The following is a 220,462-nucleotide window of genomic DNA, read 5'->3' on the forward strand; positions in this document are numbered from 1 at the left end:
AGTTCTCCGAGGTTTATAACGGTTTGCCCCGCAAAATTTGCACTGCGTCAAATTCACGTCGTTCTTATAGTATATCATACAACCGCCTATACAACAATCGATTCGTTGATACCCAAGTCCAAGTTTAGACACTGACTTCTTGGCTTGATAGAAATTTTCAGGCATACTATTGTCTGCAGGCATCGTCTCTTTCATAAGGTGAACGACGTCATCAAAACAATCCTGCGACATATTATAGTCAGCTTTAATGCTTAAAAGCCTCATTGTGGCTGACAACTCCGAGTGCGACTCACATCCATCCCATAATGGAGCTTGAGCAGCCGACAACATGTCAAAGAAACTTTACGCATCGGGATTAGGTGGTTCCGGCACGAACTGCTGGTTGTAATTTTCTTCTTGTAAGAGATCCTCCCTAATCGACGGTCCAGCAGCGTCCATTACCATCTGCTCGTACGGATTGAAATTAGACCGATCATTGCTTTGCCAGTAATAATTTGCAGCATCTGCTTGCACATCAACAGCTGGGTCACGGGGAATATTCGGCATTTCTTCACCATGACTGGTCCAGTAGTGATATCTAGGCTGAAAACCTTTTTGGTATAAGTGCATCCTTATATCATCCAAACCACGATATCTTGTGCATTTGCACCTAACACATGGACACCTTATTTTTCCTGTATTTTGAAAATCTGAACTACTTTGACAAGCAAATTGAATGAAATCCTCAACCCCCTTCAAGAACTCTTCAGTAATTCCAACTCGATTGGGGCCGATTCTGTTGTACATCCACTTACGAGACTCAGGCATCTCCATGCTGAATAGAAAGAAAACCAAATATGATGGAACAAGTTGAAAGAAGTAGCAAGAAAGATAGAGTAGAGGTTGAAAGAGGTAGCAAGAAAAATAGAGTAGAGAAATGAGAGAATAAACGGGGGAGAAGTAGAAAAAGTGAATTGGGTCAAAAGAAAAGTTGCAAAGTAGAAAATTTTTATTTTTAATTTATTTCTTTAGTGACGGATTTGGTGACGGAAATTAAATTAGTGACGGAATTTGTGACGGAATTTAATTTCCATCGCTAAGAAAAAGCTGATAATTATACCCGTTCTGTGGTAATCAGTTTTGTCAGAAGCTTTAGTGACGGAATGAGTGACGGAAAGTTATTTCCGTCACAACAATTAGCAATTAGTGACGGAATTGGTGACGGAAATGCATTTCCGTAGCTGATAAAAGGTTGATGATTAGACACTTGATGGAGAAGTTTTTGTCAGAAACTTTAGTGACGGAATTCGTGACGGAAATGCATTTTCGTACATAGCCTGCAAAAAGTTGATGATTTGACACTTCATGTAGAAGTTTTTGTCAGAAAAGTTAGTGACGGAATTCGTGACGGACATTATTGTCTGTCACTATAATTTCGTGACGAAAATGATTTTCCATCGCAAAAAAGCCACACCTATGACAGGCTGTCTTATCGGACATATTCGTGACGGATTCAGTGATAGAAATTTTATTGTCCGTAATATTAGTGACGGAATTATGTTGTCGTCACTAATCCGTCACTAAATTACGGCACTAATCCGTCACTAAATTTGGAGGGTTTTCGCGCGAAAATCTGTGACGGAATTAGTGATTAAATCTGTTAGTGACGGACACTTGCGTCACTAAATCCGTCCCAAATTGATTGTCAATAATATCGTCACTAATTCCGTCACTAATAAAAAATATCAGTGACGGAATGAAATCCGTCACTAATTTCCGTGACAATATTAACAGTTTCTTGTAGTGGTTCGTGATTTCAAGAAGCTTTTTCGAAAAATCAAGTGATAATCGATGGTCAGTGATGACTGGGTTTTGATCGAGCTGACCAAGAGTTTTATTTCGGTAGTTCGTTCATCGAAAACGATGGCCGGAAGGCCGATTTCTGGTGGTCAACGTGAAGGAAGAAGAAGAGAGAAGAAAAAAAAAGGAGGAAGAAGAATCAACGCATAACAGTAAAATGGATCTTAAGGATATTTTTGTCAACTCAACACATATGTACTTTTTGTAATGATTTGCTTTCAATTTTGACATTAATTTATTTATGCTCTTGTTTTGGTTGACAATAGACACTTTAGATGACAGTGATTCCTTAGTCTAGATAAGTATAAGGTAAAATTTGAAAAAAAAATCTAGATACATGAATCTGTCTAAATTTTGGGTCTATGATTAAGGATTCATATGGAAACCTTGAAATTTTTGGTTTAAGGCTTGTTGTTGTCACTGTTTTGAGTATATGGTTGTTTGATTGAATATCCATGTGGAAACCTTACCCTTGTTTCGATATTCTACTGCTAATTCTCGAATTTTGTTTTACTGAATCTATTTCTATTATATTGTGCACTTGGTCTAGTTTGTTTAGATTGTTTGTTATAACTGTTACTTTTTGTCTTGTCTTATTCTTTTATAGGTGCTTCATGACAAACGTGGTTGCTTCAAGAATATAAAAAAATTATATATCTAAATTATGGATAGAAGTTGGATTAGCAAAAGGTTGACAGATGAATACATGTGTGGCATTGATAAATTTTTGCAATTTGCTTTGGAAAATGCATGCGATACTGATGGAAAAATTTTATGTCCTTGCATTAATTGCACAAATAATTTTTGGTTTACTGCTAAAGATGTTAAAAGAACACTTGATTTCTTTTGGTTTTGATGAAGAATACACTCATTGGGATTGTCATGGGAAATCTTTGCATGAACCATTATCACAATCTATTCGAACACATAGTTCACATATAGGGTCTATTGCGAAAGATGGTGTTCAAACCTTTGTACGTGAGACACGTGCCCTACAAATTCCTGATCTTGAAGGCAATGATCATAATTATACGACTCAAGATAGATGGAATGAGCATGATACAAGTTCGAGAAAAGGCCAAGATGATCCAATGGTTGATGCTTATGAAGAGTTGTATCTAGGGTGTACAAGTTTTAACAAATTGTCCTTCATCCTTCACTTGTATCATGCAAAGACACTTACTGGAATGACTAATAAAGCGATGATAATGATGCTTGAATTGTTTCAAGCTACTTTGCCTAAAAGGGCAAAGTTACCTCGCAATTCTTACTAAGCACATCAGTTTGTAAATAAGTTAGGGGTTCGTTATGAAAAATTTATGCTTGTCGTAACCATTGTATGTAGTTTTCGAAAGAAAATGCAGATAAAGATGTGTGCTCAATATGTGGGACTTCAAGGTGGATATCTAATGAAAATGAAACTATTGCTCAATGTTCACCAAGTTTACAAGATTCTTCAAACTCAAAGAAACGTAAAATGAGAATAGCTGCAAAGATATTATGTTGGTTTCCTTTAAAGGAGAGACTTTAGAGGTTGATAAAATCCTAGGCTACATGTTCTGTTTAGGTGTGATTGAGTTGATGTTCATGACAAAAGAGGTTGTAAGAAAGATGAATTTGGTTTTACATGTGTGAATCTATCTAGACTAGTTCACACAGGTAAGCGTGCGACCGATGATCCCTTTGTATTTGCATCTCAAGTTCAGCAAGTGTTTTACGTTGAAGTTGGTATGAACAAAGGATGGCATGTTGTGGTTAAAACAAGGCCATGTGATTTGTTTGACGTAGGAGTAGATTCGCCTATGACAGAGATGATGGAAACCATAAACAATGAGAACATGATGTACATTCCAATTTGGGAAGAGCTTGAAGTGTCTGAAAATAAAGATTTTCAATGTGCTAGGAGAGATGCTGAAGGCATATTACTGGATAGTGTAGTTGGAGAAAGTTCAAACTAATTCATACATTTGCTTGTAAGTTACGAATTATTTAATAAACGTCTTGATTGCTTTACATGGTTAAGACTTGGTTTTTCCTTTGTCTTGAAAAATAAAATCCTAGGCTACATGTTATTTTATATTTGTTAAAGTCCCACATCGAAAGATGTTGACACTAATGCCTTATTTATAAGGTCAAGTCCACCCTTAACCACTACCAATGCCTTTTTCTAGACTTGAGTGAGTTGGGTCTAGCACACTTACTTGAGTCTAAGAAGAAACAAAGTCGTGATGGCCTGATGTATCCACGAGATCCGGACAACCCAAAGCGGACAATATTGTTGGTGTGTATGGGGGTGTGGATTTATAAAATGGTATCAGAGCAATTCGGTCCAGTTGAACATGACCTCTACTCCACTTGTTTGGTATGGCATAACCCAGTCCACAAGTGTGGGGGAGTGTTAAAGTCTCATATCTAAAGATGTGGGCACTAATGCCTTATTTATAAGGTCAAGCCCACCTTTAACCACTACCAAGACCTTTTCCTAGGCTTGAGTGAGTTGGGTCTAGCCCACTTGCTTGGGCCTAAAGAGAAACAAAGCTATGTAGGCCCGATGTATCCACAAGATCCGGACAATCTAAAGTGAACAATATTGTTAGTGTATATGGAGGTGTAGATTTACAACAATATTTGCGTCTCTGTATGTTGCTTTATCCTGATATTTTGAGTTTATAACTAGTCAAGTTTTAAATGCAAGGCACCAAAATGAGAAAACGTCTATCTAGTGAGAGATCCAAGAGGCTCATCTAGTAGGGTTCAGACCTCCCAGAAGACTGGACAACAGATGACAGAGGAAACTGGAGAACAAATGATAGAGGAGTCAGAGCAAGAAAGTGAGGAAGTCCCAGTTGGTAAGAATTGTGCCTGAGTTCTTGATTTATCATTTCATGACATGTTTAACTACTTTATATATAATGATAGAAATTGCACACAGAACACTAGTTGAGAGAAGTTATGAAAATCTAACATGGTATTATTTTGAAACAGAAAATGAGCCAAACAAACAAAGCTAATCGTGCAAAACAAGTCATGACTCACACTACTGGAACAAAAAGTCTTGCAAGAGTAGCTAATGAGATGGTGAGTGTTTTGTATCTAAATGATGTTAACTCAATTATATAATAGTATTAGTCTTGCACAATTTAGTTTATATGAAGCTTCATTATGGCAGAAAGAAAAAGATGGCATTGCTTCTTCTCGTGGACAGTTATGTATATAGAATTTACTAGCTATATATGTACACCTGGGACAATTTTTTGTATTTGTAATTTAACATGCAGTTGGAGCTCCAAGACAAGATAACTCAAAATCCAGAGAGTGCATTATCAAGAGATGAAGACATTGGTTGGAGAAATGATGATGTTTACACTGAAGTCTTTTGTCCTGATCGGCATGGCCGTGTGAAAGGTGTTGGGATTGGACCAGTTCCATCTCAGAAGTCGAGTATGGGGCCTCGCCAGCTCCGTGGCCTTCGTATTACCACTAATATAGAGAGTAGTAATAGAAATGAAGAGGTGGAACAACTCAAGGGTCAAGTGTCTAATCTTCGGACTGAGTTCAAGGAACATATTCTAGGACTACAAGCTCAAATCCAAGCATTGATGGCACAGCCGCAGACATCTTGAAACAATGAGGTAATGTGAACATATATGAGCAGCTTTCTATCTTTCCAAATGGTTTGATTCTGTTCTGTGTAAATATTGATCAGCTGATTCATTTTTTTGGTAGTGGTGGTTATATATTGATCTTGCATTCAATCTTAGGTCTTTAATGCTTTCTTGTGTCTGAATTTTTTGAATAATGCTAAAGTTGATGTTCTTCCCAAATGGTTTGATTCTGTTCTGTGTAAATATTAATAAGCTGATTCATTTTTTTGGTTGTGGTGGTTATATATTGATCTTGCATTCAATCTTGGGTCTTTAATGCTTTCTTGGGTCTAAATTTTCTGAATAATGCTAAAGTTGATGTTCTATTGTTCAAGGTGCATACTCCGACTAGTGCCAAAAATGGTGCAGCGAACCCTTCATTTGAGCAGAATCGTTCCTTTTCTGCTGCTAGTCATGAACCAATATAAACTTAGAATCAGTAAGTGTCCATGTCATTGAACTTATGATCTAGATTGAACAATATTTTCATTATGACAATTGTTAACCTAATCAGTTACCCAATTTCTATTGCTGGTCGATCCATCTTGCTACACAATGTCATTATGATATACATACATAAGATTGGTATACATAAGTATACATAATGACATGGCAAGCCATGTAAACAAGTGACTAGGTAAATTCAAAAATCAAAAATCAAACCCTAAAATTACTCTTATCTCTCCTCATATTTCACTTTTCTCTCTCTCTCCTCTATCTCTCCCTCTCCTCTCTCTCTCTCTCTCGTGAATTCTCTCTTCCTCTCTCATGGCCAACAACGGACCTCCATCGTCCGGCCACCAATATGACCGCCACTGCCTCCAAAAGAAGCGTTCCGCCGCCAGGAGCAACGTCCAGCCACCACTTGCCGTCGATGGTTGTTGATTTTGCCAAAAATCCACCATGAATCCTTGGGTATCCATTGGACAAAAATCACAGATCCGACTCATTCCGATGTCGATTTGACAACCCGACACCACCAATGGACTCCCCTATGTGAGGAGCACCTAGCCCAACCCTTCGTCGACCGAAACGGTCACCGAAAAATAGAGACCCACATTGAAGGTATGCTACAATGCGTTATTACACTGTCCCAAATTAATTACACTGTCAAGAAAAATCTTAATTATCAAGATGGGGAGTTGAGTTCAAGTTTCTTTGGTGATAATGAAGTCCAATGTCATGATATAGTGTATTATTAGGTTTCATTGTTTGAATTTGTTATGACATTGTTATTATTAGGTTTCACATGTTCAAGATCTATAGTGGTTTTTGTTGATTTAATTGGTTTGGCTTGTTTATTTGTTATGACATTGTTATTATAGTTTTTTATGTTCAAGATCATAGTTGTGATTTTTGATAGTGTATTTCTTCGTGTGTGTTTACCCCAATGGGTTGTTACACAATGAAATCTGACTCTGTATTTAGTCCAGGGGTTATTACACTATGAATTTGGTAGTGTATTTGGCCCAGTGTATTATTGCATTATTTGTGCACAATGTAATTATCCCAAAGATTGCTAGGTATTGCCTAAAAATTTTAGCAACCTTGATATATACATCAAATTCTAAACCTCTTTTAGACACTGCAAAAATAGTGATGCAGCCATTGGGGTCTTGGGCAATGCATATTGTATTTGGAACATTGTAAATTATGCATAATGCACTCGTTCAATACGTTGACATTTTGATATGTAATTATTTTTCGAATGCATTTTCTGTATTTCGATATCCTCTCATTTTGCACAACCTAATTTGTTTGTTTGAAAGCCATCGTTCACTAGTGCGTAATGTAATTGAACCTTCTTTTTCAGGATGACCAAAACCAAAGACACAAATGGACTCCCCTACGTGAGGAGCACCTAAGCATATTTCATGTTATTGTGTATGGGTTCAAATGTAAGACCAATGTAATTAGGTTTTGTTAGGGCATATTGGTTTTACACTATCATTTGTAAAATGTAATTCATATTTTTGTAGGCCCTAAACTATTGCGTAATGCATCTTGACAATCTATAATTTTGCACAAAGCATGAAATCTGACTCTGTATTTAGTCCAGGGGTTATTACACTATGAATTTGATAGTGTATTTGGCCCAGTGTATTACTACACTATTTGTGCACAATATAATTATCCCAAAGATTGCTGGGATATTACACTATGAATTTGGTAGTGTATTTGGTCCAGTGTATTATTGCACTATTTGTGCACAATGTAATTATCCCAAAGATTGTTGAAATAAGAAAAAGGAAAGAAGTTGGAACGAACAGAGAGAAGAAAAGTGATGTGTAATCTCTGAAGAGAGAGAATGGGAGAGAGAACCAAAAAAGTGAGGCCAAAAAAGTTAAAGGGTCCTACTATTTAAACCCCCTTTTTTGCTATTTAGACCCTCATCAATTAGACAATTCTCGATATTTGAGCCGTGTTGATGGTTGATTGTCTCATTTATGTGTGTTACTTATTTAGAAATATAAAGTAAAGGTAATAATCATGGAGACTGACAAGATTGGAGACTGACAGACAGTGATTAAGAGAGAGAAAGATCAAGAGAGAGTGACTTATCAATTGTTCAATATATACATATACATATACATATACATACATACATACATACATATATATATAACTGGAAATACCCACTATGTAAACAATTTAATTATTAAAAATAATATAATGATTTTTAAATTAATTAAAGATAATAATAAATTATAAATTACTTGATAAATTATCAATTTATTTGAATTTAATTTATCTTAGAAATTCAATCGTGGAACAACTAAGTATCGTCTAATGACAATATCCTACCGATAGGATACATACCGTATCATACCGGTAGGATACATTAAGTATCCTATCATTATGCTACATATTGTATCATACCGGTAGGATACATAAGTATCCTATCACTAGGATACATACCGTATCCTACCGGTAGGATACATTAAGTATAGGATACAATATGTAGCATAGTGATAGGATACATACCGTCTCCTACCGGTAGGAAACATTAAGTATTCTATCACTATGCAGCATATTGTATCCTACCGGTAGGATACATAAGTATCCTATCACTAGGATACATACCGTATCCTACCGGTAGGATACATTAAGTATACTATCACTATGTAGTATCCTACCGGTAGGATACATAAATATCCTATAACTAGGATACATACCGTATACCACCGGTAGGATACATTAAGTATCCTATCACTATGCTACATATTGTATCCTACCGCTAGGATCGTCCTATAATCATCAAAACGTGTCAATAAATGAGGGGTAATCTTGGAATAACATTAAATTATTGGGGACAATAATGAGAACAATTTCGAAATGCTCCAGAAAAGCTCCTTAAGAGTAGCATGTCAAAGTTGGATGAAAATATTACATAAAAGTCTCTCGAACTATGTGCTACTAATGGACGGTCTTACATAAAAAAATTTTACGTGCAAGTAATGGACGGTCTTATAATAAATTAATAATTGTTATAATAAATTAGTAATTATTATAATGAATTAATTATCCATTCTGAATAAATATTAAAGTAAATTAATAACTATTATAAATAATAAATTAACAATTCTTATAATAAATTAATATTTATTCATTTATAGTTGTAATAACTTATATATATGAAATAAATTATTTTTATTCATTAATAATAATTAATACAATCAAACAAAAATTTACACAGCTTAACCACTAACAACAGTAAAATTTTCACCAAACACCTCACAACTTATTAATTTATTATAAGAATTATTTTGACAATACCTTATTATAAGAATGAGCCAAAGACCCATGGGAGACCTTGTGGAATAACTCGATTTTATGAGCTTCGGTCTCGTTCTCCCCATAAAGCCCGGTCTTCTCTGTCGCTAGCGTGGAGTGGGTTGAGTTGGCGGCCCGAGTTTAGTGCTAACCAACATGTATGATAGATATGTTGGGTTGAGGAATTCTTAGTTATCAAAAAATGTTATTAACTAATATATTCCATGAATAAGTGCTTCTTTAGTATGTATTAATGAGCATTTTAGGGTTACTATTTTTTTTTGCATGGAAGAGTTTTCTTAGATTCATAATCTACAAATAAAAATAAGATTTCTGTGTTTAGGCCAAATCCGAACAAGTAAATATATAAACTTAGGTTTTGTTAGGTAACGATACGTGTTGGGTTCTATGTCGTTAAAAATTATTCATTTAAGATATATATTGAAGTTCATAGTTTTCCAAAGAAAAAAAATAAATGTTGTCGTCAAATATTTTTGTTTGCGTGTGTTTAACGTATCAAATTTATACCCATATCGAATATTCAAATAACGAATTTAAATGATGTCTTTTTCATTAAAAATGAAATATATATAAATATATATATATATATATTTCTTACGTTAATACATACATATATATATTTCTTACCTTAATATATATATATATACACCCAAGTGGAGGTTACAAAACAGACAAGAGGAGAGACAGGGATGGGGCAAATTTCAAGGCAGTAGGGGCGCAAGAGAGAGAGAGAGACTATGTCTGTGAGACTTTTCATTTACATCAAAATTCCAACATTTTTCTGACACAAAAGTAAAAGAACTGCTAGTTAGTACTAACAGAGAGTATGTCTTGTCACTTGTCAATGTCAAAGGGGTTTATCTAACAAAAAGAGGGGGTGTAAATAGTCCCACCGAAAAAGTTAAAACATGTAAAAAAATATTTAATGAGAGAGAAGCGGGAAAGTAGTATTCAACTTTAGGGTTTTGACCACATAAATCTATGTGACATGCTTAGTAGGCATGCCACATAGATTATGTATGTTATGGATACCAAAAATTATATACCTATGTCATTTTCCTATTGGGACCATTGATCTTTTGTATAGCTATAACTTTTTGATATTTTTGAGTTGTTGAACTCAATATCTACATGATCATGAATGTCATTATGCACAATCTATTTTGGTTGAATTAGCATATATATTATGTGGATACGATTTAATATCAAATTTATAACTATTAATTTGAATAATTTTTTTAATGTTTCTAGTTTTGTCAATTTAGATTATTTGAATCCTTCGTAGATTATATGTATTAGTAATTATTAAATTGTTACTAGAAGAGCAAAAAAAGAAAAAATCAAAAAATTAATATTACAACTCCACCCGTTCTTAAAAAAAATCAGTTTCCTGTAGTTTTTAAAAAGGCTAGATCCACAACAGTTAAAATGAAAACACTCTACCAGCGGTTTGATTAAAGTTATACCCACACTTTCTTGCCCATGATTTTAACATCAGTGCATGCAGATTGCCGCGGTTAATAGACGTTTATAGCCGCATTTTGCTACCTTAGGTACTAAAGGGAATCCGCCCGCGCGCCTTTTATACTATACCTGCGTTTAGTAAAACCACAGGTATCTATCTTGTGACGCCTACTCTTCCTGCGGTTTGTCTAGCGCAGGTAAAATTTTTATCTACGGTTTTTTGGTCGTGTAGTTGCAGTCAAAACCGCAGCTAAACAAGTTTTTTGTGTAGTGCACACACATGAATGCCATCTGAACTATTCGTGGTTCTCCATGCCATTTTTTTTTTATTGTAGTGTACTAAATAATACTACTGCATATATGCATACTGTGTGTGAGATATTCTCATAAGGAACAAGAGGATATTATATATAAATTCTCACCATATTTCATCTGAATTTATTCCTATATAATTGTTAGTGGATCCATGTGTGAATAATCCTCTAACTAGCCAAGATCTGAACATCATCACATATTCATTTGTTTTCATCACCATTTGTTGCTCTCACCACACTTTCACAACACTAGCTAGCTAGCTTATTATATTAAACCCAAAATTTTGGAGAACTAGGCACAGTTGGAGCCATTGTGGCACTGCTGCTGCTAACTCATCGTGCAGAAGGTAGAGTTTCCCCCAGAAGAAATGATGCGAACAACGTGAGTGAGTTGCTTGGTTTGAAGATAGGCACTGCATGCCCCGCTCCTCTAAACGTTGCAAAGGTCAGCCCCTCGTATTCTTGAAACCAACCACTCACCTAATGCAGAAAAAAAAGAGAAAAACAATTATGAAGTACTCAAAGAACACGGGAATATCTCGATTCATGTTTTGGCAATGGTTATGGATTACCTGCTTCTGGTGGTACCACGGGCGCCACGCCTTAGTGATGCGTAGCCCCAGGGAGCCTAAGCTGTATCTTGTCGACAATACAGGAACTCTTCCGTCCGTGTCTCCACTGAACCTCCCAAAGCAAATAGATTAGTAAGATTGACAGAGCATGTATATCATGACACAATATTTATACAAAGTAACTAAACTAGCTTTATCGGGGAGCAGTTACCTATAGATCCATATTCTGAGTCCAGCTGCAATAAGCTTCTTGTATATCGGAATAACAGATGATTTTGAGTCTACCCAGTCATGATACATCTTCTCACTGCAGCCAGAACAAAAGTGTCAAACTGGATGTTGTGAAAAATATTCTCTCACCGTCTTCTCATCGCTAAGGACTTTAAAAATACAACTTAAGGTCATCAGAATCAAATAGTAAATTCGTTACGAAGAAAACGAGACAAATTCCATTACTTGCAAATGGTCCACTTCCTTAGCTGTTGACCATCGCTAACATGGAGTGCAGTTTGAACATCTGGTCTATTGTAGAACGCTTTTGCATAATCATCCAGACATGGATCATAACCACCCATAATCCTTGGCATCTGAAAATTTTCAATAGACAATATCGATTATTCTATGTCCTTACAAATTAGAAACAACAATAAAAAAAAAAAAGCTTAACAACTGACCATTTTAGAGTTGTATGTAAACGTGATTTGCGTGGATTTCTCATCCGTGGTTGCTGAATTGCCAATGCATACCGAGGTGTAAAGGCTGTAAATATCTATCTCCTTGTACTGCCCAAGTAATTCTTCCACACCTTGATTGCAGTCATCGTTGCTCCATGTATCGTTGCTCTCGAAATTGCAACTTTCACTGATTATATTGTGGAGTTCATCGGATATTATAGCATGGCTCCATGCATAATCTACCAAACCTCTCCAGTCCTCAGCATCGGAAGTTTCAGGATTGCCCAACTGCAATGATGCATCAAATGAAGAGAGCAGCAACGTTTATTAAGGAAATATATATCATAATAAAGGTCTCGACTTCATACTATTGTAATACATCAGTGGTCATACCAAAATACCCTTAAGATTGATATAGAAAGAAGGGTCTTTATTCTTGTCATAAATAAACTCAGCTAGTTCTGGGACATATTTTCCTGTCAATAAATGCCACAAAAAATGTCAGGAAATTAGCACAGGAGTCCAATTAAACTATGCAGCTAAAGCATTGCCGATATATGTACCTGCATAGCTCTCCCCTGCGATGTAAAACGTCCGCGCTTTATATGATGGAAATTTGAGAAACCACATGTGTAGGAAAGTATAAGCATCATTTGCTGTTAAAACAGTCAAATGAAGTGCAGATCAATTAGGTCTGAGAACTTCTCTAAAACCCACAAATTCAAAATCCAAGTGGCTTACAGTAATCAGAAGTTTCAGAAACCAAATAAACATAAACTATTCAACCAAATAACAAATAGAAAGACGTCCACACCAGAAAACAATATTATTATTGGTGGAGCAAAATACTGAATGAAGCATCTGTAAGATTCCAGGAAAATCATCTGCATACGCATAAGGAAAAAGTAGCAAACCTGTAAAATCATCTCCCAGTTTATTATAATCACTAGTTGTATTTGAATAGGAAAAGCCAACTCCAACTGGTGATTCCAAGAATAACATGTTGGCCTCTGTGTCATCACAGACAAAGAATTTTGAATTTAATAACATAATGGAGCACCACTGAAAGACTCATTAGTCTAGCCATAGAAGCACGTCCTAATAGCAAGTAAACAATTCTTTTGTGCTAGAAGCAATGCTTGTTTGGGGACTCTGAGGCCACATACCTCTATTCCATGAATAAGGATTGTATTTAAGTCCAAGTCCATCACTGTCCACTATAAATGGACCAATCTCTTGTGTTGCTCCATAACCCACAGAAGAGCACCCAGGACCTGTAAGCATAGAGCATCTTGTCACCTCACTAGAGAACATGTAACAGAAAGTCAGAGAATATATTTAATACAAACACTTTGGATGAGTTAGGAATACCCATAAACAAAGGTCCAGAAGAGCTAACGATGTATGATAATTATCACATATAGCCTTAAAGCTCTTTAGGTCATTGTTCCACAACAAAAGTTATAGGTATGACAATCTGTCTAGAGAACAAGCGGCAACAAAGATCTCCAAACCCTCCCACCCATATAAATATATTGCTAGGACATATATATAATTATATATATAGGTCAAAAAATTAAGATTGGAGTCATTGGCTTAAAATGCTCCCCGCAGAAAGGTAACCTGCATATCTGATCCTTACTTAGGATTAGATCGAGTCCAATCTTATCCAGCCAGTATCTCATTACACACTCAAGCTAGAAGCAAACATGGTAAGGAGCAAACGACTAGGAGTTGTGAGGGCTGAAATAGCTAAAAGGTACAATTTAATACCTCCATTAAGCCACAGCACCAAAGGTTTTTGTTCAGGGTCAGTAGTGGCCTCATAGAACCAGTAAAAGAGTGCCCTTCCATTCTCTTTATTTACAGTAACATAGCCAGCATAGTGCTTGAAGTTAATATCTGGCTGACCAGGCAAGTTAGTGACCTGATCTTCATTTCCTAATGTGTTCACTCTGCTCTCAGCAGCCCATTGCCAGTGTCTAACACTCACTGTAGACTCCAAAGACAATAGACCGACGAGAGACAAAGTGAGAAAAAATACAAAACTCATGTTTGGGGGAAACACCAAGCTAGTGACAGTTTTCAAATCAACACATGAAACACAAGAGCAGCTACATGTCTATTTATACAAAATGAAGACTACCGTGTACAAGAAATTAGATAAGTAACTAGTAGATGTGGGAAAATAGTCCTACGTAGCACAGTCATTGTGACTTTATGGTATATGACATGTTTTCTTTTGGAAATTCTAGACTATTCTTGCATGAGCAAAGTTATTGGTGGAGCCTCCATATTTTCTGTGGATTATGGATCACAGTCACATAGACTACTTTGATAAGATCTCCAATTGTATACAAAACAAATTGCGTACCAACATATTTTCAATTCTATGCCAACTAATTTGATAAAACTTGACAATTTTACTAGGAAGAATTCTAAAAAGAGACAACAAATGAAAAGACAGATTATTAAAGGGTAGAATATGTCTTCAAAAGCAATAGTCATAATCTACCAACAATAAGGCTGTATATGCTTCTATCTTTATCTTTGCTTCCATCTGTTATTCTCATTCTTATTCTCTATAAAAATTACAAATTAATTGGATCCAGAAAAATTTTGATTACCACTGTCATTAACTTGTCTTATATCTCATCTGTTATGAGTGAGTGATTTTGGAAAGAGTTATAGTAGCTTCTATCCGAGAGCACTTGTTTTCTAGAAAGCACACTTACTCTACATTTAAAATTATAGGAATACATTCAGAGGAGCACGCTTTCACTCGTAGGGAGCCATTCTGATCATCCATAGTACCGCAGCATGGTGGGAAATCATTATCATTTGTTGTGCATAACAGAAAATCAAATAAAATGTTATGCGTGTTAATGCATCTACCTAAATTACCCCAAGTTTCAAGAAGAACCCAGATAAGAGATCTCCCAGATAAGTTCCTAGTCAAAACGTAGTATGTGTGAGAAACTATAAAAGAGCAAATACACAAGTGAAGAATGAAGGAGCGTTCTTCATTTGATTTTCTGCAATAGAAAATAGAATGAAATTTGCTAACATAATGGCTGGCTGGTAATTGCATAAAGAGGAAATCCAAGTCACTTATTTGTTTTCTGGTAGCATCAATTCTTAGGCATGTCTAGGAATCATATAAGACAAACAAAACCTACAGCGGACATCACATAAGTCACATTCACATAAATACAATATTCAGCTAAATTCTACAGAGTGGATACATATATTCATGTTTACACAGACATTAAGCCTGGTAAGAGCACGTGTCATATTCCTTCTACTCACTATGTTTCTGGTTGTCAGTTATCAAGTTGTAAATGTGTAGTGGAAAGACATTGTGATATATATTCCTATTCCACATTGATTTGGTGCTTTTAAAATATACAAAAAGGAAAACTGTTTTTAAGAATCTCATCATCACAAAGTAGAAAGATGTAGTTTTGTGGCGAACCTTGTGGGTTATGACTCTTGAATCTGGCAACGAACCAAAGGCAATGAAAGGTATGAAAGGAACAACCAAACTGGTTGTTGAACAATGACCTGGATTTCCACTTTGAATAGTTGAACATGAGATGGAACTCATCTGTTGATTATTCAGTTAATAGAATATTTCCATCTTTCCTTATTTTCCATTCAAAGATGCACTTCTCTCAAACACCCATCAACAGTTTGAACGAAGGAATTCAAAGATGCTGTTATTACAATAAGAGCGTCACTTCTTGAAGGATAAGAATTCTACTAAAATCCCCTCTGCCACACGATCTTGGCAAATCATTCAAACCCCAAAAAACTTTTCCTTATCCTAAGTAGGCTGAGATTGCAAATAATGCATATTGAACCAACCTTTAATCCACATCCAATGGCTCTAACTAGTAGAAAACAAGGCTATTATAATGCTGCATTCCTAGGATTCAAGAAGATTATCCATTCATGTGTTTACCTGAAGGCTTGTTTTAATCCTTACAATGCTCCATTACTAACTTTTCCTTGTGATCAGATAAACTTGTAATTAAAACGGCACTGAGGACCTATAAAATAATAACGATTAGTCCAAGATTTAAATCTGACCCCTTATGCTATATGTGCACTTCGAATAGCCTCGAGTTGACAGAGTGAATTTGGTGTTTATATTTGAATGGTTGGCTGACCATCCTGAGGCATAAAAGGCCAATAAGCATGTGGAACAAACTGTGCATAAAAGTTCTCAATTGACCAAAAATCAGATTCTGAAAACCATTAGCCTAAAAGCAATTCTTGCCACCATAATAACACTGAAGCACAAAATGCTGATTGATTCTACTAATTGATTGACATAAAGCTAACAAGCTTCAGCATTTTCTTCTCATTTCAATGGTATTAGGCTTATCCACTTCATGATGACCTAGATACTTTCATTGATTGACAAGTCTACTCTAAGAAGATAAAATATTTTTCTGGATAAACTATCAGTGGTGCATGTTTCCACAGCTCACCAGACTACTAAAGCTCGGAGTATCCCTCACTGTAGTTCTAATAGAAGTCAATGAACCTATCTCAAGTGAACTTAATGATTTATTCCTTGGATTTCTTTTTTCTTTTTGTTTTTTACATAACACCAAATCATATTAATCCAGCATGTTCATCTACACAAAAATATATGCATGCCTAAAGCTAATCTACTTTGTATTTCTCAGACAGTCGGCTCTAAATTGTTTTGACATTCTTCAAATGCATTGAACAAATATAATTACAAGTTCTATCAGTCTATTCTGTACGACGCATCCAGAGGACCAGTAAACTCTTTTTTTTTTCCCTTTCATAGAGGTAATCTCAGGTGTTTGGATCGCCTCACTCTCCTAGTTTAGCCTCGCCTGCCATAAACTAGGACTACTCTTATCTAAATGATACCCTAGTTTACCCTAATTTGTATTCATTTTCTTTATCGACCTTACTCCAACCACATGTCAAAATTAACCAAGTAAAAAAAGGGCAACACTACTTGTTCAAAAGCACTGTTTCATTGCGGTCAACATGGTCAAATTCTGATATTATCATTCTTACTTCAAAAAGACTGTTTGTAAAACCACAACAGTGTGCACACACACATCTGCGAGCATAAAAGTTCATCCTGAAAACTCTTGGTAGTACAGTTTGAACAATTTTATTACAACAGAACACCTAGCATCTATAACTCATCAGTATCATGTTTGTTGTTGAGGTTTTTGTTCGCTCCCCAACAACGCCTCCGTGGCTCGAGGTATAGTGCTAGTGACTCTCCCCCACACCAACCAAGTCAAGGGTTCGAGCGGAGGAATTGTTGGGGCAAACAAAAACCTGAGGCAAAAAAGTAAGACTAGAAATTTTGACAGTCAAAAATTCTTGCAACAACTGATGATATATAATCAAAAAATGTCACGTCTTCAATAAATAGAAAATGTCACGTCTTCAATAAATAGAACATTTTATGTTGTTTGGTCCACAAAACCAATATAAAGAAAAGTGCGGACAAGAAATAAGGGAATAATACATCATAGAATATTACCTTTCTTAAACTTTAAGTCTGGTTTTGTCATAGAAGATGTCAAGCGTTCAGATTAACCTTTTGTCATAGAAGGTGAAAACCACATCAAAACCTGATAGAGTCTCAAAAGAACCACAAAGCTTTTCGAGTCCAGCCCAACACGAGTCAAAGCAACATAAAGAAAGCCCCAATCAAAAACCACAAATTTCCACTTCAAAATTGCAGGAAGAGCAAGAAAATCAACACCTTCACTATTATTGCCTATTATTGGGGAAACACCTCTGAAGAAAACTACTACAAAACACACGGAGTCAAAAGCTCAACTTCTTTTTACAATTCACCAAGAGGCCTTTCCCTTTTGACCAGATCCTGGCTCCCTCTCTCAAACCCTCCCCTGGCAATGACATCAGCTGGACTTTCCAGTCAACCCCAATTTTCCTCGCCCAGATGGGTTTTGCCTGTTTTTGTCCCTTGACCTTGAAGGCCATGTTAGATCTGAGGGTCTAAAGGACCGTTTTGATAAGAATTCCAGAACTATTTATGATTACAAGTTCAATTCAAATTTACTCTAAATTTCTTGTCTTGGGTTTGGTTGGAATCAAGAATAAAGTTACTAAATGCTTTGAGCAATCCTCTTAGCAATTATATAAAACAGAGAGGGGCTGCCGTTCATGCCGATCGGGGACTCCACATCCACAGTTCCAGAGGGTGAATGCAAAAGCAAAGAAACAAAACCCCAAGCAAAAAAGGAAAAAAAAATTAAAAACTAAGGTCCCACCGAGATTTGAACTCGGGTTACCGGATTCAGAGTCCAATGTCCTGACCACTAGACCATGGGACCAGATCTAGATTCTAATTGGAAATAATTATCTTTAATTTAATTTGCGTTTTGTTGGGGTTGGCGGATGCTATATTTTTATTATAGCAGGTGCCGCTGTAATATAATTTTAAATTAGTAAAAAATTTTATTTTTATTTTTAAAAATAATAAATGTGTAGTATTCTTCCTAACGAATTCAACGGTATATTTTTTTGTTCGAAACAAAAATCATATTAAACATAAAAAATACATGACAATTTTAGACCGTCGGATATAAACACAAAACATTCGACGTCTCGATCACGATGAATTTGATTTTTGTTTCGAACAAAAAATATGTCGTTGGATTCGTTAGACCAAATACTACACATTTATGATTTTTAAAAATTAAATAAAAAAATTTTTATGCTCCAAAAGAGCTACAGTGGGGTCTGCTATAATTTTTACTACAACAGACCCCTGGCACCCGTTTTATTGGTGTAAGAAATAGTAATATTATTGCAAAACGAGTCAATTGAGCCCTTTTTTCTTTTGAGGTCATTCAAGTCCCTCTACTTTGAAGAATAGGCTAAAGCATCCCCTCATGGTAACTTATATTATAACAATGTTGAGGTGGCAGTTAGCTAATTAAGATGCAGAAAAATTCAAACAAGTTCTAAATATTGAAAAACAAAAATGTGATGTGGTACACCTCCCAAATCATTGGATTTCAATTATACACTCTACAATTTTAAAATGCTAATGGTCTATTTGATATCACTTTTATTTCTTGTTTTTTGTTTTAGTTTTCAAAAAATAGAAAATAAAAACAAAAAATATTGTTTGTTTGTATTTTCTATTTTGGTTTTTATGAAAATCAAAAAACAGGTTTTCAAAATTTTTGAAAACAAGAAAAAAAAAAGTTTTAAAAGTTTTGGAAACAGAACTAGTTACACTTATTATAGATTGTATTTTCTTTAAGATTTCATATTGCAAATTGCATAGAGATATGAAGACAATGATCAAATATACTTTGGGTTATTATTTTATTTCTTATCTTTTTTTCTTTCTGTTGATGTTTTTAATGGTGAAACATGGCAAAGGCTGCAGTTATAAAAAATATAATGGTGTGGATACACTCCATTATTATGAAAATAAAAGCATAAACACACCTTCTTCTTTTTTTCTGTTTTATGCTTTCAGTTTTTGTTTTCAGTTTTAAATGGTTCACAAGCTTCAATTTTATGTTTTCACTTTATGTTTTATGTTTTATGTTTTTGTTTTTTATTTTTGTTTTCAAAATTTTTGGAAGTGATACCAAACACAACCTAAATATTTCAATTTTTTTAACCCAAGTCTAGGTGGCATTGCCACATAATCATGCTGACGTGGAATACATACTGACATTGCCCATTTTTTTGAAAATCAAATTTCTATCTTCTCTCTCACTTCTCTTTTGTTTAAAATTTGAAAATCAAACACTCTCTCTTTTATTTCTCACTTTCATTTTCTCCCACACTTTCATTATTTGTTCATCCCTTATTGAACCATAAATAGACAAATAAATCATTCATATTCACGAATTACATTGAAAATAATGGTATTAAATTATTTTTTATTGAAAAGGAATGCAATTACATTACTTTTTTTGCATACAAACATTCAATTCCATTGTTTTTTTTGTCAAACAAACTTGCGAAGACAAATATAAGCTACATAAAAAAAATAGTTCACAAACCAATCAAGAATAATAAAGTAGATACACTGATTCAAAAGCGTATTCATTCAAATGGTTATAAACATAGTGTTACACTGTTTTCAATACAGTTTAACTTTCAAATATGCAAAAAAAAATGAGAAAAAAATTATATTATTGTTGGAGGTGTCTGGGAACGTTGCTTAGAGATGGAGGTGGCCGGAGACGTTGTTGGAGGAGACTGAATGCCCAGATCGATGGGTTGTCGAAACCTGGTAGCTATCTGGCCAGAAAATGGATGGGTAAGGTGTGTTTCAACACCCGGAGTCCAAATATGAGGTCGATTGCTAGAGAAATCCCTATACGTGGCCGGATCGACGCGATTTGTGTCATGGTGACCTCGTCCTTTTGGTGCTTTTTTTTCCTACGACACGAGCGATGGTGGGTGGCGTGGAGGGTCGAAAAATGATTGTGGTGATTGGGTGCTTCTGTTCGGTGGGTCAACAACTCCGATCAGTGGTCGAACGGAAGAGCTACAATGGTGGTGGAGGTGGTTGTTTTGTGAGAGTGGGAGGGAGAAAATGAGAGAGGAGAGAGAAATGGAGGAAAGAGAAGAAAGAGAGAATGTGAATGTTTATATAAAGACAGAATAGTGATGTGGAACGCCATGTAGGGATTGGGAGGAATTGGGTCAATTTTTGTTGAGATATTTAGCACTTTCATTAAATGAATTGGAGAATCCCCAAATCCAACTGTTCTCTTGGAATTTGAAAATTTCCCAATGAAATAAATAGCGTCGTATTTTAAAAAAAAAAAATAAGAAGAAGAAGAAAAAACCATTAACATCCTGTCCATAAAAAAATTTTAAAAAAAAACCATTAACATATTTTGAAGGTTCGACAATTAAGGCCCATGACCAATGCTTTCGAAAACCAAAGGCCGGACATGAAGTACATGGGTCTAGGCCCATCTAAAAGACTATCCCGGGGAAGCCGAATCTGAATCCGAAATCTTAAAAGAACATAGGATGGGAAAGAGCAATCCTTGCCCATTTTCCAGAGAAGGAAGGGATCCCGCCTGAAATTCAATTGACTAGCAACACGAAGCGAAGCTGGTTTTGTTCAATCCGTCTCTTTAAGGTATTTCACTTTCTTCATATGTTTTTATTTTCAGGTAAACTATCGAACTTCACTCCAATACGGTCTCTCTATTTCCATTAGGGCTTTTTTCACCCTAATTCTTTTGGTCACTGCGGAGCGAAAAGATTAAATATTTGTTTATAGTGGTTTTCTTTTTTTTTTTTGTTTTATAATGATTAAGGATTTAGTGTGTGTTCGCTATTATAGGACATTTTTGTTACAGACGGTTTTCTGATTCGGAGTCGATGGAATTGATGGTAGTGAGGCACTGATGTCACTGTTCTGGATTGTAATTCGTCAGCTTGCGGAGATCGAGGCAATGGTAAATTTTCTTAGTTCTAACTCGATCATTAAGAATTTGTAGTTTCATGTATCATGTATGTTTGGATTGGATTTCCTATGTTAAGTTGTTAGATGTTGTCTAGTTCTTACTCGGTAGTATAGATTATCTTTGGTTGTTGAGAAAATGCAATTGTAGAACTGATGTAAAACTTCTTTGGATTAAAGAGCCTCTTTTTGACTGAGGCAAGCCAATGGCTGTTGCGGGTGGGCTTTAGTTTAGGGTTTTATTTACTGGATGCCAAAGAATGGTCATTTTAAGCGTTAGTTTACTTATTTTATTTTCTTCCTGTGCCTTTGTTGATCAAGCAAGGGCATACGGAATTTTGGATATTTGTTCCTTTTCCCTTTTTGATAAGGATTCAATGTATAATGCTTTTACATTATACATAAAAGCAAGTAGGTAAATTGGGTTGCAAACACATGGTTTGAGTAGTATATTGGGTTGTAATTTGCTCATGTTGGTGTTTGTTTGTGCACAGGCTATGTCTAAGAAAGTCATAACGAGGCAAGAGTGGGAAAAGAAACTCAATGATGTAAATATTAGGAAAGAAGATATGAACAAGTTGGTGATGAATTTTCTTGTCACTGAGGGTTATGTTGATGCTGCTGAGAAATTTCGGAAGGAATCTGGAACAGAACGTATCCATCATAACATACTTTTTTTTTTTGGTTTCTGATATTTCTGGCCTTGGTGGCATGATTCACTTGAAAACTATGTGTTTTTTCCTTATTAAGAAATAGCAGATATAGATCTTGCAACAATCACAGATTGCATGGCTGTTAAGAAAGCCGTGCAGTGTGGAAATGTTGAAGATGCCATAGAGAAAGTTAATGATTTAAATCCTGAGGTATTATTTTTCCTCCTGTTGAGAATTGAGATAATTTAGGAGCGTCGATTATGTGATATGATGCTTTATAACTTTGAGATAATCTCTCTGAGCTATTTCTTATTAATTAAACTATTTATGAGTCATTGGTATGATTCATGAAGTAGCATGATGTTACATTTTAATATTGATGTGGATAAAGTTACTGTCAAAATATTTTGCCTTCAAATTTTAAAGGCTATTTCAGTTCTATAGACACACCCAAAACAGGACATTTATGAAGATTTATGTTCTATGTACAGGATCTTCATATCTAAAGATGTCCTTTTTTGATTGTGTCTATAGAATTTTTAACAGCCTAATGTATCATTTGATTCACACTGGCCGTTGAAATCAATCGCTAGGAAGCAATGTCCTGTCTGAGTGTTTCTTTTTCCATTTGTACTGTTGCAGCTTGAATCAATTTGACAATTAGGAATTCAATCTTCTTCAGTATATGGTTAGTTGGATCTTGATTTGCCACATGTAAAATTTTGGGAAATTTATTGAGGAAACAAGAATCTGAGAAAGATCATATCTTGCGTTAATTATATAGATGTTGAAGGCAAAGACTTTTCTAGTGTGGAATAATGCCCATGGTAGGCATTAATTAGGCTACATCATGGTTGCGCTATTTTTTATTCTGGAGTATGGGTCTTCAGTCATCTATTCTCCTATAGATTTTTCTCATTTCCGAATATTGTGTGCAGATACTGGACACAAACCCGCAACTGTTTTTTCATCTTCAACAACAAAGGTTGATAGAACTTATACGAAATGGTAGACTAGAAGAGGCTCTGGAATTCGCTCAAGAGGAACTTGCGCCGAGAGGAGAAGAAAATGTATTTTTTGGTTACCATAACTTTGTTAGAACTTACAACCTTTTAAATTGCAAACTGAGTTTGTTATTGTTGTATCTTATATTTGTATGCTTCTGTCAATGTGCATGAAATTCACTGATGGCTTCAATTGTATACTCTTGATGCCATTTTATGTTAATACATAGATTAGCATTGTATTATTGGAAAAATATGCTTGAAGAACACTGGCTGTTATATATTGAGCTGTTGTAATCAGTTATGATATGCGATGATTAAAGGTTGAATTTTCTGCAGCAAGGCTTTTTGGAAGAGTTGGAGAGGACTGTTGCTCTGTTGGCATTTGAGGATGTCTCCAATTGCCCTGTTGGAGAACTGCTTGATATGTCACAGCGCCTGAAGACAGCGAGTGAGGTGAATGCAGCCATCCTTACAAGCCAGAGTCATGAAAAAGGTCAGTGGGTGGTTGTGTTTGATATCTTTGACTTCCTACCTGTTATGAGTCTAAAACTCTAAATTTGTGTCTTTTCGTATCTTCAATAGTGCTCCAGTTCATTTTTTTTTCTTTTAGAAGTTGGACCATTACCAATGCGCCAACATGGACCTAGCAAAATAGATCTATTATTAAAATGGTTATGGTGATATCATCACTTCTGCAACTTTCACCTGCAAGTCCATCTGTTCATTGAGTGATCGTACTCAAATCATCAAATCTAAGATTAAAAAATAACAGAATCAAGAAATGTGAGCACTTATATGATCTTATTGATGCTGTGGCTTTTGTTTTCGAGGTGATGTATCCTTTGGATATGTCATAATAGCTCTTGCATTTTAATGATTATTTGCACTAATTCGTGTTGATATTATTTTTTTCCTTGATCTCAAGAGCTGATCAGTTAAAAATTACCCCAATTGCAGACCCAAAGCTTCCAAGCTTGTTAAAAATGCTGATATGGGCTCAGAATCAGCTTGATGAGAAAGCTGCATATCCTCGGATAAATGATTTATCTACTGCTATACTTGAGGACCCTCCAGTTTGAAACGCTTGAAAGTTCAAATGGATTATTCTAATTACTTGCGTGGAACAGATGAAGCAGAATGGATTTATCAAACATACGTATTAACGTATGTAGCTCTAGGACACAATAGCTGTAAGTTGTTAATTGTTAATGGCTTCATTCGATAATAACTGTATGAATACTTATTTCAGTTTGAACGTTTTATTCAAACCCTTCTAGAATCTGTTTTGCTCTGGCACATTTGTTACTCCGTCAACCATTCTCTTGCTATCATCGATATTATTATTGTTGTTAGTGCACGATTACAGATATGTACGAATGATGTGAATCATTTGCCCCGTTCGTGACTAGTTTTACTTCTGCCATATGACTATGTATGCTGTCTATTTGTGACTGCTATTGTGTACCTTTAAGGACGGTTTCAAACTCGGTAAGCAGAGGCTAAACTCTGAAGATCCAGAAAAGGATAAACCAGAGAAGAAAGAGAGAGCAAACCCTTATAGTGGATGACATACAATTTTTACCAAAGTAGGTCTTTGCTTCCAAGACAAACTAGAAAAGCAAATAAATGTTTTGTGGAGTCACTTGGATCCTACCCAGATCACATAAACCCATATGTTGGAATCACAATCCTTCTTGTTTGGATGTGTGAATTGATTTATGCCATTCGGACGGCATGAACCATCGTCAAAATTGAGAGCATAACTTGAGGGGTCATATTGGTAGGGCTGTTACTGGTATGGTAAATTATCCTTTGGTATACCATTACCGATCAATTGGTTACCGAAAATAGCAGAAGATTGGTATACCGTTACCAATTGTTCGGTACGGTAAATTTACCGATGATTTCGGTAATGGTAACGGTAAGCAAAGTTCAAAACCGATAAATTTCCCGATTACCGACATATATATTAAATATATATTAATATTATTTTTAGTTTTAGTTTTATTTAATTATGACCATTAGATTGATCTAATTTAATCTAGACCATTGATTATTTTTAGGGTTACCATTTATATATCACTCGTAGCAATTTCATTAACTTTAAAGCAGCGTTTGCTACATAACAAAATGCTTTGTTGGTATTGATTACATGCTTTTCTTCTCCATTTCCATTATGGTCTTTTATCTTTATTTATCTTGTTTCTTCTAGCTTTCATGCTATGGAGTTTAAAACACTTCGGATACTAAAAATATTAGAAATTAATGAAATGAAAGATTTTCCGTTATAGATTGTTGGAATAATGTTATGTGAATTCTCCTTTCTTTTTTTCTCCGATTGATAGGTATTTTCTCTTATTCACATGTAGCACAATGATTATTCTCATTAATTTATCATTTTTATTATTGGTATTGTAGGCAAGATGAAAGTGTTGTAGTTTCATACAATGACTATTAAGCACAATGCTACTTGATGCATTTTTTTTTCTTTCTCTTTTTTAAATAAATTTAAGAATTGGTAAATTTATCAATTACCGACTTACCATTACCGATCGATCGGTATACCGACAATCGGTATACCGACTCTTCCGGTAACGGTAACGGTAACATTTTTTGAGCTACCGAAAGAATTAGTATGGTAATGGTATTCCGTGTTTGGTAACGGTAACCGTACCAATAACAGCCCTACATATTGGGACTGGACCTTCTGCTTGTCTCCATTCTTCAAGGCCTTCTTTACTGCAGCTCTCACTCTCCAGAAGAGGCTCCTGCACTGCTTCTTGCTATAACTACTCGCCCACTCCAAGCTTCCCACAAAACCCATACTCAACATGTAGTATAGAGTTGAAAATTTTGGAAACAAGAGACGAGTATTTTCTCAGGCTATATATGGATATGGGAGCAAGTTTGATTGCATTGCATTCTTGTCTACATATGGTGCAAAGGGAGAAGATAAAGAGCACCCAAAAAAGGCCTCAGCTTTTGAAGAGAAATACAAAATAAATGTGCACAAGAAAGCAACCAGAGTATGCCCAGATCTTTTTGGTATTCCAAAGAAGCTGTACAGCTTCAGTGGCAGTTGGCTTTTTTGGACATCACTTTGGGATGCTAAAATTCCGTCATCTAATGGTGAGAGAGAGAGAGAGAGAGAGAGTGTGTGAGTGCTGTGGGCAGAGAGCCTCTCTATGGTGGTATAACAACCATATATGTTCTTGATTCTTGTAGTGCTATAAATACTTGTAACTAACAATCTAACATGAATCCCTTTGAATTCCCCATCCCCATCATATGTTGTCTTATACTCTTATATGAATGCCACTGTTGCAATCTGCAGTTTAATTGTGTCTAATTGAACATAATCAATAGAGTAGTTCAACATGGTGATAGTCTTAACTGCTTTGCAAAGATATGGCTCTATCAGTTGATTACATTCTGGACTTTATGCTTCCCTTTACTTTGTCTTCATCTACAAAGCAACTTTGCTTTCTGATATTCCCAATTTTCATTTCACCTGTCTCACTCTCTGGCCTCCTATTTAACACCTTTTCCAAATTCTTGTTGGTGCCCCAGTTATTCTCCAGAGTGCACTACCATGACTGTTGCCTATTGTGAAAGCTGTGGACCAATGAAAGATGGCATGCCATTTTATGCCACCAATGTGTGCTTGTCACTTGCCTATAGTCCTGATTTCAGATTCTTTGACTTGATTTTTACTGAGTCAGGATGTGAAAGGTGGAGTATCTTGAGCTGGTCCACGTGAAGAGGAATTAAATTGGTTCGTCTTCAGAAGAAATAATTACAAACTGACCAGTCTTTCTAGGATGTCGAACTGTAGCCTTGACAATATGGGGAGCCCATATTAACAACATTTTCAGCGTCAGTCAATAGTATAAGGTAACTCATATAGTGATAGCATATGGAAGTTTAAGTCTCTTAAAAGAAATTTTAAAACATTTTAACTCTCAAAATATATGTTAGATTTTTTCTAAACAAAATACATATACAGCTTCCGTGGCAGTTGGCTTTTTTGGACATCACTTTGGGATGCTAAAATTCCACCATCTTAGAAATACATACACATAAGCAACACACACTGCATCCCAAAGGACAAAAATTAGTGTGGTTAATTGCACCTATATACTACACAATACACACACAATTCTGATGTTGGAGTTTTCTATGGTAGACACAGTCTCCACACACCACTCACACATAGCCACTTGGCATTTTCTCAGAAATACACACACATCATGTAACGTATAAACACAGCAACACACACTACACTCCCAAGGATAAAAAACAGTGTGGTTAACTGCCCCTATATACTACACAATACACGCACACAATTCCGATGTGGGAGTTGTCTATGGTAGACACAGTCTCCACACATCACTCACACATAGCCACTTGGCATTTTCTCAGAAATACACACACACACATCATGTAACGTATAAACACAGCAACACACACTGCACTCCCAAGGATAAAAAACAGTGTGGTTAACTGCCCCGTCTATGGTAGACACAGTCTCCACACACCACTAACACATAGCCACTTGGCATTTTCTCAGAAATACACACACACACATCATGCAACGTATAAACACAGCAACACACACTGCACTCCCAAGGATAAAAAACAGTGTGGTTAACTGCCCCTATATACTACACAATACACGCACTATATATATACTACACAATACACGCACACAATTCCGATGTGGGAGTTTTCTATGGTAGACACAGTCTCCACACACCACTCACACATAGCCACTTGGCGTTTTCTCATAAATACACACATATCATGCAACATATAAACGTAGGCACGCAGGAACACACACTACACCCAGAAGGGCAAAAAGCGGTGTGGTTAACTACACCTATATACTACACAATACACACACTTCCGATGTGGTTAAAATTCCATCATTTAATGGTGATAGAGAGTGTGTGTGCGCATTGTTGGCACTCGACAGAGAGCCCCTCTATAGTCGTATCACAATCATATATCTTCTTGATTCTTGTAGTGCTATATAGGATTGACCCTAGTCATTTTGATACCCAAAACGCCACACTATAAAGGTGCCCTATTAAAAAAAAATTGAGCTACTTATATGTCAATCCATTAAATATAAATTATATGCGATAATATAGTCATTTTGATTGAATTATATATATTATGTTATATTAATAAGAGAATAATTTTTTTTTATCAAAGAAGGGGATGGGTCTCGAATTGAGAGTTCGAGATTACATACGACTCAGGTTGCCAACTGAGCTACTCGAGGTTTATTAATAAGAGAACAATGGAAGAACCAAAATAAAACATTTTTATTTTTTATTCAATTCCTTTTAATAAAAATTTGATATTTATTTCTAATCTTAAATATAAAATTAAGAAATGAAAAATAAAATAAATAACTTGACTAACTAATTAAGACATTTCTTATTCATAAAGAGAATTTTTTTTTAAAGTCGAAATAAAAACAAGATAAGAAAATGGAAGAGATGCTCAGCAGTTTCGAAAGAGACAAAAATGTCAAAAAATAATAAAATAACTAAGGAGCTCAAAAGAATCGAACTAAGTCATGCATGAGAAGCATGAAGACAATTTGTATCTTATTGACAGTGTGTTTACACTGCATTCAGTTGCACCTTACCTCATAGTACCACAGTTTTTTGTGACACGTCAAACATTTTTACAGTAGAACTCAACTCACAACACCACAGTTTTTTATCTCGCAGCACCTTATCTCACCTCACAACACTCCCAAATGCTTACAATATATGTTGAATTGTCTCACGTAATCAAATTAGGTCAATTATTTTATTTTAGATTAATGTACAATGTAAACGTTAAGTGATTTTATATTAATATTATTAGTCTATAATATAACCGTAATTTGTTTACGCCAAAAGTACCTCACAGTATCGCACCACAGTTTTAAAAGTGATGCATCAAATAGCTTTTGCATTTCAACTCACCTCACAACACCGCACAGCAGTTGACAACACTTTCAAACATCACATTTATCATCAAACCAACTAACCTTTTGTTTTCAAAAATAGACTATTATATATATTATAATTACAAACAAATTTGTTATTGAAAATAATTTTGGTGCCCTAAGCTTGCCTGATGCCCAAAACTCTAATTTTAGTTGCTTTGGACTAGTGTGGGCTCTGGTGCCATAAATACTTGTAACTAGCAATTACAATCATATGTGTTTTTTATTCTTGTAGTGGCATAAGTACTTGTAACTAGCAATCTAACATGAATCCCTTTAAATTACCCATCCCATCATATGTTGTTTTATGATGATCTCATGCATCAAATATGAATAGAGGACATATATATCTTTCCTCCTTCGATATTCACACTTCATAAATTTTTGCTCTTTAAATTTATGGGTTTCGCATAATTTTGATGGGTGTAAATACCAATTTGTCTTGCTGACGTTTTCTTGTCAAAACTCTCAAATCTTCTCAATAATATTAATAATTAAATGGTCCATTCTGCTCGATCCAATCAGACTATAAATAAGATAAGATAAATATTGCACACTCTACTATACAGTTAGGTACTTTCCCTATTATATTTTAGCTACACAACTTCTCGGTAGTGTTGAGAATCGTAAAGATAAATATTGTACTATTTGTTTTTGTCCTTTATGGGAGTAGAGTTTAGTGAAAATTAACAGGAAAAGTATGGATTGGCCACTTGCGGCCAAGGTTTACTCAGTAGCTGGATTTCATTTGTTAGTGTAGAAAAACATAAACAGAATATTTAATGTATTGAGATATTTTAGGTTAGATCATGTGTAATTTTTATTGATATAATGAATTGTTTTCAAGATTAATGGCTTGATAGATTTGAAATTTTTTTCTATTAGGTTTTTCTCATTAATTCGTGTGTTTTGATTGTTGATTTAATATTTTGCAAGTTTCATAAATTTGACTAAGGACCCGTTTGGATGAGCATTTGTACGAGTATTTATACTAGTATTTAGTATAAATGCTCTACGCTTATCAAACAATCATTTTGGGCCACAAATTCCGAGACATTTTTTTTCAGCATTTCTACTACTTTTTGAAATGCTCCATCTTTGAACAATTTCACAATTTTCACCCAATTTTTTCCAATCTTGCCCCAGATCTATTATTGATATCCAAATATATCCTTGGATGACCTAAGGTACGAAATCGACTCTCACCTCCACTTACTCGTATTGAAAGGGAAGGTGCGCCTGAATCTGCTCCACCGACAACTGCTACTAAAATTGGTAATTTATTAATTATTTTATAATTTATTATTATCTTCAATTAATTTAAATACACTTATTGATTTTATAAAATCTGTATGTTTGGATACAACTATACAACTAAAATGTATAATACCCCTGCACGTAATTTATCCAATATGCTACACAGCACAAATGTTAACGGTAAAAATTCAACCAAACACCTACCTAGCATTCAAGCAGTATTTCTGTTACTAAAATTGTCTAATATTTATACTATTACCATTTCTAATGGCATATCTGTTACTTTACAAATGTTCTATCAAACTAGCCCTAATTGTTATTGAGAAGAACAAACTTTCAAAAGTGATGATAGTGCTATTTGGGCTTGGAGTGGGCATTCATTTCAGAAGGCATTCAGATTTCTGAGGTAAAGTGATGAATTTATTTATGGGATGCACTATTTTCTGTTTGACAATCAAGTCCTTCAACCCAAAATAAATAAGTGGCGTTTTTTATGAAAATGTTAAACTGTCATAAATAAACTTGTCCATATAGCTCTAGGATCTAACTGACAATATAAATCAGATGTTAATTAGATAAATTGTCAGAAATAAGTTAGGTTTTTAACTTATTTCTTCGGCTTCTCTCTCAAAATCTCTCACGCATTTCAAAACTGCAACTTTGATATACTTTATCTCTCTCATGCTTCTCTTCTTATTAGATTTATTTTTCTCTCTCCTATTTATCTTCAACTCATATTTACCTTTTTCTCTCTCTTTCACGAGAGTCATAATAATGCCTTAATCAATATGTAAGTATGGTCACAATAATGTAATTAAAAATTATTAATGTGTAATTTCGAATTGAAATAATGTAATTATCCACTGTTGTTTTGTAATCATCCAAACTACTTATGAGATATAATTAAGACAGCATAATAAAAAATTATAAATTTATCGAGTGTAATTGGACTTGCAAACAATGTAATTGCATATATATTGTAAATGATATCAAAAGAGGAAACAAATTGGATTCACATTGATATTTGTATGTTTTGAACCCAATCTTTTTGACGATTCCATAGATTGTTATATAATTTTGAGAAGATAATTTTTAATTATAACGTTAGAGCTATGTAAGTATGACCACAATAATGTAATTAAAAATATCAATGTGTAATTACGTATTAGAATAATGTAATTATTCACTGTTGTTTGTAATTAAAAGTTATCAGTGTAATTACGCATTGGAATAATGTAGTTAAAAACTATCAATGTGTAATTATACATTAGAATAATGTAATTATTTACTTTGAATAGAGTTTTGAACATCCAGAGAAAGAGGAGAGCACTCCAATCAGCTCTAAAGCAAAAACAACATAAGCATCAAAGACAAACAAACCCACAACATGAAAGACTCCAAACACCAAAGCCAACGCATAAAAGACCCCAAACAAACAAATCCACAAAATGAAAGACCCCAAGCAAACCCACACCATGGAAGATTCTAAACAGCGAACACAGTAGCTAAAGCCGCCCCTCAAATAAGAACTGTTGCCAACAAGCCAAGAAAAAACAACAGCAGCCCACCAACTTAAACAAACCAACCTGTGAAGATACGGTGTCGTCTTCCTCATCATCGGATCTAAGGTGTCGTCTACAAAGGATAAAGACAAAGACAAAGAGGTTGCATACGGAGAGTGGTTGGAAAGAGAGAGGGTTGCAGGAGAATGGTAGGAGAGAGAGGATGTAGATGGAGAATAGTTAGAGAGAAAGAGGGGTTCTAGATAAATAATAAATTTATGTGAGAAAATTTTGTCCTACCACGTTTTTTAGGATGATAATTGATTGGGTTTGGCAGAACGTTTGAATACCACATTTCGTGTTTAGGCTAGACGCAACGGGCCAAAAGTGTTTGGTGCAGCCCAATCACGCATGACGTTGGACCACGTTCCCCAGCCCACTTTCTGTTTCTGCTCTATTAAATACAATAAACTGCAATATGGGGGTTCCTTTCAAAAAAAAATATGGGTATTTGATAATTTGATATGCAATATATTAATAAATTAACCATTAAATAATATTTAAAATAATTTAATGTACCTTTCACAAAAATAAATAATGTAAATAATGTAATATTATATTAATATTAATATTATTAATCATCTAATATAATCGTAATTTAGATAGGTCAAACGCACCTCACAGCACCGCACCATAATTTTAAAAGTGAGGCGTCAAATAGCTTTTTTGTTCAAACTCACCTCACAGCACCACAATTTTATACCTCACAGTATCACTATTGTATGTGCCTAATTTGTGCTTCGAAAGTGGGAAAAGCAACACGGACACAGTCATCATGGGCTTTGCCTGGTTTTGTTGTCCTTGGAAAGTGGATTTTCACGCAACCTCCCTATGTTGTTAGTCAGGATTGCTTTGCACGAACCTCCGTATATATATATATTTTTATCAGAAACAGAAAATTTTATTTAAAAACCTCCGTATCTATATGTGTTAGAGCAGCTCCAGCAGCTCCTCTTAACAGAATCTCTAAAATACAGTAAACTGAGTCATTTTACAGTTTTACAGAATTACAATTTAACGACACTCCACATCAGCTCCTTTAAAACCATCCTCTATAACTTAAAATAATCATTTATCCAATCAGTTTTTTATATATTTTCTCTTTAATTTTTACCTATTGTATTTTAGATGAAAAAATATATTTTTTGACAACATCATTTCTAATAAAATACTAATATCAAATAAATATTTAAAATATAATGATGTATACAATTAGTTATCAACTAAAAGTTGTTATTTGGCTTGTATACACATTACACTTAATTATCAAAAAATAAAAATACAATATTAGAATTTTAGACCGAACGGACCTAGAAGCACACGAGCTCAAAATCCCTAAAAGAAACTGATTGAGGGCAAAAAAAATTTAAACTTAAATGAATTAAGTCAAATAAATGGCTGCCATTAAAACAAAATAATAATTGGATATCATAAAGTCAGGTCTTGTACGTCTCTGTCATTTAAATATTAAAAAATGTTTAGAAGAGCTACAGTGCTTCGCTAGATGTAGCAGAGCACTGTAGCATCACTGCAATTTAGAGGGCCACGTCCTGTATTATACAGGGACCACTGTGGCTTGTTTTTATGACTCTTTTTATGTTTGCTCTTGTAAAATGGCAGACAGTAGCAGTTTACAAGAGCTGTTGTGGGTGCTCTTACTTGTTAGCGTCATCTAATTTAAACAAAAGTTCTGTGAATAGTAATGGAATGAAGAACATACTAGACTTTCAGGAATTTTTTTCCAATGTATCATCCGTACAACACTTATTTCTCACTCTAACATCCGATTGAGAATAATTCTCAATCTACTATCTCGAGTCTATGTGACACTGACACAATTATTTTATAAATTTTTTTAAATCTACAAATAAATGTTAGAGACAGACTTAACATATATATCAGCTTTTAAATAAACTTGGACAAAAGCTTCTGACGAGTGGATGCATGTGAATGAAAATGCTAATTAAAAAAATGGAAATATCTGACCATGCACGTGAATGAAAAGGTTAATTAAATAAAGTGAAATGAGTATGCACAAACAATGTGAAAAATGTAGTCCACAGGATGTCCTTACTCACCCAACAAGCTCAGTATGAAAAATTGTTAGCCGAGATTGACACCATCGATGATGGAGTTGTTACTCGATGGTTGCGGAAAATTCCTCTGGCATCTTGGACATTATTGTATGACGAAGGTGGGGACATATGACTACAAATATGGTTGAAGCTTTTAACGGTGTCTTGAAAGCTGCTCGTGTTTTACCAATCACAGCATTGATGCGACTAACCTTCTACAGGTGTAATGCATATTATACCCTTCGTCGACAACAAGGTGACGCTTGGCTTTTTTTGGAGCTGAATTCACACCAAAGATAGATTTGAAATTGCAGGGTTTGAGACAATAATCAAATGCATATGAGGTGGAAATGTTTCATCACCAACCAGAGATATTTGAAATGAAACGTGCATTATCAAGATTAAGTAATCCGTCCAGACCTCGACTTTCAAATGTTGTTAACTTGGGCAATGGCACATGTACATGCTATTATTGTTGTAAATTTGCATGTTATTGTTGTATGTTCTGTCCAAAGAATTAATCGGTCTCAGTTCGTGGACGAGTTTTATTCCATGCAGAGTTATCTCAATACTTGGGCTCTGATGTTTTTTTCCAGTACCAGACCAGTCGACCTGGCCAACTTATTATGGCCTAGTTATTGTTCCAGATCCTAATTTGCGAAGGAGTAAGAAAGGTTGGCCTCAGTCCACTCGCCTTCACAATGAGATGGATGCTAGGGATGTTGCTCGTAGACCCCATCGTTGTGGTCTTTGTCACACTGTAGGACACACTAAGAGGTCCTGCCCTAGTAGGAATTAGTGAATGTTTGTTCTGTCCTAATTATTAATATAATAAATTATTGTTGTATTTCGTTATGGTTTGTAATGGGTTTTGTTGCTTTGATTTTTTTAAATTAAAATGTTCATACTTATTGTACAATCCATGCAGACGCGTAAGTTCATCACGTTGAGATTTCACATTGTTTGTGCATGCTCATTTCACTTTATTTAATTAACTTTTTCATTCACATGCATGGTCACATATTTTCATTTTTTTTAATTAGCACTTTCATTCACGTGCATCTACTCATCAAAATTTTTTGTCCAAGTTCATTTAAAGGATGACATATGTCAAGTCTATCTCAGTGTTTTAAAATACTGGTTTAACAGAAAATCCGAGGGATCACCGATACAATTTAATAAAATATCGGTTTGGTCAAATACCGATTCAATCGGTCGGTTTTCTGTATAAATATCCGTTGTCTGGTTTAAAAAATTCAAAATTAAGAATTTTTTGATAAAAAATAACAAAATATGAAAATAAATAAGTAAAAAAAACTAAGAGTAAAAGTTGAACCTAATTGAAATATAAATGGTTATGTTGGACTTGGATTTTTATAATTTATATGATTTTATTGGACTTTCTTATAAAAATGTTTGTTAATTTGATATTGAATTTAGTAATATTGTGTTTAATTTGAGATTGAGAGTGTTATGATTGTGTTTTTTACTTTATTTAAATGGATTTAATTTATAGTATTTTTTTCTAATTTTTCTAGTATTTTTCTAATAATTTACAAGTATTTTATAATTTATTATGAATTATCAAAATTTAAATTAATTAAATGAAACCGGCAGACCGGTTAAACCATTTTTCAGTTGTCTACTGACACGATTCACAATCTAATTTTTAAAATATTGGTCTATTTATCTCTAACATTTATTTATAGATTAAAAAAAATTTATAAAATAATTGTGTCAGTGCAACATAACCTCAGGATGGAAGATTGTGAATTATTCTCAATCGGATGTTAAAAATAAGTGTTGACGGATGATATATGGGTTTGGATAAATAAACCCCCCTATTTTAAACCCTCTCCCCTAGATTGTCATGTCATGTCCCCTCTTCTTTTTTTTCTTTTTTTTTGAGTATATGTCATGTCACATCTCTCACACACACATATATGTGTGTATATATATATATATATTACGTACATATATATATAGATATATACATATACATATACATATACTAAACATATATATATATATAGATATATACATATACATTTATTAATTTAAATGCTTTGATTTTGATTAATATGTTTGGTTTTTTTTAATTATTATTTTTCTTTTTAATTTTTGTGTAAAGAAAATAGAAATTATAGTTTTTTGATATTAGTTTCATAATTTTGTAAGATATAGACAATAATTTATTCAAGCACATGAATAAAAGTTTCGGATGAAGATTTGATGAATCCATATGAGTGCATGTACGCATCTAATCGTTCCGCATACGGAGTCGCCCATGCAGCTGCGCAAGTATGCCTACAGTGAATCCATTCAGGTGTGATGGGAGGCATTGGATAATTCCTTGTCAAACCAACTTTGACGTAGTGATTACCATTTACGTGCACTATAGCGATGGCAACGCGCTGATAGGGTGATGGAGGAGCTGTACGTAGTGGTAGATATGTCCAACTCTCTGCATGATGAAGAACATGCAATATCACATTGTATGCAGAAGCAATCAATAGACCCATGTCTGGCATTGTCATCCAGTACTCAAATGGTGCTGCAACATCATCTCGAAAAAAGTTCAGTAAGTGTTTAACACTGTATGCCCTATTTTCACCGCCAAGTATATCAACATATTGTTTCCAAAATGCGTCCAACTCTGCCATCAGGTTATACCGAACATTGGGCCATTCATCTTCCCCATGACCAAGACACACAGCTATCGACCGAAAGCCGCAATTTCCATCAGCTTTTACATCTCGTACGTCCCTAATGTAAGGATACAGTATAGCTAGAAACTGATCAATATAGGATCGTAAAGAGTAGTTTCCTTTCTTAGCATCGAACTTCCCTATGTAGAGAGAGACTAAGTATTGTAAATTGAGGAGCAACTGTGTCTCTCTGGTTCATAAGATTGCAAAAAATCGTACTAAAAAATCTTCGATTAGGGGCGTCCGGATGAGGAACTGTGTCTGTGAGGCTCCCGAGGCTGAGGCTGAACAAAATCAGTCCCATCAACAATAGATGCAGTTGGATTGTTAGGGTGGTGGTGGCTACCTTTTTCTTTGTGGACGGACGCCCTCTAGTGTTGGTCTTCACAGCCGGTTCACGGAGAGAAGTTATTGCAGGTTTGAATATTTCCCTCAATTTCCTTAGCCAACTGAGTTTAACATGTCTTGTCTGCTGCTTGAAATGTTCTGTGAACATTTGTACATCAGCGCTACAATCGATGTCATCATCCTCAAGCGTCTGACAAGGCAATAGATCAAGCTTTCTCCAAAATCTATCAATGGCATCAAGCGGTACAGAATGACCCTTGCTCACGTACATGGCTTGTTCGTGAGCACACGGTAGTCCGTAGCTCCTACGAAGGTGACATCCACATTTGTAAGCAATTTGTTCAACATCTTTCAACTGCTCAAATTCGATCAACATTAGATTCAACGCCTCGATTGAAACAAAACCACATGAATCCCGAAGGTGTTGTATATTGAATCGGTGTTGGACGATGGTTCGACTTCTCTCAATGCTAGCTTTGATAGCTGTATCTTGAGACAAGATAACCTCATAGATCCATGACATGGATCTCTCCAAGTTTGACTGTGATGAGCTCAAATATATTTTTAGCTTAGCATGCTGACTCTCGACCCTATTAGTCGTGTGGTTCCCGAAATGCAGATATTTGTCGGTCCAGGCGGATACAAACATCTTCTTATATGGTGTCAACCATACATCTTTCAGATATTTTATCACTACCGGGAACTTCTGTAAGACTACTTCAAGGCGTTCCATATTACTTATGTACGCACTCTCATTTTCAGACTCGATCACCGTAGTCCACATGTGGTAGAATGCATTCCATGCTCTATTGTCTTGCATTAATGGTTTGCATTTGGTTAAAATACTTTGATAAATGTGCCATCTACAGAGTACTTTCGAAGCCTCTGGAAATACCTGAGCACACGCTTTCATCAGCCCCAACTCTCTATCTGTAACGATAACTCGTGGGCTAGTGCATCCATGCATTGCGAATCGCAAACATTCCAAAACCCATGTATAACTGGCCTCTTTTTCTGAGTTTAAATATGCAAACGCTATGCAAAAAGTCGACTAGTTGAAGTAACACCAACAATTTCTACGAGAGGCAACCCGTACCTGTTGGTCTGATATGTCGCATCCATCAACAACACGTTCGGGAATGCACGCAATCGATCTAGCGAGCCAGGATGTGCAAAGAATAAATCTTCAAGCTCATTGGTTGTATGGTTTGCTCGATAATCGAAAAAGTATTCATGGTCATTGAGGAATGAGAACACAGATTGCATTTGTGATTGACCCGATCTCTCAGCGGTCTTGTGCTTCTTCGTGCATTGTATATAGTTCTGATGGTGCTCACGTTGTTTGGATCTCGCTTTTTCAACTCCGTCAATATGTCTCGTGACTTGGAATTTCTAGCAGACATGTCAACCATAATTTGAATTTCAACTTCAGAAAGCCGACCGGGGTATGGATGTCCCTCCATATATGATGTTGTATCATGATTATGCTCCGCACACACCACCTCCACCATCCAATCATCTTCGTGCTTCATTTTCCTCCCTCTCAATTTGAATAGACATTCTATTTTTTTGGTGCCAGCCTGCTTCAGCGAGGGTTTCTTGCTTTGATAATTGCCACCGCGATCACATTTGAATTGTAATCTATGTTTTTTACCGAGCCCACCAATATTTGATCTATAAATGACGATGATATATCCCAATTTGCATCCAGTTTGTTGAACCCAATCGATCAACGATTGCCGTGATTTGAACACCTGATAATGTGTTAGATCTTATTAGAAACTTATGAATATTCATTCAACATAACAAAATAGCTCATATTTTGATAGACTAAAACATTATACCATATCAGTTTCAAATTCACATCTATCGTCAACTTTGATATTATCTGCCATCTCATCCGCATGTTCGTCTTCTTGCTTTATTTCGGCTAAGATAAAATCACCCTACCAAATAAAAAATAAACTAAATAACAAATACACTAAATAAAAAATATTTACTTTAAATTATTAAATCAGTATATGTATTTACATGTTCACTTAAATTGCTTGGCAAATGATAGTGGAAAAGATCGCTGAAGTAATCCATATCCACAATAGATCTCGGCCGCACTTTAGCAGAAGTGGGAGCTACGAACCGATCTCGTCGAGATGGCTAAAGGCGGAGATACTTGCACTAATTAATCTGAGAAGTAGGCTCGATTCAAGGTAACAAGAGATGGGTCCTAAAGGCCCACTTTGGGAAGAGATTTCAGTAGGAATGACGAGGTTGGGTTACAAGAGGATTCCAAGAGATGCAAGGAAAATGGGAGATATATATAGGTGTATATACAAGAGGTACAAGAGGAATTCACGCTTGTTGGAGCATAGTGGTCTCACGTTTATTGACCATGAATTATCAAAAAAAGACAAAAAAAAAGACAATTGGAGCTGGGTTATAGAGTTATAGGTGGGGGTCTGAATATATAAGATTCCCGTGAGGTGAGTTCGTGTTGCATATTTACCGCTCAAATAATTGAGATAACTTATAATTGTGGATCAAATGCAATTCTTTTCTTTTTTGTTTTTTTTTTGAGGAAGCAATCAATACAATTCACAATAATATATATCACGGATTCCCATGCAAAAAAAAAAAAAAGAAAAACAAAGGGATGGCGTGGGAATCTCTTCTCACATTTGTCTTGATGAAAGCTTTTTGAGATTCTTAATGTGATTGATTGATGAGATGATAGAGCATCCACAATGGTGCTACTTGAGCACATACTCTAAATTTCACTAAATTATATTCTCTCTCTTCTACTCTCTCTTAGGTGGCATAATTTAATTGGGTGATTGGGTCCTACAACCTACACTATTCATCAACACTCCATACATTCCAACACTCTATATTCATTTTCTTTATTCTCTCTCTCTTCCTTTTCATCATCTCCCTCTCTCTTCCTTTTCATCTTCTCTCTCGTTCTTTTCATCATCTCTCTCTTACTTTTCATCATATCTCTCTTCCTTTTCATCATCTCTCTTCACTATTCATCAATTATCATACACTTCAAAGATCAAGTATGGACTAATTTTACAAGTGTCATTTTTTATCACAAGTGTGCATCTAGCGCTTAATTTATCAAGAAAGTATCATCTCAAGTATCTATTGTGAACATCTAACGCTTAATTTATCAAGAAAGTATCATCTCAAGCACTTTAAAATCATCTCATTGTGGATGCTCATATAGGGAGGGTTTGTCTAGAGTTATAGGGATGGAGGTTTGAATAGTGCATCCCATGATATGTTGGAAAAAAAATCATTACTTTTTATGGGGGAGACAACTCCTCTTTTTAGTACTCTGTGATAAGCATTTAAATACTCGTTTTTTTTTTACTGCGCAAGCGCAATTATATGATCTATTGCTCCGAGTGTTCTAAAACGTGAATGATATTGTTGACATCATTTCATAGCTTGCTCATCTTCTCATAACCATCGTCTTCTTCGCTTCTCTGTGCACAAAAACCCATAAGGTAAACTATGTAAACCTCTTAGGTTCATGGTAGGAGATCTCTTAAACCCTCTCATTTTCCCCTGCTGAAATCACCGGAAAAACTTCCATGTCGTCCCTTTACAGACGCCTCCACGGCTTATTCCTCACCAACAAGCATTACAACCCCATCACCAAGGCTATCACCACAGCCACCGCCAATGAATGCAAACTCCTAAAGATTGAGAGATACAAAAAGTTATTCGAAATCCCAGAGTTCCATGGCCACCGTTACAAGAACATGAAAGTCGTTCGCCGCTTTGCCTCAGCAAACATGCCTACCCTCGTTAACGAATTCCTTGAATACCAGAAGAAAGTCATTGACATTACTGACGAAGCATGCACTGCTCGCCTCATTTCTCTTTACGGAAAGTATAAGATGTTTAATTACGCCCGCAGCTTGTTCGATGAAATGCCTCAGTTGAACTGCCAGCGCACAGTTCGCTCTCTCAATGCACTGTTGTCAGCGTGCGTTAATTCCCGAGAGTTCCCAAAGATTAAGGAGATATTCGGAGAACTGGCTCCGAAATTGGGGATAGAACCGGACAGAGTATCATATAATATTGTCATCAATGCATTTTGTAAGATGGGTGCTTTGGATTCTGTACTTGCAGTGATGGATGAGATGGAGAAGGATGGAATACAACCTGATGTAATCACTTTCACTACACTACTCCATGCTTTCTATTTGAGTGGACGGTTTGCAGATGGAGAGAAGATGTGGGATTTAATGGTGAGCAAGAATATTGTTCCTAATGTGAGGAGTTATAATGCTAGGATGCGAGGATTGGTTTCCGAGAATATGCTTCAAGAGGCTATTGGACAGTATGACGAAATGAGGAGTAAGGGTGTGCAACCAGATTCCGCAACTTACGGTGCGTTTATCATAAAGTTTTGTCTTGATAAGAATTTGGAGGAAGCTAAGAATTGGTGTCACAAACTATGTGAGAATGATTGTGAACTAGATAGGGTGACTTATATGACCCTTGTTCCCTTTCTTCGCGAGAAGGGTGAGTTTGCTATGGCTCTGGAGACCATAAAGCGAGGCTATGTTCGACCTAATTTATTCTATATCAAGGAAGATGCCAGGGGGCTTGTTAATGTGGCAAGGACTAATCGTCATGTCCCATATAATAAACTAAATCTGCCCGATCATGATAGGTAAGTGATGAAATTCGCAAGCTTAATTAGGGATTTCACTACATGGTATGTAAAGAGTACACAGATTCAATTATGTTGCATGTCTCAACATTATATATATATATACTCCTTTTAAACTTGCGGGCTGTCAGTTTTAAAGCCTTTCAAAAAATGCATGTGCAGTGCCAGACAAGCGCCCACTTGCTTTGTGAAAAAGCCCCTCAAGTTTTGAACTTGCAAAACATTGGGTAATTTTCCGCCAGTTTGGTAAGAACAATTACAATGGATTACAATGGTCACTTTTTAATAGGGCATGAAGTGTCTTTTTAATGATCCTTCTCAAAAAAGAAGCTCTAATGGATCAAATTTGTTTGCCCATTTTTGTTGGAGTACGGATGTGGGCATGGCATTGGCCATGTCCATATGTTTGCTCTAACAAGTGGGTTTCACATCTCACAGACACATTTTACATTCAAATTAATATTGAGTCTCACCTTTATTATATAAAAAGTAAAGTCAGTAAATTTACAACGTTGTACAAGTATATTTTATTATCACATCAACAAAACATATCTATCAATACTGTCACATCCAACGTTTTTAAAACCGAACCGGTCATCAAACCGAAAAAGTCTTCGGTTCACGGTTCAACCGAGGTTCAAACTAGGTTAGAACCGGTTTTAACGTAATGAATTATTTATATATATATTTATATTATATGCATATAATATATAAGAAAACTTCATAAAAATACAATATATTTAAATAAAGTATCATTTTAAACAAAGAAAGTCTTATAGCCTAGTGGTTAAAGCCTTTTTTAATGAACAAAAGGTTATGCGTTCAAACCATACAAATAACAAAATTCAAAAATATTTTATTAACTTTAATTAATGAACCGAACCGGTCAAAACCGGACCGATTCTTACCAGTTCAACCGAAAAACTAGCCGGTTCATCGAAAACATCCCGGTTCGTAAATTACCGGTTCTGACACCTTAACCAGACTTGACAAGTGGCCGGTCATTGGTTGGACCGGTCCGACCGGCCGGTCCGGTCCGGTTTTTAAAACCTTTGTCACATCAACAAAACACATATCTCCATACATTATCCATGCCCTAGCAAAAACCAACATTGTGTTTGCTCTAAGGCATTGTACTCGGTGGTCCCGTTGTGCGGGCTGCTGGAGTTCAACGCCTTACCAAATCGCAAGCAGAATCAGCGGAATCGCTGGCTGCAAAGAATCGGAGCTTCTTTATAGCGTCTATACAGTTTTTATTTTTTTCGTAAATTTACGTGGGGCCCACAAATGATGAAAGTTCAGAGCATGGGTCCCACTTTTGTCTCCTCTTATTCTTGCATGAAATGCTTTCATTTGATACTTTTAATTTTCATGTGATGTTTACTACTTTTAATTTTACATGTAATGTTTACTTTTAATAGGTAATGACAAAGTAGAAATATACAAAATGTAATAAAACATGATGACGTCAAAACTGGTTTGGTCTTGTTGACATATCATATGGTTAGGCTGGCGTCTGGAAGTGATTTCTCAGGTTGTGCTTCAGTGATATGCACGTGATAAAACATGAGCTAAGTCCCCGAGGGACTCTTCGACGCTTAAGTCAGTTGAAGTGTTAGTAGTACAATAAAGTTTGCACGGACCTCTCACTTTTAGCAATCAAGAGTTGAGACTTGAGAGTTGCGGATCATTTACCTGACAGTGGAGGTTCCCTTTTATATGAATATGAGTGACATCCTTTGAGGGGATTTTCCGGAGGATTAATCTTCTCCTGATTCTCGGTTTCCTTTGGTGTTCGGTCACCCATGATTTTTTGAGGTGACTTTGCTCGGTTTTGTACCGAGATGTTTGCTCTTCTTGGGTGCAGTGTTTTCTGACTCCACGGGTATCGTTTGCTTGGCTATACACTTGGGTTAGCAACTCGGTGTGAGCATTTTTGGTACCTCTGTAGACTGTAATGTGTCACTCTCAACTCAATATTTTCATGCCACGTGTCTCATCTCAGTGGAGGCTATTTTCGGTCATCATCATCCCCACACCTTTGTCAATGAGCCATGTTGTTAGAAATGTTGTAATGGTATTTGGCAGCCAGCCACGACTTATCTTAATAAGTGGCTCGTGTGCCCTCTATATTGGTTTGCTCAAGGGGCCATGTTTTGGGCTATGTTTATTCTTGGTCATGATTGGTAATTACATTATTTTGTTCAAAGCTACTTTTTTTTCCCCCTTAATTACAGGTTTTGGTTTTGTTGCTTGTGTAATTATTTTTTGTGTTGAATTTGTAGGAGAATTATTCATAGAACTCATCATCAAAACCACGGGCATGTTGAGAATGATGAATCATGGTACCCGGTAGCTTTTCGAGTTGCATTGCAGGTTGGTGTTGATAGCCGGTGATTCCTGTTGTTAATTGCTTTCTGTTGTGAAATATATTGTAAGCGTACAAGTAATAAATTGACGAGATGAGTATTGTTGCCATATGGATATGTTGACAACTAATTAAGTACCGATTAGGATTAAATCCTACACTATTTGGAGAATCGATTTGATGATTTGACTAATATCTAACATAAAATAAGTGAAATAACAGATGTAAATCAAGTATTAAAAGCACTAAGGTACTTAATTTCATCATCTCTTATTTGACTCAACGCCCTTGGCTTCTTAACCTCTAATTACTATCTCTTGTTGACAGTCGGTCTCCCTAACCTCTTTGCATAAGTCATGTCTCTATATTCCTATGGTTTATACAACCTATTGTGTTTATGGTGAGAAACAAATCATAGGTATCTCCTTCTGGTCTCAACCTAGGCAGCAAATCAATTGATAATGGTCAAATACCTAAAAGCATCAAGTAAGCATACTCATAGACAATCAACAAAGAATAGGAATCAAGAAATAAAAAAACCAAGTTCATTGAATCATCAGTCTTAGGTTACATTAGGATCTTAGCAAGAGTATTTAACCATTCATGAAGTTCAAATATAAATCAATACAATGAATGAAAGCCATAATTGTAAGAATAAAAGAGGAATAGAACTATAGAAGAAACCCCTTTGAGATTCATCTTTTTCTCCAAGCTCCAATGGCTCCTCCTAAACAAATATCCAAACCTTAGCTCCCAAAGTTCAAATAAAGACCTACCTTACATCCTTTTATACCCTCTAAAACCGTTGTGTCATTTATCTTGAAAGTTTGTCGTTTTGGTTCGAGCCCACTTGGATTTGGGAAGATTTCGCGAAAGTGTGCTGTTGAGCTTGAAAATCACAATTTCGATTGATCAAAAATAGTGTCCGATCGATCGGGGTTTGTTTATGTCCCCAAAAAAATATCTTGATCTTCCGTCCGTTCAATTGGGAATGACTTCCAATCGATCGGGATTTGCCTCTGGGTGGGAAATCAACTCTTTTTGCTCTCTTTCCTTCACTTTATGTCATTTTACCTGAGATTGTAATTATAAACTAATTAAGCAGTATCAATCCTCAATCAAACTCAAAATGAGACAAAAACTAATGTAATTCGTTGCTCAAAGATACGTATATTCTCAGTGCATCACTTTTAATTATTGGAAAATTATTGTCATTGTGCACAATCTCTCTATCTTTTTTTCTCTCCCCTCCCCCTGTCTGTGCATATGTGCTAGAATTTATACTTCACTTGCTCCTTTTTTCACAAGGTCATATATGCTGTTGGTGATGACTGATATTATAGAGTTTAAATTTTTTATCATGAATTGCAGGATCTTTCTCAGCCAAAATGCGAAGCTAGTCCACCAGATGGTATTTTGGCAGCAACTCTTTTTAGGCATCAGGTTTTGTGACTTTTGTCCTTCCTTTCTCTAATTTTATCAAATTGTAGTGAGGTCAATGATAGTTGAAAATAGATCAGCGGATTTAAGAGTATGGACGTAATGGAGGTTTTAGAAGACGAGGGTACCGATTAGTTACCTAGTATAGCAAGCTTGGGTGAAATGGAAACTCTTGTTTGTGTTTTGGTGCTTGGAATGGAAAATTTCAATTGCAAAAGCAAAGAAAAAGGCAAGTGGACGGAATTCTTGTTGATATTGTAACATCAGAGTAATGATACATTTTTTATTACAACCCACCATGTTTATCCATGTTATGGGTCTATGTATGGTACCCCTCTCTCTTCACTTTTTTTTTTTCCCCTTCCAATGATAAGAATGATATAGTGATACTCGTTTAGTTCTCCACTTTGGCACTTTATTCTGACATTTGAAAATATACCTTTTAAAAAATAAGGCATTGCTATAGAAGTCTCAATGGCACCATCCTCTAAAACTGATATTATGCATAAAACCAAGGCACGGAATGAGCGGATTATCCGGAAAAGTTGTTCTTGAAAATGTACTGACAGCTTTAAGTTAGCCTTCCTTTCTCTTTACGAGTGTGAGGTTAGCTGAATTTTGAGTAAGTTGCTATATTATGTTTGCCAGAAACTCAGGCAATTAGCCTAACGGATTACTTGTGATATCTTTTGTGGATGCTATAAATTCCTCCCCTTTGCAAGCATGTGATTTTCTGTGCTGGTTCTAGGTTAGTTTGGGTGTATACATGTCAACTCCATGTTATAAATTCCTCTCCTTTGCGAGCATTTAATTCATGTGCTGGTTCTCAGTTAGTTTGGGTGTATACATGCCTGCTTTGCGTGCTTTGCTCTATAAATTTGGTAAAACTAGAAATGTAGCATTTTCTAGTATTTTGCTGATTCTCTTTGTGTGTTCAACTCATTTTATGATGTAATGGACAGCGAATCGCCTTGTCATGGATGATTCAAAAGGAGACATCGAGCCTGCATTGTTCTGGAGGAATTCTTGCGGATGATCAGGTCTGGCTTCTATATCATTTAGTATTTACTACTTCCACAACTCTTGCTAGTACGCTCTTAAGAAACTTCACTTTGCTTCATTTGAATTTATAGAATCATTCTCTTGCAGGGATTGGGAAAGACCATATCAATGATTGCTCTCATACTCATGGAGAGACCTCCATCTTCTAAGCCACAGTCAGATGATGTTAAAAAAGAAGAGTCGGAAACCCTGAATTTGGAGGATGATGATGAGGTTTTTAAGCTTGATGGAATGAAGCCAAATGCTTATCATTCTACAGATATGTCAAACTACAATGAATTGAATAAAATGAATTGTCTGGGGAAAGCAAAAGGAAGGCCAGCTGGTAAAACCCTTGTTGTCTGTCCCACAAGTGTCCTAAAGCAGTGGAATGAGACGCTGCATAATATAGTGATTGGTGAAGATAATTTTTCTGTTTTGGTATACCATGGAAGCAATCGGACAAAAGATCCTTATGAGCTGGCAAAGGCCAATGTTGTCCTCACAACATATTCAATTGTCAGTGCAGAAGTACCTAAGCAACCTCTTGTTGATGGAGAAGATGATGAAAAGAGAGAGGCTGAAGGGAATGGTGTTGCGCTTATGGGGTTGTCATCCAGTAAGAAAAGGAAGTACCCCCCAGGTGTTGCTGGCCCTCTCGCAAATGTGGAATGGTTTAGGGTTGTTTTGGATGAGGCACAAATTATTAAAAATCATAGAACTCGAGTAGCACGGGCCTGTTGGGGTCTTCATGCTAAACGAAGGTGGTGCTTGTCAGGGACTCCAATCCAAAATGACATTGATGATCTTTACAGCTATTTTAGATTCTTAAGATATGACCCTTATGCTGTCCACGAGTCATTCTTGTCTACATTAAAGTTGCCAATTTGTAGGAATCCAGCAAAAGGGTACAGAAAGTTGCAAGCTGTTTTGAAGACAATAATGCTACGTCGTACAAAAGGTGAGGCTCTATGGGTTATTAGCATATCAATTCCATGTATAATTCATCATCCTTATGTATCATTGTAGTGCAGTGGAGAATTTGTGAACTTGCAACTCAAGCATCCACATGCTCAAACCGTAGTAAGTAGTAACAGCCTCCATGTAGTTGTCGGGTAAACCTTATAAAACTGTCCTTACGAGGCCTTGCTTCTTTTGAGGGAGTCTTGCCCGTTAGTTGTTTCCTTTAGGTGAGCAACACCCTTGCACGAGGCTTTCAGAGTGGGCAGGGTCGGGGACATGCAAGATGCACGTAGACCTTAACCCCGCATAATAAGCGAAAAAACCGTTCCTAGGAGTTGAACATGTGACCTCTAGGTTACACCTATGCAACTCTACCACTGGGCCACATGTTTGTCTGTAATTGTTTACTTTACATATGTAATAACTGTGAACTTTGTTTGAATTCGACTGCCAAATTCTGTACATTTCATTTTTATATGTTTGATTAATGCTGGTAGCTAACAGAATTTGCACATTATACTGCAATCATGTATTATCATTTATCATTGTTGTTTATTGTAGGCACGCTTCTTGATGGGAAACCAATTATCGACTTACCTCCCAGATTGGTAGAACATATGAAAGTGGATTTTACATCGGAGCAACGTGATTTTTACTCCAGATTAGAGTTTGACTCACGTGCACAGTTTAAAGTATGTATTACTGGGTTAATTAAAAGATCCATTTTGTCTCTTATTGTATTTTTGCCGTTACTCTCTGTTTTCTTTTTCCATGAGCAGAAAGTCTCAAATGGTAAATTCTGTTTAAGTTAGCTGTTTCTTTTGCACTTGACATTTGGTATCCTTGGAGTAGTCCTTTGCAACTCTAAATACGTAATCATGCAGAGGTACGCCGATGCTGGAACTGTCAAACAAAATTATGTAAACATTTTGTCGATGCTGTTGCGCCTTCGTCAAGCTTGTGATCATCCTCTTCTTGTTAGCGGGTTGGATTCAGGTTCTATGTGGAGATCCTCCATTGAGATGGCAAAAAAGCTTCCTCGAGATAAAAAAATTTCTCTTCTGAGTTGTTTAGAAGCTTCCGTAGCCATTTGTCACATCTGTAATGTATGTGGTCTTCTCCCTTTTCCGTAGGCTTGTTTTAGTGTTATCATCTATCTTCTCTTTTAAATGGTTTTATGATTTATTTTGTTTACTTTTATAGCAACTTCTTTAGTTGGGGTCCAAACGTTTGCATATTACTGGTACTTTTCTGTTGCTGATTTTTTGCAGTTAAATTGCTGTCAATGTGGCAATGTGTATGACACATTTAGTTGATAACGTAGTGTTTAATGGGTTGAAAGTGTGTCGTATGGACCACATGCATAACTAGACGACTCCTTTTCCATCCAATAGAATGGCCTATCTTTGCTTTTTTTGTTGATCATCATGAGATGTTGCCATAAGTAAGTGGATGTTAAATATGTAGCGAAAGATGTGGCAGAAAAGTGCTACTGATGTGTATGACACATTTAGGTGATAACTTGGTGTTTAATGAGTTGGAGTGTCGTATGGACAACATGCATAACTAGTCGACTCGTTTTCCATCCAAGAGAAGAACCTATACTTTGCTCTTTTTGCTGATCTTCATGAGATGTTGCCATAAGTAAGTGGACGTTAAATATGTAGCAAAAGATGTGGCAGAAAAGGGACTAAGCATACTTTATACAGTAGTGGTAACTCTCAGCTTTCTTCAGTACATGAGTGCAATCTGATTGAGAATTGCAAATATTTTGTGCATGTTTTGACTTTTGACTCTGAAATATGGTGTATATGGACAACTCATCGATGCTTGCTTTTGATTATTCACGACATTTTCAAAATTTCAGTAAGATTACATTTTGGAGAAATATCAACTCCTGATTGTTCTGCTACTTTCTCACATAGGATCCGCCTGAAGATGCTGTTGTTTCAGTCTGTGGTCATGTTTTTTGTAAGCAATGCATATGTGAACATCTTACTGGTGATGACAACCATTGCCCAGCCATGGACTGCAAAGTTCAGCTCCATGTGGCTTCGGTGTTCTCCAAAACTATATTAAACAGTTGTATCTCCTACAAGCCTGTGAATGCTCTTGAGTGTTCTGAATGGTCCCCATGTGATTCTTCAAAAATCAAGGCTACTCTTGAGATCCTGCAATCAGTGGCTGTGGGAGAGAAAGCCTTAGTATTTTCTCAGTGGACAAAGATGCTAGATTTGCTTGAAACTTATCTTCATAATTCTTCCATTCAATATAGAAGACTAGATGGAACAATGTCTATTGTTGCTAGAGATAAGGCTGTGAAGGATTTTAACACTCTCCCTGAGGTTTGTACTTTTTATGGGCTAAATTTTGTATTATAGAGGGAGGGCAGTGTTTTAAGGTTTTGTCCTCACATGTCAATTCCTGTGCCCTGTGGAATTACTCCCGAAATTAAATCTATGCTTGTAGGTTACTGTTATGATTATGTCGTTGAAAGCTGCTAGTCTTGGATTGGACCTGTTTGCTGCTTGTAATGTTGTTCTACTGGAACCGTGGTGGAACCCTACAACTGAAGATCAGGCAATTGATCGAGCACATCGTATTGGACAGACTCGTCCTGTTAAAGTTTGGCAGTTAACCGTAAAAGATACAGTTGAAGATCGTATTTTAGCCCTTCAGGTATTTGTTGGTTGTCTCGGACTGTCTCCTTTGCTCATAATGTAAAATTACACATTATCTATTGGGCTTGTAGTTCTATCATTTAAATTGATAATCGGTTCAGTTTAGGAGTTACTGGTTAGCCTTGAAAGATATTTTGTTTTCTAAGCTTGCTGTGCTGTGTTCATCTGTTGAAACTTCATCTTGAGAACAGTTATTGGGTAGTTACCCTTCAAAACGGGGGATTCTTTGAAAATAATAATAGCCTGTGTTACTGTATAAGTTGGTTTGGTTTCTGGTATTTACTTTTAGATGGGTATTGGCATTTATAACTTTCTATTCTTAATTTCTCTAATTAAATTTTTTGTCTCTTGCGTGTTCTTTGGGTTTTATAATTGATCATACAAGTTTTTTGCTATCTTTGCAGCAGAAGAAAAGGGAGATGGCTGCATCTGCATATGGAGAGGATGAAACTGGCAGTCGTGAGACTCGCCTCACTGTAGAGGACTTGCAATACCTTCTGGGCTGATGAAGGTAACATCTGGTGGATATTTTTGCTATGCTAACCCATATACAATGTACAGGTTCCTCTTTGGCAAGTTGAAACTGCCTGGGTCTACAGATATTTTTGTCGACATTGTTTTGCTACAGCGGGAGTAAGAAAGGGAAAAGGTGCTTTCCACAGGTTGATGATGTGAATAGTCATTGCCAAAGAGATAGAATACTGATAGACCTGTTAGTATTTTGTATTACAGGAAGGGCAAGAAAAAGCAGGTGTAACACGTGGTGGTAGGTTAGTGGTCCATTTGTAGCTTTCCTATTACTATTAGTGTGTTATGTTTTAGTATTTTCTGTTATTAAGAGGGTTCTGGGGCAGAGAGGAATCTATCCTGAAAATTAGGTCGAGAAAGAATGGGAGCCTTGAAAGCTAGGTTATCCTTGTCTTGTTAATCTTCTCTATTACCAGCGCTACTACATCAATATATCTGTTAGTTCGCATATTCTGCACCAGTGGTTCGATCATATGTGTTGGTTGATTTTAATATTTTATACATCTGTGTGGGTTGATCTTATCAAATATGATTGATGTTATTCATTTTTTTTTCTGTCTTTTAAATTTTTTTGGTGTCTGCTTCCGCCGTTTCATTTTCATCTACCAATTACATTGTATAGGATGCATAGGTTAGGGGTTCAGAGCAGGAAAAGATGCAAAGAGTTGAATAGATATATTTTTTAAGTGTAAATGATAGTAAGTAAGGTATCTTGTTTTCTTTCTAGTGTTATTTTTCAGATGCAACATTTTTATTGTGGTAACTGGTTCCAAGATTTGCCATGTAGCATTTGTTGTCAAAGTTCATTAATATGCAGGTTCTGTCCCTGTGAGTGTGTATGAAAAGATGGAAGAAGGATGAGGGTCAGGTTGAGCAGGGGTAATAATTGCTGGTTAGAAAATTTCTATGGAATTTAGATATCAAAAGATGATTGCACAAACCATTAGAAAGTTTATTCTCGATCCAATCCAACTCAAGAAAGGAAATTTGACAATAAAATTGTTAGTAGTAAATTTGACTTCAACTTATAACCATAAACAGTTCTGGAAGTGTGTTATCAAACGGGTTGAATTGACGTCAGCATCTCTTCCAACCAAGACAAAATATCCTTGCGAACAATCTCAAAAATCTGATCAGCCTCCCCAAACGGTAAGATATGCAGATGTAGTGACATGTAACATAGGAAATCCAATCAAAAAAACAAATGAACAAGGCCTTTTAGGGGAGGGTTAAGGGCCCAACTTTATAAGATGGTATCGGAGCATGTTGTAAATCCACACCCCTATACACACCAACAATATTGTCCGGTTCCCGTGGATACATCGAGTCCGCACGGCTTTGTTTCTCCTCAGACCCGAGCAGGTGGGCTAGGCCCAACCAACCCAAGCCTAGGAAAAGGCCTTGTTCATGTGTTAGGGTGGGCTTTTAGCCTTATAAAGAAGACTTTAAGTCAACTCCCCCGCACTTGTGGGCTGGGTTATGCCAGACCCAACAAGTGGAGTAGAGGTCATGTCCAACTGGACCGAATTGCTCTGATACCATGTTGTAAATCCACACCCCTATACACACCAACAATATTGTCCGCTTTGGGTTGTCTGGTTCCCGTGGATACATCGGGCCCGTACGGCTTTATTTCTCCTTAGGCCCGAGCAGGTGGGCTAGGCCCAACCAACCCAAGCCTAGGAAAAGGCCTTGTTCAAGTGTTAGGGTGGGCTTTTAGCCTTATAAAGAAGACTTTAAGTCCCACATCTTTTGATGTGGGACAACAAAAACCATTGCTTTTCTCTCCCAAAAAACACACTTACTGCTTGTAGATCCTGAAGTCTGCAATCCACCTGTTATCGTCGATCGAGACCTATGACAACCTTGCAAGATCAAAGAAATGTTGACCATCAAACTTGGACACCAATGTGGTGTCGGTCGAACAAGCTCCGACAGTCAAGTTCGTCAACGGTGGGAGATATTTAAGTGAGAGAAGTGAAAGGCTTTTAGAGAGAGATACCAGGTAGTTGATAGAGTAAATGAGGAGGGGTCCTCTTCTATTTATAGTGTTCCAAATCACATGACCATCACGTGTGGACCGTACGGACTGACTTCCTCGTTGGGTCGTAATTGGGCCTGCGGCCCAATCTGAGATTCATTTGATATATAGAGCCTTGGGCCTTAGATGCCTAGTCTTGTACCTGATCTAATAGTGGGCCTTGGCCTTCAACTTGGATTTGGGCCAATCGTACCTTCAAATGGACATTTGGGTCGATCCAACCATGGGCCTCATCGGGCCTTTCGATTTATGCTAAAGTATTTCGGGTCAACGATTTTTGGCCCATACACAGCCCAATTCCTAGCCGATGTCCATAACACTTCCATTGTTTTCTCCGCTATCTTCATCTATATCTTCCACAAGCTTGTTACAGTACAACTCCCATTTGGACATTAATACAAACAGTTGATAGACACCTTCCCCAACCACAACTTCAATGGGTTCTCTCCTTTCTCTGCCTAGACCCACAGCGCCACCACCGTCACCAGAATCCGCTCCACTTCAATATCGGGTCTACGCCTCCTTTTGCCTAAGAGAACCATCGCCGAACATGAACATCTCCAATTGGATCGAATTTTATAATCCAACCAACAACAGATGGACTCCCATCACTTGGATTCCAGGCCTGATTGATAACCATCTCTTGAAGGACTTCGTCATGCTTTCCTTAGGAAGCTCCATCTACATAATCGGTGGTCGGCTATGCCGGAAACAAAAATTACACGACTCCGATGATTCCGATTACTTCATCGATGAGGAACTTGAGGTGTTATCGTCGGTCTGGCGCTACAATGTCCTTTCAAACCAATGGTCCTTGTGTGCGCCAATGTGAGTGCCATGTTACAACTTTGTTTGCGCCGTTTGTGAGAACAAAATCTACGTGGCACGAGGGAAATCCGAGCTGGCGAGTACGAGGGGCATAGCTCATGCTTAGGTGTACGATTCGAGTCTCGTGGTTGGAGGGTTTGTGGAGAGAGGAGATTCGGGTTGGATGCCGTTTGTGATGGAGAGGAGCTCCGCCGAGGTGTACGACACGAAAACGGGAAGGTGGGGCCTAGTGGCGGGGATGTGGCAATTAGATGTGCCACCTAATCAAATCGTGGCTGTTGGTGAGAGGCTGTTTAGTTCCGATGATTGTCTCAATGCGTGGAAAGGCCATATTGAAGCCTATGATGACAAAGTCAACATATGGAATGGTGTGGATGGTTCGCACCTTCAAACGTAACTCGCCTATCTCAACCAATGATCATAATTGGCCTACGATCGAACGGCTATATTTAACTATGGCGCCAGTTGGGACCCACCTATTTTTCTTGGTTGGTTATCGGATGGCTGGCGAGTCGTTGAGGACAATTTCGAGGGTACACATTTTTGACACGTCAACATCAAGTGATGCGTGGAGACACTTATAGTGTGTTTGGATTGAGGGATTTGAGCCAATGGAGGAAGATGGGGAGAAGGAGTTTTGTAGCCACTGTTGTGCTCAAGTATCGTACTATACACCTATCACCCAAAAAAAAGACATGCGTCTCTGTATTTTATTTTTGATAGGCCCGGTTTAAGTAATATAATATGTATTAATCATAAACATATATAAAGTTAATTTTACTTTTTTATTAATACCACGTAGAAATATGTTGACAGTTGGAATCAAACCTTGGGCACACATATGCCTAACCCAGTCGATTGTCAATCAAACGACCCTTCGTTGGTAACTTTACTATTAATTAAGTGCATTATTGTCGTAGGTCTCTTGTTTTCTTTAAACCGAAAACGACACCATACAAACTTACCCTTTGGACATCCGATATGAACCTAAACTCGGTCTGTTAGACCCACACGCATAGAAATTTCTCATTTGACGATATAATAAGTTGGGTCAAAACCCAATACTTGAGCACAGAGATATTGCTTTCAGTAAAAATATAAATCAAGACCTACTGAGTCCATACGGTTTGGCCCCAAAAAAATCATCAGTTAAACTATCATCAAGTGGGTACATGATTCTATGTGGCTGCAGCACAAACTCTTTCATGTGTATCAGTGTTGTCATAATAGTAAAGAAGTTGTAGAAAATAAAGACTGAAAGCAAGAAACAATCTAATTTTATTAATCGAAATAAAACAATTACAAATTAAGTAAAGAAAAGAAAACAGATATGGGTATCTGTTTTACAAAGGTGAGGTACGGGTATACCCGAATTCCTTAAGGTGATAACTCCTGTCTATCGGGTGCTTAGCAGATTGATGAGTATCTGTTTTACAAAGGTGAGGTACGGGTATACCCGAATTCCTTAAGGTGATAACTCCTGTCTATCGGGTGCTTAGCAGATTGATGAGTTTCTCCTCCCAAGATACCACATCTTAACCTGAACTCGGTAGTACTACGAGGAACATACCTCTGTCGAATTGTCTTGAAGCGGCAACACTCAAGAACAAAAGCATATGAAAAACGAAATTTAGAGAGAGAGAGTATTTTCGGTGTAGTTTGAAAAGTCATCCACCATGAGGTATTTATAGTAGAGGAAATCTCAAAGTCATAAAAGAATAGGGTTTCTCTCTCTCTCATAAAGAGAAAAAATTTAATCAAAGAAGAAAGTCCATCTCATTAGTGTTTGATCACCCAACCAAAAAAATGGTTTATTGACCAAAAAACATAATACGACGAGGGAGCAAGCGTGTGTGCTGGTTTGGCCCATGGTGATAAGAGTTTCTACACCATAAAACCTTGGGTGTCATTGGGCCCAAATAAAAAGTCCAAGACTCTCACTTATAAACTAACAATCCTAGTGCTAAGTTTTTAATGTGGTATTTGTGTACACACAAAACACACACACTTGTCTTTGGGAGCCATTCACACTTGGCAACTTTCAACAATTAAAGGCTTGTTTTATTTTGAACTTGTAATAATTGAAAATTTTTGGTGCCCCACTCTCCGATTTGGTAAATTTAGTGGGACTTAACACGTACAAATATGGTCATTATTGCTTGTTTAATTTGTTATTAAATGCCATTGTTTCCATCATAATATATTTGTTAATTCCATTTAATTGTTACGTGTTCAATAAATTAGTAAATCATGGTTTTTCATAATGCCAACACAACCTTGGACAAGAATCTTTATTGCGGAATGAGGATCATTTTGTTTTTCTTCGAACATACAAATGCTGTCTCAATTGTGTCCATTACTAAATTTCGCAAAAACCTAACCCACAAAACAAAATCATTACATGCTTTCGTGCAAAGTTTTCTTAATTTGGTAAAAACAAAGTATAAGAAATGATGTTGTTCCTCTATTGGGCCCTAACCAAGTTATCATCACATTATTGGACAGGTTTGAATGACAAGCCTAAATGGTCAAGTATCTTCTCCAAGAAGCAAATTGGGGCGTTACTCTAAACTGGCCCACGTGTCCCATATATGGGTCATAGACGGGCCCAATGGGCCCACAAACTATCTTTTGCACCAAAATATGGGCTTGCAAGCGTTAGAAAAAGCCCAATCCGAAACCCTTGTCAAGTGGTCAAATATATTACCCATAAAAAGAAGAGAATGTGCAGCAAAGCAAAGTAAAAGGGTCATCACGTGAACTCAGCCTCGCACGAGCAACCATGCAAAACCTGTCCCTGACCAGTGACCACGACCTTTGACCCCACAAACCTGACACAAAAACCCTCCTCCTGCGTTATCAGCAGAGCCCAGACAGCCAGACAGGTTCTCAACACTCTGAGACACGTTATCGCACGTGCGAACTACCACGCTCGCCTGGAGTTGATATTTGACCTATTTGACTTTTGACCACAGTGAACATCCCCAAAGGCCAAACAACGGCCATGATGCGATGCAAGTGATGTGATAAGAGATCTGGTACGTCGGATAGGAAGACAGTCTCGAGAACTTTGATGGCCACATGTGTTGGTTATGGCAGGAAAAGGCCGACACATGATGCTGACATGTCGGTTTTGTTTTATGAAAGAAAAGGAAAGTGAGGGGATTTGCAAATTTTTTGCTTTTCGATGCTCCCTTTCTTTTTAGGTTATTTTACTAATCTCCCCTATGCCACGTGGACAAGGAGGAGAGCTGTTATATGATTGACACGTGGATAAAGAGTTGTAAATCCACAATTCCATACACACCAACAAAATTATCCGTTTTGAGTTGTTCGATTTCAGTGTATATATCGGATCCGCATGATTTTGTTTCTCCTTAGGTCTAAGCAAATGGATTTTGGCCCAATTCACTCAAACTTAGAAAAAGACCTTGTTGTAGATAAGGGGTGGACTTAACCCTTATAAATGATATTGTCACCACATTTTTTAACGATGTGAGACTTTACAAATAGCAAAAAGTTGGAACCATTGGATTAGCACATAGACCGACATGGTGCATGTGATGATCATTGAATGGGATGACAATGCCCCCTTTTTTTTGGGTTACATTTATTAAAGAAGCCAATTATGAATATAAAGTGGGTCTTAGAGTTTAGGGTTGCATTGTTTTTTTGGGTGTATTTGGTAAATGTTGGAGTTTTTAGTTACTTATGGTGTGGTTAGAAATATGTCAATTTTTTAGGGGTGTAAATTTATTGGAGTGTAATTTGAAAAGGCCAAGGTGCAATTAAAGTTCCCAACTTTGTTTTTGTTGTTACTTAGAGTCATATATTGCTTCAATTTATCGTATTGGAGTGGAGTAGACTACTATTGTAAAAGATAATAACACCTCCTTTTATAATATCAATAGTTTTTTAAAAATTCTTAATAAATAAAAATTATTAATGATTTTAAATCTAATAATGCTGTATTTTTTGTTGAATAAACAAATTGAATTAATTAAAAGACACGGATGGAAGACTTACATGGTGCTAAGCTGTTGGAAAAAGTTCAATGGTTGAATACATGATTCAAAGGTGGATTTGGAGCCTTCGCAATTTGTATAAAACCATAGAGTTTATAATTTGAATTAAATGATATGGGAAGTGTGTCACATCACCATGCATTTTTTGTTTTCCCTTTTTTAAAACTTTAATGATTTTAAATCTAATACTGTATTTTTTGTTGAATAAAAAAATTGAATTAATTAAAAAACACGGATGGGAGACTTAAGTGGTGCTAAGCTGTTGGATATAAATTGTGTAACATGTTATTTATTTTTTAAAAAAAGTTCAATGGTTGAATACATGATTCAAAGGTCAAAATCTTATGGATTTAGGGCCTCCACAATTTGTATAAAACCATAGAGTTTATAATTTGAATCAAATGGTATGGGAAGTGTGTCACATCACCATGCATTTTTTGTTTTCCCTTTTTTAAAACTTATCCGACTTTTTCCTCCACAATTATAGATGAATTATAAACTTTAAGAAATTGCATAGCCCCAAATCCGTAGAAGCACCGTGACTTGGTAACATGGGTGCTACGTAGGAACATGAATTGATTTGTTGGAGTACCTTTTTTTTTTGAAAAACCAGGCAAACGAAGCTCCTGGGATATCATTCACTATAAAACTGTAAGTAAACTTACACATGGGAGAAACTTCGAAGAAAGAAAAAAAAAAAACCCTCACGATACAAAGATAAAACCTCAAACAAAAAAAACAATACAAACAAAGATCAATCAAGAGGAGAAAAAACCGAAAAAAAAAAAAAAAAAAAAAACACCATAGAAACCATTAACCAAACTTGAAATTTTGATCTCTTTCACACGCACCCATCAAAAAACTTGGGACCTCCTCTATCCAGATGATTGGGGAATCAGACCTCAAGGCCTCTTTTGCCAAACAATGAGCCACAGTGTTCCCCTTGCGACGAATATGTTCTATCTTCCATGAGAGGAAACCCCTTAATCTCCTCTTAATCTCATGGATTGTCCCACTCCAGGCAGAAAGGTTATCATGTTCAGATAGGATATCATTAACAATTGCGACGAATATTTGTTGGAGTACCTTTGTCATGAGTTTGGCTATATGTAGATTGTAGGGGCTAAGATAAAGGAATGGGGACAAGTAACCTGTATTGTCCTGATGAGGTGAGTCATGTCGTGTTAATAAGAACCGTTGGATCATATTTTTGATCTAATGGGTTTAAAAAAACTTAGAATATTGGATCATATATTTATCTTATGATCCAATGGTTCCTATCACCACTACAGGCCAGCCCCCTGATCCATGTTGTCCAACCCAAGGTGGTAAGAGGAAAGTGGGGATTGTTTTGTAGGGTCTCTGACTGTTTTCTTGTTTTTTTTTTTTTAATTTAATTTTTAATTTTATCAGTTCCCATGCAAATGCAATGTGTACCATCCATGTCTTTGTATATGTTTGTATTATTATAAATTTTGGACTCTTGCATTTGTCATTTTGCCCTGAAATCTACTTTTAATTTCATAATGGCCCTTTACTTAAAAATTGACATTTTAACCATCATAGCCCTCAAGAAATGAAAAGTAGGTGGTACTTTTGATAATTTTGTTGATAGATTTGATAACATATAAATCACAAGTTAAAGTCTGTTTAATGGTTGGGTTATTGGGCTGGGCCCCCACGCATGGCCCATGACACAACAGGAATTTCTCATGTGTCTGGAAAGGAAAGGAAAAAAAAAAACTTTATTAATTATTTGTTGATTATTTATTTTTGAGAGGAGAAAAGAAAATATATTCTTCTGGCGTTGGGACTTTCTAAGATGCTCTATCCAAGTAGTGGATGGGAAGTTGATACCTTTAATTTGCATGTTTTGTGTCCTCCTCATGTTCAATTAAAGATGTTAAAATCTTGGCCATTATAGTTAATTGTCCATTTAAAAATTTCATAAAGTTACTTCAACTCATATTTAGGTTGAAAAAAACTTTTGAATAATTGAAAACTGTTGAAGATTCAGTAATTCATAGATTTATTTATCATTCATGCACAATTATGTAGTAAATGGTAAAGATTAGTTTAATTAATTACCGATTAACCTACAAATACCAAAAACAAACTAAAAGTGGAACCACCAAAATGATGCCCAGTGGGCAATAGCCCCAACAAAGAAGATCCAAGAGTGACAAATCGAAAATGATAAAAGATCTCAACAGTTTGATATTTCATATATTTCAAATGTTGAGTTATACGTACAGAATTCAAGTTAATTCGTGCGTTCAACATGTTTCACGGGATATATGTGAGATAACTTGGATCTCCGCAGCTGAGATTCCTATAATTACTTTTGTCACTTTTATCTTTTCCTTTTTTACAATTTTGGGCTAAATGAACTAAAAAGTCAATTGAACTGCCAAATCAACCAAACAGTCATTTAAATGTTACAAAGAGGGCCATCCAAATTCCAAAGCTCTCCTTTTTCGCCATCCACATCCAGATACCTTTCCTGCATAGATAGATAACCCACACAACCCCCCAACCCCCCAACCCCCTCTGTCTCTCCCTGTTCCTCTTTTTTGGTACCTGGAGAACAAACTGACCCTTCAAGTTCAAGTAATCCTTCAAGCTTTGATACTAGTGCATTAAAGCCTCAAGTACCGCCTCAACTTTTGTTAACATCTCTCTCCCTCTCTCTCTCATACTGTCCCAATGAATTTCTTGATGAAGGTGGAGCATAGTTGAAATTGGAGCTAGAACAATGGGAGGGGGAGATAGCTTTAATAGTACTTGGCCTCCCGTTGGAGCTCCTTTGTCGAATGTGCAAAGAGATGAGCACTGGAGCAATTTTGACAACTCGGTTAGTGCGGTGTCGTTTGGTTTTGTAGCTACTGCAATTCTAATTTCTATGTTCTTGGTTATGGCCATATTTGAGAGATTCCTCAGACCCACATCAACTGCCGGTGGTCGGGGACATGGTGACCTGGAGTCCCAGACCGATTTCAATGGAAAGCTTGGTCACCCTTCACCCAAAGTGAGTGACCCATTTGTTCGATTTTGGTGTATATTTGTTTTATTCATTTATTTAACGATCTATGCATGCACAAAGTGTTTTTCATTTCTGGGTTCTGTTGAAGGTCCTTCTTTTTTACTATGCTAATGCCTGATTTTCTTCATCTTGAGTTCTTGAATTGGTAAGAAATGCATTTTGGTTCTTGAGGAAATGTTGTTGCTTCTTTTTGACAGTTTGGTAGGTTGTTTTGATTTTTCCAAATAGTGATGATGGTTGCTCTGACATAAAGTTTTGGTGCTCTATACTTTCCTCCATAAGAATGTGTACTGTTTTGGACTAATTACAAGCATGCTTTTCAGTGTGTGATTTCTTTTGACTTGAGGAAACTTTAGCCAATTAGCTTTCTTTCAGAATGTGCCTCATTTCATCTCTATTTCTTGAACTTTGCAAGAGTTGGTGTTACTTTTTGTATATATTTACCAGATATTTTGTTCTAATGTTCCATTACCCGACTGATCCAAGTGTAAATTCAACAGTAAATCATCCTTAAAGTCCGATCAACTTGTAGTTGTAAAAGTTGCAGAAGTCATATGATCCAACTAGATAAAGGAAAATAAAATAATGGAGGATCCCTCTACCTCACGCAGTCTCATCGGAATTCACACGTTCTAGTCTAATTTTCCTCATGTAAGGACTTTTCTTGTCTAGTAATTATGATTGTTGGGGCTATGGCCCATTCAAGAAGTTGTCTATTGCCTGGTTGGTCCCAAACCAAACTGTCTTAGGACTTCACAAGGTACTACTGTGTTTAGACCCACACAGCTGGATGTTTAGCCATCAAATTTATTAGCACCAAACTTTGTGTTGCTCAGCATGGGCAATGGCCTTGTCGGAGACAGGTTTGTGGGCGAGCCTTAGTTTATGGTCTGTTATATATTTCTCAATGAACCTGTGTGTCCAGCTAGCTTCATTAAATAAACAAATTGTGCTTTATCATGTGCTGTTGAAGTACAACTATGATGGCAATTGGACTAGTGTAGTTCTTAAGTATCTTATGAATGATCCAATATGGGTGTGGTGCATCAATTCGTGGGTCTTCCGTGTGTCATAAGTTTGAAGAAACATAAAAGGCCCACCTCATAATCCAACTTAAAGTACTTAATTACTTTATTTGAGGCAAACTCTTATGCAATGCATGTTATAGAAAGTTCAACAGGTAGTTGTAGCTTTTACTGTGCTATTGTTCTGAAGCACCACATTCGCGCCTTTTTGGCTCATAAGGATTCGATATTCGGTGAAGTGTTTGTACATTCCAAGCTGGGAAAGAAAACCCTTATAGTTAAATCCTTTGTGGCTAGTGCTCATCAGAGGCATCAGTTCCATGTTAACAGTCCAGATACTCAAGTCAGTATCATTATCTTTGAGTGTACACTTGAGTCTGTCTTGACTTAGTAATGCATTCCGCCACATTGTATGAATAGGAGTCAACAAATTCGGTAAAGCTACTTCATCCTTTGCACCTTAGAAAAACTGAAGTCAAGGCACAATCTGTCTGTTGTTGCGATGGTGTTGTTATCTTGTCTAATGGGCCAAAATGAATAAAAGAATAGGAAAGAGAACAGATAATGCATAAATCCATGTGCTTAGGCTCTATGAGCATGTTTTCTTGTTCATTTGTTGTTTTCTTCCTTCCATTTCTTTAATTGATGACCAACTAAATATCATTTTGATATAACCGTTGAACCACCAAGATTCAAAATTTCTGTCTGAGCTTCTTGATAATGTAGCTAATTCTGTCGAGGCATCGTATCAGAACCATCTCTGTTCTACAGCCATATCACAATGTAATTAAATTAAGAAAAGATAATGCAAAATTGGCTTTGCTTCTCTCTCCAGTTCTTTTCCAAGTTCTTCTTGTTTTGATATTGGATTCACTGAGGTGGATTGTTGGCCTAGGAATATTGTTGAAAACTGATTTAGTAGGTCTTCGAAATGTCAGTTTTATTTTCTGCACAAATTTGTTCCTTTCAAAATTGTGCTGGATCTTTCTTTTATGACCTGTGGTTGAGATATTGTACACTGCACAACTATTAGGAGATTCATTTTGTTATCTCAATTTGAGGCATCGGAATTTTGTTGTCTATGGTTGCTTGAGTTGTAAGATAGTGCTGACGTTTTTTATTTGACGTCTGAAGATCAGATACCTTTATACAGGTTGCACGCAGTGCATCATTACTTTGTTAGTGATTCCAGTTGACCAATATTAATCCACTGTTCTGTTGGAAGCTTGAAAATGGTTTACTTGGTGATTATATGTAAGATGGATATGTTTAATGATTCGAAAGGCAAATATTATCAAAAGATTGGTCTATGAAAGACACTGTTTTTATCTTTGCCTTGTGAGTCCTTTATCCTAGTCATTCGGGAGCATAGTCAGTTGCTCTCCTACTAATCTTTCTTGAAAACTTTGCAGATGACTGTGTATGCCAGTGGAGTTTCAGTCCTGATGCCCGGAGATAACATTCCCAGCTTCATTGCACACCCAGCCCCCGTGCCTTCTCCTCCGGAACGAAATCCATGGCCTCACCATCAACACAATCCATCTCCCAGCCCCACCAGAAATTCAACTTCATGACAAGAAAGTTAGACTTCGCAGACTGCTCGACACACGGCTGCAATAGGATAGTGAAATTGTCTTCACCAGGCATGCGAAAGCAAGCACGCTGATTCTGCGTTAAGGGAATGAAAGCCATTTTTACCAAGAGTTCTTTTATGCTGTGTACATAATATTAGTTTTTGATGGGTTGGTTGGCTTGGCATCTATATTTTTATATCCAATGTGATGGAGCAAGCCTCTACCCATGGTCAGGTAGCTTTGTATTCTCCCATCTCTTTTTTATGTTCGAAAATTTTCAGAATGTTATCTGGATTCTTGAAAGATGGGACTTGAGTGACCAGTAAATGTATCAGTCTGTGAAAGGGGAATGTAGTTTCCTAGTTGGATTGCAATTCCCGAGTGGGCCCAGGAGATCCTGGGCCAATACTACTCTGATTGAAAATCTGAAGTGGGCCTTTGAGGTCATGAACTAGTCGGCCCAATAGAAATCCATACTTACCAAACCCAACATCTCCATTACGAGACAAGAAATAAGACGATTTGTCTGTACCAATCCAATCTTTGAGAGGAAGAGAAGCCAAGCCCCCATCATTATCAAAATTTGAACTTTGGGAGCTTCAAAGATTCCTACTGTACTCTGTACATTGATCCAATTTGCCCATATTTGGATTTGCATCAGCACAAAATAGCTCAATTATTCTCTGCCAATAAAAAAAGCCAACAACAAACAGCAACTTCTTAACTAGAAAATTAGGACCACAACGGCCCCTCCCTTGCTTCCCCCTACACCAATCAAAATTCCAATTTATTACTAGTACTTATCATGAATATGTCATGCCTTTTTGTCCAAATATAAAACCCCATTTCAGCGATTTATTAGACAAAATTAGTGATCATGGTTAGGTCCCTTTACTACCCACAACCAACTTAGTTGGAAAGATAGGACTATTTGCACCCCACAGTGCAAATAGTCTTCATCGTTGGAAATGAACATGAAAAGCTCAAAGTTGTTCCTTCTCCTCTCTAATCACTGTTGTGTCTTAAATTTGATAATATGTCTTGAAGGGTATGTAGCATTTCTTCTAGGGTTGTTATTGGTACGGTTACCGTTACCAAACACGGAATACCGTTACCATACCAATTCTTTCGGTAACTCAAAAAATGTTACCGTTACCGTTACCGAAAGAGTCGGTATACCGATTGATCGGTAATGATAAGTCGGTAATTGGTAAATTTACCAATTCTTAAAACCTATTTAAAAAAGAGAAGAAAAAAAATGCATCAAGTAGCATTGTGCTTAATAGTCATTGTATGAGACTACAACACTTTCATCTTGCCTACAATACCAATAATAAAAACGATAGATTAACGAGAAGGATCATTGTGCTACATGTGAATAAGAGAAAATACCTATCAATCGGAGAAAAAAAGAAAAGAGAATTCACATAACATTATTCCAACAATCTATAACGGAAGATCTTTCATTTCATTAATTTCTAATATTTTTAGTATTCAAAGTGTTTTAAACTCCATAGCAGGAAAGCTAGAAGAAACAAGATAAATAAAGATAAAATACCATAATGGAAAGGGAGAAGAAAAGCATGTAATCAATACCAACAAAGCATTTTGTTATGTAACAAACACCGCTTTAAAGTTAATGAAATTGTTACGAGTGATATATAAATGATAACCCTAAAAATAATCAATGGTCTAGATTAAATTAGATCAATCTAATGGACATAATTAAATAAAACTAAAACTAAAAATAATATTAATATATATTTAATATATATGTCGGTAATCGGGAAGTTTATCGGTTTTGAACTTTGCTTACCGTTACCGTTACCGAAATCATTGGTAAATTTACCGTACCGAACAATTGGTAACGATATACCAATCTTCTGCTATTTTCGATAACCAATTCGTCGGTAATGGTATACCAATGGATAATTTACCATACCAGTAACATCCCTAATTTCTTCAACCAATTATTCAAGTCCTGGTGTAGAGTTAATAGAGCACCAAATCATGAGAACACTTGCAATGGTGGAAGTGTTAATGTCCCCAATAAAATTAATATTGGGTCTCACCTCTATTACATAAAAAGTCAAGTCAAACACGTATTCTAATACAACCACATCAGCAAAACACATCTTCCAATACAACCACATCAACAAAACACAAATTTCTATACACTTTCTCTTCCCACCTAACATGGAGGCCAACAACATTTCATTCCCACATATTATCTACAACAAAACTACATCAACACAAAATACCAATACATCCACATTAGCAAAACACTTCTTCCAATATAACCACATAAACAAAACACGTTTTACAATACACATTTTACAATACAACCACATCAATAAAAGAGAATATCTTTGTTGACCCAATAACACTTTACCATTACAAGTGCCCTACCATATTTACATTTTCAACAACCCAGCCATCCCCAATAAACACCCATTTCACCATGTACCTCGTTTTTTATCGATGATGACTTTACACTATAGTGTGTGTCACATTGTGTGGTGCCAACTGCCAAGACAAAAAAAACACAAAAGAAAAAGGACCAAGGAGTACAGAAGTTGAAACGGAAATCAAATCATCTGATTGACCTTTGACTTAAATAATATTCACATTAAATAATTAAAAACTAATACAAAAGAGAATCTAAGCAGATTTTCATTGCCGGGAAATCTAACTCCGGCGAGAATGTCCCCGGCAATGGTGTGTTGTGCTGTTGTGTCTCTTTCTAATCTCTAGAGAAAGATGAAACATTCCAAGGACACAAGTGGGTTTTCAAGAGATTCATTTGCAGTAGCATCACTATTTGTACTACTCGGCCGCTTATTACCATCCACACTGTTTTCCTCCACATTCCTTCCCCCATTCACGGCCGGATCCAATCTGACCCGACCCGGAGATCGATTCGTCCTCCTTGTAGACGGGCTTCGACTCATTTTGGATCTATTAGCAGCTGCAGCACCAAATCCTGTCCTCCTCCCAGAGCTCTCACCCGGATCCCTCCTTCTTGGATCGGGCCTTGATCCTCCTCTTCCCAATTGACCCACTTCCCTACTGTGAACCATCCTCACTGACCCACCACCGATGGCACCGTTTCTTTTGGCGGGTGAGTTTTCGGATCTTCGGTTGGGTGACCTGCCCACGACCCGCTCTCGCTTTGGTCCAAAATCGCCGGGATACCCGTTTCTGGATGCCATTTTGGACGGAGATCTAGTCACTCTCTGCCTCACCTCATCCTCATCATCTCTCTTATCAGTAATTGTGGTGGAGACACTCTCGCTCAAGCTCAAGCAGGAGCTGCAGATCTCTGAAACTTCAGAGACCTCTTGCAACCCCTGCTCAACCTTGCAGCCTCTGCTTTCTTTGACCTTGTCTAGCAATATTGGTTCAACCCAATTTTTCTTGCATTCCTGGCTTTCTTCTTCGTTAGGGTTATTGGGGATGTTCGTCGTGGGTGGTGTTGGTGTTGGTTTAGGTTTAGGAGTTACAGAGAGAACTTCCTTGACAGTTTCTTCTTCAGCTGACGGAGGTGGTGCTCTGCTTTCATGTGCGGACTCAGATCTTGACTGGTGCTTTTGAGAAGACGAAGAAGCTCTGTCGGTGCTACCACAGCAACCCATTCCGATTTCAAGATGAAAGATTCAGGAACTAGAGAGACATTGTTTGAATTAAGTCGAAAGATTGGAGCTTTCAGTGCCCAAATTGGTGGTGTTAAGACAAAAACAGAGGTTGCAGCTTGAATGAGTGATTCACTCTTACAGTGGAAGACAAGACAAGAGGGGACAATGGGTCGGGTAGTTAAAAACCGAGAAGTGCGTGAACAAGAGAGAGATCTACGAGTTCTTTTTTTTCTTTCTTTCTTTCTAATACTGTCAAGGATTATATGTCCCAATAAAATATTTTTTGGATGAAATTATTTCTCAAAATAATACTAAACGATATTAAAGATGGAGTGATTAAACGTCATTAAATATTTGATATAAACTTATCAAATATGGATGTAAATTTATAAGGTAAAAAAAATGATGTAAACATGATACTTTATGTCGTGTAAATAAAATTTCCCTTCTTTCTTTCTAATATTGTCAAGGATTATATGTCCCAATATAATATTTGGATGAAATTATTTCCCAAAATAACACTAAACGCCATTAAAGATGGAGTGACTAATGTAGTTTTTGTTTCCCCGGTCATCTGTGATGGCGGGAAACATGATTTGATAATCACACTGTAGAGTAATTTTTGTTCATTCATGCAAATTGGAGTGGTATGAATGAACAAAATTTAAAAAAAAAAAACGTTCGAGAAAAAAAACTTAAAACCACCTTGTCAGAAATTTAACTCGACAATCCATATTCAACCTGTCATAAATTTTACTCAATAATCCATATCTAGCAAAATACATAAAATATTAATCCTTTGATCCAATATAAATAAGCCATCATCAGAGGGATACAATAAAAATAAACACATAAATTGTCATATGATTCAAGCAAAGACAAATATCATATAGTCTTGTGCCTACTCTATGCGGCGGGAGTAGTGGATGGACCAACCTCATCATGCGTCAATTGAGATGGATGCATAACAAAGTCAGTTGCACGAGGAATGTGACCACGTCGGTGTGATGGACCTACAAGATATCTACCATCACATCAGTGTGCGAAACGGGTGGGGAGGAGAGACAGGAGAGATAAGGTGAAAAACGCGTGGCGCTGGTATTTTCGTTGGAGATTGTGGATAAGATTTGGACTAGTCACGCCGTCAGTAACAACGCAACTTAATTTTTTCAAAAAGTTTAACGTGACTGATATTTTAACACTATTGATGGTGGCATGAATGGATCACGCCATCTGTGATGACTTGATCATATAAAAATTACAAAGAACACGTCATTCAAAATAACGTATAGTGTTATACTGAAAAATAATTTCATCCCAATGTTATATTGGGACATATTATCTTTGAGGGATAAGTACGGATAGACCACTCAAAGATAGGGTCATTTGCAATTGGGTCACCTAAGCAAAAAAATTTCCAATTAGGTCACCCAATGTCTTAAATTTTTCCAATTAGGTCATTCCGGTCAATTTCCGATCAATTTCTACCGGAAATTGCTGACATGGCTAATCACGGCCACAGATCAGCGTTTTTTGCTGACGTGGATTTTACTGACGTGGTGACATGTAATATTTTAATAATTAGAAAAAAGAAAACTAAAAAAAAAAACAAAACCCTGAAGAGGTTAGCAACCTAGGTCTTTTCATCCCGCGTTGGACTCTATCTGCCTCCATCTCCATCTCCCTCTCCCTCTCCCTCTCCCTCTCAGTCATTCTGGTTCATCGTCGCCATTGGTGCTTCGATTTCGTTCTGGTTCAGCAATCTTGGTCGCGCGTCCTCCATTACTCGTGTAAGTCCTAATTTCATCAATGTCGATACCCTGTTTTGCTTTGTTCTGTTGAGTACAACATGGGGGCTTAGAATCTTGGTGTGTATTTAGGCAATCAAACACACTGGGTATGGCTTCAGGGCTTTTTGTTTGCTATTTTCATGCTTCAGTGTTTATTTTTAAATTATTTAGGTTGATTGGCGTGGAGGTTTTGAACTTCAATTGTTATTGTAGGTTAATGGCTCCTATTCTCTTCAATATGATAGTACATCATGGGGGTAAGATGGTGTATAAGAATAGTCCTCCTAAAGTGGAATATGTTGGAGGGGATGTGAGCACTTGGCAAGATTGTAATTCAGAGAGGTTTTCTTTGATTGAAATATTGAAATGTTTGAGAGAGATTGGGTATAATAGTATGAGGAACTGCTGCTTCTTGATGCCAATGCATAGTATTAAGGATGGTTTAAGACCTCTTAGGAATGACCAAGATGTTCTTCGAATGATTGAATTGACACAAGGAGAGGATCATGTACACGTATATGTTGAGCATCCAGTGGAGATACCAATATTCTATGAAGGTCCAATTCCTGATCCTCAAGCAGTTGTTGATGTTGATGTTGATGTTGAGGTTTCGACTGATTCTGAGCATGAAGAAGAGGATGAGTCTGAGCATGGTTTAGAGGCAGAATCTGGGCATGATATCCAACATGAATCTGAGCATCAAGATGAAGAGTCTCCTGAAGTAGTTGTGGAGGATGCTCCGCAGGAATCTGTACATGTTGATGAGCAAGATGAAGGGTGTCCTGAAGTAGTTGTAGAGGATGCATCTGATACTGACTCTGGTCCTGAATTCTTAGAACATTATGTGACTGAACAGTTAGAGGATCTTGATCAACAAAATCCCATTGACTCAGATGATAGTGAAATTGATGTCTCTGTTACAAGAAATCCCAAGGGACCTATTCATAATCCAAATCTGGGGTTTAAAGAGGTTAGGCTAGAATTAGGGATGCAGTTTAGCACTTTGAAAGAATTCAAGATTGCAGTGAAAGACTATGCTGTAAGTGGAGGATATCAGCTCAAATATGGGCATAATGATAAGCGCAGATGCCAACTAGTATGCAAAGGGAGAGTTGATTGTCCTTGGAAGGTTTGGTGTAGCAAAATTAGAGGTCAAAGTACTTATCAAATAAAGACACTAGTGGACAAACACAATTGCACTAGACTATTTGTCAACAAACAGGCTTCAGCTGAGTTGTAGGGATTAGAAAATGTTTTCAACAACATGTTGAGTGGTTTTGAGCATGTTTTCAACACATAGTTCGTCCTCTTAATGGTATGAACATGTACCCTAAAACTCATGCTGAGGCAATACTTCCACCACCACCACGAACAAAAATGGGTAGACCACAGATAAAAAGGAGGAGGGAAGAGGGAGAGAGGCAAGATCCATCAAGGTTAAGGAGGGTTTACCCTTTGATCAAGTGTAGTAAATGTGGACAAACAGGACATAATAGGAGGGGCTGCAGAGTGACTACGAGTGACCCTAATGTGGTGAGGATTATCTATTTCATTACATGAACTGTTACATTACATGAACCTGTTTTATTACATTTTGTTAATGTATAAATTTTCTATTATACAGGCTAGTACCTCTACTGCCCCAGCTTCTGCCAGCAATACAAGAAGAGGTAGAGGTGGTGGCCCAAGGAGAGGTAGAGGTGGTGGCCCAAGGAGAGGTGCTGCCCCAAGGAGGGGGGGTGTCCAAACAAGAAGAGGAACCAACATCACAAATGAGACTATTGGTGCAGCAACATCTTCTTCAAGGGTTGCTTCACTCCTTCAAACAACTCAAGAATCGGTGTGCACTGGTGTGGGGCAGAATTAAAATGCATTAGTGGTGCTTTTGTATTTCTGGCTGGTGATTAGCTAGTTAGTCATATATAAATATAGTAGTAGGCATATATAGTAGGCAGAATTCAAATGCAGTAGTGGTGCTTTTGGAGTTCTTTGTTTTTGAATGGTTTAGGTTTGAGTTTTTGGATGGATATTAGTAGGTGCACCATATGATTTTGTTGATCATCTTTTAGCACATGGTGACAATATGATGATGAATGTTTATTTTTGATGATTTTAGTTTGTTACAGGTGACAAATTTTTTTTAAAATGTCACTTATTGACCACAGATTGTGTAACATCTAATTAAGTGGTGTATTTGCAAAAAAACATTACCCAGGAATCAATTTCAAGGGTATAACAGTGCAAAATGTTGTATAATTTGAAATTTTTTTTAAAAAATATTAATAATAAATAAATATAAAATATAAAATTCCACGTCAGTAAAATCCACGTCAGCAAAAAACGTTGATCAGTGGCCGCGATTAGCCATGTCAGCAATTTACGGTAGAAATTGATCGGAAATTGACCGGAATGACCTAATTGGAAAAATTTAAGACATTGGGTGACCTAATTGAAAATTTTTTTGCTTCGGTGACCCAATTGCAAATGACCCTATCTTTGAGTGGTCTATCCGTACTTATCCCTTATCTTTGACAATGTTAGATTGGGAAAAAACTCAAGATCCACATAAGCCCATTTATTGTTAAGAATTGTGTACAGTTACACTTGCACAATCAAAAGACTAGAAAGTACAGTTGATTCGTTCTTTCTTTCTTCATTTGAGCCCCAAATCCCCAAATAGTTTTTCAAACTTTCACTCCTGTTTGAAAACAATGAGTAATTTAAATGATACTTGTGTATATGATATTTCATAGATGTCTCAAATTGGAGTTTTCTGTCCCTTCCATGTAATAAAAGAAAGACCTTCTCCGCTTTCTTCTATCAATAATTTTTGGGGATTTTCTTAATGGGTCTCGTGATCTGTGTCTCATCATTTTGATTGTTTCCTCAAATTTTTTAATGAAGTGGTTCATGTTTTGGGTTTTGGATATTTTTATCATATTCACAACCGCAAGCACATGTGAGCTCATGCGCATTAACGTTATCTCCAATCAATGCGGGCGGTCTGTCCATCATATTCATAGGCAAGCATGCATGGGTCACCCAATAATGGGCTTTGGGTGATTCTTGTTCGGCCCATGACCGCACTTGTTAGTTGTTACCCAAATATGCTCAAACCTAAAACAAGCAATGAGCCCAACTTAACATAACGGCCGAAGCCCATGGTAGTTACACTATTGAGTATTGACAATCCCCTATTGACAATCCCCCAGCGCAATACTAATTAATCATTAATATTGATTAAACAAGCAGGCTCTTTTACCTACATTATATGCAGTGTGTTTTGCTATCTTATGATATGGTTTATTGACTAAAAAACTAATCATTTGATATATATAATGTTTTAACAGTTATATGATATGGTTAACTTCAAAAAAATAAAAATAAAAAATCAATGCTCTAACAAGGATGGTTGCATCTTGCAAGTGAGCCGTTGATTGAATGACAATCATATTACATATAAGGGATCACCCACCCATTAGGTAATGGGGTTCAAATCTTACCCCCTCCCTAAACCCTTATTTTCAAAAAAAGGATGGTTGCATCCCTCTCTAAATGGAACATATCATGTTCGAAACTAATCAAGGGGTCGAAGAAATCAGAAACAACACGTACTTGAAAGCGCGAAAATAATGCATGCATATGGTAACATTTTCAAGTGATTTAGAAACTCTAACAGTGCATTTGGTTGTTGTTTTGACTTTTGAGGGGGAAATGGGGTGAGATTAATATATTCTCTAGTTTGATTGAGTTTTGGAGGGTGGAATCCCAAACTCATTCCACCCTCTATTATCCGCGAGGGAAAATAAGTTTTGATGTGTAAATTAAAGACTATTTTAGACTTGTTATAAAATATTGTTTTATTTTATAAAAAGAAAAAAATGATAATATGAAAATTGTAGTATTAATATTCTCATACTCATGCTCACTCTTTATTTTATCCCAAACATTACTATACTCACCTCACACTCATCTCCTCTTCATCTCATACTCACTTCACACAATTATGAACCAAATGCCCCATAAAAGATAATATTAAGGTTTTTTAAGTTTTAGGAAGCTCTATCTAACATTATCTTGCTTGGTGGAAAGTTGGAGAGGTACCCAAGATACAATTAGAGCATCCACAATGGGATGATTTTGAAGCACTTGAGATGATACTTTCTTGATAAGTTAAGTGCTAAATGTTCACAATGGATATAATGGAGTGTATTTCAAGTACTTGAAATGCTACTTTTTTGATAAGTATAGCGCTACATGCACACAATGGGTGAAAAATGACACTTGAAAATTTAGTTGTGGAAAAATGATATTTGAGAGTTGGAGTATGTATATAGTTGATGAATAGTGAAGAGAGATGATGAAAAGGAAGAGAGATAAAATAGAAAAAATGAGTATGAAGTGTTGGAATATATAAAGTGTTGATGAATAGTGTATATTATGAGATTCACTCATCCAAATAAATTGTGCCACGCAGGATAGATGAGAAGAGAAATAATGATTTTGAAATGCTAGATATTTGATGCATCACTATGGATGCCCTTACATTCTGGCCTTATTTATTGGATGATGTTCCTATTATCGCTTTAATATTTTTTTAGGTAATTAGTTCCAATTTATATAATTATTTCTTTTTGAAAATGTTAATACTTCCACTGTCTGTCTGATTACAGTTGAAACTTGAAACTAGATGGCCGGTTTAATACACAATTGATTTGCTATATGTCCAAGTAACCCTGCAGGTTTTGGCTTTTACTAGGCGTGTATTGCTGTTGGTGTAACTTTCTTTTCTTTTCTGTTTTTTTTCCCCTTTTAATGAGGTGTAACTCCTAGAATGCTAACAGTAACAGTGATTTGATTTGTTTAGGATTTTTTAAAGGTTTGTTTAGGAATTTTAATATTCATGTCGGCTGGAACTATAATTAAGATTGGATCATTTAGAGGGAAAAGCGACTTCCAAGGACAAATTCTTTTTGCGTAGGAGATGTTGGTTGGCTTTCTTACAGTCAAAGTGTTTATTATTACTTCTTTAATATATAATATTAGTGTCCAAACAAAGGACCTTGCAGCACACTCGTGACTGAAGTGTACAACATGTAGCACTGATAACTCTTTTTTTTTTTTTTTAAATTGTTGATTGGATATTCGATAAGAGTCTAAATTCAGGCAGTCAGAATTTTTTTATTGAGGCCGAACATAAACCTGTGCTCGAGAGACAACTGTCCATACACTGATAAGGAATGTACGAATTCTCGAGAAGAGAGGAGCCGTGGTGGTCCCTCGAACAACCCAGATTCTACGAGTGACCAGAAAATTGGATCTCACCCGAATTGCCCCATCCATCCTCCTAAGGAGGAGTTTTGCTTTAGAGAAGTATGCCATGCTAATGTGTTTTGGATGATCCACATCTCAGGGTCAGGCACTGATGAACACATTGAACTATCCATGTGGCTGAGAGTCCTCACAACCCAGGCACAATGACGCAATTATCAGGGACGTGCTCTACCACTGAGCTAATAGCCCGTAGTGCGCGCCTCCACTGAGGCCTGCGATGTCAAAAGCAAGAGAAACCCCATCCATCTCATTCAACTTGTTCCGTGTGGTGACATGGGGACCTAAAAAAGGGGATCTTATCAACTTGTTCCGATCTAGGATAATAAACTGATGAGCTTAGTCTTACTTCACGATTGAGAAACGAAAAAAACCTGTGCATACAAAATTTTTTCGGCCCGATGACATTAAACTGTTATACCAGAACTACTGATGGTTGCTTATTCCAACTCCTTAAACTAAACTAAACTAAACTAAACTAATTTAATTTGCAAGTACATTGTCAATGTCAAACAAAAGACTCTCAATCACACAACAAGAAATTGTTGTTCAAGGAATCGCTTTGGCTGTTATTTGTTAATATATTCCTTGTCTAATTTAATAAAAGTCGTTTTCTTTTATTAAAAATGTTTTTTTTAAATTTTATTTTTGGTTTGTAAATATCAGAATATATACACCACCAACATTACCAAATAAAATTAAAATAAATATAGAAAATCTCTGCCCACTGTTTGGTTGGTGTGTTTGGACATCCACTAGGAACTGAATGATCGTCAAGAGAGACACGCCTGTGGACGGTGGAGGGGCATGATTGTCAATGCGATCAGAACTTCGGACTTTTTGGTAATTTTGCGATGGATAACGTGAGATGAAGAGGGGTATTATAGTCAAACCACAAAACAGTAGAGAACTGGTTCAATCAATCATGGTCTGGTGTGGAATCTAAATTCCAGCTCTCTTTCTTTCTTTCCATGGTCGTTTGTTTTACCGATAATCTTTTTTTTTTCCTTTCTACTGTGGTTGGAGAATCTGAATTCCTCGCACCGGAATCCTGTTCTTTCTTTCGCGTTGGATTTTCATTTCCATTTTTACCAAGCAAAAGACAGAAGCAGCCTTTTTTCCGACCTCATTCTCTCAAGCAAGGCTCGCGGGAAGTGTATTTCGTTGAGTCTCTTCATTTGAGCTTGAAATCGGTTGCTAGGTTTCTTGTAGAATGGCGAAGGGTGGATATAAGCTTCGTATCCTTGCTTGTGCTTCTTTTTTTTGCAGTTGTTTTGTAATGCTTTGCTCGAATCGGCTTAATCCGTGAAAAACTGTTGAATTCTTGGTGATTAAGTTTGTTTCTCCGTCTAGTCTGAGTTGTTATGGATCCAGTGTTGAATTCTAGCTCGAGCTTGTTTTGCTGCTCTTGAGTTTGATTTGCCCTATTTTGGAATGGAGTCATTATTGTTGTTGATCTCCATTTGGTAAATTAGGAATTAATTTAGGTTCTGTACTTCTGGTCTGGTAAGCAGGAAAGTAAAAGAAAGTTGTATTTATATTTCTCATGGTTTTGTTTCCGCAACACAGTGTTATAACCGAGTTGAATCAATGTTCAAAATTAGGTTAAATTTGAGTTTGCATTATGGTATATCAGTTATATCACTTCCTTTGCGGTTTTAGTACTACTTGTTATTGGCTTCTATCTCTATTTTGGATATTCTTAACTAATGTGTGGTAGAGGAATTTGTGGCTCATTCAGCCAATGTGAACTGTCTAAGTATTGGAAAGAAAACCTGTAGGCTTCTTATAACAGGCGGCGACGATCACAAAGTTAATCTTTGGGCGATTGGCAAGCCCACTTCTTTAATGGTTAGTTTATGTCTTTGTTTCAACTTAATTGTCCCCTAAACAAAATGTTGATCCATTAGACACTCTTTTGGCTTCCAATTGTTGTTCATTAGGTCATAATAAGTTAAATTTTGTGGAATTGAGATTAAATATTTCTATCCTTTGGTTACTGGAATTGTAATTCAAAGAATGTCAATTTTATTTTGAAAGCAAAGTTTAAATTGGAATTAATCTATGTATTGTTATTCCTTTATGCACTAACAATTGCAGTTTGACACATTAGGTTCCATTATCCTCATTATGAATTAGTGCTCCAAAAGGAAATTTTCATTTTAGATGGAAATATATGTTGTGGTAGTTAGATTTAATTGATGAATGATGGATCATTTTGTGATGATCTGTTCATTTACTCTTGTACCCTTTAATGGTTATTAAGCTTAGAGTTTCCTTTAATTGACTGTTTTTCAGACCTGTTTTATTCAATTTACTTATGTGAACAATTCATCTTGTGAAAAAGTTTTTGGTGACTGCATAATATTACTTTGCATTTTAAGAACACTGGTGAAATTTTCTTTTGACATGCAGAGCCTGTGTGGTCATACAAGTCCGGTTGAATCTCTTGCTTTTGATACGGCAGATGTTCTGGTGCTTGCTGGAGCTTCTACTGGCGTGATAAAGCTGTGGGATCTGGAAGAAGCAAAGAGTAAGTAATTATCTACTCAATTGCTATCTCATTGCTGAAAACAAAAATTGGACTACTTGAGTTTGGGAAGAGATTAGTCGGTTAATGATTGTAATGTTTGACTCCATATAAGAAATCAGAACTGCAACATTAGTTCTGATTATATACCTTACGCATGTAAAAGCAATGAACTATTTCATTGAGTTGTAGTAGTCTGATGGCAACCATTAATGCATTTATTATTCTTGAAATATAGTGGTTCGCACTCTTACTGGACACAGATCCAATTGTACTTCGGTTGAGTTTCATCCATTTGGTGAATTCTTTGCATCTGGTTCAATGGATGCAAATCTAAAAATATGGGATATCAGAAAGAAAGGATGTATTCACACTTACAAAGGTCATACTCAAGGAATCAGTAATATCAGGTTTACTCCTGATGGTCGCTGGGTTGTTTCTGGTGGATATGATAATGTTGTAAAGGTAACATTTATTTTATAGTGTCAAAAAGAAAGAAAGAGGCTTGCACTTTTCTGTGTTTTTTTTATAAAAAAAATAAAATTTCATTGGCATGCCCCTCTCATTGTTGAACAGGTGTGGGATCTTACTGCTGGAAAGCTCTTAAACGATTTTAAGTTCCACGAAGGACACATTCGATCCTTAGACTTCCATCCCCTTGAGTTTCTCCTGGCAACAGGTGAGTATGTGATGTCCATGTGAGCTAGTTTAAGTTACTTCCTTTTGCTTTGTTTGCTCATTACTGAGTGCGATTAGCTTACATAGTGAATTTCCAATTTACATACAAGTTCAGTTGAATATGTTGCTTTTGATACAGCAGATGTTCTGGTTAAAAAATTGTTTGTATTCTAAAACTATGGTGCTCTGGGACTTGCAACAACTTTCTTGAGGCTATTTGCTTAGCGTGCTTGTAATCTTCTTTGCACCATCTTGGCCCTTCTCTAGCCATGTTCAGTTGCAACTGTGCAGAATTTATGTTTCTTCTTGCTGATCTATGAAGGTCATAAATGGTTGTTAGTGTTCATTAGTTGGCATCTCTCCATTACCCACAGAAGTAAAAATGTTCACAAAAATTTTCTTAGAAGTAAAACAAATTTTCTTTAACATGAAACCTTTTCCAGGTTCGGCGGATGGAACTGTGAAATTCTGGGATTTGGAAACTTTTGAGCTGATTGGATCTACAAGACCTGAGGTACCTGTTCTATCCTTCACATGTTCCATAACCATGGGCTCCTTGTAAAAAAAATTCGTAAGTTTGGCTCCTTAATAATTGAAAATGGATGCATCTCTAGACAAACTTATGTCTCGTATTTCTTGGTTTGATTAATTTCTCATTCTGATTTCTGAATTGACCAATTTAAATTTTATGCCACTCCTTTTAAACAATTATTTTCTTTCTTTTCAGGCTACAGGAGTGTGCACAACGACCTTTCATCCTGATGGACGGACTCTCTTCTGTGGCTTGGAAGAGGGTTTGAAGGTTTTACATTATTCTTTATCCTGGAATATTGCATGATTTCATCTGGGAATATAATTTTAAAATCAGGTTTTATGTTCGTGAGACGCAGGTTTATTCGTGGGAGCCAGTAATTTGTCATGATTCTGTTGATATGGGATGGTCGACACTCGTTGACCTTTGCATTCATGATGGAAAACTTTTAGGTTGCTCATACTATCAAAATTCAGTTGGCATTTGGGTAGCAGATACATCGGTACATATACTTATCCAGTCCATTTTATTTTTCCCTTTAAATTTATTGTGTTGTCTGTGTAAGTTTCTGAATTTTCATATCTAACTTTATGATAACCTTGGTTCTTGCTTTTCTCTGCCAGCTTATCGAGCCATATGGAGCTGGTGGCTTTGTACCCAAACTAACTGACTGCACAGAGCAGAAATGTGATCTCCCTGGAAGTCTTTCGTTGGAGAAAGTAGGAAGTTGTGCAAGGTTGGGTTTTGGTTTACACTGTCCAGCTCCAGATTATGAGACAAAGGAAATAAAGAACATATATGTCGACTGTGAGTTGTTTTTTCTAATCTCTTTTCTTTTAAATGGTGGTGCATCCTCAAAATTCTCATTTTGAGCGTCTTCTTTTTTTTATATGTCATCTTTCTTTCACATGGCCATAAAGCACGCCTGAAAATCAAATTTACTGAATATGGCTTTAACAAGACAATGCTTATGGATAATATCGTTTTTTCTGATGCATTTCATCTTCAAAATTGCATTTTATTGTCATGCTCTTGCTGACATGCCATTTTGTCTTCCATATAAAGCTGCAATTGGAAATCCTGTTGCATCACCGAGAACTGGGTCTTTGAGTTCTCCTAAAGTTCTCTTCCCATTGAATTCTGAGGAAAGTAATCTTCAGACATATAACCAGGATCCTGCGGCATTGGTGCGTGCAAGCTTGAATGGGCAGGGACATGATAAATCTTTCATTGTGCCAGGTTCTGTACCTCGTGATACTCCTGACGCAAAAGAGACCTCCGATTCCGGAAGGGAATCAATCACGTTTTCGAGAACAAAACCTGGCATGTTACTTCGACCAGCTCATACTAGGAGGCCGTCAACTACCAAGTGTGATATTGATAAAGCATCGGTGCCTATTGAAGCCGGAACTCTGTGCAATATGAAAAGTGAGAAAGAGCATTCAAATGGTCCAAACCTCCAAAAACACCTTTTATCAGAAGATGGAGTTGGAAAATCTTGTGGGCAAAAAGATTCTAATATCAAAAATGTTGTTTTTAATGTTGAAAACATTTTATCACCACAAACGCCATCCAACAAATCAAAGCGTAAGTTATTGTTGGCATGCAAAGAATTAATTGCTACGAGCCAATTCTAGTTATATTCTCAAAATCTATTTCACCAGTTTTTTGCTTGATTGATAATATCATATAACCTTGAATTCTGTTTTTTTTTATTAAGAAACCTTATTTCAACAATGTGGCATACTGTTATATTTGCTTTACTCTCTCTTTTATGTTGAATCATGGGTCGCAATATCTCACAACCTTAAACCTTAAGTATATTGTCTACATTCGCAGGTGTTTGATTGACTTTTTTATTCACATTGTCAAACATTTTGTTGTGAATCTTGCTGTCTTTGCCTTCAGATACTTGCAAGCTTGCGATAATATAATTCTTTTAGTTTAGCCATTCACATTGATGCCTACTTTGTAACCTTGCTAATTCTTTGATGATCTTTTACGTGATTTCCTGATACTTGAATATAATCCTTCTCTTGAAGTTTGAAGATGTTATCGTGGATTATATTGATCTTCATCACCAGCTTAATAGTAAAAATTATCGGCTTCCGGTCCTGATAAACCCTAAGCTTTTGTCCTATTCACTTTCAACTAAATGAATTACACATCCTTTTTCTGCTGTACCCTGCAAAATATCACTACATTATCATACGTTGTCTTTCTTTGAGCTTCATCAGTGTATTTAGTTTGTTTCGTGATTGTTTTGTCTTTTCATTTTGCGTTTAATAATAGGTTGTGATACAGATGAATGTTCTATTTCCGGAAATAATAATTATTATTCATTATTTTTCCAGGCAATGAATCCTCAGAATGTAACAACGAAATCAACTCTGTTAAAATTATCAATGGAGGTTTGTGTTTGCTCTCTTCCTAGAAAATTTTCATGAATGTGCAAATGAAGATTGAGCTTTATATAATTGTTCCTTTTGCAGTTGCAGTTGTGGCGGGAAGGACACGCTCTTTGGTAGAGAGATTTGAAAGACGAGAAAGACTTGATAGCAATGGAGATGAAACAATAAATATTACCCACCAATCCCAACAAAAGCTTAATAGCAATGAGGGTCAAGAAACTAATACTACTAAGAGTCAAGAAAAATTTAAAAGTGATGATGGTCAAGCAACTAGCACTACTCAGAGACCAGAGAAATTTTATAGAGATAGGGATGAATCCTCTAATACGATCCCTAGTCAAGAGAAGTTTAATAGCAATGTGGACCAAGCAACTAGTACTACACAGAGGCGAGAGAAAGTTAATAGCAATGGAGGCCAAGCACCTAGTACCACCCAGATTCAAGAGAAAGTTAATAGCAATGGAGGTCAAGCAACTAGTACTACCCAGATTAAAGAGAAATTTAATAGCAATGACGACCAAGCAACTAGTACTACGCAGAGGCGGGAGAAATTTTACAACAATGGGGGTCAAGCAACTAGTACCACCCAGATTCAAGAGAAATTTAATAGCAATGAGGGCCAAGCAACTAGTACTATGCAGAGAAGAGAGAAAATTAATAGCAATGGGTCTCAAGCAAGTAACACTACCCAGATTCAAGATAAATTTAATAGCAATGGGGGTCCAGCAACTAACACTATGCAGAGACGAGAGAAATTTAGTAGCTATGGGGGCCGAGCAACTAATGTTCCCCCGAGATTGGCGAGATATCGCCGCAGTGAGGATCAAGCAACTATTATGAACCCCCATGTTGCACCTGAAATGGATAGAGCATCTAATCCGCAGGTGAAATCTTTGCATCCTTGAAGGGATTTTTTTTCTTTCCAGTACTCTAGGCACAATGGAGTAATGGTAGTTTTGAATTTCATTACCTTTACCAATAAAATATTGAGGCGCTGAAGTTATGCTTTTGTTTGTGGAGTTCATGTGGAAATTATTGGATGTTCTTTATTTAATTGGCGTTTGTGATTGAAAATCATCAAGAGCTAAGATGGCCTTATTCTAGCAGAATCATGGACTTCTTCAATTCTCCTTTGGAAGAAATAGAACAGGAGTTTCCTGTTTCTGTGTCATCTAGTAACCTGTCCCTCAGTTGAATTTTTTTAAATGGGTTGAAGTGGCTTTGTACCATTGTTCTTGAAGCATTTGGCTAGTAGAACACACTGCAATTAATTTGCACATGCATACTTTCAGATTTTGTCCGCCAAACTGGTTTTTATTTTTGTTTTGTGGTGACTGATAGACAGATGAGCCTCGGATTTCTGGAAGGGACTCGACCTTTGCTAATCATAGGGATATTACTGAAGATCTGATGCAAACTCATGATGTATTCTTAAGTACCCTTCGATCCCGCATGACAAAATTACAGGTAATTTTAGTGTCTGTATGTGCGCAATAGCATCCATACCATTTCCTTTCTTGTGTGTTTTGATAAAAGGTGATCTCTGATGTGTGCATATATGCAACTACCTTTATTTAATCACCGTAAACTTTATGGCAGTAGAAAAGGAACAGTATTATATTTCATTGTTCGTATGTCAGCATGTTAATTATGTCTTAATGAGGACCTTGTGCATTATTTCACCGGGAGTCACTAAAAGGAAGTTTTAATGTGGATCAGGTGGTACGACATTTTTGGGAACGGAATGACATCAAAGGGGCTATTAGTGCCATGAGGAAACTTCCAGATACCTCAGTGGGTATTTATTGGAATAGTTCATGCGTGTTTCATATTCTGTTACTGATTGTTAAAACTAGTATATGAATGTTTATATATTTGACCTTAAATCTAAATAGTTAGTTATTCCTGGTGTCGTTGCAGGTGCAGGCAGATGTGATCAGTGTACTCATGGAGAAAATGGAGATCCTTAACTTGGATTTATTCTCTTGGTTGCTTCCTGTTCTTATGAGCTTACTGGACAGCAAGATAGAAAGGTAACATTAATGAATAATTTTCCTTGATGCTGTTGCACTCAATGTGGTCCTTCTGAACTTGAGCCATGTGCTCCAACTAGAACCTAAAATCTGATCTGGATAAGACTGCAGAAAAAAAAAAGAAAAAACTGATTGGAGATGGTTTATTAAAGTATTTTTTTAAGCTTTTATGACGAGTGAAGCCAATTAACATGAAGGAACATAGATCTCTATTCTCAAGTGAAACATAGATATACGGATGACCTCAAATTGATTGTTAATATCTGGGAAATTGAATTTCAGTCATTTGGGAAATGGCTCTTCGTCTTAGTTTTGGTAGTCCATTGGGGTTCTGACTGATATTTTGCAATTATGCAGGCACACAAAGATCTCAATGGATATGCTATTGAAGCTTGTAGCAGTTTTTGGCCCAGTAATACGCTCAACCATGTCAGCACCTCCAGCTGTTGGCATTGATCTTCAGGCAGAGCAAAGGTTTGTTAATTAACATAACTCGGGTGATCTAGTTTCAATGGATACATTTATGACAAGCTTTTTTTTTTATTTGGAACATTGAGCACAGGCGAGAATGCTGCAACCAGTGCTTCATCCAACTTCAAAAAATCCAGAAAATTCTCCCTTTACTTGTAAGGTAAGCATTTTGTCCCCATGTTTTTTATATGTCAATCCCTTGATTTATACTGAACTGCTGCCAAATCCTCTTGGCTTTTTCCCATGATTAAATGATACCTTGAAGTTTGTACAACTACAACCCGTAATCAGTTATACAATAAGGCTGCTTGTCAAGATGGGATGTGGGTTGCTCCCTTTCTCTGTCTCTCTCCCCCTCTAAGAAATTTGGATGTGTTGTTAACAAAGTGACGCAGGTCAGAATTGTAGAAGACTAGACATTGTTCTAGCTGGACGAGACCCCTAAGATTTCACAAGCGAGATAAATTACGGAATCCAACAAAATATAAGGGAAGAAGATATTTGGAAAGAGAAACTTGCATAAATTACACTATAAAATTTTTAGATTACTAGATTTATTTGCTCCACTCTATCATATCCAAATTTATGTCTTCCACCAATCAGTTATCATGTACACTTCTTCTGTATTGTTTCCATCAATATCTCTTTTCTTCAAGCTCGAGATACATATTTCTATGCTTTGTATACATACCATCTTAATTATTATTTGTAATCTTGTTTCTTATTGTCCAGAATTGTAGAATTTTGGGAGATCCAATTTGGGTGTTCTTTGGTGTAGTTAGTGTGTATTTTTTTTTTTTTGCCTCTTTTTGATGGACAAGGACTCGTGGAAATCACCTGTTGATTAACGAATTTAAATAGTTCAAAAAGAAGTACATTAAGAAAATCCATTCTTAATTTTGGTGCAGGAAGGGTGGTTTGATAGCCAAATGTGCTCAGGAATTGAATCTAGTTCTTCGAGAATCATAATTTGTGCTGCTGTCCATACCTAGTCTCACGAAATTGGGAAAGAGTGGTGCAGCTCGTCCCTTGTTACAGGATATGTTTGCAATACAAGACCCTTTTTTACATGTAAATTCTCGTATCCAACAACATGTGCCCTGCTGCCTCCTGTTGCCTGATTTTGTTGGTTCCTTGCAAGGCAAAGCTTGGAGAAGTACCGTCTAGTCTCGACTACCGTGACGTCGTAAAATGAAGATGGAACTCATCTCCCAACTACGGAGGACCGAGCTTTCAGTGGTGCACAGGAATATGTTGTAATTTTGAGCCTTATATATAGTATTTGTTCAAATATAAACGAATCTCTCGGCCATTCAGTGTATACCATATATATTGTTGAATGAAAATTTTGAACTTCCTTGAGAACTGCTTTGACTTCTTTTTCTGGTGCTAGCAGAGTTTTCCCTTCGTGGATTTGGGGGGCCAGGCATTACAGTTAGTGGGCCCAACCTATCTAGCCGAAAGAGTTCAAACCAGAGGCCCAGCAGACACCAACGGGTTGTTCACGTGGCAGTGGACCCACATATTCGAATGGTGAGCATAGAAATTATTATTGTTTTGTCCAAAAAGAAATACCACACACGTGTCACAAACCTGTTGCTTTACATTCTCCGCCCTTTATCCTCCTAGTAATAATAATCTTGAAACAAAGTTGTTGTGTTGTTGTACAGAAAATATGGGGAAAAGTCTTCTTTAACATTATTGGAAGAATTTTCTTTTAATTGATGTTGCTAGGTAAGTTCCCCATCCTTAACGTTTGCTTTTTGGTCCATTTTGAGAAACGCCAGGTATAAAAAAATAATAATAATAATAAAGTGCAAATTGGGATGAAGACTTCAGACTTGTGAAAGACCCAAGACTTGTTGGGATCAAATCCCACTTTTGCTTTGTGAATCTGTGATCGAAAGGGAATTCTTAATTACTTAATAGAAAGGTTCAATCATACTGTTTTCCATGATTTCTAAGAGAGATGCAAATTTGAGACCTATGCCATCAAATTTGAATTGAATCATCAAAAGGCAAAGGCAGCCTAGTTGGAGCACATTCTTCGTTCAATGGCAATATGGCATCGTCTCGAAGGACAAACTTGTCAAATCTCGGAAATCATATATTTCAAAAATTAAAAAAAAAAAGGATGTTACACACTTATGCATATTTTAAAAAAAATGTTATTTTCTACTATTTCAAATGTTATTGTAAATGAGCTGTTTGGTTATAAAGTAGCATTTATGTTATATATGTTATATGAAATGTTCTGTCAAATGGAGCTATTGAGATTTTTTTTATATGGGGATACATCTCCATCTCTTTTGGTACAAAAAATGATTAATAGACATCTTGTCTTAAAAAGAATTGAAGGACATAAAAAAAATGAACCTTATTTTTAAAAGGGTTAATTAGCAATGTCTTTCAAAATAAACTTTTATTCCAATAGCTCAACTCTAAATTTTTTCAATGCATAAAATTCAGATAAGATTTATCCCATTAATGATAATTATTTAAAATATATTTTTATTCACTAAAATACCCTCAACCCTTGTTTTATTTTTAAATGTCAACAATCAAATATCTTTTTTGACGTCAGTGTGATCGGACAGTCATAACTCACTTGTTTGAACTTCGATTGAGACAATTTTTATGACGTTAAAGAAGACTTGAAGACTCAAAAATTGTTTCTAATACATTTTTGGAGATTTGAATATTTTAAAGGTTAAATCGAGGCTCAAAATTTACGCATCAGAGTTGTATTTCTGACATTAGTGTGTTCAAATAGCTATATAACTCACTCGTTTAAACTTAGATTGAGATGATTATTGTGGCGTTCGAAATAATACTCTAAGAACCACAAAATTATGTTTAATACATATTTGGAGATTTAAACATTTTTAGAGGTCAAATTGAGGCTTGAAGTTTGCGTACCGAAATTGTATTTCTCACGTCAATGTGTTCGGATAGCCATAACTTACTCGTCTAAGTTTTGATTTAGACGATTTTTAAGGCGTTTGAAAGAAGACTCTAAGACCCACAGAATTATATTCAATATATTTTTAGAGATTCGAACGTTTTAGAGACTAAATCAAGGCTCAAAGTTTATGCATAAAAGTTTTGAATTGTATAGACACAATTCTACATTAAATTTATTTGCATTATCTGTTGTGATTTTTTTGTTATGGTTTGTATATATTGAAATTTGTCTACATTATCTATTGTGGTTTTGTTAAGGTTAGTATTAAAATTTATATGCATTAAATTTATATGCGTTAGTTTATCTGCAATAATATATCTCCATTATCTGTGGTCCTTTTATTATATTTATTATATATTGAAATTTATTTGCACTAAAGATTAATTAGATGCACGAAAGATAAATTTTATACACTGCACCACAAATAAATTTCTCTGCACTAAATTTATATGCGGAATTTTTTCATCTCAGAAATATGTCGATGACGGATTTTAAAGAGTTTTTTTATGCTGATTTAGAATATTTAATTTTTTGAAAAATCCGTTGTGTATTTTGAGAAATAAATCTCATACAGTGAATTAGCAATCCGACGCTTTAGTCCACCCAGCAATCTCTCCAAATTACAATTAACTGAATTGATTTTAGTATTGAATTAATAATTATTAATTGAAAATACTACACAAAAATTCAATAATTAATATTAAATATAAAAATATATTTATATTATAGATATAAAAATATTTATGAAATATTTAATTTTTATCCGGAATTTCATTTAGATAAAAGTTAGAGGAATATACTCATGTCAGAATATATCGATAATGATGGATCTTATTTGAAATATTTTTCAAGTTGATCAAGATTTTTTTTTTCAAAATACGTCATATATTTTGAGATAAATTATTTTGAAGTTTTGTTTAATAGAAGAAAAAAAAAAGTCAAAACTGATGATGTCAAAGAAAATGAGGGAGAACTAAAATGAAAACAAGCTTTGTAATTTTATTAGGATAAATTTTATTCAGACCACATAAACTACTAAGTTTACACAATCTATTTTAACCCTATAAGTTTACATCCATATTTTATAAGTTTACACCAAATATTTGATGGATAATATAAACTACCATTCATTTGTAAAATTATGATTAACAAAGTGTTTAGTTTATACACACCCTCTAATATGCTAACCACTTAACTCACTTATCAAATCGACACTCACGTTCGATTTGAACTCCATATCTAAAGCTTATAAAAAAGAGAGCCATATATGAAAAATTATAGGTTTAGTATTTAAATATTTTGAGAGAATTGATGTGTAAACTTATAAGTTTCTAATTCAATATGTAAATACTATTTATATTTATTTTCAATAAAGAGTGTGTTTGTCATTCCAAAAAGGAATATATATGTAAATAAAAAATGGTGTAAACTTATGTTTCGTTTGTTTTACGGAAAATAGAATCTTGAAAAATGATACTTACATTTTTCAGCGTTTGTTTGATGGAAATTGATAAGATCAGGGAAAAAAAACTGACAACCGTCATGAAGAAATCACTCTAACCTAAGGAAAACAACATCACATTTTAAAGAGGGTATGTCATTTTCCAATCATCCTTCTTAGCTCTATCCATTGCTCCACATGACTGCAATCTTATGTGCTTATAATTAATATGCATGATATAATATTTTTTGCTCATTGATTCTAGAGTTCTAATATGTACCTTTAGGGTATGTAACTCTGTATCCATGATGTTGTAGCAATTTGTTTGTTTCTTTTAAATTTACGTTTTTCACCAAACAAACACCGAAAAATATTAACAACTTTTTTGTTCAAACACTAAAAATTAGTTATTTTTTCATGATAAGTTTTCATTTTTCTATAAGAAGTTGATTTTCATCGAAACAAATGGAGAAATAGTAGATTTTGTAGTGTAAATAAAATTTTTTTGTTATATTCTCATTAGTATTAATTTTTTCTAAATTACTGTTGTAACATGCCTTTCCAATTATGTTCTCATTGATAACTGCCCTCATTCTTAAAAAAAGGGAACATTATTTGGAAGATAGGCATGTCGTTTGATGACAATAAAGCTGCCTAAAAACAAAAGCCAACCCATTTCTAACATTAAATATCACCAACATCCAATCCCCCTCTAGCCATGTTTTGCTCATTTGAAGTTCCCATTTTTGTTGTATATATCTCCTCCTACACCTACGCCTACGCCTACGCCATTCCCTCTTATTTATTCTTATAATTATTATTTCTTTGAAAATAGAATATCTTCGACGCCGTGTCTCATGCAACGCTGCCCTTATTACCACCTTAAATCTTTTTCACAATTTCTATTTTTTTTTTTTTTGCGAAAAAGAGAGGAGGGAAAAAAAAAAGAAGCAATACCAAACGGAAAACCACCTTAACAAGCCAAAACCGATCTCTCTCTCACAAGAAGGGCAAAGGAGGAGCTAGAAAGAGGCGGTGCTGTTGGTGGTGGAGGGGTATTGATCGCGGAAGTACGAGTGGAGGGTGGAGATGGGGGCGGAGGTGATAAAGAGGTGGGACACGTGGGAGGAGTTGTTGTTGGGTGGGGCTGTTCTCCGCCACGGGACCCAGGACTGGGACGTTGTGGCCGCCGAGCTCCGTTCCCGAACCGTTTGCCCGTACACTTTCACACCGGAGGTTTTATTATTATTTTTTAATTATCCTAAATTTATTGATTTTTCCCACAATTATTTCTTGGAATCATTATTTATTTATCTCTTCTTTGTTAATCAATTGTGAATTGTTTTGTTCATCAATGTCATGTCTTCACTGGAAACAAACATTAAGGGGCATTAAATTCAAAAACAATTCATTGCTTATCGAAAAGAAAATAATAAAAAAAATTCATGGCATGTGTAGGGTTCAAAAATGGAAAGGTAAAATCAAATAATTAAAGAAGTCTTTTTTTTTTTGTTAATCAAGCCAATTAATTCATCCTTGACTTGGCTGGTTCTGAATGGGAATGCATTAACAAACTGGAAGACATGTACTTGTCAATGAAGTATTCTCCTCTGTACTGTTGTAGGTCAAGACTTGGGACAAATAACTGGTCAAGTCTTGAGCAACTTTCAGTATTTGAAAATGTATTAGCATCAGAGAGATTTTCATGATGTATTGTGCAATTATGAATTATCCTGGTTGTTCAGGAAAATATATGAAGAGAAGGTTACTAAAAGTTACTGGCTTCAATTATTAACTCTGCTTTGTTTTCTTTATGGAAATGATCATCCTTGAGCACTACTAAACTTCTGAAATGTGATTCCATGAGGAATAATGCGAATATGCGTTCAATTTTATCTGCTTTAAGGCCATACGTTAATCACTTCTTTCCTTTCGCTTTATAATTTGCAATCCATTCCCCTCTTCTTTTCTGTATAATCATAATTTCATGATGCTGAACTTTCCTCCGTTGCTAATCACTTCTTTACTTTTCTTTAAAGTTGATTTTACTGATTTACTTACATCTTCATTTGGTTCTTAACTAATTTTTAACGCTCAATAAAAATGCAGGTGTGTAAAGCCAAGTATGAAGGCTTGCAACGGCGCTTTTCTGGGCGCAAGTAAGTAGAGCTCTTGTTTTTGATTTGGTATGATACTGGCATTTTCAATTAATCAAATAGTAGAATGATAGTTTTTCTTTTTGTATATGATGAATAGCATAAAAACCAAACTTTAGCTCACCATGCTTCAGTAATTTCCCATGTTCCTTTCTTAACCCCATTTTCTTTCATTTTTTGTGTATGTTGTCCGAGGATTATATTACGATAAATCTAATGACATTCTATTTGTTTGTAAATTGTGATGTGTTTACCACTTTACCTTCTTAGATCCTGGTTTGAGGAGCTACGAAAGCAACGAATGGCAGAGTTGAGAGAAGCTTTGGAACAATCTGATGACTCAATTGGGTAAGTATTTTTCTTCATTTCTTGCCATCTTAGGATAACTGATTTGTTGCTTCCTCATCTATATTAAAACGAAAATGCTTTTGGTCTCTTCTTACGACATGAACTCATGTAGCCCTCAAGTAGCTTGTGCTAAAGCTCATGCTGTTACCAATGAGAAAACAATCCTTCCGATTTCTTTCGGTTCCAGATTCTAATAGAAAAATGAGTTTTGCAATTGAATATCATGCAGCTGTCTTTTGTTTTACTCGATAAATTAATTTCCAGGTCATTGGAAACAAAGCTTAAATCCCTGGAGGCTGAAAAGGGATACAATCATAAAGTCGATTATGATTCTAGCCAGACAATATCACTGGTACTGTTTCAGAAATCTGATGGAGTTGAATCTACGAGTAGAGAAGCTTCTAGGGATGAGCTATCTGTTGGTAGTTTCACTCAAGATACGCGGACAAATCTGTCACATAAATGTCAGATTCCAGCAGTGGTGTCACCCGAAGATTCAGAGACTAATCTTGAAAGTTCTCAGTTTTCCAAGCAAGGGAAAGTTTCAAGCATCGGAAAATTAGCAGAGAATGTAGGTAGTGTACAGGTAGGAGGGACTGTAAGAAAGAAAAGAGGGAGGAGAAAGAGGAAAGATTGCAGTAAGGAAGTCAAGGAAGGGAGTGTTGGAGAAAATGAACATTTAGTATCGGCTGATGTTGCTACTGAGTCCAGGTGTAAACAAAATTCAACTGGTCACTTTGGCCTGAATACAGGATCATCTAGTGCTCAAAATGCTGGATCATCCAGCATCGATCAAAAACTAGGTTCGGGCAAGGATAGTTTCCATGATCTTGTTGGGCTCTTTAATTCTATTGCAGAAAGTAAAGGTGCTTCCACTTTTCATCATAGGCTTGATGGGCAGGTATGTTGTTTCTTAGACTTGGATGTATTAGCAAAACAACACACGTTACAGTGATACAAGGATTCACCTCACATTTTGTGGTGTTGGATTTGTTTTTGGAACAGAAGAGACGAAGATACAAGATAATGATTCGACGTCACATGGATCTGGACACCATAAAATCAAGAATTGCCAGTCAGTCAATCTTCTCACGTAAGGAACTCTTCAGAGATCTGCTGCTTGTAGCCAACAATGCCTTGGTCTTTTACTCCAAGAACACGCGTGGTTACAAATCTGCGTTGCTCCTCAGAGAACTTGTACGCAAAACTATGCAACAGCAACTTGGGAACTACTGCTGCAAGGCTGCTGCTATTGTCCCACTCTCATTTGGACCTTCCATGCTTAATGCTCCGGTGAAACCCCGAAGTTCTCGCCCCGCTAAGCGTACTAGTAAGATGCCAGGAAAGTTTTCCAATGCCAATAACGTTGTTACTAAAGCTTCAAATGCTGGTAAAAAACTGACTTTAGCTAGTTCCCTTCAACCGGAAAACAGTGACAACTATCAAAGTGCATTGCCGGCCTCGAAAAGACGTAAAAGTGCCAGCCAACAACCACTTGATAGTCCAAACCCAACAGCAAAATGGAGAAAGAAGTAACTGATACTAGATAAGTTGTATATTCTCACCCTGTTTTCCTTTGTAAATCTCAAACCTCAGTTTCCGGTCAGACTCCTCACTTTCTCAATTAGGATGTTTTGCGGTACAAGATTATCATCGCAATTAGAGTTTGAAAATTTTCTCTCCTTTCCATCCCTCTCTCTCTCCCCTGTAAGTCTTTGTAGTGATGTTTTCCAAACTCTTCTCATTAGCAATGTATTTTAAGGCTGACTGAATTATGAGCAAGTAAAAAAAACTGAATAACAGCTCAATTTCTTGAGGAAAATTAGCAGTTTTAGTGGCTGATTCAATCCCTACTCTCTAATCTCTATCGTATAATGGGCCGTACAGGCGCACTAATTTTAGTGGCTGATTCAATATCTATTGAGTGGTCTTTACTTGCACCCCATTAATTTATAAATACACTTCAACTTTGGTCAATTGACCTTTGACCATCCATTTTTCTAGATATTGGATTATCATACCCCGTCCCAAATCAAACCTTAACGAACTGAAACTTGCGACATCCAATTCTTGATCTAAATTTCCCTGACGTCCTTTGTTCTTTGCCTAAGAAAACTTGTGTGGATTCCGTCGGAAATAACAAATCGATGATTACAACTTTTCTTTTAGGGACAACGGTGAGTGACATCGCTAACCACCATTCTTTTTGTCTTTTATTTTTTTTCCCTTTCTACGATTGTAAAAATCAACTATGAGATTGATATATTAAGAGCTTTGAATGATGTCGAACTTTGAAAATTGTATCACTTTAAAATCTCAAAAAAGTTCCTATTTTCGTAATTTTGGGAAGCCATTAGAAAAAATTGATACTGGGTTGTATTTCATAAATGCTTCAATTTTTGGTTATTTGGGATGTGATATATTAAGAGTTTTGAATGATGTCGAATTTTGAAAATTGTATCACTTTAAAATCTTAAAAAAGTTCCTATTTTCGTAATTTTGGGAAGCCATTAGAAAAAATTGATACTGGGGTGTATTTCATAAATATGTTACTTTTTGGTTATTTGGAGTGTGCTTAGTTATTTTTGAATTTCTATGAGATGTAGATGTACTAGGGTGTAGTTATAAAAAAAAATGGAGGGTAAATAAAGCTCACTTACCGACTCTTTGGTCTCTATTGCAGAATGGGCCGTACAGGTCAAGTGAGCCTTCTGGCATCAATGACAGGACAGAGACTTTACTAACATTTTATGGGCTGAATTGTGGTAAACTGATGCAGGCTCAATTTGGGCTAGGCTTGGCTTGGGCCTTGCATCTTTAATCTAAGGTTTATCCGATTTTTTTCACATCACTAACTAAGTAGAGGTGTACCCGGGTCGGGTTCTGGGTTATCCGACCCGGTAAAGATTATCGAATTTTTGGGTTTTTGGGTTAACAGGTTCGGGTCCCGGGTTACCTGGTAATCTTCAACAAGCCCATCTACAGCCCATTTTACAAAAATAAAAAATAAAAAATCAATGTGTGCCTTTCTAGGTAAAGGTTTTTACTTTGTCAATGGTTTATCTTCATCAAACCCACTAGGCCCCCATTCAACTGTCTCGTTCTCTCTCCTCTCTCCTCTCTCCTCTCTCCTCTTTCTCTCTTTATTTAAGAATTTGATTGTTAATTGTTTGATCATTTTAGATCTAGCCATTTCTTGTTGCGACACCAAGAGTGTGTTTGGATTGAGGGAGGGGAGGGGAGGGGAGAGAAATGGAGTTTTCTTCCAATTCCATTGTTTGGATAGATTATAAAAAATTGAGGGGAGAGATTTGAGGGGATTTGGGAGGAAGATTTCATTAAATTTTTGTCAAAATTCTTTCCTCCCAAAATGGAGTCATTTGGAGGGAAGAGATTACTAATTAAGTTACTTATAAGTTTAAAACCTATTTTACTCTTGAACATAATACTTAAACATAAAAAATAAGGATAAACTAGTAAATTAAACTACTTTTCTTTCATTTCTTTTTTTTTATCTATCCAAACATGAGAAAGGGAAATGTATTTTCCCTTCCATTCTCTTCCCTTCTCTTCCTTCCCTTTCCCTTCCATTGCCTTCCTCCCAAATCCCTCAATCCAAACACACTCCAAGTGTCCTCTTTCTCTCTTTACCGCGAGTCCCTCCGGTGGTGCTCCAACTTTGATTGCAAGTTATTTGGTTTCCCTTTGTTTCACGGAGAATTTTTTCTTTGTCTTTCGTGTTCGACGACAAATCTGAGATTTTTATCAACCTATCTTTGACGATTTGAGCTCACTATACGTGAGTTCCAATCCCTTTGTTGCTCTCGACAAGTCGTCTCTGTCAAGTCGATCTATGTTTAGCGAAACCTAGTGAGTCTTCGTCTAATTCCACGGTGGTTACGGCTTCATCTTTGTTCAGCGAAACCCAGTGATCCATCTCTGTTCGTTGTCCACGATTGTCATTGGAATCTGATGACTTGTCTTTATGTTGGCGTGCATTGTTCGTGTAGCATCGTGATTTTACTTTTTTTTATCGGGTTATCAGGTCACCCGATAACCCGAAAATCACAAAAATATAGACTTGATACCTAAACTTGTTATGTATTTTTTGGGTCGGGTTTGACCCGAACCGATAAAATTGATTTCAGGCTTGTCCGATAAACACCGGGTTGGGCTGGGTTTTAAAGCCTAGTGTACACCCTTATCACTAACTTAGAAGTTGAATATTCTTTTTTTTTTTTTGAAAATGGGGAAACCCAAACATTTCATTCCATGATAACAATCGTTAAACCTAGCGCCACGAAAATAGCCTAGGAATTTAAAAACGCTGGACAACACTAGATTACACTATGAAATTACTAATATCGGACAATGGGAAATTACAAACATCGGACAACGGGAAAACAAAAAATTATAACATATTACATCGGAATATACCGGACTACAAACTACATCAGAATATAACCGAGTAAACTAAACAACCAAAACCATAAAGAAACAACTTCAACAAGACATATCTGGAAATTAGAGCAATCCTCCAAATAGATCTAGAAGTAGATCTAAATCTAGGTCCAGATCTATTGAAAATCATGCCCATATATGCTTGAACTTGTTGCTTGAAGTCTAGAACGTGTTGATGAATTGTCGATTATACACCGCTCTTAAAATCAAGTCACTTCCAAATTGAGATCCAGGAAAAAATCCGCCATATGCGCATATTATTGAAATAAAAAATTAAGAAAAGCATTAAGAAAAATAACTTAGAAGTTGAATATGACACACCGGGTTCTATATACTGTTATTCTCTAACCTATATATGTAATGGGTCCTTGCTTACCAAAGTTCCCAACAACCATGCTTCCATGGCAAGTTTTGAAACAAAATCCAGGACTACCGCAGACCCATATCCTATTCTTTCTACGGCCACCCCGTCCTTTTTTAATTTTTTTGGTGGGTTTTGGTCATAACATGCACACCTAAACCTAAACACTTTGGAACCAAACATAACCTACACCATCTACATTAATTAGAAAAGTAAAATAAATATGAGAGAGAGAGAGAGTGTCTTGTGGTTCTGTGTTGCAACTTTATTTGTTTAATTAAAGGTCCACAACCACAAATCCGAGTCATAGACTCAATAGTATGATGATAATGGAAGGCACTAAGTGTTGGTACGTGTTGCCTTTTTTTTGGACCATACATAAACTTGCATGGGATCGCTACATTTTGTCTGCCAGGTGTTGTCCAATGCGTGACGGGCGCGGCCCATTGTTCAATAAAACTTTTACCTAATAGAGATTAGAGTGTGAGTAATCACTAATTATTATACTCTAATCTTACATGTGGCGTATTAATGAAGCATAATTACAGTTCCCATGAATAATGTGATACCACTCAACTATCTGTCTGGCTGTGACATTTGAATTTTCAAAATTTGTGTCCACGCTGTCAATGAAAATACGATTTGTATGGTTAGAAAATTATACAATAATATTTACGCCAATTGGTGTTTATCTTAATTTTTGAGCCACATGAATATTAGTTGGATAGAACCCTACCATGGCATGATGGACATTAGGCTAGGGACAAAATATTTAGATTTTTTTTTATCAGGACAAAATATTTAGATTTGGCTACTTCACAATACATGTATGCCACTGTCAATATCAAACACTGACTCATTTGATTGGGGCTTGTTTTGAAAAGCTCAAAGCCAGTGATGTGAGACTCACATAGCATGAAGCTTATATAGGCTCATAAATGACGGACCCACAAATCTAAAATCTTCACCCAAATAAATAATAAGAACTAAAAAGGAAAGGTTGTTGGGCCTTTTTTCATTGATCGTCCTAGGCAAATCTGTGGTCCTCTCATGGAGCAATGAGTCAAATGGGAGATCCCATTGTGCTTCTTCGGATGAATGGTCTATGCATGCCTTTTCTGAACTCATGGCCACATCTCATAGAGAAAGATGGTCCATTGAAAATGAGTCTGTTGCCTTCAATCGTGGTGGCATATCTAGGTCAAATAGCCGAATCCTATCAAAGCTGGCCATCTTGATAGTGCAAAGAAGGTGTTCCACGAAATGTCAAAGCGAGATATTGCCTCATGGAATGCGTTGATAGCTAGGGTGTATTCTTTTTTTTCAAAAAACATAAAAGGGGTATATTCAGACCAGATTAAATTTTAATGAAGTTTCTTAGTTTTGGGATGTGAATGAGAATATGTAGAGTGCAACTAGCCCTCACCATTCTTGTCATATCTAAAAATACATGCATTTCTACTCACCAGCACCATAAATTTTTGAAATTTTTTTTTCACACATCATATATATTATTATTATTAATTGATACACACTTATACAACAGAGCAAATATTGATTGTTACACACTCATACATGATGATAAGTGATTTAAGCACAACTTAAATGATCGTCTTTTGTTATCTTGAACAATTTTAATTTTAATTTGTGATGTGTAATTTAATGGCTATATACATAATTACTTATTTTCGATCACTTTTTAGTAAGTAGACTAAAAAACTATGGTGAAATGAGGTACAATACAATTTAGTGTTTGGATGTACAAAAAAATGTGGTGTGTGGCATAAATTTATTCATATATCAAATTAGATAAATTTATTTATACATCAAGTTTATTATATGGCATTTGATAATCATTTTATATTACATGTTGCATCAATTTTATATTTATCCATATATCAAGTTAGATAAATTTATTGACTATCTTCTTGTTTGATCTAAGTAATTAAGATTTAGGAATTTCTAGTTCACAAATTCGCATTTCCCTATCTAATATTTCATGTAATTCATTGACTATCTTCTTGTTTAATCTAATTAATTAAGATTTATGAATTTATAGTCCACAAATTCACATTTAGGAGAGCTTCGCAGTGACTTAAATTTTTTTTTCCTCCAACTCTCTAAACCCATTGTCACAAACTCATCAATCATGGAACCACGCCCCCACACCCATTTCACCAAATAGCAAAAACACGGGTTCCCAGGGTCTGCTGTAGAAATATTACAGTAGCCCACAGCCCCACACTGTAAAATGAATCAAGGGTCAAATTTTGTCTAAAGTAATCCAATGACTCATATTTTAAAAGTCTAAAAATAAGATATTTCTTTTTCTCTCTCTTCCCAATTCTCACACATAGAGTTCTCTCTTTCATCACGGTTCTCTCCCTTTCATCATCGACGGACAGAGGAAGAGTCGAAGATCCCTCCTTCTCCCTCATCAAAATGACTTGTGTCAAGCAAACCAAGCGAAATCGACAAGGAAATCGAGGAGAAAAGGCGATCTTCTACATCATATTCGTCTCCCTCTCAATCTCTTCGTGCAGTGGTGGGGGACTGCCATGAGAGTGATGGTGGCCTTCCAAATCATCTTCGTCTCCCTCGATCTTTTGGCCCTTTGCATCATCTTCTTATGAGATTGATTTAGTTTATGGGGTTGATTTGATTTCTAGGTTTGATTTTGTTTAATTTGTTTCTAGGATTGATTTGATTTCTGAGTTTTGATTTTGTTTCTAGGTTTGCGAACATGGAGTAATTGGGGGTTAAACTGTATTTGATTTCTAGATAATTTTCCATTTATACTAAACTGTATGTAGGATTGATTTTAACAATGAATTTCCTTTTGTTGGTGAATACTATAATTTCCTGTAGTTTGTTCAATTTCCTGGCTAAACAGAACTTACGAGCATCCGGATAAGACTTTGCATTGGGTTGAGTTTTTCAAGCTTAGTCACTTTTTCAGCACAAAATTCTCAAGACATGGATTGCCAGCACAAGTATGCCCAGGTTCGAATTCAAGCAAATATTCCAATGCAGTTAGCACGGCAGTCCAAATAGAGTAGTTTGTCAACTTATCATATATTTTACACTGCTTTAGAGTCAGAAATCTAAATAATATTGTGAATATGCTCCATTGCTTCTCTTAGCTTACCAAAACTTCCATGTAAAGATATCATGGCCAAATAATGTTCAGAAGCTGGAAAATTTTGATATGCATTGGTGATGCTACAAAGGAAATTGCTTCCCCTCAGATAAACTATTTGCTTCCACTATCTAGTGAAATAGCAAGTACTGATCAAATTATCCAACAAAAGTTAATTACAAGATGAATTGAGTGATTGATATAAAAAGATTGAAGCAAGTAAGCAACATTTACATATAAATTAGTAATAAAATCTTTAATTTGACATCGAAACCATCTTCCATTTTTGACAAACCACTTCCACATGAATGCCACTTTGAATTTGCATTGCTACTCCTACAAGAAACTATAATAAAGAAGAGCATACATTAGAGCTACAAAGACATACAAATCAGTAAATTAAATTTTAAAAAATACTACAAGAACATAATACATGTTCATATATGGATAATAAACTTACCAAATCAATATTGATAAAAAGGGGGAGGTGTAGTGTAGATGCAAGGAGTGATAGAAACTCTTGTCCAGGTTCAATATTGAGATAAAAAAATGACACCTGCCAAATCATAAAATTAAGCACAAAAATATTACCTGAAAACTCATTTACACATTGTAGAGTCTGTTTTGTTTAAATTATAAAAACATTTTTTTTACCTGAGAAGCTTGAGAGAACTCATTTGGTTGTGAAGTTGTTACCAATTCGCTTGTAGCCAAATTACTTGAAGAAGATTTTTTACCCTTTCCTTGACGCTTCTCGTATGGTGGTTTCAATCTTCTAGTTCGTCTTTGTCCTTCTCGCTTCTTAAGTCCCTTCATATTTCCTATCAAACGGCCAAATTGTTTGATGCGTTCGTGTTTAGCTTCACTCTCATATTTCACTTCAAAATTATATATTTTCTTACCAAATTCTTCAATCATTGCCTCCATTTCCTCTCGAAGATCATTGTTCTCAGCAACTTGATATGTCAACCGTAAAAGTTTAGATTGAAGCCTTCGAGCCCATTGTTTACTATCTTCTTTGATAGTTGGCTTGCATTCATTCAAAATACTTGAACTTTTAACTCCTGTTGTCCATCTACTCAAGATAAATCTTTCTGGAATTTTTGTTATGTCAAGCCTAATGAATACTTTCAAAATATGACAGCACAAAATCCCTTGAGAGTCAAATTTCATACAACTACATGTCATAGAGTCATTGGTTGATCCACAAACAACTTTAAACATCTTCTCAGAACCATGAATAAAATCAATATATTCATCTGTGCTTTCACCATTTTCTATTGGCTTTATTATAGCCATCAATGCAAGATTAAATTCAGTCTTAAAAAGATTAAAAATTGAAGGTGTGTACCTTTGTGATGCATGCCGCAATAAAAGAGATCCACTTAATCCCAATGGGGGCACCCTTTGCCTAGCAAAAAATTCATATTTCAACTCCTTGTGCCGCTTTTCCTCCACCACTCTATCAAATTGTTTAAAGAACTCACTGATATTCAAATTACACTTCAAATAATTTTTCAGGTCTTTATTCAAGCATTCACTTAGTTGTGTACTTCTAATTCCCAAAGTAAAGGCATGTTTCATGAAGCATTTTGCCCACTTTTCCTTTAAGTTATATATGCGACTCAGCCAATCATTCCCTTTCAAGTTATGCACTTCAAGCATTTTTTGCCACTGTTCTTCAAATTTTGGCTCATCAATATATTCAAACATGCACTTCTTGAAGTCAATAAAGAAATTAGATTCTTCCTTCATTCTACAACCCAAATGTTTGATGCCATTTTGCATCATATGCCATGTGCACAAGCCATGATATGTTTCCTTCATAACCACATTCAATGCATTTGCCATAGCGGCATCTTGATCCGTAAAAATCGTTCTAGGTTTTTTACCACCATGCGCATCTAGAAAAGTATTAAAAAGCCACACAAATGACTCTATTGTTTCATCATACAATAATGCAGCTCCAAATATTACCATCTCTCTATGATGGTTGAAACCGGTGAAAACACCTAAAGGCCTCAACTCCTTATTTGTTCCATACGTGGTGTCAAATGTTATAACATCACCAAATGCTACATAATCAACAATCATTCTCGCATCAGCCCAAAAGATATTAGTAACCAAATCATCACAATCAAGTTGCTGAGAATAATAAAATGTTGAATCTTTCTTCTTTCGATCATCAAAGTAGTATAAAATGCAGCCAAGATCACCTAAAATCATGTCTCGCTTTCTCTTAGACCTCAGGTAAGTAGTTTGATCTTCCATTATGTACCCAAGATTGATCCTACCTCCTGCTTCCACACACATTAACTCATGAGTCGCCTTCGGGGTGAGACCAGAATCACGTGCCAATTCAATTGCTAAAGCATCAGATTTAGAAGTTTGCCTATTTGATCTCAATATAAAACATGTTTCACTAGGTTCAAGCTCATATTATGCTGACCCACAAATGACTTTATCTTATATTTTTCACTATTTTTGTCTAATTTAACAACCAACTTTACTTTGCAATCAATCCTTGTTTCCCATCGATGCACATCACATACATTCCGCTTATCATTTTCCCGTTGACCCTCTTTACAACATTCAAATGCAGCACTTGTAGCTACCTTATCTTTTGCTCTCCTATTAACATAATCCTTACAAACACCAAACCCCATTTTTTGTCCATACATGAACCACAACTCCCATGTATCATCAACTGTATTAAGCTCCATTCCAATTTGGGGAATCATATTCAATTCGACATCTTTATTTATAGAAGCATCCTCAAGACCATTCTCCAAACAATCCATACTACAATAATAACAAAAAATTGGGTAAAACAAATGCAACCAAAATATTTGCTAAAAACAAAAACAATTTTAGAACATATATGAGCAAATAAGAAAGGTCGTTGTTGTGGTTATGAACCTGAAAATTAATAACAGAGACTCTGTTCCAGTAGATTGAATCAATATCGCGGCAACGAGAGGTGATTAATGCTAAAAACCGATATTGCAATTTCTTAGCAATTTCGTTTGAGATGGGAATGCTAAAACATCTCACATTCGTACAGAGAGAATATAGAGAGTTATTAAAGAGGGAAGTGAAAATATTTTTCCGGTTTTTTTTCTCATTATATTTGAAGAGGGGAAAAAAACGTTCTATTTATTTTTTGGGGCTTTAAAGAGAGAGAGTCTAAAAATATCCCTAATTACTCCATGTTTGCAAAATCCATAGATCAACCAATTTTGCAGAGACTGATTTGGTATCTTTCAAGAAATTCAAAAAAAACTTTGACAAGAAAATAAAAGAGAGAGAGGTATTACTGAGATCGAAACAAGATCACCTCCCCCTTACATCATGCTTTGGAAGGCCACCATCACTCTCATGGCAGTCCCCCACCACTGCACGAAGAGATTGAGGGAGACGAATATGATGTAGAAGATCGCATTTTCTCCTCGATTTCCTTGTCGATTTCGCTTGGTTTCCTTGGCACGAGTCATTTCGATGAGGGAGAAGGAGGAATCTTCGACTCTTCCTCTGTCCGTCAATGATGAAAGGGAGAAAGGGAGAGAACCGTGATGAAAGAGAGAACTCTGTGTGTGAGAATTGGGAAGAGAGAGAAAAAGAAATATCTTATTTTTAAACTTTTAAAATATGAGCCATTGGATTACTTTAGACAAAATCTGACCCTTGATTCATTTTACAGTATGGGCTACTGTAATATTTGATGCAGGCATGCAACCTTTAACCATTAATGATGCAGCTTATAATCATTAATGAAATATTTGTGGTTGGAGAAGTTATTCTTTATTTTTGGTTCATTAGGTCTCTTTGGTTAATGTAATCTCTTAGAGTCATGTGTTGGGCATCTAAGTTCATCCTAAGATTTTGTGCTGGCAGCTTGACATTCAAGGGTCAGTTTTTGACTCTTTGACTATAGTTCTTTCTCGCACAAAGGCCATGTTGTTCTGTTTGTCCAATTCGGCTGAGTAAATCTCATAGCATTCATCAATGTGGCCCTTTGTCGCAGCCTGTTTCTTACTTTGGATAGAACAAAAGAGGCCAAAAAGATCAGCTTCAAGTTTGACGATCTGTGCCACGAAGAGATCCATATGACCCTAAATCGCGTCCTTTTGCACCTTTTCCACATCGGCCGCGACTTTCAGCTCCACAAGATCTGCTCAAAGCCTAGTAAGATTGACATTCTTTCTATCTAGCTCAACCTTAGCTTCCTCCAAGGGCTTGGTAGACAGTAGCTGCCTGCACTCAAGATGGGCAAGATGCTCGTTGAGCTCATACATGATTTGGACACTATAAGGAAAAACAAGGAAAAAGTTAGAAAAAATAAGTAAAATAAAATATAATCTCTGACAATTCAAAAAACATACTTGCAGTAAGTACCTCGCCGCGGCCTCATGAGCTCAGCCCCAGGAGCCCTTTCCCAACGCATCATATCATTAAGAAGTGATGTGAATTCCAATGGAGAATGGTCAACCACTTCTTCCCTGATAGATGACGATCCTGTAAAAGGATTTCCAGTCACATATGGCTAAATTTAGAGGAATACGAGTCAGATCCCCTAGTGAGGTCCTGACCTAGACCCTTGCGACTGCCTATTTTTTCTTCCTCAAAGCATCTTCAGAAGGACCTTTGTCTCTGACCCTCTTCTCGGCTTGGGAAGGAATGTTGGTAGAATGTGGTCGATGTGGATAATCAGACTTGGAGCTGAAAGCCTTGAGAGGTCGAGCCATCGAAGTGGAAGAAGAACCTGTGACAGTGAGATCAACCTGGATTAGGAAAAATAGAGTACCAAAAAATAATAAAAATATATAAAAATATGATAATACATGCAATGATGACACACACTAGATTCTTCAAGAAGATTGTAGTTGATGATGGGAAGATCAACTGAATTAATGTCAACACATTTTAGCCAACTTTCAAGGCTTGAAGATGTGCAAGGAACCCAAGAACTACTGATCTCACGGCTTGACTAGGATGAAATATGTGGATGACAGTATTAGCTATGTTAAAATGATTGAAAAATGTTGTGGCTCAAACCTTATTTACCTCCAAAGGTAAATTGAAAAAGTTGTTCCTAAAGCCTTATACTCTAGGATCACCAAGGCCGATTGGCCAAAATGAGCAATATCCACCTCTCCTAAGTACTTATAAAATTCAATCAGCGTCGGGTATGAACCATGCTCTCTGATTTTTTCTAGATAGAACTCACATCCGAAAGGGAGTAATCCATGATTAGAATAGGCCGAAACCTCTATCCTAAGAGGAGTAGAGAATAACTTGAGAGGGAAGAGATGGCCGACTTGGTACAATACCCTGACCACAAAAAAGTCTTTGAACTTTTTTCATCTTTTCAGGGAATGAACTCCCAACCTTAATCTTGGATAAAGAAGAACTCCTCCTCCAGGGATCTGGGGGCTCTCAAATTCTCAAAGAATTCAGTGTCTAAAATCAGTATCCAATGGAGGTAAAGTTGCCACATCATTTCAATCCAATGATCATAATTTATTGACACATAGTTTTTTTTGTCTTATTAATGCTCGTTTATTTCTATCAAAGATCCTCTAGTGCTTTTCTCCCTAAACATGCCGGAGATTAGGAGTAGATCTCACCTGCTATCTTTGATTGGGTTGCTCTAGGGAAGACGCTTCACCGTCGTAAGCTGTTGCTCCATCAAATTTCCCAAGCAGATCATGAATCTTCAGATGCTTTGGAATCTGAGGATCATAGCCCGAACAGAGGGGATTTTTTTTGAAGAAGGTAATAGAGAATTAGAAAGAGGGTTCTTTGTCGAGATTGTTGTGGCCATTAAATTCTCTCACAAATGGAGCAAGGGAAATGGGGAATACCCATATTTCGTCCAAGCCTCATTAAATGAAATTGCAGAACTTGGGCAATATTTTAGTTCCAATATTTTAAAACAAAAAAAAACTAGTACTTTACCACAAATACGTGGTAAATTTTCTTACATTGGATATTAATTTTAGACTCTCAAATTCTCAAATCCCCAAAATCCCTCCTCCAATGTTTAGACGAGTAAGGCAAACAGTGTATAAGAGGCTAAGAATTCTCAAGTTGAAAAAGGTGGCACTTGCCTTTAGTGCTACTCTTCTTAAAACCTATATAGGTCAATCGGCTCAAGACGAAACCCGAGATTCCTATTTAAAATATATATCCCATTCAATATCCAAAAGAGGTTGGAGTTACATTGATGGGGCACGAGTTAAGATAACCTCAGTGCCCCTTTGAATAATTTAGATAAGGGGAACCTAACTCCCCCTCCATGATGATGATCAAGGGAAACTTCACCCATCCATCTTTAAATTCACCCTCGTATGGGGGTCTAACCTCGCATTGGACGAGAAAGTCATACTAGCAGGCCCACAATAAGAGTGCCTCAATATCGTTGATATGCCTGAGAACAACCCCATTCACGAAGGTTGAGATAGAAAATACAAGTCTAAGTAAGAAACTTACGAGAGAAAGTGACCGGAACAAGCAAACACCAAAGATGAACACATGGATGACCTTTGACGGTGAAAGTGGAACTAAGGAAGGGAGAAAGGAGGTGGAACTCTCTCCTATTTATATGGAAGAGAGATTAAAACACTAAGGAGCATACGTCAATAGATCCTGAGGGCACCCAAACTTCAGATCTGACAGTTCAAACGACAACACTAGTCTTCAAGGAGCACAATTATGACCCATTTGAATTAAGGGTTGGCCGTTGCATGCCTAATTTAGAAGGGATGGGCTTGGACAAGACACGTGTCATCCCTATAGTTGGATAGACCCAAATCTTGAGATCAATACTTGGCCAGGACAATTTTGGACCATGATTGGGGGCAATTATAGAGGAATAAAATTGTATGAGTTAAGTTCAATCAAGGGACTTTTAACAACCGAAACGTGTCACACGAGGATAGAATCAATGGATTGGATAATTATGAAGATCACAAAATTAAGGCGTGCAATTGGCCACTCCGGTTGATCTTCCTGATTTAGTGACTTATTTCTTTCCATTAAATCATTAGAACCAATTACTCTTCTAAATCATGAAAGATCTTCAAGATCTTAATAATGACACTATATAAACCCGAAGAAAAGAGATGGTAAGGGATGAATTTTTTGACTACTAATTGATACTACTTGAGATAAGAGCCCGACTTGAGCATTAGAGCGTTATCGGCCACCACCACCACGATTGTCGGACCCGCTAACCTTGTCTTATTTCAGGTATCCAAATATCAAATCAGGGGCTGAACGATCCTCGTGCCCATTTTCATCAGATCGGCCCAAAAAGGTAGAATTTGTATACCATAATATGTATGATTTTAACCATTAGATAATATTTTCAAGTGTTGAAAGTGAAAAGAAAAGGATTATATGCTACGCATTCTGCAATCAAGGAATCAAATTTGGTATGTTTACCTTAAGTAATTTTTTTAAAAGGAAAAAAGAGATATGACAGATTCATAATGTTATGTACTTGTTATTTTTTATTTTTATACAAATTTAAAACTTGTTTCCTATGTCAAAATAGAGTAATTAGACACCTAGTTAATAATCCTATAAACTAAGAGTGATAACCACGACTTAATAGAACTTTTGGCCATTGAAAGATGATCATTGTTCCCACTTAGTCTCTCAATTTTATATTATTTCAACTCAATTATCTGAAGTTTGGATTTGTTTCAAATTCTTCACTCGGACATATTTCACCAAATTCGGTCAATCAAACACCACCTAACATGGCATGTTGACCGTTAAGTATCCGTTAAATGTGACAACGTGGCATAAGAGGGTAAATGGGTATAAGTGATTTTATGCGATTTTTTTTTGGTTTACCACTAATGGCATGGTGACACCATTAGCTTGGTCAGCAAAATCGTGATGCCATATCGTCACATTTAACAGATACTTAACAACCAACACGCCTTGTAGAATGTTTGATTGATCGGATTTGGTGAAATCTGCCAGTGATGAATTTGAAACAAATCTAAACTTCATATGACTGAGTTGAAACGATTTGAAATTGAGAGATTGAATTGGAACAAAGTTCATCTTTCAGTGATCAAAACTTCTATTAACTCGATTAACCACTATTCAATACCTTCTCGTATATGGTCAAATTAACGAGGCTAAAACAAGAGGCTGCCACTTGTATATTTGTAGAGCGGTTCGATTTGAGGACTTTGTTTTGATAGTCAAACCTATGCCTTTTGTCATCTTGAAGAAGTAGAATCGTAATCGACAATGCAAATGCAATACTAATTTTTTAATCTAATAATTTAACGATATTAACAATAAATTATAAACCGGATGTACCTCGTATTAGTCCCCAAAAATCTTTTTCACCTCAAATAAAAAATATCCATAAAGTCAATAAAAGACAAAAATAAATAGAATCGTGTATTGCTTGAAAAAGTAGCTGGCATAACGTTTGTTAGCGTCCAACATCAGATACTTTTACTGTTGTAATAAACACTCCAATTATTTGATAATGAGAGTAGTTTGATTGGTTAGGTTGTCTGTCCAGGACTTTGACGTTCAGGGTTTGATTCTCATCGGATATTGAGATTTGGATAATTTTCATTTATTGTGGTGGTCTTCATGCCTCTCCATTATGCTTAGCGTTTGTGGGACTTATTAGTCTTTTCAAAAAAAAAAACATTCCAATTATTTAATTTAATTAAATAAACAAAATTAATGGCACTAGTCCTAATACCATTCCCTCGTCGGCGATCCGACTAGAAACCAAAAAGGGCGCATGCAAATTTCTTTCAACAAATCCTAAAACGCGCACTCCTCGAAACGTGGCGCTCCGTGCATTTTCGTCTTCCGACTCTCTCCCTCCCTTGTTCTTCCTCTCTCTCCCTCTCTGTTTCCAGAACTCTCTCTCTTACTAATCATCATAGTCGCTGTATCACCATCTCGTTGATCAGCTGGTATTGTTCACCGAATCGGACGGACCTTTTTCGTTTTCGCTGAGCTCTCCGGCTCCGGCTCCGGAGAGTGTAGCTTTGCTTACGTCGAATCTCTTCTTGAGGTCTGCGATTGCTTAGTCTTTTTTTTTTTTTTTATTGTTGTTTTTGAGGTTGAACGGCTTGCGATTTTGGTGATTAGCTAGTGATTTCTTGTGTGGTTTCCATTTGCATGAGCTATTCGGATTTAGTTCGACATGCCTTAGAAAATAATATGTGGATTTGATTGAAGATTTTGGAGTAATCATACTAAGATCCAGGTTAATTAATAGGTCCGTTCGTTTCTAGGCAGAAGATTTGTGGTATTGTTTTTGGTAAAGTGAGAAACGGTTCGTTGTTTGTAGCTGGAAACGAAGCTTGATTAGTTACTATGATTGACCTGTGACATTCCTATATCAGGAATTTTATATTTAGATCTAATGAGAAGTTTTTCATCATCGAAGCACAATTTTATTTTATTTTTTCATTTTCTATTGCTTGCTTTGATCGAACGCTGTTTTTTGATTTAAGAGGCAGGAATTGTTCTGCGCCGTATTTTTGGTTCTTGTAGTTTCATGTGCGGCTAATCTATGAAACGTCATACTGAATGATATGCTAAAAACCCGTGCACATGCTAAACACACTTGACATGCCATAAATTGATGATTAAGAAGTATTACTTGCTTTGCGTGTGGGTGCTGAAATTATGGTTGGGGTTCGCTTTTCACCACCAAGTTTTATGTTTAAGGTGGCATAATGAACTTACATGAACAAAAGACTACAATGATTAAACTCACGTTTTTGATGTTTCTATTTTTCCTTTTTAGTTGATTCTCAAATTGAAAGCTGAATACATTGGAAATTATGCTTTGTTTAGGAATCCTCTCTACAAATCTTTAATCTCACACATAATGAAATGTGTTTTTTGTTATATAAATTTGCTTATGGTCGCTTCTCTGCAGTTGTGAGATGCTGTAGAAGCTGTTAATGTCTATGAAATCCATCAGATTTTTTCTGTGAGATAAAATACGAGCTCTGTTTGTCTATGAAGTCCTTCAAATCATGGAAATCACTGAAGAGGAATGCCTTATTTGATGGGGTATGGTACATCTTCGTCTGTTTCGTTTAATTTAAGCCTGAGAGGATCTAAGCATACATAGCTTTTTTGGCTAGTTATTGTTTCTTCTGCTGATACAATCATTGGATAATGGTTTGTACATTTATGCCCCCGTTGTAGGGAAAATGCGGTTTAAAAATGAAGCAGCTGCCGTTTATGGGAGTTGTGTGTACAGTAATGCTGTTCATTGTATATAGAACCACAAATTATCAGTACAAACAGACACAGGTATGTCAACCATAACAATTCTCTACTTTTTGTAATTTTTTTCGGGTACAAAGACTGAAAAGAAGTGAATGGACTTCTTGTGGTTAAGTTGATGATCTCAATAGTTTTTGTTCACCCAAGAATCTACTGGAACTCGAATTTGGAGCCAACTTAAGTTTATATAATTTGCTAGTCCATGCATAAAGAGTTTTTGTTATTTGGATGACCCTGAATGCTCTTGATATTTGAAATAGGGTCAGCTCCTAATGCATTGATGCTTCTTAAAGACTTAAACTAACCAAATTATGTTTTTTTTATCCTTGTGTTCTCAGATGGAAACAAAATTTCACCCCTTTAACACCGTAGAGGTACATTTTTTGCACTGGCTTGTAACTATGCAGTTTTGTGTTTCCATTCTTCTCTTTATCTGAGCTCGTAGAACTTCAGTGCAACGTTATAGTCCCTGTTTTAAAAGTTCTAATTCCCTTTTGTGATTTTTGCCTTCATTGTAATCCATGGTCATATGTAGGGTTCTATTTTATCTTCTGGGAAGTTGCGTGGTTTGCCTCGTGGTATCGTTCAAGGTCGTTCAGATTTGGAGTTAAGGCCTTTATGGTCAACAAGCAGTTCAAGATCAAAGGTTAAAAATGATGTTCCTATTATAAGCTAGCATCACTTTTTGTCCTTTTCCCAAATTTTTTTTGGTCACCAGAAACTCAGTAGATGGTTGGTATCGTAATGCATTTTTAGGAATATTGGTTTATCTTGCTGGACTCTTTCTACTCAGGCAAAATAATTGAGTAACTTGAAATTGCATATTATCTGATGGCTATTAACTTGCAGGTTGGAGTTTCCACTCATGGTAACTTACTTGCAATTCCAGTTGGTATTAAGCAAAAGGATAATGTTGATGCTATTGTGCAAAAGGTATTACATTTTGTTTGTCTTTTTTTAAGATTAGATGTGTTGTGAACTAAAGAAAAGCTGGCTTAATACCATTTTATCCAGTTTCTTCCAGAGAATTTCACAGTAATGCTTTTCCATTATGATGGTAACGTCGATGGGTGGTGGGATCTCGAATGGAGTAGCAAGGCTGTACACATAGTTGCTCAAAACCAAACAAAATGGTAATATTTGCGATTAACAAGATTATTTTGTAATTTCTTTTGTACCATTATTCTGAGGCATAAAACCTTAAGCTAACCAATTTGTGCCATTGGTTTTTGCTGTTGTTTGAACTACCCAAAAGTTTTCAAACTGTATTCTTTTTAGGTGAATGGATTTGACATCAATAGGATCTTAGTCTGCATGTGTTACCCTTCGGGTGGACTGTTAAATGTTGGGTCCTATTATTGTCATCACCCACAACTTATCCCACCTCCCCCACCCCTTCTTATGGAAAGAGAAAGAAGAGAAAAGGAATCACCACATCTCTTTTTACATAGCAAAAAGTGTCAATCCCAAAACCAAGGAACCTTTTTCTAGGTTCTGCTAATCTTTCTCTTCTTATTTCAGGTGGTTTGCAAAGCGTTTTTTGCATCCAGCGGTTGTATCTGTATATGATTACATATTTCTCTGGGATGAAGATTTGGGTGTGGAGAATTTTGATCCAGGAAGGTATGGTTGACTGGCTTGTATGATTTGTTTTAACTCTTGATTTTGATTCTTTTTGTCTTGAAAATAGTTCGTCTGATTTTGTTTGCTGCTGAAAAAAAATATTTGTTTACCGTTCAAAATCTTAATTCTGTAGCCGCTAATTGCATAGGGAAGACTTCTTATTTGCTTGCAAGTGTCTGTGGAGAACAATCTGATTAATCAATGTGATTTATTTTCTAGTTACCTAGAAATAGTGAAATCAGAAGGACTGGAGATTTCTCAGCCAGCTCTCGATCCCAATTCAACAGATATACATCATAGGATAACTGTACGATCGAAAAGAAAGAAGTTGCATAGGTAAACAGCTTTGTATTTGGAGGTACTATTGGTAAGAATCCATATTTTTATCCTTATGACCTTACATGAAATGTTTATGCAGAAGAGTCTATGACATTAGAGGCAGTATTAAGTGTTCAACTGCCAGTGAGGGGCCACCCTGCACCGGGTAGGTTATTGTACTTTTTCATGTTTTTGTAACTTAAGTTCCTGAATGTTTTACTTTTTTGTTGGAACAAATTTGGGAGCTTAAAACTTGCTTCAGTGTTTATGTCTCTCCTACCTATGTGTGTATTATATATCAATATATCTATATTTTTCACCCCACTGGGTGAAAGCCAAATATGATGGTGTAGACCGGCCGAGAAAAATGGTTGTGATTAGGTTGCTTCTTCTTTTTCTTGCGGTTGTCATAAATATAAATAGTGATTTTCATATGCATGCATCCCCAGCCAAAGAGAGAAATTGCACTGTGGCATGTGATATTCTCCTGTATAAAACTAGTGCTGATCGAACTATAGGACGCCATTTGTAATTGTTTTGTGAATGAAGTTTAATTCTATAATTATTACATGGCATATGCAGATTTGTTGAAGGAATGGCTCCAGTGTTTTCAAGAGCTGCTTGGTATTGTGCTTGGCATCTTATACAGGTAATCTTGTATCTCTTGTCTATACTAACTTCTTCATTTTGGGACAATTATTTGGATTAAGTTCTATTTTTTTCTCTATCTGCTAAAGTCTTGACATATTTTCAATTTCTATTGTTAAGAATGATCTCGTGCATGGATGGGGATTGGACATGAAGATTGGATATTGTGCACAGGTGAGGCTCACCTACATAATTCTGGAAATGGTTTACCATCTCCTCTGGGTTTCCCTGTGAATTTGTTGTTACATACAATTAGCACCACCAAAGGATTTGTGTTGCTATAAACCTATAACCGAAGCATTGAAGTGGTATTTTTTCCATTGCTTGTTGGTTCTGCATTTACTGTCATTTATTGGAGTAAAACATAACATAAAATTGGGGCTATTCAAGGAGAAATGATGCAGTGAAAGTAATTTTGATATTGGTGGAGAACATATTATTTATTCATTTACTTATTATTTTCTTGCAAGTGTGGGCATTTGCAGAGTGGAAAGGTTGCTCCAATTGCAAGAAAAGTCATGTTGCATTTTGCTCATCTTGAATTTCCTCTTCTTCTTCTGTTTTTTTAAAATTTTAAAAATCTTTGTAATAGTTTGTAATTTTGGAAATCTACATCATGATATCTTCCCTATCATATAGGGGGATCGCACAATGAAAGTGGGAGTTGTTGATCGTGAATACATTGTTCACAAGGGCATACAAACCTTGGGTGGTGGTGGTGGCCCCCCTTCCAAAAAGGTAAATTGTTCTCTGTTCTTCTTTTACATGTCTCCCTTTATTTGCCTGAGTTCCTCAAATTATCTGCTACTTTATGTTCTTGTCTGCAAGTGTCAAAAGGAAAACTGGCATCTTAATTGTTACGTTCATAACAGGTGATGATGGATAATTATGTTTAATCTTTTGAGAATGATAGAGCTGGCTCGTCATTGCTGAATGTGGTTGGACTGTTTATATCTTTATAATGTCTTGTGTAAGATTTCCCGCAAAATCAATGAATAAGTATGGAATAAATATAGGCACAGACATTTGTATAGGTCAAACAATCACAAATGTAGAATAGTTACCAATGCAACTGGCAGTGCTGATTGTCAGTTTTCTGATCAAATAGGCATACCATTTACTGAATTGTCACAATGCATTAAAAAATCATTGTGGCTGATATTTTTTATTAGCATCCTAATTTGTCCTGTTTCGCATCTTTTCTGACAAACAATATTATAGTTTAGCAACACATGCTATCATAACTACTATCTTGATATATGTTCTAGCATTATTTTTGTTGTGCTCTTTTATCACTCAACTTTTAACACATTTGCTTTCTTATTTGCAGGTTACAAATTCAGAAGATTCTGCTAAGGTGAACTACATTAGCAATATGTGACTTATGCCATTGTTCCCTGTAATATTGACCATGCCAGTTTTCTGAACTTGACTTTTCTTAATGCTTTTGTTATTCAGAGACATGGTGCTACGCCCATGGATCCACGAATGGAGGTAAGAATAATGATCCTTAATCTGATTGTTTCACAGTTTCCTGCCATTTTCAGTTTCCACGATTATTCGCAACCTAAGATCATCAAGTATCTAGTTTGCAGGTAGAGAGTAGTGACAATAGTGCAGGTGCAGGATGATCACTAACTTATATATAGCAGTGTCTCTTTTATACTAACTATGGTGTTTGTTGGATTTAGTTTCTGAACAAGCAATCTGCAATCTGATAAGCCATTAACTGCTGAAGAACAGTGAAAGTTATAAATCCTTAAATTGTGGAATTTGGTTTAACTATTCTGGATTATTAATCTTTGCTAGCTCTACGCAGTTAAAACACACCTATTTTCTTTCTATATTAAATTTGAACAGGCCGCATAATTGAATTGAGAGCAGACGCCTATTATTTTGTGAAACTCTATCATCATTCCAATGATTTTTGAGCTCCACGGTTCTTAACATTCAAAATGCATTGAACAGATTCGGAGGCAGTCAACATGGGAGCTTCAAATCTTTAAGAACCGATGGAATCAAGCAGTAGAGGAAGACAAGAACTGGGTTGATCCCTTTGCTAGATATCAGAGACGTAGAAAGCAAAGTCGCCACCACCATTGATTTTGAAATTGACAAAGTAGCTTGGATAGGGTAAGTCCAGTTAGTTTACGGCTTCATCGACACAGGCCTCATCTATACTTGTAATTGATCCATTCTTGATTGCTCATAATTATTTCATTATTTTTCTTTTTGAAGAAAGAAATTTTCATTAAGAAAGAAGAGATTACATAATATGATTCCGATCCCTTGCTAGAAGGGCTTCAACTTCTACCGGACATTCACTACGTCAAATGGTTTTCCTACTGTCACTCTTCGCCAATCGGGCTATAGAGTTTGAGCAATAGAATTACGAGAGCGATGTACATCCAAACTTGATGTAAGAGATTTTGCTTCCCGAACAAAATGACCCAATGACCCATTCTGGAATCTAAATAATCGTTAGATGTCAAAGCGGGTAAAACATTAGTGGAGTCCACCTTAACAATAAAGTCATGGTATCCTTCAGATAAGAGGCATCCAAGGGAGTAAGTGACTGCCATAAGTTCAGCGAAGGTCGGATCTACACGTCCCCTTATCCTCTCAGATAAACACAATAAAGGATCTCCACAATGATTCCTCAAAACAGCCCCCCGCACCCACATAATCCAGGTCTGAAAATATTGCACCATCTACATTTAATTTGAGTTTGCCCACTTCTGGAGCTTTCCAAAAGCCAGTTCGAGTAGCTGCAGTATCTATCCCGATGGTCGTCATTTGCTGATTCTCATAACTTGCCACAAATTCCAAGTAGGATAATCTCACCTTTGTTGCAAGATCATCTACCTTCATCCCATTCTCATTATGAATAATAGAATTCCTAGCACTCCATATAACCCAGATTTCCGTGGCAAGCATAATCTGCACCTGGTATTGTCCTGACTTAAGAACAGCTGCCATCCAGTCCAAAAAATCCAATCCAGAACCTAGCCCGAAAGCTGCACAGGGACTGAGCGCCTTCCACATCCGACTTGCTGTCAAACACCTTCTAAACACATGTTCTACATCTTCATTAGCACTTCCACACCCAAGACAAAGATCATGGTTACTCACATGACGCTTTTGTAAGTTAGAATGTGTTGGTGGTGCATTCCTCGTTGCTGCCCACATTAGGTGTTTGATTTTAGTAGGGACTTTAACCTCCCATAACTTGGCCCAGGGAAAACTAGCCCCATTCTCATGCGAAGTTGTAGTAGGAGGATCTTGATTCTTCGAGTCCATCGCTTGGTGATAGGCGCTCTTAACTATGTATCTATCACATGATTCCCAATGCCATATCATGACATCATTTTGTTCATCTCGTGGCAGCGGCATTGTTAAAACTGTATCAGCTTCAAATGGCAGAAATAAAGACCTTACCCGAGCCTCATCCCACTGTCCTACCCGAGCATCAATCAAAGAATTAACCCATGCATACCTTATTTCATCAGATAATGGAGAGATAGGTTTAAACGAATGAGGAGTTGGCATCCAAGGATCCACACTAATTTGTAATCCCAATCCACTTCCTACCCGCCATCGTATCCCTCTTCGAACCAAACCAATAGACTGCCAAAGACTTCTCCATATAAAAGAAGGCGCCACTCTTAACTTTGCATCAAGAAGTGTACAATTCGGAAAATAGCGCGATTTAAAAACCTTTGCTACCAGCGAGTTCGGGTTCTTCAAAAATCTCCATATATTTGAATGTTGGCTCTTTTACAATTTCAATTTTGTCCTGCGCATCTAGTTATCTGTCCTAAATCCTCCGTGTCTCAATCCTTTTATATTTTTTGACAATGCCAAAAGAAGGGTCTTACTCTTTAAGTTTGAATGATCTGGTTGTGTAAGAAAGAGATTCACTAGCATTCCTATAGGGTTAAATTGATGGAACCAATCTTTAGACAATCGTAGATGCCCATATCGAAGGCGCGGATATGCTTTATATAAGCCTTGACGTACAGATTCATTGATCAATATTCTTGCACTCTATACATCATATTTTCTGCTCATGGCACTTCCCGTTTATTCCCCAATTGCCCATCTCGACAATGAAAATGAATCAGAGGCTCACCTACTGCGTTTGCAGAATGTTGTTCACGCAACATTCTTTTAGGAGTGGTTTTATGTCTTTCATGGAACGTCTTCGCTGTCGCAACAGCATGGATTACAGACCTTGTTGCCAAAAAAGTCTTCATTCTGGCTATAATTTGCTTCCTTGTAGGGGTTCCAGCAGCCTATTTGTCTTGGTACCATCTACTCAGTCGTGCTCTTAGAAGGGAGCATGGCAAAGATTATGACTGGGTTTTAGTGTTGTATCTGTTTTATTTTTCCCTGTGGTATTTTGCTGCACTGTCTCCTCCCATAATTTATGAAGGAAAATTCATCACAGGTATCAACGCTTCACTGGAAATTATGAGGGAGAACACAATGGTTGGGACTTTGTACTTGTATAATATGTGCAGATATTTCAGTCTCGAGAAGAATTAATCCAATGGGCACGTCATACTGGACGAAATATTGGGTTCATTGTCATCATCTTACGATCGGAAATTGGAGGTCTTGGAATGCATCACAAATTGTTAATGGCATGCGAGCGTGGTGAAAATTATACATCCTTGAAGAACTCGACAAAACTTACTGGATCAGAGAAATGCAATTGCCCATTTCTATTGAAAGGAATCAAGTTAGAAACCAATGATGATTGGATGATCAGGGTTGTTAATGGAATTCATAATCATCCAGCAACAGTTTATATAGAAGGACATTCATACAAGTATGATTGTGTAACAAAATGGGCGACACCATATAAGAAACAATTTCGTCATTATGAGAAAGCTTTTTCATTCGATAAATGTATCTCAATCCATTGTAGATATAACTTCTGATTAATGTGTTTTATATGGATAACAATATTGTTTTTCAATAATATTTTTGAACTAAATAAATTAAAAATTTTAAAAATATAAATTAAAAAATTTAAAAGAGGTGGGGCCAATGATGGGACCGGGGTGTCTAGAGAAAAAAAAAGAAAAAAAAAAAGGGGGTGTATAGAGTAAAAAAGTGGGTGCATTTAAACTTTGACCAAAAGAAAATAGACGAGACACATACTTTGCATTAATTTGTGACCTATTAAAGCTTCAATCAAGTGCTACACTACGAATAGGGGTCACCATTTGGCCCGCGGGCCTATGCCCGGCCCGACCCGAAATTAGACCGGGCCTGGGCTCCATTTCTAGGACCAGGCCCTACCTGAAGCCCGACTAGACATCATACATTATATATATATATAATATGTATATATTTACATATATTATATCTATACACATACACAGACAGTGTATGCACTGTCTCTCTCTATATATATGTATATGTATATATACATATGTATATATATATTATACATACATATATATATATATTATTGCAATGTACGTGTATATATATACATAATACATATACATACACATAATACATATATATTACACATGCATATATATAATACATTTTCCTCAAAAAAAATACATATATAAATATTATATAGTCAAAAATTCTGGTCCGGCCCAACCCAAAGGCCCGAAGCCCGAGGCCGGAGCCTGAGCCTCATTTGAGAGTCAAGCCCAACCCGAAGCTTGACTCTTAAAATTGGGCCCGGGCCTCATATTTCCAAGCCAGCCCCGTCCGATGTCAAGCCCTAGCTACAAACAACAAAAATCATAGTCTTAAAAATATTTCCGTTCATCAAACCGTCTAAACTTAACATTCAAGGTTTTTGAGATTCAACCGGTACAATGAAGATTAAACCGTTTGTTTATAACACAATAAATTAATATATACTTACATATATAATGTATAAATATAAGCATTATATACTATATAATATATTATACATAACTCAAGAAAAAAAAAAGATACCTCCATGCTCCATCATCCATAAGTCCACGTGAATTTCATAGTCCACACTTATCGCAAACAAAGTTCCAAGTAATTGGTCAATGAAAAAGATGATGCATTTCAACTCGGTCACTCAATTTGTAAACATTCAAACTTAAATATCGAAAAATTAAAATTATTCTAAAATACTCACATGGGCAATTTTTAGACATCTCCGGCAATCAAACACATGACGTGACAAACAAATATTAAATTCAATTGATTTCAATTGATGTAGCCTGACAAATTAGTGATTTGGATATTTATTCCTTTTTTCAAAGAATATGATAACACGTAGGAAAATAAATAAGAAAAACAAAACTCAAAAAATCCAAATTGCCCTCTCTAGCCACCGCACTCAACCCCACATTCAAACCTTTGTTCGTTTTCTAACCAACAATCGATGCATCGACCATCCAAAAATGACCACCAGGCCACCCTGAGATAATCCCGACCACCACCTAGTATCGTCAATTTCTACATAAGCCAGAAAAGAGATCGCGAAGTCGTGATGATGCCGAGACCCGAGACACTTCTATCAAAAACTTCTATCGCCGCCTCTTACTACCTTAGTCAATAGAATCACAACTCTTATCATTAGATTTAGATTCCATGCAAACCAATCACTACCTACACAACCCCTAATTGAGGACGATGATTTTGACATGGACTCTGATTCCTCTTGTTCATCTTCTAATGATGAAGAAGATGAGTCGGCAGCATCACCGTCTTCTGGCGACCCACTGATTTATACTAAATTTTGGCGTTAGCGATTCTACTCCATTACATTGACAACCAGTCGAAAACAATGACTTGAAGCTTTGAAGTATCCACAACAGCTGTAGCTTAGGGACAATTTTGATACTCAAATTGAAATATTATGAAAAATTGATGATCAAATTGAAATATTTCAGTGATTGAAATATTTTGAAAAATATATGTTGGCATATTTATCTGCAAGACCAAAGAACTGCTTCATCTTCTTCTCTAATTACCAAAAGAATCTTATCCACTCACTTACTCGACCTTCAACTTCAAGCTTGAACAGGAAAAAGGGATTGAAATCATCAGTCTCGTATCAGGAACGAAAGCCAACAGCACAAAAGGGACTCTAAAAAATTCTTTCTTAACCCACTCACAAATTAACTTTCAAAAATGAAAGAAAATTGGATTTGGGTTTTTAGGCACAACAATTGAAAATAATGTGCCCCACCACTTGCAGAGAGACTGTAACGGAGGAAATGAAATGGAATCCAGCCACCGATTCACTGTAAAGGAGGAAATGAAATGGAATCCAGCCAACAGATCTGAAATTCATGATTCAGTGTGGAGGGAAGAAGGCAATGGGAAGACAAACTTAGGGAGAGCCATTTTCGAGGGATAGGGTGTCATCCGAGGGAGAGCCATTTTCGACAACAGATCTGACTGTAACACCTCCATCTCTTACACCTCCAGTGACACCATCAGAGACCAGACTGACCCGACAATGCTTCTACAACTCTTCTAGCTCTTCAAGGTAGGAAGACAAATCTTCAATTCCGGTGGCTGGATAAACCCCTCTTTTTTGAATTTTTTTTAATCTCTGGATAAAATCCTTTTTTTTTAACAAGAATTGAGTTTTTTTTGTCGATAAATTAATATCTATAGTTAATCATTTTGTTAATAATTTATCTATATAATTTATTTTTTTTTGTTATTTGGTGGTGTTTTGGTAATTATTGCATTTCCTCAGTTGACTTTATTGACCAAAAATTACATGTGTCAAGCCACCTGTCATCCCGGTGACCATATAAGCAAAATCCGGCACTCACTCGTCTGTAAAGGGAAACCGGGACAAAAACCACTTGCCTTTTGAAACGTCAAGGACATTTGAGATAAATTTTAAACTTTAAGGATAAAAACGAGAAAAGCGTGTAACTTCAGGGATATATAGTATGATTTACCCTTAAAAATTATATTAAACTATTAACTCTTCCAAATACCAAATACAAAGTTACATATGATGCCTCATGCCTCCCTCTCTCCTATTCCCTTTCAGTGACATTTATAATTCCGTGTGGACTGAGGAATATTTATTATTTAGTAGTCCAGTTTTTCCAATCTAAAATTCAAAATTATTGAAGTATTTTATTAGGAGGAACAAGGACAAAGGAAACATCAGATTGTGGAATAGTCTTCTTAGCCTGTCTTTATCTCAAAATTTCTTCAATTTTAAAGCGCGTCATAAGCTGACCATTTCTTTTTACTGGGTTTGGTTTCCAAAATTAAATATTGCTTCTCCTACTTAGCCTCTCTCTATCTAGTTTGTACTTTATATAAGCCTTTAGCCTTGACAAACAGATTCATTGATCAATATTCTTGCATTCTATACATCATATTTTCTGCTCATGGCTCGTCCCGTTTATTCCCCAATTGCCCATCTCGACGTTAATGAAAATGAATCAGAGGCTCAGCTACTGCGTTTGCAGAATGTCTTTCACGCAACATTCTTAGGAGTGGTTTTATGTCTTTCATGGAACGTCTTCGCTGTCGCAACAGCATGGATGACAGGCCTAGTTGCCAAAAAAGTCTTCCTTCTGGCTATAATTTGCTTCCTTGTAGGGGTTCCAGGAGCCTATTTGTCTTGGTACCATCTACTCAGTCGTGCTCTTAGAAGGAAAGATGGCAAAGATTATGACTGGGCTTTAGTGTTGTATCTGTTTTATTTTTCCTTGTGGTATTTCGCTACACTGTCTCCTTCCATAATTTATTATGAAGGAAAATTCATCACAGGTATGATCCCTTCAATTATAATTTTGGGGGAGAACACTTTGGTTGGGACTTTGTACTTGATTGGGTTTTTGTTATTCCTTGTTGAATTGGTTCTCAGCTTATGGGTTTTTAACCAAGTTTGGCTGAATTACCGCTGGATTATGAGCACTTTGGACTTGGAAAACAACGAGGATATAGAAGCAACTATCAAGGATCGGAAGCAGAAGGTGTTTCGTTTTTATGTTTTCTCTTTCACCGGTTTTTGCTTATGTTTCGTTATTTTTACCACCGTTTCTTCTTAATTGGTAGATTCAAGTGTGATTACGCAATGCCAATGTAACATGTTTGTTTATATACCGTTAATTGTTAAATGTTTGATATGTAATAATTTCAAGTCTTGTTAAAAATAAGTAAAAACTTTTACATTAAGAGTGTGTTTGGATTGAGGGATTTGGAGGGAAGGGAAAGGAAGGGAAATAGAGTTTCCTTCCAATTCCCTTGTTTGGATAGTTTATTAAAAATGAAGGGGAGGGATTTGAGGGGATTTGGGAGGAAGATTTCATTAAATTTTTGTTAAAATTCTCTCTCTCCAAAATGGAGTCATTTGGAGGGAAAGGATTACTAATTAAGTCATTTGTAAGTTAAATATCTATTTTACCCTTGTACATAATATTTTAACATAAAAATAAGGATAAATTAGTAAATTAAACAAATTTTTTTTCCTTCTTTTTTTTATCTATCCAAACATGGGAGAGGGAAAAATAGTCTCCCTTCCCCTCTCTTCCCTTCCCTCCCCCTCCCCTCCCTTCTCTTCCCTGTTGAATAGAGTCAAAGATTTACCCAAGATTTACTTTATTGATTGAAGACTTTATTGACAAACTCAATATTGATTGAAGACTTTCCTTAATTGAAGATTCGGCAATCAATATTGATTTGTCTAAGTTCATAATTGATGCCTCAATTGTTGACTAATTGATGCCTCAATTGTTGACTTTGATAGTGACTTTGATAGAGATTGTAATTACGTAGATCATTGATTGTAAACCAATGTAATAGCTATATAGGTGTTTCCCACTTCAATAAAAGATATTGATTACAAAATTAAGTTGGTATCGGAGCAAGGTTCTCTTAACATACTACCTCTCCATCACCGTAGCTACTAGGGGCCGACTGCTCCAACCATCCGACAGAAGCCGATTGCTTCGTCCATAACAGGTGCCGATTGCACCATTGAACCAGAATCTCATCCAGAAATTACAAACAACTCATGGCTGAATCCGGTGCTCTTATAGTTCCACCTATGGTGACGCCAACTCAAGAACCAACCTCTATTCCTTATGGGATCAAACTGAATGGCTCAAATTTCACTCTTTGGTCTCAGGTGGTTACTATGTTCGTTGCTGGACGAGGAAAGATGGAATATCTCAAAGGTACGACCTCGAAACCTACTGTTAGTGACTCTACATATAACAAGTGGATGATGGAGGATGCTACTGTAAAAGGCTGGCTTATTGGCTCTATGGAGGCCGATATAATGAATCTTTTTATTCGTTTACCCACTGCGAATGATGTTTGGGATGCTGTGTCTCAAACATATTTTGAGGGTGCTGATAAATCTATTTTGTATGATCTGTCTCGAAAAGCTATGACAACTAAGCAGGCAGGGCGACCTGTGGCTGCATACTATTCCGATCTTAAGGTTATTTGGCAGGAGCTTGATCATCGTCGTCCAATTACCTTTACTCAGCCAGATGTGATTAAGACTCGAATGGCTGAAATTGATGAAGATCGAGTCTATTCTTTTTTGGCTGGGCTTGATGATATATATGATTCTGTTCGGGGAGATATTCTTCGTACTAATCCTCTACCTGGACCTGATAATGCTTTCTCAACTGTGAGACGTGAAGAACTTCGCCGGAATACAATGATGTCTTCAGAAGTTCCTCAGATGGCTATGGCAGTTCGAAAATATGGAACTCCAACAAGTTCTTTGTCACTGTCAGTACCTACTGGTGGTAAATGTACTCATTGCGGCAGCACCAAACATATTGTAGATACTTGCTTCAAAAAGCATGGATATCCCGAGTGGTGGCAGGCTCACAAAGAGCGATTACAAGCTCGAAAAGGTGGTAAAGTTGCGCTATGCACCTCACCTACAGTCCCAATGGCACCGACTCCTTCTTCAATGGATACCATGGCTTCCACTACTCCAGTTGATATCACTCACTCTGTGGTAGATCCTACTCTTCTCCAACAGTCAGGTAGTGTTGGTCTAGCCCTTCTTGCAACAAATTCTGAAAAAGATCCCGGTTGGATTCTTGACTCTGGTGCGACTAATCATATGACCTTTGATGCGTCCTTATTACATGATGCTTGTTTACCAAATTGCTCTACTGTCACCAATGCCAATGGTGTTTCATATCCGGTTACGGGCGCTGGAAGGGTTAACTTAACTCCTTCATTATCCTTGGAGCACACTTTGTTGATTCCTGCTCTTTCCAATAATCTTTTATCTGTGCCACAAGTTACTACACAACTAAATTGTTTAGTATTAATATATCCTACTTTTTGTTTCCTTCAGGATCTCTGCAGCGGGGAGATAATTGGGCGTGGTACTAAGAGAGAGGGATTATATTATGTGGAAGATGTTAGTATGGGACGATCTCTATCAGCAAAAGGGTCATCTAGGGCATCAGAAGATCAGATTCGGTTATGGCATCATCGTTTGGGTCATGTCTCCTTTGGTTACTTGAAATATTTATTTCCTACTTTATTTTCTACATGTGAACCTTCCAATTTTCAGTGTGATACATGTGTTTTGGCCAAGAGTCATCGTGCTACTTATTCTGATAGTTCTAATAAAAGAGTTGTGCCTTTTGCGTTGGTTCATTCGGATGTTTGGGGACCTGCCCCTGTTACTACTTCTACTGGCTTTAGATGGTTTGTATTATTTATTGATGATTGCACTCGTATGACTTGGCTTTACCTTATGCGTCATAAGAGTGATGTGGCTGCTTGCTTCCGCACGTTTCATACCATGATCAAAACACAATTCTCTGCTAATTTACAAGTTCTTCGATCTGATAATGGTGGTGAATTTGTAAATCAGGAGTTACAAGCTTATTTTCAGACTCATGGAATTTTGCATGAAACCACTTGTCCTTATACACCACAACAGAATGGTGTTGCTGAGCGCCGAAACAGACAAATTTTGGAGATTACACGTGCTGCCCTTATTGGAGCCCACATGGCACCACGTTTTTGGGAAGAAGCTGTTACCACAGCTGTATATCTTTTGAATAGGGTACCCACTCGTGTTCTACAATTTCAGACACCACTTGATAAATTGGCATCCTATGTAACACTGCCATCGCACCTCACACTTCCTCCCCGGGTGTTTGGTTGTGTTGTGTTTGTACATTTACAGAAACATCTCCGCACGAAACTTGATCCTTGTGCCCTCAAGTGTGTATTTGTCGGTTATCATCCTTCACAAAAGGGTTACCGTTGTTTTCATCCTCCTACAAGTAAGTTCTATGTTACTATGGATGTCACCTTTTCTGAACATGAAATGTTTTTTTCTTCACCCAATTCCACGCTTCCGGGCCCGAGTGGTGATACTGTTGTTGAAGCTCCAAATTGGATGGAGTTGTTTCCTGATCCACTGTGTGTTGCCGATACTGTTGCTGAAGCTCCCTCTCTCTCATCTTCGCTAGTACCCACTCCCGATACTCCTCGTACAGATCCTCCTGAGGTAAGCATTGAGTCTGATGTTAATACTAACAATATTTGTGATAATACTTGTGTCTCGATTGAAACTGACAGATACGTACTCCCACCAAGAAGTACTCGTGGTGTTCCACCAGATAGATTTTCACCAGAGGTTGTGCGAAAAGTGAAATATCCTATTGCTCAGTATGCATCCACTCACCGACTGTCAAAGGAATGCCGAAGCTTTGTCAGTAATATGACTGTCATAGATATTCCTACTAAAGTGCAAGAGGCGTTGTTGGATCCAAAATGGGCAACTGCAATGACTGAGGAGATGACAGCACTTGAGAAAAATCAAACTTGGGAATTGGTGGAGTTGCCGAAAGGAAAAAAAGCCGTTGGTTGTAGGTGGGTGTACACCGTCAAGTGCAAGCCTGATGGTTCGGTTGATAGGTATAAAGCTAGGCTTGTGGCTAAAGGATTCACCCAGACGTATGGGGTTGATTATCAGGAAACGTTTGCTCCTGTTGCAAAAATTAATACGGTTCGAGTCCTAATATCCCTAGCTGCAAATTTTGATTGGCCTCTACAACAATATGATGTAAAAAATGCTTTTTTACATGGTGAGCTACAAGAAGAAGTTTATATGTCTCTGCCCCCAGGATATGAAGCTCCAGGTGATCAAAGTGTCGTGTGTAAACTGAAGAAAGCCTTATACGGGTTGAAACAATCTCCTCGAGCTTGGTTTGGTCGATTCCGACTGGCTATGAGAAGATTCGGCTATAAGCAAAGTAATGCAGATCACACTTTATTTTTGAAAAGAGTTGGTGATAAATTAACGGCTCTCATTATTTATGTTGACGACATGGTAGTGACAGGCAACGATTCTGAAGAAATGCGTAAACTGAGAGACTATTTGTCAACTGAATTTGATATGAAGGATTTGGGAGGATTAAAATATTTTTTGGGCATTGAAGTTGTTCGTTCTGAGCAAGGCATATTTTTATCCCAACGAAAGTATGTGCTTGACTTATTAACAGAAACTGGTATGCTTGGATGTCAGCCAATTGGATCTCCTATGGAACAAAATCATGGATTGGAAGAGTCTTCGAATCAAACTTCAATAGACAAATTACGATATCAAAGGTTAGTTGGGCGTTTAATCTATTTGTCTCATACGAGGCCAGATATTGCATATGCGGTCAGTGTTGTGAGTAGATTTATGCACAATCCTGGTAAACAACATATGGATGCAGTTATTAGAATTCTGAGATATTTAAAATCTGCACCGGGAAAAGGCTTACTTTTTTCTAAGAATGGGCATGCAGACGTATGGGGCTATACCGACTCAGATTGGGCAGGTAAAGGAGACCGAAGAAGATCAACCACTGGGTATTTAACTTTTGTTGGAGGAAATCTGGTTACTTGGAGAAGTAAAAAGCAAAAAGTTGTCTCATTGTCTAGTGCAGAAGCCGAATACAGAGCAATGGTGAAAGGTATTTGTGAGTTGTTATGGCTCAAACGGCTTATGGGGGAGCTGAGTTTGTCAATTAAAAGACCAATGAAATTGTATTGTGATAATCAGTCAGCAATTAAAATTGCTGAGAACCCAGTGCAACATGATCGGACTAAACATGTGGAAATTGATAGGAATTTCGTGTATGAAAAGCTAGAAGAAAAAATAATTGAAGTTCCGTATATGAAGACCGAAGATCAGTTGGCTGATGTGTTAACCAAGGGAGTGTCAAATTCAGTGTTTGCTGATTCACTTGTCAAGCTGGGCATATACGATGTCTATGCACCACCTTGAGGGGGAGTGTTGAATAGAGTCAAAGATTTACCCAAGATTTACTTTATTGATTGAAGACTTTATTGACAAACTCAATATTGATTGAAGACTTTCCTTAATTGAAGATTCGGCAATCAATATTGATTTGTCTAAGTTCATAATTGATGCCTCAATTGTTGACTAATTGATGCCTCAATTGTTGACTAATTGATGCCTCAATTGTTGACTTTGATAGTGACTTTGATAGAGATTGTAATTACGTAGATCATTGATTGTAAATCAATGTAATAGCTATATAGGTGTTTCCCACTTCAATAAAAGATATTGATTGCAAAATTAAGTTTCCCTTCCCCTCCCCCCAAATCCCTCAATTCAAACACACTCTAAAAGTCCTATCCTACCCTATCCATTGATCTTGTTAACAGTTAACGTGTCTTGCCCATTTGCAAAGACATCATAATTTGGGGGTTGAGGCTTCTTGAATGCATTTTTTCTACCGGATGATCCAAAGTCGACTTTTCATGTATTGACACATTTATAAAGATAAAAAGTACCACCCGTATTTGATTCGATTACCAACGATCAGGGAATCCGGGCAAGCGAGCTAGGCTACGATGTGGTGGGTTGAGAAGCAAAAAAACAGCTAAAATTAGAATAAGAAATCGCGTAATTGAATAGTTTGCTCTTGTGAATGAAGGAAAGAACGAAGAAGTAAAGAAATGAGACGGCTCTTTCACAACCCCAGTTGTCACGCCCTCCTTCCAATTGTATTCGAAGGTTGTAGGCATATTAAACCTCTTGTTCCATTCAATGAGTTCGTCGACCTTCTTACAATAAAACGTTAACAGCCGCAACATCCACCCAGTCTGGCATGCCAGCAGTCTTGGTAAGCCTTGAAATCTCTGAGTTTGTGGTACCTCGGTAATGGTCCTGGGAAAGGGAACTTGATGTAGGATAAGTTTAGTAGTTTTATAATAATTAAGAGATTTAGTTTAATTATTTTCTTGTTTGTTTGTTAGAAGTCTATTTTTAATTTTATTATTAATATTTTTTGGAAATTTCGTATCTATTAGAGTTTTTATAGTTTTAGTATTTATAGTGGTATAACCCATCAGGTTAAGGAATCTTTAAATATTAAATCTTTGAAATAAAAATAAGTCTATACGACAATTTGGATTTTTTTTGCTAAATACAAAAAAGAAAAATTTCAATTATATACCAAGTTTCATTTTTGCTCTTTTAGTTTTTTTTCAATTTCATTCCTCAACTATCAAAAAATACCCCATTCGTCCCTCAGCTAGTTTCGTCGATGGAAAAATTGTACATGACATTTTACTTTTCGTATTTTCTACATCTTTTTTAAACGTTGGAACACACATGGACAAAATATCAAAACAAAAAAGAATCCTAATTCCCGAAATCTCAAAATCCTTAATTATCTTCGCCACCCACACATTGAAACCTAGCAGAAGTTCGATTGAGATTGTCACAGTCAATGATTAATGGTGTTGTTATTGAACCTGAATTCAGTCCCCGACGAGATGGTGAGGGAGGCGAGGAGGAAAGTGAACCGTCGGATTGTAGGGTTGCAGGACATTTTGGATACAGTGGCTGAAGAAAGATCGATATATAGTAATGATGGTGGATTGTGGAGAGACTATGATATGGTGGTGGTGCTGGTAGGGATAGAGGAGTTGTGTAGAGAGAGAGGATGGGAGGAGATGAACATTTTGTTGCTCACTATTTGGGATTTAGGTGCTTGTAAAGATTTCGGCATGAGCCTGAATAAATGAATCTATAATCATGATGCTCATCCAACTCTTACTATATGTACTTTTGCCACTGGAGGTGAATAAATCTTCACGACCTACACCAAGTATTACATTCACCCTCTGTCATGAAGGAGTTTAAATTATCTCCAAGTTGGTTAGCTTTTGGATCACCTTACAATTGACCATCATGGATCTTATTTTCATGTATTTGTGTTTTGCTACTTTTCTTTTTTGGCTCACTGTGTGCCATATAAGAATTTTTCGGTATATCTTCATATGGATGTCATATTGAATTTTTTGTGGCTCTTACACACGTGAGGGACAAAAGTGATATTTTATGATAGTTGAGTGACGAAATTGGTCTAAAAAAAATTTAGACCAGAAATGACACCATATTAGGAAAAGTCAATTTTGCTGATTTTTTATGGCATCTAATTATCCTTCAAATTTTAAAAAAGTCAAATTTCAAAACCCAAAAAAAGAAAAAAAGAAAAAAAAGAAGAAGAAAATACTGTTATGTATGCCAGTTTAGCTTCCACGTCATTTTCAAAATTACAATCGTGGTTAATTTTCCAAAGAAGAAAGGAAATAAAAAATTCCTCTTATTTTCGTCTCCATGATCGAATATTCATTCATTTGATCAAAGCGTATAATATTTTATTATTTAACAGTTGAAGACAAGTCCAACCTCTTTCTCTCTCTAGACTTACACTTCCCTTTCTCTCTCTATACACATTTCCCTTCGCTTTCCCTTCGCTTTCCGTTGTTGAAAAGGCCCCGAAATTTCATTTTGTTTTGCTCTTCAAGCTCCGTCACCGACACGTTACTGTCTTTCTAAGCGCAGTTGAAATCTCAGATTCTCGTTGCGCAGCTGATTCTGGTCTGTTGCTTCGTTTCTCATGGCTGGGCGTTACGATAAGAACCCGTTCGACGAAGATGAAGAAGAAGTTAACCCTTTCTCTGTGAGTTTTTCTCTTCCTTTACTCTATTGCAAAATTCAATTTTAATTTTGTGAGGTGTTGTTGTGGTTGTAACTTGTTGATCGTATTTTTGTTTGTAATTTTGAGGTTGACTTGTGGATAATTCATTGAATTAGTAGATCCGGTAGTTTTGCTTCACTTCCGTATGTGTGGAAGGATGTTGACTGTTGATGTTGATGCTAATTTGGTTTATCGTTGGGTTTATGTTAGAGCAACTTGGATACTTCAGCCCATAAGATTCTCAGATCTATTGAATTGTTGTGTGAATTAAGGTTTTCGGCATGTAATTAACTATTGATGTCTTGCATAGAATGCTAAAACCCTTCAGTTCATTGTGTTTTAATTTCTCTTCAATTATTTTCTGGTAGTTTTCAGTCGGAATATCTTTCAACTGGGAAGAAGTTAACTTGAAATTGCTTAAGAACGGCCTCTTACCTCTGCTTCTAGTTCTCTATGATTACCCTATGCGTCTATGCAACAATTAGTAAGGTGGTAGCCTTGTTAGGTATTCCCTATAGGCTGATTCCTTTCAGGCATTTAGTTAGAATAAGTTCCTTTTCAATTTTGGAAAGAATATTTGTGAATTTATGCTGAGCAAATCATTTTCTGCTTGCCATGGTTTTTGGTACTTCAAAATTTACAAAATCAAGAAAGCTGGGCCTTCCTGAGGTGTATGGCATCTCTTTCGAACATTTATCGGAGGAATCTCTTAAAGATTTATATGTTTTTTTAAGTGTCAAGGAACTATTTCGGACTGAAGATATGTTTGCCTATAGTGCCCCAAAAATTGTTGCTACTATATGTGGTCACTATGTATATTGCCACAATAAGTTTCTGTTCCCGGCTTCTTCTTTTTTTAATTTTTTTTTTATGATTTTAGCTTGCAAAATCCTAGTAGTTCATCATTCATCTCATTTTTTGTGCAACTTTTCAATTTTGGTACCAGGGCCCTGCAGTTAAAGTGAAAGCATCAGGGCAATATGGTGGGGGTGGATTTTTTACAACAGTAACTACATTTTTCCTTTTTCAGGATTTTTAGTTTTGCATCCTGGACTTCTTCCTGTGTTTTTGGATGAATATGTAATTTTAGTATTTTACACTCACATGTGTACCGACAGTTGTAGGGTAATGCTAACCAAGTGCTAAGGGTTTCAAACCTTTTTAATAGGTTTGGGTTTGAGACTGAGATTTTGGGTTTAGGAAAACTGATGGAATCATTTTGGCAAATATATTTTGAAATATTGAAATGATATTGGTATGCTACTAAGGAAAAAGGAGTAAACATGGCGATTAACTATTGTTCGTATTTTTCCTTCCCCTTCAACTACTCCACTTGTATTAATGGCTTCTTGAGCTCTTATATGTGGTTATGACCTATGTATTTTAGAATCCGAGAAGTACTGTTCCTATTGCAAATTCAAGGCTTTCACCACTTCCACCAGAACCTGTTGATTTCTACGATCGTGGTGCCACAGTTGATATTCCTCTTGACACAGAAGGACCAAAATCACAGGTTGGTGAAAAACCTGAGTCATTTTTGCCATTGCTACTAACATGTTTTTGTCTTGTTATTATATATATAAAAGATGTGAAATGCCACAACCCAACAAGTTAACTTATTGGGTTGAATGACAAAATAACTAATCTTTACATGGTTTCGGAGTGGGAGCTTTTTGGTTCAAACCTTAGCTTCCGCAATTTAAACCCTCATTTGTTGTTGCCCCAAGTGTGGGCCTTCGTGTGTTTGTTGTTGCCTCCAAGTGAAGGCCTTGTGTGAGTAGCCCTAGTGTTGGGCCTTGTTTGTTGTGCACGTGTTGGGCCGTCGGATTGTCTAGTCCCTTCGTGAGGGGGAGTGTTTGAATATATATATTAAAGATGTGAAATGCTCCAACCCAATAAGTTAATTGCAAGTTAACTTATTGGGTTGTATGGCAAAGTAACTAATCTTAACATGTCTCAATCCTTCTAATTTTAATTCGTTCTGAATATTTTGTGTAGGATTTAAGGAAGAAAGAAAAGGAGCTCCAAGCGAAGGAGGCAGAGTTGCGTAGGAGAGAACAGGTATGTGATGTTGGAAAGGTTAAGGTTTTGAATTCATGAACATTCTGCAGACAACACACCTCCATAGCTGCATTGTCATCACCATTTCGTACAAACGAATGCTATGTTTAAGATTGGTGGAAAGGCAAGTCAGTTAGGCATCAGTATGTTACTTAAGATGTTCTAGTTGTAGATCATTTTATTAATTGTTTGGATATTGACTAAAGCTATTTTGCGTTAGGCAATTTGTTCTTTTTGCTTCAAATTATATTGTATAAAAAAAAAATTCATGTGCATGACTCTCTGCTCGGACATGACATACTCAGTATGGCCGTCTGTCACATTTACTCCTTTCTGCTGCGGGGGAAAAATGCAGTCACCTCCTTATGGTATATAATTGTATTCTATATATTATCCTGCCCGAACTTCTGTGAATGGTGATAAATTCATGTTATCATGGTAGCATATATGAATGGAAATCATATTTTCATAAAGTGATTTCCTACAATTCCTTAATTGTGCCATTTAACAAGTAGCTTTATTGTTACTTTGCAGGAGGTAAAGCGAAAAGAAGATGCTGCTGCGAGAGGTAAAATTGCTGTGTTCAAATTACAAACTTCCCTCCCCTTCCCTGATCAGGAAAATGACATTCTCTTGAAAGGATTCACACTCTCTCTCTCTCTTTTTTAGGTTTTTGAATAAAGATCCACGTTAGTTTATTGTCTCATTGAATCTTTTTTGCTTCAAATGGTGATCTTTTTGCAGCCACTTTTTATTGGCTGTCAATCTCTTCTTTCCACTTGCTCCTCTATACTTTGCTTTAATTTTATTTTTCTGTGCTGCTGCAGCTGGAATTGTCCTGGAGGAGAAAAATTGGCCCCCATTTTTCCCAATTATTCATCATGATATTGCAAATGATATACCAATCCACTTGCAGAGGGTACAGTATGTCGCATTTTGTACATTTTTAGGTACATCAGCCTTTGCTTTGAGCCTTCGACGCATGAATATATTCTGCTATCATTGAAAGTACGAAGTGCATGTATAGATCCTTGATCATTCTGATCATATTGCTTGAGCGCACTTGTGTCATTATACTAGTTCTATCAGTTTTGGTGCATCATGTAGTTAACTGATTTGGCTTAGATATTTGGGCACAGTAGTTTATCTATTTTAGTATTCATGAGGAGTTAGGCAATGATGATGGACTTATTGTGCAGTTGTGCTTTAGTACAGTAATCATGTTTTAATTCTTCTACATCATTGTTTTAAACTTTTGGCGTAAACCTTGGAAAATAGCTCACAGATGCTAGTGGATGGTGATTTTATGTAGGATTGACTTTGTGCCTTTTTTGGAATATCATTGCTGTGACAACAGCATGGATTAAAGGAGAAGGTTAGTATTTTTTCTTTAAAAATACCTTATCTCTTTTGCTATGGTCATTGGGTCTTTTGTATGGGTCACTTAAAAATTCTGTGAATCTTGATCTTACTTCAATGTTGTTGTAGCTGTCAAAATTTGGTTCCTTGCAATCATCTACTTCATAGCAGGGGTTCCCGGAGGATATGTGTTGTGGTATCGGCCACTTTATCGTGCTTCCAGGTGTGTCCTATACTTTCTTTTACTTTGTTATGCAAGAGTTTCCATTCAACTCAACAATACCCTATAATCCTGATTCCTGAATAATTTCGTGCTCACTGCTTAGGCAGTGCAAAAGAGATAATTAGGAGAGATAATCTAAAACCGTGAAACATTGAGGGCCTATTCAGAAGCAGCAAACTGAACCTTTTTAGAGATTAGTTAACAAATGGCTATATATATTAATGTCTTGGAATATGGCTGTAAAGTTAGAGAAATATGCCTATGAGAATGCAATGGCTAACTTTCTATCAGTTTAAAAGTGAATGCAGAATATTGATAATTGTCAAGTAAGTTATTGAACTGTAAGGAAAATAACATTAGCTTAGTTATTACTGATAGGCTTTGCATTTGATTTGAATCCTTCCCTTTTATTTTTTCGCTGATCAAGTAAATACTATTTTTTCAGGAATGAAAGTGCGTTGAGGTTTGGTTGGTTTTTCCTTTTTTATCTGGTAAGTCTTTTAAATTTCTTGTTTTACATTTACATTAAGAAACAGAGTACGCCTAATTCTTTCATTTTTACTATCTTATCCACAGCTACATATTGGTTTCTGCATTTTCGCTGCAGTTGCTCCTCCTATAGTTTTCAAAGGAAAATCTCTCACGTAGGTTCTTCAATAATCCCAGCTTAATGTGCGTTGTATATAATTTTACTTGACCTTGTCCTTTCGGTTTTACTTGCTGAGAATGTGGCTTTATGTCTAACCATTTAACTCTAGCGCTTTATTTCCTATTTTCTCCGTGCATCTTGTGCACACCCACCATAGTGTAATATATTTGGTACTTGCTTGTGTCTATGCTTATTAAGGAATATGTCATGTGTTGGTTTGAATTTCTTCAGTTAATGATTAGGTTTTCTCAAAAATATTTCTCCATTTTGCTGCTAATTTTGTTTTCAATGGCCTTATGGAACAGAGGCATCCTTCCTGCTATAGATCTTGTCGGTGGCAATGCCTTGGTTGGGGTATGCCTGCTTGTTTATGTCTAATTAAATATGTTCATACCGACAAATATTTCTTGCGTTGACGTTATTGTCACCCTTTGCAGATTTTCTACTTTGTTGGATTCGGATTATTTTGTCTTGAATCAGTGCTGAGTATCTGGGTTATGCAGGTAATTGTTTGGATTCTTCGTTTGGTCAGATTCTAAAAAATCACATGCTCATGATGATCATCTTTTTAAGTTTTTGTATATTTCAATTTACACGTGTCTGTTTGTACCGCAGCAAGTATACATGTACTTCCGCGGCAGTGGGAAAGCTGCTGAGATGAAGCGTGATGCTGCAAGAGGTGCGATGAGGGCAGCAATATGAAGAACCTTGTGTCACTGGAGAAGAAGATGAGATGACAAGCTCATGTGTGCATTTGTATTTATATATGCTCTAAGCAACAAATTGCCACTAGAAATATCGATTGGTTGAGTCCAGTTTTTTTTTTTACACCTTTTCTAATAACTTGGTTGGTGCGTTGTGTGTTTGACCAGGGCCTTGTAAGGTTTTTGTATAAATTTCATCTTAATATACTTTTTAATTCTCAATATGAAGCTTCGCAAAGATAGACTTGGTGGCAGTTACATGTACAGGGCGGGAGTGTTTTGGGTGTGTGATTGTTTCATGGATATGGGTCAAAAGAAGGGACGTTGCAACTAGCAGATCAAGTTGTCCAACGGGTACCCACTAATCGGAGTCGCTGTCCAACTTCAGCCTATATGAAATAGACCATGTTTCTTAGGAAGGCCATGGTTGAAGGTCATATTTTGAAAGTTAAGTATTATTCCCCACTCAAATTAGCATTAGGACCCATGTTTAGTTTCTTAATCACCTTGGCCCCATGGAATTGGTTGTTGATTGTATGCGAAGACCCACTCCATTAGCCACGGAGGTGTTTTCCTAGAGAGATCAAACAATAATAAAGAAGTCGATGGTTCTTTTTTATTTTTTTGGTAAATTGTGCTCTTTTCAAGGGAAATTGAACATTTTGATACAACCCAAAGAAAGGAAGACTAGCAAGAAAAATCTTACCTCCTTTAACACAGAGCAAGATCAAACAGCATAATAATACTCTCATTATTTAGACATATATATAATAGTTATTATTCATCACAAAATATAAAAGCATAGAAAAGCCCCCGAGTCTCAAAAACTCCTGGACTTGACACCATTATATATAATAATATAAGATATAATATAAAAGTTACTACGAATCATGAATAGTAGTAGAAACTATTACCGGTTACTCATACTCCACCATTTTCTCTCTAACAGTAAGCGGTGCATTTTTTCTTACAGTCAACGGTGCAACCACCACCTCCACCACCGCCTCCGTACCCTTTCCCTGACCTGCTATAGGAGGTGAAACACTTCGCTGGACAGATCAGCTTCTTCTTGAAACACGGACCCTTCTCCCTACAAACAACAGTAGGCCTTATAACACCACTTCTAGAGGAACCTCCACTCGGGCCTCCAACCCCGCCTCCATACCCGCCACCTAGAATACCATTTCCACTACCAAACCCCGGAATGCTAAACCCGGCTCCGGGACCGCCGAACCCAGCATCATTTCCTCCACCTTTGTTCTTTTGGTTACTGGGTTTGCTGCTTTTGGGTGAATTCTTGAGCTGGGCAGTGAAGTCGGGTCGGGTTGCAAAGGAAGGTGAGGCTGCGATCAGCAAGAAAGCCAAGAGAAAAAAACTGGTTTTAGGGTTCATTTTTGTGGGGTTTTCGAAAGTGTGTGATGAGGAGAGATGAGTGTGGGAATGAGGGCATATTTAAATGGTAGTGGAGGCGGTAGTGGTGCAAGAAAAGCATTTATGAAGGCAGAGTTGGAGGACAGTTGGAGGAGGAAGGGGGAAGGGAATCATGAACGGCAAAGTAGGTTGAATGCAATTATGGCACTTTTATTGTGTCATATGCATCAACACATCAAATTTGGATTAGCTCACCATGTGTGATTTGAACATTTCTCTCATGGGTCCTATGGCTTAGATCTTTCTCTCTCTTTTTGGAATTTGGATATGGATTGAAAATTTGATGTTTGTCTAAAATGGGCGTGTGAAAGGAATTTGAGAGGTACTTCACATCTAATCTAATGATAGGGAAAAAAAAAATCACACAAATTTTAAATATGAAAAAATAAAAATATAGTTTAACGTGACACATCTCTCAAATAATTAAATTTAAATGGTAGAATTTATAATTTTAAACAAATTACAAAGCCCAGATTCATTGGAAAGATTAATAGTGAATGCTCTTGGTAATTGAAGAGGGTTTTATTTTCTTTAATGTGTACTTATAACAATATGTTACAAGTTTTGGAATTTTACAATAACTTCTTAAACATATATATGGAATAGTATAGAAACAGTGTCTTTTGAAATGCAGAAATAAAGCAGAGGATGAAGAAGGATGAGTGATAGACTAAGACTTGTATAATTAATGGATTTGGTGAAAAGGGGAAAAAAGAAGAAGGATTAGAAACCCCATCTCCATCTGGTGTAGTGTCAACAATCAGGTAGGAACCACAAACGAGATATTATGGTGGGATTGGGATTCATAATCTCGACAGTAATGCGGCGAAATCCTCCAAGTCTACGAGTTACATTTAAAGATGAATGTGATGCCTAATGCTCACTAACCGTACTGTTTTTTGGCATAATTGAATTCAAGTTTTTCTGGTAGAGGGATCACGACATGTGCGCCTAGCCATGCTTGCCTGCTCCTAATCACTGTAGGCTTTCGATTCTACGATCAAATAGTAATATTCGAAATGGGCTACCAACAATCTGTAGAAATAAGCAAAAGATGACAATCAAATATCTTAGACGCTAATGGGGTCCTGGCCAAAAGGTCTCCGACGATCAAATTAGTGATGATCGCGATGACAAAAAGAATAATGTAATGCTAGTCTGTACGTATTAGATGTATGAGAGTTTATGGTTCGTTGCTTAAACCTTTTGGGATCAATTTATCTAGAAAAAGGATAGTCCGGAAAGAGAGAGAAGAAGACTCTTATGTCTGTGAAGGGATTTAGCTTAAATAGTGTTCCTTGAGGGGACACGCATCTTTCGAGTATGGGAGACTTTAGTTCAGGTTACATTTAGAGAGAGTATGTTATTTGTTGCAAGGATGTGTTAGTACCAGGATTGATTGCCCGATCTAACAAAAGGAATAAGGTGGAATAGGTTTCGTGTGTCAAAAGTAAGGTTTGACGCAATGAGTTTGGCAAAGAGATGAAAGCTTTTACTTTCAAGGATGGGATTGGCTCGAATATCGAGGTTTCTCTCAAGGATGTAGGAGGTAGTGTGAACTTCAAATCAATATGGGAATGCTGACAATAGAACCTAGAGTCAAAGTGATGAGGGATCAAGGATCGATGTCAAGGTTATAAGGATGTTGACAGAAGTAGAGGGAGGGAGACTACAACCTAATATATATATATATATAAAGTGTGAAATTCATCTAACACCATACATGTTGGTGTAAGTATGGGTCCACACCTGATTGGGCTCGCATATGTATGGTGTTAGATGGATCCCGTATTTTAAATAAAATACGGATCCCGCACTTGAGAAACAGCTTGTATATACATACACACAGACTATAGATGGGGCCATCCTATTTGTGCTTTTGGGTTCACTGCATTGCAATGGTGGCAAAGCCAGTAAAGATGTGTTGGACAGAGAAGCATTGGGAAGTCAAGGGGAGGCACGACCACTTGTCCTTTTAGGGCCATAATGATGTGTGTCCTCTGCAATACATTAACGGATTTCGATTAGGATGTTAATTCTTACATTGTTGTACAAGGAGTTAGTCAAAAGGATAATGCTTGATATCCTAAAAAGTGACCTCTAAAAGACCCCATTTAATATAGAGTGTTAGATGTGAAGTGTGTCTTACATGTCTCTTTTTAACCAATGGTATTTTAATAGCATATAGATTTATTAGATTTTTAAGGATCATATTTTGGGATGTCTAACGTTGTCCTAGCCAAAATTTGTCCTAGCCTTCCATTTATTAGTGGCGCAACGCAATTAAATACCCACTTCGACTCAATGGCCTTCATTTTCCTCGTTGCGTTGTGTGGACACTGGGACTCGTGTTTTATCAAAAGTTTCTGTACATGGCACATGCTGTGTCCCACCAATCTGTCACACCCTGGCCCCTGCTCTGCTCCCAAATTCAAGTTGCACTAAATTTCTAGAGATTCGTTAGGTGTCTTCTTAAGTCAAAGGCAGGCTTGGTTAGTAGCAAGCACTTGCGTTCTGACATTTGCTCATCACTGCCACTAGTGGAATCATTTATCTTGCACTTGATTTGTCATTACTTCTGATACAATTGGTGGATAAATAACTCAATAAGTGGGGCCTTAAAGCTGGTGTTTTCTTAGCAGCATAGCAATAGACTTGGATTGGGCTAATTCCACTCTTACAACCAGACTGGCCCAGCTACCTTGATAGCCCATTCACCTCTTAATAAATAATTAAGGAAAATTTTATCTATACACCACAAAAACACTATCTTTACAATCTGTTTTGGTTTGTATCATTCTGTCCGGACAGATCCTAAAAAATGAGTCAAATTCTCCGCAAAGAGTACCCACGAGCAAATCACTAAAATAAAGAAAACAGTACTCGAGCTGTTATGTATATAAATTTCTAATCGACGTGGTTAGATTCGAATCCATCTCTCCATAAAACACAATCCGACACAATGAAAATAATGTCCCCAGCGATCATATAAAAATAAGTTGAACCAATTGTATTCTCCCTTCAAGATTCACTGAATGGTTTCCCTACTTTCACAGTTTTACTGCCAAATTTAATATAACTACATGTTTGTTTTCAATGAGTTGTTATATGCTTATTTTAAGCATATTAAATGTCCCATTTGTGCTTTCTGATCTTATTTAATTTTGTCAAATGCTCCCCATGGCCCAGACAAAGGGGAAAAAAATTAAAAAGCGGTGAGAAAACCCTTGGACTGAAGAAAATGAAAGATTGGGAATACCAAGCTAGTGCTAAATCTCCCATCACGGATCCAACATTTATGTTTTCACTTTGTTGTTAATTATATATTAAAATAATTCAAATTGCTAAAGCACTCAAACCTTGTCAATAATTATTTGCCTGCTTTTGATTAGTAAGTAATGTGGCACGTGGTTTTTGACGTCAACATGGCATAATTAACAAACTTATCTCCAATTGAATAAACTAAACCTCATTTTCCTTATATTTTACAGAGATGGCATCTCAACGAGCAGTAAATAAGTGCCGAAGCAAGGGCATCTCCAGGACATCACTCTCATAAAACCCAAGACATCACCTCACCCAACCCAACACCAAGATAGACGCCAAAACAGGGCAATACTCACATCTCTTCTTTCCTTTTTTACAAGTTCAGGACTTGGAAGAGATGGCAGGTGCTAGAAGGGCTAGAACAATTGGTGGCATGATGGCCGGGAGGAGCTCTGGCCGTCCGATGCCAAAACGGGGCCAGGTGAAGATTGGCATAGTGTTGGGCCTGGCCCACTCTCTGGCTTCCGTTTTCAGCTTCAGTGGCTGCCGGGCCTCAACTCAGTTCTCTGACTTCTGTCCCAAGATCAACTTTTTGTTCCGCCAGATGCGTAGATGATTGGGGAGTTGTAATGGGCCCGGCCCGTGTTCTCCCTTCGTGCAACCGATGGGCAGGGTCGGAGCCACCCACTAGAAAATTGTCTTTGTTGATATCTTTGATTTGGAGGAAAAATCAGACGCTACTGATTAGAGATGACTAGTTGTGATTCTTTGTTTTTTTCTCACCCGTCTGTGTAGCAGTGCCTGTTGTGATCTCAATGAAATTTCAGTCAATATATATTTATTTTTGTAGCTGGGGTTTTTTTTTTTTTTTTTTTTTTTTTATCAGTAAGGATTAATATGGTGTGACACTTGTGGCAAAAAGTCATTTTTATCTATTTATATAAGTAAAAAAAAATTTGCTCTTGAAAAATTAATATATATAGACAAAGTTCAAATTCTTTCTCTTGTTGATAATAGTAATTAAAAACACAATAAACAAGAATTTTCAGAAAAATTATATATATGTATACCATAAGCCCATAACTTGTTATCGGTCGATTTAGTTTTGGGATAAAAATAGAGAAAATAAGGCTGCACAAGTAGCAATTGTCACAGCCCGAGTGATTCTAGATTTGTGTAAATATTTTGATATTTGAATCAACCTAATATTTCAAATCGGATTAATTATACTTTAGAGTATCGAAAGATAGGAGTTGTTATACTTTAATCACCTAAAAAAAATTTATTATGATATCATCATTCAATATTTCAAAATGGGACAAATCAGATTCTCGGATAGATTTCATTCAGTAACAGGTAGGATCAAATATGGACTCGCTTGGAATTTGACTCCTTAAAAAAAATGCTATAAAAAAGTGTATTATGGGCCATATAATCATGAACGAACTTTGAACTTACAATAAAATAGGAAAAAGAACAAAAGACACGCCCGGCGGCTCTTAATTTTGAAATCCCACCAGTTAGATTCGTATCTATCTTGCTTTTAAATACAATTCAACACAAAATGAAATTAATGAGGACATATATTACAATAATATGTAGGTACATTGAATCAACGTCATCTGCCCCTCTTAGATTCCGTGAATGGTGTTGCTGATGCTGATATTTCCTAATAATGTCTAATATAATATAATATAGAGCTATCATTGTTCCAATAATTGATGGTGTGACATAGTAATAAAAAAATCTTGTACTCAATTTATTAGGGTTCACTCACACATAAATTTTCTATGTGCTTCTTCAGTCTATTTGGTTTGTAAATTATATTATTGTATAATGTTGTGAGTCAAAGTCGGTTGGGACTCTACTCAACCAAGGGGTTTATATAGGCAAAATTCACTCTTAACATGCAACAAGACTTTTTCCTATCCCAAATCAGTGGCGAAGCAATGTGGAGACTCCCCTCAAATTTTTTTAAGAAGACACTTATATATACTAAATAAAAAAAAAAAAAAGATCTCATGAAATTTCAATTTTGAGCACCTTGTTATAAAAAATTATGCTTATGGTTGAAATAATAAGAACTGTGACAATTATTACTTATCATATTCTATAAATATTTGATTTTTAGTGTTATTTTTCTTACTTTTGAATATATAATTATAATTAATCTATGACCCAAAAAATTTGAGGGACGCAGTCCCTGGACCTCGTTTAACTTTGCCCACGATGACATAAAATCCTTTGTTAACACCTACAGCGCTCCTCACATTTTGTCTTGGTTTCGCCCTTAGCTCAAATGAGTTGAGTCTTGACCCATAATAGTTGGGTTTGACCCAATAAATTAGGATTCGATCAATAATAATTGGGCTAAGTAAGAATAAAGTCGTGTAACCTCTAATATATTTATAGAAATTGAATAACCCAAAATGAATAATATTATTAATATGTATCGAGTGTGAATTTGTGACACATAAACTCGATAACTAATTACTAATCTATTGCTCCCCCAAACGATAATGAGTGTGCGCCATCTTTATACTTCACATCATATTGAATCTTACCAAACGCCACCACTCACAAGATAAAGAAGGGTTATGGTTTTCAACTAAAGAACAAGAAAGATTGCGATTTGAAAGTGAGATCTTTTATTAAAAGTAAAAAAAGAAAGAAAGATGAGGAGCTATCTGGACCGGATCCCACTAATATGAACAGAATGGTCACGTGCCTTTTGATGTCCACATCAGAACGTGGCCTAAATAGGTTGATGCATCTCACCAAAACTTTAAACCTCATTTTTCGTAATCATTTTTACGAGAGTGGCATCATCATGCTGCCGCCCTTATCATCTTAAGTGCAATGTCGATAATACCCTCACTACAGCGGTGCTGATTAATGGGCACAAAATACCGAAATTTTCATTTCACATTTGTAATGAATTCATGTGGGTGCTTGACTTTATTGTCAAATTCATGGATTCTGATTTATGGGCACAAAATAGCAAAAAACCCATTTCCCATTTGTAATGAATTCATGTGGCTGCTTGACTTTATGGTCAAATTCATGGACCCAGAAAGTTGGTAATTTGGTCCAAAAAGCAAGGGCATTTCTGTGTCATGACTCTATAAAACCCAAGACAGCACTCGCTCGAGTCAAGCTCACTGAACACAATAACACAAACAAGACCCTATAACAAACGCGCTAACCGCCTTATCAGCACTAGCTTTCCCCTTGTTGTGAAAAAAGTTAGAAGCGATGGCAGGTGCTAGAAGAGCTACGATCAACGGTGGGCTTGCATCTAGGAGGAATTCTGGCCGTCCGATCCCAAAACGGGGCCAGGTGAAGATGGGCATAGCGTTGGGCTTGGCCCACTCTTTGGCTTCCGTTTTCTCCTTCAGTGGCCGCCGGTGTACGGCCCACTCATCTTAGGTGAGCCGTGAGCCTGACTGCCTGAGCCACCAATTTTGTTGATCGGGGAAACCAGAAAATGAGTTCTATTTTATGCGTGGTTTGATCATTGATGTAGGTTGGGTAGGCTGTACAAAGATAGCAAGTTAGTTTTCTTTAATCTTTCTCCATGGTTGGTTGTTGATGAGGGAATATCTCTTCAGTCAGCCTTTGCTTTGCTTTGTTTTGTTGAATTTTAATATTATGTATACAATTTTCTCAATAATTGTTGACTGTAGAAAGCTGATATTCACATGAACATATAACAAGAGAATAATAACTTCTATTAAACCAGTTCAATAGCTAAATCTCAGTACAAAGGATTTGCTTTCTTTTTGTGGAGCTCAGTCGGCTACTGTAAACAATAAAGCAATTTGACCTAAAACCTTATAAGGGAAAAGACCCAACCGACCTTTTAAAGGAATTTCTACTTATGATTTTCATTAAAATGAAACAGTTCTTTACAAGGATTATATATACAGAGTATCAACGTTCATCAATACAATACTAACGTTCAACTGTACAATTCTGACAGAGTAACGTTTGAAAGATCAGAGACAAAGACAAGCTAAGTCGTCTAAATCTATCCGTTGGACATGGGCTTAATGGGCTTGTGCTTCTTGCATGAGTTAGGCTTAGTATCTTCTCTATCTGACTCGGGCTGTGTTGACTTGGGCTTTGAGGTAGTATTCTCTATATGCCCCCGCAAGATCGAGGTTTCGTCAAGAAGCCCGATCTTGGACATGAGATGAGTGAAACGGTGACGAGGAAGAGATTTGGTTATAATGTCCGCTAATTGAGAGTGAGTGTTGATGTAGCGCACAACAATAGCTTTGGTGTTGACAAGATCGCGAAAAAAATGAAGATCAATGGTTATGTGCTTCATACGAGAGTGCATAACTGGATTCAAACTCAGATGGACGGCACCTAAGTTGTCGCAGTGAAGAACAGAAGCTATAGTGAATCGAATGCGGAGTTCACGTAACAGATTAGAAATCCATATAACTTCGGAAGCGGTAGAGGCTAAAGAGCGATATTCTGCTTCTGTGGAGGAACGCACAATTGCCCGTCGCTTGCGCGACCGCCAAGAGATTAGACTGTTTCCCAGGAAAATGATGTACGATGATACCGATGAGCGATCATCAGGGTTGCCGACCCAATCAGAGTCAGAGAAAGCTTGAAGACACAATGAACCAGTTGAAGGCAGAAAGATCCCATGATTGAGAGTGCCTTTGAGAAAACACAACAAACGCTTGAGTGTGTGCTAGTGAGAAGTGCTAGGTCGATTTAAGTACTGAGAGAGACGATTGACTGCAAAGCTGATGTCGAGCCGAGTAAGAGCAAGATATTGGAGACTACCAATAATCTGTCTGAAGAGAGAAGCATCGGATAGCGAGGTGCCTGAAAGAGCAGACAGTTGCAGACTGGATGGAAGAGGAGTATCCACTGGCTTGGAGTATAGCATGTTACTACGCGATAGAATATCTCGAATGTATTTCTGTTGACAGAGAAACAACCCATTAGGGGTGCGAAGAACTTCAATTCCAAGAAAGAATGAGAGGTCCCCAAGATCCTTGAGAGAGAATTTTTTGGCAAGAGCAGCTACTGTCCTATGAAGAAGAGCATTGTTAGAGCTAGTCAGAATTATGTCATCTACATAGACAAGAAGATAAAGAATAGCAGATGAAGAAGTATAAATAAAAAGAGAACAATCAGCTTTGAAGGTAACAAAGCCTAATTGATGAAGAGCATCTCGAAGAGCAGTAAACCAGGCCCTGGGTGCCTGTTTGAGGCCTTATATGGATTTGCGAAGGAGACACAAATGTTTGGGATATTGTTTGTCAAGAAATCCTGAAGGTTGTTTCATGACCACAGTTTCAGTAAGAGTTCCATTGAGAAAAGCATTGTTGATGTCTAATTGTTTCAGAGACCAATTTTGAATTGTAGCAATGGAGAGTATAAGACGAATTGTGGTTGGTTTCACCACGGGACTGAAGATCTGGGAGTAGTCGATGCTAGGTCGTTGAAGGTAACCTTGAGCGACTAGTCTGACTTTGTAACGTTGGATTGACCCATCAGAATTTCTTTTGATACTAAAAATCCATTTAGAACCTATGGGACGATGGTGAGGTTCAAGAGGGATGAGAGTCCAGAAGGGATGTTGTTGCAAGGCCTTTAATTCTTCTTGCATTGCAGCTGTCCATTTGGGACATTGAAGAGCTGCTCGAACTGTTTGAGGTTCAAGAGAGGGAGGAGTTGGATGAAGGGTTGTGTGATGCAAAGTTTTTGGCTTAGAAATGTTGTTTAAGGATCTCGTGGTCATGGAATTAGTGCATGGAGGATTAGGGATTGGTTCTGGAGAAGGAGGAACTATGGAGTTAGTTAGGAGCAGTAGTGTCTAGCGAGGGTGTAGATGCAGTGGGAGAAGAAGGGTCTGGTGGTGGCAGATTGGAAGGTATTGTGTTAGGTGAAGTGGGAGATTGAGAAATAGAGGGAGAGGTGTCTATGGAGAGGTGGGGAAGAAGGTTGGGATTTGGGAGAGGATCATGAAGTATAGGAACATAAGAGGTAGTAGTAGGAGAGGAGATAGTGGGTAGGCCTGGAATGAGGTGTTCTTTAAAAATGACATGTCTGGACAAATATAGCTTCTTCGCCTGAGGGTCATAACATTTAAAAGAACTTTGAGAAGTGCAGTATCCCACGAAGATACAGGGAGTGGATCTAGGTTCTAATTTGCTAGTGATATACGGTCTGAGCCAGGGGTAACATAAATATTCAAAAGTTTTTAATTTGCGATAGTTGGGTTGTTGGTGAAAAAGAAGTTGATATGGAGAGTGGTGGTTTAAAGGAGTTAGAGGCTGACGATTGATCAAATATGTTGCAGTTTCAAAGGCAAGAGACCAGAAAGAGGAAGGGAGTTTGGCGTGAGAGAGAAGAGTTTTGCCAATTTCGACTACATGTCTGTGTTTCCTTTCAACGAGACCAACATGTTGTGGACTGTATGGTGGGGACTGCATCCAAGAAATGCCAAAATTGGCGAGAGCAGTTTTTAATTTGACAAATTCTCCTCCATTGTCAGTATAAAGGGTTTGAATTTTTGTCTTGAATCGATTTTCAACAAGACTTTTAAATTGGAGAAATATGGACATGGTGTCAGACTTTTGAAACATGGGATAGATCCAAGAGTATCTAGTGTAGTGATCAACAATTAAAAGGTAGTATTTGTGACCAAAAATTGACTGATCAGATGCAGGACCCCACACATCAGAAAAAAATATTTGTAAAGGTGCAGAAGAAGTAAGAGTTGAAACATGGAAGGGAAGTTTGTGACTTTTATTAATATTGCAAGCATTACAATCGAGTGATTTTGCAAATTTTTCATGAGGTAAGGAAGCTGTTTTAACAAGGACTGAAGAGTGTTGAATGCAGGATGTCCGAGCCTTTGGTGCCATACATTCATGCTAGACTTTTGAGCAAAATGAGTAGTGATAGGTTGAACAGGGTTGAACAGAGTTGAACTGATAGATCCCATTTCTATAGCTACCCCAAGCCGACAGAGTTCTTGAATTCAGACACTTCACAACAAAACAGTCAGGATAAAACTCAATAGATGCATGATTGGTGCAAGTAAACTGATGTACTGATACAAGATTCCTTTTCAGATTCGAAACACATAGTGTGTGTGCTAAGGTGAAGTGGTGATTTTGTGTGTGCAGTTGGTAGGTCCCTTGGTGAGTTATAGCCAAACCTGAGCCATCCCCTATGCGAACTTCATCGGTTCCATCATACTCCGAGTGAATTGACAGATTTCCCAGTTCTGATGTCATGTGATGGCTTGCACCAGAGTCTACAATCCATGGTTGCACGTTGTTTGGGTTGGAACCAGCTGAACTTGTTGCATAGTTTGCACTAGGGCATATTCTGATACAAATTATTTGAGTTTGCGACAAACTCTGGCAGAATGGCCAGGTTTTTCACAGATTTTACACATAACACGATTTCTGGGACGATATCCACTATCGTTTTGCTGTGAGCTTCCCCCTCCATTGTTGTGTTGAAATCTATTTCCTCCAGTGTGGCTATTGTTTTGTTGTCAAGGATGGAAGTTCCTGTTATTAGAGTGTCTGTCGGAGTGTCCAGAGTTTTGAGATCTGTAGTTGTTACCTGGTTGCTTTTGAGTAAAGTTGGTTGTGGCGACATTGACAGATTGGTTGATTCCAGTTTCTTCAAATAGGCTTCTTGACTTACAAGGCGTTCTCGAAAATCTTGGAACGAAATGGGGTTTTCTCTACCTCGCAGAGCCAACTATACCTTTGTAGTCAGGACCCAGTCCATCTAGTATGTAGAGAACCAAGTCATCTTCATCCACTGCGTGCTTGACTGAAGCAAGTTCATCAGCAATTTAACGAACATGCTACAAGTATTCTTCAATAGTTTTAGTTCCACGTTGCAGATTATGAAGTTGTTGTTTCAATTGGATTGTTCTGGATCTTGAGTTGTTGGAATACAACTAATGTAGTCTTTTTCAAGCAGCTGCACTTGTAGAAACATCTCCCAAGAGAGGAGTTATCGATTCATGAAGTAAAGAGACAATAGCATTGAGAAGTAGGTTGTCTTGCCTATCCCAATAATCAAATTCTTCAATATCATATTTGGGTGGACAGGTATAGCTTCCATCCACAAATCCAGTGAGCCTGTAGCCCCGTAAAACAGAGAGCAATTGGAGTCTCCAAGTAGTGAAGTTTGAGGGCTTGAGTTTCCCAGGTTGAGTATTGGCATTGATTGCAACGATGATTTGCCATTGGCTGCCATTAGAGCATTATCATCTCCACGGGAGGTTTTTGAACCAGAAGCCATGGAGGATGTTGGTGAAAGATTAGGCGAGGAACTCTGCTCCGATACCATAAAGGAATTTGTACTTATGATTTTCATTAAAATGAAACAGAGATCTTTACAAGGATTATATACATAGAGTATCAACGTTCATCTGTACAATTCTAATAGAGTAACGTTTGAAAGATCAGAGATAAAGGCAAGCTAAAGTCGTCTAAATCTATCCGTTGGTCATGGGCTCAGTGGGTTTATACTTCTTGCATGAGTTGGGCTTAATATCTTCTCTATCAGACTTGGGTTGTGTTGACTTGGGCTTTGAGGTAGTATTCTCTATACGTTTTACACAGAGAAACATAAATTAATTAACAATAATGCAATTCAGCCAACATTTCCCTTGAATTGCATTTTGGTATCACTCCTAGCAAGGCTAAGTGAATCAGATGTTGTCCAGCTTCATCATACTTTCCATAATACTCACCACCTCAATTTTTTTAAAAAAATACATATATATATACTAAATAACAAAAAAGATTCACTGGAATTTTCAATTCTGACCCCTTGTTATAAAAAATTATGCTCATGGTTGAAATAATAAGAAATGTGAAAATTATTATTTATCATATTCTATAAATAGTTGATATTTAGTGTTTTTTTTTGTACTTTCAAAGATATAATGAATCGATAATCCAAAAAAAATTCAAGGGTACTATCCGCGGATCCCGTATAACTTTGCTCACGATGACATAAAATCCTTTGTCCGCCCTTACGACCCTCCTCACATATTGTCCTGGCTTTGACCTTAGCCCAAATGAGTTGGGTTTTAACTCATAATAGCTGGGTTTGACCAAATAAGTTAGGTTTCGACCTTAATAATTGGGTTAAGTAAGAACGAAACCGTGTTCCATAAAAATTAAACAACCCAAAACGTATAATATTATCAATATATATAGAGGTGTGAATTTCTAACACATAAATCCGATAACTAATCTATTGCATGCGCCATCTTTATACTTCACATCATATTGAATTTTACCAAATGCCACCACTCACAAGATAACGAGGGGTTATGGTTTTTAACTAAAGAACAAGAAAGATTGCGATTTGAAAGTGAGATCTTTTATTTGTGTGGACCTTCCGTGGCAAAAACAGACTCGTTATGGGAATAATCAAAAGTGAGTTTTGAGTATCCCGATAATGTGGTCTTTGCTTGCACACCACTCAAGGCTTTTTGTTCTTATCCGGTCCAGATAGAGAGCTATCTGAACCGGATCCCATTAATATGAACCAAAATGGTCACGTCATTTTTGAGGTCCACATCACAATGTGGCCTAAATAGGTAGACGCATCTCCCCAAAACATAAACCTCGTTTTTTGTAACTTTTTTTACGAGAGAGACATCCTCACGCCGCCCTTATCAGCTTAAGTGCAATGTCGATAATACCCTCAATGCTGATCTATGGGCACAAATAACCAAAATGATAATGGATTCATGTGGGTGCTTGACTTTATGGCGAAATTCATGCATGCTGTTTTATTTTACGGAAATACTATTCAAATCCCCTATTTTAAACCCCTCTCCTCAGTTATCATGTCATGTCTCCTTTTTTCTTTTTCTTTTTTTTAATTAATATATATCATGTCTCATCATGTCCTATCTCACTCACATATATATATATATATATATATATATATATAGGAATTCTCCTATGTGGACCAAAAAGTGTGGACCAAGTTTGTGGACCAAAATCCAATGGTTATAATCAATCATAACATAAGTGGGGGCCACACATTTATTATGGGACCCACCACATCTATGGTTGAAAAACAAGTCCACAAACTTGGTCCACACTTTTGGTCCACATAGGAGAATTTCTGTATATATATATATATATATATATATATATATATTAATTACGTACATATATATATATATATAACTTTTCAATTATATCTATCTATCAATTGTATATGGGTATCCATTATATATTCTCTGTCTATATTCTCTGTCCTAATATATTCTCTGTATAGGACAGAGAATATACAGAGAATATATTCTCTGTCTGTACATGTGTACACAAATATGTCTATAAATATTCATTCAACATAACAAAAGAGCTCATATTTTAATCAATCAAAATACGAGCTCTTTTGTTATGTTGAATGAATATTCGTAAACTTCTAATAAGAACTAATACATTATCAGGTGTTCAAATCGCGACAATCGATGATCGAGTGAGTTCAACAAACCGGACACAAATTGGGATATATCATCATCATTTATAGATCAGATATTGGGGGGTTCGGTAAAAAACACAGATTACAATTCAAATGTGATCGCGGTGGCAATTACCAGAGCAAGAAACCATCAACGAAACAGACTGGCACCAAAAAAATAGAATGTCCGTTCAAATTGAGAGGGAGGAAAATGAAGCTAGAAGATGATTGGATGTTGGAGGTGGTGTGTGCGGAGCATAATCATGATCCTGCATTATATATGGAGGGACATCCATACCCCGGTCGGCTTTCTGAATCTGAAATTCAAATTATGGTTGACATGCCTGCACAAAATGCCAAGTCACTGGACATATTGGAGGAGTTGAAAAAGCGAGATCCGAACAACGTGAGCACCATCAAAACCATATATAATGCACGCAAGAAGCACAGGACCTCTGAGAGATCGGGTCAATCACAAATGCAAGTTGTGTTCTCATATATAAGGATGCAATGAGCTCGAAGATTTGTTCTTCGCACATCCTGACTCGCTAGATCGATTGCGTGCATTCCCACACGTATTGTTGATGGATGCGACATATTCGACCAATAGGTATAGGTTGCCTCTCCTTGAAATTGTTGGTGTTACCTCAACTAGTCAGACTTTTTGCATAGCGTTCGCATATTTACACTCAGAAAAAGAGCTCAGTTATACTTGGGCTTTGGAATGTTTGCGATCTGCAATGCATGGATGCACTAGCCCACGAGTTATCGTTACGGATAGAGAGTTGGGGCTGATGAAAGCCTGTGCTCAGGTATTTCCTGAGGCTTCGAAACTACTCTGTAGATGGCATATCAGAGTAGTTAAGAAAGGAAAACTACTCTTTACGATCCTATATTGCTCAGTTTCCAGCTATACTGCATCCTTACATTAGAGACGTACAAGATGTAAAAGCTGATGGAAATTGCGGCTTTCGATCGATAGTTGTGTGTCTTGGTCATGGGGAAGATGAATGGCCCAATATTCGGTATAACCTGATGGCAGAGTTGGACGCATTTTGGAAACAATATGTTGAAATACTTGACGGTGAAGAGAGGGCATACAGTGTTAAGCACTCACTGAACTTTTTTCAAGATGATGTTGCAGCACCATTTGAGCACTGAATGACAATGCCAGACATGAGTCTATTGATTGCTTCTGCATACAATGTGATATTGCATGTTCTTCATCATGCAGAGAGTTGGACATATCTACCACTACGTACAACTCCTCCATCACCCTATCAACGCTTTGCCATTGCTATAGGGCACGTAAATGGTAATCACTACATCAAGGTTGGTTTGACAAGGAATTATCCAATGCCTCCCATCACACCTGAATGGGTTCACTGTAGGCATGCTTGTGCAGCTGCATGGGCGACTCCGTATGCGAAACGATTAGATGCGTATATGCACTCATATGGATTCATCAAATCTTCATCCGAAACTTTTATTCATGTGCTTGAATAAATTATGGTCTATGTCTTACAAAATTATGAAATTAATATAAAATAATATAATTTCTCTTTTCTTTAAACAAAATTAAAAAGAAAAATAATAGTTAAAAAAAACCAAACAGAAAATCTTAATCAAAGCACAAAATACGAAAAAATTCAATTCCCATTTGTAAAATGAATTCATGTGGCTGCTTGACTTTATGGTCAAATTCATGGACACAGAAAGTTGGTAATTTGGTCCAAAAAGCAAGAGCATTTCTATGACAGAACTCTCTATAAATAATTACCCAAGATAGCACTCGCTCAAGTCTGAAGCTCACTCAGCACAATTACACAAACAAGACCACATTTCTAGCTAGTTTTCCCCTTCTGAGAAAAATTAGAAGCGATGGCAGGTGCTAGAAGAGCTACGATCAACGGTGGGCTTGCATCTAGGAGGAATTCTGGCCGTCCGATCCCAAAACGGGGCCAGGTGAAGAGGGGCATAGCGTTGGGCTTGGCCCACTCTTTGGCTTCCGTTTTCACTTTTCTCCTTCAGTGGCCGCCGGTCTACGGCCCACTTATCTTAGGTGAGCCGTGACCGTGAGCCTAAGCCATCAATTTTGTTGATTGAGGAAACCAGAACATGAGTTTTCTTTTATGCGTGGTTTGAAGTAGGTTGGGTAGGCTGTACAAAGAGAGGAAGTTAGTTTTCTTTTATCTTTCTCCATGGTTGCTGATGAGGGAATATTAGCTCTGCATTCAGCCTTTACCTTTGCTTTGTTTTGTTTTGTTTTGTTTTGTTGAATTTTAATATTATGTATACATTTTTCTCAATAATTTATATTTATTTATTCTCTCGTTCATAGACTCGTGATAATCCCGCTATTTAATTAGCAGAAAAAGAAAGAGATAAGTACCAAATGGCTCATGTACGTTTGACAAAGGATCCATCAAGCTACTCTATTTTGTTTGAGGCTAAATAAGTCTATGTACTTTGGACTAAACAAGTCCTTGTAGCTCATTTTCTTTATAATAACATGATGTTGCTGTTAAATACATAAAAAAAAAAAAATTTATCATTACTTGCGTGACATGTTAAGAGCATGAGATGTCCTCTGCTTCAAATAATGGATCAACTAACTCATGAACTTTGAACAAATAGCCGATTAAATATCCTTCTTTATTCTCCCCTACGTGAAGGATAACTATCTAAACGATTCATAGGGTACGAGATTGATTTTCAATGTTAGTAGAAAAGTTATTAGAAAAAAAATCTTGTGGAATGTGTTGTGAAGTGTTTGGTGTATTAAAAATTGATTCTAATGAAAAAACTGTTAAATTATATTTTATAATATTAGATTTTTATGATTTTATAATAAATTTTATTATTATAATATGATTTTAATCTTTTTTCACTTCTATATACTTGGTATATGCTTAGTCTCTACTTAGTATATATCTAGTTTATCTCAAATGCACTGGAAAACATGTATTTATAGGCTTGTTGACGAATTGACCTGCTGTTAAACATAATGGTTGAATACAAACGTGCTATTAGAAAAAATCTATGAAAAGGTGTGTTCGCTCAAGCGGCTTGATCTTTCGGCTATATGTTGTCACTGATGCGACTATTGGAGTCGCTCAAGCTGTTAACTTCTTGGAATTGTTTCTGTTTTCACTCAAGTGACTTTTGGAGTCACTCAAGCTACTTTTACTCTGACAACATCCTTTTGTCGGAACACACCCAAGCCACAAAGTCTCCCATTGGAAAAAGAAGGGTATGTGTATGGTTTCATATAAATATGGATGAACCTAAACTCATAAGTTATAGCTTTTGAGTTAAGATTGGCCACCATTCACATGTGTCCAAAAATCCATTTTAGGCCCATGTAATATGGGTTCACCCTCAATCTAATTTCTCAATATGGTATCAGAGCCCGGTTGCGGATGGGTGTTTGAGGCCTGTTAAAAAAAACACTTGAGGCCTTCACGATCATGAAAAAATGTATCACCATCCTTGAGTACGCAAAGGGTCATGACAAGTGGATGTAGACCTTTGGGATTGGAGTTAAGGGGCTTGTGTGTAAAGGGGAGTGTTGGAAGTTGGAACACACCCAAGCCACAAGTTCACATAAGGAAAAGAAGGATATGTGTGTGGCCTTTATATACATGTGGATGAACCCAAACTCATGAGCCACAACTTTTGAGTTAAGATGGGCCACCATCCGCATGTGTTCAAAAGCCCATTTTAAGCCCATGTAATGTGGGCTCGCCCCCGATCCAACTTTTCAACATCTTTTGCTATGTTAATCCATGTTGAAGCTACTTTCCATTCACACCTATCAAGTATTGGATTTAGTGAATACTTGACTTGAATTCCAACAATTATACTCAAATACATGAATTCCAACAATTACTTGTTTGCACAAGAAAGGAGATCATCACATTTTGTTTCCGCGATGTACCTGATGAACATCTCCCATGAAGTGTGCTAAGAAAAACAAGGCTTCAGTCAAATTATCTGCAAAATAATAACAAAATCAGTACATCCAAGAGAACTTCCTAATCGTCTGATTTAGAGATAGAATGTGTTCCTTACATCTGCGATCAGCAGTTCCTCCCTGTAATGCAGTAGCTGTGAAGCAAAATTTGAAATGGCACCAACAACACACATGCTCTTCAAACCATGCTGATCATGGCAATCCCCTGCACCACATAACAAATCGGCACAACTATATCATGGACTTAAGGTACATAGTTGTTGCACTAAAATTAGTTTAAAAAGGTGTTCGTTCTTACTCGAGTAATCAAAGGTGAAGAATTGTCAGGAATGTCAATGAAGTGAAGTGGGCTAGTCTACCAGTATCTGTACTAATGTCGTACTTGGTCAGGCCATACATAGAGGGCTGACAAGTCCCCTTTTAGATTGTGAGGCAGCAAGTTTTCAAGAGCTTCTGCGTCCTCAGGCTCCAAGAGATACTATTAAATCAAACAGCAAAGCATTAGTTTTATCTGTAAATGTTGATTTTAGAGGACTTGCAGTACCTGCTATGGAGAGAAGAGTCGACTCAAACGGCATCGCTTGCAAGCCATCCAGATATTCAAAAACGAGAGTGAAGAGAAAACAGAAGTACAATTCTTCATTCTTTTCGCAAAACTAAAAGAATGTAATTCTGATGCCAACAGCTTCAGGCTTTCAAAGAGTTTAGCGGCTAATTCTCTTTTGATGAGTTGCCAAAAATGATTGCCAAGCATATTTTACCAATACCTCAAAATTTAGATCTTCATTTTTGCATCATTTTCGTAGCAATGTTTACGCCAAAATGAGACCAAGAGGAAGAAAAAGAGACTTACCTGTGCTATCCGACAACTCAGACAAGTCATGATATGGCCCTCTTTGCTCCATCCCCCAACTTTTGGCACCAAAATGAAAGTCATTTAAGTAAATTAAGGAATATACAGAACGGATAATTTATTAGGCACATGGTCATTTGCCTAGAAGAAAAATTATATAGAAGAAATGATGCAATGCTCCCCACTTTGTGATTATAAACTGAGGATAATACCTCTCCATCCATCCCTTATTCCCTTGCCTTCATGCTCGAGCAATATTTGTTTCAGTAGCAAAAATGTTGTTCATGACAGCGGCCAGCCAAAGCGCAGCTTGTGCAAGTCTCAACTCTACAATTGGAGTATGCATGAAGCAGCAGAGGCACACAGGCTCATGGGAAGTAGTGAGCACATTGGGAAGATAGTGCTTCATGCATGATGCTTGGGTTTGAGTTTAATACTTTCACTTTCCACAGGTCAAGAAGTTAGAGATGAATTAATGAAAGAGAACATTTTATATATTTCGTTCAATCCAGATGCAAAGCATGAAGTAGCTCTCTAGTGACCTATCTATACGTCATTCAAATAACATGAGTGTTTACATACACGATTATTTATTAGTTACTGCAAACGATTTTTAAGAGCCATAAGCGTGGCAACTGCTGCGGGAGTAGTAGCTGCTTTTCAGTCACTACAAAGAGCTTCAATTGCGAAGCTCTTTATCACTCCGGGGCAAGGATCTCCAAGGTCAGCTATAGAGATGGGAATTGAGCATCCATCTTGACCAATGCAAATCTGTAATAGCACTTGAACAAGTCAGGAAGCTACAAATGTAGGGAGAGGCAGGGAGAGAAGCATTAAGGATAAGCAAGAAAGCACTCAACAGGAACACTTAAAAACCAGGGTTCAACTTAAATGCCTGTGAACCCACTCTTGGAACTTTGGCTACTTATGTGAAGACGGACTACTTAAAATTGCGTGAAACAACTTGTCAACGACAAAAAATGGCTTAACATCGAAACCGAGTAAGCAGGACTCAGCATGCAGCCACAAAATTTCACCAAAACCTTCCTAATACATTTTTTAGTCATGAAAAAGAACTAAGGTTAGCATAAACAACAACGAGAGAGTTTTCTATGTTTAACAATAAGTTCAAGAAGTAAGTCTAGACTCCAGCTACATGCTTAGGCAAGGGGCCTAACTCAAATGTCTAGAATCCAGATCCAAACCTGCATAATTTGTTTCATTCATGACGGGGAGGATCATTATTACCTTCTGAGCTACAGATGACATGTCAGCGTGACAAATCCCTGGACTGAAATTGCCACAATTTCCTTTGGGAGTTCCAAAGCTAGCAAAGTTAATTGAAGTAATGTGCCATCCTTGTTCACAGGTAAGTCGGACTTCAGGGCTTTGAGACATGAAGTCAAGGTTTGGTTTCCAGGAATCAGCTGGTGGAGGATCAACCTCTGATACAAATGCACATATCTCTTGGCCAGTTCTCGTTAACAAAGAAATCTTTGAAGGGTCACCTCCAAGCTCTTCATGGAGGACCACAAGGTTCTCACCAGGACGAACCCAAGAGCGTGGAATATGGTACCTGGCCAGGATCATTATTTTTGCATAATTACAGAAAGGATGGAAAACACGGCTAGATTTGTAACACTAGTAATGATACAAAAATATTGCTCTTGGAACCAATGAGATAATACCGCACAAGTGAAAACCATATTCACTAGCCCTATTCAAGCAAACAGAAGCAAATAAAGATGGTTACAGAGATATAAATGCTTTTTCTAACTGTAAAATTTTCCTCTCATTTTTCTTTTTTGCTCAAGATTCAAAAATACAACAATCCTCATATGAGTTGGGTTAAAAACAATGCACATTATATGAGTAGGATTAAAACAATGCACAATGTAGCATTTGAAAAGCCTAAAACACAATGCACAATCACTTACAAAGCTTGAGCAGGTTGCCCGCACTTCTTAAGACATTTAAATGGATCATAGGTTCCTCTGTAATCACAATTTTCGGTGCAACCACTCGATGGTGATAGATAGGCAGGCCAATATCGCCCTATGCTTTGCCCATTGATCCATGCCTGACCCTTCCCCATGCTGGTAAGATTTAAAGCTAAAGGACCTTTTCCTTCAGGAGCAAGGAATGTAGCCTGAGAAAGTTTTTGATTAGCAGATGCAAAGCCAATAGATTTCAGTTCTGTACGATGATTTGATTGAGTTTAGGGTCTAGGCTATTGCTGATATTTGCTTACCTTGTACCATATCAAACTCTCATTTCTGGGAAGAGCAGCCCCCTGGGTCCAGAGTGAGCTATTTGCAAGGTTAACTCTGTATAGTCCAAGGTATTCTCCTTGGAGTCCCACCTGAAAAGGAAAAATGTGGAACAAAGTGATGTTAGCAAGTGGGAAAGGGCGTAAAACGAGACCGGTGAGATGGCGGAGAGGGCACTAGGCTGTTTGGGTCAAATCAAATAAAAATTTATTGTAGACTATTGTTTGTACAAGGTAGCTTGGCAAATTACAACCACACTCTGCATACTTCTTGGAAGGAGTAAAGAAACCAAGCATCTACTTTTGTGAGTGGTCAAGCAGTTTATCAAGCATAACTATTTGCAAGCTTTAACCACTGCAACCTACCTTTGGCTGGTTCAAAACAAAGTTATGATATACTACCAAGATATTCCAAACATATTCTAGGTATCAACTTTAACCTGATTAAGCTTTCCTTTATCCCATCAGCTAATGCATTTAGTATTTTTCTGATCACGCAGAGATTCGAAGAAAGGTTGTGGCAGAGATATACAGAAAAGACGATAGGATCTTAATATCTAATTTCGTGCTAGGAAAAGAGATAATTAATGTCATAAGTGCTTAAATCCCACAAATAGGATTAAGATGAAAATACCAAGAAACAATTTTGGGAGGACCTTAGTGAGATTGTTCAGGACATTCCAAATAGGGAGAATAATTTTAGTGCAAGACCTAAATGGACATGTAGGGAGAGAGAGTGGAAACTTTGATAGTGTACTTGGAGGGTATGGGTTTGGGGATAGAAATGAGGTTGGACAAACTATTTTAGAGTTTACCCCGTCATATTACTTATGTCTAGTAAATACCTTGTTTAGGAAGAGAGAATCGCATTTAATTACCTTTAGCAGTCAAGGTTGTCGAATCGAATCATATGAATCGATTCATCAACATTTTGAATCGTGAATCGCATCGAATCTTGAATTGTAAGATAGTGTTGGACATATAGATTTCATTCCTCGAAAGATATATAAAAGACTTTGTAAAGACTGTAAAATGATTCCAGAGAAGTGTTTAACCACACAACATAGAATGATAGTGGTGAACATATGCTTTAAAAAATGGTCTAGAAGTAGAGTAGCATGGGAGTATAAAATTAGGCGGTGGAATCTAAAAGATGATAAGTATATTGATTTTAGGGGAAACATTATTTAAGAACGCAAATTGGGATTGTTGAGGAAACAAACTCCATGTGGGAAGAAATGACAGCTCGTATCAAACAAATGGTAAAAGAGGTATTTGGTTTTTCCATAGACTCATGTAGTCGACCCTAAACTTTTGGGATGAAGACTCGGATGATGAAATGATGCAAGGATCAAGAGTTCAATTTTATTTGATAAAAGTGTGTCGAATAAGTTTTTCCAAGCACAAATTTACTTTACTTTTGTCTCTTAATCTTTCAAGTTTTTCAAGCTTTATATCTTTGAGAATATAAAAGTGAATATCAACGTTAAATATACCAACATGGCAACATTTGCAATTTGAATGCAAGGATTACCCCTCAAAATTGAACTCTTTCAAAACTGATGCGTAGAAAAAATTGAATGAAAATAAAATGACAGAAACATAACATTTTCAGGTGCAAAATATGACCTGATAGGTCCAATCTCCAACAGAAAGACTTGGGTCCAATAGAATGACAGAAAAAATTCCTGCTCCTGCAACATCGTACCATGGTCCGTAGTTCTGATGAACAGAGAAACAGAAGAAAAACAGTGGTGGTGACTACAAAATCAAAGATGCAGGACAGATATTGAGTAAATGAACCTGGAGTTCATATAATTAAAGCAAGTAGAACATGACAACATGTTGAACAAAATCTTGATCTACGATATTAGAAGTAGCTAAATCATGTGCTGCCTTGATATCAGAACAATAGTAACGAACAAATTAATACAATAACAGTGCTTGGCCCAGTATTACAAAGAAATTGGTGGAGTAAAATTTTAAAATTTTGAAGAGACATCTATAGGGCAAAAGGGGAATTTTCCAGTACAAAGGCATCGTTTTGTCTACGTCAACATTGTCGAGTTCTGATCAACATAGGGAAAAACTCAAAATTTTGAATCTTATACAAAACCAACGTGCCCTCCCTTAAAATCTAGGTCAGTAGCACCACAGAGAGAGGAATTGTTAGAATCAGCAGCTGATGTTCCTTTTTTCATACAGTACATTTTATATAGTTTGAAAATTTAAGGACAAGGCTTCAAAGCAGGCTCGCTGAAGAGTTAAGGGTCATGTTTGTGTCAGAGTTTACAGGTAGAAAGCAAACAATATCAAACTGAAGGGAAGAACATATTATTAACATATCTGTCCAGATGCTTCAGAAAAGTAAATAGACTTGTTTACCTGTAGACCAACCATCATGCTTAGCATATCAAGAGTATTGTTTCCTTCTCTGAGACTAATTTTCTTAGTGATTGAGAAGTTTGCTTCATCATGATTGCCATATCCAAATGCTGCAAGATATTGTAATTAGTCTACAAAAGAAGACACATGGAAGTAAAAGGCTAGCAACAAGTCTAATTTTAAAACCACTTGGCTCTAGGAAAATTCAAAATTCAAGAGTCAGCAACCATCGACCAATCAATCAATCCAAGCGTTATTTGGGATTGGTTACATGAATCCACACTTAAAACTACTAATCGGAATTCGCGACATACTCTTATATTCTCTTATTGATAATCCAAGAGTGAATTATATGGTTCCTGATATTATACAATCTAAGGGATAGAAATTAGCATTTTTGCACTAAGCAACGATAACCCTTGGTCTGCAGAGTCGCGTGCCTTGTCTACAATAAACAAACAAAGATATACAGTTTATCATATTGAGACCAAAGAATAGGGAACAGTACAATTTGCTTTGAGTCATCTATTTTGTCAATAAGTTGCATCTCTAACGAACACATTAATATGTATAAAAAATGCTGAAATTCAACATCATGTCAAGAAATATGATGAGTAGTATTAATTAGAACAAGAAGGCGAAGAGAGAAAGTGTTTGGTGCAGTAAGATAGTTTAGCAGTCTTGACAATAACTACTACTACTACTACTATCTTATGTGTCAAACTCGAAAACTGAAAATTAGTTAAAGAAGGTCAGGCCCAGTTCCTTAGCAATCTAAAAGGTACCAACCTAGGAGCTCTTTGTTTACAAAAATGAGTGCAGCGTGCCCCAAACTGTCGATATTCAAAAGAACTTCTTTCTCTTGACCAGGCATAATGTTCTCCTCCACATTAATACTGCAATATAATAAAGCACAGCAAAACAGATAAATTGGATGTACTCCAAAGAGATAAGTAATGTCCAGTGCATTGCAAATATGTTGATGTGTCGTAAGGAAAGACTTGAAAACTGATTTACGAGATGGCAGACAGAAAACTTGCAATATGATGATTTGAAGGTTTGATGTTGTCAACTTATTCAACTTACAATGAGAAAAACTACAAGAAGTTCGCCAGACTAATAAATTTTTACTTAATTTCAGGAAACCATTCCTCGATCGAGGATGTAACCAATAAAGTCTGCAGATGCTAACAATGAATGAGAATCATTAAGAATGAATGAACAACCTCGTCGTGTACCATAGGTAGTCACTAGTATCTTTTGTTGTATTAATTTGCTCCACTAAACCAGGTTTTGTAAATGAGTTGTTACCCCAAATACCCACTCCTTCCTTGTACCAGCTCCAGGCAGGTGGTGCAAGCAAAAGCTCATTAACATTGGCTGCATGAGCATGCATGGCATCACCAAGATGTCTCTGTGTAACAACCTTCAACAGCAGAAATAGTGAAAGGGACGTCTTAATTAAGTGAGAGAAGATAACTAAACATAAAAATAGCTACTAAAATTTTTATTTTTAAAAAACAGCTATTAAACATTAAATTCCAATTGTTTAAAGCGTGTGAACCGCCCAATACCAATTCAATCCTTTGTATGAAATAATAGTATAACACACAATTTAACTAAGTTAAATTTCACTTATTACAGTTTTTTAAGGACTAAATTTGTACAAGACTCTAAGCTCCAAGCTCAGTCCAATTTTAGTAATACTTCAACAGATTGCTTCATGAGATGACGGAGGAAGGTCCTTGGGGAAACAAAGGTATTGGACACAAAGAAAAGTTAAAATTAAATGTAGTAAGGCTCTGGATCTTTAGAATATATCAGATATAATGAACCAACCCAAGGAGGCAAGGATCGGCATCTTCTATAGTATGAAAACAAGTCATGTCCAAGTTCATAGATTTGTAGAACTTTTCATGGAACAACTACCAGTTATATTAATATATTATCAAAAGTTAGCATGAGTTGGCAGAAAAGGAACACACGAAAAACAGAGAACAATAGCATTATATCACATGCATGCAATAACTTGCAATAAAAACCAGACCTTCGCTGTGTTGAAAATGACATTCTTACAATCTGGCAGGATGCTGACAGACCAAGCAGGAAGGAAATACAAATTTCCATTAAAAGTGACATTTGCATCTGAGCTGCTGTCATAATTAGCAAGAAATGCTGCACAATCTTTGGAAGACTTATAGTAGATATGAGCCTGACATGAGAAATAAACAAGTCTGCCAGAGTAAGTAACTAAGGCAGCATAGCCATCCGGAAATAAAAAATAGTGGTTATTTAAAGAGTGAAATCACAAAACATGAGATTTAACAAACCAAAACAAAATCTTATATCACTTTGGAGGAAAAGCCAAAAAGGATTTTCCTGACATTTATGGAAAAATAACTGCATAATTTTTGCTAAGAATGTAGAGTATCCCTAGCACATGAGGCAAAGCACTTCCAAGACACATAGAAATGTCATTCAACATGATTTGGCATTTGCACTCTAAAGCAGTAGGACGACTTTCTACATGCAGTCATTTCTCAATAAAACCACTTGAAACTTCAAGTTTGACTCAGTTTTTGACCAGGATGAAGCACAACCATTGGTACCAAAGATAGAGTAATGATATTTCCTTGTAAGATGAAATGAATTATGTTAGCCTAAACACATTTAATAGGATGAAGAAGTGATGATAAAAATTAAAGCGGTTGTAGATGCTTCAATCTAATAACCAACAAGGTCAAGCAGCCATGGTCAACTATGCTATGCTACATACGTGTGAAGATAAAAGGAGTTACAAGGTGGATAGGAGAGATAAGGAAGTCACACGTATGGACAATTCAAACAAACTTAGTAAATGGATTAGCTCAAGCAAGACTCACCCATGTCAAGTGATAGCTTCATCTCAACAAAACGGTTCAGATAAGGAGGAAGACCTTGATCAAATACTATCTTCGGTTGAGACACGATCATCACACTCAAAGCGCTCAAACAAATCAAGTGATAAGACTAGCAATATCAACAAGTCTCACTACACGCATGGGATCATGCAGTACATTGAACCAACTCTATCCTTGTGTGTTGTCTCTTAACATGATAGACTTGCTATCTCATAAAGGATCTATCTCATGAAAGTCTGTTAAAATACTGTGTATATAGTGAGTGATGGTATAAGCTTAGAAGTTAACGTTGATCATTAAAAAATTCATTTGAAGTTTATCTCAGTTACTCTCATACAGCTTATTTTTTTCTTTATGGTATCAGAGGAGTGATCTTCTTCCTCACACGATCTTCAATTATTATTATTATTATTTTTTTTTTCTCATACCAAACACCAATTCACACAGCCAAACAAACATATCAGACATGGCAACCCACAATCTCAATATCAGCAATTTCATTACTCAACACTTAGATTCCTCCAACTATCCAGCATGGAGAGAACAAGCGTTGGCCTTAGCAGAGAGCCAAGAGCTTGTTGATCATCTTACAAGCGATGGACCACCACAAACAATCACAGTCAAAAAAACTTCAGTCAAAGAGGATGGTAACACTGAAGAATCAATCACCACACAAGAATCCAATCCAGAATTCGCCACATGGAAAAGAGCTGACCGTACTCTACGAGGTTGGCTCATTGCAACTCTCACCAAGGAAGCCCTTGGACTGGTTATAGGGCAGGAAACCAGTCGCTCTGTATGGACATCCTTAAAAAATGCGTATGCACAAGATTCTCAGGAACGTGAGTTCTCATTACGTCATCAGTTGTCATTTCTTCGTAAGAGTGAGTCCACACCAACCTCAGAACACATTCAATCCTTTAAATCAATATGTGACAGTCTCACAGCAATTGGCAAGCCGGTTCCTGACTCTGACAAGGTCTTTTACTTACTTACAAGTTTGGGACCAAACTATAGACAATTTGTCACGTCTATGATGAGGCCACCACGCCCGACTTATGCAGAACTCGTCTCACAATTACAATGCCACGATCAGTGGAATGCGCTGGTACCTGAAAACAATGTAAGTACTCTAGATCCATTAAATGGCTCAAATGCATCTTATGCTTTTATTGGACAGAAACAACAAGGCAAACATTTTGGAGGACAAACACGTGGAGAAAAAAATTTGTCCTCACCATTCACAAGCAATGGCCGTGGCTTCCAAGCCCAAGGAGGACAACATGGAAATCATACTTCACATATCAACAATGGATCCCGTAGACCAGCTCCTCCAGGATGTCGACGTATGACTCCCAATGAAAGAGAAATGTACCTGAATGAGGTATGTACTCACTGCAAAGGAGTGGGTCACATTGCCAAAATCTGCTGGTGGCTCCAACGCGCAAAACAACAACAGCCAGAGGAAATTCCGCATGCACTTGCTGCACTCACGCTTGACAACACCATTTCAGAAACAGAATGGACAGCTGACACAGGTGCATCAAACCACATGACAGGTAATAAAAATTTGTTGAAAAATTGCCATCAATATCATGGTTTTGATAACGTGTTTGTAGGAGATGGAGCCCCTCTGCCAATTAAAGGAATAGGTGAAGCACAAATAAAAGAAAAAAATTTTGACTTAACATTAACGGATGTTCTACATGTCCCAGCTCTAAAGAAAAATTTACTTTCTGTGAGTCAATTAACTTCTCAATTTCCACTAAATCTTGAGTTCTCTAATGATGGGTTTTGTGTTAAGGAACGAGAAACAGGACAACAGGTGATTACAGGAGCACGCAAGGGTGACTTGTATGTTTTGCACAACCCGCCGGAGGCTCATTTTTCGAATCGATTTAAGTCTGGGACACCAGATTTATGGCATCAAAGATTGGGTCACCCCCAAGTGGGTACTTTGCTTTTGCTTAAAAATAAAGGGTTCATTAATGTTCTAGGTTCCAATAAATCACATTTGTTTTGTGATAGCTGTCAGCTAGGGAAGCTTAGTAAGCTACCTTTTAGTTGTTCTAAACACTCAAGCACTGATATATTTGAGAAAATTTTTTGTGATTTGTGGGGTCCCGCACCTGTAACATCTTTGGGCAATTTTCGATATTATGCATGCTTAGTAGATGATTTTTCTCGATATACATGGATAATTCCTCTCAAGACAAAAAATGATTTTGTTGATGCTTACTTTGCCTTTGAAAAATATATTGAGCGTCAATTTAACAAAAAAATCCGGATTTTTCACTCGGATGGTGGTGGTGAATTTGTTAACAATAAATTAGGATCTCATTTTAGATCACAGGGAATTATCCATCATCTATCATGCCCATATACCCCTGAGCAATCCGGAATGGTTGAACGACGACACCGCATCATAAGGGAGCTTGGCATGACAATGCTCTTTCATAGTGGTCTTCCTTTAAATCTTTGGGTTGAGGCTTTCAGCACAGCTACATTTTTGATCAATAGATTGCCCTCATCTGGTATAAATTTCCAAACTCCATATTTTAAATTGCTTGGTACTCATCCGGATTACTCATCTCTTCGTGTATTTGGCTCCAAGTGTTTTCCATACACTTGGGATAGAAAAATGAACAAGTTTGATCCTAAGAGTATTCTTTGTGTTTTTGTAGGGTACAGCTTACAACACAAGGGATACAAATGCTACCATCCTCCAAGTAAAAAATTTTTGATCTCACGTCATGTTGTATTTGATGAATCTTGCTTCCCTTACAAAAACAAAGGCCTCACCGATCCACCACCCTCTCCATCTCGGATAAACTTCATTTTTGATAACTGGTTGCATGACTTATATGCTGAGAATCCTCATACAATTGCTACACCACCTTATTCTTCTCCATTACATCTCTCGGCATCTCACACACCCGCTAACTCACACCAGCCAACTGCAGCCAAACCAGCCGACTCCCACACACTGCCTGCAGCAGACCCGTTAGTCACTTCATCACTTGAGGCACCAGCTGCAACACAAGCAGCAGAAACACCTGAAGAGTATGATGCCCATACACCCGAACATGCGCCCATACCAGCTGCAGCGGAAGCAATTGAACAGCATGATGCACACATATCAGCTGTTCCACGGGCATTGGAAGATATACCTGATGATGTTGCAATTGCACATGTGGCCACTCCACCTGTTCAGTTTCCACAGCCACGGGCATTGGAAGATTCATGTCCAACTATGCCATCATCATCAGCGTTGTCTATCCAGGAGTTTTCTATACCCGTGTCTTCTGATTCCAATATGCCATCTTCTGTTGATGACACTAACTTTGTCTCCTCTCCATTGCAGCTACAAGACGAATCTCAGCCACGTCATTCAATGATAACTCGTGCAAGAGATGGCATCTTCAAACCAAATCCCAAGTATGCTTTGAATGTTACTACTTCAAATATACCAAGGGAACCAACCTCTGTTCGATCTGCACTTACGCATGATGGCTGGCGTCAAGCCATGACCGAGGAACTACGTGCACTGCATGATAATGGTACCTGGACATTAGTACCCCGCACACCTAAATTGCATGTGATTGGCTCTAAATGGGTATTCAAAGCCAAACTAAAGGCTGATGGAACACTAGACAGACTCAAGGCTCGTCTAGTTGCCAAAGGATATCATCAAGTTGATGGGATAGACTTCACAGAAACTTTTTCACCCGTCATTAAACCAGGAACCATTCGAATGGTAATTACTGTTGCTCTAGTTCGGAATTGGCAAATTCGGCAATTAGACGTTAAAAATGCTTTCCTACATGGCTATATCATTGAGGACATCTACATGGACCAACCTCCTGGAATGAAGGACCCCCAACACCCTAATCATGTTTGCAAACTCAACAAGGCACTCTATGGACTCAAACAAGCACCACGGGCTTGGTTTGACCGTTTCAGTACTTTTCTATGTCACTTTGGTTTTCATTGCAGCTTGGCAGATCCTTCACTTTTTATCTTTAACTCTGGCAATGATATACTAATCCTGCTTCTTTATGTTGATGATATGCTTCTCACAGGTTCCAGTGTCCAGTTGATTGATAGATTCATCAATATTCTCAGCAAAGAATTTGCCATGAAGGATCTTGGCCCTCTACATCATTTTTTAGGGGTTGAAGTCACTCAAACAAGCTCCGGGTTACACCTTTCACAAACTCATTATGCTCTAACTATTCTAGAGAAAACTAGTATGAGTGAGTGCAAACCAATGAATACCCCGATTGAATCCAAAACCAAAGATCTTGTCAAAACCGTAGCCATTGATGACCCTTCTTTCTTCCGTAGCATTGTAGGTGCATTACAATATTTAACACTTACCCGCCCAGACATTTCATACAGTGTTAACTACATCTCTCAATTTATGCATGCACCAACGGAAACACATTTAAAAATGGCACGTCGTATTCTTCGCTATGTAAAAGGCACCATACATCTTGGTTTACATTTTATCTCCAACACTACACTTGATCTTTGTGTTTTTTCTGATGCAGATTGGGCAGGGTGTCCTTCCACACGCCGATCAACAACCGGGTATTGCACATATCTTGGCAGCAATCTAATTTCCTGGTGTTCAAAAAAACAAAAAACTGTTGCTCGATCAAGTACAGAAGCTGAGTATAGAGCTATGGCTCATGCTACTGCAGAACTCACCTGGCTTACTTTCCTCATGAAAGATCTTTGTGTCCCTGTGTGTTCCACTCCAGTCTTACACTGTGACAATTTGAGTGCCCTTTATATGACTATCAACCCGGTCTTCCATGCACGAACGAAGCACATTGAGCTGGACTATCATTTTGTACGTGAGCGAGTTGCGCTTGGCCAACTCATTACTAAGTATGTTCCAACCACTGACCAAGTAGCAGACATCTTCACCAAACCGATGTCCAAGGCCACCCTTCTTTACTTTCGACCCAAACTATGTCTCGAGCCTCGCCATAGTTTGCGGGAGGGTAATAACCAACAAGGTCAAGCAGCCATGGTCAACTATGCTATGCTACATACGTGTGAAGATAAAAGGAGTTACAAGGTGGATAGGAGAGATAAGGAAGTCACACGTATGGACAATTCAAACAAACTTAGTAAATGGATTAGCTCAAGCAAGACTCACCCATGTCAAGTGATAGCTTCATCTCAACAAAACGGTTCAGATAAGGAGGAAGACCTTGATCAAATACTATCTTCGGTTGAGACACGATCATCACACTCAAAGCGCTCAAACAAATCAAGTGATAAGACTAGCAATATCAACAAGTCTCACTACACGCATGGGATCATGCAGTACATTGAACCAACTCTATCCTTGTGTGTTGTCTCTTAACATGATAGACTTGCTATCTCATAAAGGATCTATCTCATGAAAGTCTGTTAAAATACTGTGTATATAGTGAGTGATGGTATCATCTCAACAAAACGGTTCAGATAAGGAGGAAGACCTTGATCAAATACTATCTTCGGTTGAGACACGATCATCACACTCAAAGCGCTCAAACAAATCAAGTGATAAGACTAGCAATATCAACAAGTCTCACTACACGCATGGGATCATGCAGTACATTGAACCAACTCTATCCTTGTGTGTTGTCTCTTAACATGATAGACTTGCTATCTCATAAAGGATCTATCTCATGAAAGTCTGTTAAAATACTGTGTATATAGTGAGTGATGGTATAAGCTTAGAAGTTAACGTTGATCATTAAAAAATTCATTTGAAGTTTATCTCAGTTACTCTCATACAGCTTATTTTTTTCTTTACAATCTTGATCCTTTTTAACAGCCTCGTCAACAAATTAAGTTCACCATATTGCCAAAGATAAACCAACAAGTATAGCCTTCAGGATATGGGGCCAGCATTTAGGGCCTGGAATATGCAGTCTGAACTATAAACATGCATGTAAGTATTTAGGTAGTTAAAACTTTCAACAAATCTGAATGAAGTAGTCACTTTCTTTTGCTAATTATTCCAACTTAAGGAAACTCAACATTCCCGCTTCAATTAAATTTGAGAGTGTTTGGAATTTGCAATTGGGTTATAGATCAAAATCAAATCAGCATATATATCTTCACTACAAGATAGATGAGGAATCACAAGTTGAATCATAAAAGATACCTCTAAATTAAAACCAAGCTGCTGGTAAGTTGGATCTGAGCTGATCAAATATTGTTCACACTGCTTTATTGCCTTGTGTAGGTCACGCAGATGACCCCACTTTGGCTGTCTGATAAATCCTAGAAAATTAAAAATCTACAATGAGAACCCAATGAATAAAATAAGTAGTGCAGTTCTAGACTGAAGTTCTTAACCAAATACTCATTTTCTCAAAGTACAGAACAAAGAACCACTCTAATAAACTAACATTGCATAAAACGCAGAAGGTCGCCATGTATTAGTAATTACATGCGTGCTGCACAAAAACACTGAAATGTTTCATTTATATCCTCGAAGGGGATGATCACGGCATCTCTTCTAAGTGATTGGAGCCCAATTTATCAAATCAAATATTCACCTGGAAAATCATCTCCAAAAAACAAGAGAGACCAGAACAACAAGCCACAAGGAGTGGTTCAATTACCATTGAAATTTATATGATTTCTCATTTCTAAAATTGATACCTGTACCATTTACAGAGAATATATTCTGTCAATGAACTAATAAATTCTCCCCCTTTTCGATGGTTGTTTACACATTCACAGCTAAATCACATAGAGATATTGTAGCCAGAAATTTCCTCCATGGGCAAAACATTTTGTTACAAGAAGAGAGCAAATTTACCATATTCATCTATGGGAGCATCATAATCATAGCTTGTTGCAATCAAAGGACCTCCGGCAGAGCGTCCAAAGTTGGTTCCACCAAAATACTGCGACAAAATTGCATCACTAATATATAGTGAAAATACTATTGTTTTTATATTACCATATGACATATTGTATACTCACCATATAATAATTTTGAAAAGTTCCACCAGTCTCGAAAAAGCGTGCAACAGCAAAAGCAAGGTCCTCAACAGGTCGAAAAGGAATCGCATAACCAAAAGAAAGAAACCTGTAGCAGTAAATTACTAGTGATATACTCACGAAGTGCAACTGAAACCTAAAATCAGCCTTTACATCTTGCATATATCTAACATTTAAACAGCAATAAAATGTTACCATCCACTGTAGTTCTCCGTCCAAATCTTCGGTTTAGAAGGGGAATTTGGAGTGAACTGATCACAATAAAATCCATTGCATGTGTTTAACTGCAAATAACTCTTGTTAGGAAAGATTAAAGCCATTCAAATCATAAAAATAAAGATATGACATTTAATTCTCTCACAAGATGAACTATGTTTATATATAATTACACGCACATACACGGATGATATAATATACTCTTTAAAAAATGGACCTAATAGGCCTATTGATATCATCCACAATTTCTGTTTCCAATGATGTGTGTTTCCTCTAGGCTCTAATATAATACAATTGTCCAAGGCCAGTTTATAAAGAAACAAATGAATCTGCCTACTGCATCTCATAAACTAAATAAATTCTTACAATGGGATCAGGAGCATCTTTTTGTGCGCACATCACCCAAGGTACAGTCGTATTAAGACTAACAGCAGTTTCTGCAGCCCATCTGATATACGACCCTCCAGAAACCCCATAAGCCCATTCAACATTCCCATATTCATTCTCAACCTGTGCATCAATTATGTGACAAGAAATCAAACAAGGCAGAGTTATGCAACGTTTACCAGTTGAGATGCCATCAGTCATATTTACACTTAACATATAATCAAATAAATGGGTTGTTAACAGGTTATCTTAATTAAAAGTTGATAGCTCACAATGAACCAGAATCTTTTGCTTCAAGTTTGGGGAATTATAAATTGACAATGCTCAGTACATTCACTTTACATATCCATAAACAGTGTCACATTCAGCCAGTATCAGTAGATAACCTGAGCAAGAATAATCGGGCCTCCCTGTGATGCAAACAAATTATTCTCCTTCATTAATCCAACAACTTTCACAAGGAAACCCTTCATTTCCTCCTGCGGCGAATAGCAACATAACTGATAAGGAAAATCTTATTTCATTCAGATTTTTCATTTTTCTATAAACATACAAAATAGGAGGGAAAATACAGATGTGAGGTGCTCAAACAAAATGATCTTCAGGATCATTACATACCTTGAAAAAATCATTTTCTGTTCGAAACTGAATTCCAGGAATGAAATGTAGCCAAACAGGGAATCCCCTGTTGTATGAATATGAAAGGATTTTAGACTATCTCATGTTAAACAGCAAAGTATTTTCTTTCTTTTGACAATTGAAATCAACGAAGAGCATGTAAACCTAGCTTATATAAGGTTAAACCAGTGGCTTGTATAAATAGCCTGTCCGCAGACTTGTTACATATCGTACTCTGTATATAGTCAAATCTCTGGACTTGGCTACATGGATCAGTTCCCCCCATTAAACTACATCCTAGGATGAATTTCCTACGAGTTTCACAGAAGTACTCTATACAATACAAATACCTCTATAAACCATGTCTATACCATTTTCTCTCAAACATTATGTAAGAAAAACACTACTAAACAAGCAAACATCCACTTCAAAGCCCAATGTACCAATTAGAAGGAGAGGAATTCTGGTTTCAACGCACCCATAATTCCATTCAGCACAAACATATGGCCCAATCCTCAAATGAACCAGAAGGCCAGCTTCCTGCACTGTTTTGATAAACCTAACCAGGTCAAACCTGCCTTCAAAGTAATACTGCAAATATAGATAGAAATCAGTTAAAATGCCATACACCACATATGAAAAACAAGAGGATAAATAACAAAAACCATAGTGGCAAACTGGGAAATCTTCCTGAAATAGCTAATACGGAGAGTTATAACTAGATAGCTGAAAAAACACTAAGAATGTTACAACAAAAAGACCATTCTAACTAATAATTAAAAAAAAACCATACAACAAATTGGGGGGTGAAGGATTATATATATTTGATTGCAACACCCTTCAAAGACATACAACCATAGTGATACACATATCCTCTAGTTTTATTTATCTTCTTGTACAGGTAAAAAAAATAATAAATCTTCATCTTTTAAACTCCCAAAGAACCACTTATAGATAGAAAGAGCAAAATCCAGCTCAATATAGTCTTAATGCGCCTACAGGTCTGTCTGAAGCAAGCACACATACATTGAAATCATTATAAGTACCAACAGCTAGCAAAAGAAACAATGGAACCAATACCTGCCCCTTCACAGGCTCATGATAGTTCCAGAAAACATAAGTTTCAATCACGTCCAGTCCACCTTCCTTCGACTTCCTGATGATCTCTGGCCACATCTGAATTTCACTCAGGAAAAAAAAATCAACCTTATGAGCACAATACATCACGTAAAACTGCATAGCCATGATAAAATAATACAAACCCCACCTCAGGAGTGGTTCGAGGATAGTGGATAGAACCCGACTGCAAAATCCTCCTCTTCCCATCGATAACTATAGCTCTATGATCATATGTTACAGTTGTACACAGCACTCCTTCGAAACAACAACATTCAAAAATCATTACAAAAATTAAAGCCCATGCCACTGGGTTCTTGGTTCCCATATTAGCTCAAAAAGTGAGAACTAGCTCATAAGACTAAAACTCAATGCAGACCAAGTCATTAAGATTGAGATTATAAAGATAAATTTTCAAATAGTCGGCACTTGTCTTCATTTAGCTTGTTTTGTTTCGTTTGTTGGAGTCCAATTTTGGAATATATGAATAATTAATATGAAGGAGCGTACCTGTTGAGTATTCAAACGGTATTACCAAAGGCAAAGAGATGCATACATGACGGAGACAAGTCGAACCCTATTTTGGACTTTCTTGTGCAGCATGCCAGCAACAAAAATGGCACCTGTGTCTGAAAAATCTTTTCATTTTTTGGGTTTTGCCTCAGGGCCACTACAGAAGTTCTCGATTGGCCCCATAGAATCGTAGAACCATCCGAACATTTGAGCCCGCTTAATCTCCAAATTCAACCTATTGGGTTTAATTTTTTTTTCTCTTCTAATCCATTCTTTTGGGTTGATTAGATGACTAGATTGTGTTTTAAAAATAAGGATCAATGACAATGACATTGGTGTTGTTTGGGATTTAGCACTGAAAATCACGCTATGAGACAGAGAGTTTGGCTCACCACTTGATGAATATCCTGGTTTCTGGTTTTAGTGATTTTGCATGTTGTCTGTGTTTGTTTGGCAACATCATGATATGTAAAATGATAATAAAATAAACTAGTCAAGACCCCGCGTTATGACTTATGAGCGAAAAATATTAACAAAGATACAAATTTTACATTTTAACAAATATTAAAAAATATTTTTTCTTAACAACTCCACTTTTACACTATTTAAAGATGTAAAATTGGTATACAGTATGTTAAGGGTGGTCCCTACTTGTTAGGGTTTGGGTCTCCCGTTACTTTGAGTGTCGATTCTTTCCATGTGAAAGTGATATGGATTCTATACTACATTCCATGGAAAATTTCACCCCTAACAACAGTTGAGGAAGAAACTATCATCCTCGATTCGTCCAAAATAGAAGAAAATCTCCATGCGAATTCACAGAGTCTCATTGGAAAACTCCTCTTCCATTGAGTAGCCAACAAAACTGTAGTTGGTATTTCATTACAACAAGCATGGGGTAAGGGGAAGCTCTCAAAATTATAGATCTGTGTGCAAATCTATATCAATTCATCTTTCCAAACAAGATGTCACTTACTCATAATTTGAATGATGCTCCATGGTATTTCGATAATCAGCTCCTGGTTTTGAAAAGATTTGAGCCGACTACAACAAATATGTATGTTGAATTAAGTGGGTCACTCAATACATGTCTCCCTCACTCAAATAAAATATTAGTTACATAATCAGGGTTTGGGACAATATATTAATAAACTAAAGGCCTAACTGAATTATTAAACCCGAGAGATGAATGATCCAACTAATGATTATGATACATATTTCCATAGCCCAATAAAAGATTAATCACAAAGAGGAATCCCTTTAATAAGGTAGGAAAAATTTTAAAAAAAATTAAAAATCATAAGACCTTTCAATCCAAATGACTTTTTCTCTACTTCTAACAAAGGAAAAAATGCTACGCTTTGCTCAATTATATCTAATTGATTTCTCTCTAATAGAGCTTGTGACTCTTGAGAATAAGTTGGAGACTTATGTTTTTTAATATATGAAGTAACAATGTATTTATAGAGATTTATGGGATTGTTGGTCTTGCAGAGAAAATGATTGCAACAATATATAACTTAATGTATCCGCTTATACATAGACTAATAACATTATGATTGACTTCACCTATTGTAGTGGTCAAAAATCATCGTGGGCCACTATCCTTAAAATTGACACAAACCCAATACACTAATCAGATTTAAGAGGCCTACAACAACCACTATACATTTCAAAGGCTGCCCATGTGATGCGGAATTCTACATCGGGTAAGAATAGGTTCAAACCGCAGTATATAGTAAGGAGCAATCCTTACTCTAGTAGCCAAGGTTTTCAGGGGGATTTGCCCTCTGGGCCTTGGTTACAGCCGGCCCATGCTCGCATGGGTGTCGGTTCGGCTTTGGCTGCTGTTGTTTGGGCTGGGCTGGTTTGCCAGTTCCCTCTGGTGTGGGCCAGCTCAGACTTTGTGGATCGCCACCCTTCGCTTGGGCTCGTGGCGTGCGTGTGTCGCGCTGCATCACCATGGCCCACCTCATATAAACACAAGCGAGTTACAACAAGGCAGCAACCTCTTTTGATTACTGTGGAAGCCACTTTTGGCATTAACAGTCACCAGGTTTGTTTATTCTCCACTTGCTTGCACCTTACAATCATTTATAACAGGGACGAAGCCACAATAGGCCCAGGGCCAGGGGCCCTAAACTTTATTGACCTTTTTTTTAAAAAAAATCTATATATATTAATATGTATTTTGTAAATTTGTATTTATTAATATGTATTTTAAAAAGAGAGGTCATACAAATGGAAGCTATTAGCCCATTGGGCCAAACGAGAACAAAATGGAATGTTATAAAGGAGAAAGAATCTTGTTTACAAATGGAAGCCATTAGCCCATTTACAACTAATTAGTTTTTTCAATTGTTCTAGCCCATTAGCCCAAACGAGATTGAAAAATTGATTAGCAGTAATCGAGAAGGTCGATGTAAAAAAATTGCAGAGAAGCGTCGAGTGTGATACCCTTTAACCCTAAACCCCTCAAGAAGTATAATAGAGATGGCACGGGAGATCAAAAGAGTGTGGCAAGTGGTTTGTTGTTTTTGATACAATAGTTTGATTTTATATTCAATCTTTACTTAATGAGAAAGGTTCTATCAATGACAAGTGACTTGTCATAAACATTACGAAGTAAAGATCAAGATATTGTGAATGCTATGATGCTCGTTCAACATTTCAAGAGACGATTACAGATGCTTAGGGAGAATGGATGAGATATTTTTTGGAGGAAGTTGCATCATTTTGTAACAGTCATGAAGTTGTTATTTTAGCAATGGTGGAGTTATATCTAGCTGTAGGTTGATCAAGGCGTAAAAATGAATTTACCAAATGTAGTGTAATGAATCATTAATCAGATTTTAGACTTTTATTAAAAAATTTCACTGTTATTATAATTTTTTGTTGTTATTATAACTTGTTTCTTAACATTTTCCAGTAAATACCCTAGAAAAAATTCAAAGGCGTTGCCCCCAAACCCCCACCAAACTTTGGCCCTCGGCCCTCCCTCATCTGACTCCACCTCTGATTTAGAGCATACATACATATTCTTCAAGCAAGAAACAAATGTCTTTCATATCCTCAAATACTTTACAAACTATATCATGTCCCCTTCATACAAATTTTATGAACTTGCCTTTAAAGAGATTATACTCACCAAACTGGCTTCGAGGCGCCTAACTCACCTTTTCTTACTATTTATAAAGGACTCAAGTCTCATGCTTTTTCTATCACCACGATCAACTAGTATTAAAAATAGTTGCCCAATGCGACAACTTACATGCCACTTGACACACAATATTACAAATATCGTATTCTTATCTAAAGAAGGGGCATCAAGTATCTTACATTCAAAATCTTAGATTCAAACTTCCATTACAAAACACTCATTGGACCACTATCACTGGATATAGGGGTGCACATGGGTGGGGTTTAGAGAGATTCCTCATCTGACTCGCATAGGATCGGGTGAGATTTTCTAAGGTCGGGTCTGGGGTTGGGTCGAGTCAACATTTAGTTAAAAATTAAAATGACCTTTCCCTTAAAATTAAAATGATCGGGTTCGTAATTTCGCATATTGAAAATAGGAACCAGAAGCAGCCCATATTACATCCACAAGTAGGGATGAAAAGGGCTAGGTCGCCTTCGGGGGGCCCGCAGGGCTCGTTCAGTAAGACAAAGGGGTTGAGCTTGGGGCCTAATGTTAGGCTCGTTTATGATTTGGGGTCGAGCCTGGGCTTGGAGAAGTTCGGCTTAGGCCTTAGGGCATATATATATATATATATGACCAATTTAATTCAAAAGCCCAATGAACTACTCATTGTTTAAACCCATTTAAGAAACCCCTAATTCCATAAATCTCTAATCCTTTATCATGGGATCTGGCCTTGTTAATTGCTCCTAGGGGTTCTACAACTAACAAGAATCATTTGCAAGAGCAAATTGAACAAATGTTGAAAGATCGAAATGAATTTGCACAAAAGGTCACAAACTTGGAAGTAAGGATGTTATGGTAATGATTACTGTTATCATACACAAAAAATCGTATCGATCCCTTTGGTAACTCAAGAAATTCAATCATTACCAATCACGTCAATAAACCGTCGGTCGGTAATTGGTAAAAATACCAATCTAAATGACAATCTATTTTTTATGTCTGAATTATTTTACTTGAATACTTTCATAAAGTGGATTCATCTTCCTCTGGTATACAAAACGATCCTCCAGTAGATAGAATCTATTGAGCTCAAACAATGGCCTAACAAATCCAAAGCCCCAGCAACAGGCACTCCACCCATGTATCATAGATCAACCTCTACAAACCTATAACCAAAAAACCTTCACATCAGCCTAGATTTGGACTCGAAATGCCCAACACATCTTGCACAAAGAGGTCCCTTGAAAGAACCATAGCCTTCCAGGTCTGAACTATTGAGAGTTCACAAAGATCTACTAACAACACTCCCCATATGGGCTCCCACCTACAGACAATCTCAACACAAAGGGATGCGAGCAGATAGCGACAAGATCATCCAACTAATTGATATCCTCAACTTACGCAGTTGCGCAGTGTCTTTATGGGTGGGAGCAAGCAGAGATCAGAGAGGCGGAGGTGGAGAGAAAGCAGAAAATAGCCTGAGATGGAACAGACAAAGAGCGGAGGCGTGGAACGGACCCGCAACATGGTGCATAGAGATAAGAGACTAGAGAGAGTGGACAGTGAGCACTAACAATAACCTTAAAAAACAATGGTTTAAATATTACTACCAATAGATCTAAAAATCAATGGTCTAGACTCTAGATATTATTAAAGAAATAAAAAATAAAAAATATTAAGTTATATATATATATATATGTCGATAATCGATAAAAATATAGGTATTGAAATTTCATTACCATTACCGGTATCCATGTTAGCGATAAAAATACCTTGCCGAAGAATTGGTAATGGTTTACCATCATTATCGGTACCGATGTTAACGGTAAAAATATCATACCGAATAATTAATAACGGTATACCGTCACAATCTTTTTTGGAGTAAACTTGATTGTGACAATTTATTGTTCCTAACATGTTTAATTAAAAATAAACTTTATGCGGCGACAAAATGACAGTTCTACGCAAATCCTATTTCGTTGCGACAACATGAATGCCACTAAAAAATGTTATGTGGCAACCAAATCATATAACAAAATGGAACAAGAGCTATTGCGGTGACAAAAATGTCACCGCTAAAAATACACAATATATTTAAGGCAACAATAATGTGACCGTAAAAGGCTTACATGTTGTGGCGACGAATTGTCGTTGCAAATGGTAATAAAAAATGTTAGGGATTCCAGTAAAAAGTATCACAGTCATCCCAATAGTAGATCTTGTCGCTTAGTTGATAAGAGATCCACAAATTTGATGATTGAACCAGAGAGCGACACATCCACTATTGGAATGACTGAGATGCTTTTTACTGAGATCTCTATCACTTCTGAATGGTAATACATTTTACGGGCTATGACGGCACAGTCGCTGCAAATACCTTTTACGATGCGATCTTTATCGACAGTCCTATATATATGTGTTTACAATAAAGGTCTATTTTATTTTGGGTGAACGTAGCATCCCTCAAAAAAAGTTAATACATTGAAATGTGATCCATCTTCATGAGCTTAAATGGGCCTGACCACCTCACAGTGGCTTTGATCCATCAGCTTCCACCACTGGGCTTAGCTAAACACAGCCAAGCCCGTTTTTCTGTATTGACTATTTGTCATATTTAAAAAAACAAAAACAATAAACTAACAGGCTACGAATGTACTATTATACCCTCATGCGGTGTTGCCCTAGATTTATTTTCGTCATCTGACCCTTTTGCCGCCTCTCTTCTAGTGCGACATCCTAGACCTCTCCTTAAGCAGAAATCCTAGTTGTTCTGTGGAAGCGCGATCAACATGGTGAGTTACCGATGGCTCTCTGTTCGCTCTAATCTGATTTTTGTATTTGAATTATATATTCTGATCGACTAATGATCTATCCTTGTTGTGGATTTGTGCTTCTTAGGTTCTCCAAAACGATATTGATTTGCTTAACCCACCAGCCGAGCTTGAGAAGAAGAAGCACAAGCTCAAGCGCCTCGTGCAGTCCCCTAACTCATTTTTCATGGTATTTATCATTCTATGCATTTGAAACTCTTGAGTATTGATTGTTTGATTAGGCCGCGTGGTGATTGAAACTCTTTGTTTTCGAACTTTTCTTCAGGATGTCAAGTGTCAGGGTTGCTTCAACATGTAAGCTCTTTTGATTTGATTGTTTGATTATTTTGTGTTTTCAGTAATCGAATTCTTAAGTTGCTTGTGGTCAGTTTTTAAATTTAATACAAAATATGTGCAGAACCACTGTGTTCAGCCACTCCCAAACTGTTGTGGTGTGTGGGAACTGCCAGACTGTGTTGTGCCAGCCTACTGGTGGCCGTGCTAGGCTTACTGAAGGGTGCTCCTTCAGGAGAAAAGGAGACTGATCTGTCCTTGGCAAATGCCATTTGAATTGATAGTGCTATTTAAGCAAAGGAACGGGGCAATTGTGGTTTTGTTTCAGATTTTGTTTTTGTCTTTTAATGGGTATTGGTTACCCTTCTAGGTTTGGATTTTGAATTTTGAGAGCTGCAGAACTATGTTATTGTTGCAGTTTAATTTTATGGGTATTTCAGATTGAGAAACAATTTAATCATTCACTGTTTGGATCTCCATATTTGAACTCGCACTATTTTATTATTATTAGTTGTGGACGCATATTTGTAATGAACCTGCTTGCTACTTTGTCTTAATCGAATGAAATGCAGATTATAATTATACAAATCTGCAATGAGTAATAAGAACTCTGCTGTAGCTTAATCGAGTAGAAAGTCTTGCTTGTGACTGGATGGCAATAAAAGAGGAAGATGTTGTTGCTTTGTTACTTTGCAAATTCTTCTGTATTATTCTTGTTGACAATTGTGATTTTTACTTTTTGGTTGGTGATGAATGATTTTGTACATTTTAGAGCTATTTGTATCTTTGGATTCCTAGCATGTTGCCTTCTACAAGGATGGTTATTAGAAGTTGTGGAGCTTGTCTGATTCTGTCATTCACTCTTTCATTTTATAAAATTTGTGGAATTAGTTAATAGTTAGTTTGGTTGCATCGGTACTTATGTCGTGTTTTTGGAAGCATTAAAGAGGTGTCTCACACTCTTTCAGAGTAGAACAATATGTGTCTTGGTTCATTTGAGCTGGGGTATGAGTTTATTCCTTTTTGAAGGAGACGATGGGAAGTATACATCCTTTAGTTATTTATCATCACTAGGAGTCTAGGACTGATACGTAATTGTTTCAGTATTTTACAAGGAAGCATGCATCCTTGTTGAGGAATAAGGTAACAGTGTTTTACTCTATCATATTTGGCCGGGAGAGTGTGACAATCCCTATCAAGCTCATATGCAATCTTCTGACTGCCTACCTGAAATGTAGAACGTGTACAATGTATGTATGGATTATAAATATTACAATTTTTTGACTCTGGGTATATGTATATATTTAAATGTGTAATTTATGGTGTTCTATTGCATGTACGTGCAATCAATTTTCGTATCAACTATTGCATGACTATGCTATGTATTTTAATTTGTAGACATTTTTTGCGGGCAAGGATCTTGTCTAGTTAGTAGCATTGAAGATAGGAACTACTGATAGGTATATATTAAACAGAACTGGTTTGTGTGGTTTTGCTATTGGTCTGTGGATGTTAGACGTATGGAATTATGGATGTTAGAATTTACTGATTGAATTGGATGCTCAATGTTTGGATTTACTTGGTATTAACTGTTGATCTCTAATATTTTGAGCAGAGCATTGATTCTACCACTGCTGTTTGATAAGTTACTATATAATTGATTTTTAGCTACTTGTTCGGTGGGTTAGATAATTTCCGTGAAACCAGTATTATGTGGATAAATGGATGGTTTCAGGAACTGCCTTCGTTACCTTCAAGTTATTAATGATTCGTCTTACCTCCCAGAATTGTGTATATGTTGCTTACCTATTCATGGATCTGAGAATCAAATCTTTATTTTTTACGAGGTAGTCCATCTCTATTACTCTTTGCTACTATTATGACTTATGTGGCACAATCTTTCTCAGATTACCACTATTGATTTGGTGAACTTAATGGTAATGGGATAGTGTTGGATTCGCTTATGTGATACACTAAACGTTTTTATAGCAGAACTCACCTAATTTTTGATTGAACCAGTGGCTTACCCTTCCAGGCCGGGGTTCCATTGGTCAACGACAAATTGACAATGCACCGCTGTCATTGGGCTTAACAGTCCATTATTGGTGCTTCAGGCTGCGTTAGGGGCCCATTCCAATTTGGGTACAAAACCAGTTTGGGTTGGAAAGGAGTAATGGGCTTCATTCCTGTATCTAATAGGCCTCTGACAGGCTTAAATGGCCGGATGGGCCGGATTTTTCTTCATCGTCTCGTAATTTTTATAATAAAAGGCTAACAGTACAATAGACCTACTCTGTTCCTCGCTAGACTTGAGCGACATAACTTGGCGGCCGAAGAGGGGTCTGAAGCTTTCAAGTTTCAACGAAGGTAAGCGAGATTCTTCTCTTTCTTTCAATTTTTCTTCTATTCCTTCATTTGGGTTATGTGGATTTCTCTTGTTCTCATCGATCTGTTTGTGTCTTTGTGTGGTGACCCTTTTTACTAGAATTTGCGGATTCTCTCGATCTATGTGTAATGTGTGGTTGTTTGGCAGGGTGATGGCTGATGTTTATGCTAGGCAGCATAATTTTTTTTATTGGGTTTTGGTGTTCTACCTTTTAACTCTTTGATGATCATAAGGTGTAAAGTTCGCGGCTCTCTTTGTATCTGACTTCAATACTTTGTCGACGTTAAGATGGTTTGAATAAGCATTTCTGATAAAGTGGGGTGAATGTAGTCGCAATAAAAAACTCTAAAATCTTGTTAGAATTTTTTTCTTTCAGTCGTGTATCAGTTCATGGTTATATGCTGTGTTTTATTGACAGGAAGTGCTTGATGTTGGTAAGATGAAGATATAAGAGTATTCTCCCATCTATAATGGCGGTTTCATCCTTTCATTGTAATCAACTTGTCAAATTTCCCTCTGGAAGCCGCCCCTCCTTTCCCAAGGGTTCATATGGCAGATGCAGAACCAAGAATAAGAGTTGTGGCCTAGTTTTTGCATCGGCAAAGAAGACAGATCAATATCTCTTTACCGACTCAAAGGTATTTTGTTCAATAACTCAATACGCTTAGTATCCAGCATGTGCATCTCTGTCTTTTCATTGACCTAAGCATGCCATAAATAGTTGTGGAAAGGCAGTACACTTATTTGATCAATACAAGTGCCCTGAATCATACCAGACATAGCCAGATATCTACTGTGTCAATTTGGGTAGAGATCGTTACATGTCTGGCAAATGAAAGATAGGGAGAGGAATGTGATTGATAGGTTCCCTATCTGTCTGTTAGCAATCCCTTGAAGGTGTCCATCGTTGCTGATAATATGACGAACATTATTATTTGAGCTACATCTGGACTCTATATATTTATATACGTACGTCTTTCTGATTATGTTATTGCTTGTGTTCTGGTATGTGTGAATCATTCTTGTGTCCCAATTGGCTTTTCTTCCAATGGAGAGGTTTTGTGAGCACATACAAGTATGATTCAATATATGTCTCACTTGGCAGTGCCGCACTATATCTGTTTTCTGCCTTTGGCTTTTCTTCCAAAGGAGATGTTTTGTGAACACACACAAGTTTGGGTCACTAAATGTTTCACTTGTTAGTGCTACAATATTTTCTATTTTCCGCCTTTGATTTTCTTTTCAGTGTATGTTTGATCTACATTTTCTTATTACTCAGTTTTTTCAAGTGCAACCAGACATTGTCAGGTGCCTACCTTAGACATGATGGTAGGTATTGATGTACTGTTACACGTCTGGCAAAGAAAATAGGGGGAATGAAGACTTTGAGTTGAGGATATCATCTTTTTGTTGGATTCCCTTGGAGGTGTTCATCGTTGCCCAATAACCTGCTTTTTAATGGTTGTCTGAGCTACATCTGGACACTATATTTCACTAGTTATATAGCATGGATACCGCTATGATGGATTTGTATCCTTGATGGATGCCTGATTTTCTCTCATAGTATGTTGGAAGAAAGTACATATTCAGTCTGAGTCATCTAAAAAAGTTCGCAAACATGCTTCCCTTGAAGGCGGCTACATTACTAGTAATATGGACAACATTATTATTTTAGCTACATCTAGTGTATGTCTGATCTCCATTTTCTTACTACTCATTTTTTTCAAGTGCAACCAGACATTGTCAGGTGCCTACCTTAGACATGATGGTAGGTACTGATGTACTGTTACACATCTGGCAGAGAAAATAGAGGGAATGAAGACTTTGAGTTGAGGATCTCATCTTTTTGTTGGATTCCCTTGGAGGTGTTCATCGTTGCCCAATAACCCGCTTTTTTATGGTTGTCTGAGCTACATCTGGACACTATATTTCACTATTTATGTAGCATGGATGCTGCTATGATGGATTTGTATCCTTGATGGATGCCTGATTTTCTCATAGTATGTTGGAAGAAAGTACATACTCAGTTTGAGTCATCTAAAAAAGTTCTCAAATATACTTCCCTTGAAGGCGGCCACATTACTAGTAATATGGACAACATTATTATTTTAGCTACATCTAGATTCTATATTTGTTACTATCTGATTATTTTATTGCATGTGTGCAATCATGCTTGCGTATGTGAACTAATCCTCCCAATTTGGCTTTTCTTCCTATGGAGAAGTTGGGTGCTCACATAGGCTAGTTTACATTTTCATAAACGGGACATACAAGTTTATTCAATAGATGTTTCAACTGGCAGTATTACAATATTGGCTATTTTCTGCCTTTGATTTTCATTTCAGCATATTTTGATGCCCATACTCTTGTTACTTGTGTTTTTTTAGTACAACCAGACATTGTCAGGTGTCTACTCTAGACATTGTGGGTAGGTACTGTTACATGTCTGGCAAGGAAAGTAGGGGGAATGAGGACTTGGAGATGGGGTTCTCATCTTTTTGTTGGATTCCCTTTGAGGTGTTCATCGTTGCTCGGTAATCTGCCTTTTGATAGTGCCTGAGCTACATCTGGACTCTATATCTCACAAGCCTTCTGGCGTGGATACTGCTATTACGAATCTGTACCCTCGTTGGATGCCTGATTTTCTCTAATTATGTTGTGAGAAAGAGTATACTCAGTTTGAGTAATCTAGAATAGTTTGCAAATATGCTTCTCAGGTGTCCAATTTATGGATTAATGTGATTTCCGTGCCAAGTTGCTTCTTTAATCTTTGGTGACAGTTTGTATCCAAACAACTTGAGCATGCATTATTTTCCATTTGACCTGCATTTTAACAGTTAGTATTGTACAACTTGAGCATGCATTATTTTCCCTTATTTAGCAGTTTGTATTGTACTAATTGATAACTGAAAATCTTCTTACTGTCTTATTCTAGGTGCAGACATTATTAGAAAGTGTAAAATGAAACGAGGGAGGTCTGGTGATGGCTATAGCTCAAAATGTTGACACTGGAGATATATTAATGCAAGGTTTTATCAATAGGGATGCACTAGCTACTACCATTTTCTCTCGGAAAGCAACATTTTACAGTCGGTCACGGTCGACATTGTGGACCAAGGGAGAGACCTCCAAGAATTTCATCAACATTCTTGATATATTTATTGATTGTGACCGTGACTCTGTATGTTCCTGAGAGTTGGTTGCTGGAATTTGTGAAACCTTGTTTGTTTATCCTCCTTGGATTTTATTTGAATTGATACTCTCACGGATAATATACCTTGGAAAACCTGATGGGCCAACTTGCCACATGGGGTCAGAAACTTGCTATTATGCCTCGATCTTTGATCAACTAAATGATCAACAGGTTTGCAGCTCTTATCATTTGTATTTTTCACTTTAGCAATTTTATGTTGCTGCAGAGTTGATATAATGATTTTATCTTTGTTTTTGAATGAATCGTCTACAGCAGGTCGAGGAAAACAAGTTGGCACAAACAACGTTGTACTCTTTAGAATCTACCATTGCCCAACGCAAAGCAGAACTAGTGACACTACAAAATGGAAAGTCATCGTGGACCAAACGTTTATTGCTTGAACGAAAATCAGGTACTATGGCCAGATCTAGTTATAACTTCATTGGCATCTTAGTTTGCTATGGTCTTCCCTGGTGACTAAACCCCATTAATATTTAGAAGCTGCCAAGAGAAAATTGTTTATGGGACTATTCTAGCTCTCTGATCATCAGCTTGTATTTTGGAAGCTTGACCCTCCTAAAGTGCGTGACTCTCCCATCTTTTTCTTCCCCTTATCTATAATGATTTATAGTCGGCTGATACGACATTTAATGTCTTCAAACACAATCAAAATAAAGCAAAACAAGAGGAAAAAAGTTTGACTACCAAGGATGATTATTTTGCTGGGGATTTAGGTCTTTTTTTTTTTTATCAATGTTATATCTTTACAGATGCAATACCTTTGTTTTCAGGGAGGAAGCGGATGAATTATGTCGAACACTGGAGGAAAATGAAAACAATTCTCGCACTGCTTCAGAGATGGGAGATGTACTCTATCATGCCATGGTTTTGATGGCACTCAAAGATGTAAACATAGAAGACGTTCTAGAAGTTCTTCGTCGGAGGTTTTCTCAGTCGGGTATTGAGGAAAAGAGAAGTCGAAAGACACAAGGCTAACAGAATCTGGTTGTTGAATGTAGTTGCTCTTTACCACCCTAAACACGCTTCTTTACATGTACTACTTCAAGATTTAGCAAGAAGAAGTTACTGAAATCTGTGGCTATTCGTTTTTCACATGGATTAGATCAGTGAAATATTGTTTTAAGAATATTTTTTCTTTCAAACCTTGACCTAGCAAAGGATGAGTAACGGCGGGTGTGAGAACAAGAAGTTACAGAGAGAACAAAGAAGTACGGTAAAGAAGAATTCTCTTCATTTCATTTCCAAAAACTAGACTGATTCACAACTCTTAGTCTCTTACAGTTACCAGATTTATAACAACCACAATGGCCAACAATAGCCAGACAGCTGTCACTGCGGTTAACAGAAGTTAAGGGAATGTGACATGTCAGCAACACTAAACAGAAGCTTAAGAGAAGCTTAACAAACTTCTTAACCGACTACACAGTAGACAAAACCAAAGCATTACAAGCTCAAATCATATGAACTTATGCTATGTTGACGATTTCTTTTGCAGCCCAAGTAGTTTTCCATCAATGGTGCAACAAGGATCAGCGCAAGTAAGCCCTCAACATTCTGTGTCATCCCAACTCCGTCTGGAAATGATTATGATTTCTCACCGTTAATGCAGCTGATGTTGACAAAACGATGACCAATTACTTAGACCAGAGACGTCCCTCAGGTGGAGCGAGATTGGTTGCCACCCATAGTCCCATATTTTTGAACAAAAAATTAGTACTATAATTTGTAAGGGAATTTACACAAAAGGACAAAATGTGATATTTGTATTCCAATAGAATAAGCAAGTAACAAAAAAAAAAAACTTTGGAAATAAAGACAAAAATTACAGACTTAACCAAAATACCCATACATTGTCAAAAACATTTCATCTCTTATTCCTTCTTCTTCTTCCTTGTGCCTCCATAAGGAAGTTATAGGAATAAGCATCAGCTGCTTCATTTGTCTTTGTTTCATTGTATATATGCCCGATCATGCTTGCATGAGTTAACGTGTCGACAAGGATATTACTACAGAGCTTTCAATCTTTCTTGTTTATTAAGGGACCATTTTTTTTGTATATTTGACTTGCAAGTTAGAAGTGATTAGTGGACTAGTAGTATATCAATAACCCTGTTACCTATCCTCCTGCATTTTCCAATTGTAAAAACGTACTATAGTCGGTAGATCTCTAAGTTGACTTTCTGCATTTTGACCAATTTGTGCAGAATCTTGTTGATCAATCACACAGCATTAATGAGTCATTAATTAATTAACGCTGCACTATGTGCTACAAATGCATGTGATTTTCTTAACACAGCACATGTACCATGAAAGAACTTATAAATGAATCATCTCAAGATACGTATTTTATACATCAAAACATGTCATAGATGCAACTGTGATTAAACTAAACTAATCATGCATGTGTGATTAAGTAGTCAAGTTTATTACATGAATTTGGGGTTATTTGTTCGATCAATACACTACAGTCAAGGAAGATTGTAGTTCATGGGACATCGATTCCTTTTGTAATTAATTTCATGTGTGCCGCCCAGGCACATGCGAAGTGTGCACTGTGTCTCCTTCTGGATTTGGTAGCCCACAACAAGTCCATTAGAGCTAGAAACTAAAATATTCTTGGACTTTAGTGTCCGAATTACATTTCGGTATATGTATGTTGTTCCAAAAATTCGTTGTTTGCTAAATTCTTGAATGTCATTCACATTAGGGATTTATTTGATCATGAAATTCACATCGCTATTAATTAATTGTTCGATTGTTGTAGGGGTTTTGGTTCTTTTGGCTTATAGTGCCCGCCTTTTGTGTTTGTATAAATTCCTTGATTGTTTGTCCCCATTATTCGTTGATTGTTAAATATTATTTTGTAGTCTAGACATCCATTCAAGTTGGAAATTTTGATTCGTTAGAAAGTTTTTAAATAAACAAAGTTTATTTGAAAACATTTACAAATGCCATCAAATTGATTTTATTATTTTATAAATATTATCGTATTTTATAAAAAATAATATTTGCAACAATATTTAAATCAAATCAAATAATTTTATATTTTAAGTGAAAATTTATTTTAGAAAACCTCGCATAGTAATTTTTTTTAGTAAATTATTTTCCATGTGAGTTTTGAAAACAATACAAATGCATGGGAATTTGATTTAAAATTTCATGCATCATATTTATATTATGATTGTGGATTATATTGGTAACTGTGTGATAGGTTATGTTTATGTCCCGAATTATTGGTTGGATAGTTGGGTTATTGATATTCTTAATGTTGGTTATTGTGGTTGAGTTGGTGGCAATAGACCTTGTTGTTGTTGATTGGATCGTTATGTGCTGCTTTGTTGTTGTTAGTAGTCAGATGTAGTGATTGGGTTACTTAATGTTTGTTGTGCTAGCTACACCATCATGTAACGTCATGCTTGTCTATAGAATCTTTTTTGCCCTTTTTTCTACCCGAGTGATGATATGGGGTATCGTTAGACATTTTGGTCCCTCTTATTTCGATAGTACTACAGTGCATTTATGTGTCACAGCCTCCCATGAGTGTTTTCGAACTGTTGTGCACAACTAATTGTAATATATATTTGTACAGGTTTTCTCACACGCGGGATCCCGTGTGTGAATTTATTTGCGGGATTGTGTTAATAGCCGCAAGATTCATCCAACGTTCACCATTACTCAAGACTTCTTTACCCATTTTCACACCTAACCCATCCTTTTAACCCGTTTCCACCTCTGCTTCCCCTGCAAATCTCCATACCCATCTCTTTGTTTGTGCCCAAGACACGATTCTTGTGCGATACCGTCTTTCTCGAGCTCGTCTTTCTCGATCTCCATCGAATCTCCATACCCATCTTGTAGCTGGTTCTGGTAGCTGGTGCCCAAGCCCGATTTTCGTGCGATACCGTCTTTCTCGATCAATACATGGAGGGGCTCCATCGAGAGTCTTGATCGACAGTCTTCATCTACAGTCTCACATGAGTCTTCACATAAGCCCATTCACAGCACAAGCATGAGAGTCTTCATCTAACCCCAGTCTTCATCAATAGTCCTCACGACGCATTGCTGGTATAGTTTATTTTTGCAATTATAGGCATTTATCCATTTGTCATGGATGCTGAAATTCATAATGTATCACAAAGGGATTTGGGTTCTTCATCATCTAGCGAATTTGCATATGTGCCTCAAGTAGTGTTTGAAAAAATCCCTAAAATTGGACAAGAGTTTGAGTCAATAGAAGAATATCAAAATTATTACAATGACTATGCTAGGGATGCTGGTTTTAGTGTTCGAAATTATTCGACTAAGAAAAATAATTTCAATGAGATTATTAGAAAGGAATTTGTTTGCGTCAAAGAGGGAATTCGGGATGAAAGATCCAAAGCTAATTGTAGTAGAAAACGTGGGTTAACTCGAGAAGGATGTAAGGCAAAGATGACTATTGTCAAGAAAGGTGCAGTTTTTGTTGTCAAACAATTTAATGAGATCCATAATCATATTCTGACAACACCAAGAAAGGTGCATATGTTAAGGTCTCATCGTTCTATGTCAAATACCAAAAAGGCATTGACACAACAATTTGATGCTGCAACCTTCAACAGGAATCAATTGCAACAACCTTTGTCTAGTGTTTATATATTACCTAGATGGACGAAGGCTGCAAAATCATTTAGTACATTTAGGCATGGAGGTGATGGTGGGATAAATAGTTGTGAGGATTCTCTAGTTGTGCATCACATTACCTTACATAAACTTGCGTCGAATATAATTGATGATGCTTTGATGTCTCGCGAGACTTGTATGTTGGCGAAAGAAACATTTGAGTCTCTTCACAACCAGATTAAGTCCATGACTTTATCTAATGAAAAACACTCCACGCCAAGTATTGGTCTTTCGGAACCTGTTTATAAAGAGCCTGACAAAGTCAGGGCAAAGGGATGTGGAAAGCGGTTAAAGGGGGGTAAAGAAATGGCCATGACGAAGAACAGACATTGTCATGACTGCGGTCTAACTGGACATGACAAAAGGAATTGTCCTACACTGAACAATGCGTGAGTATTTTGATTGTTTTTGTTCTCATGTGAAAGTTGATTATTTTATGTTAGTTATCTTATATAATTTTCTGAACTGCATGTACAGGACATCACATTCTCAAACTTTGGGGGAAACTCTGCCTTAGCAATCCTACAATGCAGTAAAATTATGTTAGTTATCTTCAAATGGTTGCTGCTTGTGGTTATTTCTGGTGGATGGTGTTGGTCTCTCTAAGCTTAGTCGGTGTGGAGGATTTTAGGCAGGCATTTTGTTTCTTAGCTTACTACTTACAAGTTTTAGGCAAGAATTATGTTGCTATGGTTTTTTAAGTTGTGAACTTTTAATTGTTGAAGCTAAATCAATCATTCTGAGACTGTCCTGCAATTGTATAGCAGTATGAAGGGTTCAAAGAGAAGTGCAAAATCAGTCACATTATTTGGAGGAATTAGATGACTAGTATTCGTTGCAGGAGCATTTGCCATCCTTCATAATCTTCATCATAAGTTCTTGTATGTCAAACTGAATATATATATATTGCAGATAGACAGAGAGAGATTTCTTGGTTTTGCACAATACACCATGGTTATGTTCTTCTTGTTTATTTACTGCAACAGCTGCAAATGTTTTCCTTCGATCTCCAATTCTTCATCAATCATCAACACAGTCAGAGACTAGCTAGTTAGTGAAATGGATTAATCATCTGTTTAAAAAGGGGAATGAAGCGCATCTGGTCCGATCACAACAATCGAAAGCTCTCTCTCACTGAGCTGCAAAGCAAAACAAGGCAGTACTCAATCAACTCATTTCTGCAAATACCCAAAATTCCTCATCTCTAACAAACCCAAAATCCCTAATCAACTCAACTTTGCAAAATTGCATGTCTGTAACTCAATCTGCAGAGCAACGCAAGGGCGATGACCCACCAACACCGTAAAATTGTTGCGATTTTCGGAGACGCTTGTCGTCGTAGCAAATCGACACGGTGACTAATGTCATAGTAACATCAGAGAACTGGTTAGGAGTCTATGTAGTCTATGGAGAAGTGTCGTTCTCCCCTGCTTGTTGACCATCGCCGGCACAGAAGGAGAAAGCGTATATATATATATATATATATATATATATCTATAGTAGCCCCTAGCCGCTATATATAAGAAGAGAATCGGGCTTGGGCACCAGCTACCAGAACTAGCTACAAGATGGGTATGGAGATTAGATGGAGATCGAGAAAGACGAGCTTGAGAAAGACGGTATCGCACAAGAATCGTGTCTTGAGCACAAACAAAGAGATGGGTATGGAGATTTGCAGTGGAAGCAGAGGTGGAAACGGGTTAGAAGGATGGGTTAGGTGTGAAAATGGGTAAAGAAGTCTTGAGAAATGGTGGACGTTGGATGAATCTTGCGGCTATTAACACAATCCCGCAAATAAATTCACACACGGGATCCCGCGTGTGAGAAAACCTGTATATTTGTATATTTATATATATATGTATTGTTAATAGTTATACAACATACTCATACCCATTATTTATGCCTCATATTTATCGTTGTTGCTTCGTTAATTAATTTTTTTTAGAATAAAATAAACTTGTATTATTTTTTCTAATAATTATTTTTAATAATAAATACACGTTTGATGATTTTGGCATAATTATAATAGTCAATGATGATACGTTAGTTTAGTCATTTTGACGAATTTGGGGCGAGGCGTCACATGATCAGTGGTTGGCACGTGGCACAATCATATGAAATGGACGGTAACGGATTGAGGACTTTGACTTGGAAAAGTACCAAGCGGATCATTCTTTCTTGCTTGACCAATACATGTCATCATCGTACTCGGATAAAATTACGTTATCAGCTCCAGCCAGCCAATCACTACCCTTCGATTTGTTGACTTGGACTTTATCTCACTCCACAGTCTCCCCCTTCCAAATTTAATCCACAAGTTGAAGGAGCAATATACTGTAGTGGTTTAAAGTTTAAACTAAAGGCATGATGGGCTGGGCCTAGCAGCAAAAATGCCATCATTATCCAAAAAAAGAAAGAAAAAAGAGAAGGAGAAGCTTATCCTGCTGCATTGCATATTTTATTGAAATAAAAAAGCACTTTTCCAAGACAAAATATGGTCATCCTTGAGCAATCGACATAGACTGGCGCCTGGTAGTTTCTTTTTGTACATGAAATAGACTAGCGGTTAGTTGAACAGAGATACACACACTAACTGCCAAACCGCTGGATGCGTGTGGACCAGCATATTCATTATCCTTTTCTTTTATTTTTGAGAAACAATTTATCAGATTTTATCAATTTACAAACAAATACAAATCTAAGTTGAATTACCCACTCAACTGTTATTAGGATAAGTCGGTTCTTTTTGACTTATGATTAATATTTCAGTTTATCCAGTAGCTTTGTTTCTTGTAACTGAAGGATTTGAATACGCGTTTTGTTTTGTTTTGTTTTATTAGTGTAAAAGTTACTTCTAACACATATAATAACAAAATTTTCTTTCACCCGAAATTGTGGATGAAAAGTATGCCAACTCTACAGACTAACATTTACTTAATTACTTACCAAGTAAATGAAACCATCTCTCTCTCACTAAATATGGAATTTTCTTGACACAAAAATGTTAAGAATCTCAATCAACCCAGAAATTCATCTTGTCTCTTGATTGATGTAAGTGTAGTGATCCACAAAATTTATTGATTGATCCAGAGAGTAACATGTCAATCATTGGGATGATTGAAATCCCTATCACTTTTGTTCTTGACAAGCACACACTTGGCTGGACACATTGAAAGTGAGATATATTAACATACACTGACATTTTCTTTATTAGCGGGTATGGGCTTATTATATATGTTCTTGGTTTGACCACGATCCAGCCCTTCATCAATGAACAACCAATTTTCTTTCCATTAATTTTCAAGGCAATGTCCTTCCTTGCAGTTTCGTCTGGAATATTCAAACAATAATATTCGTCATGCATGCACTTTCAGTACATTCCGCATATTCTCAATTACTATTAGTATCGAAACCAGTCAACTACGTACCCTATCTTTTAACCCTTTTGTAGCAAAAATTTTCAATGGACCGACCATCTATCCACCATCTCCAACTTGTTTCACACACTAAACCCATTTAATCCCAACGGTCAATTCACTATATCTAGATAGATATTGTGTGTGTTCATCCAGATTCCAGAAAGAGCTAGTTAATATTGAATGTCATAAACACCAAAATGGATGTCATAATTCCTATGTTTTGTGCAAATAATAAGTAGACATATGCCATTAGACTCCATCAATTGTTTCAATCTTTTTTTGGATGTTATGCGTATAACTCAATAGTTAAAAGAACTAGGATATCAACTATTCGGATCTCTATTATAATTTTTTGTTTGGGTTTACATGGTTCATTTATCGAGTTGGTTAATAGTCTATTAACGAATTGATTATGAACATTACCTGTCATACAACCACTAACTGAAATACCTTACACGTGTAACTACATGCACATACTTTGTAAACTCATTACTATGATAATATTTTTCCAATGAAGCTTGACCAAATAAAAAGTGTCCACGCGTTGTTACATTATCTTCATTATAACCATGATTTATCTGTAATTCTAAATGTATAGATGAACTGTCACATCGTTAAACTAATGGTCGTAGGACTGGGAGTGGATAAGAATTTTGTGAATAATAAGTATTCAAAGAATTAATGAATATTGTAGTATATATTTATAAGATGGTGCGACAATGCATTGAATTTGTGTAGATAGTTTATTGAGAATGCATTAACCAAATTGACAAATATTTAGTTCAAATTAATTTCTTGCTTTTTTATATGTGGTTCATTTGCAACGTGTGCATCGTTACCAACAAACACAATTATGCATCAAACGTCGCCTAAATATGCAATATTATTAAAGAGATAATAGTTGAAATTATTTGTATGACAAATGGTGCTATTAATATCTAACCAACAAATTCATGAACCTTTCAATATATATATATATATATATAGGGATTCTCTTATGAGGTTCTAAAATGAGGTCTTAAAATGAGATTCTAATTTTTAGGGTTCAAAATATTTTTTAAGAATTTGAAAAAAAAATATTTGTATTTTGATCGATTTTATGAACCGAACGATATATGTTTTGTTCGAAACAAAAATTAAATGTAACTAGAAAAGTGTAAGAAATGTTTTTTTGTTTTACATCTAACGATCCAGAATTATCATGCACTTTTCATGTTGAATTTGATTTTCATTTTGAATAAAAATATGTCGTTAGATTCGTAAGACCAATTAAATATAAATATATTTTTTCCAAAATTTTTTAAAAAGGTTTTGAATCCTAAAAATCAGGATCTCATTTTAATACCTTATTTTAGAACGTCATAAGAAAATTCCTATATATATATTTATTTACTCATCTAAGACTTAAAAGTTAAAAGTATAAGTTTTTATATATAAAACCCAATAAGAATGTTTTTACAGGAGAAATCATGATGTAATTAACAAAATATTTTTTAAAGTTAATGTTAAGAATGGGCTCTGCAATCAAAGACCGCGTCCATCACGCCAAAGATCCAATCCAACATATATAATACTTTATTTTAGCACAGTGGGACCATATCATATCGGATCCATAATTAGGGGCTCCGATTCTTAATTCCAATTTTGTCTCAAATTCTCTTATGAAATTATGTTAAATCATGAATTAAAATGTACAATTAATTATTTTGGTGTTCATAATAGTAAAATATAGTAGGTTTTGGAAAAAATTCTAAGTACTAAATCCTAAAACCTAAAAATTAAACTCTAAATTTTAAATCCTAAACCTTAATGTTTTTATTGTTTAGATCATCGTGATGTAATTTTTTAGGGGGAAAAAATTAAATTGGTTGACAAAAAATTGATACAAATGTAAAATATTTTCTACTGTTGGATCAAACAACTATTTAACTTATTATCATTTCTCAATGAATTTAGTTTTTTTGCCTTGAAAAAAATACATTTTCTTAATCTATACACCAAATACTTTATATTTATAATTTTTTTATAATTTTTTAAAAATTATTAAGGCTTCTAATGGCCCTAATGCAGGCCCTGCAGTAGAACATCTACTGCTGGGTCCCGTAACTCAAATTCTGAACATTAATTTCTAACTTCTAAATACTAATATGTCAAATAATCATGATTTAATATAATTTTTAGGAGAGAATTAAAATCAAAATTGAAGTTAAGAATAGGAGTCCCATCCGAACACACGCTCAGAAACCTCAACTGATAGAAAGGATGAAAAATCAAAAGTATGCTTGATTGCCTTCTTCTACGGGTCTAGAGAGGTAATATGTTTTCAAGTTGGGGCATAGAGCCACACTGTCCTACTTTTTATTCCCTTTATTTCATCTTTTTTATGAATCACTCATGCGGCCACCCACAAGTGTCATGGTCGGTTGCGAATGCATCACTGACACTGGCCAACTTTGTAGAGCACGTGACAAGGGCGAGCCTCCCAATCCCCAGCGTCTCCGCAGCCAATGGACTAGCGCCTCAGCATTTGGGTACAGCTTGCGTTAGTAACGGTCATATAAATGACCGTTGGAGGCTACTGGCCCATTTAAAAATTATAAAAAATAAATCTGACACTAAAGTCAATTATGCAATCACTAGATTCTGAAAATTACCATTCTCTAGAAAAACAAACACTGCTTAGCCTTGAGTCTCTCTAATTACTTAGCAAACAATATTTAATTAGTAGTATTATAGAGAGATGCTTATGACAAATAGTATAAGAAAGGGTGACAAAACTCTGTCCGGTATAAATGACTGAATTTATCTGATCCGGATTAAACTAAATATGGACATAAGTTATATGTCCAAAATCCGAGTCCAAACACAAACTGTTTGTCTATTTTGTCCGATTTACTTGCTTGGACCCTAACTCGGATTATGTTACTCTTCGATTTACTTGTTCGGATTTATACCAATCCGAAATTAATCAATTATGTACATCTGAAATTTAATTTGGGTTAGGATCCGGACATATAAAGATTTCGTAAACACGTGTTATTGTTCCATCCGAAACCTGTCAGCCCCTAGGTACAAGGCACAACTAGTGTAAATTAGTCCACTAATGACACAAAAAGTTTTTGAAGGGAAGGATAAACAGGTTGAAGAGAGACTTGCAATTTTGATCTTTACACAAAATTATTAGGGCAATGCTACATATCTCCAATTTATAATTCCATTTTAACCCTAATCTTATGTGATATGTGTGATAATCATTGATTAAAAATATACATATATGGTCCACTTAATACCAACACTTCTTTTCTCAAAAAAAAAACATTCAATGCTTCACACGGAATAAAATGCTAGTCATAAATTTGAGATTTCAAGCATTTTTCAAATTTTATTATGGTAACTTCAAGAAGGAGAGTACTAGAATATGACATTTTTTACGTCATTTACCCTAAATTAGAAAGTTCACTCTTTTTTAAACCTTTAACCTAATCTTTATCAATACTTTATCATTAATCCATCTCTTTAATAATGTGGGCCACCACCGATATTCTAAACAGCAGCATCGAAGCTCCCACTCCAGTACAGGGGCCCCACACAACTGTTGCCCATCTCAGCCGTCCACGAGTACAATCCATGATCCAACGATTCACATCCACCCACCAACCGCGTCGCTACACTCCCTCTTTATATACCCCACTATCCTCCACTCCGTCCACCACCACCGTCGACTCCATTAACGAAAACACTCCAAAAATCTCTCAAAATCCAAACAGGGAAGGTAAGGTAGAGAGAGTGTCAGCTGTGAATAGAATGGCGCCTCTATTGCCCTCTATCAGAGTCTTCTTCATTTCCACTGGTGTACTGTCTTTGGCTTTGCTTTTGAAATTTTCTGTTCCATTGATGACGGAGTTCTCGGCTCATCAAGCGTGGAGCTCTTTCCTCTCCTGGCTCAAGCCTCCGTATCTCTACTTCGTCATCAACGGAATCATCATCACCATCGCCGCCTCCTCACGCTTCCACAAGAATAACGAGGAAAATCAACCTGAACAACTACCTGTACCGGTGAAGATGTCAACTAATCCGGTGCCGGATTTCGGTTACGCAGAGAAGGTTACAGCGGTGATTCGATCTGATTTTCATTTGGCATCTGCTGCAGATGATTTCTTTCTCTATGAACAGAGAGAGGCAGAGGAAGAGACTGAAGCTTGTGAGGACAAGAGTGTTGTGGTGCTGAATGGATCTGAGGACGTTGATGACGAGGAAGCGTTTCTGATCTCCAGGTCGGCGTGGATCCCGCCTAAGAGGCGAGATGAGCCGGAGATCCCTGATATTATCTCGCCGGCAGAGAAACCTCTGGTTTCGGCTCGGTTCGGCCACCGGAAACCGGTTAAAGCCAGTCCTGAAGGTACGTATTCAATACTGTAACGGCTGGATTCGCCTTAAAGCTCTTCGTAATTTGAATCTATTTAAACTAATACTAAATAATTAACAGATAATTTTTGTTTTGGCAAAGTAATGACGTGAAAGATTGTCGTCTTTGATCGATTCAGAAACAACCTTTTTACTTAGGCAAAATCCCAAAATACCCCCGATGAGACCCTAAATTAGGAGGACAGAGTGGTCATTTTGAGCTTACTGTTCTGTGTTCGAATTTTCAGGGGGGAGAGCGTTGAAGGTCTCGAAACCGAAGCGTCATGAGACGCTGGAGAACACATGGAAGACGATAACGGAGGGCCGTGCGATGCCGTTAACGAGGCATCTAAAGAAGTCGGACACGTGGGAGAATCATGGCCGTCACATCAACGTGGACACTGAGGACCCACCTCAAGTGAAGAAATCTGAGACGTTCAAGGACAGAACCAATTACCAGATGCCACCCGAGACACCGTCTCCTGTGAAGTTGAGGAAAGAACCGTCTCTGAGTCAGGACGAGTTGAACAGGCGAGTCGAGGCTTTCATAAGGAAGTTCAATGAAGAGATGAGGTTGCAGAGGGAAGAATCTTTGAATCATTACAAGGCAATGGTTGGTCGTTGAAACTATTGATTGCGCTTTTCCTTTTTGTTTCTTGATAGTGTACAAGTATATTGTTTATTTTATTTTATTTTTTAAAAATGGTTTCCCAATATTGGGGTTATAATGAAGAAGAAGAAAACGACCGAAAAGGAAAAAGAAAGGAAAAAAAGAAAAATGAGGTTTTTGGGGGTCTGTGTTAGTTTTGTTGATGTGTTAGATAGAAGACTAGATTGTGATACAGATGGGGGGTTTTCAATATGTGATAAACATATAAAATGGTCTGTACTGTAAAGAAAGAAACTTGATGGTTTTGTTCTTTGATTCATGTTTTAATGAAGCAGTATCATAGTATTTTGTGGTGTATTTAGCACTGTTTATTATATTTTTCTTCAAGCTTGTCCTTTTTCTAGCCCACTTTCTCTTTTCATCTATTTACTTGTCAATCAACAAATAATTGTAGTACTTGTAATAAGAACGGGACGTTTGGGTTGGATAGAACTAAACATATGTGTTGATATTTTTCAAAATATAATCTAATCTTCCTTTCCACATTCTCCCTACAGTTTTATATATATTTTTTATATATGGTTGTTCAAATGAAAATTTTATAGACAGAAAAGTTATAAAGATCTCAGTACATGTCATTATTTGATTCAATCACCAGATTTGTGGACCCTTACACTTATATCAATCAAGAGACAAGATGAATTACTGAAATGTCTGAGATCCTAACACTTTTGAAAAAGAAGAGGTTGTGTACTTGCGTCCTTATCTTTTCTTGTTCATGTTTACACGAATGATAAAAAATAGGGATAACTATAGCAAAAGCCCTCAGACTTATCAAAAAGGGTCAATGAGTCCCTGTATTTTTTTTGTGTCAAATCAGCCCCTTGACTTCAAGCAATGGTCCATGTTAGCCCTTCAGTCTCCTTGCCGTTTAAAAATGCTGATATGGCCTGAATATGTGTCATGACATTCATTTGAGAAAAAACAAAATTACAAGTAAAAGATGACATGACGTTAAAAAAATTAAAAAACAAAATCAAACAAAATCTAATTATTTGTTCTTTTTACTCTCTCATACAAATCCTAACCACTCCATGATTAAGAAGTACTATCGTCGTGACTTCGTCGGCCAAATTGTGGATGATATTGGGGCCTCCGCTTGGAAGTCGACCAACATTGTATATGTTTGGCAGTGCGTTTACACTGCATTTAGTTGTACCACACCTCACAGCACCACAGTTTTTTTGTGACACGCTAAACGCTTTTACAGCTGAACTCACCTCACCGCACTCCCAAACGCTTATAATATATGTTGAATTGTCACACGTAATCAAATTATGTCAATTATTTTATTTTAGATTAATGTACAATGTAAATGTTAAGTGATTTTATATTAATATTATTAATCATTTAATATAATCGTAATTTATATACGCTAAACGCACCTATCGCACCGCACCACAGTTTTAAAAATGATGTGCCAAACAATTTTTGTGTTCCAACTCACCTCACAGTACTACAATTTTATAACTCACAACACCGCATGACACTTCACAGCAATTGACAGCACTCCCAAACAGGCCCATTATTTCTCAAGGTAAAGAACGCCTTTCAGCTTTCTAATGATAGTCACGATTATGATTATACAGATTAGATCTATACTGTGGTTTTGTTGCAAAGAGATCTTCAAAGCAAAATCAATCTCAAGAGACGCAAAATCAATCAAGGAAAATTCAATTGCAATATGTTTCCTCACACTCTCTCTCTACCCTCTAATTCTCTCTCTCTCTCTCTCTCTCTCTCTCTCTCTCTCTCTCTCTCTCTCTCTCTCTCTCTCTCTCTCTCTCTCTCTCTCTCTCTCTCTCTCTCTCTCTCTCTCTCTCTCTCTCTCTCTCTCTCTCTCTCTCTCTCTCTCTCTCTCTCTCTCTCTCTCTCTCCCTTTTAATTTCATCACTTGGTCAATTCTATCTAGGGTTTATTTATGGTGTTTTGGAAGACGCAAAAATGATTCACTAAGAAGATGTAAAAATGATTCTTAATTGATGATGGAATTGAATTAAGGGTGTTTTGGAAGCATGAAATTGTTGCCGGAGAAGGAGGTGAATTAGGGTGCTTTAGGGGTTTCGATTTTGGTAGTGGCATGAGTTTTTTTATTTGGGGATTCGAATTTTAGCTGTTTCGGAGTCAACTTGGCTTTTTTTTAACAGACCCGAATGAGGTCATCAAAGATGGAAGTTTTGAGATGCAATGGTCGCCAAAGATGGAGGTTCATATGAAGATGGAAGAAGTTTGGACTTTGGAGATGGACGTTAGGACATGTGTCGTAAGGGCTAGTTTAGAATGTGCTTAATCGATTTCCATTGTTTAACGAACTTACTGAAGGACATGCTCCTTCAGTCAATTACACAATCAATGGCAATAATTATTTGATGGGATATTATCTTGCTGATGGAATATATCCATCATGGTCTACATTTGTTAAAACTATTCCAACTCCACAGGGAAATAAAAGACAATTTTTTGCTAAAGCTCAAGAATCGACTCGAAAGGATGTTGAGAGAGCATTTGGAGTACTTCAAGCACGTTCTGCAATTGTTAAAGGACCGACACTTTACTGGGAGCTTGAAACCTTATCAGACATTATGATTGCATGCTCAGTATTGCACAACATGATTGTTGAGGATGAGAGGGACAATTATGCCATCGATTTCAATTATGATACAATACAAGGGTATACATCACCACGTATTTAACGCACGCGTATACCGGAAACTCTAGAGTTTATTAACACGTATTATCTAATTAGAGATAGACAAACTCACTCCAGACTGCAAGCAAATCTCATTGAACATTTATGGCAACTTCATGGGGGAGAATATATTGATAGCTTCATTTGAGTATCGGATTGTATAATTATCATTATTAAGAATAAAATGTTTATTTTGTAAATATTGCCCTATAATTATCATTTATCAAAGTCTCATTTTATCAAACCAAGACCCATTTATCTTCATCAAAGTCTCATCATGGTCTCTCAAAGTCTTTGACATCTTATGAGGACCAAGCTAAAGTCCAAGATTTCATCAAAATCATACGGCACCACCACAATTCATCTTCATCTCTGCTACAAATCAAGGCCCATTTGAACTCTCTCATAATCCTCTATTCAATCTCACACCACGACACCACCTCCTCTCTTTTCTCCGATCCGTCAATCTCGACGGAGTTTTTTGTCGTGTGATTTCATGTCCGATAATCTGTTCGCCCAAAGGAAGAGGATGACAAGTGGGTTGCAGAAGAGGAAGCTTCGCGCGAATTGGATAGTGAGGAGAGAGAAATTGATGGTACAAAAGAAAGAGAAAATATTAAAATATTGTTTGGGGGATGATCAAGTCCCCCTAACTTAGAACAGAGATTTGATATTTTTCTATTTTGGGGGATTAAATGGTATATCGGTTAGAGTGGGTCTTTTTAAAAAGTGTCCCTCAAAATAGCCTTTGAGGGACTGGTTGGAGTTGCTCTGACACCCAGTAAAATGGGTTATGCACCCTATTTTATTGAACATGATTGAATAACTGAGATACTTATCGGAAGTGATACACATTCATGGATACGTGCATTTATAATAATCCATAACTAAGTGGCATGTTAACTAGACATTTCATCATGACAATTTCAAAAAATTTGAAAATTAAAAAATTTCAAAAAAAAATTTGTTCTCTCAAATATTATCTCTCAAGTCTCATCTCTGTCCATCCCCTCATTCTCTCAACTATTCTTTCTCCTTTCCTCTTATTCTCTCATTCTCTCTACCTTCTCCACATCTCCCCCTTCTACTCTTTCTTTATCATCTTCGTAGCTGTCAGACCAGGCCCAAGTAGAAGGCAAAGGCGATGATAGTGAAGGATATTTGAGATTTCAGTTTGGATTTTCATAGGTATTTGAGATTTTGGTCGGGGTTTTCATCGGTCTTTAAAATCTCAACCTAAGTTTTTCTGGTTATTGTAATAATGTGCATTGTGAACCCACTGGTATAGGTTGAAATTAATTTTAGAAGAAAATTTATGAGATTTTATCCTCTGGCTTCTTATTACACTTTGAATGTCATTAGCTACGCTGTTAATGTAATTAGACACTAGTGAGTAAATGATGTGGGGTTTAGTACCCGCTAAAAGTATAGCGATTATAAACCCAAATTATACTCGCAAGTGCACGAATCAATTGTAGTATAGAAGTGGCAAATACGAGTGTCGTACCCACAGGGACTGAATATTAAATATCTGCAATTCAAACTCTTGTAATTATCAATGGAAACAAAATAAACAAGGATTAATACAAATAAACAAACACTAGGGATCCGATTTCACCAACTCTATTGTATTTAAATTATTTAGCCGACAATTATCATTTTATTCATGCATGTCAAAGATCAAGTCCCCTAATTTATGTAATAGTCATGGGCATCTGACTTACCACGTCTATTCTCAATTGCAACCATCCATGGGCATTTGGATTGGCTAGGACAATCAAGAATGCATTAGGATTTATGATAACTTATGTAGCGATCACAAAGATCCTAGCATATGACATTTATGTCTAGGTAACTCCGGTATTAATTGCAAGAAGCTTGTCTCAAATTGGACATGGGCATTTGTCTCAATTTGCATCATGGTAATCGAACCTAGATGGTAGCTAAGCATCAAGATTTAATTATCAATAAAGAATAGCTAATTAACACTTGACATAGCATAAATACACTAATAATCAAACCAAATTTATTTACAAACAATAGAGTGGATCTATCATCACCCTAGTAAGAGGATTAGTTCCTCATACTAGGTTTACACAACCAACAATTGATCTCACAAAATTCTAGAAAGAATATGTGAGCAAATTGCTGTAAAAGATAAAATAAAACTCAAGAACTCACTCCTTGATTTCTTTCTCCTCTTTCCTCCTTGATTTCTTCTCCTCTTTCCTCTCTGATTTCTTCTCTGGTTTTTTTTGTGTTCCGTTTGTGATCAGTGTGTATTCCTTTTATAGAGATAAAAATCTACTGATGCTTCACGGGTGCCGAATTTTGTGGACTTTTGAGGAAAAATGAACTGCGCTGCATTTGAAAAATTCATGTCAAGACAAAATATATATATATATACATATTACTATTGCATATTTGACTTTTAAAACCATATATATACATACATATATATATATATATATCTTTATATATAACTATTACGTTTGTGACTTTTGTACACACATATATAACTATTATATATACATATATATATATATCTATATCTAACACTGTTTATATATAGACTTTTGTACATTTATCAGTAAACTTGCTAGGTTGACTTATTTTAGTTTGGTAAGGGTTTATTACACTTTAAATGTAAATGTTACACTATCAATGAAAGAAGACAACAGTGATTAAACTTGACAGTGGTGGCTTAGTAGTAAGCTTTGCAAGGGCTCATTACACATTGAACGTAATTAGTTACACTGTCAATGTAATAAGCCACTAGTGAGTAAACTTGGTAGTGTTGGTTTATTAAGTTTGCCAAGGGTTTATTACACTTTAAATGTTAATGTCACACTATCAATGGAATAAGACACTTGTGATGAAATTTATCTATGGTTCTTTAACACTAATTACCAATGTAAAATCCTAAACGAACCTCACAAAACTTAAAATGAAATTATTGTTCCATTTTTGGTTGTAAAAGTTGCAGTTGAGAGAAGAAAATAGAGAGAAAGAAGAAAGTGAAGAAAGCAAGAGAAGAAAGAGATATGAAAATGACAAAAAGAAAATCATGAGGAGAGAGGGCGGGAAAATGTAGGAAAAAGTGGGTTACCATTTTCTATTTATTCTTTTTAATCTGGTTGACATGTTGAGTAGGCATGCCGCCTAGATTATGGACAATTATGGATGTTAAAATTATGGACATAAAGAGTTTTCGATGTCATTTTGTTTCAACTTGTCAATCAAGTTTTGTCCTCTGCCCAGAATGTCATCAACTCGTCAATCAAATTTTATCGATTGTTGATCCATGCATCCTTACTAAAACCAAGCAACCTAGCAATAACCCAAAAGCCATAATTTGCATAAGCTTTATATCTTTTACAGACATTATATAATGATGCAAAATATGTGGGAACTGACTAACATAGCCATGTTGATGGTTAACCTTAATCGATCTTGAACTCCTTTGTTTAGGGATCGAAGAAGGATTGTAGATAGATGAACAGTTGTGTCTACATGGTTCCTAAGAATGCATAAATTTGTGGTCAACGTACTCGAATGTAGATGAATTACGATGAGTATATATGTCCACTTTTTTATTTGAGGAGGACGTTCACGAGTATTTGTCTTATCAATCGTTGACTTATGTTTAAATTGTTGTGTGAACATCTCTTTTGTGTGTAACTTATTCATAGTATATTCAAACCATAATGGAATGGACATTTGTTCATATTTAAGCAAAAGACCCACGAGTATATTCTACTATAGACTTCCCTGTCATTGCCAACTTGAAGATCAAGTTAAAACAATTGGAATTATTTTGTGGAGTTGGCATAATTATTTTGTGTATAACTTTTTCATAGTGTATTTGGACCATAATAGGACAGATTTTTGTTCACATTTAAGCAAAAGACCCATGAGTATATTATACTATTTATTTGGGTCAGCCCATTGGGCCAAACCTCTTCTCTTATACTTCTTTTGGACTCAAGCCTATCTTGTTGACCCAAACCCACTATTGCTATTCTCATTTTGCTGAGAAACACGAATTAAATAGAGAAAGGCAAGAGCTTGAGTGAGTGATCTTATTGGACAAGGAAAGTTGTGGAATCATATTTATAGTTGAGCTTCCAGCAATTCTTACAACAACTCATCATCATCCTCGCCATCTATGAGATATGGAGGTATGTTTTTTGTCTCTTGACCTTTAGATTCAACATATTCATCAACAAATACATTCAATCATGTTTTGGCTCTTACAATAAATTGAAGACTATTCTAGATCCCTTCTCGTTTTTAACCAAAGAACTTTATAGAACTCAAGCTTTGTGAAAGTCGTTTCAAGAACAAACACGATTGTCATAACCCAAATTGAAAAATATCTCATGTACATGTGCGTGTTTTAAGAGGTGGGCTTGAGCTCAAGTCAAATGCCTAATACACTTTCACGCATTGTTTTGAGAATATGAATTACAAACATGACAAAACACTATAGTTATTGAACTTGTTGATGATTTCATTAGGTTATTCAAATTGCAATTTGTATTTCTTGATGGCGATTATATTATGATCAGTTATCTCCTCTAATTTTGTTGTAGGTAAAAACAAATAGAGAATCTCTCAGTCACTGGTTTATACATGGCTTTGCTTTCAACGATTATGAAATTTCTAATTCAATATGAATGTGTCAGTCAAGCCTACATGAGTTAAGACCTCAAAGGTAATTAAGAGTTATATTGTTTAGTTTGTTTGCCTTTTGTTTTTTTTTCTTTGCTTTTCACGAAAATGTTTGTAAGATACATTTGTTTATTATTTATATAAAGAAATAGTCACCATTAACATTAAAACAAACATGTCTCTATATATTCCTAAATGTAATTGAATTTATTGTAATTATAAATTTATTTTGGTGTATAACATTTTTCAATTTTATCAATTGTTGTATGTATTATACAGAAATCAAATAAACAACTATAAATCTTTTAAAATAAATTAGTTTTTCAATTTTAATGTGTGAGATTGAGTCATTTTTATTGATGTAGTGCCATAATATTCTCCTAAAATTTCTCTTAGCTTCCATATTACATTGATGTATTAGATTAAATCTACTCATTTATTATAAATTCAACATCTTTAAGTTTTTCTTCATTGCTTAAGACTAGCTTTAAATGTAGATGATACTCTCTCTTTTAGAGTCATGAATTATGCCACACTAAGGTGTTTCATAATACACTCAAGTCGTGTAGCCTTATCGAAGAATTTATTGACAACTTCAATAATCTCATTTTTTCGTTAAATGCCTATTTAATTAATGCATTCATCATCTTGTTTCCTTCTATTTTTCTTTGGCTTTCCAACCACCTTCATCTCTAGAGGTTGAATTGGATGTTTTAGTCCATAACTTTCTCCAGTTTAAGGGTTGGACATTGTGTCAGTAGGATTTGAATTGAAATGTTGGACAATGCCTACTTGGGTTGGACAATGCCTATTTAATCAAACGTTTTGATTTGAAATGTTGCCTCACATATATCGGAGTGATAATGTTGATTGTCATTAGAGCCATAAAATCCAACATTATCATCATCAGACTCATTTATAAGATCATCCTGCACTGTAGTTTCTCAGTATATGCTCTATGAACATCCTCTGTTATAGTCAACACAAACTTCATCAGCATTTACCTCTTCAACGATCACTTCTTCAGCAAGATCTTCATCAATATATCCCTTATCGACATTCATTTTCATCATCAGAAATAAGAAAAATATCATCATCAACATTCATTTCTTCATGAATAACCTCATCAGGGATAGCCTTCTCAGGGATAACCTCCTCATAAATACCTTTAACCTTACAAGCATCATTTGACATAACATTCTCCTTGCTTAAACTACGTTGTTGTCTCAATGCTTTGCTCTCCACATATATATGCATCTCAGAATGTCCTTTGACAGCTTTTATCATATTATTGTTGGAATTATACTACTGATTTAGTTTATCAAAAGGGTGCATCTAAATACACATTCGTTTTTACTAAATGCACACAAGATTTGACATCACTTGTACACAACACTGATTTCAATGTACTAACAGAGAAGAGGAGATGAGAGAGATGCCAGTACTTTGTGTTTTTGGTCATGTAAATGGATGTGACGTGTGGGCATGTCATGTCTCTCCATCTCTCTCTCCCCCCTCTCTCTTTATATATACACACACATATATATCAAAACCCCGTTAAACCTCTCTCTCACTGAAAAAGTATCACACATATATTCATTCAAGCCCATACTCTTTTTCCCTAGATTTTCCTTTGTTTATTTTTTTGTACATTTTTTTTATTGTTTAGGTCAATTGAGGCAGATATTATAATTAATTAGATTTAGTATGAATTAAATGGTCATGCAAAGTCCTTGAAATTAATATTAAAAAAATTTCTTAAGTCATCACCAACAAAAATATATTACTATAAGTAGCAAACAAATGACAAGCTCTATATTTAGTATATTATTTCCAACCTACCTACCATGACCAAACAACAAGGTAACAAAGACTCTCAAATCCAATGAATATGACACATAAACACTAAAAAGACATTTATTTTCTCACTCAACACATGAAAAATAATGTGTAAAAATTAAATCACCAATTGATAATAATTATAATTATAATAATGATAATAAGAAAGATAAGTATAGATCTGTTGTAAAGATTTTCAAACATATATGTGTTGATGTAAATTATCGACAATCGAATTGTTGAGAGTGAGTTGATAAATGTAAGACAAAACAGAGAGATTTTACGTGGTTCGGCTTTGAGCCTAGGTCCACGGTGCAGAACGATATGATATTTTATTTATCACTTGTGATTACAAAGTGAGTAAGAAATCTGAATCCCCCCTCTTTCCTCTTAATGAACTCCTTCTATGCTTTTCTTGAGCAGTTACCAGCAGTTGTGGCAGTTGGAGAAGTTCATAGCAATTTGGAGGAGTTTACGACAGTTTGGAGTAGTTTCGGCTGTTACCATTTAACGAGGAACTGCCTTATCTTCGGCTTCGTCCCTTGGTTATTGGTTCGGCCTTACTTGTATCGTATATGTATTACCTTTTAAAAATACCAAGTCCTTTTTGGACTGTATGTTCTGGTCTGATTGTTGTTGGGCTTCGGGGCCCGTTTGTATTTGTATATAGATTGAGTTGAACAGAACTCATATAATTTGTTGAGGTTGAATTTGACCCCTACAATATGTCAAACACTTTCAACATGTAGTGAAAATTCCATAATCTCAAGTATTTCAATATCCAATATATATATATATATATATCAAAATACTATAATTTGGCCATTAGCAACTTATATCAATCTCTCACACCTGAGGGACGGATCAGACCCAGTGTGAATATAATCTCATATATCTGAACATACGCACATAGACAATCATTGTTTGTCATTTTATAATTATTTCTTTTTTGTACTCCATCCCTCCAGCTTTCTCATGCCTTTTTCTTTATATATATATATTTTTTAAATTATTTTATATAATATTATTAAAATTTTCAATTAGTATTTTTGTTGGTAATTCTCTTGTATTGCCTAGGCTCCCGACTAGTTAAATGTAGATATGTTTTTAATTAGCAAAAGAAGGAAGAAATAATTCCATGAAGAAAGTGATGATTTCAAGTTTTTTTTTTTCTAATTAATCAAAGGATTTCTTTAGAGAAAAAAAAGGAGAAGATCTCAATTGAATTTTGAGTCAATTATTTCTCTTTGCCTTAATTGCTATGATTGATTAGACTGATGATAAACTGATAATTAAAGGTCAAAAAAACGTAAGAAAAAATATTTATTTTTTAATTTTATATATAAAGTTACCTGTTTATAAATTAAAATATAACTATTTTTTTGACAAATATTAAAGCATAAATCTGGCAACAAAGAAAGAATGTATGGCACTGTATTATTATACACTAGTCGAAATCCCGTACGATGCGCGTTTTTTTTGTTTAACTCATATTTTTTAGGGATTTGGGGGAGAGCCGGTGCACTATTTCACCGGCTAATAGCTTGTTCAATTTTTCAACCATTGGATTAACATCGACAGATCCGACCGTCTATAAATTATGGATCCAATTGTGGGGCCTTTCTCCTTCAATTCTCACTGCCTTCAACTCCTTTGAATCTAAGGGTTTTTCCTGACAGTGTAAACAAATTTAAAGCAAAGAAAATCTTATCTCTACACTATTGCTTCCATCAATCCAAGATAACAAGATGAGGGTAGATTTGAAAAAGTGAGGAAAATCTAGTTCGAGATAAGGATTTGGGGTTTAGGTTAATCTGGTTCTAGAACTTCAAATTGAAGGTGATAGCTGACCCAAAATAGAGAAATAGATGAAATTCAAAACCCATAGCAGTAATCAAAGAAGCCCTAACAAACCCCACAACAAATAACACAAATTCGCAACAAACCCAAGTACAATAAGAAGAAGAGCATTCTCCACTCTAGTGCTTTCATCAATCGAAGATAACGAGAGTGATGAGGGTAGATTTGAAAGTTGAGGAAAATCTCGTTTGAGATGAGGTAGAGAAGAAAAAGTGAGGAGAGAGGAGTAGTAGAGAGAGTCAATTTTGTTCTAATCTCAAACTTCAAGAGTCAAGACCCAATTTTTTTGTCCTTTAACTTAAACCGTTTGATCTATATATGTTAATCCAACAGCTGAAAAATTGAACAGGTTATTAGCCAGTGCAATAGTGCACTGGCTCTCCCCCCAATCCATTTTTTAGATGTTGCATTTCATATTTTATGTTTTGTTTCAATTTATTTACTCAAGTTTTTTTTTTATAGGAGAGAGTAATTATTTTGATTGTCGATTTGATTTTTAGTAATTATTTATGATAAATTGTATCAAATATAATTTAGGTCATCTAGTTGCCCGTTACAAACTGTACTAATCACTACGTCCAAGTTTCTTTAGTTGAGGGTTACCCGAGCCTACCATTATGCCTTATTGGAATTACTTCAAGTATGAGTGTGCAGCTACATGAGCTTTACCGTATATGAAACAACTTGATGCATACATGCAACATACTCGTTATAGGTTTCCTCCTGAAACCATTGTGGTGGAAGATTAGTAATGTAATATGTAGGTTTTTTAAATAACTGATCGCCGATTCAATTATAGGTCGATTACGATTATATATATACTACTACGTGCATTCCCGCATGTGAACATTGTATAACTAAAGTCAAATTAGCAATACATGCTTTTCCTAGTGATATACTTTTTTTTTTCATGTTAGACGTAGTAGTCACGTTGATCATATGCAATTTGCATCAAATTATAGTAACAAATATAGCATTATAGAGGGTAATTACTTTCCATGTTTTCATTAAGGTGGCAAGGTTTAATTTATTTATTTTTTTGGTATTATACACCCTAAATGGTTGGTTGGTTCATTGGTTGGCATGGGTTGTGTGGGGTTAATTAAGAAATGTCGTCCTTTACTTACTATATTTCAATTTTTTCTCAATCGCTTGATGAAAATGGCATGGCCAACACTAACATGGAACATGTGAAAGAATATTCTATCAATCATGATTTGATTTCTGTGAATAAAACTTCCGCCATGTGTAAGCACCCATAAAATGCCGCTACTTGTCCGCCACTTAAAGAAATGACTGGTGCATTGACCTACTCATATCACCGACCTGGTCATGCAATCAAATGGCTAGGAACAGTGAAATAAACTTAATAAATGAGAGAGAGTGTTGTTGTCTAATCATTACTTGCTTGTCAAATCAATTTGTGTGCATTTAGCAAAAATGAATGTGCATTTAGCAATTACCTTATCAAAATACTTATGTTAAATTAAAAATCAATGTTATTATCTTGACACTTGATATGCACACGTGACACACAAATTAAATTGTAATTAAACAATCCTGCATAAACAGGATATTATAACCCGTTTTACAAGTTAATTACATGCACAAACTAAAAATTATATTCTGATTATAAACATACAATTGATTAGTGTATTTAAATCATACACATGTGACTAACTTTAGTTTAATAGATGATTTCAAAAGCATACACAATTTTGAAATTGCAATATTAGTTTCAGTTGAGTACATGCACGATAAACAAGGCAAATTAAGGTTTTGTGTTTCAATTTTATAGTTAACATAAACAATGCCACTTTAATAACAAATTGGATCAAACAGTCATGTTATACAATGAATCAAACCAAGTATATAACACAATAAAGTCTAACCAGTTGATGAAACAAGATCAGATGATTTGATAGGAGTAGAAAAAGAAGAACGAGTGAGGTACGGTATGACCGAATCTCCTTAAAGTGAATTTGTCCCCGCCTCTAGGCGTCAACAACAACTCCGGGCAATCACTTCATAAGATACAACGCTCCATAGCCACAAGAAGCGACATTTCAATACCGGTGGCACAATCGAACCAATATAAGAATGTACTCTCAAACTCTGAATTTTGGAACACGAACTTGGACTCAAGAACGCAGGAAATATGAATGAAGAGTGTAAGGAAGAGAGAGTTTGCACAGGTATATTAAAAAAATCTGCATCTTCATCTGGGAAGGGGGCTCCATTTATAATCATAGAGCCCAAGTGGTTGTTCCACATAACCTATGTTGCATGAAAACTCACCATACCACATGGGTTTGTCATGCCATATAGTTTATAAAAAATTCAAAATCAAAAATCAAAAATTGTATTTTTCCTCCTCTTTCCTCTTTCCTCTCTCCTCTTTCCTTTTCCTCTTCCCTCTTTTCTATTTCATTTTTAAATCCCCTCTCTCGTACACCTATCTACTCATTCTCTCTCTCTCTAAAACACGATCCCGGCGTGGTACGTCAAAGACTCTATGGACCTGTTTATGGTGGCGATTTTGCCAAGGACAAGAGGTGGATTGTTGTTGACTTATCTCGAGGAGAAGTTCGACAAAATAAGAGGATTGGTACCAAATCTTACCATTACCAGTAGTGATAGGTGCGTTAAGGACTGGATTGTCTGTATGCCATTTCTGATTGAGTCGAGTGTCAAAGATTGGGTTTATAATGTAAGTATAATTATAGATAGTGTTTTTAACCCTAAAAATAATGTAATATGCGCCATACACAAAGTAGTTACAAACCAATTATGAGTTAATTGGCTTCTTTATAATATCGACAAATTCAGTTGGAGGATCGCTGCCACAAGAGGATGAGTAACATAGTCAAGATTGAAACAATGTAATAGGAGCATGAATTTCATGTTTTAAACAATGTAATAAGAGTCTGAATTCATGTTTTAATTGTTCTAGATCTTATTACACAGTTCACAAAATAGTGTAATTAAGAATGAACAGTGTAATAAGAGACTGAAATAATATATTAAAATGTTTAAACACTATAATGAGAAGCTGAAACAATGTCATAAGTGATTGAAACAATATAATAAATATTCCTGTTCTACTTGTTTCAGATCTTATTAGATTGTTCACGATAACAATGTAATTAAGAATCACCAGGAGAAAATATATCGACAATGGATCTTGTTAGAAAGAGTTTTACATGCTGATTCTGAATATGTAATATTTTTGGAAATCTAACATGTATTTTGAGATAAAATATTTTGAAATTTCGATTAAGAAAAACAAAAGTAAAAAGATATAAGAGAAAAGTAGATGCTCTTTATTTCATTTTTAACTAAATTTGAAATTGCATTGTCATCTGCATATATGGCGTGCCATATGTGTTATGTATGTTTATGTAGACGTTCTTATGTATAGCTAGTATTACCGTTACATATGCCACTCTTCTCTTATAATTCCATTGTCCAAATCCATACCAAACTGTTGGTAAAAGAATCATCAAAACTGTTATAACCAATACTCTTCAGACAATCACCCACAAACTCTAGTGTCACCAAGTCTAGAACACAATCCTTCCATTTTCTCACACACTCTCAACCGTATATAAACCTTCTATTTCTCATAATGTTAATCACCAACGCACCATCATAGTGAATCACGAGTGCAAACTTCAAGTTCATTGTACTAAATCCCTAAATCAGAAAAATATAAGAAATGCAATACATTTTGATTTTCGAAAATAGTTTAGAACATACCTGTATTAGTTGACTGAAATCGAGAGAGTTTGATGATAGATGCAACGTGGATGATCACGAATAAACTGCCTTGTAGTCGTGATTTCGACAATGACTTCAAAAAGGGTAAGAGACTGAGATCAATGTTAATTGTCGAATATGATATTATATCCAGAAAACCCAGAATGATGACTAAACTGAACTATGTAAGTCATGAAGAACGGCTCAGTCTCAAAGTCTTTTTCAAAAAATAAAAACGAAAGAGTGATTTTGATTTAGGTTTTGGTTAGGCGCGAATCAAAATGAAGACTAAGATTTAATTTGATTTAGGTTTCCTAAAGCGTGAATCCAAATGTATGAAAACAAAACGTTTACATGATTTTTTGGTTTTTTAAAAAATTACATTTTATCCACATCAGCTGTTGACTGGGGAAATTGTGCCACGTGGCACTCCAACAATGCCAAAGCATGTTCGACAACCAGAGGGCATTTTCAGATGAAATTTAATAATACGATAACTGATTTGTCGTATCTTTCGATGACTAGAATGAGTATTTACTCAAAGTTTTAGTGTCCTAAATATGATGTGTCACGCAATGAGTGAGTTAATATAAGCCGTTTGCATTTAAATTAAAAATAAAGTATTAATATAGACCCTTTGCATTTAAATTAAAAATAAAGTACACAATTCATTGTGTGACACATCATGGGCTTGTTTGGGAATGTTGTGAGGTGCTGTGAGGTGCGGTGTGGTGCGGTGAGTTATAAAACTGTGGTGCTGTGAGGTGAGTTTGAACGCAAAAAGCTGTTTGGCGCATCACTTTTAAAACTGCGGTGCTGTGAGGTGCGTTTGGCGTATCTAAATTACGGTTAGATTAGATGACTAATAACATTAATATAAAATCACTTAAGGTTTACATTGTACATTAATATAAAATAAAATAATTGACCTAATTTGATTACGTAGGACAATTCAACATATATTGTAAGCGTTTGGGAGTGTGGTGAGGTGCTGTGAGGTAAAAAGCTGTGGTGCTGTGAGGTGAGTTGGAAAGCAAAAGCTGTTTGGCGTATCACAAAAAACTGTGGTGCTATGAGGTGTGTTACAATTGAACACAGTTGTAACACACTGCCAAACTCATACCATATCATATCTGGGACACTTAATAAGGATACAAACGTTAGGGATCTCTATCACTGCTTTTTCGCTTATCCAGGCAGAGTCTGTCCAAGTAGTCTTTATATACGATAGTGATAAATGTACATAGCCAAACGTCCCTAAGTTTACATAAATACATGTGGCATGACACATAAGCCTAGTAACATGACAATTTTTTGAATTTCAAAAAATAGACTAAAAATAGACGAAGAGAGACTATCTCAAACAAGTCGAAGATTCGAGAAGCTCAGAGAAAATGAGAGAACTTGATACCCATTTCCAACGGCGATGGTCAACCAATATTCCATTTCCAACGATGATTCGACCATAGATGATATGGTATCCATGGATCTGTGCTTTATGCAACGATTTTATAAGTAAAAATGGTATTTGATGTGAGGTTTGAGATTTGTTCGATTTTGGGGTCTTTCATATTGTGGGTTTGTTTTTTTGGGGTCTTCCATGTTGTGACTTTGGTGGTTTGGGGGTTTTTCTAATTTTAATAATTAGTTTCATATTTTGTTTTGTTCTGATTTGATTTTGAAAATTTGAAAATCGGTTTGTAGGTTGGAGGGTAGATACTGTGTAATTATCACCCTAAAAAATTTAATAAAGGTCATGTACTGGTTAATTATCAATCGAAACAATGTAATTAGGACTTGTGAAAATGAGACAGTCATATCTTCACAGCTTGGTTTGTTTGGATTGGTGGGTCATTGCTGTTCTTTCTTGGCTGGTTGTGGGTTTGTTTGTTTCGGATCTTCCATGTTGTAGGTTTGTTTGTTTGGGGTTTTTCACGTTGTGGCTTTGGTGTTTGGAGTCTTTGATGTTTTTTTTTTCTTTCCTTTGGTGCTTATGTTGTTTTTGCCTCAGAGTTGATTGGGATGCTCTCATCTTTCTCTCGATGTTCAAATCTCTATTCGAAATAAATAATTACATTATTTTAATGCGTAATTAAACTTATAACTTTTAATTACAAAACAAGTGAATAATGACATTTTTTCGATGTGTAATTACACATTGATCTTTTCAATTACATTATTGTAATCATACTTATATGGTTCACAATATGTTACTCAAACATTGTAATTAAAAATTATTTTCTCAAAATTATATAAAATCCATGGAATCATCAAAAATGCTGAGTTCAAAACATACAAATATCAATGTTAATCCAATTTGTTTTCTCTTTTGATGCACTTGGCAATATATATGTAATTACATTGTTTGTAAGTCCAATTACACTGGATAACTTTTAATTACATTATTTGAATGCATAATCATACTGAGAACTTTTAATTACAAAACAAACATTTTCGTTTATGTTTTGATGCTTTTGGCAATATATATGTAATTACATTATTTGCAATCCAATTATACTGAAGAAATTTATAATTACACATTATATTGTCTTAAAACTACAAGTTACACTGAAGAAAATCATCAACGAAGTTCATATTTTCATAGCCAACAATCATTAAAAAAAATATGTCAAATATAGTGTGAATAGAAATTGAACGAACGCCCAGTATTTTTATCACTTATACATGCTATTACGTAGTTATTAAGTCCACTATAGTAATCAAACAACAATAACTGAAACTTATGATGTTCTAAAATCGTGTAGAGTATCTACCATAACTAATAAATCCAAAATTTTCACTTAGACAATATAGCAGACACTAAAGATGTTATTACATTTTCTTGTAAAGCAACTAGTACACTAATTTCAAGAATTACATTGTTTGGAGTCATAAATACACAATTTCAACATACCTTTATTACATTATTTCAGCCTATTATTATATTGTCTCAACTTCTTTTTATATTGTTTAAGTCTTTATTACACTTTTTAAGCCTCTTACTACATTGTGTTGTATCACACACAAATGTCTTACATTATTTAGGTCTATTGTTACATTATTTTGCCTACCAAAGATAAACACAAATAAAACATGAAAGCCCAACACAGACCCATGTCAATAACTCTTATACAAACGGAGCGTGATCCATGTCTTATTCAGGCTTTGACATGCTGGTGTCATGCTTCTGACCAGTAGCGTTAGCAACTGCACGAGCAGTAGCTGCGACGATGTTGGAGACAACCCCCGTCGAGGAGGGAGAGATGTGGAGAGGGTGGGTGGAGAGAGAAATGATGAGGGGAGATGTGGAGAGAGAATGAGAGGATGAGTGAAGATATGAGTATTTGTGCCATTTCAAAATAAAGTGGGTGAGAGATAAATTTTTTTGAAAGAAATTTATATCTAGTTGGTAGGATGACATGTCCTTACATATGGACTATGGATATTTATGGAGAAAGATTTTATGGATGTTTGACATTTTCCCGTTATATATGTATTTGCTAGTAAGTTATTGTTATTTTATCAAGCTAGATCCTCAAAATTTATGCAAAAGAATAAATTAATCGTCTCCATTTGTTCATGAATCAATGCATTATATCCAACAGTCGAGTGTTAACGATAGGACATTTCACATGAAACACAGATAAATAATGAAATTACGGCATCTGCGCTATCAAAATTGAAAAGTGAACCCTTATAAATGCAATTCTACGTTACCAAGTTATCATGGACACAACTGAAAATGTCAACCTCTAACATGCACACAATTTAGAAGCTGCAAATGCTCAACTACAGTCAATCAAGAAGTGCAAATCGAAGAGATAAATCGGGGAAATGTAAGCAAGCGCAACATCAAATAAAGTAGAAATTCACATGAAAATAAAGAAGGAAATGTATCAGAACCAGTGTTCATATATATCAAACAAAGCTCTATTCTAAGACGCACAACTCAGATGAGATTTTCCAAAACCAATCAAGGAAAAGGTTAAAATAAAAGGTTCGTACATCAAAGAGACCAAACCAACATTAATGAAGTCGAGTCAAACACCCATCTCTGTCCAGTCTTGCTTTGTGGCTCCTGCATGATAGAGCAAAGCCCACAAGTGAGTCACGAACTCTCCCCCCTTGGCTAGGTACTCTGCATGAGCTGTTTCATCGTCTGAGATTGCTACAAACAACATCATCTCTGCCCAGAAATCGGCCAAAATCCTCCATCGTGTAGATTCTTTTATATTTTGCAAGTCCTTCGCAAGCTCAGCACCTCTTCTCAGAATATTTTCTCCAGGACCTAATGCCATAATCTTTTGGCACCTACTGGTCATGGAGTGGCATCCCTCTAGATATTCCCTCGCTTCACAAACTACCCGGTCGAAAATGAACTCCGTAGAATAAGCATGGTAAGGTAACAATCTTGGACAGAATGCCACTAAATAGGCGCAGTACTTTGACAAGGAAGTCGCCACAATGAAATTTTTGTCTTCTTTTCTTTTATAGTTTGGATCAACTTTTCTTCTTTTACCTTGGACAGGTTTTGGCACCTCTAAATCCATTTCTGTTTCTCCCGAATTGCCTCCAACTTCCAGGCGCTGGGAAGCTTGTGCCACATTGAAATCTCCTTTTGCTTCCATCTGTTGACTGGCTGGTGCCATAATGAAATCCCTGTCTCTTTCCATTCCTTGGTTGCTTTGTGATGACTCCATCTCACAAACACTGGTGGCTATATGCCAGACCATGATAACATGAACAAGTGATTCAAGTTTACACGCCCAAATGAGATCATGCCCCAAAAAACTTGATCCATTTGTTACATGGAAGGCTCGACTTAGCTGCACAAAATGTGAAACTGCTTGCTTCACTTCTAAAGGTAGTTTGATACGGGCACTTTCTTTCTGGCCATTTCGAGGAATATCCATAAAAGCACTAGTGAAAGAATTGTATAGCAAGGCATTAGGATTATAGTCGAAGGACTCTAGAAGAGAGTATTGACCGAGCACTTGTTCCCATGGCTTTAACAGTCGTCTGTTGCATATAAATCTTAACACTCTTTCAAAAAAATTAGACCTCTGCAATTTGGAATGTTGGACATAGCAGCAAATTAACATCACCTTTGCCCAATCTGAACATAAAATGAGGATAAACTGTCCAATTTCAATAACAGCGATAAGACATATAGCTGAACCTGTAACAACTCTATCAGCATTGTAGCCAAAAACTGTGACACCACTCAAGTCTTGATTGGCTGGTTCATAGTTTCTTAGAGAGAATGCTGCAATGCAGCAGCCGGCTATGGAAACAAGTAGCTCAACAAATTTATGTATTGGGAAACCTTTTCTAAAGATAGTGGGGTACTTTGTGTAGAAAGAATCATAGAGAAATGCGAGTTCTAGTTCAATCACTCTGAATATTCTGTGATTACCTGAGCAAAGTACCTTATGAACATGTATGCTCAACTTCCTCTTGGCCTGATCTGACAAGGAGTACTGTGAAAATCTACAGCGGAGCAAGTTAAACCATGCAAAAGAAAGGCAAATGTCCTTGAGTATCTCATCTGGGTCTCCTGTAGCGCTTAAAAGCTCACCTTTGCACTGCCAGATCTTGCCAATTGTAACAACTTCTTTTTTATTCTTGAAACGCTTCTGGTAGAGTGTTGGATGAGCTTCAACATTTTTCTCCTCAAATTGCAGTAGATAATTGTAGATTCCCATGTCCATTGGATCATCTCCCCCAAACTCGTGCTCATCAGTAACAAAATCTTTGATGCATAATTGATCCTCATAGGTCATGAAATCCGCAATTACTTTTGTGTCTTTTACCAAACCATTGCTTGCCGAATTTTGGGCTGCAGCTCTCTCCCAAGACTTAAAACCAGTGAGAACCAAAAAGACAAATAGAGGCAGCCAAAATGTTTGGTACTTGAGAAACAAACTGATCACTGAAAGCAACAGACCTAGAAGAATCCAATTAAAGGTCTTCGCGGATCTGTTATCTTCAATATTGTAGACTGAGATGGAATCAGTACCTCCATAAAATCTGACCAAGAACACTGCCCAAATAGGAAACAATCCATTAATGAAAGAAGTAGATAGCATCTTGCTTATGGTGTTTGATATTAGAAAGGCAGAGAGAACATAGACTATCCGTGTGAAGAGTTGGAACTTAGTGTTGTGATGACTACGCCTCAATGATCCAAGCACAAAAAGTAACAATTGTAACAAGGGAATTAAGAACACAAATGCCTCGATTTGTTGTAGCTTACGAATTGCAGACTCAATCCCTTCCAAGCTAATATCCTCTGGAATAAACCCTCCTCCTCCTCGAAGGCGTAGAACTAGATGAATAGGATTCTTTCCGATTTCATAGTAACCCAAGGTTAGCCAGTTATCTAGCTGTTTCCCTTTACAGATTAGCCTCTGTTGATCTGGCGGAATCCCCTCCTTAACACAAATCTTCAACTTCACATCGTAGATGAGGTCAGTGCTTGTAGCCTCCAAAGTAAACCGCTTCCCAGTAAGAGTAGCGATAGTGATCTTCATTGATTCCATCACAGAAATGGAGCAGCTGAAGAACAGGAGTATCTTTGATAAAATGCTGCTAGCATCAATCCTGCAAGATGCGCTTCACTATGTTGATCGCCAGAATTCTGGTCTTCGATCCTAGTCAAGACTTGTAACATTAAAAACCATTGAAAGAAATGTAAAGAAAGACCTTAACAAGAACGTTTGAACGTTTTCTTTATCGCAAAATATTTTATATTGACGTTGGATTTTTCTTCGTAACCAGCTATAGTAGATTCCTGATTAAAAAATTGAGCAAATAATAACATGATAAGTTAGTATATTATATGGTAGGTTGTATGTCTGATTCAGAGACTCCTTCAATGAGCAAAACCAGAGTTTTTTATAAGCATAATTTGTTAAGACTTCCACTGTAAGAAATAATATTGAATAGTTGTTTGCATTGTGACCTCAACACCTCACAAAAGCTCCTTGCTACGTCAATGGCGTTTGCCAACCATATTGAGCCTTATAAGACCCAACACAAATCATAGTTGGACTTGAAAATCCAATCTCTCAATATTGGAAGAGAAATTTAATATTTGAATCTCATCCCACAATCAATATAGAAAAACCATAAGATAGAACTATAAAGTAAAAATCCCACTTGTTTTTTGTTATATAGCATATGTTTTTAGATTTCATCGATGAGTAGTTCGTTATAAGAGATGATTGATCCTAGATTATTTATTCTATGATTTAAACTAGTGACTCATAAATCAAGTAGAACAAAGTTAGTTTAGCGATTTGAACCAATGACCGTTAAAATAAAAAAAACAACTTTATAAACATTCCCTGAAATTCTTACCGAACTGACAAACATGAATCCATTAAAGAGAACATGCTTAACTCTTGAAAAAATAAATTTTTTTGATAACCGAGAACAACTCTGTAGACATGTCCTTTGGACAGTCCATTAAACCCAAACTCGAACGGACTAGGCATGCACAAACCCGCCCGACAAGTTAGATGGGCCGAGGCCCCCTACAAACTTCTTGGAAATAGTTACGACAGTTTAGAATCGAGCTCCTGACCTCGAACGAGATTCTTTATGCCCTTGAAAAAAAAATATGCCCTACTTTTGAATGAAAGTTTTCACATAAAAGTAAAAACTAAAGGCCCCATTTGGTAAAGGTTTTTGAGAAGTATTTATGCTTGTTAGAAGCATAAATGCTACAACATTGCCAAACAACCATTTTATGGTGGAAATTCCAATGCATTTTTGGGAGCATAAATGCCCATTTCTCAAATGCTCCCCATGAGGACAATTTTACTAGCATTTTTGTGCATATTCCTATTTTATCCTCAACAATTTAATGTTAACCCATTTTTACCCTTCAAGTAACCCTTTTGCATTATGAGAAATCGCGAGTGAAGTTAAGGTAACATCAATTCCCTTTACCAGCACCGTATGAGAGTGAGGGAGACCAGCTTCGGAGTTTATCATCGACCACTAGGATTCCGACCACAGGTAATGAGCCCTGTCTCTCTTCTTCGTCTCTCCCAGTTCACAAGTGATTGACAAGAGGTTGTGATTTGTTTACATTAATTGAATTCCTTCGATTTAGATTTACATAGGTTCTTCAATTTGGGTTGGCCTGGATATATGGGTTCATTTTACCTTGATATATACATGTTCGTTCCATCTTTTATTCTACTGTATTTAGGTCAGCTCCATCTACCCCAGATCGATTTCTTCTGCTCCCTTGGATCTACTGTTCTGTTTAGGTTCTGGATAATTTTTAATTACACATGTTTTAGTTAAGCTTTCTTCTAATCCCTCTCCCCCAACAATGGTGTTTTATATGTAAATACAATTAATTTCCACATTGAACATGATGATATATAAAAATAGTCATACATGTTATTAAACAAAACCAAAATAGTCTCAAATCCACAAAAAACAAACTTATTATACATTACACACCGCCATATATAAAGGAAGCAAAGTAAACATAAAAATGTGAAGATCTCTATGGTATCACCTTGAGCAACATGGTTCCACCGGAACGATCGATTCTCCTCCATCACATTCTGATTAAATATGAAGAAATACCCTTCCGGATATAGCTGAAAATTCAGGCTCTGTTGCGTCCTCTTAAGCTCCTTGCTTAACTCTCCCACGTTATCAGTCGAATTCACTTCAATAGGTATTTTCCCACAACTTGTCAGCACCTTCAACCTCAGCTTCCTGGATGACCCTCCTCCCATCTTGGGACCAGCAGAGCCACTCCTTGAAGGTGTTGGAGATGGTCTTATTACATTATTATTCAGTCCATTATAAACATTGTCGATGAGCTCATAAGGACGGTGGCCTTGCAATTTTGCTCCACCAGATTGAATAAGTGAGCGATTGATAGTCAGGGACGAAGCCAGGATTTTATGTGAGGGGGGCCTAATGGTCTGAAATTTTTTTCGGCTATTTATTTTTATTGTTAAAATTAAAATTTAATACAATAAATATAACTTTGTTTGCAAGGTTATAGTCATTTTAATTGATATTATGGCCAATAAGGTTTGTTTCATGATTTATAATAGATCAAATATTACAAAGAGCTGAAATTAAATAAAATAAACAAAGATGATTTGATTTAATCTTTAGGTGAATAAATTGAATAACAAACAATCATTTAAAATAGGTAGAATAAGAACAAAAAAATGAATAAGCCTGATGACGTAAATAAGAAAAAAGAATAAGAATAGAAAATATGAATAAACTAAAAAAATAAATGCTGACAGAAAATGAATAAGCTAAAAAATTAAATAAAAGAATGCAATACTCTAGGATTCGAACTGAGGAAAAAATGAATAAGCTTGATGATGTAAATAAGAAAAAAGAATAAGAACAGAAAATATGAATAAACTAAAAAAATAAATGCTGACAGAAAATGAATAAGCTAAAAAATTAAATAGAAGAATGCAATGGTCTAGGATTCGACCTGAGGACTAACAATCAGACAAAACAATGGACTCACCATCAAGGCAACATGCATTTCATCCCTTGCACTAATATATATATGTACTAAGTTTTTTTTTCAAAATCCAGGCCCAGAGGAGAGCTCCGCCCCTGTTGATAGGTTCATTAATCTCCTCAATCTTGACTTGGGATGGTTTTTCGGATTCGGAGAGAAAGAAAGCTAAACACGAGAGTTGTGTAATATTACGCAAAATCGCAAGTGTACTAATCGCATAAGTAGTAATATACTGATGAGTAGAATGTCGATCCCTCGAGGATTCTCTAAAATTGCGGAGTACCGATTATGATTAATTCTAACACTATTTAAACAATCGAATTTTGGTTTTCAATTAACTAAACTAAATCAATTAAACTAATTACTAGAAAAGAATACACAGATTGCAGTTGATTAATTCTATGTAAAAAAGCATCAAGGAGTCTAATTTCACTATAACCAATTATATTCGAATCCTTTGGCCTGTTAAGCATGCGACTAAAACATCATCTTTCAGTCTCAGTTTAGCATCAAATCATTCAAATATTGACTAGATATTCAAAAGCATTAAGAACACTAATAGACACTCAATCATGAAATAATAACTATGAATTAACAATAGCCAAACTTATCGAATATTCATGGCCTAGCTACATTAGAGCTATAGCAAAGAGGATTAGTTCTTCATTATACAATCAAACAAAGAAATCAATTTAGAGATTCATGAGTTTAGAGAAACCAAACACTAAGAACAGAGAGAAAACAATTGCACGGCTTGCACCTCTAACTTCCCTCTTCTTCGGTGTAAATTAGTATGTCTAACCCTAAAACAATTATGAGTTTTATATTTAAATAGTCTAGCCCCCTTTTCTAATTCAAAATTACC

At 36.4% G+C, this 220,462-nt stretch overlaps 21 protein-coding genes, 1 non-coding gene and 2 pseudogenes across 32 annotated transcripts in view; 15 read left to right on the plus strand and 9 right to left on the minus strand.

The window, feature by feature from the left end:
* Positions 1-330, minus strand: part of LOC119987943 — a 3,242-nt gene extending 2,912 nt beyond the window's left edge. Inside the window, exon 1 of the mRNA XM_038832850.1 lies at positions 1-330. This exon is cut by the window's left edge and continues 1,505 nt beyond it. Within this exon, the coding sequence (XP_038688778.1) occupies positions 1-330 (330 nt within the window).
* A 10,800-nt stretch (positions 331-11,130) lies between these two features.
* Positions 11,131-18,406, minus strand: LOC119988300 (serine carboxypeptidase-like 31). Of its 2 annotated transcripts, none has more exons than XM_038833283.1 (10): positions 17,848-18,406; positions 13,469-13,576; positions 13,217-13,312; positions 12,866-12,958; positions 12,696-12,778; positions 12,303-12,590; positions 12,085-12,215; positions 11,840-11,935; positions 11,629-11,734; positions 11,131-11,536 (listed from the first exon to the last, which is right to left on the minus strand). In XM_038833283.1, exons 1-10 carry the CDS (start codon positions 17,876-17,878, stop codon positions 11,390-11,392), a joined length of 1,179 nt encoding a protein of 392 aa, XP_038689211.1. In that variant the 5' UTR covers positions 17,879-18,406; the 3' UTR covers positions 11,131-11,389. The 2 variants fall into 2 exon arrangements, with proteins under 2 accessions (XP_038689211.1, XP_038689210.1); XM_038833282.1 differs by lacking the exon at positions 17,848-18,406 and adding an exon at positions 14,076-14,507.
* A 189-nt stretch (positions 18,407-18,595) lies between these two features.
* On the minus strand, positions 18,596-18,667 carry TRNAQ-CUG. The gene has a single exon. It is a non-coding gene; the product is annotated as a tRNA-Gln (tRNA).
* Positions 18,668-21,299: 2,632 nt separating this feature from the next.
* On the plus strand, positions 21,300-24,847 carry LOC119988301 (protein GID8 homolog). 2 transcript variants are annotated; one of them, XM_038833284.1, is made up of 7 exons: positions 21,300-21,459; positions 21,667-21,781; positions 22,281-22,440; positions 22,543-22,649; positions 23,378-23,509; positions 23,783-23,939; positions 24,404-24,847. In XM_038833284.1, exons 2-7 carry the CDS (start codon positions 21,731-21,733, stop codon positions 24,523-24,525), a joined length of 729 nt encoding a protein of 242 aa, XP_038689212.1. In that variant the 5' UTR covers positions 21,300-21,459; positions 21,667-21,730; the 3' UTR covers positions 24,526-24,847. The 2 variants fall into 2 exon arrangements, with proteins under 2 accessions (XP_038689212.1, XP_038689213.1); XM_038833285.1 differs by having other exon boundaries at positions 21,310-21,459; positions 21,683-21,781.
* A 13,591-nt stretch (positions 24,848-38,438) lies between these two features.
* On the minus strand, positions 38,439-39,298 carry LOC119987944. Its single transcript, XM_038832851.1, has 3 exons — positions 39,248-39,298; positions 38,984-39,157; positions 38,439-38,795 (listed from the first exon to the last, which is right to left on the minus strand). The coding sequence occupies exons 1-3, from the start codon at positions 39,296-39,298 to the stop codon at positions 38,439-38,441; spliced, it is 582 nt and encodes a 193-aa protein (XP_038688779.1).
* Positions 39,299-40,760: 1,462 nt separating this feature from the next.
* Positions 40,761-42,206, plus strand: LOC119989665 (pentatricopeptide repeat-containing protein At3g13150-like). The gene has a single exon (XM_038835326.1). The coding sequence runs from the start codon at positions 41,000-41,002 to the stop codon at positions 42,092-42,094; it is 1,095 nt and encodes a 364-aa protein (XP_038691254.1). The 5' UTR covers positions 40,761-40,999; the 3' UTR covers positions 42,095-42,206.
* Positions 42,207-44,378: 2,172 nt separating this feature from the next.
* Positions 44,379-51,624, plus strand: LOC119988779 (helicase-like transcription factor CHR28). 2 transcript variants are annotated; one of them, XM_038833938.1, is made up of 9 exons: positions 44,379-44,466; positions 45,830-45,901; positions 46,861-46,938; positions 47,048-47,900; positions 48,464-48,594; positions 48,787-49,008; positions 49,828-50,247; positions 50,372-50,581; positions 50,988-51,624. In XM_038833938.1, the coding sequence occupies exons 3-9, from the start codon at positions 46,879-46,881 to the stop codon at positions 51,087-51,089; spliced, it is 1,998 nt and encodes a 665-aa protein (XP_038689866.1). In that variant the 5' UTR covers positions 44,379-44,466; positions 45,830-45,901; positions 46,861-46,878; the 3' UTR covers positions 51,090-51,624. The 2 variants fall into 2 exon arrangements, with proteins under 2 accessions (XP_038689866.1, XP_038689868.1); XM_038833940.1 differs by having other exon boundaries at positions 44,407-44,466; positions 50,991-51,624.
* A 1,964-nt stretch (positions 51,625-53,588) lies between these two features.
* Positions 53,589-54,985, plus strand: LOC119987945 (annotated as a pseudogene).
* Positions 54,986-60,552: 5,567 nt separating this feature from the next.
* On the plus strand, positions 60,553-64,026 carry LOC119988719 (uncharacterized protein At5g65660-like). The gene is made up of 3 exons (XM_038833868.1): positions 60,553-60,656; positions 60,730-61,033; positions 63,486-64,026. The coding sequence occupies exons 2-3, from the start codon at positions 60,761-60,763 to the stop codon at positions 63,645-63,647; spliced, it is 435 nt and encodes a 144-aa protein (XP_038689796.1). The 5' UTR covers positions 60,553-60,656; positions 60,730-60,760; the 3' UTR covers positions 63,648-64,026.
* A 2,371-nt stretch (positions 64,027-66,397) lies between these two features.
* Positions 66,398-67,282, minus strand: LOC119987946. The gene has a single exon (XM_038832853.1). It carries the CDS (start codon positions 67,280-67,282, stop codon positions 66,398-66,400), a length of 885 nt encoding a protein of 294 aa, XP_038688781.1.
* Positions 67,283-70,371: 3,089 nt separating this feature from the next.
* On the plus strand, positions 70,372-71,218 carry LOC119989978. Its single transcript, XM_038835767.1, has 2 exons — positions 70,372-70,605; positions 70,697-71,218. Exons 1-2 carry the CDS (start codon positions 70,390-70,392, stop codon positions 70,937-70,939), a joined length of 459 nt encoding a protein of 152 aa, XP_038691695.1. The 5' UTR covers positions 70,372-70,389; the 3' UTR covers positions 70,940-71,218.
* Positions 71,219-75,326: 4,108 nt separating this feature from the next.
* LOC119989279 (katanin p80 WD40 repeat-containing subunit B1 homolog KTN80.3-like) lies at positions 75,327-84,423 on the plus strand. 4 transcript variants are annotated; one of them, XM_038834708.1, is made up of 18 exons: positions 75,327-75,641; positions 76,124-76,254; positions 76,819-76,936; positions 77,172-77,398; positions 77,510-77,612; positions 78,055-78,125; positions 78,339-78,413; positions 78,502-78,645; positions 78,767-78,950; positions 79,209-79,730; positions 80,498-80,554; positions 80,636-81,438; positions 81,896-82,021; positions 82,274-82,348; positions 82,475-82,587; positions 82,945-83,061; positions 83,150-83,218; positions 83,967-84,423. In XM_038834708.1, exons 1-18 carry the CDS (start codon positions 75,617-75,619, stop codon positions 84,025-84,027), a joined length of 3,021 nt encoding a protein of 1,006 aa, XP_038690636.1. In that variant the 5' UTR covers positions 75,327-75,616; the 3' UTR covers positions 84,028-84,423. The 4 variants fall into 4 exon arrangements, 3 of the variants coding, with proteins under 3 accessions (XP_038690636.1, XP_038690638.1, XP_038690637.1); XM_038834710.1 differs by having other exon boundaries at positions 79,383-79,730; XM_038834709.1 differs by lacking the exon at positions 83,967-84,423 and adding an exon at positions 83,446-83,825.
* A 3,851-nt stretch (positions 84,424-88,274) lies between these two features.
* Positions 88,275-91,816, plus strand: LOC119988635. 2 transcript variants are annotated; one of them, XM_038833745.1, is made up of 5 exons: positions 88,275-88,700; positions 89,574-89,623; positions 89,891-89,968; positions 90,233-90,869; positions 90,974-91,816. In XM_038833745.1, the coding sequence occupies exons 1-5, from the start codon at positions 88,554-88,556 to the stop codon at positions 91,502-91,504; spliced, it is 1,443 nt and encodes a 480-aa protein (XP_038689673.1). In that variant the 5' UTR covers positions 88,275-88,553; the 3' UTR covers positions 91,505-91,816. The 2 variants fall into 2 exon arrangements, with proteins under 2 accessions (XP_038689673.1, XP_038689674.1); XM_038833746.1 differs by having other exon boundaries at positions 88,657-88,700; positions 89,574-89,650.
* A 5,921-nt stretch (positions 91,817-97,737) lies between these two features.
* On the minus strand, positions 97,738-101,423 carry LOC119987947 (protein FAR1-RELATED SEQUENCE 9-like). The gene is made up of 6 exons (XM_038832854.1): positions 101,278-101,423; positions 100,435-100,731; positions 98,584-100,321; positions 98,390-98,485; positions 98,225-98,275; positions 97,738-97,875 (listed from the first exon to the last, which is right to left on the minus strand). The coding sequence occupies exons 1-6, from the start codon at positions 101,421-101,423 to the stop codon at positions 97,738-97,740; spliced, it is 2,466 nt and encodes an 821-aa protein (XP_038688782.1).
* A 5,272-nt stretch (positions 101,424-106,695) lies between these two features.
* On the plus strand, positions 106,696-113,127 carry LOC119988091. The gene is made up of 17 exons (XM_038833005.1): positions 106,696-106,993; positions 107,870-108,006; positions 108,145-108,252; positions 108,564-108,599; positions 108,761-108,871; positions 109,075-109,158; positions 109,240-109,358; positions 109,747-109,848; positions 110,068-110,184; positions 110,267-110,332; positions 110,749-110,815; positions 110,935-110,988; positions 111,454-111,552; positions 112,145-112,171; positions 112,273-112,308; positions 112,783-112,961; positions 112,996-113,127. Exons 2-16 carry the CDS (start codon positions 107,953-107,955, stop codon positions 112,915-112,917), a joined length of 1,215 nt encoding a protein of 404 aa, XP_038688933.1. The 5' UTR covers positions 106,696-106,993; positions 107,870-107,952; the 3' UTR covers positions 112,918-112,961; positions 112,996-113,127.
* A 14,395-nt stretch (positions 113,128-127,522) lies between these two features.
* Positions 127,523-133,042, plus strand: LOC119989470 (secretory carrier-associated membrane protein 3-like). Of its 2 annotated transcripts, XM_038835008.1 has the most exons (13): positions 127,523-127,790; positions 128,755-128,814; positions 129,196-129,321; positions 129,807-129,869; positions 130,404-130,437; positions 130,697-130,819; positions 131,182-131,244; positions 131,358-131,451; positions 131,897-131,942; positions 132,028-132,095; positions 132,406-132,454; positions 132,538-132,603; positions 132,716-133,042. In XM_038835008.1, the coding sequence occupies exons 1-13, from the start codon at positions 127,728-127,730 to the stop codon at positions 132,800-132,802; spliced, it is 942 nt and encodes a 313-aa protein (XP_038690936.1). In that variant the 5' UTR covers positions 127,523-127,727; the 3' UTR covers positions 132,803-133,042. The 2 variants fall into 2 exon arrangements, with proteins under 2 accessions (XP_038690936.1, XP_038690937.1); XM_038835009.1 differs by lacking the exon at positions 128,755-128,814 and having other exon boundaries at positions 127,526-127,790.
* A 486-nt stretch (positions 133,043-133,528) lies between these two features.
* On the minus strand, positions 133,529-134,419 carry LOC119989471 (cold shock domain-containing protein 4-like). The gene has a single exon (XM_038835010.1). It carries the CDS (start codon positions 134,194-134,196, stop codon positions 133,747-133,749), a length of 450 nt encoding a protein of 149 aa, XP_038690938.1. The 5' UTR covers positions 134,197-134,419; the 3' UTR covers positions 133,529-133,746.
* An 18,855-nt stretch (positions 134,420-153,274) lies between these two features.
* Positions 153,275-170,512, minus strand: LOC119988528 (beta-galactosidase 6-like). 2 transcript variants are annotated; one of them, XM_038833587.1, is made up of 20 exons: positions 170,244-170,512; positions 169,885-169,991; positions 169,698-169,793; positions 169,096-169,208; positions 168,618-168,684; positions 168,386-168,478; positions 167,979-168,122; positions 167,592-167,680; positions 167,379-167,484; positions 167,212-167,299; positions 166,549-166,667; positions 159,527-159,691; positions 158,706-158,905; positions 158,269-158,375; positions 157,480-157,589; positions 156,724-156,816; positions 155,077-155,187; positions 154,763-154,974; positions 154,074-154,401; positions 153,275-153,596 (listed from the first exon to the last, which is right to left on the minus strand). In XM_038833587.1, exons 3-20 carry the CDS (start codon positions 169,791-169,793, stop codon positions 153,486-153,488), a joined length of 2,352 nt encoding a protein of 783 aa, XP_038689515.1. In that variant the 5' UTR covers positions 169,885-169,991; positions 170,244-170,512; the 3' UTR covers positions 153,275-153,485. The 2 variants fall into 2 exon arrangements, with proteins under 2 accessions (XP_038689515.1, XP_038689514.1); XM_038833586.1 differs by lacking the exon at positions 170,244-170,512 and having other exon boundaries at positions 169,885-170,086.
* On the plus strand, positions 161,355-162,270 carry LOC119988529. The gene is made up of 2 exons (XM_038833588.1): positions 161,355-161,938; positions 162,184-162,270. Exons 1-2 carry the CDS (start codon positions 161,413-161,415, stop codon positions 162,228-162,230), a joined length of 573 nt encoding a protein of 190 aa, XP_038689516.1. The 5' UTR covers positions 161,355-161,412; the 3' UTR covers positions 162,231-162,270.
* Positions 170,513-176,049: 5,537 nt separating the features above from the next.
* LOC119989515 (40S ribosomal protein S27-2) lies at positions 176,050-177,100 on the plus strand. The gene is made up of 4 exons (XM_038835097.1): positions 176,050-176,186; positions 176,293-176,394; positions 176,491-176,519; positions 176,623-177,100. The coding sequence occupies exons 1-4, from the start codon at positions 176,184-176,186 to the stop codon at positions 176,747-176,749; spliced, it is 261 nt and encodes an 86-aa protein (XP_038691025.1). The 5' UTR covers positions 176,050-176,183; the 3' UTR covers positions 176,750-177,100.
* A 1,662-nt stretch (positions 177,101-178,762) lies between these two features.
* On the plus strand, positions 178,763-183,190 carry LOC119988303 (annotated as a pseudogene).
* A 3,015-nt stretch (positions 183,191-186,205) lies between these two features.
* LOC119987949 lies at positions 186,206-187,730 on the plus strand. Its single transcript, XM_038832859.1, has 2 exons — positions 186,206-187,146; positions 187,235-187,730. The coding sequence occupies exons 1-2, from the start codon at positions 186,206-186,208 to the stop codon at positions 187,272-187,274; spliced, it is 981 nt and encodes a 326-aa protein (XP_038688787.1). The 3' UTR covers positions 187,275-187,730.
* Positions 187,731-193,880: 6,150 nt separating this feature from the next.
* On the plus strand, positions 193,881-195,547 carry LOC119988261. The gene is made up of 2 exons (XM_038833233.1): positions 193,881-194,575; positions 194,829-195,547. Exons 1-2 carry the CDS (start codon positions 193,981-193,983, stop codon positions 195,203-195,205), a joined length of 972 nt encoding a protein of 323 aa, XP_038689161.1. The 5' UTR covers positions 193,881-193,980; the 3' UTR covers positions 195,206-195,547.
* Positions 195,548-213,923: 18,376 nt separating this feature from the next.
* Positions 213,924-216,795, minus strand: LOC119988246. Of its 2 annotated transcripts, XM_038833218.1 has the most exons (2): positions 214,325-216,795; positions 213,924-214,292 (listed from the first exon to the last, which is right to left on the minus strand). In XM_038833218.1, the coding sequence occupies exons 1-2, from the start codon at positions 216,611-216,613 to the stop codon at positions 214,224-214,226; spliced, it is 2,358 nt and encodes a 785-aa protein (XP_038689146.1). In that variant the 5' UTR covers positions 216,614-216,795; the 3' UTR covers positions 213,924-214,223. The 2 variants fall into 2 exon arrangements, with proteins under 2 accessions (XP_038689146.1, XP_038689145.1); XM_038833217.1 differs by having other exon boundaries at positions 213,924-216,795.
* Positions 216,796-220,462: the final 3,667 nt, after the last annotated feature.

This window comes from Tripterygium wilfordii, chromosome 21, assembly GCF_013401445.1.
Source record: "Tripterygium wilfordii isolate XIE 37 chromosome 21, ASM1340144v1, whole genome shotgun sequence".
NCBI classification, from domain to species: Eukaryota; Viridiplantae; Streptophyta; class Magnoliopsida; order Celastrales; family Celastraceae; genus Tripterygium; species Tripterygium wilfordii.

What these genes read in the sequence shown, in the direction of transcription:
- LOC119988300 (XM_038833282.1), bottom strand. Translation starts at nt 14,355, where the DNA reads ATGAGTTTTGTATTTTTTCTCACTTTGTCTCTCGTCGGTCTATTGTCT. An exon ending in TCCTTATTCATGGAATAGAG is followed by an intron (nt 13,313 to 13,468) that starts GTATGTGGCCTC and finishes GTGATGACACAG; the next exon opens with AGGCCAACATGTTATTCTTG. An exon ending in CGTGGTACCACCAGAAGCAG is followed by an intron (nt 11,537 to 11,628) that starts GTAATCCATAAC and finishes TTTCTGCATTAG; the next exon opens with GTGAGTGGTTGGTTTCAAGA.
- LOC119988301 (XM_038833284.1), top strand. Translation starts at nt 21,731, where the DNA reads ATGTCACTGTTCTGGATTGTAATTCGTCAGCTTGCGGAGATCGAGGCA. An exon ending in GAAGGAATCTGGAACAGAAC is followed by an intron (nt 22,441 to 22,542) that starts GTATCCATCATA and finishes ATTAAGAAATAG; the next exon opens with CAGATATAGATCTTGCAACA. An exon ending in AAGCCAGAGTCATGAAAAAG is followed by an intron (nt 23,940 to 24,403) that starts GTCAGTGGGTGG and finishes CCCCAATTGCAG; the next exon opens with ACCCAAAGCTTCCAAGCTTG.
- LOC119987944 (XM_038832851.1), bottom strand. Translation starts at nt 39,298, where the DNA reads ATGGCAGATAATATCAAAGTTGACGATAGATGTGAATTTGAAACTGAT. An exon ending in GTGAATTTGAAACTGATATG is followed by an intron (nt 39,158 to 39,247) that starts GTATAATGTTTT and finishes ACACATTATCAG; the next exon opens with GTGTTCAAATCACGGCAATC. An exon ending in AGAAACCCTCGCTGAAGCAG is followed by an intron (nt 38,796 to 38,983) that starts GCTGGCACCAAA and finishes CATGTCTGCTAG; the next exon opens with AAATTCCAAGTCACGAGACA.
- LOC119989665 (XM_038835326.1), top strand. Translation starts at nt 41,000, where the DNA reads ATGTCGTCCCTTTACAGACGCCTCCACGGCTTATTCCTCACCAACAAG.
- LOC119988779 (XM_038833938.1), top strand. Translation starts at nt 46,879, where the DNA reads ATGATTCAAAAGGAGACATCGAGCCTGCATTGTTCTGGAGGAATTCTT. An exon ending in AATGCTACGTCGTACAAAAG is followed by an intron (nt 47,901 to 48,463) that starts GTGAGGCTCTAT and finishes TGTTTATTGTAG; the next exon opens with GCACGCTTCTTGATGGGAAA. An exon ending in ATTTTAACACTCTCCCTGAG is followed by an intron (nt 50,248 to 50,371) that starts GTTTGTACTTTT and finishes CTATGCTTGTAG; the next exon opens with GTTACTGTTATGATTATGTC.
- LOC119988719 (XM_038833868.1), top strand. Translation starts at nt 60,761, where the DNA reads ATGGGAGGGGGAGATAGCTTTAATAGTACTTGGCCTCCCGTTGGAGCT. An exon ending in TTGGTCACCCTTCACCCAAA is followed by an intron (nt 61,034 to 63,485) that starts GTGAGTGACCCA and finishes AAAACTTTGCAG; the next exon opens with ATGACTGTGTATGCCAGTGG.
- LOC119987946 (XM_038832853.1), bottom strand. Translation starts at nt 67,282, where the DNA reads ATGGGTTGCTGTGGTAGCACCGACAGAGCTTCTTCGTCTTCTCAAAAG.
- LOC119989978 (XM_038835767.1), top strand. Translation starts at nt 70,390, where the DNA reads ATGAACATGTACCCTAAAACTCATGCTGAGGCAATACTTCCACCACCA. An exon ending in CTACGAGTGACCCTAATGTG is followed by an intron (nt 70,606 to 70,696) that starts GTGAGGATTATC and finishes TCTATTATACAG; the next exon opens with GCTAGTACCTCTACTGCCCC.
- LOC119989279 (XM_038834708.1), top strand. Translation starts at nt 75,617, where the DNA reads ATGGCGAAGGGTGGATATAAGCTTC. An exon ending in TTGGATCTACAAGACCTGAG is followed by an intron (nt 78,126 to 78,338) that starts GTACCTGTTCTA and finishes CTTTCTTTTCAG; the next exon opens with GCTACAGGAGTGTGCACAAC. An exon ending in ATTCTCCCTTTACTTGTAAG is followed by an intron (nt 83,219 to 83,966) that starts GTAAGCATTTTG and finishes ATTTTGGTGCAG; the next exon opens with GAAGGGTGGTTTGATAGCCA.
- LOC119988635 (XM_038833745.1), top strand. Translation starts at nt 88,554, where the DNA reads ATGGGGGCGGAGGTGATAAAGAGGTGGGACACGTGGGAGGAGTTGTTG. An exon ending in CGTACACTTTCACACCGGAG is followed by an intron (nt 88,701 to 89,573) that starts GTTTTATTATTA and finishes ATAAAAATGCAG; the next exon opens with GTGTGTAAAGCCAAGTATGA. An exon ending in CAATCTGATGACTCAATTGG is followed by an intron (nt 89,969 to 90,232) that starts GTAAGTATTTTT and finishes ATTAATTTCCAG; the next exon opens with GTCATTGGAAACAAAGCTTA.
- LOC119987947 (XM_038832854.1), bottom strand. Translation starts at nt 101,423, where the DNA reads ATGACTCGTGCCAAGGAAACCAAGCGAAATCGACAAGGAAATCGAGGA. An exon ending in AGGATTGATTGCAAAGTAAA is followed by an intron (nt 100,322 to 100,434) that starts GTTGGTTGTTAA and finishes GAGATCAAATAG; the next exon opens with GCAAACTTCTAAATCTGATG. An exon ending in GTGGCATTCATGTGGAAGTG is followed by an intron (nt 97,876 to 98,224) that starts GTTTGTCAAAAA and finishes ACTCTAAAGCAG; the next exon opens with TGTAAAATATATGATAAGTT.
- LOC119988091 (XM_038833005.1), top strand. Translation starts at nt 107,953, where the DNA reads ATGAAGTCCTTCAAATCATGGAAATCACTGAAGAGGAATGCCTTATTT. An exon ending in ACCCCTTTAACACCGTAGAG is followed by an intron (nt 108,600 to 108,760) that starts GTACATTTTTTG and finishes GGTCATATGTAG; the next exon opens with GGTTCTATTTTATCTTCTGG. An exon ending in GAGGGGCCACCCTGCACCGG is followed by an intron (nt 110,333 to 110,748) that starts GTAGGTTATTGT and finishes TGGCATATGCAG; the next exon opens with ATTTGTTGAAGGAATGGCTC.
- LOC119989470 (XM_038835008.1), top strand. Translation starts at nt 127,728, where the DNA reads ATGGCTGGGCGTTACGATAAGAACCCGTTCGACGAAGATGAAGAAGAA. An exon ending in AGAAGATGCTGCTGCGAGAG is followed by an intron (nt 130,438 to 130,696) that starts GTAAAATTGCTG and finishes GTGCTGCTGCAG; the next exon opens with CTGGAATTGTCCTGGAGGAG. An exon ending in GTGGCAATGCCTTGGTTGGG is followed by an intron (nt 132,455 to 132,537) that starts GTATGCCTGCTT and finishes CACCCTTTGCAG; the next exon opens with ATTTTCTACTTTGTTGGATT.
- LOC119989471 (XM_038835010.1), bottom strand. Translation starts at nt 134,196, where the DNA reads ATGAACCCTAAAACCAGTTTTTTTCTCTTGGCTTTCTTGCTGATCGCA.
- LOC119988529 (XM_038833588.1), top strand. Translation starts at nt 161,413, where the DNA reads ATGATGAGGCCACCACGCCCGACTTATGCAGAACTCGTCTCACAATTA. An exon ending in TGCATCAAACCACATGACAG is followed by an intron (nt 161,939 to 162,183) that starts GTAATAAAAATT and finishes TTTTGTGTTAAG; the next exon opens with GAACGAGAAACAGGACAACA.
- LOC119988528 (XM_038833586.1), bottom strand. Translation starts at nt 170,061, where the DNA reads ATGGGAACCAAGAACCCAGTGGCATGGGCTTTAATTTTTGTAATGATT. An exon ending in GCCCGATTATTCTTGCTCAG is followed by an intron (nt 168,123 to 168,385) that starts GTTATCTACTGA and finishes ATTGATGCACAG; the next exon opens with GTTGAGAATGAATATGGGAA. An exon ending in TGCTCCCATAGATGAATATG is followed by an intron (nt 166,668 to 167,211) that starts GTAAATTTGCTC and finishes TTAATTTTCTAG; the next exon opens with GATTTATCAGACAGCCAAAG.
- LOC119989515 (XM_038835097.1), top strand. An exon ending in CCCCTAACTCATTTTTCATG is followed by an intron (nt 176,395 to 176,490) that starts GTATTTATCATT and finishes ACTTTTCTTCAG; the next exon opens with GATGTCAAGTGTCAGGGTTG. An exon ending in TGTCAGGGTTGCTTCAACAT is followed by an intron (nt 176,520 to 176,622) that starts GTAAGCTCTTTT and finishes AAATATGTGCAG; the next exon opens with AACCACTGTGTTCAGCCACT.
- LOC119987949 (XM_038832859.1), top strand. Translation starts at nt 186,206, where the DNA reads ATGGATGCTGAAATTCATAATGTATCACAAAGGGATTTGGGTTCTTCA. An exon ending in TGTCCTACACTGAACAATGC is followed by an intron (nt 187,147 to 187,234) that starts GTGAGTATTTTG and finishes CTGCATGTACAG; the next exon opens with GACATCACATTCTCAAACTT.
- LOC119988261 (XM_038833233.1), top strand. Translation starts at nt 193,981, where the DNA reads ATGGCGCCTCTATTGCCCTCTATCAGAGTCTTCTTCATTTCCACTGGT. An exon ending in GGTTAAAGCCAGTCCTGAAG is followed by an intron (nt 194,576 to 194,828) that starts GTACGTATTCAA and finishes TCGAATTTTCAG; the next exon opens with GGGGGAGAGCGTTGAAGGTC.
- LOC119988246 (XM_038833217.1), bottom strand. Translation starts at nt 216,613, where the DNA reads ATGGAATCAATGAAGATCACTATCGCTACTCTTACTGGGAAGCGGTTT.